At 38.8% G+C, this 284,121-nt stretch overlaps 15 protein-coding genes, 2 long non-coding RNA genes and 1 other non-coding gene across 22 annotated transcripts; 11 read left to right on the forward strand and 7 right to left on the reverse strand.

Moving 5' to 3' along the window:
• Positions 1 to 854: 854 nt before the first annotated feature.
• Positions 855 to 11,973, reverse strand: LOC122656454 (probable phospholipid hydroperoxide glutathione peroxidase). Its single transcript, XM_043850971.1, has 6 exons — positions 11,609 to 11,973; positions 10,440 to 10,516; positions 9,519 to 9,580; positions 4,203 to 4,321; positions 3,952 to 4,119; positions 855 to 930 (listed from the first exon to the last, which is right to left on the reverse strand). The coding sequence occupies exons 1-6, from the start codon at positions 11,885 to 11,887 to the stop codon at positions 901 to 903; spliced, it is 735 nt and encodes a 244-aa protein (XP_043706906.1). The 5' UTR covers positions 11,888 to 11,973; the 3' UTR covers positions 855 to 900.
• A 4,280-nt stretch (positions 11,974 to 16,253) lies between these two features.
• LOC122655004 (spermidine hydroxycinnamoyl transferase-like) lies at positions 16,254 to 17,983 on the reverse strand. The gene is made up of 2 exons (XM_043849257.1): positions 16,619 to 17,983; positions 16,254 to 16,431 (listed from the first exon to the last, which is right to left on the reverse strand). Exons 1-2 carry the CDS (start codon positions 17,962 to 17,964, stop codon positions 16,254 to 16,256), a joined length of 1,524 nt encoding a protein of 507 aa, XP_043705192.1. The 5' UTR covers positions 17,965 to 17,983.
• A 20,987-nt stretch (positions 17,984 to 38,970) lies between these two features.
• Positions 38,971 to 55,176, forward strand: LOC122655911 (AUGMIN subunit 8-like). Its single transcript, XM_043850292.1, is given in 8 exon segments — positions 38,971 to 39,042; positions 40,296 to 40,433; positions 40,435 to 41,700; positions 43,615 to 43,734; positions 44,251 to 44,367; positions 44,449 to 44,538; positions 46,648 to 46,755; positions 54,845 to 55,176. Coding segments are annotated over 7 exon segments (1,839 nt in total). The 5' UTR covers positions 38,971 to 39,042; positions 40,296 to 40,391; the 3' UTR covers positions 54,941 to 55,176.
• Positions 55,177 to 58,260: 3,084 nt separating this feature from the next.
• Positions 58,261 to 63,600, reverse strand: LOC122655908 (cellulose synthase A catalytic subunit 7 [UDP-forming]). Its single transcript, XM_043850291.1, has 13 exons — positions 63,442 to 63,600; positions 63,149 to 63,344; positions 62,852 to 63,051; positions 62,656 to 62,758; positions 62,418 to 62,535; positions 61,678 to 61,944; positions 61,234 to 61,579; positions 60,866 to 61,129; positions 60,342 to 60,554; positions 60,000 to 60,228; positions 59,697 to 59,893; positions 59,225 to 59,578; positions 58,261 to 59,082 (listed from the first exon to the last, which is right to left on the reverse strand). Exons 1-13 carry the CDS (start codon positions 63,514 to 63,516, stop codon positions 58,501 to 58,503), a joined length of 3,144 nt encoding a protein of 1,047 aa, XP_043706226.1. The 5' UTR covers positions 63,517 to 63,600; the 3' UTR covers positions 58,261 to 58,500.
• Positions 63,601 to 65,036: 1,436 nt separating this feature from the next.
• LOC122655912 (translation initiation factor IF3-2, chloroplastic-like) lies at positions 65,037 to 79,221 on the reverse strand. 3 transcript variants are annotated; one of them, XM_043850293.1, is made up of 9 exons: positions 78,708 to 79,215; positions 78,546 to 78,585; positions 78,394 to 78,453; positions 78,051 to 78,103; positions 76,792 to 76,847; positions 76,658 to 76,691; positions 69,866 to 69,938; positions 69,657 to 69,749; positions 65,037 to 65,368 (listed from the first exon to the last, which is right to left on the reverse strand). In XM_043850293.1, exons 1-9 carry the CDS (start codon positions 78,989 to 78,991, stop codon positions 65,225 to 65,227), a joined length of 837 nt encoding a protein of 278 aa, XP_043706228.1. In that variant the 5' UTR covers positions 78,992 to 79,215; the 3' UTR covers positions 65,037 to 65,224. The 3 variants fall into 3 exon arrangements, with proteins under 3 accessions (XP_043706228.1, XP_043706231.1, XP_043706229.1); XM_043850294.1 differs by having other exon boundaries at positions 65,165 to 65,393; positions 78,708 to 79,221; XM_043850296.1 differs by lacking the exons at positions 69,657 to 69,749; positions 69,866 to 69,938 and having other exon boundaries at positions 78,708 to 79,219.
• A 597-nt stretch (positions 79,222 to 79,818) lies between these two features.
• Positions 79,819 to 108,973, forward strand: LOC122656836 (general transcription and DNA repair factor IIH subunit TFB4). 2 transcript variants are annotated; one of them, XM_043851500.1, is made up of 13 exons: positions 79,819 to 79,872; positions 80,087 to 80,204; positions 80,282 to 80,385; positions 80,491 to 80,770; positions 80,866 to 80,912; positions 81,963 to 82,000; positions 82,080 to 82,125; positions 94,275 to 94,328; positions 94,435 to 94,503; positions 95,230 to 95,306; positions 104,030 to 104,125; positions 108,527 to 108,616; positions 108,818 to 108,973. In XM_043851500.1, exons 2-12 carry the CDS (start codon positions 80,174 to 80,176, stop codon positions 108,594 to 108,596), a joined length of 912 nt encoding a protein of 303 aa, XP_043707435.1. In that variant the 5' UTR covers positions 79,819 to 79,872; positions 80,087 to 80,173; the 3' UTR covers positions 108,597 to 108,616; positions 108,818 to 108,973. The 2 variants fall into 2 exon arrangements, with proteins under 2 accessions (XP_043707435.1, XP_043707436.1); XM_043851501.1 differs by lacking the exon at positions 108,818 to 108,973 and adding an exon at positions 108,769 to 108,809 and having other exon boundaries at positions 108,527 to 108,613.
• A 2,859-nt stretch (positions 108,974 to 111,832) lies between these two features.
• On the forward strand, positions 111,833 to 113,905 carry LOC122654393 (heat shock 70 kDa protein). The gene has a single exon (XM_043848465.1). It carries the CDS (start codon positions 111,924 to 111,926, stop codon positions 113,874 to 113,876), a length of 1,953 nt encoding a protein of 650 aa, XP_043704400.1. The 5' UTR covers positions 111,833 to 111,923; the 3' UTR covers positions 113,877 to 113,905.
• Positions 113,906 to 121,902: 7,997 nt separating this feature from the next.
• On the reverse strand, positions 121,903 to 123,894 carry LOC122655987 (heat shock cognate 70 kDa protein-like). Its single transcript, XM_043850398.1, has one exon. The coding sequence runs from the start codon at positions 123,868 to 123,870 to the stop codon at positions 121,903 to 121,905; it is 1,968 nt and encodes a 655-aa protein (XP_043706333.1). The 5' UTR covers positions 123,871 to 123,894.
• Positions 123,895 to 132,639: 8,745 nt separating this feature from the next.
• LOC122654753 (eukaryotic translation initiation factor) lies at positions 132,640 to 141,529 on the forward strand. 2 transcript variants are annotated; one of them, XM_043848989.1, is made up of 9 exons: positions 132,640 to 133,133; positions 137,142 to 137,213; positions 138,136 to 138,231; positions 138,419 to 138,643; positions 138,997 to 139,094; positions 139,293 to 139,380; positions 139,483 to 139,833; positions 139,933 to 140,175; positions 140,260 to 141,529. In XM_043848989.1, the coding sequence occupies exons 1-9, from the start codon at positions 132,924 to 132,926 to the stop codon at positions 141,298 to 141,300; spliced, it is 2,424 nt and encodes an 807-aa protein (XP_043704924.1). In that variant the 5' UTR covers positions 132,640 to 132,923; the 3' UTR covers positions 141,301 to 141,529. The 2 variants fall into 2 exon arrangements, with proteins under 2 accessions (XP_043704924.1, XP_043704925.1); XM_043848990.1 differs by having other exon boundaries at positions 138,419 to 138,613.
• Positions 133,917 to 134,021, forward strand: LOC122657164. The gene has a single exon (XR_006332238.1). It is a non-coding gene; the product is annotated as a small nucleolar RNA snoR103 (small nucleolar RNA).
• Positions 141,530 to 146,177: 4,648 nt separating the features above from the next.
• On the forward strand, positions 146,178 to 152,661 carry LOC122654755 (protein MULTIPOLAR SPINDLE 1). Its single transcript, XM_043848992.1, has 10 exons — positions 146,178 to 146,370; positions 146,462 to 146,519; positions 146,625 to 146,777; positions 146,879 to 146,938; positions 147,072 to 147,151; positions 147,282 to 147,336; positions 148,322 to 148,435; positions 149,326 to 149,518; positions 151,319 to 151,389; positions 152,312 to 152,661. The coding sequence occupies exons 1-10, from the start codon at positions 146,212 to 146,214 to the stop codon at positions 152,494 to 152,496; spliced, it is 1,128 nt and encodes a 375-aa protein (XP_043704927.1). The 5' UTR covers positions 146,178 to 146,211; the 3' UTR covers positions 152,497 to 152,661.
• On the reverse strand, positions 152,542 to 156,873 carry LOC122654758. Its single transcript, XR_006331961.1, has 4 exons — positions 156,861 to 156,873; positions 155,403 to 155,416; positions 153,459 to 153,465; positions 152,542 to 152,674 (listed from the first exon to the last, which is right to left on the reverse strand). It is a non-coding gene; the product is annotated as an uncharacterized LOC122654758 (long non-coding RNA).
• A 7,437-nt stretch (positions 156,874 to 164,310) lies between these two features.
• On the forward strand, positions 164,311 to 165,002 carry LOC122654757. The gene is made up of 2 exons (XM_043848993.1): positions 164,311 to 164,501; positions 164,670 to 165,002. Exons 1-2 carry the CDS (start codon positions 164,357 to 164,359, stop codon positions 164,897 to 164,899), a joined length of 375 nt encoding a protein of 124 aa, XP_043704928.1. The 5' UTR covers positions 164,311 to 164,356; the 3' UTR covers positions 164,900 to 165,002.
• Positions 165,003 to 179,093: 14,091 nt separating this feature from the next.
• LOC122654754 (shikimate O-hydroxycinnamoyltransferase-like) lies at positions 179,094 to 182,039 on the reverse strand. Its single transcript, XM_043848991.1, has 3 exons — positions 181,979 to 182,039; positions 181,453 to 181,868; positions 179,094 to 179,997 (listed from the first exon to the last, which is right to left on the reverse strand). The coding sequence occupies exons 2-3, from the start codon at positions 181,858 to 181,860 to the stop codon at positions 179,098 to 179,100; spliced, it is 1,308 nt and encodes a 435-aa protein (XP_043704926.1). The 5' UTR covers positions 181,861 to 181,868; positions 181,979 to 182,039; the 3' UTR covers positions 179,094 to 179,097.
• Positions 182,040 to 198,807: 16,768 nt separating this feature from the next.
• Positions 198,808 to 217,846, forward strand: LOC122654394 (protein RESTRICTED TEV MOVEMENT 3-like). The gene is made up of 8 exons (XM_043848466.1): positions 198,808 to 198,830; positions 201,721 to 201,726; positions 212,389 to 212,401; positions 216,107 to 216,233; positions 216,371 to 216,540; positions 216,769 to 217,060; positions 217,153 to 217,322; positions 217,479 to 217,846. The coding sequence occupies exons 1-8, from the start codon at positions 198,813 to 198,815 to the stop codon at positions 217,646 to 217,648; spliced, it is 966 nt and encodes a 321-aa protein (XP_043704401.1). The 5' UTR covers positions 198,808 to 198,812; the 3' UTR covers positions 217,649 to 217,846.
• Positions 206,114 to 210,641, forward strand: LOC122654396. The gene is made up of 2 exons (XR_006331902.1): positions 206,114 to 206,240; positions 210,612 to 210,641. It is a non-coding gene; the product is annotated as an uncharacterized LOC122654396 (long non-coding RNA).
• On the forward strand, positions 214,575 to 283,191 carry LOC122655006 (protein RESTRICTED TEV MOVEMENT 3-like). The gene is made up of 8 exons (XM_043849259.1): positions 214,575 to 214,593; positions 238,391 to 238,509; positions 254,477 to 254,593; positions 270,237 to 270,366; positions 270,495 to 270,664; positions 270,860 to 271,151; positions 282,535 to 282,707; positions 283,025 to 283,191. Exons 3-8 carry the CDS (start codon positions 254,563 to 254,565, stop codon positions 283,189 to 283,191), a joined length of 963 nt encoding a protein of 320 aa, XP_043705194.1. The 5' UTR covers positions 214,575 to 214,593; positions 238,391 to 238,509; positions 254,477 to 254,562.
• LOC122655005 lies at positions 220,395 to 240,839 on the forward strand. The gene is made up of 11 exons (XM_043849258.1): positions 220,395 to 220,490; positions 221,099 to 221,242; positions 221,334 to 221,466; positions 221,615 to 221,784; positions 222,000 to 222,291; positions 227,981 to 228,153; positions 239,232 to 239,361; positions 239,503 to 239,672; positions 239,882 to 240,173; positions 240,263 to 240,429; positions 240,576 to 240,839. The coding sequence occupies exons 2-11, from the start codon at positions 221,182 to 221,184 to the stop codon at positions 240,734 to 240,736; spliced, it is 1,749 nt and encodes a 582-aa protein (XP_043705193.1). The 5' UTR covers positions 220,395 to 220,490; positions 221,099 to 221,181; the 3' UTR covers positions 240,737 to 240,839.
• Positions 283,192 to 284,121: the final 930 nt, after the last annotated feature.

Below are 284,121 nucleotides of genomic sequence, written 5' to 3' on the forward strand. Positions count from 1 at the left end.
ATGTTAACTGGAACTTCAAAATTCAAATAGTGCACAATTAGACCTTACATTTTATTTCCCTGTTTGGTTAAGTTATTCCTGTGATTGGGTATGTTAGGTCTAGTTGTGCAGCAAATTTATGGACCAGTTGGATTGCCTTCTCACAGATATCAGGTAGGTCATATTGCCAAGCTACCACCAAAAGGGTGTTAGGAATCAATATCGAATCACAGAGATAACAATACCTAATACCAGATCAATGATATAGTACGGGCAGAGGGTAAAATGGTCAAAATAATGTTCATATCAGTACCTTTAAGGGCAAAAATGTCCATTAGTATTGATATTGGTTTGGAAATAGCCAATACCTGATCCGAATATCTGATGTGGCAAACTAAATACATGGCCAACACCCAGTTGGGGCATGATGACATCCTTAGGTCTACTAAATGTTCGAAGTGTAAGGAGAATGGAAGAGCCGTTGTAGATCTCAGCATTAACACTGATGCATTGAGCAGAGAACCTTGAGAACACTGTTTCAGGGCATTGTCGTCCAGATTTGTCAGCAATGAGCATCTTCATTCACCATTCAGATCTAATCACCCGAAAGAAACCCCCCCCCCTCTGTTGCTAATGTAGAGCAAATTATTTCTTCCACAAAAGAGTACGACCATCCTAATAATCTGATGGAAGATAGGAACAATAATAGCTCTTATTATTGAAAACTGAAAGGCATGCATTTCAAAAATTCTACCAAACAATATCCATAATTTTATGCCACAGGTATCTTGAGCAAAAACTGAACATTCATTTGTGAATATGTACATTTGATTTTTTTCCCCCTTTTTATACTCTAGTATGAAGTATCCATCCTTCCCTAGTACTTTGCTGCAATATGTCTGAAGTAGAACTGTAGAGGATTCATGCTGCAACAAGCTTTTGGATGTCCTTCTGCAACCAATAGAATTCAAGAGTGATGAGTGAAAGCAATAACATAATTTCCTTGAAAAGATCAAACAGTCAAAATGCCAAAAGCCCAATTTGATAAAAGTACATCACTGCAATCTCAACATTTCAACCACTTCTTTGACCAAATGGTGCATGCTCAAATATAAAGAAACTGATTACATGTCTTTGGCTCTAACCAACTGATTATATAGGAGCTCCATTTGCCATGACATCAAGGGCATTTGAGTGGATTATCTAGACTGCAATGTAGGGATAACCTTTGCATACTATGTTCATAAGAAAGGAAAGAGCATCTAGTGGTATTTTGGTCAATTTAACACCACCCCCACCCACCCCCCAAAAAAAAAAAAAAAAAAAGAAAAAAGAAAAAAAGAAGAAGAAGCTCAAATGCATTTTCCTTTCCTTTTGAAAGCGGGCATGCAAAGGAGTCCCTGTATCATGCATTCTAAATACCCAAAGTCTACGGGTACACTATAACTCATGGCATGCTAGAAGAATCATCATGCATTCTAAATAACCCAAAGTCTACGGGTACACTATAACTCATGGCATGCTAGAAGAATGCTACTTCATATCTCATTACTACCTTGATCAAAGGGGACTTCGAAAATTGATCTACTGTATAGGATTCAACACGAATATTAGTTTTCCCCCGAATGTTATTCTTTCATGAATCAATTCAGGTTCACCATCGAGGTCTCAACTTTGGTGAAACCACACAAACCTAGTTGGTGGTCCGTACTTAACAAACTGATATGCCTGCCTTCTTATGCCAATCTCATAAATATCTCAATAACCTAAAATATGACCAAACAAAAACAAAAATTCTAATAAAAGAAACAACGAAAACCCACAAGAAGGTCCACACCAAAAGAATTGGCTAAGGTTTTAAAGATGCTAGCTGCTGACCTTATGCACCGACCCCCCCTCTTTTATCTGAGCTTGGGTCCGACAGAACGAAAGCACTGGCAGAATACTGAAGAATATCTTAATGAATACATAAATGGCTTAGTATTAGAATTTACAACATTTTTTAGATTATTTAATGTGAACTCTGCAAGCACTTATTTTCTACTCATCAGTGAAAGTTTCAACACTCCTGCTGGCCATTTTGAATACATATCCTGTCCTATGTTTTCCACTCAAGTATGCTGAGTTTTTTTTTTTTTCTTTGTTAACAAAACATCCAAATTTTGAATATAGAATTCTGGGAAATCCTTAAACTCCCATAGAAACCTCATTCAGAAGAGTTGGTTCATCAGAACAATCCCGGGTCAAAATTGGTTGATGCTGTTCATCATTGATTGTTCAATTCCCAATTACCCCTTCAAAAGTCACAATTATCTTACACACAAAATATTTTAGTGCTTTCAAGGAACATACATCCTTGTTATATTTCATGTACAACGTAGTTATCCTTAAAGGTATATCCTAAAAGTAAACAGTTAGAGCTCTATTATGCACTTCCCTTCCCAGGGAAATAGAACCTAAGCTGCAGATAATGGTTTTGTTTTTTTTACCACAAAATGGTAAACATTGAAACATCTTCAGATTCCTCAGTAATTTACTTCTCCTATTCAACCAATTAAACAAGCAAAGTAATGTATTTTGGTTCCACTTCATTACCTTGTTCAGACACCATGGCTGAGTGACATAGTATTTGAATCTCCAAGCTAATTGGATTCTACAATATCATAACTGGTACAGCAGCATATGCTTGGTTGGACCGGCATGACCCAATCTGGAAGCCCAGACCAAAGGAAACCAAGTCCAAACCTGGATTTAGGTCAAACAGGGATATTTAGGGAAATTAATATATTATTTGGGTTGTTTTTTAATTGGAGCTTTGTTTTATTATATTTTTATTGTGGAAGTTGGATAACATTGGGATAGTTGTTTAAGCTTTGAAGTCTCTATTATGTGCATGTAACCCATCGAGTTGACTGGAATTAATAGAATTGTTTTTTGTAAAGAGTTGCATTGCATGGACTGACAACAGCTAGTCCATTGCCTTCTCTCCTCTCTAACTTTCTCTGCTATTCTGTTTCATCTTTTCAGGTCTTACTACCTCCTTTTAAGTTTCTGTTATATAGTTTTCTTCTTCATATACTTTTTCGTCGTTTTCTTCTTATATTCCTTCTTTCTTCCTTGTTTATTACAGTTCTCCCCTTTTCCCCGGCTGCCGGCGATACCCTGGGATTGGGAAGAATTTGTCCCTTCTGCCTGAGATATTGGTAGTTAATTCACTTCTTTAGGGAGATCCAGGTCCCAAGTTTTTATCCCCTTACGCCACCCTGCTGTGAGAACCAAACCTGGAATCTCAGTTGAAGACCCATTCTGTTTTCAGAGATTTATTAGTTATTACTATTTGTTGATGATTTGGCCTGCGATTGATTGCAAGTGTGAGGACTCTCAGGTGCGAACTCACCCCTGAAGTTTCAGTCCAAACAGAATTAACCTGGGAGAGTTCCTTTGCCTGGAATCAAATCTGCTCTGCCGTAGGGAAACAGCCTTCATGAAGAAGCAGAGGAAATGTCTTCTTAATTACATTTTAGGACAGATTCTTCATAAATTACTCAAAATCACATCCTTGCTTTATTTGTTTATAAATTATCCCCACGCTTTTCTGAAATTCCACATAGTCCTTCCCTTCAAATCTTAATTACCATTAGTCTCAGTTCCTATTTGCTTTGCCCGAAAGGGTCTTGAACTGTTCTGAAATTTATGAAATTGCCACTGGTGAATTTATTTGAGTTTTCTTCACTTTGGTGGGCCCATAGCGACTTAAATTAGGGTTTTGGAACCCGGGGTTTTATTATCTACTTTTCTGTACATGTTGTAATTGTGTCAAATAACTTCACGAATACTTTCAACCAGTCCTATACTCCTATACTGTCAGGTGATATTTTTTATGTGAAAAAAAGTCCAAGATTTCAGGCAGCAGATAGTGAACAAGAACTAACGAAAGTCTTGAACATGGAATCAGGGATGAACCCAACATACCTCAATTTGGAATGGTGACGTTGTCGGAGGATATCTTTCCACAACCTTACCTTTTTTGTCCACCAAAAACTTCTCAAAGTTCCACTTGATCAGGTCTCCCAGAAAACCTCCTGCACTTGACTTCAGGAACTGATACACAGGGGCAGTATTTGGCCCGTTCACATCAACCTAGCAAACAGTAAGTCTTAGTCATGATTCACTCTCTATCTCTGTGTGTGTGTGTGTGTGCAGTAGAGGGACAATTGACAAACCTTGTCAAAAATAGGGAATTCTGCTTTAAATTTTGTACAAGCAAACTGCTTGATCTCGGGATTTGAACCAGGCTCTTGAAACCCAAACTGATTGCATGGGAAAGCCAGAATCTCAACTCCTTCCATAATCAACATTTAGTATGTCAAACGTTAAGAGAATAATAAATATAAATTAGAATACATTGTGATTCTAAAGAAAGGACCACAGGGGAAAAAAAAGAAGAAGGTTTGTAAGATGCATGTAGGTACGACCATTAAATCAGATCAGATGCAGTACTTATATCAAATCCTCCTAGATGAATTACTCTTATTGCTAAAAGATACTTTCAAATTACCTGGTTACAAATTATAAATTTATAATACATGGCAAATTGTATATAACAACCAAAAATGTTATGAACTTCATCTCCTACATTTGGATAGTTAGAATGTTAGATCTACTGAGGCTAACTCAAAGTCCATTGACACAAAAATCATTTAAGACCGTTCGATGCAGCAAATGTTGAAATCTTACTATCAGAACATTATTAGGAAAGACAACTTTTATTCCAAAGACACCAAATTCGTAAAGTCAACTAACAATGTCTTTAAGTGCAAATTATTATTTTGAAGACCACTGGCCAAGTGGATTAATGAATATCTATTTGCAGGATTAGAAGACCTTCCTAGACAAGGAAGATGGATAGAAAACCAAAAACACATGATCAATCTGCAAAGGCTAGAGCAGGCCCTAGCAAACTACGTTCATTGCACTGAATGGGTTACACCAAACCTAATCAAGCCAGTATATCCCTCAACGACAACAAGGCGATCCAGGGCGGTGGAGGGGTACCTAAGCGCTTAGGCGACCAAGGTGCCCAAGCGTTATTTTTTATTTCCCCTCTTTTCTGACATTATTTAGTAAGTTACAATATATACCTTATATCATAAAAAATCAACATTAAGTTACATCAAATCATCAAATATCAACAGAGAACTAGAAGACAGCAGAACTGAAGACGCATGCTATTGAAAGTTTGAAACAATCAAAACATACCTGTGGTTTATACTGTTCTTGGAAATGATCATTGTCCTCGTATACCTAGTCTCACATTTGGAAAATATAATCTTACTATAAGTAATTAAATTGCTTCCGATTTAGAGAAATAAGTTTGACTGGTCAAATGATTTTATTTTTACATGAGACATTTTGTATTAGGTAGAGCACAAAACCAGCTTTCCAACAAATCCAAGATTATTTAAATCTGATTAATATTGAAGGAGTTATGTTCCAGTCAAAACTTATTTGGTATGCGCGAATGCTGTTTAAAATAGACTTAAATGAAAAAAAAATAAAAATTTGACATCAAAACAAAACGATTATTTTACCGCTCGTTAGGTTTTTAGTGAAGTTTTGGTATAAAAAGATTGATAGAATTTTTAAATTTGAGAAATACCCTAACATTTGAAAGTTGAAAATTTCACCTACTGCTGAAAATCTAGTTTTTGGTTCTTGAATTTTTTTTGGGGGGGGGGGGGGAGGGAGGGGTTGACTTTTTATCGTTTTGGAATTTAATTTTTTTAACTACTTTTATTGGATTCAAATAGGAGGTATTTACTTATTTATGAATAATATCTGAAATGAATGTAATAATATTTACTTAAATGATATTTGGCATAAATAAGTACCAAATCTGATTCGATACCAATAAAACAGCACTTTACACTAAGGCAACAGTTGCCGAAACCCCCAAAAAAACCTGGACGCCACGGTAACGCCTTGACAACTATGGATGCAGACATATTGAGATCAAGTACTTAGTTGTTAAAGAAGCTGTTTGGGATTGTTGAGTATCTATAGAACATATTAGAACTGAGGAGATGATTGTTGACCCTTTCATCGAAAGGCTTCCACCCAAGTTTTTGTACATCATATGGATCATAAGGGATTACGTAAAGTATTATGTGACTGATGTTTCATTAAAACATTGCAATATACAGTAATTGATTCTGAATCCAAGTATTTCTGCCATTTTGTTTTTGTCATCCTTATTTTGTGCACATATACTTTGAAATGACAAACACCTATAAGGTCAAAAGGCAATAAAGTTTGTACCCAGAATTAAAATGGGGTTTGATTCTATAAAGTAAAAAACTTGTCACATAAAGGTTCATCCTGAAGAGAACTCATTGTAACAGATGGAAGGGAGTATTGGACATGTAAGTAGGGGTGTCAAATTTGGAACCAAACCAGGTAAACCGGCACGAACATAATCGGAATGGCCCGACACAAACCGAACTGGTCTTATTGGGCTATTTTCAGGTTGAGGGTAGTACAACCCTTAAAACCAAAAGAGCCCGACACCAAACCAAAACCGGCTCAAAACCCGAACTGAAACCAAAACAAAACCAAACTGATACCAACCCGAAACCCATTAAAAAATCATATTTTCTATTGTTTTATATAAATGTATATGTTAAACAGAACCCAAACCGGGCCAAAACCGAAGCCGATAACAAACTGATAACCCGAAACCGAACTTTCCTTATTGGTTTGGTTTCACCATTCCCACACCGAAACCGCCTCAACCAAACCAACCGATTGACACCCCTACATGTACCGCCAACATTCATGGTTAGAATTTTCATTTTGAACATAAAATAATCCATAAAGTTTGAACCTGAATGTTACAGTAAGGCCATACATTAAATTTGCAACATAAGACATATACTTGGCATGTGGCAATATGGGCCAAGTGGGAGAATGTTGGCTGATGTGGCCCATTTGCCACATCAGCAGAACAGTTTCAGGGTTCAATGGACAGGATTGTAACCACCCATAACTTCCCTGATGGTGGGAAATTATAAAGGGTGCTTTGTGATAGAGGGGACATGGTCTTCATCGTGGATTTTGCAAAACATACCATCAACTTCAGTTGTCGAGTGAGAGACAGAAGAGGCCATTAACACCTATGTCAGTGTGAGGGAGTGTTCAACATCAGAGCAGGTGTAACCGTGTTCGTGCAAAGGGAGAAAGTTGGATTAATGGTAGGATTGTTGGGGTCAATCGGAGGTATGTTCTGCTAACTTCCGTTTACCTTTCACAGTTGGTATCAATGCATATATGTCAAAACCAAAGGTAGCCATTTCTTATTTTAGTTTTATATGTAGTCGAAATTCTCTTAACGAGTAGATATCTAGGATTGTTACATGAGATAAAACAGTTTTTGACATACAACTTTGAAATGAAGGATATGAGTGAAGCCTTCGATGTTTTAAGCATAGAGATTCACCACGACAGGTCAAACAAGACATCAAGGTTATCTCAAAGAGGATACTTGACAAAGTTCAAGAACGTTTAGGATGAAGGACTGTTCGACAAGTGTAGCACCCATAGTTAAAGACAACAGACTTAGTCTAGAACAATGTCTGGTGAGTGACTTAGAGAAGCAAGAAATGCATAATACCCCATATATGTTTGTTGTAGGTAGCCTGATGTATGCTTAGGTTTGCACAAGGCCTGATAATGCCTTCGCAGTGGGAGTTTTGGGAAGGTTCCAGCAAAATCGTGGTATATCGCCTGGACTACAAGAAAGTAAGTGTTGAGATATCCTCAGGATACTAAGGATCACATGCTCACATACAAGCATGTTGATGACTTGTAGCTGTTAGATTACTCAGATTTTGATTATGTTGGGTGTGGAGATACAAGGAAATCTAATTCAGGCCATATCTTTCTACATGATGGAGAAGTGTGAAACAACTGAAAACTGTTTCTTCCACTATGGAAGTAGAAGTTGTGGCATGTTATGAGACTATCTCTCAAGCTTAACGGTTGAGGCATTTCGTCATAGATCTCAAGGTTATTCCTTCTATTGTAATACGGGTACAAGGGTAGAATTGTCCTAGGGATATATTTATCATTGTACCTGTTCTAGATCCTTCTATTATCTATTACAAATAAAGCTGGCCGGTGGCTCACATGACCATGGTTTAAGATCGGTATGTATCGTATCGGTCCGATACGTCTCTTTTTTTTTTTTTAAATGTCTTGTCTCGGATTGTATAGAAATGTATAGGCCTATACAGGTCGATATGATACGATACGATACGACCGATACGTATCAATACATATCGATACGTCCAGTAAAGGGTTCTGTGGGTGGTTTAATACGTATCGATATGCATCGATACATATCGACCGATACGGCTCGATACATGCTGATACATACCGATACATACTGATACATACTGATACGTACCAATACCATTAATACATTCCATAAAAAAACCATATTCATTATTCACTCATAGACTCGATACAACTCCTATTCTAACAGAAAAATGAAGGAAAACTCTCAACCAAGAGACTAAAATCTTGCATTTAATCTTGGTTTTTCACACTTTTGGACCAAAAAATGAATCAAGGAGACGAGTAGACGACTACAACATGTAAGAAACATCATCTTTTATAACAATTTCAATTTAACGCACTTGCCTGGTTATACATTATTCTCCATTTTAGTATTTATGCATGATATATATTATATACTGCTTGTTATATTGTTTTTTGTGTCCAAAAGTGTATTTTCATGTGTATTTTGACCATTTTCATGCGTTTCTGCACCGTTCGATATGTATCTCCGATACAATACGATACGTCTCTTAAAATCGCCCAACCGATACGATACCTGTTGCCGATACTTTAAACCTTGCTTCAGTCTAAGGAAAGAGCATTGCTAACATCAAACCTTGCAGCACAGCCACAAGCCGCATTCGTGTACAGAAGAGTAGAAGGTTGGACTAATGGAAGGACTGTTGGGGCCAAACGGAGGTAAGTTCCGTTCATTTCCGCTTAAGTTTACAAAACACATGTAGCCCATATTTGTACCAACACTTTCTGGATTTGTTATCACTGACTGATGTGAAGTGGAAGGGATAAAGTGCTCTCCCTCCCCCTCTGGATTTAGTCACTCAATGATTTGAAGAAGTAGGGGTAAAGTTCTTTCTCTCTCCTTCCCCTTCTCTTTCTCTGGTCTTTACGTAAGCATACTTTAAGTACTCCAGATAACTTAAGGCATCAACTGGTTCAAAAGGGGTGCATGTCATATGGCTTCATTGGAGCCGAAGGAAGGGATATAAACAGGACATGGAGTAGAGGCATTTAATCCTTATGATCATGTTGGTGATAAAGCCAAACTTCAGAGGAAAATAACATAAATATTTGGCCCAAGTACAGAACAACTCAGTATAAAATCCTAAAAGCACCAATTGGGACAATGATAGAAGAGAGAAGTCATAGCATACACACTCAAGTTTCAAACAGTTTTAACTCACCTTGAGTTTTGTACTTCTCATAGAGGTGGGAGAGTTCCATGTAATTCGTTGTGGTCAGACCGCTGAGATTAAAAAAAACAAGCCCTTTAGTAAGAACAGAGATGAGTTTATTAATCTAAAAATAATATTATTAAGAGGTCAAATTAGAGCTACGAAACTAAGATCATTACAACAGGAACAATCGATGGTCAACCTGAACTAAGTCCTGATTTGGTATGATTTCTATTTCAATTTCTGATTGATTTTCATGAAATAGTCCATGAAATAGATTTTTGGTCAAGAAATTGAAATTATTTGGTTGCATTAATCTGAAATATATCAAGAATAAGAAATCAATTTGGTAGTTCAATTTCGAAGAATTTAAAATAAAAAAGGAGCATCCTAGTGGACGAGGTTCCCGCTACTGCAGGGTCTGGGAGGGGTAAATGTACGCAGCCTTACCTTACCCCCTGCTTCACAGGAGAGACTGTTTCCAAGTTTTGAACCTGCAACCAACAGGTTGCAATAGCACAATGGTTAGCCTAGGCTTGCTCACTCAATTTCGAAGGGTAGGTTCTTCATAATTCTTTGGGAGTGGGTTATGGTGGTGGTGGTGAGACCATCAGGAGAAGAAGAAGGGCAGCGTTTATTTAACATGAAATTATTGTTTTGCCCATCAAATTAAACATGTGCTTATTCAAGAGAAAAAGTGAATGCAATTGCCATTTCGAAATTGAAAGACCTTCTCACCTATTTCAGAATTTCAGTGAAATTTGATTTCTATTTCACTGAAATAAGGTACAAAAATCAAACCAAACAACTAAAATAGAAATCACCCCATGAAATTGATAGAAATCATACCAAATCAGGCTCAAATAAAAAAGTACTCTTTCCGACACAAAGACCCCCCCCCGGCAAATAAAAACAAAATGGAAGGATTACCATTTTGAAGCCACGTTGACAATCAAGAGAACCTTTCCCTTGAATTTGCTAAGAGCAACATCCGTCCCATCAATATCCTGCATCAAAGTACATCATCATCAATGGGAATTAATTATTGGGGGAATTGCCTAGATCTACCAAATAACAAAAAAATTTACAAAACTGGTAGGTACAAATTATATTTTACAATCATAAGTTACAAAGTTGAATAGATTTACCAAATTCCCATATCAGTAAAAAACCTAAACTAACTCTCTCTCTCTCTCTCAATAAGTTTGGATTGCGAGAAACTCATTAACGATCTTTCTATCTTCCTCCTCCTTTCCGCCTCTGAGAATTGAAATCAAAGGAGCAAAGGTAAAGCAACTAAGCAAGTTTTAGGATCTCCCCTTTTACTACTTTCACGCGCAGCGAAAGCACAACAGAGAAAGTCCAAAGACTCCCAAGGGCTAAGCGGATTGGGAGGTGATCTAAAGTACTATTCATCAAAGTATCAAAACGCGTATAACTTACAAAAGGTGGTGGTGCGGGCGGGTTTGCAGGGAGGAGGGTGGGGCAGGGTTGCAGGGGAGGGGGAGGGAGTGATTGCCGAGGTGTTCTTCATTGGAGGAAGAGGAAGAAGAAGAAGAGAGAGAGAGAAGGATGTTAGGGGTATTTCAGGTTGTTCCTTTAGCTTTTTTTTACTGATATGAGGATTTGGTAGATCTTTTCAACATGTACCTTGTGATTGTAAAATATAATTTATTCTAACCAGTTTTGTAAATCTTATTGCTATCTTGTAGGTCTAGGCAATTTTCCCTTTATCATTTTTTACTACCCATGATTCTTCATTTGGAAAAGCTTTACCCAGTCCACATTAGAAAACAAAAAGTTAAAGAAAACAAAATCCTCACTAAGGAGCTAGGAAGGAACCTAGCATATTACTCCATTGGGATAACACTGTGATTTCTAAAATAATAAAATTCAATCTTAATTCTTGTAGCTGCACACTGTTTCCTCACAAAAATCAGTTTTTTGGGGTTCAATTTCATGATTTGATCTCCGAACCAATGAATGTACACAATTTCATTTGTTCAATTACAACTTAGAGAGAACAGATTTTTTTGACACATCACCCAAATAAATAATGCCCAGAAAGAAATAATACTCAATAATAGCAAAATTCATACCTTGACAGTGAAATCATAGATACTCTTTTCCGTTGCCGCTCTTGCGTAAACAATACCTGTGGTCCTCTGAGATTTCAGGATGGTATCAGGAAACGGCATAGATTGAAGGGAGAAGCCATGGTTTACAAAGGAAGACTTAAGCCCAAATGGGTTTTTCAGGGAGAAGTTGAGGGAAGCCATTGCTAGAGAAGAGGTCCATGAAGGGCTTGTTTTGGTTTGGCTCAAGTTCTGTAAAGGTGCTGTAGCAGAGAGGATGGTAGAGAATCCCAAAGACGCCATTCTGTTATGGATTAGGGATTGCAGTGAATCAGACTGCAAGATTTATTTAGGGTTTTGAAGCTTCTGATGTGTGGAAGTTATGAATCCACGTGGCCTCGTCAGGTAGTGCTAGAGCCAAGAGCAGAAGAATTGATGATCTTGCTTTGTTTCTCCATTAACTCTGGCTGGTGAATGGGAATAGAAGAATTCTACCAGGCTTGGAAGTCGCAGATGTCAATGAGCCAACGAGGTCGGCTTCCGTGGCATTTTATATCGGGCTTGGCCAGACCGGCCGACCCGGTCCTCTGCCCATTCACCTGTAACCGACTAACCGCAATAATGCATAATGGGATCGTTATCCCCTGCAATACCCTGCCCGGTCCAGTTCCCTTAGTACCCCTAACAAGGAAGACACAATTACAATTCCACCCCTGACTGAATACCCTGCCGGGTTGGGGTCACCCCCTCTGATTACAGGCAGTTGGGAATTGGACCAGGCAAGGAATTGCAAGAAATAATTTTCTCATAAAATGTGTCTCAAACTCTTGGACCACTCAATAATGAGTTTATCGATGCGCTATCGCATTTGGCATGTAATACCAAAAGATTGAAAACTAAGAATCGGATAAGATGCACCTACAAAAGCCAAAAAAAACGGATAAGGGTTTTTTTTTTTTTTATCAAACATAAAAAAATATCTTTGGGTCATATTTATTAATTAAAGAAAAGAAATGGAGGTGAATGCATCCAACAAACAAAAGAAAGACATATCCAAGAGACGCCCTTGTAACTCAATCAGACTCGATACACATGTAATCCAAATGAATAAAAAAATCGCACCAACCATTAAAGCTAGTGGGTAGCATTGGAATCAGCCATAATAATTACAAAATTTTTTATGAAAGAAGAAAAGTTCATGCTTCACAAAATAGTGTAGGGTTTACAACGAATGCAGGTGGATGCATCCACCAAACAGAAGATAGAAACTGCAAAACGTTCCCTTTGATCGGAGGGATGTTGCCAACCACTAAAGCAAGTGGCTATTGACTCCAATCCAATTTTTAAAATGTACTATGTGTTTGCATCCTAATATTTGTGTTTGTGTTTCATCTTGAGTATTTTGCAATAGCAAGGCTCCGCAAAATTCATGTCAAGATAATATTAACCTAAAGATCCAAATATAGTTTTGGTCTCCACCTAGATTTGTGGAGTTTGAACTCAAATAAATCATAAACATTCCTTGTGGAATGGACATATTTTATTTGCTATGTGATATGTATATGATGGTGTGTGAACATTTTGTTGCATAATATTATATCATCTTATAATACATTTAAGATAGAGCTTTGGACAAAAGAAGGAAATAAGAAGATTTTGTCATGGAGAGACTAGATAGAGCTTTCAACAACTATAACTGGAGAATGTTATTTGAAGAAGCCACAATATTTCATTTACATATATGGAGATCTGACCACTTGCCAATCCTACTTGACACTCCTCCAAAAGAACAAAAATATTCAAATTTGAACAAATTTGGATTAGAGACCACACTTGTTAGGAAGTTGTTTAAAAAGCATGGAGTTTGGATATTAAAGGATTTGCAATGTTCAAGTTAAGCAAGAAAATTAGTTTCCTCTCAAACATTGGAGCAAAACTCGATTCGACAACGTTTAGGATACAAAAAAGAAACTTATTTAAGGGTTTGAGAATATACAAGGCAACAGAACACTTTCAACTAATCCTGCAGAAGAAGAAATCAGGAGAAACTTTGATGAAATTCTCCGTAGAGAAAAACTTATGTGGCATCAAAAGTCCAGAATTACCTAGCTTGTAGCTGGAGATCAAAATACTACCTTTTTCCAAGCAACACTAATTAAAAAAGAACACACAATCGTATCTGCAGGAGATTAAATGTCGTCCTCAATCTAATCCAACAAAGGATAGAAGATGCTACCAATAAACGGCTATGTGAGATGGAGATCCCAAAAACAGTCTTCTCAAGCAATCCATCTAAGTCTCTAGGTCTATATGGCTTTCAGGTATATTTTACCACAAATTTTGGAATATCATCACAAATGACTTAATTAAGGTTGTTTAATCATTCTTCATGTCACTATTTCTATTGAAACATCTAAACCAAACTTTATTGCTTTAATTCCAAAAGAAAGTCTCCTAAAACGATGAGTGAGTATAAGCCGATTGCCTTAACCAATATGGCTTCCAAAAAAGAAGTAAAGAAAGAAACTTTTTGCTTTTCATCAAATTGAAAAGCTTCTGATCAAGTGGATTGGTCTTTTCTCCAATGTGTTTTTAAGAAGCTTCTGTGAGAAATGGGTCAACTTTATCAAGCAATGTGTAACAACTATGAGATATTCAATCTTGATAAATGGTGTCCCAAGAGAAAGTATTGTTCCTACTCGTGAAATTAGGCAAGGTGATCCTATTTCCTCTTTTCTTTTTCTCATATGTGAGAATGCACTTGCTCTTATGATATCTAAGGCCATTGATGATGGTGTTATAAAAGGAATTCAAGCGAAAGGGATTTGTCCAATGATTTCAAGACTATTCTTTGAAGGTCATACTCTCCTCTTCATGAAAATTCAAGAGAAACAACTACAAAGTTAGAAGGAAATTATACAAAATTATTGCAAGGCATCAGGGCAAACAGTAAACCTGCATAAGTCATGTTTCATCTTCAGTAGGAAAACCCCACTTGTAGTGAAAGAGGAGACTATGCAAATCATTCCTTATAGCAAAGCTAAAGAAAATAATAAGTACTTGGGCCTTCTTAATGACTGCCAGATCCAAACCAAATGTTGTTGTCGATATCAAAGACAAGGTTTTCAACAAATTAGATGAATGGAAGGAAAAACTATTATCTCATGTTGGTAAAGAACAGAGTGTCTAAATCTGTCCATAATTGTGAACTAGTAATGGTAAGTCCATAGTTGTGAACTAGTAACAGTAAAAATAGATAATTATTAAAATAATCATTACAAGCATATTAATATGAAAATAAATAAATTAATTTAATCATATTAAATTGTGTTTGATGGATGCATACATCAAATACAATTAATCCAACAAATTGGTCTATCGGTTTTGGAACTGTTGGGAGACCAATAATGTAATTGGTAGATCTAGAACCGGACCAAATAAGCTATTGGGTGGGTCGGTTTTGGTCCGATTCCCAATTCTGGTCTAAAATTGACACCCTTATCGGAAACAAGGTTTAAGGTATTGATATTAGATCGACATTGATATGTATCAATCACTGGTATCGATAAAAAAAGGTGTTATTTTTTGTACTTATATGTATCGATCTTCTTATATGATAAATGGAAGGAAGATAGAACCATAAATCTTGTGATTGAATTTTTGAGTTAGCAAGAACTTTATTTTTCACTGGAGAGTAACCCAAGTTGCATTTTCTTGGATCTATGTCTCCTCCAGTTCCCTGTCCGGTCCTGTTCCCCAGTGTTTGTAATAAGGGGGCCATAATGACCACCCTACCCCTGCCCAAGCACTCTGTTCGATTGGGGTCCACCCCCCTTATTCCAGGCATTGGGCCATTGGGGGAACTGGAGGAGATAATTTTCCCATTTTCTTCCATATATAGAACCTACACTACATATACTGGTTATATGCGTACGGAAAAAATTTGGCTGCTACCTGGGTAGCAAGAAAAGTAGAATAATTCACTTCCCTCGGAAAAAGATTTGCTACCTGAGCAGCTGGAAATGTTCCTACTACCCCTACTGGCAGCCAAGAAAATTGAATAATTCACTTCCCCTTTGGGTTCATAAATATCCCCTTAGATTTTTGTATTTACCAAAATACCCTTTTAGATCTCATTTGCTTTGCTATCAGCACGGTGGCAACAAAGTTTCGTTCTATGCGTACATATTGTCAATAATCAAACAATAAAGACAATTGATGAGCATAATACCTTTAAATTTTGATGGAGTAGAAAACTTATTTCTTCACCTTACAACACTCGATCAAGCATTACTTAACCCTTGATTTTAGGTCTGATTTGGTATGACTTTATTTCAATTTCAGAGGGTGATTTCATTTTTGCATCTTATTTCTGTGAAATAGAAATCAAGTGGAATAGAATTTCTGAAATAGCTGAGGAGTTGTTTCAGAATTTCTATTTCATTGATTTCACTCTTGCTCTTTAATGAGCACATGGTTAATTTAATCTGCAAAGTAGTAATTTTGCGATAAAAATAAAACATCACCTTTCTTCCCGTAATGGTCTCACCGTCCCCCCCCCCCCCACCACCATTGCCATCACCTCTCGCCACCACCACCTCTGCCACCACCAATGCCATCGCTATTGCCGCTATCACCACCACCACCATCACCATCACCGCCACCGCCATCACTTCCATGTCACCACTACATCGCCATCACCTCCCGCCACCACCACCGCTCCGCAACTGTCACCACCACTACCATCACCACCACCACAACCGCCACCATCGCCATCGCTACCACCACCACCACCATCTCCATTGCTACTACCTCCCCACCACCACTTCCAGACCACCACCACCACCCTTCCCGAAGAAATATAGAGAATCTATTCTCAGAAATTGAACTGCCAAATGAATTTTTTTTTATTCTTGAAATATTTCATATTGATACACAATCAAAACAATTTCAGTTTTTTTGACCAAAAATCTATTTGTTGACTATTTCATAAAATCAAACCAAAATTGAAATGAAAATCATACCAAATCTAGCCTTATATCTTCATAGAAAATTTTCTCGAAATCATCAATATGGGGCACCTGAAGACGTAACGCCACGATGAAGGATCCATCTCCCTCCCTACCGGGAAGGATAAAGGACTTCCCATCAAACCCAAGCGATCCAGGGCCCATATGTATGGGCTTCCCCCAACCAAAATCGGCATCGTAGATCGGTAGCCCTACCCAACTCGTGACCGCTAGATTAGGATTCCCAAAGAAAACCCCCTGCGTACACCCAACCGTATGGAAAGATGTCCTGAACGGCGTCAGATCTTCTTGACTTTTCAAAAAATCAATGGTGGATCTCACGTACTCATCATTCACCTTCTCCACTGCTTCTCTGATCTTGCCCGACGCATAACCCAACGGCTTCGCCAGCAATTCCCCGGCCAAGCTCGTTGGCGTTGTCGGAAATGTCGCATTCCCAAAATACCCCTGTGGGAGCGGCGGCCGCAACCGGTTCCGGCAATCAACGACGATGCGCAACTTGGTCAGCTGCTCCGGTTCATGAGCACGAGCCTTGCACGCGCACCTCCACATGTGTCCCGCAACCGCTTCATACCGGCTGAAGGCCCGACCGGATTCCTCGGTTCGACTTTCATTTGCTTTGCACTTAAGTTTCTCCACCTGATCTCTCGTCAATTTCAGCATTACCACCGTAGTCTCCTTTTTTCTCTCCTCACTCGCATCAGAACGGCCGAGGAGCACTGGAGGCTGTTTAAACTCGACATGGTCGAACCGTGGGGCGGACGGTGATTCACTTGTATGCAAAACCGTCCGGTCTAAAAACACCGTTGTCTCAAGCTTCTCTCCACGAGCCACCTTGGCCCATGTATTGATAAACTGAAGAGCAGTTTGGCCGTCGACGATGACATGTGAGATGGCAACGCCGACGGCAATGCCACCACAGCAGAGTCTCGTGAGTTGCACAAGCAGCAATGGAAGTTCATTTATAGGAGTGTTGTAATCAATTCGAGGAATCAGTTCTCTGATCTCCGGCGTCGGCCTAAAATCGCCGAAATCAACAATAGACGCATCAGATTCAGCTTCAAAGAGCTTAGCTCCGGCGGCGTTGCAGTCGAGCTCTAGTCGGCCGCCACCGATCCAATGAAGTCGGCCGGCTAATGGGTAGAATTGTACCAGAACTTTGCTTAGAGAATCTCTCAAAGTGTCGATGTCGGCGGAGGTGATGGAGACGTCGGAAGATGTTGGTCGGTAGAAGTAGATGGTTGGTGCATGGGTTAAGGGTTTAACTTGGTCAGATTCCGATAACCAGAGTTTGCCGGAAGATGTGGGTTGGGCTGGGGTAACTGTGTGAGAACCCTTCAAGATCACCATGCCTGAGTTTTAGTTATTTGTTTGATCAGGAATTTACGCTGTTCTATGACTGATTCGTTAGTTTCACCGTTTCATTAATTTATTTATAGAGAAGATTTGAGTCCATGAAGGTGAGTTGAGAGTGTTGAAGCAGTTGAGAATTCCCGCAATAATAGATCACGTACTAATTCCATGCATGGGATAGACATGTGTATTACTCTTACAATTTGGATCCTCTAATGCTGAGCTGTTCGGCAGAGCCGTGCTGTCTAGACACGGTGCTGGCAGACATTGCACGCAGCACCGTGTCTAGACAGCACGGTCCTGCCGGGCAGCTCAGCAGTAGAGGATATGGATATCGTGTCATGGAGCATTCTTGTCCATCAGAACCGTTGATTTTAAAGCATTGGATGATCATGCTGGTGATCTTAATTACTAACCATTAGACTGGCATCAAATCCACGTAACGGCCTGTGGCCTGTGAATTGAGCGTAGGCTGCTCAACCTCAGGCCGTAGAGGGTCCAAATATGGTTCGGAGTTGCAATGTGAGACCCCCATCAACCTCAAATATACAAGATATGCAATTGCTGTCATGTGGCCGGGCATATAAGTAATTTCCTTTTTATTTAATGAAATAAAAATGCATTAATTAGGAAAAAGGAAATCTACATTATCATCCATACAATTGGTGCTAATTTTAATAATTCTAGCCCTACAAAAATTTTGAACTGATGAAACAAACTGTCTAGGCTATTTAATAATAGATACAATAGAGGTGCAAGTTTGGCCCTATCGGCCCAAATCCGCTTTGGCTCGCCACTAGCCCGAATAGGGCCTAAGCTGAGATACCTGGCTCTGAGAACAGGTGGGGGTTAGGGCTGAAAATTTCTGGTCCTCAGTTAGGTTAGGATCGGGTCGGGTCGGGCTAGGGTTGAGACCTTGGACTGAGCCTGACCTGGCCCAGCCCAACCCAACCTTGTTTTAAATTCTACTATAAACTATATATTGATATACTATATTATTATAAATGTCGCACATATTTTGTTATATAATATATTATAGGGAAAAAGTTCTCTGTCCGGGAGTGTGGCCTACGTCAGCACTCCCATGAGTCTATCTCTCTCCTCCCCATATGAAAAGACACATCTGCCCCCTTGTTTTAAGGAGGAGAGAGATAGATACATGGGAGTGCTAGCGTAGGCCACAGTCCTGGACAGAGAACTACTTCCCTAAATTATATATGAAGATAATAAGTGATAAGGTTGATATTCTCTGTGTCGCAGCGCAGCTTGCACCCAAACACATGGGCCTACCATTCAGGGGGCAGGGTGGTCATTTTGGCCAGCCCCATTTGCCTAGTCGCAACCTGCACCCCCAACACGGAGAACATTTGGCCTAAGTGATAATATATTTTATTAGAGTGTTATTTTGTGTAAAATTGATAATTTTTTCCCTGACCCAGCCCAACTCAATCCAGTCCATCCATCTATCCCTTCCTCCACTCCATGATCCATTTGAAAAATCAGTTTTTGAAAACTATCCTAATCCATTTGAAAGTTAATAGAATGCAGATACGAGTAGTGTTATATTGAATTCGAATTCAATCCATTTACATCCCTAAACATGCATCCTAGAGATAACACTGGTCTCTGGGTGTAAAAAATATCACAAGGGTGTTCTGATTATTTTCAAATTTAAAATACATTAATTAAAACTCTATTTAATTTACCCCCCACCCCCCCAAAAAAAAAAAAATAAAACAAAAGAAAAACACACTACTTTTTTCCTTGCACCATGCAGGCAGGAAGTGCCATGCAGCGATGGGCCTGTAGCCATGTTAATATTTTTTTTTCTCAGATCACAACTAAATGGGCTTTGGGCTAGAGGAATCCAGGGCCCAAAATAGGGCTGGGTCTGGCCCGTAGATTTTAGTCCAGTTCTGTTTGCTGTTGGGCTTTGTGCGCCCAAACACAGTCTCTTCAACTCGGTAAATGAGATCTTATATCCTGAGCTCTGCAACTCCTCGAATGGCAATGGCAGCCAAGGTTTCGCCACCGTATCTTTTTCCTTAAATTCCACCCGTCGCTTCATATATCCTGACCTTAAACCTTCATTTCTCCGTAAAAAATCTCTGGAATTCAATGTGCTAATAGGTCAGAGAGGAAAAGAAAGATGAGTTAGACCTCGGAGAAAGAAGAAGCTTCACTGAAGAACAATACTCTTAATTGATGTAAAGAGATGAGATGAAGGTTTCTATAGGAATATCGAACCTTCAAATTAACTGATGACGATTCCAATCCAAATTATTCCAAACAAATCAGACAACTACAGAGCAGAAGGATATCAAGTCATAACCTCTCTAGCCAACCGTTCTAAAATTGGGTGAGAGAAGCAGAGAACCCAGAATGATGGCACAGCAAATAAAAATGTGATCAACAAGTACACAATTAGAACAAGATAGATACCCATAGTCACATAACTAAGGATCAACATTACTAGTACCACAGGAAATTTAATTGTTAGTTGTACCAATGATGGCAGTGATCTGTTAAGAGATGATGCAACTGTTTGTCTGGCAACAAGGAAACGTTGATGAGGAGGTTCATGGAGGTTCTCAACAAAATCTGTATTACTCGAAGACTGAAGAAATTTGTAATTCCCGAAAGTAGAAGAAGGGCAATTTGTTCTGTTCCCAGTTGCACTTTCAATCAACCAGAGAAGAAAGAAGTTCTTTCTTGGGAACTGGAGGTTCCCTTTCCAGACCAACCTGAAGCATAAAAACTGGCACCATGGGCATGAGATAAGAATTGGTAGCTGTATTGATAGGATTGGTAATTTGATCTCGGTCGATTGGAGGGAGAGAATGCAAGATTTGCAGAGGCTGTGTCCACACCAGAGGATATGAGGTACATTCTCCACAAGGTTAAAGGACTCGCAACATATCGGACATTCAAGAGAGTCTTCGACAAGTTGTGTATCCTTGTAAGACATAATTTGTTGAAAGACACAAGAACACTAATTAACCTCTGAGAGACAAAAGCCTCTGCAGTATCTCTCCAACTTTTCAAGCTAATGAATTAATCACTTTCTCATTTTATTCATTCACTCACAATGACACGGGTTCATATATTTGAAAAAAACCAAAGGAGGATCCCAAAAATTACCTACCCAACAACTCTCCAAATAAAAGAATAAATGATTTAGACTCTAATTATTATTAATCTTGATTCTAGAATGAAATGTCACCATAAAAAATTACCTACACAACAACTCTCCAAATAAAAGAATAAATGATTTAGACTCTAATTATTATTAATCTTGATTCTAGAATGAAATGTCACCATCATCCTTAGCTGAATCCATATTGTTGCCTCATTTCTTCTGTTTTATAACAACCCAAATTATGACTTTTAATGTCAAGTGTCCATTAATTTTCATGGTACTCCTTCTTCTCACAATGGCAAAAAAATACTCATAGACCCACAAGTCAAGGAATACTAAGAAGAAAAGAAACCAAATACCAACAACCCATTAACCTACTAACCACCAACCAAATTAGTCCTGTTTCTGTCAGCGAGTTGGTTGGTCTTCAAGTAGACTGGTCCGGCTGATCCAGACGGTTAAACCGGTGGGGTCACCCAGACATAAGAAGAGGTGATGAAACCATTGACTGACATAGATGGGTTTGCATCATTTCAGACAATCCAGGGTTGTTCTTAGTAATTGAGAAACTTTAGTCTTCCATAGTTGTATAAACAACTAAGTTGTGTTACTCAAACCAGCTGAGTAGGGAACCCAAAAGATAGATAAGCCAAATCAAACTAAACATTTGCTGGTCGAACCATTTGATCAGGACCAGACCATCAAAACTGAAACATCTCTGGTTTGGATCTGATAATTATGCTTTACGTAGCTGTATTTGTAAATTGTAGGTTTAAGTAATCTCATTGCAATGCTGTAGGTAACGTAAAACTAAATACTGACCCTTTCTTCATAGTAAACCCAAACCAGGGAAAATTGGAACCCAGAAAATGATTGAGCAAAGAAATGGTAAAAGGTCCCCCCTCCCCAAAACAAAAAGAAGAAGCAGAAGAAGATAACCTTCATTAATGATTATAGGTTTGATTTTAATGGGTCCTTATTAGGTTAAATAGAAAAGAAGACAAAACTAGACAATGATGCTGGCACTTAATTTAAACATGCCAAGTTTTCTAAATCAAACTTCTAATATAGATGTTAATTAAACTTGGCCCAGATGACCCTTAGCAATTCCCTTAATCCATGATAATTTGATGTGATATTATCATGGGTAAAGACAAAATAACTAGTAACCCAAACTCTAATTTTGCTAGTAGAAAACAAAATGTACTACAACAATAACAATGGAACTTAATTTATCAAATCCTAGCTCAACTTTTCCCAACAGATCTCTTAATTCATGGTAATTTAATCCATTAATTATTACTTAACATGTGATGGGATTAAATATGTACCATACACCCACTTTCTTGTCTATTAGAAAACTACAATCCTGATGGAGCTTAGTTTATTATAGAAACCAATCTAGATCCAACATCTAATAGATGTTAATTAGTCCTAGCCATGGCTTTAAGAATCAGGATCAAATGGCCATATCAAACTAATCCTTGAGTATTCCAAGCCCTAAATCTTTGGTCCTAGTTAAAAAATTGTAGGAATGTAAAACCTAATCACGATGCAAGAAAACAAACACAACAAAAAGAAAAACAATCACACAGACGCAACACAAAACTTTGTGTGGTTTAGCAAGATCGTCTCCATCTACGATGAGATGAGAACTATTTCACTAACAATGGAGAATAGAGTTACAATCACTCGTTCTCACACCTCCTCTTATTCAAAGAATTACTTCACTACAAATTACAGTGAAACATATTTAGATGTAGTTTACCAAAATACCCATATAACCTATGCGATAGAATACAAGATATCCTACCCCAAAAATCTCTGAAGTCATGCATGCAACATGCTAATGTCATCAAATTATAATAGAGTTTTGTAATGAGATGAAACCCAATGAAAATTTTGACAAAAAAAAAGGTAAGAAAAGGGTTAGTGTGTCAAATAGTAAATTATTTTTTTTTTTTTTGGGTAAAGTGTCAAATAGTTATCGGTTGGCACCAAAATAAAAAAACATAGTTAAACCTATAGCATTGAGTCTAAACATTTGCTACTTCAACTTATACTCTACTCAAGCCCAAAAGAATTTGATGATAATAATGTACATTGATACCATCCCATGCCTTTAAAGCTCTTTTTTATTTTAAGTAAAGGGAAGTGAAGAAAAGTGTGTCAATGGGCAGGAAAAAGTAGTCATTTGGGCACTGATATGTAGAGAGGTCTTCCTCCAAGACTAATCAAGACATCTATGACTTAAGAAATGGCCTCAATGGGGCCAGCCTCTACAAGCCTAGTAAATGTGTCTGTCATGGCCAAGGAGGGCTTAAGATTTAAAAGCTTGCAAGCAATGACACAAAATGTACTTTCTTGCAAGCAAGTACATATAATGGTCTCTCTCTCCCTCTCTCTATGGTTCCTAGTAAAAATTTCATGCAAATGATATTTTTTCATGTAAAATTTTCTTATTTTTTATTAATTTATTTTTACATTTTACATTAAAACAAACAGTGAAAATTTTTATTGTACATGAAAAATTTTCTTTTACTTCTTTTTACATGGAAACAAATTGAGGAAAATAATGAGTTAATTATATAAATTAATACTCAATAAAAGACACAGCCAATGGCATTGGTTGATTGACTCGAAATACTATACAATGGGTTTTTTTCTTTTTTAATTTTCTTGTCCACTTCTCAACTTGGACTCCAGAGCATTCATCTTTTTAAGTGTACTTGTCCATAAATAAATGAAGACTAATAGGCCAAGTTGTAGTCTGTTCCATTGAAAAATTATCACCTCCAATTTGCGAGCACTTTCAATTCCTCCAATTCCTCTAATAGGGGAGGAGTAGATCCCACCTTGGGCAGTATTTTGGGCAGGGGTAGGGTGGTCATTTCTGTCCCATGTGAGGAATTGGAAGAATTGGAGGAGGCAGCGAATTGGAGGGGATAACGATTCCTGTTCCATTTCAGATATTGTGAAATTAATCAAAACGAAAAACGAAAGCCTCCTTTATTTAATGACTTTTTTTTGTCAAAAAAAAAATGTAAAAAACACTTTGCATCATCACAAATATTAATTAATAAATATTAATTATTAATATAAAAATTTAAATATTGATATGGGGGAAGGATTCTCTGAACCTAAAGGATTTACTATGAAAGACAAAATAATAATAAATTTCAGGACAAGAGATCACTGTTTGGTCGTGTAGCCCCTGCACCAATGTTGGGATCAATTATAACGCACTCAGAAGCATCAACATGAATGAATTTTTTTATTTCATAGTGGGCAGAACGGTAAATTCGCACACTCCTGTGTAAACGTTCTTTTTCCCTAAATTTTATGTGATAAGACATTAAAAACGAGTTAGATTCAGAGAAACGTATCCTTTTCTGTTCATCTCATGACAAACAAACACAGCCTTGGAGGTTTACAGTTACAAGATACCATGACCAATTTAGAAATCAGTAACCTCCCTCTTGTGTTTCTTTAGTTTCTATTCTGGTTTTGGACTTTTGGGGGGTTTTCTACTTTTCTTGTCTCAGACTCAACAGTAGGTAAGCAAGCAGTACACCATTCATCGCAAAATTTCTCTAGAGACGAAGAATGTTCACAGATGAAAATAGGCAGTGTATGATTTTGCCACATAAGGGCCGAGGTGGCTAATCTGATCATTGGATAAAAATGAATTTCTTAATTTTGATAGGGGCAATAGGGTAATTAATGATTTCAAATATGTAGGAGGTGGTGGATTTTGAACAAATATTGGTATAATTTGCTATCTGTTGATACTACTTGTTCTTTTCTTATTAAAAATGATTTGGGTTGTTCATACTCTCAATATATGAAGAAAATTTGGACTCTTGTTTGGAAACTGAAGGTTCACCCTTGATTCAAGGAATTTTTATGGAAAGTTTTGCGTGATGGTTTAGCAACCAAAAATTAAATTAAATTGCTCAATTTAATCCTTTATAGTGCGGGTCTGAGAGTTCGACACGTGGAAGAAACTTCATCCAACGGTAATAGCTCGATGCAGGGCATTTTTTTTCCTTTCTTCTCGAACTCAGCCCCATTGGATGTCGCATGTTCCATGTGTGGAGCTCTTAGGCCCACACTGCAGTGCACCACAAGATTAGGGCAGTGTAGAGGATTTTTTTCCGTTAAAGGTGAACCTTCCTCTGGGGCATAGTGAGTTAGTCTTTTCTGATCTTCAAAATGTTTCTTCATTAATAGGGGTAAAGGAGTCCTCAATGAATCCATGATAATGGGCTTTGATATACTGGTAGTGGGTTGGGTTTGGGACTTTGGTCTGGGCTTTTTTCCAATCTTAGGCAACCCAACTCAATCTGAGCTCCGAATGTGTTGGGCTATTTCAGTGTTCAGTTATTAGGGTTCCAGATTATGTTGCCATTTAGAAATTCCTTCAAGTCGTTTAAAGAATGAACACCTTTGAGTTGAGAAAAAAAGAGGCTGGTATCCAATCGTGGCAACCATAACCTGGAAATCCTTAAAATCGGTTTGGCCGGGCTGGCCACCATCTAGCCAGTTCAGTTGAGGAACTATTCTATCTTATGACCTTGAGAAAAATTTCCGACTTGTAGGTTGGGTCAATACTCCATAGGTTGTGTATGGCAACGTTTCTATTCCAAATTAATATTTCTGCTTCAAAAATACTTTTTTATGGGGATGGTGGACCGTGGATGCGGTGGCGGAGGTGGTGATAGTGGAGAAACGAGACTCATATAAATTGGATCTCTTTGTTGCCAAATTTTGTTTTTGCTTTTTGAAAATCACTTTCAATGTGTTTCTCAAATGATTAAGAAATGTGTTTTGTTTTTTTACCCGATTCATTCGAAAAAAGCACAAAAACACCAGAATTGCAATACACACCCTAAGTGCCGGCCCCTATACTTGATCAGCACGTTCGATTGCGACGTAGTGCTCGAATGCATTAATCTCGCATAGATTCTTCCTTAAATCTGATCATACTTAATCTATTCCTACTTAAATTGATAAATTTATTCTAATGGACAAGAAGAAAGGTGAAAATTAAGTCTCATTGTGTCATTAGACTTAAGATTTAAGATAACCACATCCTTTATTAGTTCTAACCTTTCAATAAGAAAGGTTAGAAGTACATATAATATATAGACAAATCATCAAACTAATCATTGTGGGACACAAGTATTCTCTCATTGGAAAATCTCTTTTACCTGCTTAAAGGCAAATTAAGCAAAACCCATTATTAAGAACAAAAAAAGTAAACCATGTGCTACAGTTGGGTTTATATTTTCTTTTCTATACTTTTTATCAAGTGGACCCATTGGGCCTATACCTCAAGTCCTTTATAACTACTACTTTTTGGGTCATAGTTGATAAGAGTAAGGGCTCAGCCCCACAAGTCTTCCAGTTTAGTTTATACTTAACAGAGCATGCTAAAGAGTGGCTTGTCCCTTCATTGGACGGTGCTTTCTCTAGTGAACTTGGGGTCCCTAGTTCAGTATACCCACAAACACTAAAAGGAAAAAAGGGGAGGAAAAGATGGATTGAAATCTTGAGTTTTCAAACCAATTCATTGGACAGTGCTTTCTCTTGTGAACTTGGGGTCCTTGGTTCAGTATACCTACCAACATTGAGAGGGAAAAGGAGAGAAAAAGATGGAATCTCATGTAATGAGTATCATATGGGTCACACTTCAAATCTTAAGTATTCAAACCAATTCATGTGACATTAGCTCAGCATCTCTTTATTCCCAAAAAGTGTAACAAATTCATGATCTAATTTTCATTACATTGAATGGTTTGGATTAATGCTTGTTGAGGTTTTGGTGTCTTGACTTCTGATGATGGACTGTTGTGTGGAGCTTCCGAGAGCCGCAACTATATAGGTCTTTCAATAAATTTTATGTATAGGATTTCGCTATAAATCTATAGCGAGAATTTTTTTCTCTGTATTGCAAATCTGAGAGAGATGTGAGGAACGAGCGACTATAACCCTATTCTCGATTGAAGTGAAACAGATCTCATCTCACCGTGGACGTAGGCAACCTTGTTGAATCACATAAATCTTTGTGCACATTGTATGATTGTGTTTGCAATTTTCATTCTTCTTAGCATCGTGTTAAATTTTACAATGCTGGTCTAAGATTTGGGGAAACTAAAGGTGGGATTTCATCAACCATTGATTCTCCAAAAGCCTGTTCTAATTGGGTGACACTTTTCATTAGGTATGTCAATGGAGCTGGTTTGGTTAGGTTGGAAGGTTTCACCAATATCATACCCCACCCTCTTAAAAGAATGCTCCACATGAATTGAACTTTTATGTTATGACCTTTGAGACATGCATGTGGTTCACCAATTTTCCAGGGTATCTAGGGTGGGCACCAAAAGAGTATTTTGAATACCATACCAACCCTAACCCAATAAAGGTTAGACCACATCTGTTTAAGAGGCACTATTGTGTACAACTTCCATTGGGTCTAGAAGGTCAGCGTCTCTTTGCGACTCTGAGATTAACCGCCTGTCCTACATAAAGAAATAAAGTTACGTCTTCACTACCATCAATTGGTTGTAGTGGATAATATAATATTTAAAAGTAAAAGATCTTGTTAAACACTAATTTTATAAAGAATGGTTGATATGGTAAAGATACCTACATTACTTGTATCATTTTCTGCTAAATGAGAAGCATATAGTTATCAACTAAATACTAATTGTATTCTGTTTGGACTCTTCACAATCAAAGACAGAACCTTAAAGAATAATGGAGAGAGCCCAAATGGTCCTACAAGACCTGCTCTTGGCCTGAGTGGCAGATGAGGTACCAACCATTGTGGTGTTTTAACTTTTGAGCCTTTTGAGCTTCCCTGTCCATTCTTGTATTTTAGACACTAGAGTCTCCTAATGCTGCCTTTCCTCTATACCCTATTCATTTGAATGATGTAACAGTGACTAGGATTCATTGCTTTACTTTTGAAGACTTCCAGTGTGGGCATCCATTTTTCCCTCTCAAATAATTGAAATTTCACCTTCAATATCTCATGCCCATTTTTCCCTCTCAAATAATTGAAATTTCACCTTCAATATCTCATCTAAGCCCTTTTGCTTACTCTCTCCCATTTAATCCACCACAAGAGTTCCCTTCTTCTCTGCTCATCAGAAAAGTTTTGGAAATTGATTATTATTTTATTGATCTGCCTAATTATTAACTTAACCCTTTTTTATAAAGGACATGATTAACGTTAGACACGAATCGACATAATGTGATCAAACAGTCAATTGCTAAAAAAGCAAACAAATATAATCAAGATTTAAAAACTTGGAATCAAACACAAAATCGATCTCTATTGATTCTAATCAAATTGAAATCGGCCTGAATTGGCCCTGAATAAGCTGAAACCCGCATAAAAAAATGGAATTGGAAAGAAGATGGAAAGAAGAAGCAAAGATTTTTACATGATTTTTTTTTTTTTTTTTTTTTTGGATTTCTTTTATTACAATCTTAGAGATCTTGTTTCTTACCGACTAAACGAAGGAAGAAGTGACTAAAAAACGAGGATAAAATTCTTTTGTGATAGATTCGAAAGAGAAATTTGAACAATGATTACAATCAATCATATTCTACGTAAAAAATCTCATCCATATTGATACCCCTGCATGCGTTTTCATTGGCTATTTTAATCCTACCATACATGCATGTTAAAAACAACGCCCAGAAGTGGGGATTTGCAGAAGAAATACAAAACAAAGAAGAACTAGCACACACAAACACATAGGATTTACGTGGTTCACCCTCAAAATGGAAGCTACGTCCACGGCCAAGCAACATAACGAATTTCACTATTCTCTGGAAATGTTACAAAACCATTCTTACAACCCTCTCAGAGATAAGAACATTATATAAAGAAGCCCTAACCCGAGGAAGTACAGAAATACCCCTAGACCCAGAAATTGTCAAATCGAACAGGGTCGGACCAAAACATAACATATATCCCAAAATATACTATTTCGAAGATCTCGACAAGCCCTAAACAACCCACCGGCTTAGACGGTGATGTACGCCATTTTTTGGCAATCTGAGATCGTTTTGAGACCAAAATGACCCTCCGATGATCTCAACTGCATATTCTGGACCAAAACAATGCAAACCAACCATTCAATCATCTCTCTCTCTCTCTCTTTAAAAACCATAGCATTGAGGGCCATTTCACTTCCCAAGTTCGGAATCCAATATGATGACACATGACAAATTCTAAAAAAACAAAACATAAGGAACATAGAAGAGGATCCTTCATAAGACACAATTAAAACAGGAACACTAGTTAGTTATTGTTTCTCTACTCACTGTTTGAATATAACCTTTTAACACATGGAATCCAGACATTGGTCACATTTATGACATGTCATCATATTTTTTTTGTTAATTAATGTTCTAGTTGCAACTCGACATGGAATAAAACATGGCAGCATATGATACGGTTACCATGACTAGGTTTCACGTTCTATCACATGAATGCCCATCCTTTGGACTCATTAGTTCTACATTTGGCATTGAAGATTTTGTGGGCCCTATTGAATGATCCTCTACTAAATGTAATTAATCAACCTTATTTCAGCTCATCATCATAGTTTGAAAACCAGGTTTTCAGATTTGACTCCACCTTCTCAAAACCTAGTGAATCGGGCAAGTCAAATCTGATCGGGATGAGTCAATTTTTTTCTAGTTTTTATTATAATCAGAAGATTCACGGAATTACCTTCGCTCGTACATGTAGGGGACAATCTTCTCCTTAATATAGGAAAATTAGAAATTGTATTGTATATCATAACTAATGTCATATACATAATTGTTCATTGTGTTATTCGATCCATGTCACTAAAAATATTTTATCATAAAATGGGTACCACAAACAATGCAGAAAATTTTCTTATTTGGCTCATATAGTAAGGTACTTCTCATATGGTCAACCCACCCAATGTGTGCCATTTGGAAATATGACATGTATTTGACCTTGTATTTTAAGGCAATTATTTTTTTCTTTCAAGAAATAAGATTTTTAATGAATTTTCAAAGTTTAATTCTACAAACTGTGTGGGCCATGCAGGAAACCAATGCCAAACTAGGTGGCTCAATGGTTGCATTGTTGCAAGTTTCAAGTGAAACATAGACTGGTCTGGTTCGAACCTGGATCCATTTTGACATTGGTCCAGCCTAATAGGTGACTTCTTCTGATACTACAAGTCGGTGAGGAACCCATGATCGATATTGCCATCTATATATACATAATTATGGGAAAAAAACATGTTTTTTATGGTTTTCGGACTGTTATCAGTTTTCTATCGGTTTGGGTTCAGTTTCGATCAGATTTTTGGTTGATTTTATGTGGTCCGATTTTCAATCAGTTCCATAATAGCCCCGGTCCAATAAAAAGAAATTGGTTCAGTTTGATTTAAGCTTTTAGAACAGTTTGATCGGTTCGATTTAAGGTTGACACTTGCAAGAACCTCTGATGATCTTCTTCTCCAAAAAATGACCAATCACATGAGCTAAAACATCATCTAAATAGCTGTGGGGAATTCGGATATGGATTCGGATCTATATTGATTTGGCCCGGTTTGGAGAGTAGTAATAGTGGTGGACTAATATGACAATTGGGTTTATTGTAGGACATGTTGAGTAGTTGAAGAGAGTGAAAATAAAAGGATTAAGGTTTGAATGGTTGCAATCATGGCCTTCTTGGTTGGGGACCAACTGGCTAGTGTGTGATTTCCTTTCCAAAGTGCTCCTCACTTGATTCTTCTAAGGTTCACTTTAAGACCCAAAATCTAACAAGGTTTGCTTGGTTGAATGGAAAATGAGGTAAAGAAAAGTAATTTACTATACATAACTCTACTTTTAGAAAAGTTTCATTTTACTTGTTGACCTGATAGATTCTCAAACAAATTAAGAATTATTAAAATAGTAGAAATATCATCTTCCGTATTCTAACAAAACACAAATGTATCATTAACAAATAAAAGATGAGTAATTTAAAGACCGCTTCTATCCAATTGAATCCCTTTAAATAAGGACATGTCCCTATAAACATTGATGAGCCTAGGTAACCCTTCTATCACAACAATAAATAAATGTGGGTTAGGATGACATCCCTATCTCATGACCTTTAGAAGGTTCAATAAATTCAAAAAAACTTTCCTCCATTTTAATAGAAAAAATATAAATAATTAATTTTAGTTTCTAATATGTTTGTATGGATGGATAGAAAATCTGGGACATGGGAGAATTCTTCAATGGTTTTCATATTAGAACAATGAATATGAAATCATGCACTTTTCCTTCAACCAATTAAACACACGAAGGTGCAAAAGATCTAAAGGTTGGCATTGGGCTCTTCTATAGCGTGACAGGGAGTGTAGCGCACATCCAACAGCCTGTAGTGCTTGGACACGTAGCCCAACATCCTACCTATGTGTTGGGCTACGTGCCCAAGCACTATAGGCCGTTGGATGGTGCACTACACTCCCTGCCGCGCTACAGAGGACCCAAATTCTTTAAGGTTGAGTCTTCATCAAGAGGGACTCACCAAGTTTAGTTAGGCTCAAATAAATACATTTGGTCCAAGAAACTTTGATGGATTTTTTTTGGAAAGAATGCAACTTGACCCTAGTTTGAGTTGGCATTGGTACCCTCTACTTGATCTTTTTTTTGAATTGGAGCAGATAAATCAATATCTGAATTCGTATTGTCTGGAAGGAATGCAACTTGACCTTAGTTTGAGTTGGCATTGGTACCGTGTACTTGATCTTTGTTTTGAATTGGAACGAATAAATCAATATCTGAATTCGTACTTCTTGGATGGAATGCAACTTAATCTTAGTTTGAATTGAAGCGAATAAATCAAACAGAGGTAACGACTTCTTACTTCACCATTTTGGTGACAAGTGACAACAAAATACACCCAATATAATATAAATTTAGATCAAATTTAGATTTTCGATTATCCATTTACATGTAGCCTAATCCTATATAATTTATACACTAATAATCAAGGAAACCATTCCTCCAATAGTCAATTGTTGTCTTTGGAAAGTAAGGAAAGATAGGGTACCCTTAAATTAGACATTATTAGATTTCATTGCCTGCTTCAACTGTATACTGCAACATCCATTAATTTTCCCCCTTTATTTCACATGCATTAAATTAATTTATCCTAAAATAAATTCATACAATCCATATATTCCATAATCTGTTAGAGGGCTTATATTTGCTATAAGTGAAGTGAAAGGTTTAATTGGTGTGCTTTTAAGGTTGAGCTTGGATTGATGCCAATGGTTAATATATTGAAGTTTATGTTACGAAAAGAGTAAGGCGAAGCAGGGGTATGGTAAGGCCGCATACATTATGACTCTCCCCTATCCCGTAATAACGAAAACCTCATGCACTGAATACGCCCTTATCGTTATTGTTCATGAGGTATTACCTTTTTAGTACTCAACCTAGTACAGACATGAGTGAAGACATGAACTTAAGAGAACCCTTTATTGGATGGACCATATATATACTATACAAGTGGTCAATCATTGACCATTACAAATGTAAGCTAAAAATATGGCAAACAAGATAAACCATATATGATCAAAGGCAAGCTCTTAAGTTACTTCTATAAGGGTACTCTATACTTGTATAGGGAGAGAATAAAGGATCCACTAATATTAAATAGGAACAACCCATGTATTTATGTCTTTCACGTACATCGAACCTCACACCTGAAGACATGGGTTCTTCTGGCTTGCTGTTTCCGTTTGAGACTGAAACAATTGTGGGTTGGCAGTGTTTGTCTCTTCCAAACTGAAAAAGCTAGGCTGTGCAATTCCGAGTTGGAAACTCAGTGGCACTGCTACCTTCAGATTCCAAAGCAAGAAGAAGTAGGAAGACGCTGGGTTATGTTATGGACAATATTGTAGACCTTCTATTTTCTTAGCTTTATGTAAATACAATTACATTATTACCTTAGACACAGGATGGGGTGAAATGACCGCCCGTCTTCATGAGAGGTGAAAATCTCACCCCTGCTTCTGCACATGCTTCTATTGGCCCCTGCACTGACGTAGGGGCCATGCTCGCTTTGTGTTATTGGTGAAGCCTGATCTTAGTCCAAAAAGTGCTATCGTGATTCTTCAGCGGGCCATTTCAGCTTCGAAAGACACCAGAATGGCCAAAAAGTGCATACAAAAGCATCGTAGGTGCTGACTCTTGTAGAGCTCGTCAAAATCTTCGATTTGATATGTATTTCGACATATTTTGGTTCAGGTCCAAACCAGGCCGGGTGGGTCTCTAGGGACAATTCGGTTTTTTTTGGGTTAGGGTTTTCTTATATAATGTTGTTATCTCTTTGAGAGATGTGAAATTGAGAGTTTGTATTTTTGCTTTACAGAAGTAGTGGAATCTTTCTATCGCTCGGCCGTGGATGTAGCCTTCCTTCTTGGGGGTAAACCACATAAATCTTGTCTTGTGTGTTTGTTCGTCTTTTTCTCTTCGTTTTTCTTTTGCAAAATCGCCATTCTAGGCATTGTTTTTCTAACAATTTGGCCCCCGCACTAGCACAAGGGCCGTGCTCTCAAATAGAAAACTCCTCCCCGCACTGGCAATTGCAAGATCAAAGGGTGATTAACTAACAAGTAAGAGTACTTACTGGCTGTTCTTGGTGTCTTTGGGTAGTCTTAATTGGACAATTATCTCAGTACGTACTCAAGTAAAGAACATCTCTTATTCTTATTAAACAGAGGCTATGATGGTTTACTCAAGTAAAGAACACTTCTTATTCTATTAAACAGAGGCTATTGATGGTTTACTCAAGTGTTCTACCTAAAGAACACTTCTTATTCTATTAAACAGAAGCTATGATGGTTTACTCAAGTAAGGAACAGTATATATTCTTATTAAAGAGAGGCCATGATGGTTTCCAAGATTTTTTTCCATTTCTTCTTTTCTCTTTTCATTTTTGAAATCCTTATCACAATTTGAAATGGTTGCAGAGCGTAAAAGCAAATCTTTTTGAGTTTTGACTAAATGGTCATGACTCATGGTCAAAATAAATATGCACCGAAACCTACTTATTCATCAATTCTTAATGACCTGAAGAATCGGCAGTGCACGGCCTTTGCACTCAGACACACAGTCGTGCAAAATGATCATCACGTCCTTAGAGATTTCTGCCTTTGCATGGGGGTGTTGTGGTCATTTCACGCACCCCTGTATTTGGGCATAGGGGTCACATGCGACCAGGTAACATTCTTTCTTTCTTTCTTTCTTTTTTTTTTGGGGGGGGGGTTGTTGGGTGGGGGGAGATGCCACTTCACGACCCTATCGCGATTATTTTGCTTTGTCAATTCACAAAAAATTTCCAAATGATAAAATGAACTGAAAATTCGATTCGTTATCCCCTCCAATTCCTCCAATTCCTCACATGGGAGGGGGGAATGACCACCCTACCCCCTACCCGAAAACACTACCTAAGGTTGGGTCCACTCCCTCTATTAGAGGAATTGGAGGTGCCCACAAATTGGAGGTGATAATTATTCATGGAAATTCTAGTCATTGAGTTGATAGCAGACAATTTGAATAGATTTTTCGACTTTCCGATTTAAATCCCATGTTTGGCATGCATCACATGTGTGTCCAAATGCACAACTATCTTACTTCGGCCATTATGAACACTCTTATTTTCTTGAGTTTTCAAATTAAAACTCTATTTTGTTACTTGACAAATTCTGTTTAGTTTGAAACTTGACATATGAGAAGTGGGCATAGAGAGCCATCGGTCCAGAAAATTTGAGCTTCATCCAACATGCTAAGTGACAGATTTTTAAATCGACCAAATAAGATTATCTAATTAGGTTTGCCATAGAGAACTATCGGTCTAAAAAATTTGGACCTTATCCAACATGCCAAGTTATAGGGTTTTAAATTTACCAAATGAGATTAGCTAGTTAGGCCTACCATGTATACTTTAGATAAACATTTATTTTCCTAATCATTTTCCGGTCTGTTACATTTGTAAATGAAATTTTGTGAAACATGTGGTTAAGCCCAAGTCATGGTTGCTGTTCTAAGAATGACCCAGTCTTTGGTAAGCCAAAATTAGTGATTGATGGCCATGTTTCATATTGTTTAGGTATTTGGCAAATGGCACACTTAATGGCAACATTTACTTTTCCTTTGAATATATTGGACCCAACCAATTTTTTTTTGATAGGAAGCCCCAAGGAGACTAGAACTCGTGACCTTTTATTAGTAATGTATTGGTATGTCCTAACCATGTGGGTCTCATGTGGATGATATTATTTTTTGTGTACTCATTGGTGTGATTTGGGAATTCTCCTCCACCACAGTGGCATCGTGAGGAACCCTTTCTCCTAAATAATATGCAGTAACTAAATACCAATGGATTAAACCGAACCAAACCGGCTGGTCCAAATCTTATAATAGTGGTTAGAGTATGGGTCGTGTGTATATAGCCCATGGCCGTTAAAACTAGTGATGGGGAAGTTGGAAGCTGCAACGACCAAAAATACAAATTCAATCCCATCAATAAGAAATCAAAACAAATTCAAACAATGATACTTTTCATCAAATGAAACTCTATTAAACTATATGAGACTGGACGGATTCAAAATGTGGAAAAAAAAAATAAAATTGGACGGCTTCAAAGACTTTGTTTTGGTTTCGTATGCTAAAGCAAAGCAAACGCATGGCTAGGTTCTCACGACGACTTTTTCATTTGACCTCTCTGTTGAGAACGTTTATATATGAGAGAAACCCTTTCACGATTCCGGAAAATACGTAAGGAAGAAGCAATATGAGTAAGTGGCTTATGCTACGCTAATGTGCTCTCTCTCTCTCTCTTTTCTCGTGACACTCTTTATTGTTGAGCACCCCATACCTCATCGATTCAAAGAACCCTCTTTTATATATTGGGCATTTTGTTGCATAAGAAACCGTTGGACTAACTTCTAGGATGGATGTTGCACGAAAGAACAGAATGAGCAAGGGAGAGCCGGTGGTCAGGCCTCTCTTACAATAGATAATTTTAAAGAATTCAAGATGGTCTTTGTGAGGTTCATGCCTTGTTATTCTATGGAACGAGGTGGTGATGGAGAGTCCATGGTTGGTAAGTGTTTCATTTCGAGTTGAAGATCTTGTTGGGGAATCCCATTAGGAAAGGCTTCCTTGTTTGATAAGAGTTCTTCTTTGAGTAAGATACAGTGCAAGACCGTTGACTTATCGGGCAAGCAATCGGATTTGCTGAAGTGACACTCTAGGTATCTCAACGTGCTGTTAATGATTAGTTAAGTGGTTGATCAGATCGGCCTCAGTTGGCGATGCCGACCCTTAGGCTTCGACTCTATTGAATCTGTTGGGGGCTGACCTCTTGGGGTCAGGTAGGCTCTCTTTTTGCCTTGGTTACTTATCAGTTTGATCCATAGACTCGGATCAGGTTAGAGCATACCACGCGTCCTACTATGGTTGGTGGTCTTATTTTAGTTTATCAGGAACATTCTTGACATTTACAATAAGAATTAGAGAATTTCTTTATTTTTAATTTGGGGGCAAATTCATAATGGTGACACTTAAGTCACAAAGAGATCATGCTGACACAATGAAACCTTAAACCTTAGACCATGTAATTTATACTTAAAACATCTAAAATCATTAAACCAACCCCACTCTCCTCTTGATCATTGGGAATTAAAATCTTTATGTAAATTATCTCATTGAGATTATAAAGATCATAAAAGAACCAAATAAAAGAAACACACAATCACTTATGCCACAAATAGATTTATGATATAGTAGTAGTAATAATAGAGAGAGAGAGAGAGAGAGAGAGAGAGAGAGAGAGAGAGAATATGTTAGAATCAAAGGCAATCCAAAGAAAGTTGCAGTACTTGTTGACTCAAGCATAGCAGACTTTTAGTACTTGTCATTGAAAAGTCTAACGAGGTTGAACCAAGTAAAAAATCCATTGCCACCTCAGCATGCACAAATTTCATTACATTTGCATCAAACAGACGAAAGAGAAGAGACAGAAGAGATTAGGGTGGTTGAACTAACCCATCCGTTGTGTTTCCATCTGGTTGTAAGAAGAGGAAGGGAAGGAAAATTGGTTTTAAAAAATAGAAATTTTTATAATCATGATTTTGTAAAATACTTCTAAGTTCTTATTATATTTGGTAACTGTATTTTTCAATGTACCAAGGGATTTGATTGTAAAATAAAATAATTTGGAGTTTAGTTACATTGGTATCCAATTTAATCCATGGTTATACATCCATTATTATATCCTTTCATTACATGCACCTACTCCAATCTAACGGTTATTGTTTTCATGGTAATTAACTTAAAGAGGTCAGTGTCTCCAAGCAAGCAGCATAGTCTACAACTCTTCACAATTTTATTTTTTGATTAATTATTTTGAGGGCATCGTCTACCTCACTTGAACAGGGAACCTTCTCCCTTAGGGATGTAATCAGAGTGACTTCGAAGCGAATTCACCAGTATCTGATTAACTGAATCCATATCTGATTAACATATTTGCTATTTGAATTTGATCTGATATCGGACGAAAATTTCATTTAAGAATTCGAATTCATATCTACCAAGGAGTCAGATATTTGAATTTGAATCTGATCATATATGATTTACACACTTTTAATCCATAAATATGAATAAAAATAGGGACAACATACTAGCGCCCAGACACAAGCGTGCGAATGACCAATGCACCACCCCCTTAGAAAGATGGAAAGGACTAGGAGTGCGCCAATCATTTTATGCACGACTGTGTCTTGGCATAGGTACACGCTACGTCCAGCGACCAGCTACCTTTCCTTTTCCCATAACAATAGTCTAAAAATAATGCACAACTATTTCTACTTTATTTTTTTGGTAGAAAACTATTTCCACTTGATGACAATATAAATAAGGGAAAAAGAACTCTGTCTGGAAGTGTGGCCTACACCAGCACTCCCATGAGTCTATTTCTTTCCTCCCCATATGAAAAGACATACATGCCCCCTTGTTCTGAAGAGGAGAGAGAGATAGACACATGAAAATGGTGACGTAAGCCACATTCCAGGACAGAACATTACTTCCCAATAATTATAAACTGTTTCAAATTTGAAAGGAAAAGGTTTTAAGCTTATAAGCTTAAGCTATCACTGAGAAAGAGAGGGGCAAAATTGTCATATCATTGTGACATATAAATGTCCTGGCGTGAAATACTCTCTCGTTAACAACGCCATTAAAGAGTAGGTGGCGCGAAAACAGCGTCCTTTATAACTGATTCCTTCCAACGTTCTAACTGAAATCCATTGTTATATAATTCTCTCTGTGATTTTAACCTGATTTCCTTTTTCAAAATCTCAGATTTCTCAGACTTCCCAGCTCTCTTGCACTTCCAAGGAGAGCTCTTATCTTCTTTCTCATCGAAAATCGAGTTTCAGCTGTTGTGATGATCTGATCTGATCTGATCTCTTGTTTCAGTTGGTCCGATTGAAGAATTATCAGTTTGATTCAAATCTGTGCCCTGTTTTTGTGATTTGGGAAACGTGGAGATGAAGGCAGAGATCTTTTGATTGGATTTTTGAGGTTTTCTTGGTGTCAATAAGTCGTGGATTTAAGAATTATCAGTTTGATTCAAATATGTGCTCTGTTTTGTGATTTGGGAAAGCGTGGACATGGATGAATAGATGAAGGCAGAGATCTTTTGATTGGATTTTTTGAGATTTTCTTGGCGTCAATAACGATAGATTTTGAGGAAATCGTGATTTTCGTCGTGTATTGAAGTGAAGGATCAAGAGGTTGTGATTTTGTGTCACGAGTTGCTCTTGCTTGGATTGCTTACGGATTTTGCCAGGGTTTATGCCTTTCTTAAGGTGAGCTCTTAATTAATTGATCGGTTGTGGTAAGACTAGTATAACAGATGATGTTGTGAGAATTCTCTGTGATTCAATCGAATTGCTTGGGTTTTTGGTGGATTTCTGAGATGGTTTGATCTGGAATTTCATGAATTCTGTACTGTTCATTAAATTTTCCTGAAAATTAGTACTGGAAATGGATTTAAAATACAATGAACGATGGAGTTATGCAACTAATCTGTAATTTTGCTTTAATTAAGTTCTTCTTCATCGATTGTTGTTCCTCGTATTTAATAATAAATCGAAGTAGTCAAAACAGAAAGATTATAAAGTTAAAATCTTTAAGAAGTATAAGAACCATGTCTAATCTTTATTTATTGAGTTATTATTGAGAAATTTGAATTCATGGGGATGGACAATCATCTCCCCAGCACGTGGAAATCGATATCCTGCTCTCCTCCCATAACCATAGAAACTAGAATCTGCAACTATAAATTTAACCTACGCATCGAACAAAAATGCACCATAACCGAGAACATTAAAATTGCAAACAAACAAGATGCTCTACTAATGCATTTTATGATTTTTAATTCAGTAAACCAACCAGGAACTTTTCCAAAATGTGGAAGAAATTAACTGCTATCTTAATTCATCTGCTTAAGCCATGGTGGATCCCAAGAGAAACCGTTGGTTTCCTTTATGATTTTATTAACCAATTCGCCGTTCACGACTGCTATTACAGAGGATCTTAAGAGGGACAGACCACAGAGGGTGAAGTGAAAACCCCATATCCAGCCCAGCCGACCACGGCACTCCCGTGGGAGGGACAAAAGGGGCGAAAAAGGAATCTGCTTATCGTACGCACCCCACACGTCTCCTATCGTACACTTGCTCCTAACTCGCTGGTCTATTGCCAGAGTTTTAAAGTCGGATTCCCCCTTAACCGAGCGATGACCGTTTAACATACGTTGTAGCCCTCTCCACTCTTTTCTGCAACACAAATCTCCAATGCTGCAGATGTATTCTGACTCATTAGGCTCTTTGTCGTGCCCTGATCTGCTTGTATTTGGGCTTCTTATCATCGAAAGAGTTAACCTGTTTGCACTGGTGGGTTGCATTGCATAGTTTGATTCTATAAACAGATCTGGGTGGCTGTAACTGTAAAGATGTGTTATTTCCAGTTATTCTCTTTATGTTTACTTTTTTTTCTTTTCCTTTTGCCTCTGTGTAATTCCTTACTTTTGATTTAAAATTTTTTTTTCCATTCGCAGCAGATTTGTTGCAGCGAAGGGGATCTTCTTTTGCGGTGTTGGGTACCATTTCTTTAAACGGGAATACATAGAAGCCTGTCATGTGGGTGTAGATTTATGAAGAACCTCTCAATGTGGTCTGAGTTGGATGGTGTGAATGGATGTTTGTGAAGCAGAGCTGGGAGTACGGAAGGGGGAAGCAGTGGAGACCACAAGACGGCCACTATTTCCATCGGAGAAGAACAATGCAGTCACTCGCAGGTCTAAAACGAGGGAAGTTACATCAAGGTACAAGGCAGGGATCACTTCGCCTTCTCTTTCCACAGCTATTGCCCCCAGGAGGTGCCCTTCTCCAAGTGTCACGCGTACTTCTGCTACATCCCCTTCATTTTCTAAGCGATCCCTATCGGCAGAGAGGAGAAGACCCGCTACACCACCATCCTCATCAAGGCCTTCCACTCCAGTTCAAGAGTCCTCTGCAGAGATGCACATATCTTCCAGAAGGCTAATGGGTGGTCGAGCGCCGGAGGGCTTGTGGCCTTCTACGATGCGGAGCCTCTCTGTCTCTTTCCAGTCGGACACATTCTCTCTTCCTATCACTAAGAGAGAAAAACCAGTCACCCAACCTTCTTCCGACCATACATTGAAGCCTTCGGCCAATGTAGCACATAAGCAGGCCGAAACACATGCCGTCCGGAAGGCAACGCCTGAGAGGAAGAGGACTCCTCTTAGAGGGAAGAACACCTCCGACCAATCAGAGAATTCGAGGCCTGTGGATAATTCATCAACCAGAGTAGTAGATCAACAACTGTGGCCTGGCAGAACAGGTGGGAAGGTGTCTGCTGGTGCTTTAACAAGAAGTGTGGATCTAACAGAGAAGAGCAGCAAAGCTGCTTCATTACCCTTTCCAGTAACAGGGGTTTCTCCCCGGAGGAGAGCATCAGTGTCTGATGGTTTGAGTAGACCCCTAGAAAAGTCTGTTAGTGATACCCCAAGGCGACTGTCATTTGATTTGAGTGGGAGAATGGAGATTGAGATGTATTCTGGCATTTCTTCAAGTTCAGCAGAAAGAACTTCATCATTTACTCGTTCCAGGAGGACCCAGTCATTGCCTATTCCTGTTTCCCTTCGTCTTCCTTCACCAAGCAGCGCGCCAGTACCGTCATCCACCACGTCTAGAGCAATGCTCAGCCCATCTAGGTCAAGGCCATCAAGCCCTTGTCCTTCGGTTAGCTCCTTGACAAGTCGATGTAGCAATTCGTCATCTGTTCTCAGCTTTATTGCTGATGTCAGAAAAGGAAAGAAAGCAATGAACCACATTGAAGATGCTCATCAGCTGCGGCTTCTGTACAATAGACATTTGCAGTGGCGCTTTGCCAATGCCCGGGCAGATACAGCATTGTGTATCCAGAAAATGACAGCCGAGGTAGGTTCCTTACAATTTTTCCCCTATCGTTGTAGAAATCTCTGCATTTTTCTTGTGGCCCCATATTTTGGATCAATTGTACTATGTCAACTCCCCCTTTTCACTACTTTGCCATGCTGTGCTCCTGGTGAGACAATACATCTGTTGCATGTGGCTTACAGGCTTTTATTTGACCCAGAGTCATCTTAATGACTACTACCTCTGGATTGCTTATCATTGTCTAAATGCATCTTCCCTTGTTCCTGAATGTGTTTTTGGAGGTTAGAACTATCAACCAGATGCTGTCTTCTCTAGATAAGAAAACTCTAACAACAAAATCCTTGGAGAAGGTTTTGTTGGGGTTGGGAAACAACCTTCTCTTTGCGATGTGAGCAACTCACAAAACTGGTATGCGCAAGATCAACAAGAATAAACAAAAGAAAAGAAAAAGAAAACAATCACACAAGAGACAAGAGATTTACGTGGTTCGACAATACTGCCTACATCCACTGAGTGATCGATCTTCCACTAAGAACAAAGAGAAGAAAAAAATAATAGTACAACTCTTGCGATTTGATACTCAAACCCAAGTTCCTTGTACACCCTTTCTCTCTTTCCTCTTCTCACTTGGACACTCACTCACCTCCTCTTTCACCCTTAGTGTCTCTACACATTTTTTCTCTTTACTTTATTCTTCTTGGCCTTTTCTCTCTCCTTAGAGAAAACCCACTAATTCTCTTTCCTCTAACTTGTTGAAGAAGATTTGACTTTCTCTCTCCTTAGAGAAAGCTCATTCACACTTCTTCCAAAGAGACTCCTGGAAGACTCCACCAAGCATAATATCTTCAATCACCAAACCACGTCCACTTTCTTGGAAGTTCCAACATAGTTGAAGACTCAACTCCTCCATTTACTAGAAGACTCCACCTCCTGAAGACTTCACCTTTTTGAAAACTCCAACACCTGAAGAATCTTCACCTAACATTCAAATGGATGACAAAAAATTAGACCTTTGAACTAACCCATCAATCGGTTTAGATAAAAGCCAACCAAAAAACCCAACAGGTTTCAGTATAACAAATATATATATTTTTTGGGTGGTTTAATTATCTTCTTATTAAATAAAGATCTCAGAGCTTGGAGGATAACTAGCTTTATTAAGAGCTTTTACAATTATAGAGCCCATCCAATTGCTGTTGATGTCCAGGTCCTCGTAACCTTAGTGTGCAAATGATCTGATCTGTGCTGGTAACTAGATAGTGGCTGTATTGATTGGCGTTTTCTTGCATTGTGAGTCATGTCCTAATGCTTCACAAAGTATGGGATCCAGATGGTTTAGCTCCCCCAGACATTAAGATAAATCATCTAAAATGAGTAGCAAGCTGGGTAGCTTGGTCTCCGAAGAACTAGAAACCATCCTCTCTATCTATCCAAGGGATGGAAAGGCAGAGGCCTTTGGGGTCCCCTCCAGTCAAAAATTGGGGCTTCACACCGGGTTTGATCATTTCTCACCTGGCATTCTATGCCCTCACAGAGTTCGGTATACGTTCGACCCACTTAAGAATTTTTGGGCCAATAGTGATTTGGATTGATTTGAGAAGGCTGTAGGTCCTTACCTACCGTCGCGTGTATCTATAAGTGTCTGTTCTCATCATAAGTTTCCCTGCTCATTAAAATAAAATGATTTTTATTTCCTTTTCTAGTACATGAGATCTCTCAAAGAAGAACCTAGATTGTAATTCGTTGACATTGAGAACTTGTGGTACCTTTTTCCTTCATATATTTCTTGGTTATTTTTTCTTAGTAGCATTCCTATTGAGAGCAAATTTGGATATGCCATGTAGCAATTCCTTTTTGGTGGCAATATATTCTTGTAGTGGTTAAATGTTCGCAAAGTGCAGGGTGTAATGTTGTACTGTAAACATGTCCAAGCAGAAAACTCTTTTTAATGTGTGGGGAACTACTTCAGAATTACGGGATTCTGTCACCGTGAAAAGGATAAACTTTCAACAGTTGAGGCAAGAGCTGAAGCTTAACTCTGTTCTGAATGAACAAGTAAGGTCTCTACTTCACTACTGTGTTAATCTTTTTCTTTTACTTTCCTTTCTTCCACCCCTCCCTTTTTGGAGGGGGTGTTTAGGGTGCTTACAGGACAATAAAAAATGATATTTTATTACCAATGTTAATTGAAAGGACAAAGGGGAAAAAGAAGTGTCAAAAGACTAAAACAACCTTTTCTTTTTTTGCGGGGCATTGGAGATTCCTAGTAATGAATTAACTGAGTTTCCATGGAAAAGGGGGCACAAACCGCAACTAGTAATAAATTAAAAAGTACTAGCAAGATCATATGGAATTCCTGAACCCATTTGAAAATATATTTGGCAACTCCTAATGAAATTCATGTTGGAGTTTGCTTTGTCACATTGTCATTAATAATAGGAAATACATGGGCTACTTTTCTTGGCATTCCAATATTCAGATGTTGACACCATAATCCATTAGTTTTTTAGTTGCTTAGTTGCTTGAAATATGTCATATTTTAAACATTTGGTGTAACAATGATTATTGCAGATGGCCTACCTTGATGATTGGGTTGTACTGGAACGAGATCATCTTTGTTCTTTAGCTGGGGCAACTGAAGCTTTAGAGGCTTGTACTCTCCGGATTCCAGTTTCTGGTGGTGCAAGGGTATGCTCTGTGATAAGTTCATCAAATATGAAATGTAGAGTTTAAAATATTTGGATCTTTTATTAATTTGTACCTTTACAGGCTAATATCATCACCGTAAAGGAAGCTATTTGTTCAGCCCTTGATGTGATGCAGGCAATGGGTTCCTCCATATGTTCTTTGCTATCAAGGGTGGGTCATATTCCACTTAGTATTCATTAATTTATGCAATTACATTTGTTCTGCTTTTGTTCTGTCTTCTTTTCTTCTAAGCCTGGGCTAGATCTTTTGCTTGTATATGCATCTTTAAATGTATCAGCAATGTATTAGGTTTCTCTAACTGGTTGAAATTTAATGTTTTGAGGGAAAATGATCCACATGTCAGTGGCGTGATGCATCTCGCATTGACACTTTCTCTCTCCTCCCTAACACTCTCCCCCTGGGTGGAATACGAACTGTGGGCTCACTCTCTCCCGCACTTCCATTGGTTGAGCATGAGATTCCATTACATGCTGGCGGCGTGGTGATCCCCTCCCTCAACGTTTGCCACTTTTTTATTGAATTGGAGTTTGCTTTTTCTCGTCTCCTGAAAACCATGTCAGTCTTTCAATATGTTTGTGCTTGTGGAAAGTTACGTATAGACATTCTGAAAAGCTAGGCAGGTTATCAGGATTCAGGAGGACCAATATAATAAGACTAGCCGAGACTCCTAATTTTTGCTGAGTTATTAGATCAGTTTCTTCAGTTTTCTCTTCTATACATTCTGATAATTAAAAAGGAAAATCACATTTTTTACTGGTTCTTTTATATTTTTTCTTGTAGGCTTAGGATTCCACTTATCTATTTCTTTGTAGGAATATGACTCAACATCCGATTCCTTGGGTAATTAGGATTTCCATTCCTAGTACAATTACAATTGTGGAAGTTTTCTCCTACATCACATCTCCTAGAAGCTTTTAAGTACAGTCTTTTTCGATCTATCTATGAAGACAAATAAAGACATTACAGTGTTTAACTGTAGTTTTCTATCCATTAGTCTTCTCACCATTCTGGTATTTCCTTCAAAGTATTTTTTCTATCCTTTTCTTAAGGAATGGTTTCTGTGGGACAATAGATTTTTCATACACTAACTTGAGCAACGCATGGTAGTTGAAAGCATGCTTGCATCTCCCAGCCATGCATTTAGCCTAGAAAGCTCATATTGCCATGGGAAAATAGAATAGCATTTACTAACTAAAACTAATACTCTTCCAACTTTCTGTTTTCTCGATGAAGACAAGCTTCAATGAGCTCCCTGATTTACAGAAAATAAGCCTTACAGAAATGAGAAAACTAGGTCGAGTTGAGCTGGAATGGAGAAAATTTCTTAATTTCCTATTTCTAAATAAGATAAGCTGAAACTAACTCCAGTTAAACACGAACGATCAGAAAATATTTTAATCTATCCAGAACAATTTTTATTTCCTATTTATAAATTAGATAAAATAAAACTATTCACGTTCAGCACGAATGAGTAAAAACAATGGATTGATTAAGTTGGTAAGCTTGGAAGTGAGATGTGAGTGGCATCTCAACATGTAGTGATGTTTCGTACATTACTTGAATGAACTTGTCTTGGTAACATTTGGAGTCAGATAATCAGTCTCACTTGTAGGCCTGAGCTTCATCTGTTAGTCAACCAATTATCTGGCTATCTGGTCTTAAGAAGTGAGAATCTAAATAGGCTCTGAATCACAAACACCCAATTCAATCCATTCATCAGCTGGGTTGTGAGCGATTCCAGCCCAAATCGGGGAACACCAAAGTCAGATTAGCATTGTTTGTTGGATAATTTGAGGAAGGGTCGGATTAGCAAGCAACTTGCAAAGCATTGCTCAACCTGTTAGAGATCCATTTCTTATTTGGGTTTGTATTCTCTGACACAAATCCCAGAGAAAAAGGAAGTTAGATCAAGGATGTGTATTACAACTCCCTACATTCACTTTATTTCACATAAGACCTTCCTATATTTTGTGATTCTAATTGGTATATGGCACATGTAGCAGGGAGATTCATGCATGCATAGTCCATAATGTTTGGATGCGAGCATAGTCATGCCTCTGACTGGTGGCTCTACTTTCTTCAATGCTCATAAGAACTTCAATAGAGCAAGTTAGCCAGTGTTTTTTATCTGGCCCCATAGCCACAATATTGTTTGCATCATTACATTTTTTTTGGAGGTCATGTGATAGTTTTAGTCGTGTTATTTTAATTTAATACACCAGATGATGGGCTCTGAATCCTATCCATTTTTCATCGCAGGTGGAGGGGATTAACCACCTAGTTTCTGAACTTGCTAATGTAGCAGCTCAGGAGAGAAATGTGCTTGACGAGTGCAGAGATCTTTTGGCATCAACAGCAGCAATGCAGGTAGAGAACTAAGATCTGTACAGGGGCACATGATACATGGATTAATACTTCTCCTATCATTGCTATTTAAGCTGTTGGGGTGTGATTGGCTGAATGAACACAAACAAAAGATCAAAAGATTAGTACAATTTACTGACACCATCATATTAAATGCTCTGTGCTCATCATTAGAAACAAAAATTGCTTTGCCACTTATTACTTGAGCTTATTTATAGAAAACAATACTGTCCTTTCCCTTTAAAAAAAAACTTCCAAAGCTAACCCATGGGTTCAAAGAAACCGGAAGCATCCAAGCACATATTCTCTGACCTAAAAGTAGAGGGACAATTATTATTAAACCCCAAAATCAAGCAAGGACAGCATAAAATTTAAAGTAATTCTTGGGACTTCCTCTTGAATAATGTTTAGAAAGTGTTCCTAATGTAGCTCAGTCACAAGTGATAACCAGTCCACAAGATAATCACAAACTTCAGGTTCAGCAACGATAAATATCTCGATATGTTCTCAGATTTGCAGGAAATTTCAGAACAATTAAATAAAAAACAAGAAATTGAAGAAGGGAAGAAGAAGATAGGGTAGTCTCTCTAAGACTCAAGTCTCTCACCACAGCCTCTCAAAGTATTTTGGTCTCTCACCAATGGCATCTCACCATACTCTCTCACAGAGCAAAACACAAAGCTATGTTTATGTTTTTTTCTCAATCTCATTGATTCAAATTCGTGTACAAGGTTGTAGCCCTTTATAAACTTATATAGAAGACTCAAAATCAGACTCAAACAGTAAAAAGGAAAGGCTTAACCCAATCCTTAACTAATAAGGTAACATAAATTGACTAGGAAACTAAAATAATGAAAGAAACTGACTCAAAACAGGACCCTAACTAAACTAATGATGTAAATCCTGTTTTCCTATTTTCTACCCATATTTTATGCATGGGATCAAAAGCCCAACACCTACATAATTGTTGGAACTGGTTACTCTAAACACCACTTATCGCAAAGGCCCAATTTTACCAAAATTGCTTCAAGGAAGCTCTACTCGATCTGATCATAAGCTTTCCTCATATCTAACTTGAAGACTGCTAAGTGACTCTTTCCTCTCTTCATGTGGTGAAACACTTCACGGGCTATAAGGATATTTTCCGAAATGCTTTGCCCTTCAACAATGCATTCGGCTCAGGAGCTACTCTTTGGTCCAAGAATTTTTTTAGCCTTCTCGCCAGAACTTTTTAGAAGATTCTGTGTAGCACATAACAAAGACTAATTGGCATGAAATGATTCACTGACTCTGCCACTTTTCCTTTAGGGTTTGGGAGTAGGTGTATATGATTGAGGTCTTGAAGATGGAATCCTGACTCAAGAAAAGACTTAATTGCTAGGCAAACATCTCGACCTACTGTGTCCCAATATGATTGGAAGAATGTTGGAGACATACCATCCGTATCCGGTGCTTTCAGAGGCTTCATAGTAAAGAGAATCACCTTCACTTCCTTTAGGGATTAGGAGTAGGTGTCTATGATTGAGGTCTTGAAGATGGAATCCTGACTCAAGAAAAGACTTAATTGCTCGGCAAACATCTGGACCTACTGTGTCCCAAAATGATTGGAAGAATGTTGGAGACATACCATCCATATCCGGTGCTTTCAGAGGCTTCATAGTAAAGAGAATCACCTTCACTTCATCATCAGAGGCTGGCAAACACAGTTCATTGTTCATACTCTCACTAAACTTTAGTGAGAAAAACTGCAGGGCTTGACCAACATGATGGGGTCCTTCTGATATATACAAGCTCTAGAATTTTTTGAAAATTTCTACATCAATATCCTCTTCTTTCTCTAACCATCTTCCGTTCTCTGCTTTAAGTTTGAAAATTTTATTGCGGCTCCTTCTCTAAAGAGTTGTGGAGTGGAAAAAACTGGTGTTTCTATTTACACACTGCGACCAGTGTATGCGACCTCATCATCCACATTGGAGCAGAGTTTCGCTTCCATACAGCCATATAGGATCTAGCAATCATTAATTTTTATGCACTCCAAACATGGGAGATCCATCCCTCGCTTCTCAACTGTCTTTTGTTGTTTCATTACACCCCAGAAGATACCTCCATCTTGCCTAAATCTAAACAGTTTCTTCCCTTTTGGTTGTAGGGGACTAAAAGTGTGACTGTCATTAGGCAATGGTCCAAGCCACAAGCCGGTGGTTCATAACCAACGCATGCATCAGGGAATTTCCTCCTCCAGCTGGGGAGCACAAAGGCCTATTCAGATGCTCTCGAATTATCCTCCATTCCATCTCCTATTTGACCAAGTATAAAATAAACCACTAGAAAGCATATCCATTAAAACACATTCAACTGTCAGTTGGGCACACCATGCAATTAGAACTTAAATCAGGTGCAATACAGATTCTTCAGCCAAATCCAGTTCAACTTGTCAGTTGGGTGCACCATGCAATTGCAACATAATTGGTAAATTAAAATAAAGAAGTCTGTAACCTGGTGCAAGTCCTGCTCCAGCGCAGGGTCCCAGAAGGGGTTGATCAGGATCAGTCCCAACTCTCACCATATTTGCACAAAGTGGCTGCCCTTAGATTGAATCCATGTCTTCATGCTGGCAATCTGAGCCTTTTGCATTGCACCAAGCAATGGCCCTTAGAAGATTAAATTAAGGAGGTATTAAAATAGATATATAGATTGGTTTTTTATGACCTGAAACCTACATGAGTTTACTTTTGTGAACCTTGACCAAATAACCAATCAGCACTTGACAAATCCCCCCCTCCCCCCTCAAAAAATTTTTTTTTGGGGGGGGGGGGGGAGGGGTGAGGGAGTGCTCCATTTGACCTCTATTTGACCTCCATTTCAATACTTGCCACCGGCAAGAAGGCTGCTCCATTTCAATCCCTGTTCCAAAGTAAAGCTTCTGGGACTTAGAGATTCAGCCAGTGAGCTCACTCAGTAGCATATACAGGATTGTTCTTAACGGGTTTTCTTTTCTTTTTTCTTTTAAGAACATTAAGGTTTCAGGCTTTGTGATTTCTTTGACAGTATACCATTAAAGAGCCAGGTGTTCTGTAAGACCATGTAAATTGAAATTAATTTTGAAAGGCATTGTAATGTAGTCCTAGGTAGGAGTAATCCCACTAGGAGCCAGGGTAATGGGGTCACACACAAAGGCTGGCCAATTGGGTTAGGGTTTACTAATTTAGGGCAAAACTAGGGTTAAGTTAGGTTTAGGTTAGGGTTATCTTATATGGTAATGATAGGCAGGTGTAGGGAAGTCTAATGGTATAGGTTTTATGATGTTTGAGTGAATGGAAGTAGGTTAGATGAGTTGGACAGCAAGATAAGGTTATTGGAGACAATTCCTAGTGGAGGTAGGAGTAGAGGATTCTAGGGTTTAGGGTGGTGGGGGTTTGATGAAACTTGGATCGAGTGTCAATAATGATGTAAGGGATGTATGCTGAAAGTTTGGTTTGAAACTAATGGACAGATTTGAAGTTATGGAGGAATCCTAGTTAGGGTAGGAGTGAGAAGAAGAAGATTTAAACAAAGTTCAGATTCAAACTTACTGGATTTGAAGAGATCTTCAGTGGCAGCAGCTTTGAAGATGAACAATGGGGTCTTCCGATCTACAAGATGCAAAGAGATAAGTAGCAGCCCTCCCGATCTTCACGATGCAAGGAGTCGATTGGAGATCTACCAATCCCTTCACCTTGATATTACTCACAAGGCAACCTTGATATTACTCACAAGGCACACTCACGATGGAGCAAAGGCAACAACAAAGGCAGCAAGCATAAAGCTAAGTTTTATTAATCAAAATTCGTATTCAATGCTAGTCTCCCTTACAAACTTATATAGAAGACTCAAAAATAGACTTAGACACTAAAAAGGAATGGCCTAACCATATCCCTAACCTATTAGGTAACTTAAACTGACTAGGAAACTAGAATACTAAAGGAAATAGATTCAAAACATGGCTGGACTTATAGAGTCCTAATCCAGCCCAACTTACATCACATGACCACTTAAGTTGTCACATGACCACTTAACCAAGTCACATGATCACTTAAATTGAACCAATTGGATGCAACCAATTTGAACCAGTTCAATTAAAAAGCATAAAAATAAACTAAGTATTGGGCTAATCCCGTATGCAACCTATGTACCCTTAGTTTAGGCTCATTAAAGTGGCCTAATACATAGAAAACCCTTGGGAACAAAGGCCCAACACGTATATAACCCAACCCTAGGCCTATTTCTAAAGAAATAAGCCAATTTCTATGATGAACCTGCATAAACTCTCCCTAACTTGAAAAAATTCGTCCTTGAATTTTGCAGTGATGGGGGGAATCAACATGTGATCAGCAGCTTTGACCATACCCAAACAAAATTCCGATGAGGCAGGAACATTGGGGATAAAGTCTTCAATGCGTGGAGCTTGCTCTTCGAAGAACCATGGTGGCATAACAAACTCTATGTGTTCTTTCTTTGAATCAGCAGCAACTGTCAATGTCTCGTCCATAGAGCCTTCAGTGTTAGTAACCTTCTCATCTAATGCATGAGACACAAGCTCCACCTCTTCAAGAACAGCATCTTGATGGTCATTGTTTTCCTTTAGAATACTCTCAATCAACTTTTCATCTTCTACTGTTTCATCTTTGTCTACTTTGTTCTCTTTAATGTATACCTCTTCAGTAGAATCTTCTACACGTTGAACTTCCATCTTTGAAGCTTCAAACATGGTCTCTTCTTTTTCGTCACAATTCATTGTTACTTCATCTTTATCTTCAACTTCCTTTGGCAATGAAAATTTGTATTCTCTATACCTTTCTTCCCTGTGCCTTCTATGAGGTCGGTGAACTTGAGAGTGTAATTGATATATGTCCTTTTCCATTGGTATGTTGTTGTTCCTTACTGGAGTAGTTTGGTGTTGCTCAATTCGCTGCAACGTTTGACTTATAGCCCTTTGACCAGCATGAAACTGCTGAAGCATGTCTAGAATTTTGTTCAAAGAGTCGATAGAGACAGAGGTAATGGGCTGGCCATGCTCATCCATGGCTCTGATACCAATTAATGTAGTCTTAGGTAGGAGTAATCCGACTAGGAGTTAGGGTAATGGAGTCACACACAAAGGTGACCGATTGGGTTAGGGTTTACTAATTTAGGGCAAAACTAGGTTAAGTTAGGTTTAGGTTAGGGTTATCTTATATGGTAATGATAGGCAGGTGTAGGGAAGTCTAATGGTATAGGTTTTATGATGTTTGAGTGAATGGAAGTAGATTAGATGAGTTGGACAGCAACATAAGGTTGTTGGAGACAATTCCTAGTGGAGGTAGGAGTAGAGGATTCTAGGGTTTAGGGTGGTGGGGGTTTGATAAAACTTGGATCGAGTGTCAATAATGATGTGAGGGGTGTTTGCTGAAAGTTTGGTTTGAAACTAATGGACAGATTTGAAGTTATGGAGGAATCCTAGTTAAGGTAGGAGTGAGAAGAAGAAGGTTTAAACAAAGTTCAGATTCAAACTTACTGGATTTGAAGAGATCTTCAGTGGCAACAGCTTTGAAGATGAACAATGGGGTCTCCCGATCTACAAGATGCAAGGAGATAAGTAGCAGCCCTCCCGATCTTCACAATGCAAGGAGTCGATTGGAGATCCACCAATCCCTTCACCTTGATATTACTCACAAGGCAACCTTGATATTACTCGTAAGACACACTCATAATGGAGCAAAGGCAGCAAGTATAAAGCTAAGTTTTATTAATCAAAATTCGTATTCAATGCTGGCCTCCCTTACAAACTTATATAGAAGACTCAAAAATAGACTTAGATACTAAAAAAGAATGGCCTAACCCTATCCCTAACCTATTAGATAACTTAAACTGACTAGGAAACTAAAATACTAAAGGAAATAGACTCAAAACATGGCTGGACTTATAGAGTCCTAATCCAGCCCAACTTACATCACATGACCATTTAAGTTGTCACATGACCACTTAACCAAGTCACATGATCACTTAAATTGAACCAATTAGATGCAACCAATTTGAACCGGTTCAATTAAAAACATAAAAATAAACTAAATATTGGGCTAATCTCGTATGCAACCTATGTACCCTTAGTTTAGGCTCATTAGAGTGGCCTAATACATAGAAAACCCTTGGGAACAAAGGCCCAATACATATATAACCCAACCCTAGGCCTATTTCTAAAGAAATAAGCCAATTTCTATGATGAACCTGCATCAGATTGAAGGCTGCTCCATTTCCATCCCTGTTCCGAAGTAAAGCTTCTGAGACTTAGAGATTCAGCCAGTGAGCTCACTCAGTAACATATACAGGATTGTTCTTAACTGGTTTTCTTTTCTTTTTTCTTTTAAGAACATTAAGGTTTCAGGCTTTGTGTTTTCTTTGACACTGAACCATTAAAGAGTCAGGTGTTGTGTAAGACCATGTGAACTGAAACAAATTTTGGAAGGTGTTGAATCTTGGAATGGGAATTTGGATTATGGGAGTTTTTGCATTACTTTGATTATATCCTTCATTCTTATGTCATTAGTGTTGTCTTAGCCTCTTAGGAGCTATTATAAATTATAATGTGTTTAATTTCCTATGACTCTGGAACTTTTAAGAGTTGTTATGATCTCACATTTTAGTTTATATGGTTATTTTATGAGATTTCCTTTTCTCAATTCTAGAAAAGAAGTCATTCTGGATGAATTCCTTTTTCTCCTCCGCAAAATTCTATTAATGACAATGATGTCTCATCTAAGTTGAGTATTTACAGAAATCTCTTTTGGAGATGCCAGAAGCAGTGTTCTTTTTTTTTAAGTAACAAAATTGTATTAGGCCCTTATCCTTGCATCATGCTTCAAGATGTGAAATTTAGGGAATATTTGGGAGATCTGTTTGTCTCTCTCCCCCCCCTCCCCCCAATGGGCACCTTTTCTCTGTATATACATGTGATGTACAATTAAATTGGAAATTAGAACATCGGAAGAATTTTCACTTGGTCCTTCTCCATACACTCACTTGACACTTGGAGTTGCATCATGCATCTGGATTTCTTTCTAGTTTTTGTTCCATAACTTTCTTGCATCTTTGGGGTCAGCACCAGCTTGTGATAAAACTGCCTTTGCCTCTAACAACCAACTCCTACCCAAACTCTTTTAACAATGTGCAAATAGGGGGGGGGGGGGGGACAGATCCTTGGTTCAAAGTTGAGGACTAGGGAGCAACTGTTTCTAAATCAGGCACATCTCTCTTGAGACCATCTTGTGTGGGTTTCCTTTGAACCGACAGATTACCAATCCCCTTCTTTTTTAGATGTGTAGGAGTGTGTTCGGCATAACTCTTTAGATCTTCACAATTGTACAAATTCATTTGATGTGTGAATATGCAAACCAAACCCATCATGATAAACAGGGAATGGTTATTTAAGATATCTGGGGTACACTTAGGGAATGCTATACCATATTCTAAAAGGAACATAATATTAAATATGTGGAAACTGCAATACATTCTAGTGATGCTACTGCTTTCACCTTGAAGGGGAGGATAGAAAGTTCTTGAAGGCTCACTTTTTCAAGCAAATTGGGGAGTTAGCCCCAAACACAACCAACTCATTTTATCTTTGGGGGGGGGGGGGGGGAGAGAGGAAGAGACCAACTCAGTCCGCTTGTTCTGTGGTCAGCTGGTAGGCATCCTCTCTGGGGAGAAATTCTAAGTGCATTAACTTAGTGATATATCTAGTTGCTAATATATTCTACTCTTCAGTCATTGTTTTTGCTCTTTGTCCTCTTGAGCCACTTCTGATTCTCTGAGCTAGTGATTGCTGATAAAAGGAATTTGCATGTTGTGAAGCCTTCAGATATTAACTAGAAAAGGAAATGTCAATGTATCGATTAATACTGTACTGCATAATTTCAAAATCTGGCCAGTGGAAAAAATTCTGGACTGTAAATACATAACTAGATGATCTGTTCTAATGGTAACGATATGGTTATCTGCAATCTATATGAACGAGCATGCAAGCCATATGCTACATGTTAAGTACTCTGAAGATCTGATCATTTTTTGCTTCAAACAGATGGAGGAAAACAGCCTCAGGATACATCTCATACAACTGAAACAAGCTTTGCATAAAGGGGAGCAACCACTCTTGGCAGTTAGAACACTTGTGTGACCTCTCCAAATGGCTAACAATTTACTGCTTTCCACTATATTGTAAAAGATAGCGACATGCCTGCTCATCTCCCAGTGAGTGTAAATTGGTTTTTTCCTTTGGTGGAAAATTTTATATATTTTTTTTCTCCTTTTTTTTTTTAACAAGGGGCTTTGAGCTCTCTTCTTTCACCCTGTAATTTTTGTATCACCCAAGTGAAAAGAAAATGCAGAAGGAAACAGAGGTTGGAAAATCAATGCACAAGTTCAGAATATTAGTGAAGAGTTTCAATATTGCATTTATCACCAAAGATTTGCCTCCTACAACACAGTTGGGGACATGCATTTTGTGTTTTCAGCTTTACTTCATTCCTTCAGCTGTTTGTGTTCTTTTTTATTTTTTAACCAGTGAAATACTTTTATCTAAAACTTGAAAAGCTTATCAGACATGCAGAATGAAAAGAGTCCACTCCAACTCTCCAAGAAAGTCAAAAGAAAGTGAAAACCAAAGAGCAAACCCCCCTCCCCTCTCCCCCCCCCCCCCCCAAAAGGAAACATACACTCGCACAAAAGAGTTGCATCCCTTCCCTGTCTCCTTCTATCTACCTGACCCCCGGAAACATGGCTTGCTGTAGCATCTTGTTTTATCCAAACTAGGTCAAGTTGACACTTGTGATATTTTCAATCTCACACACCCTATCCGTTGACGGTTAAAAGGTAAATTCTGCCTTCGTTAACCAATTCTAGCACTTTCTGATCTTTCCCACCCACAGCATCCCCTCTCACAAGGAATTATCTTCCTTTCTCCTAAGTTCATTGTGACTCAGTGCCCTGGTTCTTAAAGCTAGCCAATTACAGCACTTTGTGCTTATTGTTCTTTCTCATTTCATATATGTTCCTCCATTTGAATGTCTTCTTCTGTGATGGAAGGTTGTAGAGAATTTTCCTTCCAACTTTGTCCCTTGACATTTCACAGTCATACAAGCACATTTGAAAGGTCAAGTGAAGAGGGAACTTCCTCACAAATTGGTAAGTACAACTTCAAGGCTAGCCGTTGCCCATCAACTGAATCACCCTCACCAGCATGAAAAGACAAATGGAACATTACTTTATCTAATGCATATCAGTTAAGAACTGCCATTAACCACATCGATTGGTGTGATGGGGAAATGCAGCATTGTATTATTAAGACATTGTAAAGCCATGGAGGCATGGAAAGCACCCTTTCACAGTTTTCATTTGGAAGTTTGGCAATGTCAACTCTCCCTTCAACCATAGAAACTGACAGAGGTGTCACAGCCGAGCTAAATGTACGTATTATTTTGGCTCTCAGCATACCCTCCAGCTTGTGAAATGAGCATGCAAAAGTCTGCAAATGCAAGTCCTTCCACTTTTCTTCCTAATTGTTCCTATTTTTTACATCAAAAAGAGGGAAAAAAATTTTGAACACTGTTTTTACCTGTTACACAACTTGCTACAGATTCATGTATCATACAGTTTCATTGTTAGGGTTCAACTGCAGATCAACCTAGCGTCGCTTGACATCATTAATACCACCAGCACTTAAGCACTTATCATCCACTAAAACTAAATCTTTCTCAATACACCCAAATAAAAAACCCAATCATTTCAAAGTTGGTTCGAGGAGGAACAGACCATTTGATTCAAAAAGTTCAATGATTAAACCACATGGTTCAACAGAATCCTGAACTTTGAAGAGTATATTTTTAAGTTTTTAACTATGTTCAAATTATCAAAGAGTGTTGGTTACCCATTGATGGGTTAAACGGGCATCAAACCGTTTGAAAAGTCAACTGGACCAAGTTTGGTTACCGGCCAATTGATCGGTCAAACAGTACAACCTCGGAGTTGTAGAGGTTGAACATTCAAAAGATGAAGGAACAAAATATTTTGGTTCAGTGGAGTCTACTAATTGGTTGAGGACCAGCCCAGTTTTAAGAAACGTATTTTCAATAACCAAACCGCATATGGAATTGTAATCTGGTATTTCTGGTTAAACTATTGGTTTTTGTCAAAACTCAATACCGGGAGTTTGATCTTTGATCGGAAAACATTGAACTGTGTTGAGAATATTTGAGTTTTAGATTTTGAGGGACATACGCGCTTCAAAGTACAAATAGAAATTGAAACTTTCCCGTCATTTCATGTGAGTGAGTGAGGGTTTTTCCTTGCTTCTCCATTCCATGAAGTAGAGCATGAAAAGGCAGTTACTTTCACTGATCTATTCCCAACAATGTTTGAGACACCAAACATGTGTTAGAAAACATAATTCAAGAGTCAAGACTACAAGAGAGTTCACGGGATTATGTAGAGTGCATGGGTAGACATAGGAGGCCATTGCATTAGATGGAAGGAAACTGAATTTGGGGCTGAAATAGTGAAATTTGATATGTGGCCAAGATATTAAGTTAAAACTTACAAAGAAATTTTTTCCCTCTTTTTTCCTGGAGATTCTTTCACTAAACCCTCCTAATTGAGGGATGTGAATCAATTGGAGTAGAATTGAAAGCAACAAAAATACTAGTTTGTTTTGTTCACACCACTAGATCTTCATTCTTTTGCTACTGCCTAAGCTTACAACTAACATGACTTCTAGTAGATTTGAATGGCAGACAGAATTTTTGCAACCAACACCTTTATTTGGGCAAATGGTTAGTTGAGTTGATTATTTTCATTTTATGTCTTGAACCTGAAAACTTTTAGTTGCTTTGGTAAACAACCAGTACTGATTTATCATAGGAAAATAGTACTTGCAAGCCTAGGGAGAGGACCATCGTTGTGTTTCCCCAATTCTATGTTTGGTTGGAATTATAGAAGCATTTTCCTTGGACTATAGGTTCAGTCAAGCTGATTGGGGTTCTGTTGAAAAGAAAAGTATTGATTCCAGAAGCTCCTTTAAGTTATTGTGGAAGATGGATGAAGAAGATGGTTACCAGTGGTAAAGATGGGTAGGTTGCATTTCCATATATCTCTGATGTGGGCTTTTCTATTTCTGCATTATCGATAACCTTGTATTCAAATTCGCCTATGCTATACCAATGCACCAATTTGCTCTGTCAATAAAGAAGAGTCAAAATACAGAATTTGATCATATTTCTTTCTTTGAAATCAAAATTCTAACAATGCCTCTACCTGACATTGTTGAAATCTAGTTCCAAACAATGCCTGTAGCTGGCATTGTTGAAATATAGTTCCATCTACCCTGAAGGTTGAAGATGGAGGCTTCCAATAGATAGTTCCTTTTTTTTTGGGGTGGTGTGTGTATGGGGGGGGGGGGGGAGGGGATGGAATCCAACAGATGAGGAAAGTGAAACAAGTTAGATACAACTGCTGTAATATAAGAAACAACTGTAGTAGTTGATGCATAATCTTTCAATTACATTGCAAATTTCACACATTGAATACCTGAAAGGATGTTAAGTTGCACTGCCTTACAATCAAATACAAAATTGAGTAGCTCATCAAAACTTTTCACACTATGTTTATTTGACCTTCATCCATTTTGTTGTTTCACACGAGTGAAAGCAAAATTTACATGTTTGACATCAAACCCCATCATGATCAACAATTGATTCCACATTGTTTGACATCAGGACCTTTGGTTTTGAGCACAAATGGGTCAATTCTAACCCATAGCAAGGAGAAGATTGAGGCCAAAAGCACTGACCAGATGACAACAATGGTAGGAGTCCTGTTCTGCCGCCCCATGAGACCCTTGAGGAATGGGTAGAGATGGACAATCACCCAAAAGGCAAAAAAGAGCTTCCCAAAAAGAGGACCCCAAGATTGGTACCCATTATTTATAGCATCAGATATGCCTGCAACTACTCCAACCAGGTTGATGATCAGGATGGTGGTAGGAGGGATCAGAAGAGTGGTCCATTTAAAGGCATATAGCTCTCCAAACTCCTCGTCATCAGTGGCCTTGGATGTAACAGTAAAGCTAGTTTCGATTCCGGCCAAAATCTTGAGAAGTCCCTGAATAACAGCAAAAAGGTGTGCCGACACACCACCAATAACCCAGAATTGCTCGTTCCTCCACCATTCCTCAATGCTAACTCCACTCCATCTCAGCTCCAATATGCCTGTTGTGAAAATCGAGATAAACAGTCCAATGAAGAAGAGACTTGCAAATGTGCTTATCTGGTTCATGAATCAAAGAGAAAAAATGTTGTTAGATAACCAAAAGAAAAATTGAATCAAAGACTAGTTGTGGCAGTATACAGAAACATGAAATTGCATATCAATTGAAACAATGGCTAGCAAAACGAAAATGAAAATGTACCTCTGGCATTATGAACTTTCCACTTAGCAAGCAAACGGCAGGAAGAGTACAGTAGGCGAGAAGAGGTAAGGAGGTGAATGGGTAGATAGTTGTGTTGATATATGCAAAACGCTCTAGCCACTTCAGGTGTCCACCCTTGTACCCATACCAGAGGGGACTGTGTCGACTGAAGAAGATCTCAACAGAACCAAGAGCCCACCTCAGAACTTGATTGAGACGATCAGAAAGGTTGATGGGTGCTGAACCCTTGAATGCAGGTCTCTTGGGCATGCAGTATATCGACCTCCAACCTCGGCAATGCATCTTAAAGCCTGTCAGGATATCTTCAGTGATAGACCCATATATCCAACCCAACTGCACAATAAACAACAGCAAAGACTTAAACAAACTGAAGGACTACGAATAAACCTTTTAGAATCTGAATCGAACTACTATTAACATGAATGGCTAGATCTTTTGTTGTAGTTGATACCTCTGCTCCCCAATCACTTTTGTCTTCATAGCCACAGCTAATAACATGAATGGCTTCTTTGAGCAGAGCTGCTGGACTTGAGGAGGGAGGGACGCCACCTTGCTCCATCAGTGTTGAAGTCACAAATGCTGCTGACTGACCGAACCTTTTCTCAAAATTCATCTGGGACATCAGTAGCTCCTTGTCCTCATCAACTCCTGATTTTGAGAAACAGGAACTCCATTTAATTGGAGAAAAACAAATATGGATAGAATTACTTCTAATATGCATGAGACTTGAAGCAATGTACATGCCATAGCAGACCTTGGAGGTTTGATCCATCTCCATTTGCACCAGCTGCACTCATGTCTTGTTTAGATAACTTTGGGAGTTTCTTACGACGTCCAAAACATGGGCAGCAGCCACAAGTTACCATCTTTGGACGCTTTGGGCCCTTTGGTGGGTTATAACCGTATAAAGCTTGTCTTCTAAAGACACACCCAGTACCGACATACACTGGACCCTGAATTCCATCTAGGCCTTTCATGTTAATCTGTAAAACCAGGAAGGTTATCACATTATTTACGTTCTTATCCTTGGGTAGACAACAAGACTGATTATTATAGAGACAAGTACTCCTGTGTTATGCGTGGCTCTAAGACTTACATCAAAGAAGACTGTGTTTCTGTTAGCATACCGATCGTGCAGGTCAATGCCATCAAACCTCTGAGGGAACTGGACATAACATACGTTCCTCCCAACCTGAGGGTCCATCAAGAAACACATTGCCTCCCTGACAGCTTTGCTATTATTAATGTAGTGATCACAATCCAAGTTCAACATGAAAGGTGCATTCGTCAGCACTGCAGAAACACGAACCTGTAAAATTGCAAGAACAATGAAGGGTTCTCATTAGAACAGAGCTATTGAGTAATACCCAAAAAAATAGTCACCATAGAACTTCTAATCTAAGCTATGGTACTAAGACACAAGTTCATGTGCTGCTCAAATTCACAGCCCATGATGACACATTAAAAAAACCTCATGAGTGCTGTCATTGATCATGAATTGTAAGAACTACTACAAATCTATCCTTGTTGCATGCATGTTTATAGATGAAGCAAGCAAGCAAGCTTTTATGGGATTTGGGTAAGAAGAGTGAACATGTAGAGTTGGTAAATTTAATTTACCAGGGCATTCATGGCACCAGCTTTCTTGTGATGTTGGAAGCCAGGTCTTTTCTCACGAGAAACATAGACAAGGCGAGGGAGCTCATTTCCTTCAGCATCATGGCCTCCACTGTGACCAAGAAACACTTGAATCATACCCGGATGATCCTTAGTGTTGTTTCCCGGCCAAGGTGTACCATCTTGCATTATCCATCCTTCTAGGGGAACCTTTATGGCTTTGGCTACCAATGCATTGATCCGGACCTTAAATTCTTCGTATTCTCTCTGTCAAACAAGAAATGTTGAATTTATATATTTCATCAGGAACTCTGAATATAATTAATTCTTCAACACTTTCAAGTTTCAATGATTTTAAACAGCCAATTAACCTTCATAGCTCGACGCTCCTTGACAAATGTAGGCTGGACTTTGTCTTTGAGATAGTCCACCTTGAGAGAAAAATACATCTCTGGAGCTCGAGGCTCAATGGCAAATTTCTTACAGAAAGGAACCCATTTCCGAGCGAATTCTGCAGTTTCAGACAGTGACTCAAATGTAAGCATGGAAGCACCATCATCAGAGACATAGCATGAGGTCTTATCAACCGGATAATCCATGGCTAAGATTGAAAGCACTGTGTTGGAAGTAACTAAAGGAGGTTCCTTCAATGGGTCCACTGTGCTCACAAATATATCCACTGGAGATAACATTGAAGGTTCACCTTCCCTCTCATATCTGCCAATCATCATATAAGACTAGAGTTCATCAAAAACCATTGAAGGAAGAAGGAACTTGACATTAACAATCTCTATATAACTTCTTAAGTGCATTACCTGAGAGAAAGACGATCAAGATAAGTCTCACGATCAATGGGTAACCATTTAGGGAACTGATCAAGGATCCATGACAAGGCAAACCATATTTCACAGGCTACAGAGGTGAGCCATAGCCCAATGGCATCATGAACCGGGTTCAGAATTCTATACCGAAGAAATATGGCTAGAACAATCAACCGGGTCACGATCACCATCCGATATGGGTTGATCTTGCTAGATGCAATTGGTACTTTTCTTGATAGTGGTTGCCTTGCTTCATCCATCCTGCACCATCAATCAATATTTACATAAGTGAACAACTGTAGACTTAGGCCTGAACCTCCAAACCAGCCCAAATTGACTAGCCCGAATAAATTTTCTGGTTTGACCTGCCTAGGGTAGACCAATTTCCACCCAGTTTCAATTTGGACCATATCTGACTGGACTGAACCAACCCATCCCAAACCAACCAAAACCAAGTCATCCATTCTAGAATAACATGACCGACCCGCTTAGGGTCGACTGATTATAGCCCGATTCTAAATTGGACAGGATCTAGATTTGGCTTTTGGTTTTTTCAACTAGGCCCATGAGTTGCATTGGTAGAAATTCCAAATCATAACAAACTAAAAGAAAATATTAGTTGGAAAATTTAGATTGTTATGATCTTTAAAGGGAAATTTTGTAAATTTAAAAATAAGTGATTAGTTGATATTTTACATTGAAATAGAGTGTTATGATAAGAAATAACAACATACATGGGATCAGCATCCATGGCATCTTCAGGGTCCATCCCCAAGTTTCCTTGCTTTGTTTTCCAATCATCCATCCGCTCTTTCCACCCTGCCTCCTTCTTTTCATCCCATCTTGTGCTTCCTGTAACAAAACAATTTTACACATTTTTTGTAATTTTTCTTAATTAATTTCACTTCATATATATGTATATATAGATCATAAACAAGAGTAAGCAAAGAAATTTCAGTGATCACTGTGTACCAGACTCTGATAATGGATAAGGATGAACGCGTTTATGAAGTGAATTAGTTGATAGCATTTGCTCTCCATAAGCATGATTCGATATTGGAAACTCCCCACTCACCTGCATAAAACACAAATTGTAGTTTACAATTTATAATGTTCTAATAATCTATAACTCTATTGATCATCAATGTAATAAGAAAGTTTTGGGTACCGGTCTAGATCTAGCACTGGTTATAACCGGAGGAAATTGGGAATTTTCATGATCATCAGGGCCTCTCCCATAGCTCATCTTCCCATGAAGCAATGCTTCTGTGAGATGTTTCTGCTTATTCTGCTCATCTTCAATGTCAAATTCATGCTCAATATCATCTAAATCTTCTTCATCTTCATCTCCTTCCACCCTTGGGCTTCCTTCATTCATTAATATAAGCTCTTATTTTAGCCTTAATTAATGAAGAACACTAGTAAAACTCTTACTCTAATTCATATTCATATAGTACTTAGATACCTTTGAGACGCTTGTAACGGGTCTTGCACTGGGGACAGAGTTGGCTTCCTTCTCTCCTTTCATACTCATAACACGGCCGACACACCGGAAAACCGCATTCGTTGCAGGCAACAAAGAGATCACCATCAGTAGTAAGGCCAATCTCATCACCACAAATCTCACAGACTTGACCACTTAATGACTTCAATGACTTAGGCTGCATAGACAACACAAATGAAATCTTAATTAGTATTACAACATTATATTAATTCAATTGCAGAGATAAAAATTTTAATGGGTTTCTCTGTTTCTACCTCTTCATGGCCATGAATGACAACAAGCTCATTCCTGTTGTGAGATCCGGCAACTAATCCGGCACTAGCTTCCATTCTTCTTCTCTGATCGGTAAGTGATCTCAGAGAATACAGAGATGGTTTCTTTGGGTTGTTCTTTTTATCAATGAAGGTAGCCTCTCTATCTCAATCTCATCTCACCTAATGTGTCCAGAGAAGGGGTTGGTTGCAGAGTCACCATTGCCTCCAAGTTAAGCTTCGTCTATTCAACCACCATGCATTCCAATGGTAGCCACCCACTGTCTTTAAGTTACTAATTTTTGGACACCAAATTAGCCCTCTAGATTTCCAATAATGTCCATCCAGTCCTCTTAACTGAATTACCGGTAATAGCTAAAACTCCTTATTCAGCACACCATTAGAAACTCAATTTGGAACTTTGCCTAAACTTTCATATTGATTAGGACAAATTTAAGACGCATCTTAAGGCATAACCCACAAGTTCTACCCGTCCATTTGGCGTACATGCAACGGTGGAATTACTAATCAATTCGATGGGGGGCATGTAGGGTTTTAATTCTGTTGGCTCCACTTGGAAGAAACCCAATCAGTTCATTTTGTTTTTTTTTGTTTTCCCACAAAATGTGATTTGGAGAGACATCAGTGTATCATCCAATGGTGTGGGACCCATTTCTCTGCTGTTGAAGATGATTGTGGCTTATTTGGAGGGAGACATTGTCCTCTGAAATGAGCAATCTGGGGACTGTTCAGCCGTATTACTTTTATGGTAAATCTATTGTTTAAATGGTTTGTGTAGTTCTGTGCTTGGGTTGAGGAGAGATTTAACTTACCCTGAACAGGAAATGGGAAAGGGATGCTTGGAATGGAAGAATTTGTGAATGAAGTCATTTAAATTGGTAGGTTTGTGAGGTAAGGCTTCTCTGTCATCTGGACACAAAATCTTCCTAAGGTCCTACATCGTTTTTAATGAAAAAGCTCCTTATTAAAACTTGTAGTACAAACAAAAACACCTCTTAGCCAGGAGGAGGACCTGCAAATTAAGGCATCCTTACTCGGTAGCTTCAGTTTGTAGGTTCACTTCAAATTCATTCATGGTGTGGTAATCCTTGTTTGCCATAAGCATAATTGTGTGGCAAGACATGTTCTCAATCACAATTGCTGTTGAGATGGAAACATTGCTAGGTGCTCAGGACTTCGGATCCAGTTCCATAAGTATTTCGAATCATGGCAAACTGCATCAAAGACAAATCCAGAAACCTTTTCTGCCAGATTTTTATGAAGATAATTGACATATTTAAGGGACTGTTTTTCTGCAAGCATTGCTTCATGGAGGGATGTGCTAATCTCTTGTTAATGGCTTTCTTAGGGGGGGGGGGGGGGACTTGTAGCCGGATACTTGTACGCTGTATTGCATAAGAATTGCAAACTATCAAGCAAGCTCTGATTTCAGATTTAATGGTAGAAACAATACTACTTATATATTTTTGTCGCCTGTAACACAGCATATTTCACAGAGCTCTGGATCATTCTTAAAAGAGTAGCAAGATGGTTGAATACTTCACCAGAGAATTAAGGACTTCTTGTCAAGAACATTTGATTGAAATGAACTAACTCTGTTATTGTAATTAATATTACATCACCATCAAGAGGGCATGACCTAGAATATCACTGTACATAGCACGACCAAGAGGCATTACTCAGCCCCTATCCTCATTACAGAATATAAATGAAGGTTGCTCACTCTTTCATCTGTAAACCACTGCTTACAAAATGCCAACTCTGCTTATACACCAGCAGACACTTCAGTCGCTTCTGATTTTTCCCTTTTCTTTGGTGGTTCCTGAGGTTTCTGTAAAACTGCTTTATTTGGAACCAAAATAATGAATATATTCCTATCTCTGAAGTTCTTGCTCTCCTCTGTCCCAAGCTGCAAATGTCAATGACATTAAACCTTAAACTGAATTATGTTAAATACTATGATATTCATTTATACATTATGCATAGGAATCATCTGTCTTGTTTGCAAACCAGAAGATGCGTATATTCACATATGTAAATGTTCAATCCACCTATATCTGTTAATAAAAAGTCAAAAGCCTACTATCTGATTAATTGATTATACCATTAAAGAGCAAGGGAACTGAACTTTAGGAGGATGGCAGGCTGGTACAGCAGTAATTCATTTGGATTTTGATTCTCAAGACACATTAAAAATGAATTATCTCAGAAAAAAACATGTCCATCCCAGAATAAGAATAAGAGAAACATGCCAAGGAGTTGGGGCTGGTACAGCAATAAAATTCAGAACAAATTTCGCCCTAAAACACATAAAATTCATGTCCTAGATCAACCATGTCCAGTTCCATGAAGTTGGATTCATATCCTAGATAAACCATGTTGAGCACCATGACATTAGATACTGAAGTAACGGCTATGCAGTGCATGGATTACACAAGACCAGAAATTAAAATGAAGAATATGGCCCTGCATGATAACACTTCTGTTTCTGGGCCAAATTTCTGGACCAAAAACGTGTTTGGCAATGCATAGTAATTTCTATTTCTAGGCCAGAAAAGAAACAGAAACACCTTTGTTATGTGCAATAATTTCAGTTTCTGGAACTTCTATAAATTTTTTAAAATTTCATTTGAGTATCCAAAAATTTGGTGGAGGTGGTAGCATAGTTGTCAAGGCATGTTATCATGCAGGGCAAGATCACAAAAAATGGTTTAACAATTTTCTGGTGAAATTAATGGCTGTCTTGGTTTAGTTATTACCATCAATACTTTATTTCTTTTTTATTTTGGACAAGATCAATCTTCTATCGCTATATTTATCCACCAGAATACATTTCTGGGTAAATTTATATTTTTCTATACTTTGCCTATATCTACTCAAACTCCCCAACTTCAAACTTCTTTTCTGATTCCCCCAGAAAAGTAAACTTCCACCTCTCTTTCTCCCTTGACAATTCAAAATTCCTAAATTACTGCTCGCAATTGGTCCCCTCCCGCAGTACCCCAATACCCTCTGCGTCTCCCCCTCCCGCAACCTCTGCATCTCTCCCCCATTGCAGCAAACCTTGAGGTTCCCAATCTCCGGGGGGATTGATCCAGCGAACAAGATGGCATTCTTCTGTGCCATCTTACATGTCCCAAGAGCCAGTTAAGTCGTGTAACCTGCCGGTAATCCTTCAGGAATGGCAACAAAGCCAACGCTACTGAGATCTCAAATTAGCACGTGCACTTCTCGAAAGTGAACTTAAAATTAATACGCCAACCATCCACGTAATCCCAAGTGAAGAACTATCAATGTTGAGCCAGAAAAGAGCACAAATAACACCAGTGAGGATCACTCCGAAATCCAAATTCATTATGAGTTTCTTATTCAATGGGGTATCTTCATCATTCTGCGAAGCGGAGTGAATATGGGAATGATTACCGATCTCTGTGTTCATACCAGTCTGTGTGACTAAGCAGATATAGTTTCTGTTCACCACTGATGTGCCAGAAAATCATACACCTTTTCCCTTGAATGTCCGTGTCTTCGGAGACTGCTTATTGGTCATGTTAAATGTTAACAGCTTCACTCTCTCCCGTCAATGGCCCCTGCTGGGCCCTTCCCGTGGAGCTTATCAGACTCAGAACCTGCATATCAGCAGGAACCTTGTCGGCGTTGTCGCCCACCCTAAGCTCAACAATATCCCGGGATAAGGTCCTTGGCAGGTAGACCGGAAATCCGTTTCCCTTTGTGAATCACCAAGCAGATATAGTTTCCATTCACAACTGATGTGCCAGAAAATCATACACCTTTTCCTTGAATGTCCGTGTCTTCGGGGACCGCCTTATTGGTCTTGTTAAATGTTAACAGCTTCACTCTCCCGTCAATGACCCCTGCTCGATCCTTCCCGTGGAGCTTATCAGACTCAGAACCTGCATATCAGCAGGAACCTTGTCACCCACCCTAAGCTCAACAATATCCCGGGACAAGGTCCTTGGCAGGTAGACCGGAAATCCGTTTCCCTTTGTGAATCACCGTAGCATGCTCATATTGAATTTCACACTGCTTCTCAAACCTATCCGAAGTCAAGCCAAAGTCTTTAAAGACCTTATACTCCTTCAAGCACTTTTCAATGTCCTCAGCCCACGCCAGTAATATTTCCAAGTCAGGGGGTCTCAATCCACTACCATCACATTTCCCATAATCTTGTCGTCCTTTACCCATCGAGATTCAGTAAAATAGGAACTCAAGAAGAACAACAACTAATATGGTTGAAAGAGAGTATATCAATCTACGAAACAGGGAAAAAAAATAATAAAAAAAGGTTAAATTTTCTGGTGAATTCGCCGGAAACAGATGAATTTTAGCACAGGGTTCTCAGGAACTATTGATTTGCTAATACAGAGATGAAACCCTAACCAATAATGAAAACAATATCCAGCTTTTTTCTGAATGAATCTTGGAGTTCAATGCACAAACACCAAGAGGGATAAAATAAGTTGGTTGACGGAGAGAAGCCATCTTGCTCGCTGGATCAATCCCCAAGAGATTGGGAACCGAGGTTTGTTGCAGCAGAGAGAGATGCAAAGGGTGCAAGAGGGGGGGAGCTGCATAGGGTGTTGGCGGGGGTGGGGTGCTACCAGAGGAGGGGGGGCTGCGGGAGGGACTACTTGAGAGAAGCCTGGATCACCTACCCGTACATGTATGCTACATGCATAGTTATCAAGGCGGGAATGCGACCATGGCGTTTTAGAGGGTAAAAAATCCCATGGCGTCCAAGGTGACGCCTTGATAACTATGGCTACATGTGCCATTAGGTGATGACATTTGTCCCATTTGCTGCAATTAAGAGAGCATGGAGGGGCATTTATGGAAGCAAAAAGGACAGATGTCATCATCTAACCGTACATGTGTTGTAAATGTACGGGTGGTAGGTTTTGGGTTCACTCGAAAGGGGGGCTGCCAGATGGAGTGCCACAGGAGGGGGTACTGTAGGACAGGACCGATGGCAAGGGGTTTTTAGCGATTTTGAATTACTAGGGCAGAGAGAGGGGTGGAAGTTTCCTTTCCTTTGGGAATCACAAAAGACATTTGGAGTAGGGAGTTTGAGTAAATATAGGCCAAGTATAGGGGAGTGATAGAAATTTCCCTTTCAATTAATTATCTGATTTGGTTGATTAAATTCCTCAAATACAGCAAGAGACAGCATTGGAAAACATCTAGTAATAGGAGATTAAGTCAACCTGTTGGATAAGATCCTTTTATGTAATGGATAATGGGTAATATATTATAAATGTGTTTATAAAGAGACTGCGGCTGGGACAAGAATGTTGAGCTGGATGGAACGAATGTGTACACACATTGATGTTGTGCAGTAGACTTTAGAGTGAGGATTAATCAATTGAAAAGCAAGGAAAAGGAACGCATAGAACTGATGGGCTAAAAACTCTTACGTGCTGAAGCAGGTAAAGGTCCTTCCAAGAGCTACAATCACACCACATCACTTTACACTAATAACTTCATAAAATTCAGATTTTGGAACCACTTCCATGTGATAGGATTTTTTTTTTCACATCACACAAAAAAAAAAAAAAAACAAAAAAAGGCAACCAACCAGAATTCCAGAAATGAGTGCATATGATGGGACTAAGGAATTGCTTCAATTAAAAGTCACAGAAAGGACAGCTCTCGAAGGAAGAATGGAAGAATCAAAGATGTATCTGAAGCTTTAATGGAATATACAACCAACAGATACCATTGTAAGGGTCATCTAATTGGAATAAAATTCCAATGAAATTCAGTTGAAACTTGAAATCACTGGGATATTTTGATTTGGACAGGACTAAATTGCAAACATTTCAGTCATTTCAGTCAAAATTTGATTAAAGTAATGTACAGTATTACACTGATTAAAATTGATATTTAAAACAACACTGACTTCAAGCAAAAAAACCTTGATTGATATCACCAAAAAAATTCAGTTTAAGCCATGACTGGCAACAAGACCAGAAACAAAAAATGGTTCCTTGGTTAGGCATTGAAAATTATAATAGTGATTGATGAACCATAGTGTACGTCTAACAATAAAATCTCTTATACAGAATGATAACATACAATGAGAAAAACACCCAGAAAACTAACAGTATATCGTTCTTGAATATTACGATTTCCAAACATGTATATGTTAATTCATAAGAAAAGCTTACTGTAAATACCTCCCCAACATCATTCTGAAAACGCTTGATTAGCTCAATTGCAATATTCCGGAATTCATTCTCACGACCCTTCAAGTTCACAATAATCTTAACCTGCAGAAATTGCCTTGAAGATATAAATCTGGTACCAAACCAACACAGGAGGGGGGGGGGGGGGGAGGGACCAGATGCACATTCATTATTGGCAGTATGAGAAAGTTCCAAGCAACCTTATCTCCATCTTTGAGAAACTTTTTAGAAGATTTCAACCGCACGGAATAATCATGTGAATCAATGTTGTACCTATTAAAGAAATCAATACAATTCATCAAAACAATGCCAAACATGATTCCTCCTGAAACATTGAGGGGGTAACTTTACATGAAAAGAAGCATCAATCACAGGAGACTAGATGGAAGAAAAATGAAAAGGAAAGGAGATTGATGGGTATGAAGTCTGATAAACAGTAGAGGACAACTATAGAAAATAGAAACAGAACAGGGATAGTAGTATATAAGATCTGAAAGATGAAAGTGTGGCATTGATAGAACAGAGATTAGGATACTGCCAATTGAATTCGTCCCATGAGATGAGTTCATTAACATAATTAGCGCTTACACGCTTCAGGTAAGATTTAGATGAAAAAATCAACTTCAAATAGGATTTAGATAAAGGAATCAAGAGACGATTTTTGGGAAAATGGATGCATTTGATTCAAGCTCCGAGAATGTCGTCTGAGGTGGTTTGGAGGCCTGGGGACACCCCAATAAGGAGGAGTGATCTGATTCCGATTGAAGGACAGGCTTAAAATGACCATAGGTGAGGTTGTGAAGAATAACATGCATAGTCTGGGTCTTGTGCCAAGTATGACCGCAGATAGAGCCTATTGGAGGGTAAAGATCCACGTTGTTGACACCATGTAGCTGAGATTTTCCTGATTTCTTGGGCTATCCTCTTACTTTCATTTTCCATTTCTCACTTTTCTTATCTCATTTCTTCATTCTATTCTTGATTCCTCTTACGTGCCTTTCCCTTTGTGTGGATCTCAGTTTTCCCTACTTCGTTTTGAAAGGATCCATGTAGCCGACTCCATTTAGTTGGGATAAGGCTGAGTTGTTGTTGTTGGATGCATTTGATTCAAGGAGTTCATCAGGAAGAGAAGATCTTTACGTAAGGAATTTAAATGAACATACAAAGAAATATAGGAGCAGATACCAATAATGGATACGAATTTTAGGAAAGGAATAGGCAGGATCAGGAGATGCAATATGACCTGTGCAATAAGCTACATGTAATTCAAAAACTTGGAATTATTTAGGTGACCTTTAAAGGCAGAGCAGTTAGGAACTTAATGAGACTTTCTTCTCACCAAGGGATGGAAGAATCGATATATAATGACTGAAAGGTTATCCAAGGAAAAATCCTAACAATGTAACATAGCTCAGTGGTTTCAATGTTTGTATTAAGGCAATCAGAGGAAAAAATGAAAGATATAGTAAATTTAAGGATTAGATATTTCGAGATAAAGAAAGAAAAACAGTACATGAGAAAAAAAAAAAAAAAAAACAAATATATATAAAGGGATTTTCTTATTGACACCCCTCAAGGTGTCAAATATTTTGTAACCTTACTTTTTTTGGCCTTTTGGTACGACAAACAAATTTTTCCCAATGAGTAATAGTGTCATTTCACATGCGTATTAAAAAAATGTGCATGACAATGACATGATGATATGTCACTTTCAATTTAATTTTGAAAAAACTTTTACACCCCTATCTTAAAAACCTTTTGAGAATAAGACAAGGAGCAATTAAAAGAAGGAGTCAAGTTCTAGATGCACCTGTGTAAAATTTCTTTCTGAAAAATAACACTATTTAGATTGACGTTGCCAGTTATTAAAAGAAGATCAAGACTAGTTCTTAAGAAAACCTAAAAAGGGCGAAAGAAATCATTTAAAGAAACTTGATGGAGAAACAATGAAGTCTAAATATCCATTAGAGCTGAGAGGTATTGTTGGGAGCAACAGGACTAAAAATGAGAAAATTTAGGCCAGGTAAAAAATTGCCATAGGAAAAGCTAAGAAAGTAGGAGGGATGAGTTAAAATTGAGGCATACTATGACCTTTATAATAAGTCAGGCACTAAATATGGTGGGAAAGATCCATTCAGATTTGGTAGAATTATGGAGAGACAGAAAGGAGAACTAATGAACTATATCATATTAGGTGCATGATGAATGAGGAGCAAAAAGTTGTACAGAACAATGCAAAGAAAGAAGGAAGAGGCATTCCACAACTACAAAATGAAAAATGGAATGACAGTTTAGAGGAACCAAAGCAACTGCAGAGCACAGACACATTCACAGAATTAGGCAATATTAAGAGGTTTTGGTAAAGCACATAGAGAGAAAGATGTAGGACTAGATGATTTCCTAATTAAGGTCCAGAAATACAAGAGAGACATTTGATTATCCCGTTATCCTATTGAACTAGAATTAAAGAAAATTGTTAGAACTAAAAAAAGGATGAAAGAGGGACTCAGAATAGACTAACACACAGTATTTCATTTTTTGGCATCAAGAAGGAATATTTGTGTTTATTTTTGAAGCATGTCCTCTCCTCTATTCCTATCCATGTTTTGGCCACGATGGAACCCCCTAAGGCTATGTTGCGGAAAATTTATGGCATCTTTGCAGACTTCCTTTGGGGTAGCACGGAGTGGGGAAGGCGGAAGCACTGGGTCAGCTGGCAGAAGGTGTGTAGGCCTGTGGTTGAGGGAGGCCTTGGAGTGAAGATGCTGGAGGATGTGGAGATGGCGCTGAAGCTCAAAGGTCTTTGGAGGGTCTTGACAGACCACTCTATTTGGAGTGAGTTTTTTAGGGCCAAGTTCTTTAAAGGCCTCCATATCTCTCTGGTTGATCCGAAGGGGGTTAGTTCAAGATCTTGGGGGAATGCCTTGGCCTACAAAGGGCTGTTGATGGACAGATCTCGTTGGCTTCTTGGGTCGGGGGAAGTCCTTTTCTGGCTGGACAACTGGTCTGGGGCTGGTCCGTTGATTGATGCAGTGGATAATGGCCTGCAGGTTGATGTGGAACTGCGCCTTAAAGATGCTTTGGAGGAGGATGGCTCATGGAAGCAGGACTTACTGAACCAGATCGATGAGGTGACCATCAGGAATGACATTTCTTCAGGAGATTTTCGCCTTTCAGCTAGGGAGGATGTTTTGGTGTGGACTCCCGCTAGTGATGGTGTCTTTTTGGTTAAATCAGCCTGGAATGAAATAAGGAGTGTATCACCTGCAATCCCAGATGCGAGATGGATCTGGAACCAATCCCTTCCGGTGAAGGTGGCTTTCTTCACTTGGCAACTGTTGAATGGGAAAATCCCAACCGATGATGCCTTAATGTCGATAGGGATTCCGATGGCTTCCAAGTGTCTCTGCTGTGGTGAGCCGACGATGGAGACATCAAATCACTGTTTGATTTCAGGTGGAACTGCCATAAAGGTTTGGGCCTTCTTCTCTCGACTGCTTGACATTGAGGTGCTGCCTGCTCAAGATGTTAGAAGTCGGATATCCCAGTGGCATGCATTGGCAAGCAGACGCTGCCTCAGTGCATTTATTACAGGTTTGCTCCCTTCCTTGATTGTTTGGGAGCTGTGGAGGGAAAGAAATAACAGGAGGCATGATGAACACAGGCGCACGGCGGTCACGATTATGGAAACCATTAAAGCCTGGGTAAAAGAGCTCCCGATGCCGGTAAAGGTGAGGAAGGGGGAGTCTGCTAGAGACAGGTTAATCTTGCAATGTTTTGGGCTTGAGGCTGTTCCAACTAAATTTCCTCGCCCTCTCCCGGTTTACTGGTGTCCCCCTTTTCATTCAGTTAAGCTGAATGTGGATGGAGCGTGTCGGGGCAACCCTGGAGAGGGGAGGGGGGGAGGAGGAGTGAACAGAAACAAGGGTGGAACTGTCCTGGCAGCGTTCTCTAACCACTATGGATGGTGCACAAACTCTCAAGTTGAGCTTCGAGCTTTGAGAGATGGTCTTAGATTGTGTCAGGAGCTGGGGTTCAAGGAGGTAGTGGTGAATTCAGATTCAGCCAACACAGTGAGAATGGTGATCCTGCGGAAGTGCAGCCTTTGGAGAGGATGGTATTGGTTCAATGAGATTTTAGCGCTGATTCAGGTAACTCAGGCAACTGTGGATTTTGTGTTTAGAGAAAGCAACAGGGCTGCTGATTGGTTGGCCAAGCAGGCCTGTGAGACAAGGTCTTCGGTCACTTTCCTGCAGGAGAATTTGCCCCCAGGAACCTTCCAAGCGATCATCAGGGAGGATAGGGAGGGCTGGCCGGTCCTTAGAGTCTAATGTTTGGTTTCGTGGGTTTGGGGTAAGGTGGAATGTCCCCCCCTGTATTCTTTATTTGTTGATGATTCAATAAATTTTTGGGGCTGGCCCGGGTCCCAGGTAAGTTCGGGTTAAAAATAAAATAAAATAAAATAAAATAAAATAAAAAAAGAATAGACTAACACACTAAAGGCATCTCCCAGTAGCCATAAGATGGCTACCCCCAATTTAAATGGGCTTAAAATAAAATAAAATTTTAATTGCAAGCACAACCTGAATAGAGCCAATGAAGAAAAACATGTTAGTAATTTACCTCTAGCTGAGCCATCCAACCTTTTATGAGCAAATAAAAAAACTTGATGCTGGTTAAAATGTATCTGGAACTGAAGAATTCTAAAGGGTTTCTGATCCACCTTGGCTAAATCGAGGCAGTTTAGACTTGGGCCAGGTTTCAGTTCAGTACTTGTAGGACCAGCCCACCCCCCCCCCCCCCCATCCCAAAAAAAAGCCCCAATTTTTTTTTTCTTATTAGTATTATAAAAGGAATATGGCTAGCCCACTGATTTTTCGGGATTTATTCTTTGATATTTTGTTTCTTTCCGTTGGCTTGGTATTGGATCAGAAGCTTTTCTCCCAATGTGAAGAAACTTGTTCTTTTCTTTTCTCATTACTATCATTATAAAAATGATATTTCTTACCACTCAGTTCTTCTGCAGGTTCATTCTTTAATGTGTTTCCCTTCCGTACCTTTGGCTTGGCATTTGCTGCAATGCCTCTCTTTCATTCCTTCTTCACTTCTAGCAATAAATTCTCTATCATTATTCCCTTGACAGGGGCCCCATAACATTACAAGAAAATCTTAATATTCATAGTAAGGTCTTATCTAGGCTTTCTGAAATAGAAAAGTAATTTTTGTGCATACTTGCAGAAAGGATAGCCTCACGCAAGCACGTGGAGGAGGATGAGCTGTCCTGTTGCTGTGACATCAACACCCAAAAGGTGAAAAAAATGCTAACTCGCAATGTACTTTACCAAAAGATTTTTTTTTTTGTATTTTTCCTTTTTCTTTTTTACTATATTTTTTTTTCAAATTTCAAGAATCAAGATTTGAGAAGTATTGTTGTTATTTTATTTTACAATAAAATGCTGGGACTCCGCCGAACATACACTTTTAGGGGTCAAATAGGAAGAAAAAACTACAGGGAAGGTATGATCGACAATTCGTCAAATAGGGGGCAGGTTTTATTCCATTCTGTGGTCTGGCGCTGCCGAACACAGTGTAAGTTACCTGGTTGGCAGACCAGAAAGCTTGCTTCCTTAATTTTTTTTGGCATTTAATGAAACTAACTAGGGAACACGAAAGAAAGAAAAGAGATGTGGGGAGAGATTGTTGCATTTAATAATTCAATAAAGGGATAAAGACTGCATGAGATAGAAAGAATGAAAGGGAAAATTTTCTATTAAAATACTGTCACCTCAGTGCAGTGCAAGGACAACTACAAGAATATGGAATCTGCAGAAGAGGTGGAGAGATTGTTGCATTTAATACAATGGAAATTTGCCACTTCATAGCCAGATAAAGACTGATCTATCAAAAAAACAAAAAGATCAAAGACTAGATGGGATAGAGAGAATGAAAGGGAAGTGGTGCTGGATACAGTGGATGACCAAAGTTAGTTAAACAGGAACGATAAAAAAAAAACTTTTTTCGGTATGGCATGTTTAAAAAGGTTCACAATCTGAACGGGACCGCCAGAAATACGATCAAACATTTTGAGAACCGCAAAAAATAAAAAAAACAGACGGTACCAGTTTTAAACGTTGAGATTTGAAAAATATGGGACCAAAAAAACGACAATATACACACATAAATTGTGGGACCAACTCATATCTTATTAGTTAAATATTTATACTTGATGTGAAGGCCATAAGCCTTTATAATATTAAATTATTTTTTGGGGAATCAAGTTGTAAGTTTTTTTTTTTATATATATAAAGTGTTGTTTTTTTCATTTAAAGAAAATAAAACGTGTTTAAAATGTTTGCTTTTTTTTTTTCCCCGCTTTTTGCAGTATCTTTGGGATCAATTCAGAAAACATAAATAAAAAGGGAGGGGAAAAAAGGCGTCTAAAATGCATTTTAACAAACTATGGGCTTGACCAGACTCCAACTAGCAACTAAGCTGGGTCCGCAATGCTATAAATAATATGGACAAAACCTTTTAGAACTGGCTGCTTTGATAAGTTTATCAAGGGGGCCACAATATGGGGCCCAAATTTGGAGGACAGTTAACCCCATGGTCCCCTGCTCAAATGCCAAATTTCAGCCCAAAAGGGATTTTACCATGAGGCAAAATAGAGCTTCAAAAATTTGAACATGGGAGAGTGTGAATGAAGTAGGGGGAAGAGTTTAGTAGGTGACCATAGAAATACAGGGGATGCATGCCAATACATGAGGGCATTTAATTGAGTTAGGCTCTGCAATTTGACAAATGGCTAATCTAGACCATCTCTCTCTATCCAATTGTCAGAATGAAGACGTGCACTTTGATAAGCTTATCAAAGCAATGATTTTTGCCAAATGATATAACATTCTAACAAGCCAGGAAGAAATAATACTAGATTATTAAGAGAAAGATGAAGGTTAAACATATATAAGATCAGTATTGGAGAAAAATCGTACCCCATTTTGACCTCCTTCATATCCATACGACTGGCTGCACATATGAGAATGTACAAGTTAAAAGCAATTAACATAAAAGAAATTTGACTACGCAACGAAGTGAAATATAGCAAAACCCTCAAGGAAACACTCACCGGCACTTTTCTTCTGTTGATCTCTTTTTTTCTTTTGCTGTTCGTATCGGTATTTGCTGCAAAAATTGAAAAACTGAAAATTAATACATTTTTTTTGTATGGACAGGCTGCAAGAATGCGAAAAATGCCAAGAGAGATTAATCAGGCTTACAGAAACACTCAGGACAATCATACCCAGCATGCAGAAAAAGCACAATGTAGTTTACTTATAAAAAAGACAAGGATTTGTGTGTTGGGAAGGAGAGGGGGGGGGGGGGGCAGGGTACCATATTATAAGTTTATAACAGACGTGAAAGGAGGGTAGGAGTGGGTTTCCTATTCTAAAATCTGCTTTCTTCTTACTGTCTCCTTTATTTTATTGATGAAGTATGCCAAGAAACCCCATATGCATGTCCAGAACTATTTCCTTTCAAATTTCATAAACATAAATCCAAGTCACCTGAATTAGTTAACCATCCATAACCCCTCTTATAATAGTTGCACACTCTTTATAGAGTACAGACAACACCACTGTTTTCACCAATAAATCACACTTTTTACAATCAGGTTAACCTTTTACTCCATCAAATTATCAGTTCAAACATTTTTGGTGTCCTATATACTCCTTAAACCAGCCGATCCCATTTTGTTGGGATAAGGCTGAATTGATTTGGGTTGTGTAAACTCCTTAAACCACACTCTGGTCCTTCTTTCAAATCGCTCTTTTCTTCCAATTGACTGGTTCCTACAACATATTCCTGTCCAATGAAGGAGAACATAAACCCAAAATTCCATCAAAACTTAAATTCCAAGTCCCATTCAACTTATAGCATGGAAACAAATTTCGGTCAAAACTGCATATTTCGATGCAGTTTCAACCGAGACAACTCGGTTTCGCAGCTGACCAAGACGAAACTGGGGAGTTTAAAAAATATCAAGTTATGAATGGTTTCGACCAGTTTCGACAATATTTTGGAAATTTCGATAGTTTCGATTTTCGATCAATTGTAACCAATTTCAACTAACCCAGTTTCGGTAGCTTCGACCAGTTTTGACCAACCCATCAACTGTCGAGTTTTACCCAAAAAATACCAGGTTTCGACCATTTTCGACCAAATTTCGGTTTCTTGCTGGTTGAAACCTAGGTCAGCACCAAATTCTGTATCCTTGACTTATAGACCAGTGTACAAGTAGGAAAAAAAAACATAATAATAATACTTTGCATGCCTTTGCATGGCCAATTAAAAATGTATTTGCATCCCAGACTGAGAAAGTCATACTTGTAATCCATTATTTTGACAACTGGAGGGTCTGCATCTGGTGACAATATAACCTGCAAAATGAGTAGCTCAGAGTCATTGACAATGGTTTTTCCAGAATATGGTCGAATTGCAAAATGAGTAGCTCAATGTCACTGACAATTCTCAACGAGATATTGATAATTCAATATCTCATAAGAAATTGCAGAACCCAATTCCTTCTATAATGTAGCCGTTCTTAATGAAGTAACAGAACATAAGGTTGCAAGAAAAAAATCCTCAAACGGTAATAACAGAGTATGTGTCAGAGTAGCAAACTAGCAAAAGCTAATTGAGATGACATTCAACAGAGCTTTTGTCATACCAGATCAAGTTCAGCTTCTTCAGCAATTTGAATGGCTTCAGTTTTAGAGACTACACCAACCTGTAACGAAATTTGTTTCGAATTCAAACAAAGAAAAGTTTTGGCCAGATACTTAATAACAAATTATCAAACCATGAAGTTATAAAACTGACCATATTCTGCTGAGCATCTATAAGTCTTACTGAAGCTGACCTATTCAAAATTAATAACAACACATACTTTAACTTCAAGTGTAACCAAAGTGCCAATTCAAAGTGCCTATCAAGTCTCCAACTCGTTTCTTACTGACCCATGAGTTCAAATATTGAAATTACCTGATGCTGAAGATATCAAGGGCAGGATCGGCTCCAGAGTTGGCCTGCTGGGTCTCTCTCGACCTCCTTTGATCGCCGGGGCGGAATCCACCTGACCGGGCGGTTACTGAAAGCTGAGAAGCAGAGGGGAAGGAACGGCAACAATCGATTCTGACAATATTAGGGTTACTGAAGCGAACTCCTAATTGTTTGGATTCAAGTGAGGAGAGATGGAGACGATTAGCTCTTGTTGTTCTTTGAGAGACCAGCATTTTGAAGGGAAAGCTACCGGTAATCCCAGACATGGAGGGTGCGCGGGTTAAGCACCCAATGGCCCCTCCAAATATTAAAATTTCAGATTATGAAACCAAGGCGTATTATAGAAGAGGGGAGCACAGAACTGCTTTAAGTTTAGCTCTTAAGGAAGGAATGATTTGGGTCAGTAGAGCAGTAGAGGAGCCCTGAGAATCAAAAGAGTTCTAAACCAAAGCCCGGCTTTCAGCGGAGGAGAAGACTGAACCTTATCCACATCACCTTTTGTCCTCAGTCCTCAGAGGATGGAGGGGTTATAAACATATCGTACTACCCTGCATGAGAACCGCATGATTGGAATCTCTTCTTTGAAGTGATACAGAGAAGTGTGAAGTGTTGTGGGTCCCAATACAAATATTCTAATACCTATCATGCCCCCTTTCTACCAGCAAGCGAGTTTGTGTAGAATTAAAACGGAGCATTGATGACCAAGCTGAACGGTGACGAACAATTTCGCACAGAACCATTGGAATACCGAAGGAGAGCTGCTCCTCATGATCTCACCAGGATTCTCTCTCAGTCTCGCTTTGTCTTTCCTCTTATACTGCGAGACATATTAAGCCTTTGAGCATTTTCTGAGGTCTCTCTCTACCTCTACTTATTATCTCGTTCTGTATCTCTGCGTTTGTGTCTCTTTTAAGGATCCTATTCTTTTTTCAATAGTTGTTTTTCATCAACTATTGCTTTGATTCCTTGACAACAACTTGTTTGATAAAATCCAAAAGAATTTTGCTGCTACGTGTATATTGGTAATGCGATTAAACTGTAGTTGTTGCTGTGATTTAGCGTGATTCTTTCTTTCCCCTTTCTTTATCTCACAAAGCTAACAAGGTGTTGAAACCGATTTTTTGAAGTTGAAGTCTTCGGGAATCAGGTTAGCCTCTGTTTTGTTACTCATCGCTGCCTTCCCCATTAGCTTTGGAGAGTAGAGGAACTTTTGATTTCCATATCATGTGTGAACAGAGTTTTCTATGGTTGCAGGCTCTTGCAAGCTCAGAATTAACTTGTCTTAGGATCAAAAGCTGTAGAAATCTAAGGTTTTCTACATCATGGAGATGGATTCGACCGCTATACTGCTCGTCGTGCAGTATTTAAAAATGCGACAAAGCCATGCTTAAGAGTAAATTATTTTCAGTCTTCGCACTCTCCAAACTTTTGACCACCTCTTCACATTGATGGCATCTATTCCATCAAAGTTATATTCAGGTCCCTCTCTTTCTCCTTTCCTTCTTATGTTCTGCCCCTTTATTCTACCTTTCTATTTTAATTTTATACTTTTGCAGATGATGTTAGCCTTCTCGTGCTTTTACTTGACACTAATCCTTTCCTATGGACTGGAGCAAACACCACTACCACCTCTCTCCCCTTCCCCAGTTTCCTTAATCATGTAAGCCCACTCACTGACTTTACAGAGAACTGAGAAAGACAAAGCCCTTCTATTTTCCTCCATAGAAACCTAACTCACGTTTTTCATCTTTGCTTCTCTCTGCAGGTCCTCTCTTTCCTGAACTCCATTCTCCTCCTCAATCAACTCAACCAAGTCGTGGTTATTGCCACCGGAGTCAATTCTTGTGACTACATTTATGACTCTTCTTCCTCTCTACCAACAACAGCTGATAGTTCAGAAAATGGGAGAATGCCCATGCTTTGCTCAAGACTACTGTCAAAATTAGAGGAATTTGTGATTGAGGATGAACGGTTGAGCAAAGACGAGTCGCCAGAAGGGATTGTATCTTCTCTTCTATCAGGATCATTGTCTCTGGCTCTTTGCTGTATCCTTAGTGATGATTAAGCATGATTCTTGTCTGATATTTTGGGTTACCGTAACTTCTTGGAGTTTTTTGTTTTGACTTCTATGATGAAACAGATATACAGAGGGTGTTTCGTTCTGGACCGCTCCATCCCCAGCCTAGAGTGAGTATTTCTTTTTCCTCTTCCAGTTTATCTCAATGTTTAGTTCAAAAATGTGATTCCTGCATTTATTTGTCTTTTATCATGACTTTTTTGAACTTTGCTTATGAGATTTGTTAACGTTTTGATCTCCTTGCAAGCTTTTTCAAAAAACTTTATCAGCCCCTCCACCCTCAACACCCATAAGCCAAAAAAAAAAAAGTAAGCCATTAATTCATATATATTATGTATTTGCATCACATTCTTCGTATAACATTCTTAAACTTAGTTCTATAACCCTTCTAAAAACTTTTGAATTTCTAATTCACACTACTTCTTAGGAATTAGATAGAATTTTGACTATTCTAGAACCCTTAAGATATCGAATAATGGAAAAAAATGAAGGCCTTTAGCTATTCCTCGTGGAAAAATGGTAAATCCGGATACATCTTCAATTTTCAATTCCAAGAGAAATTAATGCATGCTGATGTCGTACTCCTCTTGCTGAAGTTTCATACTATCAACATCTTTTATCATTGTTATGTTTTATTGTATCAGTATTATTTATCATGAAACTGTTCATTTGATATTCAGTGATAAATGTGCTGACTTGTCAATGGAAATGGTAAGTTGCAATGATGCTATGTGTTGCCATTGCTGGTGCCTTATATTCATTTACATAATTTAAGGTAAAAGTGGATGAATTTTATATCGTCCACCACTGCAATATGGTTGTAAGTTATCACTAACCTTTGACAGCTCGGATATTGAACATTATCAAACTTTTAATTCATATGAATCATTTTATCAATTTGTCCCAAGCAATTGTGGCTTGGGTTAGTGGTTCATTTCCAACTAATGCCAGAATAATTTGGTTCGCTGAGAGTTTGCAGAAATATTAGAAGTAGTTTGCATTGGATTGCTTCTTCTAAAACCATACTTATGCCACTTTTGTCTTCACGCATACCACATGATAATCCCCCTCCCCCCCCCCTGTTTCTTGTGGGATGACTTCCATGAATAATTTCCTTTATTGGACCTATATGGGACCTTTCACTCACATCCAAAAGACAGATTTTGTGCCTGCAGGGATCCCCAGATGGACCTGAACAGTATGTTTTTCATGATTTCTTTGTTGAGATCATTTTCAGCTTTTACCGATTGAGCTACTCTGAAAGGATATTTTTGCAGATATGTTGCAGTAATGAATGCAATTTTCTCAGCCCAACGATCCATGGTACTGTATACATGAGAACTCAAAAACTTGGTTACTTTGAAATTTCAATCTGCGCATGTCTTATGGTTCTTTCCTTCTAGGCTAATCTTGGGTAGCTGCTACCATTTGCCAACACTAATTAAAAGTTGAATGCTTTGGCATTATTTTAAGAATTGAAGACTTGTTTGGGTCTAGGGACTGCAATTTATTAGCTTGATCATTCTCATATGGTTCTGACACTGTAATAATGCAAATCATGTTAGTGTTAACAGTTCTCATCATCTTATCACTTTGGAGATGTTCTTTAAAGTATGAATGTGTTTGTTCATTTTTATGTATCATCAAAGTGCATGTTTGGTGATCAGTCAAGTTATGAGTTGAATTAAAAAAAAAAAAATCCATGGAATGGCAAAGTAATTTATCCACTATGAACTTTGAATTAATGGACCTGACTCAGCAGATGGTTCAGCCTATTTGAAAATTAACTGCTGAAGAACCATCGTACAACAAGTAATTTATCATGTTAGTATTAACACTTCTCATCCTCCCATCACTTTGGAGATGTTCTTTTAACTATGAATGTGTTTGTTCATTTTTAAGTGTCATTTAGTGCATATTTGGTGATCAGTCAAGTTGGGCATCTTGATGCATTTATTTTATTTCCCTGCCATTCTTCAGCAATTGCTTGATATATTCCAACTTCTGCTTGGTAATGAATGTAAAATCTCATTTGTAAGAACTGTGGTGTTACATATATGTATATATCATATATGAACATAACAATAGGGTAAAATAGTATGGGATAGAACTATCATATTTATGCAAAAAATAAGCAATTAAACAGTGTTGAGGTATTGGAATAGTGGTTTTTCCATGTTTCCAACATGGAGAGTCCATGCAGCATAGGCTTAGATCCCACTCCTTTTAACATAAGTTTATGGTTATGATTATAGACTTGTACAGCTCTGACCCCTCTTCTCTTTCCTTTTTTCTGTTCAACAAATTTTTATTTTTATTTTTTTACTCATTGGAAAAGGAAAAAAGAAATAGAGACAATTTTGCCTTTACACGGTCCAGTGTAGAGAGGCTTCTCTCCATGGGAACCCTAATTCTGCCATTGGGCAGGACAATATGGCAATTTGAACCGTTTGATAGATAGGGGACAGTCTGGCTGGGCCGCATGTCAAATTTCAGACTCAAATTCAACCAAATACTCCTGTGTACTGGCATGCATCCCCATGTTTGTCCATGCACATGCACTGAACTCCGAACAGTACTGCACATCCTGGATTTTTCGAAGCCTTATTTTTCCAATTGGTAAACTCTATTTGGGCTGAAACTTGACATGTGAGTAGGGGACTTAGGGATCTACCTGTCCACAAAATTTGGCCCCATTCAATCTTCCACATGGCAGATCTGTGTCCTGTGTAAAAGGGGCCATTTACATGGCGATGAAGGAGGCTTTAGCCCGAAAAAAATTATGATTATTTTCCAAAATCTCGTGAAGTTGCTGTGAAGGAGGCTTTAGCCTGGAAAAAAATTATGGATATTTTCCAAAATCCCTTTAAGTTGGTTGACATTTACCAGCAACATTAGGCTGCGTTTGGTAGCACTTCTGTGCTGCCAAAGTGTTTTTCTTGTGTTTCTACTCTTAGAGAATACTTCTGCAGGACAATTTCGTGTTTGATAACGGAGTGTGAGAAATATTTCTGAATCACAAAGAAACAAAAATGTGTTTAGAAGGCACTTAACTAAGACATTAGAAGCAGTTCTACAATACCAAATATACCCTTATTATAAGTTAAATTAGTATACATTTTAGGGGTAAAAGAGTCCTTTCAGGTATTGTGCATCTCCTAACCATTTCCTTGAAGACATTCTGGGCATTAGATATCCTTCCTTTCCTGCTCGACTCCTTCACAAATACTGAAAATCTCTGAAGATCAATCATGAATCCCTTCTCTGTCATCTCATAGAACATGCTTGTAGCCCTCTCCAAATCGCCATCCTCACAGTATCCCTTAATCATGTCATTGAAGCTTGAAACACTAAGATTGATGCCTCTCAATTTCATTTCATCCGTGAGATTTCACATCAGGTTTCAGCCCAAGACTGATCATCTCCTTGAGATGTTCTACAGCATAATCTGATCTCCCCATTATCCACAGCCTCTTCAATAGACTTGTGTGGGTAACAAAATCATCCTTCAATCCATTTAATCTCATTTTAGTCATCTGCCTCTTCGATTCATCAACCTTTCCCATCAAACATAAACTATTGATCAATGAATTGTAGGTCAAGGCATTCTGCTTGTTGTTCCTATAGAGTCCCACAATAATGGTAATGTACGTAATCAAATTTGTCTTGCAGAACATTCCATCAAACAATTTTTTTGCATCTCTGATCATACCCAATTTGCAATGACCCTCTAATCATCGTTGTATAAGTAGAGACATCGGGTCTCACCAAGCGCTCTTTCAGGCCATGAAGCTGTACATCTGAATGTGGCATGATCTTACCTCCAGCGAACCCCATCACAATATAGAGATCGTTTTTGCAGACATCATAGCCTGGCTCAACAAGCGAACTGATATCAGTAATGAAAATGCAATCTTGATGGCTGATCAACTCCTGATTCTCCGTTCTGACTCACCACCATTAGGGCACTTGGGCTGTTTGACTCCACTGCCGTTGCCGATGGAGAAGGATAGAGAACAGCAGCAGCGATACCAGCAGAGGACATTCCACCTGGGCAGCTATTTCTGTGGCTGGAAGGGACGACGTATGGACCACCACCACTCTGCCATGTAGTCAATTATTCGCTGCCATTGCCGATGGAGAAGGATAGAGAGCAGCAGCAGCGACGCAAGCAGAGCACAAGCCACTGGAGAAGCTATCCCTGTGGCTGGAAGGGACGATACGTATGCACCACCACCACTCTGCCATGTAGTCAATTATTCATGTAGATGTACTCTGTCCACTCGCTTCCCACTCCTCTTAGTTCTCCCTCTCATGCTCCCCCTATATCAATAGAAAGCTGCAAATTGAACGAAATAATTTAATCCTAATCCCAAAGAGATTCAGGAGGGAAGTGGTGATGCAGGAGCAATTCCTTGGACCAGGCTAAATCTGTTGGGGGATCCATATGAAGATGAACTGGGTCCAAATGGGTTTTTAGGTTTAGTAGGATATTTAGTTATTTATTTATTTAGAATTATTATTGGGATTTTCTCTCGTAGTCTTTTACTTTGAATGGATTAGCTATTAGTGGTAGAGTCCTTTTATGTTTAATAGGCTAATTAAAGATAGAGTTGATATAGGATATAATTTCAGTTTTAAATTGTTATTAGCCGTCTTTATTTCATCTTTAAATACAAGTTGTAACCTACGCAACACTCAGATTTGAGAATATTGAATGAAAATTGAGTTCATTAGTTGTAACCAAGAACCGGTGAGTGTGTGCTCCCTTCCTTCTCTCTCTCTCTCTCTCTCTCTCTCTCTCTCTCGTGTCTGATCCTCTCTCTAAATCTCTCTCATCTCCCTCTTTACTTCCCGATCTTCATTATTATTCTCTTTTGTTGTTCCTTTTATTTCTGTCATAGTTTTCACTTTCCTCTTACTGCCCATTTTCCTCTAGTAATAAATCTGGTTTTCAGCCATGAGTTACTGACACAAGGAAGAAGACCAATCTTCTTATCTCACGATTCCTTCTCTTTGGTATTTATTGCTCTATTGCCAAATATACCCTTTCCATTACCTTTTATTCCCCCATGTCCCATATCTTATATTTGCTTCCAAGTTTGTCCTTAGTTAGTAAATAGTAATCCCATTTGCATCCCTTCTTCTTTACTTACCTAACAACCCCTTAGAAAATTCTGGTTATTACAAATTTGCCACTGCCCTTCTATTATTTGGACTTATGTTGATTGGGGGAGCCCATAAGTGATCCGAATACGGTTTCCGGACCCCAGATCCGCGTCAAGTGGGGCAAGTTCAAATTCATGGAAACGGACTTATTTTTTCTTGGAAGAGGGGAGGCAGGGAGTTGCAGATGGGGGGCAAGAGGTGGAGAGAGATACTGGAGGGGCAGAGGGAGAAGTAAAAAAGGGATGGGAGTCAGAGTGATGTAGGATAGGTTTGGGGAACCACATCAAACCACAAACCAGTCCTATTCTATCCACAAGTATGATTTATTGGGGGTTTACGGGCTGCTGTAGTTGAAAGAACAATTGGAAAGCCCTTAGGAAATGAAAATGGAGGTTGGGAGAAATATGATGGAAAATAAACAACAATGGATTTGGGGGATTAAACAAGGATGGTTTGCTGTAGGTATAGTGTTTGAAAGAGAGGAATAGATAGAAGAAGAAGAAAAAGATAGGCAAGAAAGAAGATCATCTTGGCTTCACACCATCTTGGATTCACTCCAGCTTGGCTTCACATCATGTTGGATTCACTCCAAGTATTGCATAGAATCACTCATGCTTTCATTCCTTCCTTCCCTGCTTATCTTCCATCCCCAAATACAATCTTTTTAAACCCAAAATGAAAAAAAAAAAAAAAAAGAAGGAAATAACTCCCTAATAACTACTTCTCTAGCAATAACTACTTCTCCAGCAATAACTCCCTTACAACATTAGTACATAACACTTCTGGCCCCAAATAAAAATACAACAAAATGATAAAAAGAACCACACATAATGCCTGGTCATCTAGCCATAATGAAGTGACATGTGGCTGCATAAATCCTTGAGTGATGTCCTCGTCACAGAGAGGTGGCTCTGCAATAGGGTAGTGGGATAGGCTGTGGGACAGGATAACCGAGGGGAGGGGTAGGGGACTTTGGGAAGGAGGAGAGGTCGGGGTGAGATGGGATTAATGTAGATGCCAGTTCAACTAAAAACCAACTCTACAGGAGGTTTTGTATCAACTTCAGGAACAGATTACTCTCTGAACCAAATAATGTAGATGCCAGTTCAACTAAGAACCAACTCTACAGGAGGATCGATACATTGATGTGCAGCAACTTCAGGAACAGATTGCTCACTGCAATCGATAGAAAATAAAGATAGCAATAGAAGGAGATAGGATGGGTTGAGCCTCTCACCATCTCATAGGTCTCCCACCTCACTGCATCTCACAGCCATTAATGGTTTCAAACTGAACCAAAACTCAGAATTTATTCAAATCGACTTGGCTGGTTATCAGCCTATTCCTTTATTTATAAATCCAACCGATTGCTTCCTAGGTTCTTCTAGAAATATCTCAAAACAAAAATCCCAATTAAATAGAACTCTTATTCATAATCTGAAATTAGAGACTAACCGATTAACTATTACATGAAAATAGAAAATAACTGAAATAATAAACTTCAGCAACTGTATTGGACTCAAAGTACTCCACGCAAGCTGTCATGGGCCCACCAAATTGGGTAGATACCTCCTCTTTAGTCTTTACCGCAATGAAGAAAATAAACCTAAATTATCTCCTAAATGTGAGTTGGCTTGGGATGTTCTAGAATTCCACAATCGTAAGAAACCAACATCCAAAAAGATCTCCACACAGCTGGTACTAGACCCACACGATACCTGGAAAGCAATCTCCATATGATGGTAAAAATCTCCAAATAAATCTCGAAATACTCCCCTCATGACAGGTTGGCTGATAGCTAATATTCCTCCCAAATATGCTGCTGGTTGATATGGCAGAATGGGCTGGCCATAGGCTGTTCGATATGGTTTGAATACACCCATTATTTGGGGTAGATGCACTCTGCCTTGGCCATGTTCAACAGAGGCCTTTGGATGCTCCGGTATGGAGGAGTGGTTTGATTCAGATTGAAGGAACTAAAAGAGCCAGGGGCAGACCTAAAATGACCTTTAGGAGAAGTGGTGAATACTGAGGAAAGACATACATAGCTTGGGCTTGTATCAAGTATGGCCTTGAATAGAGCTGATTGGAGGGAAAGGATCCATGTAGCCGACCCCATTTAGTTGGGATAAGGCTGAGTTGTTCTTGCATGATTCTAAACCTTGGTTTTCCAAGGAACTGAGACGAAACTTGGTACAAGTCAGGTTTCAACTGGTTTCAACCATATTTCACACAGTTCGTTAGTTTCGACTGAAAAATTACAAATTTCGACTAGTTTCGGTAATTTTGACCAGTTTCAAGCAGTTTTGGTAGTTTCAACCATTTTTCACAGCACATGACATGAGTTTTGCCCAGAAAAGTATCAGGTTTCGACCTGGTTTCGGTCGAAACTTGGGAAATCTCAGTTTCCTTGCTGGTCGAAACCGGCCTCGAAACTGAGATTTAGAACCTTGGTTCTTGTACAGCCCTGCCTTAGCCCAACGGAGAGTCCCTGCTGCATCAAGGATGGTTTCACTCTTTGAAATGAGGATGAGGCTCACGATATCAGGTTGGGTGTTATTTGTTTCTTTCAATTTGTTCTTGGAACGACGAAGCATTAATTTTTTGCTTTTGTGCTTCTGTTTTTTTTATGTTTTAGATGTCTGATTCATTTTTTTAAAACAAAAAATGAACTGGGCTCACCAATGTCTTTTCAGTGTTTTTTTTGTTCCAGAATGTAATAAAATAAGAAGAAAGAAGAAGAGGGGAGAAAGAGAAGTGAATTGCTGCAACAGGTTGGGAGTCACAGCCGTAAGGATGACTGCCCCCAAAACATTCAATATATAATAACTTAATCAATAGACAAAAGGGTAAACCAGAAAAGACCAAAACACCCCTGAGGGAGCTAATTCACGACTCCCTCCCCCTTACTACGACAACTTCTAACACTCCCCCTCAAGCTGGAGCATATATGTTAATCATGCCCAGCTTGTTACAAATATAGTCTACTCTCACACTCCCCAAAGACTTTGTAAATAAATTAGCAAGTTGCTCCCCAGTTCGAACATGACAAGAAGAGACAATCCCTTGTTGCAGCTTTTCACGAACAAAATGACAATCAATCTCAATGTGTTTTGTTCTCTCATGAAACACAGGATTGGTAGAGATATGAATGGCAGCCTGATTGTCACACCACCATAGTAACATAGGAGAATCATCACCAAACCCAAGTTCTGCCATCAACTGTTTAACCCACATCAGTTCACAAGTTCCATGTGCCATAGCACGATACTCCGACTCTGCACTGGACCGAGCTACTACAGTTTGTTTCTTGCTCTTCCATGAAACAAGATTTCCTCCAACAAACACACAGTAACCTGAAGTGGATCTTCGATCAACTGGAGATCCTGTCGAGTCAGCATCAGTAAAGCCTTCAACCCTCCCATGACCATGATCAGAATGTAGAAGACCACGGCCTGGAGCTTTCTTGATATAGCGCAAAACCCTTATAACTGCATCCCAATGAGACGTTCGAGGAGAGGACATAAACTGACTCAGTACACTGACAGGAAAGGAGATGTCAAGCCTAGTCACAGTCAAATAGTTGAGTTTCCCTACCGGCCTCCGATACTTCTCTGGATCATCAAGGATGTCACCACCATCTGCAACTAGTTTCAAATTAGGATCCGTAGGAGTATCCAAAGGTTTAGATCCCAGTAACCCCGTCTCTGAAAGCAAGTCAAGGACATACTTTCGCTGTGAGAGCGAAATTCCTTTCTGTGATTGAGGTACCTCAATACGTGAGAAATATTTCAGACGTCCCAGATCCTTAGTCTGAAATTGCTGTCTCAAATGTGTCTTCAAGCTCTCAATACCTGAAGAATCATCTCTTGTGATAACAATGTCATCTACATACACTACCAAAAATATCCTCCCTGCATCAGAACACCGGAAGAACACCGAATGATCACTCTCAGACCGAGTCAATCCAAACTTCAACACAACTTCAGTAAGCCGGCCAAACAATGCCCGTGGCAACTATTTCAGCCCATACAACGATTTCTTCAGCCGACACACCTTACCAGACTCCCCCTGAGCAACAAAACCAGGGGGTTGCTCCATATACTCCTCCTCGTAGAGATCACCATGCAAGAAAGCATTCTTGACGTCCAATTGAAACAAAGGCCAATGGTGTGTAGCAACCAAAGAGAGAAAAATGTGAACCGAAGTAAGTTTCGCAATAGGAGAAAAAGTATCCAAATAGTCTATACCATAGACCTGGGCATAGCCCTTAGCAACAAGACGGGCCTTCAACCGAGCCATAGACCCATCAGGATTAACTTTTACCACAAATATCCACCGGCAGCCAATTGCAGACTTACCAGAGGGTAAAGAAACAAGGTTCCATGTCTGATATTCCTTCAGTGCAGATAATTCCTCAATCATAGCAGCCCTCCACCCAGGGTCAGACAAGGCTTCGACAACTGACTTAGTAATAGGATGACTCTCAATAGTGGATAAACAAGCAACAAAATTAGAGGACAAACTAGAATAGGACACAAAGTTAGAGATAGGATGCTGGGTACAACTCCAAACCCTTACGAAAAGCAATAGGAACATCTAAATCATAAATAACAGGAGCAGGAGGCGAAGTGGAAGTACCTATTGGAGGATCCGGATCCGGATCTAGAGGCGAAGAAGACGTGGTAGAGGTAGTGAACCGTTTGCTATATGTGTCAAAGGCTGAAATGCGAGGTGTCGGCTCGTCAGATGAGCGACGATGAAACACAGTAGGTGGCTAAGCTGGAGGTGGCGCTGCTGGCAAAGGATCCTGCAAAGGAGAAGATTGCTCGACAACATAGAGGGGCAGATCATCGTCCAAATCTAAAGAAGGCAGCAAAGACTCAACAAATGGAGTGGACTCAAAGAATTTGACATCAGCAATAGCAAAGTTTTTCTTTAAATCAAAAGAGTAACAACGATAACCCTTTTGAGTTTTAGAATACCCCACAAAAAGACATTTAAGAGCCCTAGGATCCAATTTAGAGCGACCAGGACGATGATCCCTAATAAAACAAACACTCCCAAAAACCCGGGGGGTAAAGTAAACAAAGGTTGCGAAGGAAACAATAAAGAATATGGAATACTCCCACACAAACTGAAAAGGGTAGACGATTAATAAGATAACATGCTATCAAAACAGCATCAGCCCAAAAAATTTCAGCTACTTTCATCTCAAACAAAAGAGAGCGAGTAACCTCCATTAAATGCCTGTTTTTCCTTTCGGCCACACCATTTTGTTGTGGTGTGTCCGCACAAGAGGACTGATGAATAATGCCATGCTGAACCATAAATGTAGAAAAAGGAGTAGAAAAGTATTCTTTAGCATTATCACTACGAAGAACTTTTAATGAAGTTTGAAACTAATTCTGAATTTCAAGAACAAAAGCACAAAAAATGGAGAATAACTCAAAACGATTCTTCATTAAATAAATCCAGGTGACTTTGGAATAATCATCAACAAATGTAACAAAGTAACGAAAGCCTAACTGAGAAACAACCAGACAAGGGCCCCAAACACCAGAATGAACAAGAGCAAAAAAATGGGCAGCCCGTTTATTGACTCTAGGGGGATAACTTACACGGTGAAGTTTCCCAAATTGACATGACTCACAATCAAGACTAGACAAAGACTTAAAACGACTATCCAAAAAATTTCAAACTCTCCAAGGAAGGATGACCCAAACGACAATGAATCTGATGAGGAAGCGCCACACTCGAACATGCCATAGCTGATGTGTCTTCAAGCAGATACAGCCCCCCAGATTCACGGCCTCGACCAATCGTCTTCTTCGACTTGAGATCTTGAAATACACAATAGCCAGGAAAGAAAGTGACAGAACAATTATGAGCTTTGGTAAACTTGTGAACAGATAACAAATTTAATGGAAACTTAGGCAAATAAGAAACAGAAGATAATGACAAAGATGAGGTAGCATGCACAGTGCTTGTACCCCGAACCTGAGCTAAAGACCCATCAGCTAATACTACATTGGAAGAAGACTCACAAAATGAGGAAAAAATGCCTGGAACCCCAGTCATGTGATCCGAAGCACCTGAATCAATGATCCAGGGACGAAAAGTGGATGAGAGGCATGCAGTAGCATTATCTGTCTGAACCAGAGTAGAAGCGGAGAACTGAGATGACTGGGAATTCTGAAACTGAGTAAAGTGCTCATAATCTTCATCAGACATCGTCACAGTCTTACCCTCGGGCTTGGAAGAAGAAGAAACACCCGACTCACTACTAGCCGAGTTGGCAAATTGAGGTGGCTTACCATGTAGTTTCCAACAAAAGCGCTGAATGTGGCCAGGCTTGCCACAATGATGACAGGTCCTCATCTGTCCTGAAGTCTCCAAAGCACCAGTCGTGGGTGCTTTACTAGTGCCAGTCCCACGACCCCGACCACCACCACCACTAGTACCTGACCCTCCCGTAGGACCACGGTTTAGTGGAAAAGAAGCAAGAGCAGAATTTTCAGCATTGGTGGGCTCTTGGCTGCTCTCACGGGAAGCACGTAAAACTCGAGAAAAAGTTTCAGAAAGAGTGGTGACCTTATCCCCACCAAGAATTTGAGACCTCACCAACTCAAACTCCTTACGAAGTCCACCCAAAAATACCATAACAGCAAGTTGTTCTCGCTGGTTTTGCATTGCTTGTACATCCGATGAGATAGGAAGGACAGAATTGAGCTCCTCATACAAACGTTTGAAGTCAGCAAAACATTGAGTGACATTGAGATTCTTTTGATCTACTTTATAGAAAGCCTGGGACAGATCATATATACGTGACAGGTTATCTTGTCCAGAGTACAAGACATTCAAATATTCCCATAATTCCTTAACCGTATCAATATGAGTCACCAAATCTGCAATCTGATTTTCCATTGAGTTCAGCAGCTGGCTCAAAATCCTTGCATCAACAGTGTCCCATGATGTATCTCTATCAGGTTTCGATTGAGTCAAATGATCCTGTTCATAGATCGAGAACTTGTGAGATCTCGCCGAGTTTCTCGGTTTTTGGAAAAGTCGAGATGAGACTGCCTGCGAGTCTCAAAAGTGCAATATCTCGGTGAGATCTCGGCGAGATCTCGGATCTCGGTTTCGACCCTTTTTTTAACCCACCTACCACTTAAATACCTTACCTAACTTGCCAAAACTCAACATATCTCGGGTCCAAATCTCGGGTTGACCCAAAGTTGAGGCTTCGAGTTGCAAAAAAAAAAATGCACCAACTCGGGTGCCGAGATCTCGACTCGTCTCGGTTTTTCCAAGAGCCGAGTTGGTACCGAGACCCGAGTTTTAGTACCTTGATCCTGTTGATCACGGCCAATCAAAGCCAATCGAACCACCTTCTTCCATTGCTGGAAATTTGATATTCCCTCTAACTTTCGGTCAGTAATTCGATGAGAAGATGAAAGTTCAATCACGGTAGTCTTGGTCTCAACCATTCTCACAAATCACAGTAAATCAGCAAACCGCAGAGACAGCCAACAGTCCACCAAAAAGACACGAGTCAAATTAAAAAAAAAATATCGTGAATCACCTCCAAATCACCTCCAAAGCATACACCACCCCACCACAGAAAATCACGATTAAAACAAAAATCGTGGATACTTCAAATGTCACTGATTTCCATTAAACTCACTGCTCAACACACTTTGTCAACACCACCAAAAAATCAGACTAGTTCTTCATATAATCATGAACTAGTCTCCAGACAACATCAAAAAACAGCATAGGATGCTCCACCCCTTCAAACGAAAGCCTAAAAAAATTCACAATCCAATCAAATTATCGAAGAAGATTTCAGCCACTGTAGAGCCTCGATCAAGAGAGAACGACTGATCCTTGTAAGTGTGAACCAGTCCCTATCGATCCAGCTCTGATACCATGTAATAAAATAAGAAGAAAGAAGAAGAGAGGAAGAAGAAGAGGGGAGAAAGAGAAGAGAGTTGCTGCAACAGGTTGGGAGTCACAGCCGTAAGGATGACTGCCCCCAAAACATTCAATATATAATAACTTAATCAATAGACAATAGGGTAAACCAGAAAAGACCAAAACACCCCTGAGGGAGAAGACGTGAATTAGCTCTAGCGCTAATTCACGACTCCCTCCCCCTTACTACGACAACTTCTAACACAGAATAAAAAACACTAGAAATATTTTTTTTTTGGAGTTAACCAAACACAGCCTTAATGTCTATGATGTCTTATTTTAGATTGCTATTTTATAGACTGTTAATTTTCTCACTTGGTTCACAGGTTCCTATTGATTCATGTGTTATAGGAGCCCAGCATTCTGCCTTTTTGCAACAGGTGCTCTCTCTCTCTCTCTCTCTCTCTCTCTCTCTCTCTCTCTTGGAATTTACTGACGGTCTCTCTTGGAATTCACTGACGGCTTCTGATGGGTATTGAACAACAGGCTTCTTACATTACAGGGGGTGTGTATCTGAAGCCTCAACTACCAGATGGGCTATTTCAGTATCTTTCGGTAAGTTCTCGAGGTTTTTTTGCTATAAATTATCTGTTAGAAATTCTTTTTATGCATCATCTTGGGTTTAAAACTTTTTTGAAAGCTTTGAATTAAAATCTCGACTATTTTTCTTTCTTATTCTACTGTAATTTAAACAATTCTGGTTGAAGTTTCATAAGAGATCTGTTATGAGATTTTAAATCAACACTGTGCAGTAATCCAACAACTGAGCCTGCTTCATCTTTGATTCACAAAGTTCATATGATATTGGAGACTGTTAGTGACTCATGATTCATTAACATAGATCTACAAAATGGATACTATAGAAAAAGTCACTTTTCTGTTGAAACATGAATATACTCATTTAGTTGGTGGAGTGTGTCTTAATTTGGTAGCTAATTTCTAGCATATCACCGACTTGATGGTGGTGTTACAAGTGGCAATTCTGTTTCTCTCTCTTTCCCCTTCTCTATGCCCTCTGGCAGTTCCTATTGCTTTGGAGATACTTAGCTTGTTCTGGAGTTTGACTGTGAGAAACTCTTATGTTTCATTAGCTGACACAGGGAAATATATACTATTTGTTTTCCTTGAAGTTCTGTTTCTTCTCCCTAATGTCCTCTTGATCTCTTTATCTTATAAAATCAGTTTGCCTCTCTCACCATAATGAAAATCTGTTATGGTTTGTTAAAATGGAAACTTACCTTTTCTTTTTCTCTATTTCTGTGATTATTGTGTGATATGCAGACGGTATTTGCAACTGATTTATTGTCTCGAAACTTCTTACGACTTCCTAAGCCTGTAGGGGTGGATTTTCGTGCCTCGTGAGTGGCTCTCCTCTTGGATATTTCTTTGCCTGCATTTTTCTGATGTGAGACCTCATCTTTGAACTCCTATAATTGTCATATTGCATATCCATAATTTTGTTGTTCTCCTCCCCATCAAGAGCAATAAAACCGAAACATAAATAAAGCTGCTGGAGCCTTTATATATAATGAATAAACTAAGAATATTCTCTCAATACAGGATATGAATAATATTCTAGAAATTTCACCATGCAGGTGTTGTCGTGTTGATAGCCTCTACCTACAGGTCTTTTCTGTCTCTTCCACATGATAGCTCAGTAGGTGCTGAAACTTTTGGACCTATCATTCGTGTTAGCCTTCAGTCATCTGGCAAGTTTCATCCCACATTTTGTCACAGAGAAACAAAGCTTGGGAAAGTGTCCAAAAAGTCAATAATTTTGGAAATAGTTTGATCATTATAAATGCATTGAATTCGTGATGAGCCTTATAGTTTGACAATTGAGATGGACCATGAAAATTGGCATGTGCCCATTCCAAACTACAATCTATCTATCCAACAGTCAGAACAGTTAGTCAGAAAACAAGGCCTGTGGACAGGATCTGCCGCCACAGGCCATGCAAATATTTTCTATCCTTAAATTATCATAGTTTATTATCTTAATCTCTTTACAACTAAGAATCAACGAGGATATCACTTTGTTCTCTTTTATCATTGCAAGGTGCTCATTTTGATCACCTAGGAAAGTAGGAATCCACCTAAAACAAGTAGGAACAAAGAGAGAAGGCTCCTTTACTATTTGGACTAATGTAATGCCCAGGTTCCAAGCATGTTCCTAGGCATCCTGAGAAACATCAGCAGTTGCTTATGTGATTTCTGCGTGAGCTTGTTCCAGTCCTAGCTGCAACATGAAACTAAAATGAAAGTATTATGCTTAAGAAGGGTATAGTGGTATATTTTATCCAGTTTGATGCTGTACATCCATATTTGCTAGATGGTTACTATCTCACTTGCTAATAAAAGGGAGAAGAGGATTGTGTTGTAATATGGATATAAGGGTAGAATTGTCCTAGAGCATTACTGTTCTTGTACTCAGACTTTTTTATTATAAATAAAGCCTGGCCTCTGTCACATTGACAAGCCATCATTCCCCTAATCACAACATGGTATCAGAGCAAGGATCCACCTTGGGATCCAAACCGAATACCAAAGTGCAACCTCTCTCTCTCTCTCTCTCTCTCTCTGTTGCTTCTCCCATAGAACCGAGAGAGAGTCTCAATCCTCGGTGGTGATTTTCTTCCTACCGAGGGTCATTCAACTTTGTCAATCCCTTCAACCTTGCTTCCATATGGTTTCGGACATCCCAACTGCATCAACTAGAACTGATGGAATGGGTTGTAGTGACTTTCCTTTGTTCCTTGTTAGCTCTATCAAGTTGGATTGGAGCAATTACCTAATGTGGTCTCTATCCTGTTTTTTGTCTATCGACTCCCATGGTTTTTCCGGGTGTCTAACAGGTGAATCTGAGAAGCCTACTACTGCTGGTCTTTCTCTGAAAAAATGGAGTTCTGACAATTCTTTGGTATTGTCATTCCTTATCAATTCAACACGACAACAAACTCAGTCTTATCCCAACTTAATGGGGTCGGCTACATGGATCTAAGCAAAACAAAATAGGGAAAACTGAGTTCTAACCAAAAAGGGAAAGAATAGGTGGGAAAAGAGGGATGGGACAGAGATGAAAAATGAAAAATGAAAAATGGAAAAATGACAAATGGAAGATGGAAAATTAATAAAAGAAAAAAGAATGAAAGGTGAAAGATGAAAGATAGTAAGAGGAAAGAGGCACAACCTAGCACGTCAGGAGAATCTCAGCTAAATGGGGTTTGCTACATGGATCCTTGCCCTCCAATAGGCTCTATCTGAGGTCATACTTGGTACAAACCTAGGCTAAGCATGTCCTTCCATACAACTTCTACTATGGTCATTTTAGGCCTGCCCCTAGCTCTTTTAGTTCCTTCAATGGGAATCATATCATTCCTCCTTACTAGGGTGTCCATAGGCCTCTGTTGAATATGACCATACTACCTTAAACGACTCTCTCGGATCTTGTCATTGATCGGGACAACCCCCAAGTCTGCTCTAATATGTTCATTCCGTACTTTATTCTTGTTTTTCCACACATCCATCTTGACATCCTCATCTCTGCTACACATAGCTTAACAATATGACACTTCTTAACCGCCCAACATTCTGCCCCATACATCATAGTTGGTTGTACAACAGTCCTATAGAACTTTCCTTTAAGCTTTACAGGAATACATCAGTCACACAACACTCTGGATGCACCTCTCCACTTCATCCGTCCCACTTTAATTCTCCGTGAAACATCTGTTCAGTTTTAGAGAGGAAGGAGAAGAAGGAAAAGAGAGGAAAAGAGAAGAGCACATACGGTTGTGTTTAATCTCTTATGTCTCAAACTAGAGACAAACTTCCTTATATTGAAAAAGAATAACTAATTACACAGGGGCCCCTGGCCTTATACAAATAACAGAAGAAACATAAAATACATGTGGTTATATACAAGAATACCCTTAAACTCCTATTCTTAACACTCCCCCTCAAGCTGAGTGGTATATGTCATACATACCCAGCTTGTTCAATAAACAGTCAAAGTGATGAGTGCTAAGTCCTTTGGTGAAGATATCGGCCACTTGTTCATTCGTCTTCACAAAAGGGGTACAGATGGTCTTTGACTCAATCTTTTCCTTGATAAAATGTATATCAACCTCAACATGCTTGGTCCTATCATGTTGCAGCTGGGTTGTGGGCAATACTTATGGCTGCCTTGTTGTCACAATATAAACTCATAGGTTTGCAGTCTCAAATCCCAATTCCTGAACAAGTCTCTTCACCACAAGACTTCACACGCTCCGTGAGCCATAGCTCTAAATTCGCCTCAAGACTTGACCTAGCCACCACAGGTTGCTTCTTACTTCTCAAGTAACCAAATTCCCACCAACAAAAGTACAGATCCGAAGTGGATCTTCGATCGAAATAGATCCAGCCGTCAAGATCGATGTATGCTTCGATCCTCAGTGACCATTTCTAGAGAAGAGAAGACCTTTTCCAGGGCATGACTTTAAGTATTTGAGGATCCTGTACTCTGCATCAAGATGTCCCATTTTGGGTGCATGCATAAACCGACTTACCACGCCAACAAGATAGGCTATGTCCGGTCGGGTAAGGGAAAGATAGATTAGCTTGCCTACTAATCTCTGATATTTTTCAGCATCTACAAGGGGCTCACCACAATCTTCTCCTAGTTTGTGATTCTGATCAATAGGAGAGAAGGTTGGTTTACACCCTAAGTACCCTGTCTCTGTAAGTAGATCAAGGACAAACTTCCTCTGACAAACACTGATCCCTTGCTTGGATCTTGAAACTTCAATCCCCAGAAAATACTTCAATGGACCAAGATCTTTGATCTCAAACTGCGAGCCAAGTAAAGTTTAAGCTTTGTGATTTCGGCATTGTTCCCGTGACCACAATGTCATCAACATATACAATAAGAGTTGTAATAGTGTTGCCCTTCCTTTGTATAAACAAAGTGTGATCAGCTTGACTTTGGATGTATCCATTCTGTAGAATAGCTTGCCTAAACCTCTCAAACCAAGCCTTAGGAGATTGTTTAAGGCCATAAAGCGCTTTCCTGAGACGACACACTTTTCCATTGCCACTAGGATGCTTGAACCCAGGGGGAGAGTGCATGTAGACTTCTTCTTCTAAGTCACCATGTAAGAAAGCATTCTTTACATCAAGCTGGTATAATGGCCAATCAAGGTTTGCAGCCATTGAGAGGAGTACCCGAATGGAGTTATGCTTGGCCACTGGAGCAAAGGTTTCCTGATAATCAATACCATACACCTGGGTATAGCCCTTAGCAACCAGTCTTGCCTTATATCTCTCTACAGTACCATCAAACTTGAACTTGACTGTGAATACCCATTTGCATCCAACAGGAACTCTCCCCTTTGGGAGTTCAACAAGATCCCAAGTGTGGTTCTTCTCAAGGGCCACCATCTCGGTATTCATTGCTTCTCTCCATTTTGGATCAGCCATGGCCTCTACTACATTCTTAGGAATAGAGATGGAGGAGATAGCCACTGTGAAGGCAATACCTGTAGGGGAGATAGAATCATAGGAGACAAACTTGGCAATGGGATTAGTACAAGCTCGAGTTCCTTTGCGGTGAGCAATAGGAAGATCTAAGTCTGAGGGTGTAGGAGTAGAGGAAGGTATACCTGTCTCAGGATGAGGAGACGAAGGAGGATTTTGGCAGGTCTTCTTTATAGGGAGCCATGAAGGAGGATTTCTCTTGTCCTTTGTATACACAAGTAGCTCCCCCTGCTCTCTGTTCACCTCTGCACTCGGAGACTCCCCCTCAACAACAGTATCCTTGGACCTTTTCTTTCCCTTGTCAATCCGAAATGGGGAAATAGGGACGAGAGAGGGGGAAGGAAATGATAGAAACTCAGGAGCCTCTTCAACCTCACTACCACGACACTCCCCCTGAAGAGGTGACTGAAAATACAGGAGATGTTCAAAGAAAGAAACATCTTTGGAGAGAAGCCACCGACGGGTAGGAGGGTGATAACATGTGTAGCCTTTAGAGGTAGAGGAATACCCAAGAAAGATGCACTTCGAGGACTTAGAATCAATTTAGTGTGGGCAGATTTGCTAAGATGGACATAGCAGATGCAACCAAAGACCCGTGGGGGAAGTGAAAAAGAAGAAGAAAGTAAGGGTAAGACCGCAAGAGGTACTTTGAAGTTCAAGACACTAGAGGGCATATGATTGATAAGAAAGACTGCAGTGAGTAAGGCATCGGACCAAAAGGTTTTTGGAACATGCATTGTAAACCAAAGAGACCAGGCTACTTCCAAGAGTGGCGGTTTTTCTTTCAAGAACCCCATTTTGTTGAGGGGTATCAACACAAGCCACCTGGTGGATAATGCCACGGTCAGAAAAAAAGGACTCCAAACCACCATACATATACTCTCCACCTTTATCAGAACGGACAATCTGAATACGAGTTTGAAACTGAGTGTAAACCAACTCATAAAAGTTTTTAAATGCAACATAGACATCACTCTTTTGTTTCAAGAGATAAACCCAAGTAACTCGAGAGAAGTCATCAATAAAGGAGACAAAGTAGCGGAAGCCACGTAAAGAAGTAACAGGGGAAGGGCCCCAAACATCAGTATGAACAATGTGAAAAGGTGAAATAGATCTATTGCTAGAAGATGGATAAATTGTCTTACAACTTTTTGCAAAAAGACAAGGTTCACAATGAAAAACATGATTGACAGGAAAAGAGGTAAATAAATGTGGCAACATTTTTCTCATAACAGAAAAGGAAGGATGTCCCAAATGCCGGTGCCAAAGCAAAATGTCCTCCTGTGTACGTCCGCCATGTTGCCCACACACATAAGATTGAGCTATCGTCACAGGGGAAGCACAAGTGTCTAGAACATATAATCCATCAGTCTCACGTCCACTGCCAATCACTCTCTTCGTCACCAAATCCTGAAAAAGACAATGGGTAGGAAAAAAGGTGACAAAGCAGTTCAAAGATTTAGTCAATTAGCTAATGGAAAGAAGATTAGTGGCAAAGTTGGGAACATGAAAGACAGACTTCAAAGGGATAAGTGGAGTAACTTGGACATCTCCCTTACCCGAGATGGAAGAAAGGGAACCATCAGCTATTTTTACCTTATCTTTTCCAGAACAAACTGAGTAGGAGTTAAAAAGCTGAGACCTACCAGTCATGTGATCCGTGGCCCCTAAGTCAATTACCCAGGGTGTGGTGGCAGATGAAGTAGAGACCTGTAGAGCAGTGGAAGTAGTGGGTGCAGTAGAGGAGGATCCATCCAAGTGTGCTACAATCCGACGAAAAGCTGCTTTGTCTTCTTTGGAGAGGGAGGATGACTCAGACTCATGAACCCCAACATGGGCTTTAGGCCCATTCTTCTTCGGTCCTTTCTGTCCTCCAGATGCAGTAGAGGGTGGTTTCCCATGAAGATCCCAACAAAACTCCTTCTTATGCCTAGACTTGCCACAATAGTCACAGGAGAATCGGCCTCTACCAGCCCCCTTAGTAAAGGGAGGACGGTCCTGTGGAGTGGATGAAACAAGAGCAAAGCGCTCAACAGTGGGAGTGGTCTCCATAGCACTTCTACGCGTCTCCTCACTCTGTAAATAACCACACACCTCCTCCAGGGAGGGAAGACTTGGTCGGCCAAGTATCTGTACCCGTATGGGTTCAAACTCAGAGTTAAGACCTCCAAGAAGGAACAGGACCCTCTCCTTCTCAAATAACGATGCACTTTAGGCTCATCAACAGGACACTGGAGATCTCTGTAGTGATCATACTCCTCCCAAAGTCCCACAACAAGGCTATAGTACTCGGAGATACTTTTGTCACCCCGACGCAGCTAACAATCTGTTGAAGAAGTTGATAAACCTTTGTAGAGTCCCCCACTCTATCAAAAATACGAGCAACACTATCCCAAATATCTTTGGCTGTCTCCTTGCTCATAAACCTTCTTCCAATCTCCGGCTTCATTGAAAAAATGAGCCAAGTCATCACAAGGGAGTTCTCGGTTTCCCATTTAGAGTAACCTGGATCATCAATGGAAGGGGCCTTAAAGCTCCCAGATATATATCCCAACTTCCCCCTACTTCGAAGGATAAGCTTCATTGACCGTGACCAATCCAAGTAATTGTTACTATCAAGCTTAACAATGGGGAACCGAACATTTGGATTCTCATATGATGGAGGGATTGGCAAGGCTCTATGTGATGGGAAGTTCGGATGTCTCAACAGTTTTTCACCCATTGTGGTTTTAAAACAAACACTTGAGAGGAGCAATCAACAAAGACTTCAAGCAAGAACAATAGATTCCCAACAGCAATGAAAGAAAACAGAGGTAACCTAGACCACAAAGCTTGAAAAAGCTTGTAGAGCCTCACACAAAAGAAAACAGCAGCGGAGTAGAAAAGAAAAGTCTTCCTTACCAAGAAACGACAGTGGGTAGTCCAAAAAAGCTCCCAAACAAAGCTCTAGTGAAGAGTTATTGCCAATCCACACACTGGTGGCGGAAAACAGGCGAGCAGTCCTGGCCGAGATTCACTCCTGTCCCTTGGATGCTCCCAACTGGCTTGAGATGACACAATGGGAAGAAAGGTAACCTCCAAACGAAACTAGAGCACTTGGTTGCTCTCCATTTGGATGAGAACCGAGAAAGAAAACAGATCTGTGAAGAACCGCAGGTTGGAGCTCAAACTCCAGCAACAACCAAGAGAAACCACCTCTTGGTTCACTAAACACCCTTCTAACACCTTCAAACTCCAGGAGGAGTAGGCTCTGATACCATGTTCAGTTTTAGAGAGGAAGGAGAAGAAGGAAAAGAGAGGGAAAGAGAAGAGCACATACGGTTGTGTTTAATCTCTTATGTCTCAAACTAGAGACAAACTTCCTTATATTGAAAAAGAATAACTAATTACACAGGGGCCCCTGGCCTTATACAAATAACAGAAGAAACATAAAATACATGTGGTTATAGACAAGAATACCCTTAAACTCCTATTCTTAACAACATCATCCTCTGTCACCTTCTTTATTTATGAGTAACTACAGATATTTAAAATAATCACTTTGTGGTATCTCTCTTTCCCCAATTCGCACCATGTCATTATCCATCATAGTGTGACTAAAATTACACATCATATACTCCGTCTTCGTTCTACTGATCTTAAAGCCTCTTGTTTCCAAGGTTGACCTCCAAAGCTCTAACTTAGAGTTAATCCCTTCTTTTGTCTTGTCTACCTAAATGATACTCATCGGCGAAGAGCATACACCATGGGACCTCGTCTTGAATGCCCTTGGTTAGATCGTCCATGATAAGTGCAAATAGATAAGGGCTTAAGGCTGATCCTGAATATTACAACCAAATATTGTAAGGGGTTACTTGTTGTTGGATACCGCTGCCAAGGACACATATTCTCAAGTTGGGAATGACGCTCAGGTCTATGAACTGAAGAAGAAAATACATGAAACCAAGCAGAAGGAGATGTCATTATCCCTATATTACTTTGAGTTACGTGGCATATGGCAGGAGTTGGGATTTTTATGAGGACTTTCAGGCCACTTGTTCTGCAAACGCTTCTGGCTTCAAGAAGCGTGAAGATAAGCTCCGTGTTTATGATTTCTTGCCAGGTCTCAATGTAGAGTATGATCAGATTCGTGCTCATGTTCTCAGTTAGAAGACAGCCGTCATGATGTAGATTGAAGCATAAAGAAGAGAGGAACCAAAATAAAATTTAGTAAAAAGTTACTGTTCATGTGAAAGTACCTGAGTTACTGTTCACATGAACAGTGTCACAGCCATATTGCCTTGGTGGGAATCCTTCAAGAAGACCTAAGTTGAAGATCAAATGTCCCCTATTTTGTCTCATTTGAATCATTGTTCACCATGTGAGCTCCATGCTTGTTTTTACTTTCCTATAGTTTGTCTGTGTTTTGGCTAATAAGAGTTCGCTTTGACAAGAAAGTTTTATGCAGAGTTGCTCTACTCTTAGAATGTTTCTTCTGTGCCTTTTTTTATCTTGGATTTTCTTCCTTAACTGTGTTTTATTCTGCTATTACATTTTAGCTGATAAATACTGTGGTTTGTGCCAGGTGTTTTTGTCATAAAAAGACCATTGACATGGGCTACATATGCTCGGTTTGCTTGTCCATATTCTGCAAGCATCACAAGAAATGTTCGACCTGTGGGTGAGTCCTTGTTACCTCTAAAGGTTACAGCTGAACCACTGGTTCCATAAAACGTGGTTAAATGGTTTAGTCCTAAAGTAGTTTGTCAATCACTTTATCACACATGTTTCCTTACTGATGCATGTTATGGTATTCTATTTGATTCAGTAGCATACTGCATTCTTTTCCCTGCAATCACTGTTACGGTTGTATCCTCATGTACCTTTCTATGCACCCCTTGGCTGTTATGATGCTTATGCCAGTGCATCTGTTATGATACATTTTAGTATTATTGCATGACTGCAATATTAAGCTAGATATATTGATATTGCAGTCTACTTTGTCTTCTTACTTTAATGCTTTTGAGATTGTCAAAGTTAAGATTTTATTGACCCCAAAAACAATAAGTGTAATGCTGGCTATGTCTAACTTCCTATCATATACAGTCAGCATCTCATAGTGAAATCAAAGTTGTAGGAGATGCAGTCACAACTATTAGTGAACATAGAAAAACTGATCCTTAAGATTTTAGGAAATGGAAACGGTGCCGAAATTGGTGGTCCCCAATGATTCTGATTTGGGTCATACCGAATTAACTGGGATCATCCCATTCTGGCCAAATGATCCTGAATTCTGGATGGGGTTTAGAATCGATTAATAAAAAAATAAAAATCGAAAAAAACTCTCTGCCCCCACCAACTCTCTTCTGCTCTCATTCTCTCTGGTTTTCCCTCCCTTCCCTCTGGCTCTCCCTCGCCTCTGCAACTCTCTTTCTCTCCCCCGCCCTTTACAACTCTCTTTTGCCCCCCCCCCCCTGAGACTCTTTCTTTTCGTCCCTGCAACCCTCTCTCTTTTTCTCTTGAACATGTCTGGTTTTGGACTGCCCCATTAGTGATGAAAAGGGCTTCTGTTTTGCCTGTTATTAATTCGACCCACCATCAATGACTTGAAACCCATTTGCATCAGAAATTGGTCTCCACAGTGCACTCCTCCCCTTTTCCCGTCATCAATGCAGGACTTCCGAGCTCCACCACCTTCTCCGTCATGGGAGCCAGAATCTTGGTCCTCGCGGCCCCATCTCTCGGGACCAAGCCTGCTCCACTGTTGCCCTTTCATTTGCCTCCGGTGTCTCCGCTCTCTTCGTCCTCTGCTACATATGAGGCAATTCTATCTGAGATCCACACCCAACATATATACATACGTGTCATTGCTCGAAGAGGGAAGAGGGCATGGTTGACAAGTGTTCTCACAGGAACTAACATGTGGTGCTCTAATTTGCACCAGGACGACTCACCTTCTTCCATGGTCTGCCTAGCTGCCTCCCCTACCTCCTTCTCCCACTAATTGACCCATTGCTTGTGACAATTCTCAATCCCATGCCCAGCTCATCTGCCACCATTCAAGCGTTCAAGTGTTTCTCCGACATCGTTGGCCATGTCATGATAAGAACTGATGTGCATATACTCTCCAATGCTGAGTTCCAACCACCATGACTCAATGAATCCATTCACGCTCTTGTGCCGGAGTATCCCTGGCTTTGTTTTGCCTGAAAAATTAATCGGAATCCATGATCAGAGGTGAGTGTTGGGTCTCGCACTTCAGTTGCAGAGGAATCGGATGGACCAGATTGTTGCCCGATCCACACGCACGTTGTGTGAACGGTAGGAATCAAGATTGGGGCTGCCAATTCCGATTCCTTAACCATGCTGATCCTAAATTTCTTAAGCACTGCCTAATCGAAATTCATCTTAGAAACTCGATTCATCACTTGTTCAAAGGACTGGTAAGCTGTTGAGGATTTCTCTCTTTCCGGATCAATCATCCGCCAGGATGGAGCAACATATGCCAAAGAATCTACGATGGATGGAGGTGATGTAGATCGACAGATGAAGAAGAAAATAACCAAACTTGAATTCAGTAAAATTTACTGGTCATGAGTTACTGTTCACATGACACTGTTCACGTGAACAGTGTTGTGGGCCCAGTTTAGATTGTGTGTGTAGATTTTGTTACTTGTGGAATAAGACTTCTAGAAGATTTCATGGGACCCAGAGACTGACAGCTGGCATGCAAAGGAGAATAGAAGCTGATTTACTTTCTATTTCCATGTAGTAGCTAGTTAGCCAGATATAGTTTCTAATTTCAGTTTTCCAGATTTAGAAAATAGGATTGTCTTTTATTTTTAGAAGTTTCCAGTTTTCCTACGTAAGAGGCTTTGATTGTAGCTGATTTTTATTATAAATAAAGAAGAGCTGTGTTCAGCCTCTAACGATTTGAAGAAAAGAATTGAAGCTTTATGCTTGGTTGTGAGATTCAGTTTGCTGAGATAGTCAGTTGTTCTGCGAGAGGTGAGAGACATGGATGAGAGGCCCCTCCTACTATCCTCCTTCCTCCCCTCTTCTCCAATTGATCTCCCTTCTCCCTCTTGTTTCTATTTTGATTTTTAAACCTGCAACCAAGCAACTGAGCTGTGTCTCTGGAGTCTTGATTCACTTTGAGATCTAAGAGCTCCACAATATCCCTGATTGATTGCTGAACTGAAGAAGGCAAACCAGAACCTGTGGCTGCATCAATCATCTATTTCTGCTGCTGATTCTAAGTCCCTGATCTCAGCACCTCCTCAACCAACGGGTGAGATTTGGAGGATTGTTTCTGAACCATACAAACTGCACTAAACCAGCCTTTAAAGGCCTTCTGGGTACAGGTTTAGGCGACATAAAAAATCTCCTGAAAACTGATAGCAGCTGGCTGACTCTAGGTCAACTCTGCTGCAGCTTTGGGTGATTGTATTTCTGCAGACAAGCATCTGGTCTGAACCATATTGGAAGGGTTATTCTTTCACCTGGAGAACTCCGCTCGACCCAAGTTTGAAGCATATTTGCTAGCTAGTGTGAGTCCTATTCCTTAACCTTCTAATTCTGAACCTAGTTCCTAATTTCATTAGTTGCAATATCTCAGCAACTTGTAACCCCTCTGGTCTGAGAATTACAGGGTTTGACCAACCCTTAGAGACCTACTCTCGGTTGATGATTAAGCCCCATCTGGTGATTCCTATTTAGGTTTGAATACCTACTGTTTTCCCTGAGTTAAACTGACTGTTACAAATCTGATTTGGGTTTATATTATTGACTGTAAGTCTGAACTTATAACCTGTATGGGTATAATTATTGAGACAGAGTTTGCATTAGGAAGTCTGCAAGGAGCCACCAAAGCAACTCCAAATCTCAGAAGAAAATAGAATCCAAATTGAGGCAATATCATTAGGTGGAATGAATTTGTAAGGAGGATTCCGTCTTATCATATGAGAACCTGGATTCTTGCAGGGAAAGTCTCTTTCTTATCAGCTGCCCAAGATCACATGAACTCTTGATATATGGGAGAAGGATTCTAGGGTCAAGAGAAAATTGATGAGATTCTTTCTCCTATTCACCTAGTTCCAGCTATGGAACTAAACCTCAGTCGAAACTGACCGATATCTCCGAGTTGTCTCGATTTTTGGGCCTGGCCAAAACGAAACCTAGGGTCAAAACCCATGGTTGAAACCCAAGTTTTGACCCCGGGATTTAAACCAGGGAGGCCCAGGGTTGAAACCTCAAAACGAGATTCAGCACGTCTCGGTTTTGAGCCTGACAGAAACCAGTTCTGAAACTGAGATCTCGATCCTTGGTTCTGGCATATTTTAGGCTTCTAAGCAATACATGGGAATATTAGTGGGAGAGTGTTTTGTTGCAGAAAGTCTTATTATGTGGGTCCCAACATGCCCATGCCCAGTATTCCTGGTAATCCATTCCATCACTCCCTTTATAACTGCTGTGTGGCAGTTTAGTTGGGGCTAAATTTGATGGCAAGTTGTCCACATCATTTATTTAAGGGAAAAGGAACGCCACCCGATCGTGCACTGTGGCATGTACCTGTGCCCAGACACAGCCGGGTGCGAAATGACAGGCACAGCCCTGCCTTTCCACGGGGGTGGGGGGTCATTTCGCGGCCAACTGTGTCTGGGTGCAGGTACACACCACAGCGCACGACCGGGTGGCGTTCTTTCTCCCTTGTTTTTAATCACTGGTCTAAATTTCAGATCCCTCTGACATTCCCATGTGCTGTTGTAGAGAGTTGAAAAAAGTTTGAGAAAGCCCTAGAAAATGAGGTCAAAAGGAACCGTTGATAAATAAAAGGAAAAGGCCATACATGGTGTGCGTATTGATGAGATATGCTAACATTTTTGATAAAATGCCTATCGAGGGGGTCCCAAACCTATCCAATGGTCGGCCTGCCAAATCATGTCTCTGTGGTTGACAATTGGCCTTCTCCCCCACCCTTTTTTTAATTTTGACATGTTTGCAATTTCAGTTGAGATTTAGTATCCTCTTTAGGTATGGTATCTCATAATTCGAGGTCCTTGTGTTTTTGGTCTTGATGCAGGTCTGTTTTTGGTCAGGCCCTTGGTGACACTACTTCAACAGACCGGAAAAGGAAGACTCCAGAAACATGAATTACCTCTTCTGACAGGTGGTTGTGGCTTTAATCATTTCATTGCTTTTGGAGATCTTCTTTTCTGTTGTAAATCAATTCTAGAAGCCTAGTGTTTCTTATGCATCGTTTCTTGTATTGGAAAAATCCTAAGGCCTCTAACACATTTATTTACTGCCTTATTACCTCTTCAGTGATTGTTATACAAGCGCCGATAGTATATGTTTGACGCAATCGGTGCAGTACATCAGTCATATACTGGAATGTTGCTGATTATAAATTAGGCAGCCAGCATTAACCCCTCCAGGAATCTGGGCCATTTGTTCCAGGTAAATTACTGAAAATGTATGTACAGTTTTGGCCTGAAAATTCCGATGGTTAGAACAGAGACTGGCAGATGGAATAGTGTCCCATTGGTTTTTGGTTCTATTAACAGTTTGATAAACATGATGACTAAGGACATTTTTCAGCTGCTCAATTTTATTAGGTTTCCAGAAAGTGCTTTTTCATGTAATTCATGAAATTTTTCATAATCAGGAACAAGGCAATTGCTGTGATGATTTTTTTTTTTTGGGGGGATGGGGTTGGTGTGGGCCCGGTTTATTAATGGTTAGATGCTTGTTTGATACGGTTTTGAAGGACCTAACGTGTTCTAAGGCATGGAGTCTCCCCCAACCCTTTCTTGCCAATCTCTATGAGTACAACTGAGTGTCCTGATGTAATTTCTGTTTTTACTAACATCATCTAAACAAAGTGGTCGGAGCCATTCTACCTTGTTGCCTCTTTTTAGTTTTATTTGGTCATCTCACAGTGTTGGCGCCCAAGTATTGTAGACTTGTTATCCATGTTAATCTAAATCTCTAATGATATATTGATTTTCTGTTAAATCCATAATTGGCATGTATGATAATGCTTAATGTGAGTGATCCTAAAGAGCAACATTGATTAAGCCAAACAACTCCATCATCCCCCTGAGATCGATCATAGCCGAGCTATTGAGACTAGGCACAAACTCCTCCCTCCCTCCCTCCCTCCCTCCCTCCCTCTCCCTCTCCCTCTCCCTCTCCCTCTCATGATCAAACCAGATTTGGTTGAAATTCCTTATGACGATAAAGGGAACAAATATAATAGAAATAAATTAGAAAAATCATTCCAGAAGCAAACTCTTTCAAAGAGACATTGAGCAAAAAGACCAATGGCAATAACAACAACTACTCAGTCTTATTCTAACTAAATGGAGTTGATTGCATGTATTCTTTCAAAAACAAAGTAAGAGGAAAAGTTTTTTTTTTTAAAAAAAATGTAAGAAATAGGATAAGAAAAGTAAGTTATGGAAAATGAAAAATGAAAATGAGAGGAAAGAGGATAGCCCAGGAAAATCTTAGCTACATGATGTCGATAATGTGGATTATTGCCCTCCAGAAAATTCTATATTAGGTCATACTTGGCACAAGATCCAGATTAAGCATGTCATTCTTCACAACCTCACCTATGGTCAGTTTAGGCCTACCCCTCGCTTTTTTAGCTCTTTCAATCGGCATCAGATCACTTCTCCTTGCTAGGGCATCCACAGGCCTTTGTTGCACATGGCCAAACCACCTCATACGACATTCTCGGAGCTTGTCGTTAATCAGGTCCACTTCCACATTAGCTTTAATACGTTTGTTCCTCATTTTATCCTTCCTAGTTTTACCGTACATCCATCTTAACATCCTCATCTCTGCAACACATAATTTTGCTATATATGACACTTCTTAACTTCCCAACATTCCACCTAGGGATGTAAACGGATCGAATTCGGTCGGATAGTGACATTATCATATTCGTATCCAATTATATTCGGACGGGTTCGGATAATTTTCGGATAGTGATTTTTTGAATACAAGTTCTCCTAAATTGATATGAATACAGATCCAAATACGATTTTTCGACTATCCGTTGACATATTTACCGTTTTTATGATGAGGGTTAGGGTTGAGACTTGAGAGTTCAATAACTACCATTTCTTCTACTCTTCTTAGTCTTTTATTCTCTTACATTTTTTACTTTTGATTTTATAATAGATATGTAATTCCATGTATCACATTGCATAAAACAATATATATAAACCAATAGCAAATCTAGAAAAAGAATCACATTATCTTAACTTATAAATTTATAAACAAAATCCAATAAGGTAACTTAAAAGGATAGACAAACACAGGGTTATATTTTAGATATTTTATTACCATCGGACTATTAAACGAATCGGATAATAATTGGTCGGATAGGGGGATTATCATATTCGTATTCGATTAGTTTCAGACAGATTCAAATTCTCCTAAACGGATACAAACGCGGATCGAATATGAATTTACAAATATCCATTTACATCCCTAATTCCGCCCCATAAGACACCAAACAAATCCTTTCCAGTTCATCCAGAAAAATGGCCATAACTGTCTACTGGTAAACATAGAAGATTAATTCATAGTTGGCTTAACCAAGCACCACAAGCCTCCACTATAACCCTTAGTGCCAGTACTGGGAATAAAGGCAGCACAGATAAAAGTATTAAGAGAGCCCAGCCCATTCTCCTTATCTGCATTTTATAGATAACAGATGGGCTGGCCCAGTCAAAGTATTTAAATAAATAAATACCCCGGGGATTGGTGAAGAATAATAGAGGATCCAAATCCCCCGTGATATTAGGACCCTGATCTTCTACTGTGCGCTGTCCGTAGCGGTGAGAGCGGCGCAGAGTGTCGCATGGGCAATGATTGTCTTATCACCGTTCGGGCAAGGCACTGGGCAGGGGGTAAGACAATCATTGCGCGCGTGACACCCTCTGCGCTGCTCTCGCCGCTACGGGCAGCCACGCCGTAGAAGATCTCGATTGGTGATATTACGAGCAGTGGTCCCACTTAAACAACCAACATACTTCCCATTGCTGACTCGCCACGTACGCACGCCACCTGTCTCTTCCGTTTATTCATTGAGCTCCAACCGTCATAATCGAACTCTGACATCCCCAAAATACCCTCTCACAACTCGTCCCAGGTAATATGGTATTCTCGTAAATTTATCTAACTTGAATCCCTTTTATTTAATGAGCTTCATCCAAAAGCGTTCTCCAGAACCATCTAGGCCTAAACAAGCCCCTAATCTCTCTCATCTTCTAGACTACTACTCTTTCTCGGTACTTCTACTGAATTCCCGAACGTTCTTTAAAGAAATCCTATAAAATCCTTCTTCTCCTTCCAACTCTGCTCAGATTTACTGTAAAACAAAGCAAAAACGGTTGTGTACAGAGCTTCTCTGAGTTGAGTGTTGAGATTACTGTTTTGGGTTATTAGGAAAAGTTTCATTAATGGCGAAGACTGAAGGGAAGGCTATCGGTATCGACTTGGGTACCACCTACAGTTGTGTAGGGGTATGGCAGAACGACCGGGTCGAGATCATTGCCAACGATCAAGGCAACAGAACCACTCCCTCTTATGTTGCTTTTACAGATACAGAGCGATTGGTCGGAGATGCAGCGAAGAACCAGGTCGCCATGAATCCAACTAACACCGTCTTCGACGCGAAGCGGCTTATTGGGCGGCGATTCTCTGACCCTTCTGTTCAGAGTGACATGAAGCTCTGGCCCTTTAAGGTTATTCCCGGTCCTGGTGATAAACCCATGATCGAAGTGACTTACAAGGGTGAGAAGAAGCAATTCGCTGCTGAGGAGATTTCGTCCATGGTGCTGATCAAGATGAGGGAAATTGCAGAGGCGTTCTTGGGTCAGACGGTGAAGAACGCTGTCGTTACTGTGCCGGCTTACTTCAATGATTCGCAGAGGCAGGCCACCAAGGATGCTGGAGCAATTGCAGGGCTTAATGTGATGAGGATTATCAACGAGCCCACTGCAGCTGCAATTGCTTATGGTTTGGATAAGAAATCGTCGAGGTCGGGTGAGCATAATGTACTCATCTTCGATCTCGGCGGTGGAACTTTTGATGTGTCTTTATTGACGATTGAAGAAGGTATTTTCGAGGTGAAGGCCACCGCCGGAGACACCCACCTTGGTGGCGAAGACTTCGACAACCGCCTCGTCAACCATTTTGTGCAAGAATTCAAGCGGAAGCACAAGAAGGACATCAGCGGCAACGCCAGAGCTCTGAGGCGGTTGAGGACTGCCTGTGAAAGGGCTAAGCGAACTCTGTCTTCCACAACTCAGACGACAATAGAAATTGATTCTCTCTACGAAGGTATCGACTTCTACTCCACCTTTACCAGAGCCCGGTTTGAGGAATTGAACATGGACTTGTTTAGAAAATGCATGGATCCAGTCGAGAAGTGCCTCCGAGATTCCAAGATTGACAAGGGCCAAGTCCATGAAGTTGTTCTCGTTGGTGGGTCGACCAGGATTCCAAAGGTGCAGCAACTTTTGCAAGATTTCTTCAACGGCAAGGAACTCTGCAAGAGCATCAACCCAGATGAAGCCGTCGCGTACGGTGCAGCGGTTCAGGCAGCAATTCTGAGCGGCGAAGGCAACGAGAAGGTCCAAGACCTACTACTGCTCGATGTAACTCCTCTGAGTCTGGGTCTCGAGACCGCCGGTGGTGTCATGACAGTCTTGATTCCTCGTAACACAACGATTCCAACCAAGAAGGAACAGATCTTCTCAACCTATTCTGATAATCAGCCTGGAGTGTTAATTCAGGTCTATGAAGGAGAGCGAGCCCGAACCAAAGATAACAATCTTCTGGGCAAATTCGAGCTCACAGGCATTCCTCCTGCACCAAGAGGTGTTCCCCAAATCAATGTCTGCTTCGACATTGACGCCAACGGAATTCTGAACGTGTCTGCAGAGGACAAAACTGCTGGAGTGAAGAACAAGATCACGATCACCAACGACAAAGGTAGGCTGAGCAAGGAAGAAATTGACAAGATGGTGAGTGAAGCAGAGAGGTACAAAGCAGAGGATGAGGAAGTGAAGAAGAAGGTTGAAGCCAAGAACTCCCTTGAAAATTACGCCTACAATATGAGGAACACTGTGAAGGACGAGAAGTTTGCAGGAAAACTTGACCCGGCTGATAAGCAGAAGATTGAGAAAGCTATTGCTGATGCGATTCAATGGTTGGATGGGAACCAGTTGGCTGATGTGGAGGAGTTCGAAGACAAGTTGAAGGAGCTGGAAGGGTTGTGTAACCCAATTATTGCAAAGATGTATCAGGGAAGTGGAGGTGATATGCCCATGGGAGGGGATGACATGCCAAGAGGTGGTGGCTCTGGTTCTGGTGCTGGTGCTGGGCCAAAGATTGAAGAAGTCGATTAAGTGGATAGAACTTAGAAGAGATGCAGTGGTTTAGTAAATGACATATAATGTAATCTGCTTGTTAATGTCTGTTTTGCTTGTCTATTTTGCTTTTGTCAACAGAGTTCAAGTATTAAGGTTGCAAAATTTGTGTGATAGAAACAGTTCTTTGATGTGAAAACAAGTTACCCAATTTAAGATATTCATGGATTACACTGAGAATCTGTGACGAATCTGTATGAGTTTGAGCAGATCGACCTTGGAGAACCCAACAAACTGGATCATCAAAAACCTGTAAATTTTATGTTGATTGATCTCTGGATTCTCGAAGACGAATCTCTCAATCCAATCGACCTTACCATAGCTGTTGTTCATAAGCTTTATATGTGGTTAGAAAACATTAAAACTAAACCTTACGGGTGACTCTGAGTTTCAACTTTCAAGTTTCATCCACAGAAATACACACCAACCTAAAAGCGAGTTCTTGTTGCACATACACATCATGAAACTCATAACACCAGAGGGTCTGGATCAAGTGGTTCTTGTTGCATTTCTACATCATGAGACTCGTGACATATTTGATGTGGGATTTTAAATATTTGGATTTAACTATTTAAATATCCAACAAAGGCAATTTAAAATCTTTAAATAATATTTTAGTTTTTTCGTAACAAGAGACAAAATTGGGTATTTTACTTATGGAAAATATTTTTCTGTCAAGAGTGTGGTCTATATCAGCATTCATATGTATCTCTATTTCCTCAAAACAAAGAGGGTATAAGTGTTTTTTCATATGGGGAGGAGAGAGATAGAGTGTTGGCGTAGGCCACATTCCTGGACAGAGTTCTTAAAGAAGGAAGAGGTGTTTTTTCATATAGGGAGGAGAGAGATAGAGTGCTAGCGTAAGCCACATTCCCGGATAGAGTTCTTTTTTCCTCTATTTATATGGTTGTTGCATAACGTGCATTATGTGTTCATGTGAATGGTGATTTCACATACAATAGTAAATATTTGTATTTGAATAAATCAAATAAGATCATTTGAGTAGGGGTTTTTTTTTTTTTTTTTTGGGGTAGAAAGATGGTTATTCATTCTTGTGCGCCCAACGTCAAGCAAAGGTAATCAAAATACATAAAGCAGATAAAGAACATGATAAGTGTCAAGTATGGATATATAGTATCCAAAACCAAGGAATGAAAATAAACCCGATCTCACGTGCCATTGACTGGACCCATCTAGACTAGGGGATGGGTCACAACCACTACCCTAGATAAAAGGTTGTAGACACAGCTAAGATTAAGCGCATGTACATATGTGCTGAATGAGGGGCCCTATACGTGCCAAAAAATCCAACTCCATACTACCCACACATGCCGACATGCTGCCATAGTCTACTTTCAAATAGACTTGACGAATCAGCAAAGGTCTGTTGGATCGGCCAGTGGATCTCGAGTGAGGATAATAAGACCACCAAAATCGGTGTCACGGCCTACTTTCGAACAGATTTGTAAGGATCTGCTGAATCGGCGAGTGCAGCTTCATTCGGTGACAGGAACGGTTAGGTGGAGATTGAATGGCGGCTAGAGTTTTGGAGCCGATGATAACCTCGGTGCCACCAGCACCTGAGCCGGCATTACCTGCAAACAGACAAACAAAGAAAAGATAAAAATGAAAAACTCCCTTATTTGGGAGCCCCTCGGCATTGTCCACAGAGAGCCCAGACTGGTTCCAAGCAAGATGGGGGCGTCAAAGTAGGAGAAACCGGCGGAGATTTGGAGCCAGACTCGAGAAGCAGAGTCGAAAGCACAGGCAGAGGTGAGGAGGTGGGTACTGTGATGCAAGGTAACTTTGATTATGCACCAAGTCTTGAACCCTCCGGTGTCTGCAACGGTAGATCCCCAAACAGGGCCGGCTCCATCTCTCCTGACAACGTCTCCAGCATCTCCTACCAAGAAGAGTGCGGTGATGTACCAGGGCTCGAAGCCTTCGGTGATTGTGGCTGGACAAATCATATCACCGCTGGATCGATCTCCCCTGCCAGTGAGACCTCTAACGTCTCCCACCAAGAAAACCCTGTCAAAGTCCCGCATCAGATGCCAAGATTGGATGCAAGTGATAGCAGGAAACCGAGACTGGTTTGGAGCCAGCGCAAGTCTGAGCGAGATCTGGAAACTGATCTGAGCAAGGTTTGAGGAGGTGCGAGAGAGATGAGGAGATGAAAGGGAGAAGGAAGAGGAAAACTAAAGAAAAAAGGGAAAAGGCACGCCACTGGGGTGGAGGGAATCATGCCACTACGGCGAAGAGTGTTCTCGCCACAGGCGCGGAGGATGAGCTACATCTTGAGATGAGAAACATGCACCGTCCAGCTAATATCCCGGGGTTAAGCCTTGCCGGAGAAGAGAATCTACAGTTCTGATGCGCGGCGGCTAAAGAAAACCCTAAGAGAAACTAGGGTAAAGCGTTTTTTTCTTCTTTGGCTGCTGCACACTCGCTTCGCTACTGTATGGTATTCACATAGGGGTTTTTTTTTTTTTTTTTTTTTTTTTTTGGTAAAAATGGTATTCACATTTGAGTAGGGTTCTTATTGTTTTAAATAAAACAGTGGGAGGATTTAGGCTATCTTTGGTATATTTTTATTTTTTTTTTTTATTTTTAAAAACGTTTTTGGTTGTGTTTGGTATCATTTATGGAGCCTGTTTCTATTTAAAAAAGATTGAAAAAAATCAAAAATAATAGGGAAATTTACGAAACACCCCTTGAAAATGGGTCGAAACTCGGATCACCCCCTGAAATTTGAAAATACTCAGATCACCCCCTGGAATAGAGCCCAATACTCAGATTCAACCCTACCGTTAGTGGTCCACCGTTAAACGATGAAGTCAGCCATTTAAATAATTTTTAAAACCCTAAACTACCCTGGTGCAATATAAAGTTACAATATTACCCTTGCTGAGAAAAACCCCCAAAGTCTAATGTGATCTTCTTCCTTCTTCACTCTCTTCCCAAAAAACCTGTAACTCCAAAAGTGAACTTCGTCGGACCGAAGAAAGACAAGGAATTTGAAAAATGGGTTGCCGAGACTGCCTTGACTCACGTTCTTATTGAAGCACCCTTCGTTCTTCATTCTTCACTCTCTTCCTAATTTCTGACAGAGACGCTGCTCGGCCAAGAAAGAGGAAAGTTACATCCGTGCCAGAGTAAATCGAAGGTAAATCTTGAACCATTGCCTTCAATACGGCATACGCCAGATCCAATTCTCGGCATGCCACTTGACCTTGTCTGGACACTGCTGGCAGTACCCAATCTTGTACTACGAAGTGTGGCTCCACGTCTTCTCGCAGAAACAATCCATCGCTGCATGGAAGCACCCATTTTGAAGATCAAAAAGGTGATCTATGTTTTCGTACACCTGAATGTCCGCGTCCAAGTAAACCATCCTGCTATACTCCACGAACTACACAATCAAAACCATAAAAAGTGGTCAAAATTTGAAACAGAGAAATTAAGAAGAAATCCGAAATAATGAGATAAAATATTGAATGTGGGTAATTTCTAGATACGGAGTTTGGAGTAGTTGATGACGTAATAAGTCATGTTGAATTGAGTTTGATTCTCAGGTGGATACTCAGATTAAGTTGCAAGTCATGAGGAAGAAGGAGAAGTAAAATATTGCGCATAAAGCCAATAACTGCCTGAAAATCCAAATTCGGTATACCGGATTTGGATCCGATGTACCCTTTTATCTAAAAAATTGAACAATTATTGGCTTGGAGTCCCCCCAAACGGCTATAAGTTTTGAAAATATGCTAGCGAAACGGTATACCGGATCCAAATTCAGTATACCGTTTCGTCACACCTATGGGTTTTTGTGAAACGGTATACTGGATCCAATCCGGCATATGCCGTATTGCTCTCTGTAATTTCACAACTGAAATTTTTTTTAAACGGTATACCGGATTTGGACGAGGGTTTGCTCTCCAGTTCTTGCTGGGTCTGCGATTGGCAGAGGCACGGTTTCCTCGAGAGTGAGGCTGCCCTCTCGTGAGGGGAAGCGTGCTCCATCTTCAGATCTGTAGCAGGTTTCAGCTTCTGTGATCAAGGTTTGATGGTGTGTGTTTCGTTCTTTGGCGATCATTCTTTTGCAGGTTTGAGGTTTTTTTTTTCCCTTTAATTTGAGGACGGTTTTTGGCATTTTTGTGATGTCGTTTTAATTTCTTTATATGTCTGAGTTATGTTTTTTTTTTTGTTATGTTTTTTTGTTGCATTTCTGGGATTGAAATTAACAGAAGTTGTACAAAATTCTGATTTTATGGTTTTCGGCACCCCGAATGTGTTAAATCTGATCGAATTGATTTATTTTCATTGGGGTTGAGCTTTGATGGCTCATTTTTTTTTTTTTTCGATAAAGAGCTTCGATGGCTCATTGGAGTTGAACAAAGCAGAGGCAGAGGTGGCGGTGCTAGGGCAAAGCAGAGGCGGCGGTGGCAGAGTTGCAAGGAAAGGGGTAGGGTATTTTGGTTGAAGATGAAAGAAGGGTAGTATTATAAATTTATTCTAATGATTTAGTACAAGGGTAAAATAGTCATTTTACACCAATAACTAACGGCAGATTAACACCGTTAATATAGAGGGGGTGATCTGAGTATTTTCAAATTTCAAGGGGTGATCTGAGTTTCGACCCATTTTCAGGGGGTGTTTCGTAAATTTCTCAAAATAAAAAATAGATGGAAAGCCATTTATGATTTTTCGTTGAAAACTGTTTTCCGCTATTTGTGCGTGCGGACACTTTAATGAGCATGTGCTCATAAACCCCAAAATTGAAGGGTAAAATAGTAAATGGATTTGTTTTAAAAAAAAAGGCAAGACTCTTCTCCTCCTTCTTCATCGATCAAGAGAGAGACTGAGGAGACCAAAACCCTGAAACGATGAAGAATAGGCCACGAAGGTGGAACTACAGCAGCTAATGCCGCCACCGCCTGCAGTTATATCTGAACTTTGTTTCCCCCCCCCCCTCCCCCCACCCTTTTTTTCCTTCTCTCTTTTTACCGTCTTCTACCTCTGCATCAGCTGTGTTTGGGACTTCTTCGTTTCTTTTTCTTTATTGTCGTTTTTCAGAATTTAGGGTTTCTAGTTACTTGGCTTGTTCCTGTTGTGGCTTTTCGATCTTATTTTGGTTTCTTTAGTTTTCTGATTCGCATCTCCGGAAGGAGAAGGGCATGACCCTCTATTTGCCAGATTACCGGAACCATGGAGCTCTATCGCAGAGGCCATTCATGGTCGTATTGACCAAGAATCGGGCTCTGGAGCCACCTTTAAAATGATGTGCTACATGAGAGAAGGAATAGAATGAAAAACCAGTTTGATGTCATAGATTGATAGCCAGCTTGAATCGTCAGACCTGACTTTTTCCTTCCATACAGTTGCTAATCAATCATGCCAGGAGATGAGTTCTTCCCCCTCCACAGGTCCCGTGCAGAATCTGAGTTCCAGGCACCAGAAGTTTAGGTCCAGTATAGGAAGCTCCTGAGGAGCAATTGCCCGATACCCCCGCAGCAGGACCTATTCCAGGAAGGGCCCAAATTCAATGATACAGAGAAAATGAAGAGAAAAAAGAGGAACACCCTACAGCAAGAACCAGCAGAGGCCAAAATTGATGAGCACATTCTCCACCATAGAAGCAGTAACTGAAGGCGTTACTGTGGAGAGGCAGATAGCCAAGGAGGAGAGAAGCCATGCTTGGGATGGGCCATGGAACCCACTGACGAAGTTTGGGGGAGGTTGCGACACAAGAACCCGCACCAGAAAGATTCACTGAACGTGAATTAGATGAAGCAACTCCAAAGGTCATCGAGGTTGCTGTTTCAGAAGGGAGCTTGCCTCAAGACTGCTGCTTCAGAAAGATTCCCGTTCTTTCTTTAATTTGAGCTTCTTCTCATCCATTTCCGTTTTCCTGGATGGAAGATGAGTGAAGAGGGAATATCTTCACACACACCATTTCTTCAAAAAAATTATTCTTCACATGACCATACCAAACCATTTTTCATTCTATATTCTATTATGTCTAATGTTTACCAAACCTTTTTAAGTTTTTGATCAAAAGTTATTTTTATTAAATAGACAAAAATCAAAAATAAAAACTACACCAAAGATAGCATCGTATAGTTGTGATGAATTGAATCCAAACAACTCTCAAAGATCGCATGGAGTAGTGCTTTGTCACTTTGAGCCCGAAAATAATTGTGATCCATACGACCACAAAAAGGCATAAAGATGATATTTCCCCATCTTCTAATTGTTTCCAAATCATGAATATGTATGTGTGTTAAAATTAGGGCCCAAATAAATCGTCAGTATGTGCGCATGTATGTGTTAATATATCAATGATTTTAACGATTGCTTAGCGTAGTTGGTGAACTGTGGTGCGCTTCATGCCTATGCTCGCCAGGAGGTTTCGAGTTCTAGAACCTTCTGCCTATTACTTGCCCCCCTATCCCATGAGTCCAGCTCATGTTCACGTACATGAGCGTACGAGAACAGCTCCCAACTGTTCAGATGGAATCCACTTTATGGGACCCACATGGATGGATTCCATCTGAAAAGCTGAGAACTGTTCTCGTATGCTCACGTACGTGAATGTGAGCCCAACTCCTATCCCATCCCCCTTAGGAATAATAATAATGGTATATAAAGAGACTGGTCATCTGCACGTACCAACAGGTAAACGTACATCTCAGAGCCAATCACATTTTAATTTTGTTTTCATAAAACCCTTCCTCCTTTTGTAAATGACAAAAATAAGACAGGTGGTTGACTCTCACATGTACGTGAATTTAGCTCATCTCCAGGGAGCCTAGCACGCCCAAAGTGCTGCCAACCATTGGACTATGCCACACACATCCCTAGGCATGCACCGAGATGTGTGTTAGCACAACTCAACCGCTGGATGCCCCCTGGTAGCACCTTGGGCGTTGAGCTCCCTAGAGACGATCCTAATCCCATGTACGTTAACCTGTTGGTATGTATTAGGAATTAGGAATCAATATTTAAATACCTTTGTAGAGGCCCTTATTAGGAATTCTTGTTATTGAGCTTGGCGAGGTCAAGATAGAGATTTTTCATTGAAAGGCTTTCGTAGGAAGGTTGGAATTAGTGGTTCAATTGATGTGAATAAGGATGTGTGGGTGCCTTTCGTTTGTAATCGCAAAATCTCTAGTCCTAGAATTGGGAATATTCAGAGGGTTTAAGAGCTTATTGTTCCTGGGAGGCTTCAATGGAACGAGTCTCAGGTTCATTTTACCTTCTCTTGTGAGGAGGCAAAGCAATTCTAAACATTCCATTAAGTTTATCTTCTACTATTGATTCTTGGATGTGAAAGTTCTCAAAAAATGGAAAGTATTCTATCAAAATTGTATATCACATTGCATTTACTGAATCACATGTTGTTAAAGCCATCCCCTTTTCATTGTACATCCTAGCATCATATTCAGGTGAACGTATATGTGAGAGGTAACTACTTGTCCTTTTTGTTTCCATTAATACTCTTCCTGCTCCCCTTGTAAGTGGCAAAAATGGATCAGATGATTACCTCTTAGACGTATGTACGTGCAAAGGAATTGGACTCAAACTTACACCTGTTATTCTACGGCTAAATCCCAACGGCCCAAGAATCACACATTCATCATGAAACAAAAGACTGAACTGATGAACTATGAAGATGGATAGATCAAATATCAAATAAGAAACAATGAGAAAACTCTGAAACTTAAAATACACTATTTCATTCATTTATTTATATATCATAATTCACAAGTAAGAAAGAAAAATCCATTTTATCATTTTTATAAACCCATTTTCATCCTCATGGGCTTCTCACCTCTCTCACCCATTATTCAGAGGCAAAAACCCTAAAAAACCGAAGAAGAAAACCCAAAAGAAGCTGTCTCAATCATATTATAGAAAGGCCAGCCCAAGCCAAACCCACGAAGGCCAAGCCCATAAACAGTGTACCAAAATAACAGATCATCCTTGCTCCTTGTGCTAACCTGCTTCAGTCGACCTCTTCAATTTTAGGCCCGGCACCGCCGGTAGACCCTCCTTGGCCACCACTATGCATGCCGCCGGCACCACCACCCAACCCACCCGGCATGTCTCCGGCAACTCCCTGATACATCTTAGAGATAATTGGGTTGCAGAGACCCTCCAAGTCTTTCAATTTGTCCTCGAGTTCATCCACTTCAGCCAGTTGGTTCTTATCCAACCATTCTATCGTCTCATTGACTGCCTTTTCAATCTTCTGCTTGTCTGAAGCACCCAATTTCCCACCAATCTTCTCGTCCTTAATCGTGTTCTTCATGTTGTAAGCATAGTTCTCAAGTGCATTCTTTGCCTCCACCTTCTTCTTCACTTCCTCATCCTCTGATTTGTATCTCTCTGCCTCCTTCACCATCTTCTCGATGTCTTCCTTGCTGAGCCTACCCTTGTCATTGGTGATTGTGATCTTGTTCTTCACTCCGGCTGTCTTGTCCTCTGCCGACACATTCAGAATTCCGTTCGCATCAATATCAAAGCAGACATTGATCTGTGGAACACCTCTAGGTGCTGGAGGAATACCCTTAAGCTCGAATTTGCCGAGGAGATTGTTGTCCTTCGTTAGAGGCCGTTCTCCTTCATACACTTGAATCAAGACTCCTGGTTGGTTATCAGAGTAGGTTGAGAAGACCTGTTCTTTCTTGGCCGGAATCGTTGTGTTTCTTGGAATCAACGCAGTCATGACACCACCAGCAGTCTCGATTCCGAGACTCAGAGGAGTGACATCGAGCAGTAGCAGGTCTTGTACCTTTTCGTTGCCTTCACCGCTTAGAATTGCAGCCTGAACGGCAGCACCATATGCGACGGCTTCATCTGGGTTGATGCTCTTGCAGAGCTCCTTCCCATTAAAGAAATCTTGTAAAAGTTGCTGGACCTTTGGAATCCTGGTCGACCCACCAACAAGAACCACTTCATGGACATGGCTCTTGTCCATCTTGGAGTCTCGGAGACACTTCTCGACTGGTTCCATACATTTCCTGAACAAGTCCATGTTCAATTCCTCGAACCGGGCTCTGGTGAGGGTGGAGTAGAAGTCGATACCTTCGTAAAGAGAATCAATTTCGATCGTTGTCTGAGTTGTGGAAGACAGAGTTCGCTTAGCCCTTTCACAGGCAGTCCTCAACCGCCTCAGAGCTCTGGCGTTGCCGCTGATGTCCTTCTTGTGCTTCCTCTTGAACTCTGCAACGAAGTGGTTGACGAGGCGGTTGTCGAAGTCCTCACCACCGAGGTGAGTATCTCCGGCGGTGGCTTTCACCTCGAAGATACCTTCTTCGATCGTCAACAGAGAGACATCAAAAGTGCCACCACCAAGATCGAAGATGAGGATGTTCTGCTCGCCAGACCTCGAAGCTTTCTTGTCTAAGCCGTAAGCAATTGCAGCTGCAGTAGGCTCATTGATGATCCTCATCACATTAAGCCCAGCAATCGCTCCAGCATCCTTGGTCGCTTGCCTCTGCGAATCGTTGAAGTAGGCAGGAACAGTGATCACAGCGTTCTTAATAGTGTGGCCCAAATACGACTCTGCGATTTCCTTCATCTTAATCAGCACCATTGACGAAATCTCCTCAGCAGCGAATTTCTTCTTTTCCCCCTTGTAAGTCACCTCAATCATGGGCTTATCTCCAGGACCCGGAAGAACTTTGAAAGGCCAGAGCTTCATGTCGCTCTGCACAGAAGGGTCAGAGAATCTCCTCCCAATGAGACGCTTGGCATCAAAAACAGTGTTGTTCGGATTCATGGCGACTTGGTTCTTGGCTGCGTCACCAATCAAGCGCTCTGTATCAGTGAAGGCGACGTAAGAAGGAGTAGTCCGATTGCCCTGATCATTGGCGATGATCTCTACTCTGTCGTGCTGCCACACTCCTACACAACTGTAAGTGGTACCCAGGTCGATACCAATGGCCTTCCCTACGGTTTTGGCTGCCATTACTGAAGTTCAAACGCTGAACGAACCAGACGGGCTTTATCAATTAAGAGCAGAAAAACAAGAGATAAAGTTGTAAAGAGAGAATTCAATGTGAGAGCTTAGTACTGGATGTATGAATCGAATTCTGTTAGATTTCCTGAGATGGGTTCTACTGGAATGGTGAGATGAGATTTTATAGGTGACATTGAAGAAGACTAGATTCTAGAGAGGACGTTTCGGATAGTTTCCAGAGACTAGTAGAAATGGAATGGAATAGCAGGGAAAAGAAACGAAGACGAAAGAGGTTTCTTCACCATACGCCAAAATGGGGAAAGGTTTGTAACGCCTTGGAATATGGAATTTTCCAGTTCTCTCCAGTCCTCAGATTGTGTCTGCCACGTGTTGCTTATACACTGGAAGGATGAAGATGTTGTCCTCCTAAGGTCCATTCATAAAGAGGAATCATAACCTGTATGCGTCTACATAGTACATACTACATTGTTCTAGAAATAGAGCACTAACCTAAGTGGCTAAGTGGGTCCACAGCTTACCAGATTGTGGACAAATGGATCACAGATGACTAGGGTTGGTAAGATGGGCTGGTTGGGATGGTGTGAGATATTCGTTAGTAGGACATAAGGGTGTTTATGCGTTGGGCCTGAAGAAAGCATGTACGCAATATTCAAAGGCCCAACTAAGGCCTAGGCCCAATAGATTCAAAATAGTCGGTTCAGTTTGGTTTCTTCCCGGTTTTATATATATGCTGAGTCATATTAAAATTGGACAGATAAGGTGTTAGATCTAAGGGTGTCAAAATCAAATCGAAACTATTTACTGAAATCAAACCAGGCCGTTTACACTAAAACTGTGAAACTGTTTAATAAATGATTCGATTTTGGTTTTAGAATTGAAACCGTTTAGTTAAACGGTTTAAGCTTAACCAAACTGTATAAATCGATTAGAAAACCATTTAAACCGAAATATATATTGATTGTAATGGCAATAATTAAGCATTAATGGTAATAATAAATAATTAATAAATATGTAATGGTACAAATAAACAATTATTTAAAGGAAACATATAAGAATTCAATTCTACTTCATTTTAATAAAAAAATTAAAAGACATGTGAAGGTAAATAGCCGTTTGAACAAAAATAAATAAATAACCTGGTAAAACCGTTTATAAATTGTTTTGGTTTCACAGTGTAAAACCATTTATTAAACGATTTGGTTTTTGTTTTGCCAACAAAAATTTACACCAAACCATTTAACACCCTTAGTTGGGTCTATAAAATTAAATCGAAACCAACAATTATGGCTGAGTCTATGTTTTCATATATAAAATTAAGGAGAATGTTCTCTGTGTCAAGGGTGCAGGCTACGATCAGATACATGGAGGTGGGTGCAATGACTATCCTGCCCCTATAAGTGACAAGCCCATGTGTTTGGGCGCAGCCTGCACTGCGGCACAGAGAACATAAACCCATAAAATTATGAAGATTTGGAGTGTGGCTCAAGCCCTTGTATAAGGATGGTCCTTGGGACCTGAGCACCACCCACATGGAATTTAGAGGGAGCAGTGGATTCCATGTGGGTGGTGCTCAGGTCCCCAGGATGAAGCTCATCTTCTCTTTAATCTATGGGCATCTGTCATGTCTGCATATTTCGTTGTTTTTCCAAACAACCCTTAGTCTTTGAAAGTGTTAAAAAAAACATAATGACTTTTATTGGTTCTATCAAGGTTTTTTTATTTCAATCTTTCCAGTCAGTTTCAATCTTTTAATGATTTCTCGAAACCAATACCAAATCGATAAGGAGTTCGATCATTCGCTTTAGTTCGGTCCAATCATTGGTTCAGTCTGATTTTTAACACGCTAGTGAGGACCGTTCTTGGAACCATACAAACATAAAATAGGGGGTTGGAAAATATAAATTCTTTTTCTCACTTTATTATTGGTTGTGACTCCTAAGGCTCATGAGGCTTATAGAATTTTTTAGGGTAGTGTTTTCATTCATGATACAGTTCTTGAGAACTTCAATTGATCTCCTCTGGCTAATGTCACAGTCCTTTAGTGTTAGATAGATTTTTTATAATTTTATCAACCTTAAAAATAGGAATTAAAATCTTTTGGGCTATGATTGGAATGTAATAAAAGAAAGGGAAGCAGTTTTTTGTCGGGGAGTGTGGTCTACGTCAATACTCTCATGTGTCTATCTCTCTCTTCCTTAAAACAAGGGGGCATATGTGTCTTTTCATATGGGGAGAAGTGATCTAGACTCATGGGAGTGTTGTAAGCCACACTCTCGGATAGAGTTATTTTTCCCTAATTACTAATATGTTTCTATTGTGTCAAGAAATCGTCGAGCGATCATGCGAGTGCCGTCACCTGCAAGTGGACCTAGGGGTCAACAGAGAGAATCGGTGTGGCTCCGACCTAGGACTCTCCGATGCCAAAGTTAGATCTCCTGAGCAAATAGATGAATAGTGATTATTCAATATGAGTTTAGATGTCCCACAATGGGGTTGTGTACCTTGTATTTTATAGTAGTGTATGGCGGTGTAGAGAGTCCCAATTTGATCGCGAGTGTACCGTTGAGTGGATAGAGGCCCTGGGTAACGGGGCTCTATCCTGATTGGCCATCTCCTCGCGAGAGGGAGTGTTCTGGTGGTATCAAGATCCTTAGCGGATAGATACCCGCGTGTGGTGATAACGTCATTGGTGCTTGAATCCGTCTGGGTGACGTGACTTCTAAGCGGTGGCCTAGAGTCCTGGTGGTGACATGAGTCTGTAGTGACACGATTGGGTCATAGACGAGTGGCCCCGTTGTCCGTGAACATCACGTCTGCGTCCACGATGCCGCGCCTGGGTGCAAGCCCAGCCTGGGTGAGAGGCCGCGCCTGGGTGAGGCCACGCCTGGGTGCAGGCCGCGCCCGGGTGGGACCCCCGATTGGTTCTCTTTGGTTTTGGAGCGGGTCGCTCTGTGACACGTGGTAGCCACTGATTGGTCCGATGAATCTTGGATGTATCAGTTTCTTTTCTTTTCTATCCATTCATGTGTTTCAAACATAGCTGGACCCCAAGGTGCCTTGAGATACTTTATGAACCTCGATTTGATTTATAACAATGAACTATTTTATTTATTAAATATGATGCATGTTCGAGTATGATTTTGAGATTTTTAATTCTAAGAAAATCAAAGTTTCTTCTTAGTTCAAAGTATCCATTCTGTGCACCCAAAAAAGTTATCCATTCTGAAAAGCATAAGAAGATTAAGCTTGAGTTTATGGACTGCTATTTTTTTTGTTTTTACTGCCCCTAATTGTCTATTAATTAACATGCCACATGATATTACCCATATTATAAACTCATAATGTGATTTTACATATATTTTTTGATGGAAGTGATTTTATATATAATATAAAGTAAACCCCAATAATAGAGTGCTGAAAATCAAATAAATTTTTGGACAATTGATTGGTTGGTCAAGTTAACGGTATACTCTAAATGCACTTTTGACAATAATTAATCTTGCCAAAGTTTAAAGTGTTTTTATAAAAAAACATTGGTTAGTGATTTAGCTGTGTAATCTAAGGTCTCTACTTTCTCAAATGCGGATCCTTTTAGTTGTTTTTGTAAAAAATAATTAAAAACGAAATGACATATTTTCTTGTCTTGTAATTTCTCTAAAATAATTTTGGTTGTTGAAACCTATGGGTATAAGATCTGAATGTCTCCTTGCTTCAAACATTTCTATGTTGTATGAGTCCACACTCATGGATCTTGTTTTATCTAAGGGTAATAAACATCGTCTCTTCTCTATTCAACGATAACTTTCTATTATTTATGGCGTTGTCGTAATGATGTCATCTTGAACCTCTGTCACAAGGATGCCTCGGCCTTTACAAAATCTTTTAATGAATGAATCTCTTCTCTACCACCCCAAAATTAATACTTTGAGGCTCCTTCCCTCTGGTTTTGATAACCTTCTCCTCATGCTAATGATGTGTTGGACATAAGTGCTTACTATAGGTTGTCACGAGGGCTGCTTTTTCTTATCATTTGTGATGGTAGCTACGATACATCTGAAGGACCAGCTAGTTAGGCTTCTACGGTAGTATATCTCTCATTTTATTGCAGTATATATGAATCATGGTTTTATAGAGAGTTCACACGAATTAGAATTTCGAGCAATGTACCAAGGATTAAAAGGAGCAAAAGAACAGATATGATCACATGCAATAGTTTGGACGGATTGTCAAAAATGGCTCAAGCAAACAAGTATGAAAAGGGTGGTTTTAGGAGATGTTTAACTTATTGTATGATGTTTCTAAGCTTATTGAATGTTTTGAAGCCAGACATTTTGAAATAAAAAACATTGTATAAAGTATTTATTTTATTTTATTTTATTTTTGGAATTGGAGAGCTTTAATAGGGAGGGATAAGGGGTAGGGGATAGGGGATGGGGATAGGCCTCAAGGTGATTTGAACGCATAACCTCTTATTTGAGGAGTTGGTCTTTTGCCAATTGAGCTGACCCCTTGGGGTATATAAAGTATGGGAAGCAGTTTTCTGTAAGGAAGTGTGGCCTACGCCAACACTCTCATGTGTCTATCTCTCTCATCCGTAAAATAAAGGGGTAGAGGTGTCTTTTCACATGGGGAGGAGAGAGAGAGAGACTCATAGGAGTGCTGGCATAAGCTACACTCCTGGACAGAGAACTCTCATAAAGTATTTATTACTAAGTGGGCAGTGAAGTCAAGGTTGTATAAGCTCTCAACTTCACTTCTTAAGAATATAAAAATTGCTCTATTTACATAAATGAGAGAAATGTTCTTCTAAGCGCTTACACGAGGCATTGAAATGACCACCCCCTATGCCCTCTCACTCTGCCTCTTCTTGGATGACCATGTGTGTGCTCCCATTAGCGGTTAGCCCTTGTGTATTGGCGTAAGGATCAACCTGAAGCAAACCTCTTCCCAAAAAAATGAAAACTCACATAATTTACACCACTGGCTATAATCAATAGGGTGATTATTGTAATTTTAAATGATTTTAAAATTAAATATTCAAAATATTATTTTATTTTATAAAAAGTGTGTTAGAGGGTTGAGTTTTTTCTTAATAGACACCTAAATAGCCAATGGGTATGTCTATTGAAAGACTTGTTTGAATGACTAACAAACAAGCCTTATGGAAAAAGATATGATTTGGGACATATCTTGAGAGAGATATCGATGTCTATCCATGTCCAATTGTCATCATTGTTGGAAGATGACAAAATTCAGTATCTACAACCGTTAAACTTGATCTCAATTCAGTTGTCACAAAGGAGTACGTTCTATACAACTGTTAGCTTCACTAGACGATGCCTACGCATGGCTTAAGGCAAATGGAGAAAAGGTTCTTGATAGGTGGGGTGTCGATATGCATAAAACCGACTAGTCTATGAGTAGTCAACATGTGGCCAATCCAAAGCGACTGAGGTATAACTACTATCATGATATCTGGTACCTCGACCTCCTCAATGCCATAAGGGGAAGACTCTCCACAGTCGTCGTTGCCCTTCCTATATATAGGAGGGTAATGTACGAGGTAGAGAGACCAATTAATCATTAACACCAATCATTCTCATTTATGTACCTTAATTGCTTGTTCAGTTCCACTCATACTATTTTTTCCTCAAAGTTCTGACTTAAGCATTGGAGAATCTTCTTTGGGGTCCGCTCCAATCTTCTCTATCGCTCGCTCAATTCTTTGGTCTTTGGTGAGCAGGTCTCCTCCCCAATGTGACGGTTCAAATTCATGCATCAACATGTGCTACTACATGGATTTCAATCGGATGGTTGTAGGCCAAGGATGGTTTTTGTTCATGGCATCGGAATGGGTCAGTTTTGAAACCGATATCATATCTGATACACATTAATCCGTATTGGCCGTCTTGGATTTTTTTCCCCTAAAAAATACCTACCCGTACCGTATCACCAATTTGGTATTGGCCACGTACCGATACATTAGCCGACGATCCAATACTGATTCCTAAAACCCTATTATATGCCGACACTCTCATGAGCGCTACGCATTGAATCGTCGAAGTCCTCATTGAAAGTTGAAACCCTTCTCGTTTGGGGACGTTTGGCCGTTTTTTAAACTGATGATTCGATGCTGCGACAGAAGTTACCAAATATATACAAACTGCAAATATTAACTTTAGACGGTGTAGATTTAGAAGGTAACAAAACCTTTTCACTGTTACCCACCTAACAAACTTCACAAACCCTAAATAAGGAAGGAAGGATACCACACGTGTGGAACTTTTCAAAACAAGCGCAAAATAGCACTCGAGAGTGATGCAAAAGCCACGTGGCAGCCGCATGCAAATCTCACTCCGAGTAGTGGAAGTACTCCGGGCTTTAATTAACCTAAATATGTAACTGACACGTGTATGTCTTACACATCACTATCGTCAATTCGTCTGTAGCTCTACATGGCACGAGTTCATGGTACTTTACCGCGAACGAGGGGTGAGATGTGGGACCCAGTACCGGTTGCCGGTCGGATACTGGGCAGACGAGACTTGCAATCGACAACAGTACAATAATTGGGGTCTTAATTAGAGATTTGCTATTTTCCCATGAAATATATATATATATATATATATCTGTGACGTAAAGGTACAATTGTACCCTTCACCAGATCTCGATCTCATTGAGAGATATTCATAATGCGAAAAGACTGTAATGTCCCTCTAATTCTATTGTATTCCTTTGCTAATGTTTTTCTTCACCGAAAGGAGAGAAAGAATCCCCTCACCATTGGTGATGTGATCATGCAATGAGTCTCTTGTTCTATCATCAACTCTCATCCCCTATTACGTGGGGTCGAAGCTATCCTACTCTTGGTCATCGGTATCACACGGGTGAGATGGGAAATAGTCTAGTTTTTGTACTCTTCAAATTTCTTCTTGCTTTTAAATATTACTATCATTTCATCAAAAAAAAAAAATTATATTACTATATCATAACAGTGCAAGTATACTCTAAATGCCACTTTTGACAATGATTAATCTTTGTGTAATCGTGCGTTATTTTTTCTTGGCACAAAAAAGATAAAAAATCATACATATAAAACAAAGGGTCTCTATAGGTGTCATTATGCCTAGTGAAGTGTAATGCTTCATTATTTGTTATTTGGCAATACATCGGTTAGTTCATATGATAGAGTACCTCACAAATATCTAAAAGGCCAAATTTTAGTTCAAGGTAAGCAAGGAAAGTTAATCAGAATCTTATTTAAAATTTTAATAAAATCACCAATATAAGTACCAAAATGCCATCAAATGGAGATAAATCTAAATTAAAAAAATGACAAGCTACAAAAGTACCAGAGGGGAGGCACATGTTGTACCAGATGAATGAAGAATCCAACAGTAAGATTTGGCTATTAATAGCCTAAGGTCTGAAACAGTTAGGATCTTCAAGGCTCATAATATGAGAGAGATGAGCTAACTTGTAATTTTGGAAAGAAAGAACATTGTCAGACTACGTAGTGTACGCTAGTGCCTCCCTATGTTTACCTCTCTCCTCCATTTCTATGAAATAACATATCTACTCTCTATTGTAGGAGAAGAGAGATAGACACAACAATGAGGCGCTAATGTACATTACACAGCCCGCAAAGGGAATTCTATCCCTTGTTTTATTTGGTAGAATTGAAAACAAAAAAATAGTTTAATATAAATTAAAAATACTATATAAACCTCGATGGTATAGTTCAATTAGTAAAAATCAACACTTCACAATTACGAGGCCTTGAGTTCCTCTCTCCTTAGGATTAGCTGTATATGTAAAAAAAAAACCTACATAGATCATTAGTATCCAAACTAACTACCTACTAGCTAGTTAGTTACTTCATTGGTTGTACACATGTCTATCAGTAAAGTTTTTTCTTACAACAAAAAAAGTTAGTAAATTTTTTATTTTTAATTTTTAAAACCTCTAATAAATAGTACTTAAATCTTAATTGATTTGTATATAATCAACCAACAAATTTTTTAATAATCAAATTTTAAAAATCACAAACATTGAAATTATACATACAAACACATAATCTAAATATTAGATCAATGAACATGTCCCTAGATCACATACATAGAATGATCTATAAATATCTAATCAATCATGCATGGCCAATAGGCTTGATGCATGAGAACAACAATAAATGGACTTCAATCTTAGATCTATCATTACAAACCCTATAACTATATCTTAATTGATGTATTTAAAAAAAAAAATGCAAAAGCTTATGTGGTTATGCATGAAAACCTTTTCCGTTGCTTTCTCATAAAAAAAAAAAAAACAAAAGAAACACTATATTCTAGGAAAGAAAGAAACAATCATCCATTATCACATTTTTAGTACATATTAGTAAAGCCCTAATATGAGGAAAGGCTCTCTGCTAAATAACAAAAATATGAGAAATAACTTAATATTTGAGATAAATTTTGCGGAAGCCATTTTTTATTTTTTATTTTTTTAAATTTTTTCGGTAACATATATTCTCAATCGAAGGGTAAAATAGTAAATTAGAGTTATGGAAATATTAGTGGGGAGTTTCAAATTAGTAAGTTAGGACAGTGACGTAATTTTCATGGTTGTTGGAGTTGTATTGGAAATCTAATGCGTATTACGAAAATTAGAAAGAGAAATAAAGAATGAGTAGTAAATTCTCTGTACACTCCCAACCAAAGGCGGAATCATCAATACATAAAAGGGGGTTTTCTCTCTTGTCCTCATCTCTCTTCACTTTCTTTTCTCTTTGCAGCAGCGAAGAGAGGTAGAGAGATAGAGTTAGAGATAGAGATAGCGGAGAGTCTCCCTCTCTCTCTCTCTGGGAAACGCTTCTTCCCTTCGTCGGTCGTTTCTTTATCCTTCCAATAACAGAAACTTTTTATCTTCTTTAATCTCCGCGATCGGCTCTCTTTGGGTGGGTCGATTGTCTCTTATCGCTTCTTTTTTTTTGTGATCGATTGGTCGGCGGCGATTGTCCACATCAAAGAGCGAAAGACTGAGTTATGCAGGCAGATCAGACGGTATTGAGTTTAAGGCCTGGTGGTGGAGCCAACCGAGGAAGCAGATTTCTTGCCCCTCGCTTTGACTCTGCTTTCGGCAATAGTTCTGGTAGTGTCGCTGGTGGTGGTTTATCTTCGATCTCATCCTCATCGTCCTCAGATCAATTGCTCCTCCGCCCCCATGGCGGCGCCCTTCTCACTTCTTCTCTCAAGGTCCCCTCTCAAAACCCTATCTTCTAGAAGGATCTAGGGTTTCTTCCTTTTATTTTTTTTTTTTCTGGGTCTTCTCTGGTTGTTATTATCTCACTGAGGATAGCGATTTAGTTTCTGTTTCAGCTAGGGTTCTTAAAGAATTGATTTTTTTTCTTCTTTTGTCTGTTTGTGCTTTATTTTTTCTTAGTTTGTGAGATCTTTGCTGATTAGCTTGAGTTTATTTGTATTTCAGCTAATTTTATTCTCGGATTCGGATGTTCTGGTACCGTCGGAATTTAAATTTTCCTTCCTGTCTCGAATGAGATTTTTGGACAATTGTCTTTTCATTCGTTGCTAGTGTGAATTATCTCTTTAGCAAATTCAATAAATAAATGTTTCTTTTTAGGTTAATGTATAACTTTATCTACGTATTTGTTTTTCGGACTTATTTCTTCCTAAGATGATTGGCGTTACGTTCCTGCTTCTAAAGATCAATGTGCTGTTTACTTGTAGGAGTATGGAATATGCAAAAGTCACACTTATTTATTTTTTCTAATTTCATGTGAAAATTGGATTTCAGCATTTTCATCTTTCGTGGAATTAGATAAATAAAAGAAATAGAAAACCTACGGTAGAATGAGAGACAGGTTTGTTTTACTTTTTGGGCTATAAAGTTTTGGAGAGGAAAAAAATCATGCAACAATAAACTTAACATTGCTTAGAAATTCTGTAATTGTGAGATCTAGAAAATAATAAAATTGCAAGAGGTCTTTGCTGATGATGTGTCCTAATTCTTGGTGGGACACTTAAGATGTGTACCTGCTGTAAATATGGACAAACAGTAATCGGTAGGCTTTAGGTGGGCCTGCATTGAGTATTGGGATGCCCATTAAGGACCTACATATATGAGCTTTAGAAGGTGACAAAAGATAGTTGTGATATCCATCAACCTGGTAATCCAATTAATGATCAGCTTTTAATAGTCTTGCATAGTTGATTCATTTTACTGTATACTCAGCTTTTTGAGGTTTGTTTGTACTGTAGATGTTAAAATTAATTGACACATGGTGTATTTATGTATCTTTGGTTTGGGTCACATTCTCCTTTTCCTCTCTAGGGATTTACCTTTTGGCTTTGACCATCTCATTTATGTGTAACCAATAATAATTGATATTTATCAGAGAAAATAGCCTGAGTTCTACCATTTGTTTTCTTTTTTTTTTTGATACTATGGAACTTTATTTCAAATCTATAAAAGTGGATTTAACTTTGTGAAAAAAGGGGTATTGTTGACTAAGACGTACTCCGTAGGTGTTTTCTACTGATTATTCAATAATGTGGGAATCACTTTGATCAAATTGTGCTCCCCAGCCCCCCACCCAAAATAAAAAAAGGATATTGGTTGAATGTACAGCAGTTATGTATCTCTGTGCTTTTCCAGATTATTATTTCTGAAAGACTATATTTATTATTCTTAGTACTTATGTTGAAATGCTCTGCTGTTTTGCAATGTCTATGAGAAAAGAGAGATCATTTTCTAATCCATTCGGATTTTGGTAGCCTTCTTAGTTCTTTTGATTTGTTTTCCGAATGTTGGCTGCACATTTTCTACAGGACACTTTACAGAAATCTGGTTTTTTTATGTGCAAAATTTTGTTGTTGACCCAAGCGATGGGATGTTTGAGATTTACGGGTGTTAGATTACTGCTCCCCTTCCCTTCTGTCATTCTAAGAAAGTCAAACGACTGCTGATATACAGGAGCATGACTTTAATGTGGGAACTGTCTGTCCACCCGTCTCTCTCATTCTCTCTCTAGCACATGATATGCATGTATGCCCCTGCTTGTGTGTGGCATGCACAACGTAGTGTTCAGACTGTCATATTTGCAAGTTTTGGTAATGCTTGACCAGGTGTACCAGACATACTTCCCAATTATGTTGTTTGTTGTATATGCTTCCCTGTTGAGCTAACTTTTGTCCTTATGCAACATTTGATGATGCTTTCTTTCTTACTTTGGGAAGACACATCTTTTTGAGTGGTGGTTCATTTACCGTGTTGAGGCTTATCACTTTTGAGCACCCTTTGTGGTTGCTTGCTCTGGACCAATTCTGTATGGGATCTTTTGAATGGTGAGGGAACTATGTCAGTTTGGTTTTGGATTCTGACTTGACATGGATCATTGTGCAACAGTTCTATTCATGGGTGTCAAAATGTTTCCTAGGCGTCTGGGTAGAAAATCTGGGCCAAGGTAAACTATCGCCTCATTGTCCAAGGTGCTTTGGTGTTGGCAGCACATGCTCATCCCTACGACTTGACCCCCCCACCCCCGATAAAGAGGAAACAGCAATAGAAACACCACCACCGCCACCGCCACCGCCACCGCCCGCCACCGCCACCGCCATAGCAACAATAGCAATAGTGTAATAAGTAGAAGAAGATGAAGATGGAAGGAGGGGAGAAGGAAGAATAAGAAGATTGAAGAAACAGTAGCAGTGCCAGCCACAACAATTGCCGCCAACGAAGAAAAGTTGCAGTGGCCACCACCACCCCATCATCACTACCATAAAAGAGAAAAAAAGAAAAAGAAGAAAGAGGGGGGGGAGAGCGTATCTATTTGAGTTCCTTCGTTGATGCCACTTCCATCAACATTGAGGAAAGACAACCACAAAGTCGCGATTATTTCAATGTTGTGCATAGAGCACGTTTCTAGGAGGACAAATGGTTTTTTGCTCCGCTATTCCCTCGGGCCCTCCAATCCCTGCTTCTAGAATCTGTCGACATCGAAAATGACCTCAACTACCCCCTTTTTTAATAAGATATTTGTTTATCTTATTTAATATATAATTCATTCTGCACCTCTTATTTGATTAGTATTTGTGGCAGAATCTATTGAGAATGCCCTCAACCCCTTTTCTTTAATAAGATATTTTTATCTTATTTTAATATATTAATATTCTATTTTATTATAACCAAAAGGGACGAGTAAAAAACTAATGTATAAGTAAGGCTTCCAAAGTATTTCTCGACATTTTAAGATTGAGATGATGATAAATCTTACGAGAATACAAAAATGCACTAGGCAGGCGCTTTGTCGCGTAAGTGCTTAGAGCTGGCCCTCGAGCGCCTTGGATCTCCTAGCACTTTGGCAACTATGCATCTATGCATCTATTATTCCTAGTAATTGCCATAGGTGACTATATGGTGCCCACCATGGGTATCATCAAGTCTGGAAAGTTTCTAGTGGGAAACCGTTAATTGTTTTATTTTATGCCTTCCTTTGCTGGATATGAATATTATTATAATCCTACAAAAAATGGCAAGGGGCTGAGTTAGGGGAGGATTTCATTGAATCTACTAAATATTACTCGTTCCTGACCTGTCCTGTCCCCTGAAGAATGCGAGGGACTCACTGATATTACAAGATAAAGGGGATATGTCAAGCTGAGTTTTCATGGTTTTTCCAATACCAAATCCAATCCTTACCTTGTTTGAACCAACTCGTGGAGGGGTGTGGTGGTCCTTGGTTTAAACCACCATGTTGACATTTTTAAATTACTTTTCTCTGCAGAGGTCGATTCATGTGTTTTCTCATGGCATTGGATTCAAACTCGTACTCTAGTCATGAAGAATGGCTTTTGGCTTTTATTCCTATTCTTCTGACGCATGCAATCTGATTTTCCCCCCTGTCCTGCTACAAGCTTTTCTTCTTTTTTTTTTTTTTGTTGGGGGGGGGGGGTTTGTTGGGTAAACTTATGTAAAAAATTTCGTGCCAGATTTTACAAATACTTCAAGCTTGCTTCATATGCTGTTAATAATTGTAATCCAGGTATTCTTGCGACTGTTCCGTTGTGTTCTATTTGTGAAAATGATGTTGGTCGTTCCATGTATTTATTATGTTAAACTTGACTTTTGTGATTTCATTAGTAGTTTTTATTTTTTTACTCATTGAAAGCAGCAGAGTTGGCAGTTAAAGTACAGAACGGATATAGTTCTTTACTCATGTTTTATTTATTTATTTATTTTTGCAGACTGGAGACTCGCGGTTTGAGGCTCGTGAGCATGTTCGGTACACTCGTGACCAGCTGTTACAGCTTAGAGAGGTAATTTCCTTAATCTACCCTTCATGATACTTATTTATCTTTTGTCAATGTCTCTCGTGCTGATTAATTGATGGAGAAGTGTGTTATTGGATGTCTTTTGTAGTTTTGTTGATGCTGCTGCTACTTTAGAATCATGATTAACATGCAAGAAATGACGAGAGAAAAATTGTTTCCTGTTCATTTTTATATCTTTTGATTGTAGAGTTTTCTCCTGGGTTTTTCATATTTTATTTTTGTCTACATTGAAACACCAAGTTTATTTCCATTGTTTATATTTTTCATTTTTAGGGGCCTGGAGTCCTGGACAGACATGTATGAACTGTCTTTTGAAATGTTTTTACGTAAGAGGTTTGAGTTTACTGTTTGGAGAGACAGCTTATAGTGTTGCTTTTTCGAAATGGTTTCGACTTGTTAAAGCTAAACTAGCAGCAGAAACTGTCCATTTTACCTTAGGTTTTCCCCATCCCATTTGACTAGTTTATCTCCTCCCTGTATCATGCTAGACAAAGAGCAGTTTTGAAGCCTTTTTTATTCAAGACAAATGTGGAATTTTCAAAGGAATTCATAGAGCTAAGTGCAGTACGATTTGATTATGTGGGCTTTTATTGATTGCAAAACTGTACGTGTGTTAAATACACTGTTTGGATGCTGTTATGGCATCCATCCATTACAAGAACTCTGTAGCTTTGGTGCAAATAGATCCAAGATGCAATAGACAATATCAAACACTTCTCTTCTGTTGTATATTCTTATTAATCTACATTTCTTAAGGTGTTACAATTGTCTTTGGGTTTGCTAGTCCAAATTTTTAGTTAGGTTGTGGTGCTTTATACATGTATGTTGCAAGTCACTTTACTAGTTCTAGTTTTTGATATTCTTTAACACATTGTGTATTTGTTTTGGTTGTTATTTTATCTCATAGGCTGTTGATGCCCCTGAAGAAATTCTGAAAATCAAGCAAGAAATTGAGGCTGAATTTTTTGGTGAAGATCAGAACTGGAGTCGTGGAGATGCAAATGTGAGCTATCTTAATTTGGGGTTGCTAATTTCTTTGGAAAGAAACATTCAGTTTGGGTTTCATATTTGTTTTGGACAATATGAGAATCTTGTCCTCTGCCTTGTTTGTATTTTGCACTCACAGGTTGTAGTAGGCTGAAAAGGCTTCATCTTCATCCTTTTGACTGTTTGACCTTTTTTTTGGGCAGCTGCAATCTCAAACCCAAAATCGTTATCCTGAACCAGACAGCCGTGATTGGCGCGGTCGATCAGGACAGTTGCCTGCTGGTGAGGAGAGGTCCTGGGATTCTATTCGGGAAAGTAAGGAGTCGGCAATTCGGTTAGATTCAAGGCAGCAGGAAGCAAATCAATATAATCGCCAAGACCAATTAAACTCTCAGTTTGCAAGGGCTCAAATCTCTTCTAATCAAGGGGTATTGATTAGTTGTTGCATTTTCTAGTTTGTGTGATGTATTTATTGTTTATTTTGCAGTTCTTATATCGTCTTATACAGTGCAGTCATGTGAATTGACTTGTGGGGTTGTGTTCTGTTCATGTGAATTGACTCCATAAGTTGTCTAATGCTTTAGCTACCAATGGCGAAAAAGCTAAGGTGCAGGCTTAGAAATCTTAGTGGTGTTGTGACGTGTGAGATTGACTTTAACTAATTGCATCTAGTTTGCTTTTGTACTTGATCCTAGCAATTAAGATGAATTTTAGCATACCTTACTGCCATATGTCACTATTTTGTTATGGGTGTACCTCATTTGTTCTTCCTTTGATACAGACAGGACCTGCTCCAGCTCTTGTCAAAGCTGAGGTGCCATGGTCAGCTCGAAGGGGGACTCTCACTGAGAAAGAACGTGTCTTAAAGACAGTGAAAGGGTAATGCCTTGTGAATATTTTTTTATTGTCCTAGAATATGGGCGGTGGGCCAGTTACTAATGGGTCAATTCTAGGTGGTAGCATGATATTCCATGCTTCACTCCAGGGGTTCTGGGTTACTGTTTTCGTGTCTTCCAGTTACATCCGGCCTGTTTGCAATGATGAAATCTTATTTTTTCTGTCACATGTTCTCTGCAGTATTTTGAACAAGCTGACACCAGAGAAATTTGATATTCTTAAAGGGCAACTCATCGATTCTGGGATCACAACACACGATATCTTAAAGGTTACCTTGGCTTGTTGATTTCTTACTCGTCTGGATTTCTTCTCTTTTTTTCTTTTACCTTCTCCCCGGTTGTATGGTACTCAGATAATCTGCCACCTGCAGGGTGTTATCTCACTTATTTTTGACAAGGCTGTGCTGGAGCCAACATTTTGTCCTATGTACGCTCAACTCTGTTTCGATCTAAATGAAAAGCTGCCACCATTCCCTTCTGAAGAACCCGGTGGAAAAGAAATAACGTTCAAGCGTATACTGTTGAATATTTGCCAGGAGGCATTTGAAGGTGCTGACAATCTTAGGGCAGAAATTAGGATGATGACTGCCCCTGAGCAAGAGTTGGAACGCAGGGATAAAGAAAGAATGGTGAAGCTGCGTACTCTTGGAAACATCCGCCTTATTGGTGAACTACTGAAACAGAAGATGGTACCCGAGAAGATTGTTCATCATATTGTTCAGGTCCTTACTGGGCTCTTTATTTGGTCTTTTCTGTTCCACAAAATCTCTTGAGATGCTTAGTGTTTTAGAAATTGCTTACCCTCTGCTTACATGAAACAGGAGCTTTTGGGGCATGATGGTAAAACTTGTCCAGATGAGGAGAACGTTGAGGCTATATGTCAGTTCTTCAATACCATTGGGAAGCAATTGGATGAGAGCCCAAAATCTAAGCGTATCAATGATGTCTACTTCAGCCGATTGAAGGAACTGACTACAAACCCTCAATTGGCACCAAGGCTAAGGTTTATGGTTCGTAATGTTCTGGAGCTACGGGCCTGTAACTGGGTCCCCAGGCGTGAGGAGGTAAACTTCCAGGTCTATTGAATTGTATTGTGCAATATTTATTTGACAACCCATCATGATTGTCTTCCAATCTTTATTTTTCAGGTGAAGGCCAAGACCATCACTGAAATACACACCGAGGCAGAAAAGAATCTTGGGTTGCGTCCTGGTGCAACTGCAAACATGAGAAATGGTCGTGCAGCTGGTGCTGTAGGTGGGGTTGGCCCAGGGGGCTTCCCTATCAACAGACCGGGCTCTGGGGGAATGATGCCCGGCATGCCTGGTACCAGGAAGATGCCTGGGATGCCTGGGATGGACAATGACAATTGGGAGGTTCCCCGTAATCGTTCGATGCCTAGGGGTGACGGTCTCGGTATGCAGTCTGGTCGAGTTCAGCCCCCTATGGTTGGGAGACCAGGTTCTTTTAACCCTAAGCTACTGCCTCAGGGTAGTGGAGGCCTGATAACTGGCAAGACAAGTGCACTATTGGGTGGTGCTGCCCCTCCTACACGGTCTCCTGGCCTTGTCTCGGGTGTTGATCCTGTTGCTCAGAGCCCCGGACCCACAAGATCTGTTCTGGTACCATCAGCAGTTCCAGCTCCCGAGAAGCTACCGGCACCTCCCACAAGAGCAAATCCTGCCGAGCTTCAGAGGAAAACAATTGCTCTTCTGGAGGAATACTTCCATGTTCGCCTTTTGGATGAAGCATTACAGTGTGTAGAGGACTTGCAAGCCCCTTACTATTATCCAGAGCTGGTTAAGGAAGCTATCAATCTTGCATTGGAGAAAGGTTCAGCTTGTGTGGAGCTGGTCACAAAGCTCTTGGATTACTTGTTCACGAAGGAGGTTCTGATGGCCAAGGACATAGGTACTGGATGTCTTCTCTATGGTTCAATGTTGGATGACATTGCGATTGACTTACCAAAAGCACCTAGCAGTTTTGGCGAGGTTATCGGGAAGCTGGTCTTGGCCGGTTGTCTGGACTTCAAGGTGGTGGTGGAGATTATGAAGAAGGTGGAAGAGCCCCGGTTCCAGAAAGCTATTTTTGATGCTGCCATAAGGACCGTCAGTTCTAGTGCTTCTGGGCAAGGAATAGTTGGCGCTCAGGATGCTGATATCCAAGCTTGTGAAGTCATGCTCTCGTAATTCCATTGGAGCCCTTATCTTGCAGATGTTCTCCTTTGTATCCAGAGAAAACTAGATTATTCTGTTTTTTTTTTTGTTGTTAAATCTTATTCTCCGTTTTACTTTTTTACCCCCCTTTTTGGCGAGCAACTTGTGTTACAATCTGTGATAAGCCAGAGCTGCGGAGAACCCTTTATTTTATTTTGTATATTTTTTGAGGTCATATGAGTGTTTATTGAAGCGAGAATTTTAAAATGCCATGGATATTACTGTCTAGTGTGGCTAATTTTGCCCATCACTAGATGCTCTTGATGAACAAGGCCGTTACATGATCAGTTAAATGTATAGCGAGTGTATCAGATTTTGATATTAGACTCTGAAACTTCGGTTTATGGCACAATTGGGTAGGTTTTTTGTTTTTTTCCGTTACATTTTATCTTTTTTAGGCTCATTAGATTTTGATATTAGACACTGCAATGGAAAGGTAATTTACTTCAAATTTTATTTACTTTGTTGACAACCTTCATATCTTCTTTGTGGCTATGGTAGAAGGCAAATTTTGGCTTCTAACTATTTGAGAATGTTGTTGGCTTACTTGCGTAGAGTAAAGGAGTTTCGTAGTCCTATTAGTGTTTTCATATTACACTTGGTCCCTCAATAGACCATTGCTCTCTACTAATCTTCGCCAATGGAGTTTGACCATCCAGAAAGAGTGCATGCAGGTGATTAAGGAGCAATGTTGATGTTCACAAAGATGAAGGCAAGTGGTGTCCAAGGGGATAATATTGTCTTCCCTCTTGTGTTGAAAGCCATTGCTGGACATGCCTTTCACATGTTGGATTTGCTCCCTCAGGCATAGCGATAAAAACTATTGTCATGTATCTGCCATGCTTACTTGCTTAGCAGCTTATAATTTGCTCTTGGATACGTGGATCGTGTCCCGTTTATTGTTCGAGAAGATGTCTCAGAAGGATTTGCCAGCTTGGAACTTGATGCTCGATGTTTATGCTTCTTGTAGGCAAATGGATGCTGCTCTTGATATATTTGATATGAAGCCTGTTAGAGGCTCTGTATCCTTCAACACCATTACATGTGGGCATGGAAAGAAAGATTGGCAGGGTATAATCTGCAAGGGATTCCTTTTGACAGAATACCCACCAAAGATATCTCGTGGAACTCGGTGATCGCATTGTATACCAGGAAGGCCGGAGACATGAAGTTGGTTCGTCAATTGTTTGATGAAATGATGGTCGTACGAAATGTAGTCTCGTGGGTCAATATGATCGATCGGTAATTGGAAAAACCAGTGTTGACCGATGCTGTTGATTTTTATTATGAGATGGAAGGCCAGTAGAACTGAACCTAACTGTCGATCTAACCCTGTCAGCCTTTTGTTGCATCCACGAATCGAGAATTCGAGACTGCTCTCATATTTGTACTGTTTAAGTGTGGAAGTATACACACAGAACACTAGAGGTTCTGCAAAAGGCCCAAGTGAAGAAAAGATGTTGGAATGCCAAGATCTGTTTGACTTGCACTTTATAATTATGGCCAAGCTGCTTTCAGGCTTTTCATGGAGATGAAATATGGATTGACGATGCCTGATGATATATACCTTCATTGGAGTTTTAGCGCATACATGTAGCTATGCAGCCATGGTCAAGAGGGTTGGCTTCTGTTTGAACAATGGAGAGAGTTTGGGGGGTGAACTATCACCCAAGGCAGAAAAATATGGGAGGGTGCATGGTTGATCTTGTAGGGTGATCATTGAGGTGGATTCCTAGACCATGCCATTTGACTGTGGGGCAACTGTTACTTGATGCTTGTGTGATTCATGGGGACATCGAGATGGATGAATTGATAACCGTGCGCATCGCTGCTACTGCGAAGGGGTGATTGTCCAAGTGATGGAGAGTTCATGATGTTGGCTAACATATATGCATCTTGTGGTCAATGGGAAGAATTGAAGAAATGGAGAAGAAAGAGGAATAAATGAATGAAGTAAGCAAGCAAGGATTATGGATTAGTAAAGCTTCAGGTTGATAGATTTTTAGCAGGGAGATCAACAATGGTTTTTTACTCAGCACATGGAATATGGATGTGGCTGTCAGAGATCCTAGATGAATTAGACCGTGATGGTCTCTGGTTTCAGCCAACTTGAATTTGACAAGTTATATTGCTTCACTTTAGAAGTGGGAGTCTTAGAGCAATGGTTAAGTTGTGCTATTGCAAACTATTGGTTATGGGTTCAAAACTTGGAAACAGCCTCTCTTGTGAAGCAGAGGGGAAGGCTGTGTACATTTGCCCTTCCAAGACCCTACAGTAGTGGGAGCTTCGTGCATTGGGATTGGAATTTTTCTCCTCTCAGGTTCCTTGCCCAGTTAGGTTCGTAGGTTCCTCTCATAGGGAGGGCGGAAATGATGACCTCATCCCACCCGGGCAGTGTGTTCGGGCAGGGGGTGAGGTCGTCATTTCCCGGGATTACAGTTTCGGCTGGTAGAAGACTCTGGCATGTTGTTGAAGATCTTGACATGTTGCCAAGATCGCCTCCTACGCAAATTAAGCCCTTTAGTCCCCTTTTCTCTCTCTCTCTCTCTCTTTCTCTCATAAAACCTTCCTTTTAAGGCAGTTAGCCTTTTTGGGCAGAAACTTGACTAATAAGGAGATTCAATCAATGAGCCTGAAAAAACCCATAAACTGAGAGGGGATTTGGAGCCTTGTCTTGAAAGATAAGTGGGCTCCTGGTTTGACATAGAAAATAAATAGTTATGGAATTATGGAAGCAATGCTAAGAATGTGGGGTTTTCTTTTTTTGGAATGATTGTAGTGGTAATTAGTATGTCAATTAGGGATAAGAGAGATGGACATTGGAGAGTCCCAAGGAGCTGGCTGCCCAGATTCTTTTACTGAAACTGCAAGATAAGAATAAATGCCATTTAGATTCTGGGGCTGAAATTGCAACGGTCATCAATTCCAAGGAGAGGGGAAATCTAACATAGGGTTGAGTAATTTCCAAAGGAAGAGTTTGAATTCGGGATGAGATTTGATGACTCAAATAAATTTCCAAACTGTCTTTGTTGGTTTTGAAGTGAGGAAGGATGCAACTGCTTAATTTGGTGGAGAACTTACTGGCTTGAGTGTAAGGTGTGAAGATGAAATCCTCGTGAGGAGTGGAGCTTAACTGAATGGAAGTGATGGAGTCTGCAATGGCTTTTGGGAAGATGTTATGGATTAAGGGGTAATTCCATTCCCTGTTATTATGAGATCCTCAACTTTGTGAATGGATGGATGTTAGGGAATAGTGGATGATATGTAAAAAATTTTCAAGTTGGGGATCCAAGCATCTTTCTAGATGTTCACATAATTCCCTTTGCCAATTTTCCAACATACCATCAACACCTTCTTGTGGAGCTCCGAGTGTTACGACTGAAGAAATTACTACTCTCAGTGAAGTTGATCCGTTGACCCAACAGGTCTTCAAAGATAGATAGTAATGATTTAATTGTGGTAACATCTTCTAAATTAGCTCTGTAGAAGAGAATGGTATCATATGTGAACAAAAGGTGGTGATTTTCACAGCATTCCGGGCCACTTTAATACCCTTAAAATGGCTGAGTTCTCGATAAACCTGTAAAAAATGAGATAGACATTCCATAGCTGTGATAAAAATATAGGAGCTTAGAGGGCATCCTTGAGCTTAGTACACTATTACGTCTCTTAACCCATAGGATCTACACCCATTACCGACTGTTATAAAATCATCACAATTGTCGTTTATTGATGTTGTACATCATTATGTAAGGTAGGGCTGACCGGTTGAGAATTCGTCATTCCTAGGGGTGTCAATTGGTCCAATTCCTTAACAATTCTAGACCAGAAAGGGGTCAGGACCAAAACAAGAACCAGACCAATAAGCTAATTGCTTCTAAACTTGAGATCCATGACCATTAACTAGTGGGTGTGATTCGTTGCACAAGAAAATTCACTCAAAAAAAAAACTAGTGGGTGGGCCAGTTTTGGTTTTTAAACGGTTCCAAACATTCCAAAATAAAAAAAATTCTATAACACATGCTACGTATATTTAATAATATTATAATAAGATATTAATTTCATTCATATGAAATATGCAATCCAGTATCATTTTTTTTTTTTTCTCAAATCATGAAACTAGTTGATATTACCTCTTGTTTTGTATTCAACTAATAAATAGGAACACACTACTCTCATAAGTTAGGATTATTTTAATGTATGTTCTTAAGTTAGTATTCCCAAATGGATCTTTGAATTAACAATCAAATCTTTGGTAAAATAGATGAGACAAGTGGTACCACAAAATAAAAGACTAAAAAAATAAAGAGTTTGACCTTAGCTCTCATGAGTCATGACCTTAAGTCTTAAGAGTTATATAGTATGGGGTGCAGTTCTCTGTGACACAGCGCAGCCTGTGCCTAGGCATATTAGGGTGGGCGCAATGATCACCCTGCCCCCCCTGCACAAGCTGCCCATGTGCTTGGACACATGTTGCGCTACGACACAAAGAACATTCTTCCATATATAAGGTTATGATGTGAATTTGTTTCGATTCCACCGATTTCTAATTGATATATCGATTCTAGAATCATTGCGAGACCAATAACTTAATTAATAAATTTAAAACAGACCAATAACGTATTAGTAGATCCTGAACCGGATTAATAAACTACTGGTGATCACTTCCGGACCAAAATTGACACCCTTACCTCTTCCGTTGTGTGCCTTATGGGCATTATTATCATTTGAAGGAAATCTAGAGACTGTTGCATCCAAAAAAAAAAAAAAAATTCCAGTCTATAAAATGGTCCGTTATTCGAAGTGGCAGATATCGCGCCCCTTTCTTGCTCAATCCTCTTCCTCTGTGCCTGTCCGGAGTCCGGACTCAAGACTCGACAATCGATGGCAGCGACGATAGAAAACGGTCAGCAAGAAATCGAAGCGAATCCGTCACTAAAACTCGCTGTAGCAGTGGCTCTTATCAGATCGAAGCTACTCCCGAAGCCTTCCGCTTCATCTTCTTCTCCGTCTGAATCCGAAGCTCAACGATGGAGGCGAAAGGTCTCCATTCCATCAATCCGTCCTCTCTGTATCTTCCCTGCAATTTGATCCAAAGAAAAGTCTAATTTCATCCCCATTGTTGGAGTTTCAGGCGAAGGAAAGGAAATTAGAGCTTCTAAGGCTCAAAGAAGAACTCAAAGAACTTGAAGGTATTCTCTTGACTCTCTCTCTACGCACGCCCTCCCCCTTCCAATGTTGTTTCTTCTGCGTGGACATAAGAGGAATTGACTGTAGATTGTTTTAGTTTGGTTCAGATGGAAGACAATATGACCTGTTCCCGCAGAGTGCTTCCTGTAGGTGCTATTTTTATGATAACTTGGGGAAACTAAATCCTAAGCGGGTGCATTGGGGAAATGAGAGTGATTGCCGAGTCAATGAAGTTTTGAGGCGGAGATTTCTGAGACGAGGTTTAATTTGTATCTTTTCCTTTTGTTTTCCCCCTTATTGTTATTGTTCTGTCTAATATAATGTTAGCGATTCAGTGTTGATATTTTTGTTTTTTGATCAGTACGTTTGAAGGAAATGAGGAGAAGGCCAGATAATTCTATTCGGAAGCAAAGCACTTTTGGTACGTACATTTGTTGTTTTACGCTGAGTGTATCTTTTTATGGTATGATTTGTTGAGATCTAGGAGCTCTTAGTAGTCGTGACAAATCTGTAGCATATTTTCTTTCAAATGTGATTTTCCTTTGTAATTACAGAGCTAAATAGAGAAGATGAGGTAGAGAACCTGGGCACCTCAATTGATTTTCTGGTGGAGCTCTGCGACACTGTGTCTCCTGTCAGTCTGCACCTTAAAAATTTTCAATGCATTTCCTTCCTTGTCCCCTGGCACTGGTTTATGACATTCTTATTCTTCTTCGCATTCTTATTTGTTCTTCAAGTTTAAAAATTTTCCATCTTGCTTGAAGGTGGAAGACACTACTTTTGCTAATTTGTCACATCAGGCTGTGGACTTTATTTTAGGTAATCTTCACATTATTGATTCATTGATCTCCAATTTTAGGCAGTTTGTAAGAAACTAACATATGCAATCTTTTCCATTCATGTATCTCATGTTAATCTAATTGGTTATTTGGGTTTCTGTAAGTAGCCATGACTTGCATGTGGATGACCTCTCAATTTGAACACAGCAGCCAAGATACTAAGCCGCAGATTACGGAATTCCATCTTACTTCAATCGAATTAAGATGTCCATTTCTTACATTCAAAGCGTGCACGGGGATGAATTTTTTTTTCTTTTCAAAAGGATAATAGGAAACCTTTTGTTTCAGTTCTATTCCATTTCTTTTATATTGCACTTTCACATAATTCAGTGAGAAAAAAGATCAGAAAAGGGATAAAAGAAGGCACACAGCCATAAACATGACATCAATCCGAGTTCCCAAAAATGGTTTCACCTACATTTAATCTACTCATAATAAGGTGTTTAGTATCTATGAATGTCATTAATTAAGAAGCTGACTTCCTAAATTCAGGATTGTCCCTCATTATATGTGGGACAGAGGTAGAATTATTTTGAAATTGGTTACCTATTCCATTCTCATGCTTTATTTCTCATAGCTGTCCATATAAACGCAACATCAGATCTGGTTAAAGGTATTGTCATGCACCTTATTCTTTTATAGTCTATATGAAGTAGGTTATGTCTGTTTGAATTAGGAAATTCACTGCAGTACACATTTCATTCTTCTTCTCTGGTTTCTTGATTGAGTTTGAAATAAAACTTTGGTTTAACTAGCATTCTTTAGTCATCCATGGAGTCCTTCTCTTGCTGTGAAGAAGTTGATATTTAGTCTATGCGATTACATACATATATTTCATCTACATGTGCCAATGTATTTTTTTTTCTCTAACTTTGGTGTTTCTCCACTATGGCGGCAATATTTATCTCTATTGCCAGAGTCAATTATTTATTCTTAATTTTTAATAAATTTGTATTTGTTTAAAGCTACATTGAAGAGTTTGTTGTCCAACGAAAAGTATAGAGAGCACATTGAAGGGATTATCAGTGGCTTGATTACACGATTGGTCAGACGAATGTGCCCGTCCTTGCAGAGAGACGGTACACAGATGATTATACTTGAAACTTTTTTGGTGTCTATTTTTTGGCTTTTCCTTGGTTGTTGCTTTAATGAGGCTTCATATTTGCCAGAAATTGTGATGTGAGAGGGTCTGATACCATAAACAGCTATCCATGTATAGACAAGCAAAATAAGTTCCTTGACATGCCACATCCTTAACGCTTGACTATGATCTTACCAAAGCCTACGGAGAACCATAGGACAAACCACCTTTAGCAGTGCTTATATGGGTATCAAGGCATTTATAACTTGCCTTCATCCAGATGATCTGTGTAAACTGGCAATATTGTTTTTGACTTTTTTGGAAATTGTGTGAGATGCCCTATCTTGGCATACTAGTGTTCTTTTCCTCTTTTACCTTTCAAGTAATGATCAACCCCTTAAGTTGATTTGTCTATGTTTTAAACTGAAAGTTTCTATTTAAACTTTTAATTTGGAAACCTTGAAATTTTCAATTCCTATAAATCCAGAATATTTAGTTTACACCCCCCAAAAAAAACAAAGAATGACATAGGAGAATAATAGAAATCCCTGTGAATTATTATGTGTGAATACCCTTGGTAGACCAATTGCATTGTAAAACAGTGAAAGGGCTCTTCATTTGGTCTAAATTACTATTCTAAGGAGCCTGGCCAAGTTTTTGATCATGTAGTTCATGGGAAACTTGGATTTTCATGTAGCTTTGCATGGTCTCCAGCAATCTGATAGATTTTCAATGATTTCTCATTTTTGTCAGATCATTCTGAGGGGAAATGCATTCTGATGCCTATTCACTTAATGTTGTCGCTGTGTTTGTTAGGTTGTTCAATAATTCAACTAGTCAACTGTTTTTAATTTGTGTTTAATTGATAGTATGTTCATTCTTTTACAGGATCATCTAATCCCGATTCGGATGGTCAATTCTATGTTCAGCACTTAATTCGTAAGCTTGGAAACGAGCAGTATATAGGCCAAAGAACAATGCTCTTGGTTTCTCAGAGGATTTCTTTACTTGCGGAGAGCTTGCTTTTCATAGACCCATTCGATGATGCATTCTCTAATATGCATAGCTGCATGTTTATGATGTAAGTTCTCTGCAAATCACACGTTTCAGTCAATACTCAATAGTTTCTTTACCTATATGATCACTTATTCTTTTGTTGCATGAACTTGTCTAAATGGATGAAAATAATGTGATGGATATATTTTCCAATTCCAATACTCTGTAGAACCTAGTGCAACAAATATGGGCCTGCTTATTTACCTTTTTATTATTTTAGTGGTCAATGTTAATATACATTCAGTTCTAATGCTGAAGTCCTTAATGCTATTATAGGTTTCTCAGACACTTCGGCACCTACTTAAGGCAATCTATTTGAAGCTGCATTATTTTGAGACTAAAGCCTGTGTTAACAGTTCAGTTATGCGGACCAATATTAATTTACAGCTACTATTAGTTTCTCATCTGGATCAACTTATAGGAATTTAACTGATTGCTTAATTGATGTTCTTCTTCATTTCAAGCAGGCAGGGTTTTAAATATTGCCAATACTTTGACCTTGTTCTCAGTACATATGAAATCCAATCAATATTCCCCTGGACAGAATCCAGATGAATTTTTGAACTCTTGCAAGATTTTGGAACATTTTGACTTTAAGATTTTGAATGAAATTCAGATTTTCTCGAGGAGTTTAAAATCATTTTAGGTTTTGTAAATTTGAGCTATAACATATTTTTATACTTTTAAGAAATAATCTCAGTGTCCTGGTACCTATCCCTTATTGTATTATTCACCTTTTTTATAACTGAATTACCTATTTTTTATTTTTAAAGTTATCTTGGATCTCTTTTTTCCTCTATATTTCCTGATTCATTTCGTGTATATGAAGTATTTAGGGATATGAAAATACAAGGAAAATTATTCTTGATAAGACATGAAAATGATTATTGAGGTTCAAATTCCAAATTTTTGAAAAACATTTCTTAGTCCAAATAAATGATTTGTTGAATTTTCAGTTAATTTGAAACCTGATTTTTAGGGTTATGCTTTCACTGCTATCATTTGAGAACATGAGTTTCCGAGACTGTCTATAGTCATATTATAAGTTATATAAAAAAGAGATTCAAGCCCAATCGGTCTATGAAATTTCCAAGGGCTCTTCTTAAAAATAGGTTCTCTACAGGTCTCTGTTTTTTCACTAGGAGGTGTATAAGTGGGTGTTTTTCCTACATTAATCTTTTCTTGTCAGCCTGTACCTCATAATTCTTTCTAGGATGTTTTCAACAGGCTACAATGGTGCCAATTTTTCTGACTCAGTAACATTTATTACAATCATTTTCCATGTATTTGGATATATCAAAAGGGTGTCTAAAAGTAAGGCTACCAGAAAAATATAAGGCAGTTACTTAACCTGTGACAGACTCATTTTATTAAATGACCTTTAAGGTGGACTTCTATTTTACCACTGTTAAGTTGCTATATGCCACCTCTGTAAGGAGTTGGACCATCTCCGATCCACCCATCTCAGGACCCTGTGAAAGCGGGACTTGCACTGGATCACCCCTACTTCAGTTGCACTCCTTGTGTGTATGGTTGACAATTCAAAGTGTCATCCATACTTAAAGATTTAACCCTATGAAGGATCATGCTGATGAATTATGATTGCATTATATAGTGATGTGTGTGTGTGCTGCAAACGAAGTCGGTCTCCATGCATCTCAGAGACTTTACTGATTGCAGGAAACATACTCAAGTGGTCCTTACACGTTTATGTTCTCAAATTGGATTATGCATTATATACATATTTTACAGATGCCTTGCTGTTGGGGTTCAAGAGATACGTTTAATTAGCCTTTCAAGACTGATCTCTCTGTGTGGATGGCAGGATTCAACTTATTGAATTTCTTATATCAGACTATACACAAGCCTGGGCAACTTGTGAAGATTTTGAGAACAGTACGTTTAACACGCTCATGCTTTAATTTTTAATCGAAATAATATGATGCTTTTCTCTGTGAGCTTATGTCATCAGCAAGTCTTTCTCTCTTTTATCACCTGATGAACATTTAAGAAAGTGAGATCCCTCTAAGAAAGGATCTTTTCTTTGTGAGCTTATATCATCAGTAATTCTTTCTTTTTTATCACCTGATGAACATTTAAGAAAGTGAGATCCATATGATAAAGTATATTTTCTCCTATTGTTTGTCCCAGTTCCAACCCTGAGACCAAGAGGGCTTAAAACCTGTTGACTGCCTACTGAATAAAATCTGATCTCAAGAGGTGTCATCCATGTCATGGGGGTTGGGGGTGCTACATCAATTATGGTGCATACAATTTCGATATTGATTATTTTGAGTACTATTATTTCCTGATATTTGATAGTAACAAACATTGACAGGATAGTCGAAATTCATGTCGTATCCCCTATTAATACACACATATAGAACAAATTACAAAATATGATATAGTTTCAAAAAAAAAAGGGGAGGGGGTTTAACTTCGCATATTTTATACCCCCTGCTGGGTTAGTTGGATACATTTCCTTGTTATTCTATATCATCTCCGTTTTTTGCCTATATTTTTTCATTTTTTATGTATTACTTACTATTTAAGAATTATTAATTTACATAATAATTATTTGATTTATTAATATAAAATATGTTGATTTTTGAGTTTATATTTCAATTATACTGCTTTATACGCTGAGGACTCTCGGAAATTATTCGTCCAGCAATGACTTTACATGGTATTAAATAAAAAAGAATTATATTATATTATTTTTCTGCCTATAAAATTAAGTTTTGCACCAAGCTTGTGTACGTCCACAGTTGGACACTCACTTGAGATGATTATGATGATTATGATGATGATGATGCAGAGCTGTTTGAAGAGTGGCTGAAATCTTTTATTCAAGCTCGAAAGGCACTAGAGCCATTGGAGAGCAGGAATGGGCTCTACCTGCTATACATGGACCGTGTATCAGGGGAATTGGTTAAACAGGTGGGGCAGGTTCCTTTACTGAATACACTTGATCCAGATATCCTTGATAATTTGGTTAACTAAAGTCTTCCTGAAATTCTTAAGCAAAGTCTGTTGTGACTAACACTTCTCTATCAACTCTTAAAGCAAGCAAGCTAACATTCGGTAGCGGTGGGCAGTTTCTGTTTCCCCTTAACCAGAAGATCTGGATTTCATCAAATTAATATAAATTCAAAGTTTGATAATAGTGAAGGATTTGTATCTTTTTTCTTTTCTTAATGCGTACCCATTGTATTGGGGATGGAGGGAAGATGAGAATCATGAGGCTTAAACCCAAGACCTCCTTGTAAGGTGGGCATTTACGCTCCACACTTCTACCAATTGCACTAGGCAGTTGTTCTCGAGGATCTGCATCTTCCATTCCTCTCCCTTGCCCCCACAAATTATGCAGTGCCCAATTGGATATGCTTATTGAAAACCATATTGATGGTAGGTAGGTAGCAACCATTGAGTTCAACTGTACCTGTTTAAAACAGTAGAATTTGCCTTTTCTTTCCTGTTAAGTAACTTGGTTTGCTTTTGCACATCGCGTCTCTCCTTTGGGTGGAATTTTTATCCTCTCTTGTTACAGGGGTGCTGTAACGTATTGTACGGTAGTTGTAGAGGCCATATGCATCATGTGGGGCTTGTTGTGTCACATGGCCTCTGCAGCATTGCACGATGCATTGCAGGACTGTGCTGTAACAGGAGAGGATAACGATTCCCCGATGCATTACAGGACTGTGCTGTAACAGAAGAGGATAACGATTCCCCTGGGGTGTCAGTACTCTGAACTACCTTACGTGGCTCTCGCTCTCGCCCAAGCTGATTTGTTTGTCTTATTGAGAAGAAGTCTATAAATTGATGTCAAAGTTTTTGACTTTAGTGTTACTTTTAGTGCCTGTTGTCGGATTGATGAAAGTGCAACATAGTTTCCACCACCAGAGAACTTTATGAGGCGGCTTGACTTTTGTTCTTCAGTGCTACTTATCATATTACTTTGGTACCCTCCATCTGCTTCTGGCCAGCGTGCTTTATGGGAAAAGTCCCTCGTGCATTGGGGAATTTCTCATGCCCTTCTAATTGAAATATATTAAGGGTTGGATGATCCAAACAACCTAACCGATCACATGTTTGTTGTGTGTATCGTTTTTATATTTTATAATTTCTCTTCTTCTGACACCTTAGCGCCCAGTATGCTGTCAGTGGCATCTAGTGGTTGAGGGACTTGGATCTTGTGCAGCTGTGGCGGGAGCTGCATTATGTAACACCAAAACCCATCCTGAATAAAGGGGGAGGTGGTCATTTCACATATGGGGCTTAGGTGGGATCCACCTGTGAAATGACTATCTTACCCCTATTTTTCTTGTTATTTAATGGTGATGCACAGGAGCAACTCCCGCCACGGTGGGATAAGATTCTTTTTCGTGATTGAATTGTACAGCACACATCTCTACACACATCTAGAGATATATACGGTATAGTCCAATGGCTGGCAACACCCTAGGCCTACGAGGTCCGTGGCGACGAGCTAAATTCGGGTATACTTGAGAGAAGGAATTTTCTTTTTACCAATTAAAATCACACGAAATAATTAAGCGTTAATGTTTCAAGTCTTCTAGATCGAACTTCTGAACTGTGTGTCGGTGAGGGAAATTTCAAGTCTTCTAGATCGATCCTCTGAAGTCTGAACTGCGTGTCGGTTAGGGAAAAAGCGTCAAAATACCCAGTGCTGTTATTCTCTCTCAGTTTCTGCTAACCTGGCATATGTAAAGGTTATCCCCTGCATCACGCATTCTAGAGGATTCACTGACCTTTCAGACACAGTGCCCATCACTTCTAAATGTTTCTTACTCCCATTGGCCATTGGCCATTGATATTATGGAGGATCCTCTACCCAGTGACTCCAGTCAACACCGTATCAAATCCCGACATGATGGACATTTAATACGTTTTCAGTGCTCAATCATCATTGGCCATATATGAATGGGACTCAACATGTGGATGTCTGAAGGAAGTATGCGATTCTCGTTTCCATACACTTTCCACATATTTTCTCGGCACCCCCACAGAATGACACCACACTTGAGTCGTTTTCAAGTTTAGGTGTTAGATATTAGTTTCATTCTAGACACACTAACCAATAAGTAACCTTATCTCCTGCAAAGCTTCTAAGCTTAAAGAACATGAGAGAGATCAGATGGTTGTTCTCTTTATCACTAATATCCCTCTTCTTGTTCATTGAATTCACTGCAATCTCAGCTCATGGAGCTGCCTTCATTCCACTGCATAGAAATCCTAGTGTCCTTGCCCAACAGGGAAAAGCAGGCACAAACTGGAAGTCATGGATTACTATGGTTGCAGAATCAGACCGAGAGAGGGCAAAGGCTTTACAACTCAGGAAATTTAGAATCTACATGAAGAGAAGAAGAGGTACACTACCAGGCATGGTAACCTCAGCTTGAACCAGAGTTCCCTTTCTGTATCCAACGGCAGTATCTTCTCTCCATGTATTTCATGTTATTGGTTCTCTCGTACTGAATCATTTCTTTTGATGTTAATTAATCTTGTCTTTCCACTATTATACTACATCGACTGGGTGATGAGGTTGTTCCTTGGCGTGTAATGGTTTTGGAAATATGACTTGTTCAAGGCTTCACCCATTCTGTTATGGATGGGTGGTAAATCCTGGGCCAGGGTGAAACGAATCTGGCTCCACGGATGTTACAATATTTTCTGTTTTTACAGATGGGCTTCATGGTTATAAAATGCGTTGTACTAAGTATGAGGAAGATCATAACATATATGAGTATTCCATGACACATCTTAAGACGATGTGGGATTTTCCGTGGTTCTGCAGGGTTATAGATAGCTTTGTATTATTATATACCAAAAGGTTCCTTATGTGTATGCAGATACTTGATTTCAAAATTTTAATGGCCCTGCACAACCCTTCTCTCTCTTTCTCTCTTATCTGAGAGTGTGTGTGTGTGCTTTTGTTGAGAAGGATCTCTATATTAGTTATGAGAGAATGTTGTGTGTTGCAATCTAGGCTGCGCCTAGGTGCATGAGTGGCCTGTGCAGGGGGCAAGGTGGTCATTGTGCCCACCCCCATGTGCCTAGGTGCAACCTATGCTGCTGCCGCCTCAGAGAACAGCGCCCCATTAGTTATTTTCCCCATTTCTTACACAGGCACAACATCCTCAATACCTTTTGATGAGTTTCTACCCTACCAGTCGCGGGTGGAGCCACATTAGGTAGAAACCCATCAATTGGCTCATGTTTCTCAGATATGTTGCAGAGTGAATATAGGAATTGAAGAAACAAGGGTAAGTAATGAATCCTCTATTGCCAGTAGTATGATCAAGAAAAGCTCATGATTTATGTATATACTCTTTGAAGACTAGAGTCCACACAGCATCATTAAAGACCTCTTCATATATTTGCTGCTCTTGTTAGAACTTTAGCTCGAAAGTTTCAATTTTCAGGATTACTTATCCAAGATAAACACATGGAATGGTTCACACTGTTAAGTGCTTTGAATGAACAAGTACATATGGTGCATGTCAGAACCAATGGTCCATGCAGCATCATCCAAGATAAACACATATGGGTGTGTGAGTGTGGTGTGTGTTGTATATCTGCCATTTCACGGTCCTAAAAGGCCCAGGGTGAAGTGCCTAGAAATCCACTTTCTTAAAAAAAGAAGGGGCGTGTGGGTTTAATCCCACATCAGGTGTGTGAGTGTGGTGTATATTATGTATATCCGCCAATCCATGATCCTAAAAATCTGATAACCTTTTGAGATTGGTGTGTGGCTTGTGTGATTACACTTTCATCCAAAAAAGGAACCAATGGTCCATGGTCACTGTTATCTGATGATCATATGTCCTCTGCTGCCGAGTGTCTGCAATTAAAAAGCTGACTCGCTAACTACCAATATAATCACAAAATTGCTTTGAGCTATGTGCTTACATAATGACACCTACTCATTTCACATCCCTTTCATTTTCATGATTGCCCACCACCAACTAAATAGTCACAGTAGAGTTTTCAGTCAATATGAGTCATTGATCTAGTAATAAGTAATCTGAACTGTCAATAAATTTACCTTTCCATCCCCTATAACGCAACACCTCTGCAACTCCACCACCGCCTCTGCCCAACCCCACCCTCCCTTGTCTCCGTGACGACCCCCTGTTCCGCCCTACCCCACACCTTACCCTGCGGTGCCTTATCCCACAACCCCATCCCACCATCCTCCCCTGTAACCCTGCCCCACCCCCTTTCTTCCCTCACTAGCAAACCCGTCGCACCTCCTACACCCTTCCCTGCCATGTGGCTTACATAATGACACCTACTAATTTCACAACCCTTATCATTTTCATGATTGCCCCATTGCCCACCACCCCCACCAATTATTTCATTTATACTTCAATTCAGTCTTTATTCCCACTGAAAAAGAACTCCCAACCAATATGACTTAATTCCCCTCTTTTTACATCTCAGCAAATTGAGATGCTCAACATCAGATCCATATCATCGTTCCTTATTAACTATCCTCTTCTCTTCTCATTTCCTCAAAGACTTAATTAACATGGTAGTGATCTTGTCCAACTGGTTGGGCAATCTCACATAAGTACTGTAAGGGCTGGGGTTTCCATTGATCATGATCCATTTAAAGGTTCTTGGCATCTAGCAGATAAAAATTAATAAAAGAGTCTTTAGTCCTTTACCAACTAGCTACCACCACCATGGAATCATGGACCACAGACGCCTCAATGGACCATTGACTATGGACTACCATGCCTGACTTCGACTGTGTGTGTGTGTGGTGGCTTAAATGATAACACGCACTGATGATGAACCACTACTTCCCTCTTCATTTTCTTTGATTTGATCCTCACCACCACTAGTACTCCAGTAGTACTCTTCCCATACGTATACTTTCATGCCATCAAATCCCTTATAGGAAGAGCAAGTCAAGAGAAATATGCTCAATTCTAGATTTCTATCAGCTTTCCTTCTCATCTCTGTCCTCTTCTTATCTTCTCAACTCCTCAAGACCTATGCTCTACATGGTGTGACCAAACCAAGGAATGGAGATTCTAGTAAACTATTTGTCCAGTTGGGTGGAAAGCCTTCTGGGGTTTCCTTGGCTGTAGCTTCAGAGAAAGAGGTTATGAATGCTGGGAGACTTGGCATCCACCAGAAGAAAGCTAGACCTGTCAGGGGAGGAGGATTAGGCAGCTTAGGAGGAGGCCAGTCGACACATACCCATACGAGCAAGTCGGAGGCATCCATGGCATTGATCTATTCACTCCATTTGTGTTTCACAGTAGCATGTTTAGTTTATCTTAATTTCTAGTCATGAATTGAAGTTCCTTCCTTAATTCATCCCTGTTAATTAGACAGTAGAGTGTTGTGGAATTGATGGTTCTACACTTGTCACGGGACAAAGGGACCACATGGCCACCCACAAAATCAACTCAATGGGACCTTACTCCTCTCAATCCACATAGGATGAACTCCCCATTTCTGAACTAGAAAATGATTCGTTGATGATTTCAACCCTTTGAGAATATCAGTTCTACACCGATCCTCGATGTCCGCTTTAATATATCTAATAATAATACAAAGCATAGCCTTCGTTTTATTTCTAAATAGATGGAAAATTTTCTCCTTCCAAATCTGAGCAATCGTCGCACAAAAAACCAATTTAAGAATCCCCTCAATCAAATCTCCCTTGAAAGTCTTGGCAATTCACTTTGCTTCCAAAAGAATGCGAGCTTCAAGCCTTCTACATGGAGAACATATATTCAAAATGTCTCCTCATATTTTGTTTTTAGTAAAGGAGCACCCAAAAAGTAAGTGATCTTTATTTTCTAGTCCTGCTCAGCTCCCATAACGTGACGGTCGGCGGAGTGCACAAGGCCCGGGAACAAATTCACCACCGAATGGGAGCTGGGCTATAGCATGCAGTTAGTTAGAACTTACAATCCCTATGTGTTGTTACAAAGGTTAAAATTTTGAAAAATTACCACGAAATGTGCCCAACTTGAAATCAATAGACCCCAAGGGGGTAGCTCGATTGGTAAAGACCAACGCTTCATAATTAAGAGGTCATGAGTTCAAATCTTCTTGGGGCTATCTATCCAAAAAAATCATGAAATCAATAGGAAAAATTAAAATGGAGGAAAAAAAACTTATACATGACATGATACCTTTGTTAGGATAGGATGCATGTGGTGTTATAAAAGGGAAAAAAGAACTTTGTCCCATGAGTCTATCTCTCTCCTCAAAGGGCAGAGGTGTCATTTGGAGACAGAAAACTACTTCCCAAAAGTTACTTGAAGGTCTTAACCAGGAAAGAGAAAGGCAAACAAAAACCTTACTCGAGCTAATTTGCTTTTATAACAATAGATCGGTGTTGAATCCCAATAAGAGTACCAAAACAAAAAAAGGAGAACCAATAAGAAATCCAGATTGAGGGGTTGTGTGGTAAAAACTTGGGAAAATTACATGATTAGCTATTTTTGGATTTTCATTTACAAAACTGTCCATCCTATGTTTGAGTTAACAAAAATAGACAAAAACAAGTTAAGGTTTATAAAACTGGACAAAATAGTATCTCTCCCTTCCACACTTACTTTTTTAGACATTTTTATCTCTGTCATTGCCTTCTCGCCCAGGCATCCTCTGTTCCCTGCAACCCTACCCTTGTCCCCGCCACCGCCATTCTCTGCTACCCCAAGTAACAGAGGAAAAAAAAAGAGATTTTTTTAGAGGGGAACTGCCGAGGAAGGAAGGAGAGTCATTGTTTTGTAAAACTAAACTTGTTTTTGTCTATTTTTGTTAACTCAAACATAGGGTGGACAGTTTTGTAAATGAAAACCCAAAAGTAGCTAATCATGTAATTTTCCCTATAAACTTTCATGGAAAAGGGAACCAAGACAAAGTTTAGGACTGCTAGCTATAGGAAAGAAAACCCACTAAGAACCAGATTGAGGGGTTGTTTGCTATACATATGTGGATATATTGCACTATAGTCTGCATCATAACAAAGTTTAGGACTGCTATAGGACTAAAAGAAAACCACAAATGCATACTCAAATTTGGCACTACCTTAGAAAATCTACCCATCAGAGATAAATTTTGATAAAACATGATCCAAGTAATAATTAATGGGGTTGGTTAAATGGATTTCCCAGTCAACTCTATTTGAATCCATATCAGCTTTTTGAAAAAAGAGGTTAAAGATTACGACAAAGTTTTCCGCCACCATTTTAGGGTTCAATAACTGATGTTCCAAAATATCCTCCCGATATTCATTCCTGCTCTCTCCCGTCCCATGGATCCCATTCACCTTGGGTGGAGGCAAACTCGATCCTAAAAATTATATAATCTTGTACCTCGTTTTAGTAAAATTATCTCTCCTCCACCCATCATCTAAATGAGATTCTAGCATGATGCGTATTGTTCCTATATAAGTTCCTTTTTTCTTTTGTTGGGGGAGGGGGAGGGGGAGGTGCTCCTAGGAAAAAGCAGTTGGTTTTATTTTTTGGCCTTTAAAAAAAAAGGGTCTTTCCAAAGATTTCATTGAAAAAAAATATTCTCTCAGATGTTGCAGTTAGAAAGATGTCTTCCAATTAGATCTTCAAATTAAATGATGTCTTCCACTTTTTCCAAACTTTCGGAGATGGGCAGCTAAAGCAAATATATTCTTTTTATTATTAGCACATAAAAGAAACAAACCCTTAAAGCGTTCAAAGACACAATGTCTCTTATCTCAGCTTTTGAATCAGTTACTATTGTACATAAGGGTGTTAAATGATTTGGTTTTGGTTAAATGGTTCGGTTTAGTTCCAATTGTTTATTTAAATGGTCTCAATTTTGAAATCATAATCGAATCATTTATTAAGCGGTTTGGTTCGGTAAACGGTTTCTATTTGCTTTTGGCACATTTATGTACATTTAAGAGTGTTAAACAATTTATTCGGTTAATCGGTTCGATTCAAACAGTTTAACTAAACGACCTCAAATTTGAAACCATAACTAAACCATTTATTAAATTGATTACCTGGCTTCCTATGTCTCTCTTCATCCGTCTTCGTTGTTTTGGGAGCATACTCCACCTTTTTCTACTAATGCTCTTTTCTTTGATAGATGTAAAATTATTTTTTTGCCACGTATAGTGGCTAGTTAATATATTTTTTTCACAATGAAAAAAAAAAAAAAAAAAAGAAGGTGCTGCTGGTACTTGATAGTTGAACTAGTTGGGCTCACGGAATCCCACAAAGTAGATTTCATCTAAATGGCTATGAGCCATTCTCGTACGTTCACATACATGAACGTGATCCTGGCTCGAACGAGTTACTTCCCATGCTCTGGCTTTGCCCCAAGTTTGACATTTTCACAACCTTGCCTTTGATACCAATTTTTAGGGACATGGGTAAAACTCATCCTCAACAAGCTAGCCTTTAAGGTACCTATAATACTCCCACATTTTCCATTCATATCTGATGTAGGACTATTTTTTCCGCCTTCCGTGCATTAACAACAATCAAATTCATTTTAAATTTTTAAGAAATTCACATTTAATTTGCGTTTGCACTTACCTTTTCATTTTATGTAAGTTACTCCTATGTCTTATCATGGCTTGGATATCCATCTTTTCTTATATTTATAAACCCACCCAACTTCCTCATGAAAACCCAAAGGGCATTTTGCTTTCTTCTTCTTGTACACAATCAGATATGAAGCTAAAATTGCTTCCATGGCTCTTCTTCATCCTATCCTCCTCACTAGTATTTTCGGTTTTGGCACTTGAAATCACTCTTACCCTTACACATGGAGGAGAAAAGCAGCCACATGGTAAAGATTATAAGTTGATTTCAGTTTGAAGAAGAATAAGGATAGTTACTAACTATGGAAACTAATAATGTTTATACTTGAATTTGATTTTGCAGGTTCAAATGTAACGATTGGGTTTAATGACAAACATGGGAGAAGAAGATATGAGGAAGTGAAAATCTTCCATTTGGGTGGCCATCATGGGGGGAGGGGGAATGGAGCTTATGGTGGTGGAGACATAAATCCACGACCTACTAAGACTAATGGGAAAAGTGATGCATCGACCCTCTTGGCAAGGCCTTCTTCAATGATCTCAATTGGTCTGGTGCAAGTCATATTACTAGTTGTTTTTTGAATATTACTTCATCAATAATGTAACAAGTATATATGAGTTATTTAATTTAGGTACCATTTGGTGTAAGTTCCCCTTGCTCTTCCCTTAATTAGCCAATATTTAAGCCCTAAACCTTTGACTTCTTGCATGGTTTTGTACATGATTAATCAGTAATGAACAACCAATTAATGTTTAGCTATACTAATGGAGTTATATGTGGATTCCTCTTTAATTTCTTGATGAATAACAGTGATTTAATGAAGGATTGGGATGATGTACAGTAAGTCCCTTGTAATGAATATTATACAAGCAAAAGCAAAAAAGAAGAACTTTGAAAAAACAAGAAAATTCCATATCTAAATGAACTTTTAAATATTGGAAACATGTCATGGAATCAGATTCTAATGAACATTTCATAAGGTCCACAAAGGCAACTCCAAAGAACCTATTTCAGATCCTATGTTTAAAGCTTTATGTAAATTTTCTCTCTCCTGCAAAGGGCATCACTTGTCACAATCATGCTATTGATACCGAGTGAGACCTAGGTAACGCCGAAGGGTTAAACTGTTAAAGTGTTGGAGTTCTTGTTTCAAGAAGTCAAGGGAATTTCTCCTGTCGGTTCGGTGAATCGGGGAGTGGAGTTCTTGTTTCAGGCAGAACAGGAAGTCGGCAGTGCTTTTCTTTTCCTCCGCTTGTCGGTCTGTCAGTTCAGATAAGGAAAAGGTTTTGAGTTCGAATTGGAGTAGAAGACGAAAGCTTCTGCATCATTATGGGTTCCAGATCACCTTCCTACCCCTTCAATCCAAAGAGGAACTGATTTCCCACCTGAACAATTTGGAAAGCAACTTCCAAGTGGACATTTTTACTGTCATATAGTAAAGTCTATTGAGCTCATACTTTGTGACCATGTTGTCCACATGTTCTTCCCTATCATGGGTTAAATTTTGTACAAACCTAATTCATCCTTGTATAAATATAATGCTTTTAAAAATGTGACTGTCTGAATGACAACACTATGGGTGTATTTAGAACTTGACACTTTTTACTTGTCCCTTTGTCTTATTCTCAAATGTTCTTCTAGACACGGGTATGAAAAGATTTTCAAAAATAATTTAAAAATGAAGAATCAATGTCATTATTAAAAAGTATCATTATCATGCATAGTTTTCGAGCACATATGTGAGATGATACTATTACCTTTATTGAAGAAAAAAAATTTGTTTATCATATCAGAAACATGTCATGGAATCTGATTCAAATAAACATTTCATAGAGTCCACAAAAGCAGCTCCAAAGAACCTATTTCAAATCCTATATTTAGATCCTATATTTAAAGCTTTATGAACTTTTTCTTACTTTCTCTACATCAAAGGGCATCACTTTTCTCAACCATGCTACAGATATTGAGCGAGACCGATTCCCCTGTGGAAGCTTCTGTATCATGTAGGGGTCCGGATCACCTCCCTGTTACATAGATTGTAATAGGATGAGAGATTAAATAAATATTGTATTATTTGGGTAAAGTGCTTTAGTCCCACATCGGAAAACTACAAGAGTTATAAATTATATTTATTATATTACCTTCTTTACCTCTTGAGTTAAACTGAAAAAGGGAGATTCTACGGTGTATGAACAATGTGGGAAACAAATTTTACTACCATGTAATAGTGTTCATTGTGCCCATTTCCTGTGAGCATGTTGTCCACATCATCTTTCAATTATAGATTAGATTTTAGACAAATCTGTTTCATCTTTACGTAAATATAATTCTTTCAAAAAATTGTGTATAAGAAACCATTAACTTTAGTCCATCCATTTGGTAGCTTCTATGGTTGAGATGGGCCACAAAATTCCAGTTTTAACGACCAAATTCATCATTCCACATAGTCTTACTTTGAAATTAACCAAAATATTCTTCACGGGCATGTATCAGATCCCTGTCCTAATTTTTTTCTAGTCCAAGAAGCTCCTGTGGCAGAACTCAAAACTCGAAAGAAACACCGGACATACCATCACATTGCAGCATATCCCCTAAAGCCATGGTGGAGCTTAGAAGTGCTTTTGGCCTTAAGAAGCTTTACCTTTTCTTGTGCCCTGGGAGGCTGGGTGTGTTATCCTGGAAGGTGAAGTATCTATTCCCTGCGTATGTTGCCCAATCCGAAAGGTTCATAAAGGCTGGCCATTCACCATTGTTTGGTGGACTTCTTTGGATTCTATAATCTCTTTTTGGAATTTCATTGCTAAAGAGAAATGTGCGGTGGAAAGAGAAAAGAGTGATTCTTTGCAGTCTTGTCTCATTAAACAATCCCCTTTCAGTTCAAATTCAAGCACCCACAAATGTCTTTCACAGATTAGAATTTCTTGAGATGCTCAACTCATAACATCATGATTGGTCCAACCTTAACCCACTTGGCCTACCAAAGATTTGTTTTTTGGTCCCATAGCATTAATCTTTCTAAGGTGGGTCTCTCTGGGGTTCACATTACTATTTGTGCTAGCATCTACCCTTTCAATGGGAACTATATCTATATTCCACCTTGTTTCTATTCAGAACCCTATTGCCTTTGTATTTCTTCCTTAATCTTCTCTCATTTTAGCAGAGTATAACTCTCACTGATTTCTTGTGATCATCTCTTTTCCTTGGTCTTCATTAACCAACCCTTGAACAGATACCTCTCCACAGTCAAAATCAATAGGGATCTCCATATACACAGAGATATGAAGCTCAAAATGTTTTCATGGTTCCTCTTCTTCTTCCTATTCTTACAAATAGTTTCGAGATCGGCCTCTGACACTACCTTCACCCTTGCACATGCTGCAGGTTCTGATCTTTCAGAAAATATTGGAGGAACAGAGTCCGAGGGTAAGGAAAAATCTTATTTTACAGGAAAATTTTCCTTTTTTTCCTCTTTTACATGGAAATAAACAGAACCCAAATGAAGATTTGAGTTTAATTTAGTTGTTAAATTATAATGAAGAGAAGAACAGAGAACTAAACAAGAAGAAAATTATGGTTAATTTGGTCTTGCAGGTTCAAATGCAATGATAGAGATGGATAAAGAAATAAGGGAAAGAAAGATAAAGGAAGTGAAAATGGTGGATACAAATGTCCGGAAGGGGAGTAGAGGTAGCTTTAACAAATTCCATCGGCCTCGTCATAGTGGTGCAACCACCTTCCCTGCAAGACCTTCTTTGGTAATTGGTGTGGCTCTGCAAGTCAGCATTGGATTCCTACAAGTCATCTTCAATTTCTTATTCTGATTACAAGCATGAGAAAAGAGGTTTCAATGGTTCCCATATCTATTGTTACTTTGTATAATTAATCAATTAACAAACCAAGGTCATACTAATGCTATAATATATAGTATTTGAGCTTTAAATGGATGTACATATTGTATCAGCCGATTTGTATTGGACAAATATCGATATCGATCATAAACAATACTGATACAAATCGAAGGATACAGCCAATCCGATATTGATATCTAAAACCATGGTGTTAGCTAGTATTAATTGAACTTATTTATATTTTCCATGGGAGTAAACCTTATCCTGTCCTTCATTGAGATTTTCTTGTCTTCATAAATACCATTACACATTTGGGTGGGTTTTTATCAAATGGATATGATATAAACCATTATACATTTATAATCAGATTTTTTTGAACCTTTTACATGATTTCATTGCTATAGTCTTGGGCATACATAAGAAGAGTCACCTCAATTCTGAAAGATTATAAAGCCACCTTTGTGATCTAATTCTTTACTGACCATGGAACTCCCTCTTTGCTTAGAAGCATCTAATTTAGGGTCTTCACATGAACACGAAGAAAGGAACCTGTTGTCGTAGCACAGCGTTCTCGCTTATAGAGACAAAGTAAGAGATACAAGAGAGGACCGAAGGAGACTCCCGATGCCTAAGTCAGTTTCCAAGCAACAATAATACAAACCAGTAGAACAATAATGCAGAAAGCTTATGAGTAGTGAATTCCCCCATTGTTATACCCGCACCCCGGATCATAATTAATTATTATTTCTTCCCCGTGACGTGTGGTTATCACTGCCACGTGCTGGTGAGCTGTTCTCACTGGTGGTCAAACCCAGTTACAAATTATTGATCAAGATACGGGCTTACCATTGACTCACCATGGCAATGGAAAAGTAAGTTCTAGCCTCAAGTCTTATTAATTATTCTTCCCTTGGTAACCTCGAAATGCGGGTCCGGGCTTGAACCGCTCGAGCTATTTCATGAGAGAAGGGAATAATTTAAGTTCGGGTCCCACGTACCTTTAGGAAGTACATTGGGGACTTATACCCATCTCTTATGAACCCATCTAAGAATGGGCTTTTCCTAATTAAGGTTGTGGGCAGGCCCATTTAACTCTATTTGACCCATTTAACTTAAAGGACCCAAGCCCATTTTCTATAAATAAGACAAAGGGGGGAGAAGGATTCATTTTCATTTCTTCTCCCATCTAGCCTAAATCATGGAAGAGAGAAAGAGGAGAGAAAGGAGAAAGAAGAAAGAAGAAAGAAGAAAGAAGGAAAGAAGAAAGAAGGAAGGAGAAAAGGAGGAAGAAGGGTGGAGAATCTTGGTTGGAGGTTTGAAGATCACTTCTTGGAGCCTCAACATGGAGCCTTCTACCTTGGGGTGGGTAAGCCATTCAATCCCATCTCTTTTCTTCTATTTTGGGTTTTGGGGTTTGGGAAATGGGAGAAATTCGACCTAGGGTTCTCTTGGAACCTAAGGAATCGATGGAACCTCTAAACCTAGACTATGGTGGAGTTATTTCACTCCATTACAAGCCCTAAGCCTAAGTAATCTCTTTCCATTTAAGAAATTTAAGGTTTCTACCATATTATGTCCTAATTTAGGTTCTCTTTGTTTTCTCTTAAATCCATGGGATTACATGGACCTAATGAGGTCTTAGAACCCTAATGGACCTAGGAGGAAGCTTTCTTGAAGCCTCCCTACCTTTAAACCCCTTGGAAAATGAATCCCTGGTGAGAAACCCTTCAATTTTCGGTTCTGCAGGTATGTGGTTTTACACTCGGTTTAGTTTTCAAACCACATCGCATCCGACCTTGACTAAAACTATCCTAAGCCCCTGGTTAGCTAGGATTTACATGTGGTTTCGGACTGCAAGAAACCACGAAATTACCTCCCTGAAAAGGCCCCTGTGAAGCTCGGATTTACACTTGGATTGATTTTACGAAACCACATCGCATCCGACCTTGACTAAAAGCGCTGGGCCCCTGGTTTCCTAGGATTTACACTCGGATTCAGTTTCAAACCACATCGCATCCGACCTTGACTAAAACGTCACGGGCCCCGGGTTTCCTAGGATTTACATGTGGTTGCGAGAATTTGGGCATGAAACCACACTGCAACCACTTCACTTACGAAACCTTATACTTAAATGATTAATGGGAGACCTTTTGGGGATCCGTCCCTTTACTTAATTAATCTGTTTGCACTCTTTATTTAGGTTTAAAGTTTTCATCTTGTGACGTGTTACTTGATTGCGGCGACAACTCATAACATCGGGACATAACACAAATAGTGAGTGGGTTTGGTTGTTTGGGCTTGATATTATTATTGCATTGTATATTATGTCATCATTATAAATTATTAAGCATGCTTCGCATGTGCATACTTTTATATATGAATGTTATGATGTTAATTGGAGATGCTTTACTTTGACGGGTCTCGGTGCGGTGGGTGCGGTGCCGAAATCCCGGATAATATATATATTTATGAAGAAATTATGTTGAATGTCATGTTGAACTGTATGCGCCGTGCCGTGCTAGTAACCGGGCACTAAACCAGATGAAAAGTTGATGCGCCCGGATTACCTCTCGGGACGATAGGACTTGCATGTAGCTGTGGCTAGGATTTTACACCCTTATGCTACGACCCTTACCAACAGGGGTTTAGGTGTTGGGTAATCAGTACACCGGATTTTGTGGAGGTGGGAGAGGCCGATCATGGTAGTATTGGTTATCGGGTGCACTGAGTGGTCTTGGAGGCTTCGATCGGCGTAGGTCCCAGGTGACAATTGAGGTTTCATTGTGGCGATAAGTTAAGTGACCCACAGTGTCTCCGAGTTGTCACGTAGCATATGCCATTGACTTAGTTGTGATGTTAGGTGGAAAATTTACTTAACATATGCATGCATCATTGGACTATGTGAATTGTGTGTTTGTGCATCCCCATCCCCTCACGGCTCGGTGGAGAGCTAACCCCTCGTGTACACAATTTTTAGATTATGATGCGGTACGGAGGAGCCGGAAGGCGTGTTAGAGGAACATGGCACGGTGTCCTTGTGACAATTGCGCCTACGGGCCGTGAGAACTCTAGGGACTTGTTTCCCTTTTTTTTATTTTATTTTAGGCGTAGGCCCATGTAAAAACATTTCTTGTTATACCCTTGTTAATCATTATTAGATGGTAATGAAAAATGGATTAACTACGAGTATTTATCATCTAGGCTTTGATCATCTTGTAATTATTGATTTTATACGCTTCGCAAAACTACGATCATTTGGAATGTAATATTTTCCTTTCCGCACTCGATATTATATTGTTTTAATATTAGTTATGTTGCGTTGGGACACCGTGTCGGTGATCTGGCGGCTTAATAGGATGACAAGCGTTGTCCTAGTCACCCCTTATAATGTATTTTATCCGTGTATGCGGGATGGGGCGTGACAGTGGTATCGAGCATGATGCTTTGCACCGACCACGATCTCGCGGACTCTTGATTTACTCTCCACAATTAGGTTCTAAACTAAAAATCTTTAAGAACATAAATGATTGTATGCGGACATAGGAGAAAGCTGATTGTGGTGAAACAAGAACTTAGAAGATAATAGGCAACATGACACTTAGGACTTGAACCATAGGTACGTTAAGCTACAACTTTGAAATTGCTTGGTTGGGCCTTAAGTAGGTCATAAATGAGTAACTATATGTTAAAATTCATAAACAATGATGAACCAATTATAACCAAGCATAATTATCAATAATGATTTAAACAAGAAAGAAGTAAGCAAATACATAGAGATACATATAAGATTAATTACAAATATTCAATCGTTCAAAATTTTCTTGGGAGGCAATCATATCCTTCCCATTTCAACATTCATGATTTCATCTATTCCAACAAAAACATACGACTCTATCCTGCTCAATCAAAAGATACCAATCTAAACACTATAATTGTTCCAGATTCTCCTTCGGCATAATGTGCCTTTCCCCAACTCGAAATGCAAGATCTCATCTGTTCCAACTCAAAACATTTGATTCTATTCATCTCAGATTAAATATACAAGTCTATCATTTCTAAAAGTCCCCAGTTGTTCATCCTAAGACAGGAACTAGAAGAACTGATCCGAGATAACTTCAATTTGTTGAGAGGAAGCTGGGCTAGTCATTTACACCACCGCCACCACCGCAACCAAGAAGGTGTCGATGTCACCTACCCCTCTCTCGATACCCTCTAGGCGCCAAGTCGGTTGGAGAGTTGCTTCGTGACCTCATCGAAGCCATCCACCACTCGCGAGTTCGGCGCTGATGGCCGTCAGAATGTCAATACCTCCCACTTGATTAAGGTATAGGGATTCCTTCTAAGTGAACAATAGGTCCTTGCTCCTCCAATGGACACGTTGATAACGCCAGCCAACTGTCTTTGCAATGAAGGCTATAGGAACCCCCTTGACACATGAAACAACCCGATAATTACGTATGCTTGGGTTCTCGGTGTCCATATTTGTATAGAATGGCAAATGAGTTGTAGGTAGTATGGTTCGGAAGGTTGAGAATGTTGGTCCACCCCAATGCCTCGAATCTCTGCCCCACCATGGAAGCTTTGAGATCATCCAACACTACATCCCGCCCTTCCACTATATTTTTTTAAAGCGGAAGTAGTCCGGGTAAAGCTCCGGGTCCTCTATCTTTTGAAACCATAGTGGATCTAGGACAGTTGGTGCAACTTGTTCAACGCATGCACGCTGTGTTATTGGAGTCATTGATTGTTTTAACCTGCAGCTAAAAGCCAAGATTGATAGCAAATTTGTACCTTGAATGCTAAGGCCTAAGTAGATGATCAATGTAAGGTTGTGGAGTTCAAAACCTAGTCCTTGATTTTCCTTCCAAAGCAAATTAAATTTTGAACTCCATTCTTAGGCTAGAAAATTTTGATTTTATCCAATTGTGATCTAAGAAGTTAGGGAAAAAGGAAAGGCATGGCCATTATGTGAATGACATGATAAATAATGAAGATTCATGGTCATATTATGCCTAGGACATGATATTTTATACAAAGTAGTAAGTTCAAACAAGAAGTAGACTTGTTCGATCATGGAGCATGCCTTGAGCTTCAAAAAAAAAAATTTCAGATTTTGTGATTGGAAGTTTGAATCTTGAGAAACAAGTAAAGTTGGCTTGTGACAACTCAAAGGATGTAAACTAAGCCCTATCTAGTAAGACCGATTCATACATGGCAAAAGAGAAGAGGAAAATTCGAGTAGGTTTTGGTTTTTCCAAAATCCAACCTAAATCCTTGAGTTAGATGCCAAGATTGTATGCAAGCCCTTGTATAGGTTGCTTATGATGAGAAAATGGTTAAGATTAGGTTGTGAGTAACCTACCAAGCAAAAGGAAACAAAAACCCCAAGTTTTATAAACCTGAAATCGATTTTGGGGTTTCTCCTTGAGAGAAATCAATGGGAGAGAGAGAGATCTTACCCGAATGCGATTGGATGTTGTTGAGGAGTAATTTGGAGCACTAAAATCCACCGAGGAGGGAAGTGAGAGCAAGAACGATCGCGGCTTTTGGTTCTTCAAATGTATTAGAGTTGTGTTTTGAAGGAGGGAAATAAACCTCTAAGTCGTGGGTTTTAAAATTTTAATTTTTGGGCCATGCGGTTTCATCCGTGGATTCAATTTTGTGAAACCGACGAGAATCCGTGAATTTCTAATAACAAAATTGGTTCTGTGAAAGCTCGGATTTACCTGTGGTTGCAACTTATGAAACCACACTTAAAACCGCCAAGCCGAAAGGATTTTCTTGCCCTGTCTTGATGAACCAACCTATGTTAGGCTTTTATTACCTCTATTTGATGTTTCCTCGCCCCTCTTGTGGCATATCTTACCCCAGTAATTGAAGCTTTATGCTTGACAAATAAAAGTATAGAAGTGAAATGCCTACAAGATGTGAAAATTGTATTGTGACAAGAGCATGTAAGGGAAATGAGACATGATAACCATAGGAAGATGTTTGGAGTGAAGAGAAATGAATAAGATCAATGCACATGTAAAATCCATGTGACATTCCTAATGTGTGGATGTGAATAATGAGATCAATGTGAACAACATGTACTTTTGGCTACTTTACATTCCAACCAATGCCAACCAAGCAAGTTGCTGGATGAAAATACCTCAACAAGAGACAAGAATTATTTATTTGAGGAAAAGAGGAAAGATTCTAAGGATTTTTATTAACGATCATGTATACAAGAGAATATGCTTGAAGATAAGACAATGTGATAATTTTCTATGAGATTTTATGGCATGTAAAAGGATTAGATTTGAACTTGAAGAGTTTCTTCAAAATATTGTGAATTGAGGACTTTACTACAACCAAAACTTGAACATAATCCAAGTAAAATTCAACTATATATGATAAACCTAGCAACAATCTCTAAAATACTTGCAAAGACTTGAAATTTATAAAAGGTGCAATAATCAAACAAGGATCCAACAACTTAGTGTCATCGATCAAATAGGACTTGATTACACCCAAAAACCCTAGTTTCGCCAATCAATTTTGGTATGGATTTGGTGTACATGGCTATGGGATTACAAGCAAAATCAAGACATGATCACAACTTGAGATGATTCATCCCAAATCTAAGAAAAGAGAAAGTAGAAATGGGAAGAAAGCCATATCTTGAACAAGTGAGAGTTAAACCTTGAGGCTTAAGATTACAAGAAAACCACCCGAGGAAGCTTGAACGGAAGTCCCTATAGAGCTTTTTCTCCTGCGTTATGTTCCTTTCTTTGGAACCAAAAGTGAGTTTTAAAACTCGCGGCTCTGTTATGTTAAATTTATGCAAATGAACGAACGAGCGAATCCACTTATCGTGAATCCGCTCCGCATAAAACTTGAAATTATCATTTTAAATCTGTGCGGATCAACGAACGCATCCACACTCATGCATCCGTCCGTAAATCCGTTTGACTTAAACCCTCTCGGCCATTGAGACTTTTTGAGATTGGACAAACGAACGGATTCGCATTCCACATCCGCCGTTAGTTTGCTCTCCCTATTTTCGCGGAGGAGCCACGAACAGACCCCAGTATCGACACCGCTCGTGAGTCCACCCGATTTCTTTTAGGATTTTTAGCTTGTTTTGGAGACCTTTGACTACACTTATATGTGATGATTATGTGCCTATACCCTAGATCGGACACCCCGTTGTGTGACCCATTTGTGGGAACCACCTAAGTCTAGTCAATACCTTGAATTGAAAGAGGTTAGGACTTGTACCCGATGGGCCAGCTAATAAGAACTAGCGGGCATCGTAATCGTTGTGACTCCTCTCTTACATAAGAGGAGAAGAGTTACCTTTGAGGATGAAGACCTTCGATCCTATGAATTTAAAGACCCGAACCTTATGGATAGAGAAACCTAAACCTATACGGGTAGAGACCCTTAATGCGGTGCGTAGAATCTAAACCTATGGATAGGTACTAGGAAAGGAAAGTAATAGACTGGTTTATTTGAGTAAGCCATGAAGGTCACGTGTATTTGGAAGTCATTCATAACACCTCAAGCTAGTGACGACTCTATTTGAACTTTACTTGGTCCATCCAAACCTTGTTTAGACTCATAGAGAAAGTCCTACACCGTGATTTGACTTTCCAAAAAAAAAAAAAAAAAAAAAAGAGACTTAGTGAACCGTGCACGAGAACTTCTAGTTCGGTGGATTGACCTAGATGACAGATATGTCCATAGGGATTTGAATGTAATTATTGAATCTATGCCTACATATTGGTGTGATAAATATATATAGATATACCTTAGAACCTTGGACTTGTGTGACTAGAGTGATTCTCGGTACTACAAGTATGACTTACCTCGACCTTCTTGTGAAACTAGTGGAGCCCCGACCTTGGTTGACCAAACCTTAGGGTAATGAAGAATGAATTTAATGACCGGATAGGTTAAATTATAGAGACTGCTTGAAGAGTTGACTTTGACAAAAGCTAGTAAAGGTTGTTGGTTCTCGAAAGAGGACTGATGTGGATTCTTCCCCGTGGGATAACGTGTAGTAGGTTTAAAGGTTGTGAAAGCTAAAATCGAAGGATGTAACAAGACCTTCTCCAACGACGGATATGAATGGGGTAATGGATCACCAAATGCGTTCCCTCCGTCTGGGAGTGAACAATAGGAGATTCCATCAATATTCCAAATCATTCTAAAGTTGGGTTAGGTAATGAGACAACCAGATGTGAAAGCCTTAGAATGTGAACCCTATGTTGGGACATGGACAGTTAAATCCGTAACCCAAGAATGACCGAGTAGTGAAGGCTAGAATGGTATCACCCGATCTAGAAGATCTAGGCAACCTCTGTTCCTTGAGACTTAACTTAGTAGTAGGAACCCCTGTGTTCCTAGGGTTATTGTGAACCACACCCCCGTGGTAATGTGACCCGTAAGGAAAAGAGAATTGTGGAACCCGATTTGTGTGCCATGTAGGCACCGCCTCATCTTGACCCGACCTTTGACTTAGTTCAAGATGTGGGTGAGTTGGGATGTTGTTATCCAACAACCCTTCTCACTTGAGACCCTAGCTGCCTCAAATTTCGGGGACAAAATTTCTTGTAAGGTGGGGAGGATGTTATACCCGCACCCCGGATCATAATTAATTATTATTTCTTCCCCGTGACGTGTGGTTATCACTGCCACGTGCTGGTGAGCTGTTCTCACTGGTGGTCAAACCCAGTTACAAATTATTGATCATGATACGGGCTTACCATTGACTCACCATGGCAATGGAAAAGTAAGTTCTAGCCTCAAGTCTTATTAATTATTCTTCCCTTGGTAACCTCAAAATGCGGGTCCGGGCTTGAACCGCTCGAGCTATTTCATGAGAGAAGGGAATAATTTAAGTTTGGGTCCCACGTACCTTTAGGAAGTACATTGGGGACTTATACCCATCTCTTATGAACCCATCTAAGAATGGGCTTTTCCCTAATTAAGGTTGTGGGCAGGCCCATTTAACTCTATTTGACCCATTTAACTTAAAGGACCCAAGCCCATTTTCTATAAATAAGACAAAGGGGGGGGAGAAGGATTCATTTTCATTTCTTCTCCCATCTAGCCTAAATCGTGGAAGAGAGAAAGAGGAGAGAAAGGAGAAAGAAGAAAGAAGAAAGAAGGAAAGAAGGAAAGAAGAAAGAAGGAAGGAGAAAAGGAGGAAGAAGGGTGGAGAATCTTGGTTGGAGGTTTGAAGATCACTTCTTGGAGCCTCAACATGGAGCCTTCTACCTTGGGGTGGGTAAGCCATTCAATCCCATCTCTTTTCTTCTATTTTGGGTTTTGGGGTTTGGGAAATGGGAGAAATTCGACCTAGGGTTCTCTTGGAACCTAAGGAATCGATGGAACCTCTAAACCTAGACTATGGTGGAGTTATTTCACTCCATTACAAGCCCTAAGCCTAAGTAATCTCTTTCCATTTAAGAAATTTAAGGTTTCTACCATATTATGTCCTAATTTAGGTTCTCTTTGTTTTCTCTTAAATCCATGGGATTACATGGACCTAATGAGGTCTTAGAACCCTAATGGACCTAGGAGGAAGCTTTCTTGAAGCCTCCCTACCTTTAAACCCCTTGGAAAATGAATCCCTAGTGAGAAACCCTTCAATTTTCGGTTCTGCAGGTATGTGGTTTTACACTGGATTCGTTTCCGAAACCACATCTCGCATCCGACCTTGACTAAAACTATCCTAAGCCCCTGGTTAGCTAGGATTTACATGTGGTTGCACTGCAAGAAACCACCCCGAAATTACCTCCCGAAAAGGCCCCTGTGAAGCTCGGATTTACACTCGGATTCGTTTTCAAAACCACATCCGCATCCGACCTTGACTAAAACGTCCGGGCCCCTGGTTTCCTAGGATTTACACTCGGATTCAGTTTTAAACCACATCCGCATCCGACCTTGACTAAAATTGTCCCGGGCCCCGGGTTTCCTAGGATTTACATGTGGTTGCGGATTTGGGCATGAAACCACACCGCAACCACTTCACTTCAAACCTTATACTTAAATGATTAATGGGAGACCTTTTGGGGATCCGTCCCTTTACTTAATTAATCCTGTTTGCACTCTTTATTTAGGTTTAAAGTTTTTATCTTGTGACGTGTTACTTGATTGCGCGACAACTCATAACATCGGGACATAACACAAATAGTGAGTGGGTTTGGTTGTTTGGGCTTGATATTATTATTGCATTGTATATTATGTCATCATTATAAATTATTAAGCATGCTTGCGCATATTGCATACTTTTATATATGAATGTTATGATGTTAATTGGAGATGCTTTACTTTGATGGGTCTCGGTGCGGTGGGTGCGTGCAAACCCCGGATAATATATATATTTATGAAGAAATTATGTTGAATGTCATGTTGAATCAGATGCGCGTGCGTCTTGTGCGTAAGGGCACTAAACCGATGAAAAGTTGATGCGCCCGGATTACCTCTCGGGACGATAGGACTTGCATGTAGCGTGGCTAGGATTTTACACCCTTATGCTACGACCCTTACCAACAGGGGTTTAGGTGTTGGGTAATCGCAGACATCGGATTCTGGAGGTGGGAGAGGCCATCATGGTAGTATTGGTTATCGGGGTCCGCCACCGAGTGGTCTTGGAGGCTTCGATCGGCGTAGGTCCCGGTGACAATTGAGGTTTCATTGTGGCGATAAGTTAAGTGACCCACAGTGTCTCCCGAGTTGTCACAGTAGCATATGCCATTGACTTAGTTGTGATGTTAGGTGGAAAATTTACTTAACATATGCATGCATCATTGGACTATGTGAATTGTGTGTTTGTGCATTCCCATCCCCTCACTGCTCGGTGGAGAGCTAACCCCTCGTGTACACAATTTTTAGATTATGATGCAGTGCAGAGGAGCGGAAGCGTGTTAGAGGAACATGGCAACGGTGTCCTTGTGACAATTGCGCCTACGGGCCGTGAGAACTCTAGGGACTTGTTTCCCTTTTTTTTTTTATTTTATTTTAGGGCGTAGGCCCATGTAAAAATATTTACTGTTATACCCTTGTTAATCATTATTAGATGGTAATGAAAAATGGATTAACTACAGTATTTATCATCTAGGCTTTGATCATCTTGTAATTATTGATTTTATACGCTTTCGCAAAACTACTGATCATTTGGAATGTAATATTTTCCTTTCCGCACTCTGAGATTATATTGTTTTAATATTAGTTATGACTGTGCGTTGGGACACTGTGTCAGTGATCCTGGCAGCTTAATAGGATGACAAGCGTTGTCCTAGTCACCCCTTATAATGTATTTTATCCCTTGTCTGGGATGGGGGCGTGACACCCATACTTGTGTATGTTAGGGGTGTCAATCGGTCGGGCCTAGCCAGGCATCATGGTGCTAAAAGCCTACATCATGACCGCCCGTTTAAGTTTTTGGGCCGGGCCTGGTCAGGCTTCGGGCTATAATCAGGTCATAACTGGGCTGTGGTCATGTTTAACTCTAAACGGGCCTTAATTGGGCTCTAAATGGTGCAACTACACAGAGCTGAAGAAAAAAATTCAAATATGAGAAGCAACATTCAAGCTGTCCATTTCGACCCATTTGGTCTTGATCAAGTCAATTTTGAATATAATGGGCTTATTAAAATAAGATACAATGTGGATTATGGAGTAGAATTCTACCCAAAAAAAAAAAAAACCACTATGGAGTAGAAAACAACATAAACCAAGATCATTTACTCAAGCAATTTTCGCTTGTGGACTATGGGCTTATTACTCAAGCAATTTTCATTTTACAGAATATGATGAGAATAAAACAACGTATAAGAAGATCAGACACAACCACACAAGGGAGACTGAGAGAGGGAAGGGGAGGGGAATTTTAAAGTTAAAGGGTCGGGCTGTAACCGGGAGGGCTAGGTTGGGCCTAGAATTAGTCGGTCCGGTCGGGTGCCCAACGGACTAAAACCCCACACCGGGACCGCTAGCTTACTAAATGTGTCGGCCTTAAGCCCGACACGTTTAATAAATAGGCCGGGCCTTAGCCAGGCAGGCTTGGTCGTTTCTGTTGGGCCGGGCCTAGAATTGACAACCCTAGTGTACGTGGTTATCCGTGTATTTATACCTTGGAGGGAGAGTCCTTGTGCGGAAGGTTTCCTTAAACCGTCTGGCGGTAGAGTTCATCTTCTGACAGGAAGATACCTAAATAGGAGGGTGTTGTAGATAGATCTTAGTATGGCAAGTCCAGATAAAAAGAAAGACCGGATATGGTGCAAGTCCTCCACAGGGTAGAAGGAGAGTTCCAATATTATCTCGTGATTTAACGTATCTTGTGATTTGTGAATTATCTTTACAACGTGTTGCGTATTTATTGGAGGGTAAGATTTATGTTTATCAGAACCTAATAATTCTTTTTATTAAAAAAATATTAATAATTCAATGGGGGAAAGGTTTCATACACGGTCGTCCACGACCGTGTATATGACAGGGTCTCTCACAAAAAGTTGGAAAAATCATAAATCCCCACCCATTAACTTTTTCCTAATTCAAATATTAGAATTGTTAACATGAAGAGAGAGAGAGAGAGAGAGAGAGAGAGATAACACTTGCCTCAAATCAAAACAATAGACAGGCTTATCGAAAGCCCATTCTCAAAAGAACATCTATGGTGCAGAAAAATATGAAATTTTAATCAAATAAATTCAAAATCCATTCCCATTGGTTCAAATCAGTTGATTAAGAAATCTAAATATCGCCCTCTGCCAGTTAATTGACCACAACGCATCATTAGCTCAAATTCAGCAATTGTTTGTTATTTTTTTTTCTTTAAGGTTCCCTCACCCATACGGTTGTGAGGTTCTCTTTATGGATGTTCGACATGTGTTAGAAAAAAATCTAACGATTGTGAGATGAAATACATTTCACGATAATGGTTCCACTTTTTGAGGAAAGAGTAGAGAGAGGAGAGAGAGAGAGAGAGAGAGTCACTTGTTGTTTGGGAATCATTATCGTGAAAAGAGAACCTCACAATCGTATGGGTGAGGGAACCTTTAGAGGAAAAAAATCCGTTTCTATCAACATCCAATTTAGAAAATTACATGTCACATCTAACGACAACGATACTCTTTTCAAAGACCTAGACGATAATGCATTAGTCTTTCACTCCTTCACTCCTGATCTTAAACATCTGGATCTACTATTAATTTATTTAGCAAATTGTGATTAATTGTCCTATCCAACGCCCCCAGTCAAAATAGTACATATTCTTTCATTTCATTTGTAAGAATTAAATCAGGTCGGTCACTTAACATTGAGGCTATTGAAGTCGAGAACCGCATTAACCCAAAGTCTATTTAATCGAAATCTAGAAGATAGAAGATAGAACATTGAAAAAATTTTAGCTTCTTCTTTTCGGTTCCAATTTCGAGAATTTTAGTAAATTCTAAAATAAGTTCAATTACAAGAAAATCAAGTATAAAACAAAATCAAATCTATTTATTTTGTAATATTTTTTTTCTTCTTATCCTGTGGATCTATGTAATTTTTCCGTTTGAAATTGATGTCATCTAATGGCAGGCTTTGTAACTTGGACCATAAAAAATGGTTTAAAACAGCTTGTGAACTTATTAATCAACAAAGTGGAGAAGACCTTACAATTTGTTGTCGCAAATAGGGTTCGAGTCTTATGAAAATGGGTTGACTTTGAACCAAAATGAGCTGGGTCAATCCGGTCAATCCGGGCAGGCTCAATTAGGTTGAAATTTTGTCAGGAATATTTTCGGTGTAACCATGCTTGGTTACATGGATTTGTAATCATCTAGTGTGAATCAAATAAAATAAAGTGTAATATGTAACCAAATAAAGGACAATTAAGTAATCTAATATGTAATATCATTTTTGTCCCCCCATGGTATAAAGAAAATCACCTCTAACATGTACAGAAGAGGGCAAAATTGGTATAATTCAGTATTGGTGTAAACCGTGTCTCCGTGTTATATAAAATAAAACCCATTTAAGAGACGAGGAAGAGGTTTTTTTTTGGTAGACTTGGAAGAGTTACACGAGTGAAAAAAAAAAATTTGTAATGTTTGAAGAAATAATGGATAAACCGTCCGAAATATCCCACATAATTGTTTTTGGAAAAATCAGCCGGAACGGATCGGTTCCTTTTAAAACTCATACAGAATCTTCTGGAAGATCTTCATATGCTCAGATTGCAAAGAAATGGCCAGCGATAAGCTTCCATCATTGATGGGGCTAGGTATCACGAAGGCCAGCCCCTCGTAAGCGATCCCACCGGGTCCCATAAATATCGGCCGACCCCACCCGAAATCCGCATCATGAATCGGCAACCGCACCCAGCTCGTGATTCCGATGTTGGGGCACCTGAATGTGTGGGCCCCTCGAACAAGAGCCGTCAGATCAGGCTGTAGTTCCAAGTAATCAAGGGCTGATCTTAAGTAGTCATCATCCATCCGCGTCAAGGCATCATGGATCCTCCCTGCAGAGTATGTCAGCGGATTGTTCATGAGGTCGCCGGAGACGGCGATCGGCGTGGCAGTGAAAATGACGTTGCCGAAATAACCAGGTGGAAGTTGAGGGCGCAATCTGGACCGTCCATCTGTGGCGATGTACATCTTTGTTTCCTGATCATCGGGGAGGCCACGTGCCTTACATGAACAACGCCACACGTGTCCAGCCAGCATCTCGTAGGAACTGTAGTTGTTTGTGTTGCCCCCCTCCTTGGACTTGGCCTTGAGGATGTTGAGCTGGTCACGGGTGATCTTGAAAATGGCGACGGAGGTGGTGTCGGGACTCGATTGAGATTTTGTGGTTTGTAAAGGGGTTTTCATGGAAGGAGCGGGTTGGTACTCAATGTGGTGAAATGCGGGTGTTGGTGGGTCTCTTGCGCGGAGAGGAGTCCGGTCGATGAACGGTGGGATGCTAAGATCGAGTCCACGTGCCATGTCTGACCACGTGTTGATGAAGTGGAGACCCGACATTCCGTCCGCCACATGATGCTGCATTCCCACACCTAAGGAGACCCCACCGCACTTGAAACGTGTAACCTGTTGATTGGCAGATAAGAAAAATCATATCAGTGACGCTTGGTTTTTTTTTCGTGCTTAAGCCTGTTACGTTTAATAATCGGGCATTCCCGATGTGGGGTCCTAGCCCATAGGACACCCAACCGGATCGATCAATTTCAGATTCGATCCTGCCCGTCCAATTAAAATCCAACTTAGTCCCATGTTAACATGTTTTCAAATATTTAAGGTCTATCTGTTGTTAAGGTAAACAAACCATTGAGCTTCTTCTCTTCTACTCCTTTATATTATACTATTGCGCTGATTTCTACAAATAGTTAGAAGTCTAAAAAATTAAGTTGATTTTATTTATAGAGAAGGTCGATGTAATAGTAAGAGTTTAATTGATCAAAAACGTCAATTCCTTGGAGAAAATAAAGACACAAAGTCTCTAACTTTTCACCATTAATGGATCCCATCTGAGCCCTTCTTATTTCTCAAGTTAAACTTTGAAAATGAACTATATAAACTGTTCAGTTTCATCAAGTAGAAATGACCGAGGAGGAGGAGGGTAGTACACCGATTTCAAAAAGAGATTCAAAACTATCAAAATTCAACCTTTCTGATGTAATATATGATGTAATAGGCTACATCATATGGTTACCAATTACAGTTTATGAGGATTAAAATAGAAAGTGTTCATAGGGCTACACTGTTTAGGGCCCGTTTAAAGAGCCAATAGAGTTAAGGAGGCTCATCGTTCGATTACACCCAGGTTATAGTTCGAGATCGACCAAGCCCATATAGGCCCGGCCCAATTATCTAAACAGGCAGTCATGGTTTGAAATGATTTAAGCCCGGTTAGGCTCGATCGAGACTAACCGAGCCTGATCGGTTGACAACTCTGCTCATAAAAAAACCTTACATCTCTAGTGTGACTTTTGAAAACGTCACAATAGCTAATGATACGAATAACTACAAAAAAAAAACAAAAAAAGGGGTTAGTTACTTTTTTTTATTTGTTTATTTTTTTGTAAACAACTAAGAAAGTGTGGATCTCAATTCTCACACAACGGAGTGTGGGGAGGACCTATGGACATGTAATAGGTGGTATTTGGTGTGACTTGTGAAATTTTTCTTTTTTTTTTTTTTAATAAAACTGAAAAACGGAAAGAGCTTTTTCAACCCCCATTAACTTTGTACCAAAAAAAAAAACCCCATTAACTCGAACAACACCGGGCGAAATCAATTTCTGGGTGGTCTTTTGATCCCAATAAATCAGTGGGGGCCATATTCAATTTTCCAGTTTTACGGCTTGCAGGAACGGTTTCACATGGAAGGTAATCGTTTCACCCTTTAATAAACAAATCTTAGCAAACGTACCCTCAACAGCAAGATCTTTTAAAATTCGTTTCGACAAAGGAATCTTACCAACGCGTCCTTTCCTAGTTTATCAACAAAATCGAGGGGATCAAGGTTTTATAAAAAAACTCGTACCTGCAACACCAGGAGAGGATAGGAAGAGATATCGCCGGAATAATCGACGGTAGGGATAAGCCGCTTGAGTTCCATCGTCGGAGCAAAATCCCCAAAATCATCGATAACCGAACTTGTCTCAGCCTCCACAAACAACACGCCTTTTCCATTACAATTGATTTCCACACGACCATCTTCATCTCTCCTCAACCTTGCAGCCATGGGATAGAACGGCACAAGCGCCTTACTCAAAGCCTCCTTCAATACGTTGGGGTCGAAGAAATTGGAAGACCCGTTCGGCCTATAAAAATAAACACTCGGTGTATGCATTCTCGGTACCACCAGATCGACGTTGGCGTTCCAGAGCCCCCTCTGCGGCGTATCCTGCGCCGGCCTCACCATAGTTGATTCCTTCACCTCTATTTTCATCTTGAAACCTACAACAATAAGAACAACAAAGATCAATCATCGGATTACCTCTATCTTTTAGCAACATAGATTGAAAATCCATGAAAGATGGATCGATTTCAAAGAAAAGAAAACTCACCTGTAACGGAAACGAAAAGAATGATTTCGCCTGTGTGCTTGGTGCGTACGTTAGAGGAGAGTAGGGAGGGGTTTATGTTGTTTTGATATTTGGGTTGGCGAGGTTGGGTTATATATACAAAAAGTGAGAGCGAGCAGAGAGAGAGAGAGAGGAGAACCGTGATTTACCTACCGCACCTGCTGACGTGGACGAGAGAACGAACGACTTCAGGAATATTTTACTCTGAGTCGGACCCGGATAATAACCAGGGGAAGAGAAAAGGAAATGTCAACAAAGGAAAGGAGGTCGTGAAGTTGGTGGGACCCAGTGTGGTTGGTGAGCCGGTGTGCCGGTCACTAGTTGAACGCCTCATCACTCCAATTCCACTGTTGCCATGCGAAGTCTCTCCCACCTTCACCAAACCTTATCCGGTAAAAAAACACGTTCTTTAGTCGATGTTAGGATCAAGTGGGTCCCATGGTTTAAGTGCATGGTATCGGGGTATCGGAAATTGCCATTAATTTCTTTAAAAAAAAGAGGATTCCTGACTATTTTACCTCTTTGTACCATGTTACTGATAGAATCGGCCAGTGCCAAAACCGTTACGCATTGTGAGATTCGGGTGATACAATACTAATACTTCAAACCGTGGTGGGTCCCATCATTTTATCAAGATTTCGATTTATTTAACAATGGTGGATCATGACGTTGGACTTGACGTCATCAGATGCCACGTTAAGAACAATGTGTGGTCACACTAGCTTCCTCAACTGCTCCTCTTTCTCATAGGATCACAAGACTAGCGTTTTCTTGAGCATGTGGGATGATTGCCGTGGCCAATTATAGAAAGGCAGAGAGCATCCTAAGGGTAGTTTGGTAAATAAACCCTGAAAGTTGGAATTTTATGCTCCCATGATTCATCAGAAAGAATGGCGTTGAAAAACAAGGAGTAGTTGGTTGTGCGCAGGGCCCACTCACTGTATTTGACTGGTCTTGTTTGCCAGAATCTAAAAGCGCTAATGCGATAAAGGAGCATCTCTGGATGTACATCCACGCAGTAGCGGATCACTTGGCTTCGTTGGGTGCTTTCACTCAACAAAACCTGTAGTGGTTGGGTCCCCCTGTTTCTTGTATTTTGCAGTATTTTTGCTTTCGTTGTTTGCTGTAGGGGTGCAAGTTTGGCCCTATCGGCTCAAACCCACCCTGGCCCGCCCTGAGCCTCAATAGGGTTAGGAATGAAATTTTTTTGCCCTAAATCAAGGTCAGGTCGGGTCAGGGCTGAGGCCTCGGGTTAAGTCTGGCCCAACTCGGCCCGATCCTATTTTAAGTTATACTATAAAATATATATTGATATTATATATATATTATAAATTTAAACGTCACCCACATTTTGTTATACAATATATTGTATATGAAGATAATAAATGATATAATATATTTTATTATAGTGTTATTTTATGTAAAATTGATAGTGTTCTCCTCGACCCATTCTAGCCCATGCATTTCCTTCTCCCTCCCCATGATCAGGGCCAATCAGGGTCAGTCCGGCCCTACCGTGAGGGCGGGTCGAATTTTAAGGCCCTGAGTTAGGGTCGGGCCTAGGCCCAACTAAGGGGAGTCAAGGCCAATCAGGGTTAGTCCAACCCGACCCTGAGGGCGGGTCAGGGTTGAATTTTAAGGCCCTGAATTAGGGTCGGGCCTGGGCCCAATTAAGGAGAGTCAGGGTTGGGCTAAGATGTTTACCAATAAAAAAAAAAGGATTGGACTAGGATTCTATAAAGCTCGGTGCAACCCGATCCTCTTGCAGCCCTAATTTACTAGTTTGTCAGGGATTGTTTTCACCGTTAATAAAGTTCCTTTATAAAAAACAAAAAAAAAATGTACATCTAGAGTAACTACTCTGGAAATACATCCAATGGATGCCATGTGGCACCCTAAAAACTGAAACCTACACTTCCTACGGAGATCGTAGGTGATACATGACAGCATGAGCAGCATCGTACTCGAAGGGAAAGGGGCCACATGCGCATTCGATAGACCCCACAACAACAGCTGGACCTGGTCATGTATGAGCTAATATTTAATATTTTCTTAAGTCCCTGAGCAGAGGACAATGAGAACATGCACTGGGGAATTTTTTTATCTTTTTTCTTTGTGAAACACCAGGGAATCTATATGAATTAGGTTTTAGGAATATTACAACATTATCTACAATTGCGTTTCACATTACAAAATTGACCATTCAATATTTCTTTTCTTTTCTTTTCCTTTTGATGAGAACAAAGTCCATTTGATAGGACTACTAAAATATAACATAGTACTGTCTTGCACAGAAGATGCAAGATTTAAACCTATAGCTAGACATAGATCATCCTTATGCGAGTTAAATATAGTGTTTTGAGTTTTATTGCTTATATACATTAATTCATTAATATAATTATAAGGCCACAGCATTATAGAAGGTGATGGAAGAGCCTTGACTATGGATTCATTTGCACACCAAATATCTTTTATCTGCAAGCCTAATCGGATTGCATGGTCTAAACCTGTCCTGATACTGTACAATTCAGATTCCCACGAAGTTGATGATTCTGTTTTCCCTGCAGCAAACACACAAAAATCTTCCATCCAACAAAAAAAAGTACAACCAACCTCCCAGTCTTACTCCTGAAATCTGGGATCCTACACACATTAAAATGGGATATTCAAACCGCGGAACAGATAACCAATCTGTAAAATCATATAAATTGTCTCTCATTATGTGTACATCATTGGGGTAGATTGGGGTGGGGTAAAGTTGTAAATCCGCTATTCATCGATTAACTTGGTTTAATATCCATAGAGCATTTGGTTTCTCAACCCCAAATAGAACTTTGTTCCTGGCAGACCAAATAAAATAACAAGTAAGAATGAAAACCTCAAAGAACCAAGTATAGGATGCCTTATCTATCTTTATTGAAGAGCGAAAGTTAAAGCAAAGGTCGCTCAAGGATTTGAAGACCAGAGATTCAGTATGTAGACCAAGAGGTCTAGCTACCTAAATATGTTTGATCCAATCGCAGGATAGGAATAGATGCCAGTAGGATTCAATACAATTTTCACAGAAGGCACAGTGTGGGTCGACCTGACACCATTTTGAAATAGTCGCCTTGACCGGAAGTCCTGCATGTATCAAACGCCAGAAGAAAATTTTAAATTTTGGATGAAGCTTCAGTTTCCAAAAGAAGTTCCTCCAAGCGGAAACACAACGCGAATTGTCACTCGGAGGAGATAGAAGAAACATAGCAGCATGTTTAGCACTGAATTTACCAGTTTTGGTTAAAGAGCACCACCAACTATCATGAGAATCAATTAAATTGAAATAAAAAGTCATGTGGTACAAACTAGTTGGAATCATGACCTTAATAGAATTTCGAGTGAACTCGTCAGAAATATTAATCTGGGATATGGTAGCCTGATCTGTTTTAATGAAACCTCAGAGTTGGAATAAGTGATCAGGCTATATGGAATTGATTTATTCCATTTTTCAATCCAAAAGAAGGTGGTCTCTCCATTACCCAACTTCCTAGTAACCAAGTTTTCAAGAGTGGGAATAGTATTGGAAATACTGTTCCAAATAAATGAACCTTTCTTGGATTTAGTAGTCGGGTCAAAGAACGACGTCTTCGAAAAGTATTTTGCCTTGAGGGTTTTGGCCCAAAGTGAATGAGGTTCAGTGAGAATCCTCCAACCGAGCTTAAGAATCAGAGCTTTGTTGTGATGTTCGGCCTTACGAAACCCAAGCCCTCCTTGAGCTGCAGGACGACACATCTTATCCCACCCAATCAAAGTAGAGTTTCTCTTACCTTGCTTATTACCCAACCAGAATTTGAGACAGACAGAGTCAATCTCCCTGCATATTTTCCTAGGTAACAAGAAATGATTCATAACAAAAGCAGGAGTAGAGGCTAATACCGATTGGATCAAAACCTTACTACCTGCAAAGGATAATAAGTTTGATTTTCAAATCATCTTCTTCTTCATTCGTTCTACTACCCCGCTAAATTCCCTTACCTTACACCTGCATGGAAATAGATTAGTCCCTAGATACTTAGAGTTAACCCCCATCTCTTTAATTCCAAGAAGATTAGAAAGGGCCAGGCTATCTGAGGGAGGGATGTTTCTGCTAAAGTGTATTTCACTTTTAGCAAGATTGATTTCCTGTCCTGAAAGGTCAGAGAACAGATTAAAAATAGCTTTAACGGTCAGCAAGTCTTTCGATGAAGCCCGACAAAAAATAAAAATTTCATCGGCAAACAAAAGATGAGTAATCTCAGGGGCCCCACGAGCAACCTTAACCCCTTGAAAAAGATGCAATTCCCGATAAGCAGAGATTAGTCGGGACAGAACTTCTAAAGCAACAATAAAAAGGTAGGGGCTAAGAGGACAACCTTGGCGCAGTCCTCGCGACGTGGTAAAGTGACCAAAAGGGCTTCCATCCAACTTAATAGAAAAGGAGGAAGTCGATATAAGAGAAGTGATTAATTTCTTCCAGTGAGTACCAAAACCCCAAAAAATCAAAAAGGGAGGTAACCAGACACCACTCCAACTTATCATAAGCCTTAGACATATCAATCTTAATTGCAGCAAAACCAGTTTTACTCTTGGTATGTTTAAAAAAATGAAAGATTTCATGTGCCAGGATTATGTTATCAGAGATCTGTCGTCCTAGAATAAACGCAGCCTGAAAAGGCTAGATGATAGATGACAGAAAAGGTTTCAATCTATTGGCAATTAATTTTGAAAGTATTTTATAAGTGACATTACATAAACTGATTGGTCTGAAATCCCCCACCTTATGAGCATTATCAAATTTAGGAATTAAGCAGACCAAAGAATGATTGGTTCTAGAAGGAATGGAAGCTTCCAAAAAGAAATTTGAAACAAAAGCACCTAAATCTTTTTGCACAAGGTCCCAATATTTTTGGAAAAACACTACTTGAAACCCATCAGGACCAGGTGCCTTAAATGGTCCCAACAAGAACACCACCTTCCTGATTTCCTGAATTGAAGGAACAACAACTATTTATTGAACTACAATCCTGGTCATTAAGAACTTTAGGGAAGAGGCATTCAATGAAGGTAGAATCCAATGGCTCAGAAGTAGTAAAGATAGATTTAAGATGGTCCGCAAATAGCAGAGCCATAATCTTAGGATCCTCCACCTGTTGACCAAGATCATTAAAAAGAAAATCAATCTACCTAGTTCGTAAATTAATTTTAGACACAGAATGGTAAAATTTAGTATTCCTGTCACCATCCTTAATATACAAATGTCTAGATTTCTAAAGCCAAAACACTTCCTTAGCTTGAAAAATCCAACTGAGTTTGTTTGAAATATGCTGAAATGCGTGGCCATCAGGGGAAGCACTATTAGAAATATGGAAAAATGAGTCAACAAGGCAACACTTTAGATAAGACACATGACTAAACACATCCTTATTCCAACTGCGGAGTGCATTAGAGAGACATGAGAGTTTACAATTAACGGGATCAGAAGGGTTAGCCTTCCAAATAGATCGAAGAACAAAACTCGGGGAAGGATGGGTGAAAAGTCCAAACGTCTTGAAAATGAAATAATTTTTTATAGGAACGGCAAGCCCCACAGGTGGATAGTAAAATTGGATTATGATTAGATCCAATAGGGGATAAATATTTGCATTACAAAAGTAGCCAAAACATTGTTTTCTTTCATCTCAGTATGTATTATGACATTTTTACCCCCATTTTCCTCTTAATCTTCTTTTCAATTGCCACCCTCACCGTCACCGTCACCCAGAAACCCTAACCCTAACGAATTGAAAACAAATTAAATCAAACTTCACCCAGAAAGATTTGCAAGAGCATTGGAAATCATTCAAACGCTTAATCCATGATCCAAAAAATCCAATTTTTAATGAAAACCAGATGGTAAGATCTAGAATTTTAACTCTTGCGATTCGAACTTCGTAGGGAGGATCTAGAATTCTAGAGAGCGAGAGAGAGAGAGAGAGATGTATGAATTCAAGAGCGTGAGCAAAGGGGACTTAGAGGAGGGGACGCTTTACCCAGGGTTGAGCTATGGAGAGAACAAGCTTCGATATGGATTCATACGGAAGGTATACAGAATCCAAAACCCTTTTGTTTACTGGTGATGGTATTTGCTCATACAATAGAATAAAGAACGCATTCCTCAACAAGGGATGGTTTATATGACTCATATTTTGATTCAACCTACTGGGATGCTCAGTATCGTGCCACCATAACCCAGAAATCCAGTAATGTTAGAGGTACAGGAGGACAGTTGAACTTCGGTGAAAGGGCAGCGTGACCATCCGGACGACGAATCACCAGTTTTAGTCTTGTAGAAGAAGGGTGAAATTGTCCAATTCGTAAGAGGTTGCGTACAATAGTTACTATTTTAGCTATTTTTGTAATACCAATCTTTCATATTGCTACATTAGTTAAATGAAACATTAGTTAGTTAGTTTTGTAAAGTGAAACTTGATTCTACCTAATCTTGTAATTTTCCCTTGGATTTTTATTTCATTGGGGAGTTGAATGATAACTTCACGTGATCTTATGTATTGACCTGATTGTTGTGTCTGAAAACCATTGTCGTCCGGTTTGTCCTCGGATGAGCCGGTAAAAAATTGAGTTAGCACAAGAGAGCGATGTGACTCCAGCCAAGAACTTTCTGATGCCTAAGTCAGGTCTCCAAAGCAACTGCAATTCCACTCTATGAAAAAAAGTGAGCCCCGATTTATGCCTCATACCTTAGTATTTATAGAGCAAGAATGAGGCGGTGGAGAAGAGTCCTCGTATGGCAAGAGTCCTATTTTTGGATGGGATCTTCCAAGTGTTGGGAAAATTAGAGCTGTATTCAGAAACAGACTCTTCAATAGGTAAGAGTCCTTATTCGAGTGTAAGATGGCTTTGCTATTGGATAACGGCCAGATGTGGCTTACTCATCATATCCCGTGAACATCGGGATGTGCTGACGCAGCTCCGTGATTTAAGCAATTGACGGTTATCGCCTCGTTCGAGGGCTCGGCTCCGAATATCCAACCCTTTGGCTTTGGGAGGCATCTCGGGTGTTTTCGTGGGACCCGTCCTCCGAGCGCGAAGGGGTTGTCAAGGGTTCTGAGTGAGAAGGGGTCGGCCTACCCACCGACCGTGCAGGACTCGATTGCTTAACTTACCATGGAGGCCTCTTGGAGGCACTCTATGAAAAAAGTGAGTTTTGCCTCATACCTTAGCCAATCATGGAGAAGACTCGATGGCAAGAGTCTATTTTTGGATGGGATCTTCCAAGTGTTGGGAAAATAGAGATCTCGGCCAATAGGTAAAGTCCATAAGATGGCTTTGCTATTGGTATGTGGCTTACTCATCATATCCCGTGAACATCGGGATGTCTCGTGATTTAAGCATGTCGCCGAATATCCAACCCTTTGGCTTTGGGAGGCATCTCTGAGGGGACTCGGCCATGTTTCGATGGTAGAGGTCTCAATGTCGCCCTGGGGAGCCAATCTTGAGACTCGGCAACATGGCTGATCACGGGCTCACCCACATCGCCGATCATGGATGGCTCGGCCATGTCGCCGATCCTCAAGAAGTCTTCCCTTGGCTTGATCTGTCATCTTCGATCGGTCGGCGTCTGGTTCTCTTTTGGACCGGGTTCTCAGACTTGGCCTGGGACCAGCCACATGTCACCAGGTGATAGGCCGTTATTATTATGGTTTATCACTGATGAACCATAATTGAAATCAATAATCGGTTAATGACACATGGTAAACTAGACGAATGCCGGACCGACCATGAGACCCAGGATGAACCGTAGAAAACTTAAGTGAACCAAATTACATACAAACCAGACACCCGACCAAACAACGGGTATGAACTTGAGTGGAAAAAATAACTACCGAGTCAAGAAGGAGATTGGCCTAGCCTATTCAGAACGAACATAAGACTTGGGCAACGAGTATCTAAATTAAACATCATGGTTAATTAACCTTACCATAACCCAAACTGGTTAAGGTCACACTTTCTTCATGACTCTCAACCCGACAGGTGTCACATCCTGGAGATGACACCTAGGCCTACATGAGACACAATTTCTTATCTCCAATCGGGTAATTCCCATACCGATCTATTATCTCAAACCTATAAATAGTAACGTCTATCCCAGGTAAAGGGAACTCTCTCAATTCCTATTCTTTGGATTTGAGTATTATATTAGTTGCAGAGATCTGACTTAGGCATTGGAGTGTACTAACCGGCTCAGACTGACACTCTTTTGTCTTGTGTTGTTTGCTTGTGCAGATCAACTCGGCCAGGCAGACAACAACTCAGATTTCACCGCAACAAGACCAATGAATCACACTTTCAATTTAACATTCTTTTTATGCAAGAAAGAGCGCCAACTGGTAATGCCAGACACACCATCATATCCTTGCGCCTTCACAGAGTGGCGCCCCAAATAACCGTTGCATCGCTAATGATTTCCAGGGTTCCAGGGGGTGCAGCGATTATTTCGTGCACCCTTGTGTCAAGGCATAGGGTCAACGTGTGCTATGCAACTGGGTTGGGTTCTCTTTCCCTGTTTTTATTTTTATTATTCTTAATATAAATTATGAGATAAAAATCCAATTGACCGGATTAGGGATGGATTCTTGATTATCCTCTCCAATTCCTAAAGTGTGGCAGTGCGGTAGTGCTAGGTGGAGATGTTGACACCTAGCAGCTGTCGCATTCAACGGTCTGAGCTCATTGATATGGACAGTTGGATGCAGCAGCTGCCAGATGTCGACATCTCCACCTAGCATTGCCGCACTGCCACACTTTAAGGAATTGGAGAAGATAATTTTTCGGTTTGGAATTACTTTTTTTCCGTGCCTTTCACATAATGATTTGTACATTGTGTCTTATATTATAAAAGATGGAAAAGGACACTAATCAGTTGCGCTCTAGACGTTCTGCGATTCTGCCTTGAAAATGAATGCCTTACGCCATAGGATTTTTGCCTTTTCATAAAGACAAGGTGGTCATTTCCATAAGAGTTTTTTTTCTTTTGGTGAATGTCATTTCCATAAGAGTTAGGTGGTTACCATCTTACTATGTCTGGGCGTTGGAGCCTCGCCTAGATCGCGACCGAGCAGCAGCGTTCTTTAACCTGCCGTGGGAGACGTCTGCACTTAAATTATAAGTTGATTGTTACTTTGAAGTTAGCGGATGCGGTTGGTGAGGGTTTGAGGCTGATTGTAACTTTTGTTTTTTTTTGGTGGATGGCTGGTTGTAACTTGTAGCAAGGTCTTAGGATTAAGTCCGGCTTTTAGGTAAGGATAGGGTGAGTGTTTAAAAATATATCACTTTTCTTTGTTTTCAAGCAATGGTAACAAATGTGTTTAAAAAATTGTGTTCGTCCAAACATTTGCCACAAGGAAAGTAAAACTCAGATGAGCTCTCGATCAGATGAGTAAGGGTGTCAATTGGTTCGATTTCGGAGAGTGTTGTTGTGATCTGGAATAAAACTGAGAATTAAATCGGTTTTGAAATTCGATATTCATACCGAATCTGCTTGGTTTCAATTCTTATTCAGTTCCTATAATACTATAGTATAATATAATAATATTATAAAATCTAATACTAACATTAATAATATGTATTATAATATATTAATATTATAATGTATTAATATAATATAATATTTTTGTATTATAAAAAAAAACATACTATGCTTGATCAGAACTGAACCGAGAATCGAATCGGTTCTGAAATCTAATATTCAAATCAAACCAAATTTTATTCGATCTGTTTCGATTTTGGTTTTGATTTTCGGTCCTAGTTCTAATTTGACATCCGTATAAATGAGTACAATTTTTTTTTGAACAGATAGAAATCAAGGTCCCCTCATCACATGTCAAATTTAAATGCAAAAAAGATATACTATGTAACAAAATAAAGATTTAAGATCAAGGACCACGAACAAGGTGCATGTGAATAAAAATATCTATAAACATGTATGAGAATGCATTTGATTGTGTTAGGTTATGAGATTTAACATGTGGCTAATCCACACCATGCCCTCTCTATGCAATGTGTGCCACATTATAATTCTGCATAGTACAAAGAGGTAGGCTGTACAAGAAACCCTTTCTACTTCGGCAAGCAAAGGTAATTCTGCTTTTCTTTTAAAGATTTTTGTTGAGGATTAGATGTTTGAATAGTGTGTATGACTTTGAAATTTGGATCATAAGTTGCTTAAACAAAGGGGAAATTAATGTGTTTTGGTTCACTTTCGAACATGATTGTTTAGGTTCTCCTTTTTTTTTTTTTTTTGGTAAATATTGTTTAGGTTCTCCTTTTGTTCAATAAAAAATTGCATTGTTCAACATCCCTTAATTAGGGCTGTAAATGGATAATCAAAAATCCGAATTCTATCCGCATCTGTATCCGTTTAGGGGCATCCGTATTCGATTAGAGATATCCGGAAAAAAATCCGAATATTCCGATAAAAATCCGAATCCGAATACTTAATTAGAAAAAATTAAGTAAATAACGATCTTGAGAGTTTTTGAAGATTCAACAGGTTCTAGAATATGAGGAAAAGAGAATCATGATCTAAACCTATGGATTGAGAGTGAATTGTATCCACCAGGGAGAGGAAGGTTTGGGTTACACAAGGTAAAGGTATAAATGGATGGTCGAAAATCCGAATTCGATCCGCATCCGAATCCATCCAAATCTGTTTAGAGGTATCCGTATCCGATCAGGAAATATCCGAATCCGATTACATCCGATCCGTATCCGAGCCGAATCCGATCTGTTTACAGGCTTACCCTTAATGCTCCATAAAAATAAAAATAATAATTCCCCTTAAAGCTCTTGTTGTACAGAGTTTTTTGTTTTCAATTTGCATCAGTCAAATTTAGAGGCTTAATGTTTCACCATTCTTGGTTAAGTTTGAGTGAATTTCGAACTGAGTTTGAAATTGTTGTCCTTGGTGATCGATAGGTTATTGTAGCAGATTGGTACTTGAAAAGCTTAAGGTTATTAAATGGTTCAATGTTGATTTCGGAGGTGAAAAAGATGATTTTAAGTCCACTTTTGAACATGTGTTTATATTTGAAGGTGTAGTTGTATCTTGGGGTAGCAAAAAACAAGGGTGTGTTACAAGGCATACATAGGAGCCTTAATGGAATTTCAGGTTGAATCTTCTAAATGAATTTTTTATGAAAATCAGAAAGCAATAAATCTGATACAGAGTGGTAGAAATGGTTTAAGGGGAAAACATATAGAAAATCAGTATTAAACGATAAATAGAAGAGAATTTAAAGTAACCTACACACCTACAAGTGATATGGTAGTTGATCCCCTCATAAAAGGAGTTCATGCTTTGATGGGATTTAGAGCAACCTAAGTGTAGATACTGAATTTTGTCACCCTCCGGCAATGATGACAATAGGATACTGACAAACATCGATATCTCTTTCAAGAAGGACTCTTGCTCCTACACCCAAACCATATCATTGTTACATCCTTAAAAATGATTTGAAAGATCTTTTTATCAAATGTTGAGGAATGTATTATTCACATTCCCTGACCACGACAGACTTTTTTATGAAGAGCCAAAAGGGAGAAAATAAAAATAAAAAGCAACTTCTGAAGGCATGTCCTAACTACGGCGCTGCGGTTTTCTTAGCTCTTGCACCGCACAAAAACCTGCGATGCCACGAATATGTGGGGGACCACATTGCAGCGTCAGCGCAGGCGTCATCATGCCACCGTGCCGTCGCAGGCCTTAAGCACTTGCGACCCAGAAAAACCGCTACGCTGCGCAGAGGACGGGACCACAGGATTGCTTCAGTCAGATAAATAGAGGTGACCCCCCTCTCATGATAGACTTGAAGAGGCCTTAGCCCTCCTTCACTTCGTCTCCATTTTCTGTTTTATGCTCTTTTGAGCCATTTCCAAGCCTTGTCAAGTCTTTGTCTTGCTTTCGTCCCCCTTCAATTCATGAGTTAGACTGCGGTCACTCTGTCTGAGGTTTGTGTTGCCTATGACCCCCTTTTTTGCACATTTTCTAACCTATATTTTATCCATTTATAGTCATTATTTTGTCAACATCAAAATAAGCAGAGCTTTTTTAGCCGTTATTTTGTCCGAATCCAGGTATTAAAAATCTCATATACAGTCGTTACTCTACCCGAAGTCTAAGTAGTGAAATCCCTTTTACATAGCCATTACTCTGTCTGACAAGAGAGAGGTAAGCCGATTGTTCGTCTCCACCTGAGCCGTGGTGACACCTCATATTTTGTATCTTTTGTATTTTCTTTACTTTGATTAATTTTGTTCGCAGGTTATACATCTTTACTTCTTTTTTTCTTTATTTTGGACACAATGTAGGCCATTAAAGTAATTTACTTTAGTGTATATAGTAAATGATTTTTTTTTCTTATGTTTGATGCATCATAATCTAGCCTTGCATGTTCATATAAAACGTGTTATTACTGGAGAATCTTCTAAATCTAGCACATAATAGAAAGTTGGATTTAACGGGACGAGATGAGGTGCTAATACCTCCCCATTTATCCAGAATCTCTGACCAAAGCAGATGTTATCATGTAGTCCTTTCCGTTTATCCCGGAAGGGGCTACCCCTATTGGGTACTAGGCCCAAATCTTAGGCGTCGACTCCTTTTTTATTTTAATTTATGAAGCATGATCCCAATCCCTTACATTGATATATCGAAATGTGATGTCATCCATATATCTTATCGCTAAGGAACCACGGAAACCTAACGGATCTCGTCGCGGTACCTACATTAAATTTGGAGTTGAAACTAAATGTTCGAAATATTTATGTGACTAAAGCAGTGTAAGTCTGGAATAGGAACTGAAAATATTCATCATCATGATAGTGAAAATCTTGTTATGAATATTCCTAGAAATAAGAACATAAATAAAGTTTCATGATCAATGTTCCTAAAACTGAGAATAGGTGATGTAACTAAATTTCTACCCAAAAAAAAGGTCGTGTAACTAAATGACAATCTTGTAATAACCAAAATTTTCTAAGGTTTAAATTGGTAGATAAAGAAGAGAGGACCCAATAGGAATTAACATTTATTTGCCAAGGATATAATTGGAAGCAAATATAAAACCTGGGACAGATTAGAATTATCTAAACAGATATGGGCAAAAGTGAGAAACAAAAAGTAACGGGAAAAAGGGGAAGTATCATTATCGTTTAATTACATTGGTATCGCCCACGTCAGACAAACGTCAACCTTTTAAAAAAAATGGTTAAAGAATCCTAATTAAACTCTAAAATTGAAATTAATTTTAAGTCAAATGAGACTCAATTGGAAAAGAGAAAATCTTAAATCAACTTTATTAAAACCCTTAATACAGCCAGCAAAGATAGCATCTTACGAACTGTGCTTGTGTGCAGCATCTTAAGGTATATATGGGTTGGTTACTCGAACTTCACTTTCAGACAGGAGCCAGTTAATGTAAACAACATTTTACTAAGAGCCATTGATGAGCATATTTATGTGTGAAATCTTAGGGCATAAAGCATATATTTTACCACATTGGACAGAATTACTGGATGCTTTCTTGTGCTTTTCAAGTTTTAGGTGAATTCTTGTGAAAATGGAGGAGATGATGCCAAGAAAATGTTTTTAAGCTGTTTAAAGGTGTTAATGGCTTGGATGCATAGCCCATCGAGTCAGCTTCGCAACGGTTCAAACAGCTCATGATTCCAAGTTGAAACGAAGAAGTTACGGTCGTTTCTGTAACAAAGCACGAAAATGGTCTATAAGGATTTATTTGTAATTATTAATAGTCGGCCGGAGACAAAGTGAAGCAAAAGTTTGGATTTTAGGGGCCTTAACACAATAACCAGAAGTTATATTTCCTGTACCCGAAAGATTCCATTTGGAGGGTTCTGGACAGTCCAACTTCAACTTGAGATATCTTGGGCTCCCGAACTCCAAATTGGACGAAATTTGGGTTTATTTTGGGTGATTTTTCGCAAGGAACACAATGATAAGGCCTATATAAGTACTTTATGCTCCACGTTTTCTGAAGGACAGAATGGGTATTTTATTTATTCTTAGAGGAATCCTAGTCATCACCCTTACTATCTCTCTCCTCCAACTTCTCAAGGGCACTTCTGAAATTCTACTTGGGATAGATTTATTTTGAAAGATATTCTCTCACCTATGAAAAGTTGAAAAGTCAAAGATGCTTTGATTTTATTGCTTGGAGAAGATATTTACAAAGAAAAGGAAGCACTTGTTAGAATTGGAAGTTTACTTTTCTAGAAATAGAAGGTCGATGTAAACAATCTTCTCTTCTTCTTCTTTCTATTTTTTTCTTAGGATTCAAGGCATTGTAAAAGAGAAAGGAGAAGAAAATATTCTCTTTTCTTAGGGAATATTTCTCTTACACTTCCCTCTTCTCTCTTCTCCTCTTTTCCCCCTATAAATACCCCTTGCCCTTTGGGTTGTAAGAAGTTAGTTTTTTTGGTTAGTTTCTAGTTTTATTTTAATTCAGTTTTAATGTAATTTTTAGTTCATTCACTCAGTAAAATTTCTTTTCTTCTTCTCTTTGTAAGTTGTGATTTTTTACTTTTCTAAGTTCTAGTTTGCTTTTTGATTTTCATTTAATGGTTGTAATAGGTTTAGTTTATGCTTTAATTTCAATTTAAGTCTTCAATTGGATTGTAATTTCTTAATTATAATTTAGGTTTTAAGCCTTCTAGTCTAAGTTCTTAAGTTGATGACAAGACTTGAAGATTTAGAAGAAGAGGCCAAGGTAAGTTTATGAAGTATTCAAGCTTTTCAGTTACATTCATGCAAGCACATCCAGGTTTTACTATCTAAACTCTCAATCTCATTCTCCTTCTCCTCTATCTCTCTCTATCTTCTTCTTCTCCTTCTCCCTCTATTTCTTTTATTTTTTTTTGTATGATTGTGGTATGTGGATGCACTTTTATTCTCTTATTTCTTTTTATGTGATTATGAAGTGTGGCTGCGTTTTTGTTATTTCTTTCAATTTACATTAGTTTGATAGGTTAGATGCTCATGTGTTAGGACGCCAACTTAATCCCTTAATTTTGTTAGATGCATATGAGTTAGGATGCATTAATTTTCATTAGTTTCATTAGTTTAATTTAACACTTTAATTTGGTTCACTTTGCATTACTTTTAAGTTAGTTAATTAGAGTGACGTATATCTCCTCGTGTTCGACCCATAGCTATGATTGACCCGTACACTTGCGGTATAATTTTTAAACTCAAACAAATTTTTGGATAACAATGGCCAAGGAAGCTCTTCAGCACTTCCAAATTCGTCCTCAACAGCCAATTCGAATGATCAGATGGAATATGCCCCCTTCTCCTTTCCTCAAATTTAATATAGATGGAGCTAGCAAAGGAAACTCAGGTGACGCGGGAATTGGAGGAGTCTATCGTGATCATCTTGCGAGGTTTATTTGTGCTATTTTGGAGGGTGTTGGATGGAATTCTGCCTTAGTGGCGGAAGCCTTATCTGCCAGGCGAGCGATGTCACTAGCTCGAAATCTAAATTTGACACACATTATAATTGAGAGCGACAATTTACTTCTCATCAATCTTCTCAATGGGCACACCACAGAAGCGCCGTGGAGACTAGCGGCAATAGTGTCAGACTGTCATTCTATCAATTCTTTCTTTGATAATATTTTATTTGTTCATGCTTTTCGTAGGCCAATTGCGTTGCTGACCTGCTTGCTTCCACAGCTGCAGGCTCTCGGCATTCTATGTGCTGGCTTTCGATCCCTCCCTCTTTCTTATCCTCTCTGTTGTTTGCGGATGCTTCGGGAACGTTGTTCTCACGTTAATGAAATCCGGTTATCAAAAAAAAAAAAACATATTAAAACATATTCTATCTAAAAAAACAAAAAACCTATTAAAACAAAAAATGGACTCTACCACAGGTCCATAGTACCACTAATAAATAACCCAAGGGGCAGTGCAGTTGGCTAATTAAAACATAAAATGGACTCTACCACAGGTCCATAATCCCGCTAAAAAATAATCCAAGGGGCAGTGCAATTGGCAAAGGAAGAGGCCTAAGGAAGGTGAAGGTCTTGAGTTTGAATCTATCTCCCCCCTTGGGTCTACCTGCCTAAGAGAAAATTCCCTGGTGAACATGGGGGTCCAGTATCTCCCGTTTGTGTTGCGGGGTCTTGCTAATAAATAACCCAAGGGGCAGTGCAATTGGCAAAGGAGGAGACCTAAGGAAGGTGAAGGTCCTGAATCTGCCTCCCCCCTTGGGTTCACCTGCCTAAGAGGAAACTCCCTGGTGAACATGGGGGCCCAGTATCTCCCGTTTGTATTGCGGGGTCGTGCACGAGTCCTTGGGGAATTAGTCAGTCAAAAGCCGGACACCTCCGGTTCCCAAAAAAAGAAAAAAAAAAATCCTGATAATAAATCTAAATAAATAAATTAATAACTAAATATCCTATTAAAACAAAAAATGGGTAAGACCCAGTTCATCTCCAACGAGTTTGGTCCAGCCCAAAAAATTGCTCTTGCATCACATACGTATTGGAAACTAATACTGCCAAGTTGTAACTTATAATGGATGATTGAGATTCATCTAGGTGGTTGAAGGAGAGGTTTTAGGGAGACAATTTGAAGAGAGAGGGAGACGTATTAGAATACGTCTTTTTAGTTTCTCTCTCTTTCTAGTCTCAACCTACTACCCTATATATAACAACATAAACTAAAGGAGCCTTTCCACTTTCGTAGCAGATTTCAATCTGAGAGCCACAAAATTATACCCAGATGGAGCTTTTCTCTATCGTCGATTGTGATGACCAGTTGGAGAAGTTGTCCATGGAGGATGGTGAAGAAGGTTCGCAGTGGGCTACTTGTGCAGTAGTAGTAGTAGTTTCAAGAACGATAAGGGATGAACCTCCAACTCACTTCCAACTTAGAATTAACTCATTTTCCTTGCTCTCAAATTCCACACTTGAAACATACAACTCTGCCAATTTCGAACCTGGTGGATACAAATGGTAATTTATTCACCTTATTAAATTTAATTGCTTCTTATCACATTAATTTATTAAGGTTTCATCTCTTCTTCCCCTTCTTATTAATAATTGGTGTATTTCAGGAAACTCTGTCTGTACCCAGAAGGAAACAAGTACAAAAATGGGGAATGCTACATCTCTCTCTACTTGGAAATGTCAGAGACAGATTCCCTCTCTCCAGGTTGGGAGGTCCATGCCATGTTCAGGTTGTTGGTGCTTGACCAAATTAGGGACAAGTACTTGACACTCCAAGGTGGATTTCTTTAATTACACTTAACTTTATCAAATTAAAAAATCATCCATAAGTTGGATCTTAATTAATTACTAATATTTTCTTTCTTTATATTTTGACAATAGATTCCAATGGAAGAGCAACAAGATTCCGTGGAACAAAAACTCAATCTGGATTCGACAGATTCATTACCCTGAAACAATTCAATGACCCTACTAAGGGATTCCTGGTCGACGACACTTGTGTGTTTGGAGCTGAAGTGTTTGTCCACAGAGAGAGTGTTGCAGGGAAAGGGGAGTGTCTGTTGATGACAGCCGGATCAGACACTAGTAACCATACCTGGAAGATAGAGAAGTTCTCTGAATTGAATGGGGAATTCCATTTTTTTTGAAGAGTTCACTGCTGGTTGTCATGAATGGTACCAATTTCTGTCTGTTTCCACTAACTAACTAACAAGCAGAGCTGAAGTCTCAACTGTTTTAATTAATTATTGATTTCAGAAGAGTAATACTTTATCCCAATGGGAATGGAGAAGAGAAAGACAAAAGCCTTCCTTTGTTTCTGGAGTTGAATGATTCAACAACAACCCTTCTTCCTGGCCGAGGAGTATATGTGGAGTTTCAATTGCGAATAGTGGACCAAATCAGGGGAGAGCACGTGGAATATAAAAGTGAGTCAGTACTATTCAAAGCTTTTAGTTTGATTTTCTCCAATGCCATTAGCTCCTTATTCTTAAGTTCATCTTTAATTTATTGATCATGTCTAAGCCAGTAAGCCCCAAGAAATAAAAGTAAAACTTGAATCAATTATAGATCTTGATTTGTTTTTTTTCCCCCTAAATTCATGAGGATTTGTTTTTGGGTGCAGCACAGCATTGGTTTAATGACTTGAATAACAATCGGGGTTGGAGAGATTTCCTGTCGCTCAGTAGTTTCAGATATCAATCAAAGGGTTACTTGGTGAAAGAAGTGTGCATCATTGAAGCACAGCTTCTACTCATTGGAGCAATTGAGAAACTGGGCAAGAAATCAGAATGAGAGGAAAAGTTTTTCATGGGCTCAGTGTTTATCTTTCTATGTCTTAATTAGGTTATTAGGCTCAATTAGGTATATGGGATTACAACAGCTATCTCGATGATATAAACATGAAGTGCACTTTTACTGTTAGCTAAGTATGTGAGAGGGTGGGAGTTTCAAGGCATTAATTAATGGGTGGAGATTTATGACTTTTCCAACTCTTTGTGAGAGACCCTCTCACATACACGGCTGTCCGACATACACGGCTTGCACAGCCGTGTATGAAAACTTTCCCCATATATGAATGACAGAAAATATAAATTTATAGTTGAGTTTTTAACCGAGGTCACATTTGACATGTTACTAGTTACTACATAGTCATCCTTTTCTCTCTCTCTCTCTCTCACACACACTGGAGCCCACCGCAAAAGCATGGTTAATTTCAATATTGTTTCCATGTAATTCAATATTGTAAGTTTTTTGCTAAAGTTTAGCAAAGGTTTCATAAAATAATGGATGAAAAAACAAAGAATAACTTCCAGGCATTCCTAGATGACAAAAACTAAACAACTACAAAAATTTAGCTCACCTGCCCACCTTCAGCATGGCCATCAGCAGGCAAAGCAAATCTAATCAATTGTATAGAGTGTGCAAGATAACAAGGTCTTTCTTGCAAAATCCAACCTAAGATCATTGATCTTCAAAGTCGGAGGAACAGCCCAACCGGTAGAAACGTAATTTTTATAAGCCTTTTTGCTAGAAAATCTGCTACCATGTTGACTTCCCGAAAACAGTGAGAAATCTTCCAAGATGTTCTGTCTAGGTAGCTCTTTATACTCTGTTATAGCCATAACATGGTGAATTCTGCCATAAAATTAGATGAAACCCCATATAAATAGAGAAGCCTTTTATAGCAGTGCCTCGTTGAACAGTGATGGCCACTGGAAGGGGGTGAATCAATGGACTCTAAAAATTATTTCTCTCAATAGTTTCACTATCAGTTCTCCTATGACCTCTCAACTGCACGTACAATCACATAGTCAACATTGCTTGACAACTCTGACTAAGGCACACACTGAACCACAATCACATACTTTGTTTCTTAACTACATAGTGTTGATGCATATACTATGCAACTACCACTCAAACACAAAACCTCAAGCACTACTGTGTGGACTCATTACTGGTATACATACACATAGTCTTGTGACATGCCTTTCCTCTCAACTGCAGACAAGCATACAGTTATGTGGCAGGTTTATCTGGTTGCACACCCATCCTACAGACGAGCACTCAAAAAATACAAGCATATATGCACAACACAAAGTATATGTGTTTCGGCAAGTTGTCTACATGCACGGAATAATGGTCACACTGACCTCAACGTCTACTCATCACTATTTTTCCAGCATAGTGTAAATGTTGAAATTTGCCACCCTTCCCCGGCAATGACAACAGCCGGACATGGATAGTCATCGACATTTTTCTTAACGACTCATTCAACGCAAACCTCCCCCAGTCCAAAAAAAAAAGCCCCCAAAATGGTCTCCTAAAGCTTCTCATAGCCTTAAAAATTCCCCCCAAAATAATCTCATTTTTCAACCCTACAGTTGTCCTAGACCCATCAAAGGTGACCGCGACGCCGAGGGTTGGTTCTCGTAGTTGTACCGCACGACACCGTGGGTGTGTGACATCCGTATCTGCAGTGCCGCGCTTGTACGTACGTACCCCTGACTCGCTTTGTATATACAAGCAATAGAATATTGGTTCTATCAAGGGTGGCCTTTTATGTCCCACAACCTATCTATTGCATGCCTAATGTAGGAAATTATACCATATATGACTAGGGAACGCCACAAACTGACTTTGTAGATTGTTTGAGTCTTAGATTAGTATTCTCGTTGGTATAGTCTACTTGATATAACATGCCTACAAAAAGAGACATCAGATTGTCCCACGATAAATGACACTTTATGTTAGCATAGAGCTAACCACCAGGTCATTCTTACCTAAGCTACCTTTATTGCTCCTCATGTTGCGACACATGTTTAACCTGAGAATCGCCAAACAAAAAATGTTACATGGTGATGAGTCATAATTCGACTCATCCAATCCCCAAGCAAAACATGGAGAACCAGACAACTACCGAACCGACTAGGTTCAACCAAGCTGTGCAGAAAGGCGCGAACCAAACACCCCCAGGCCTCGGGTCGGGATAATCAACTCAGGTCGGCCTGGCGCTCCAAGAACGTGGTATGATTAACTAACCTAGCCACAGACCCTGATCAGGTCAAAGTCACATTTTCTACGTGACTACCAGCCTGACACATGCCAAACGCAGATCATCCCACCTAGGACTACATGAGGCCGATTACCGTCTATGATCAAATAAGTACACACATCGATCTAGTAAACCAAAACTATAAATAGACATGCCTAACCCAGGTAAAAGGGGACTCTCTCTACTCATTTTCTTAAGTCCTTAACTTGGGAGGGTTATCTGTTGCAAAGGTTTGACTTAGGCATTGGAGTGTACTAACCGGCCCAGGCCGGCACTCTCTTGTCTAGTATTGTCTACCTGTGCTGGTCGGCTTGACCAGGTGGACCACTGCTTGGAGTTGCTACCTCAAGTTATTCATGACGTTTGGTTGCAGATCTTTGCTACCCTTATATTCCCAATCTAGCCTCTGAATTAAAGGGAGACATGCCACAAAAATATCTTCACCTTGTCCATATTTGAGTAGGAGCTATTGGGAAAAAAAATGTTTTAAGCCTAAGAGCTTATTTGTTTTAATGTGTGTTGCAGGGAATGTAAACAGACCGAGTTCAGACTTGACATCCATAATTCAATCTCTCCTCTGAGAATCCAAAACAGAGGCATGTAGTTGTGGGATATGCAGTAAAGTATATATCCTTGAGCTAAACATGATAAAATGTAAACACCTTGTAATATCAAATATGATTTTTTTTTTATTAAAATGTCATGACTTGTTAAGTTTTATAACTCTATTCCAATTTGCTATCTAATGGTGTGAGATCATTACTCATATATGTGTACAGATATAAACAGAAATGCTAGCTTGTCAGTCACCCATTAGGGTAATGTTTAAATATTTATTTTTGCATTTTCTTTCTCTTTAACTTTGCAAATTGTGTGGGACAATTCCATGTGGGGTACTGCGATTAGACCATCAATTCATTCCCCTGGTAGTGCCACGTTAACAAAACTCAAATGCATTTAAATTAAAATAAATGAACCGATTATTTACCATTATGGAGAAGTGATTTCATTCAAATGATGGAAGGCATTAAAAGAGCCAAAGGCAGGTCTAAAATAATCCTAGAAGAAGTTCTAAGGAAAGACCTGTATAGCTTAGGTCTATAATTTTTGTTGTTTACCTTTTCAACTCTTTATATTAAGTTTGAGGTTAGATTCTTGATATTACCAAAGAGAACGGACAAAATTTATCCCTTTAATGAAAATCCAAGAGGATCTCTACTCCATTTGTAAAGTGGATCCCTACTCCATTTGTAAATAGGCCAACTGTTTTATAAATTTCTCATTAAATGCCAACAATCAGGTAACTTGTTTATTTTCTCATTAAATGCAAACAATCACGTAACTTGTTTATGCACCCATAAAAAAGTAATATAATGGATTTTGAGGAAAGCTACAATATCACCCTCTCTCCTTTGCATACATTTCTCACCTCTCCCATCCCTTACGCTCTCTCTCTCTCTCTCTCTCTCACACACACACACACACACACATATACATACATACATACATACATTCTTATCCACAAGTGCATTTGCACGTGCATGTTTACTAGTGTGTGTATATACATCTTATGTTTAAAATAGATAAAGATATAATGATATATTATTTTTTTTTGATAGAAATATAATGATATATTATACAATACAATATTTTGGAAGAAAACTATGATAGAATTTGGATCTTAAATTTTACATAGGACCGATTCAAATCAGTCCCTAAATACCCATGGTCAGATGTACCAAATAACCTTTCCATATGACACAACTACGACTGCTCAATACACGGAAACCATAATAGCAGGCTAGCAGCCTAATTTAAGCCAAGAGAGAGAGAATCTCGATGAGGGTGACATATCAATGGGTAAGGGGCTCAAGTCTCCGATTTTAGGTTGAGCTCTTTTCAACATTTCTCAATGTTAAAAGGGTCTCTCACTCAACCAATAGGTCGTTTTAAATAGAGCAAATTACATGCACCCCTCATATTTGAATCAATTATAGAAAACTCCCGTTGTTTCAATAATTACATCCATACACATGAATGCTAACGGTGTTAATGAAGTGTTAGTTTTAAAATGTAAAAAAATATTTTTACCCTCATTATATCTTGAACTAAAATGATAAAATGAAAATACCATTTTTACCCCAAATCTTCTTCTTCTTCCTCCTCCTCCTACAACCCCACCCGCCCCCTTCTTCCCACCATAATATGGCAAACTGTGTAGGGAAAAGCTGCAATATCATGGTTAGATTATTGTTTTGGTATATTATAGTTAGTTATTTGGTAATGGGTGGATTAGTTAAGGAGTGAGTTGTAATACGTGGGAGGAGTTGTAATGGAAGTGGTAACTAAACCAAGTTGTGTAAGGGCTGCTAAATCTATTTATTAGTAGAATCAAATGGAAGAAGGGAGCTTTTGAATCCCTAATTTCGTCCATAAAGAAAACCCCAAATCCCTATTTCCTCTCTTACTCTCTCCCTATTATTTCTCTTTTTTATTTTTTATTTTTAGATTATCTTGCACTTTGCAAACAGGTTCAACAATCCATATTAAGTAGTAGAGTGTGGGCTGGACAGTAACTCTTCCTCAATTACTTCATTAACTAGGAAAGATACTATACGTGGTGGGAGTGTGAAGAAAGAGGCTAAACCGTGTGGATGTGGATCTTCTAAGCTGCAATTCTTACTTTATAGATGTTTCTTATTTTATTTTATTGGAGCTGAATTAACAAATTTAATTCCTACTTATTAGGATTTATTATTCTCTTTAGTTGGCCGTAGGATTTTTTTTCTATGAATGTAAGGTTTCTTTTGTTATTAGATTTAATCTCAACCATAGGATCTTGGGGTTGATATTGAGTTTTGGGATTCCTCATTTGTAATGGCCATATATATAACCACCGAATTGTGTAGTGAGAATGGAATTCCTTGAGAGCGTCCACGAACCTTGAAGAGTTGTACTTCCAAAACCACAGAAGGGTTTGATCTAACCTAGAAGAAGAGTTAGATCTCCTACCTTGTTTGTTCGATCCTGTGCCCGGCCCTCGATAGAGGAGTGCATTATACCCAGATCAGATCAGATGGAGGGTGAAGAAGATTCGCAGTGGGCTCCACTCACTCAATCCTGCATTCCTGCCTCCCATCTCAATTTTTTTGTTGGTAAATTTGAATATTATTTAGTTGCATAAATTTCCATTAATTAACGCATGTTGTGAATGCAGAAGTATCGAGAACAACAAGGGATGAACCTCCAACTCACTTCGAAATTAGGATTAATTCATTATCCTTGCTCTCCAATTCCTCACTTGATAGATACTACTCTGGCAATTTCCAAGCTGGTGGATACAAATGGTACCACCATTTATTTATTTATTAATTCATGATCGAGCTTATATTATATAGATATATTAATTATGGCCTTCTTCATCTCTTCTTCGATCCCCTACGTATACTGAGAAAATAATTGGTGTATTTCATTTCAGGAAACTGTGTTTGTACCGAAAAGGAAACAAGGATGAAAATGGGGAAGGCCACATCTCTCTCTACTTGGAAATCTCAGAGACAGAGTCCCTACCCTCAGGTTGGGAGGTCCATGCCTTGCTCAGGTTCTTTGTCCTTGACCAACGTAGGGACAAATACTTGACACTCCAAGGTACTTACGTACGTGCTTCTAATTTCTTCTTCGATTTACACTTACATCAAATTAAAATTTCATTCATAACCTGTTTGTGAAAATGACGATGAGACTTTAATCCAAAAAGAAACTAACCCTTACTTCTTCTTCGTCTGCAACTCACTCTTCTTAGTTTTTTCTATACTCTCTCTCTCTCTCATCTGTCTAATTTGTTAATTAAGCTTGAAAATTAAACTGCCAATATAGATGAATGACAATCGATGCCAATGGAAGATTAAGAAGATTCCGTGCAACAAAGACTCAATCTGGGTTCGACAGATTAATTACCCTGAAACAATTCAATGACCCTGCTAATGGATACTTGGTCAACGACAATTGTGTTTTTGAAGCTGAAGTCTTTGTCCACAAAGAGAGTGTTGCAGGTAAAGGGGAGCGTCTGTTGATTACAGCAGGACCTGTCAGTTACAGATGCAACCACACCTGGAAGATATACAAGTTCTCTGAAATGGTTAACGAATGCTATTCCTCTGATGTGTTCACTGCTGGTTCTCATAAATGGTACCAATATAATCACTTCACAGTTTACACTGACTAACTAGCAGAGCAGCTGAAGTCTGAAATGTTTAAGTTGTTTATTTCAAGAGATTAATTCTTTATCCCAAAGGTACTGCAGAAGAGAAAGGCAAAAGCCTTTCTTTGTTCTTGGAGTTGATTGATTCAACAACCACCCTTTTTCCTGTCCGAGGAGTGTATGTGGAGTTTCAATTGCGACTAATGAACCAGCTCAACGGCAGCAGGCAAAACGTGGATTATAAACGTGAGTGATTAGTACTACTGAAACTTATTAGTTCTTGCTTTTCTCCACTTCCATTAGCTCCTTCTTAAGCCTATATATCTTTCAGTTCTTCGTTTATAAGTTGAATCAATTAATATTGATTCATTTCCGAGCTTGTTCCCAAATTCGTGACCAAAGTTATTTGTTTTTTGGGTACAGTGCAGCACTGGTTTAATGAATCAAGTAAGAATAGGGGTGTGGTAAAATTTCTCTCTCTCAATAGTTTCAGAGACCAATTCAACGGCTACTTGGTGAAAGATGTCTGCATCATTGAAGCACACCTTCTACTCGTTGCAACAATTGAGAAAATTGGGCAAGAAAGCAGAATGAGATCAGGAAATTTTTTTGATGGACTCAGTAGTATCTTTCCATTGCTTAGGATATTCAGCAAGATCTGTTAGATGAGATTACCGCAGCATTGTTGAATTATCTGCTTATAAACATGAACAAATTGACTCTTATCTGTTGGGGATTTATTATGTTATTAAATTTGTTGCTTATGATAATCAGAAAATACTTTTGTTGCTGCGTCTATCCCTCTTCTACTCACAAGAAATGTCCTCAGTGCCTTCCAGTGTATGATACTAGTTTAACTGCATCTCATAGGTGAGAACCCTCTTCCTATATTAATGTCCCTAAGTTGGTAAGGTCGGTTGGGCGATTGTCAGGCTCCTCCTCCTTTGCACTGGGAACGACTGAATAATAATTGGTCAATTCTCAAGCCAGACATATTTAACCTTGGTTGTATTGGTTTTGATTTTGACCAGTCAATCCTATCAGTACGGGCTTAAAATTGATTGACAAGTTTCATTTGCCATTCCTCCACCCCAACCTCTCTCCCTTTCCACAGACTTCTCTAACGAGAAAAGAATGAGATTTTCTTTATGGCGGCGTGAGAAAATTTCTCCATTTATGAGGTAAAATTTGAAAATCAAAGGGAGAGTCTTCCATTGGTCGGTGTAAATGCCAAGCGCCGAGAAAATTTGGGAACCAAAAAAACTGTATATAAATTATACAATCTCTCTATCTCTATCCCAAAATCTGAAAACATCACTTCCAAGTATTTTGAACGAACCATGGAAAACAAGAATTTCTTTACATTGGAGGCAATCGGTAAATATTCGAAAGAGTTGTGAGAGAAAGCAGACGTTTGATTAGGGTTCAAGTTTAGCCCTGACGGCCCGAGCCCACCCTGAGCCCGAACAGGGCCTAGGTTGAAATTCCTTGACCCTAAAGGAGGGTTAGGGTTAGGAATTTTCGGTCTTGAGTTAGGGTTGAGGCCTTGGGCTGAGCTCACCCGGCCCAATCTAACCTGACCTTGTTTTTTTCTTCCTTTTCTTTCTTTCTTCTTTTTTTTTTTCTTATTGCTAGCCTAGCCAGCCCATGCATCTTCCTCTCCCCCCCCCTCCCATGGTCAAAGCCAATCATAATTAGGGCTAGGCTGGGCCTGGGTCAAGGCCCAACTAAAGGGACTTAGGGTTGGATTGGGATTTTAAAAGGCCCAACCCAATCAGACCCTATTGCAGCCCTAGACTTGATCATCTGATTGGCTCAAAGAAATCGAAGTGATACCTATATATAGTTATCAACAACTACTATTATTGCGTCTCATCCAAAAAAAAAAAAAAAACCTACTATTATTGCGTAAATTATGTCTATTACGTAACCCAATTAGCATTAAGAAAAGAGAGAATACAGGACAAAAAAGGGGAGAGAGATGATACGCTGGAAAAAACCCCCAATGAAGGAAGGAAAATCTCCATCAGGATCTCGCAAATGCGAGAGCGAGAGAGATGAGAATAAGATGGAAAGCGCATCACCCGATAGTAGTTAGCACTAATAAAGATTATTAAAGAAGTTGAAATAGAATTATCTCAATTAACAGAGCTAGCATATGCATATGGTAGAGTTGGGTTTGAACTCTTGACCAGGATCATCAGGATGAGGATCTGGAGGGTATATGATTCGTTAAAATCACAATTGACGGAGATATTATTGTATGGGGAAGATTTTTTTTGGGTAGAAATTGTAAGGAGGAGATTGGAGGAGAGATTGCCTCTCAACAACAGCAACATTCAAACCTGCATATATAGCAGAGATTGAATCATCGATCGAGTAGCTAATTTATATATATATATAATACCCAGATCAGATGGTGGGTGAAGAAGGTTCGTAGTGGGCTAGCTATTTCCACTCAATACAATACAACTGCCTAGCTCCTATCTCTTAATTTCATTTTCGTGAACTTAATATTTACTTTCATTTCCATTAATTTATGTTCTACCTGCAGAAGTAGTGTGAAGAACAATGAGGGATGAACCCCCAACTCACTTCCAACTTAGGATCAAGCCATTTTCCGTGCTCTCAAACTCCTCACTTGATAGATACTACTCTGGCAACTTCGAAGCTGGTGGATATAAATGGTACGGCCGGCCCGGGTATCATCATTTAAATTATTCACTAAATAATTATTGCTGCTTCTTATCACATTAATTAATTTATTATGTCTTCTTCATATCTTCTTCCTCTTCTTGTTTGTTAACTATTATATATAAGACACATTTATATATAATATAATATAATTGGTGTATTAATTTTAAGAAACTGTCTATACCCAAAGGGAAACAATAAGGTTAAAAATGGGGAAGGAGGACACATCTCTCTCTACTTGGAAATAACAGATCGGGGAGAGGGAGGTCCATGCTTTAATTTGTCAAGCTGTTACTGCTTGACCAACTTGGGGACAAGTATTTGATCTTCCAAGGTTGCATCCATCACTTTAATTTGGTAGGAATTTTTTAAATTGCGATGAGAGTGGGCTTAATTAATTATCGGGTCTATAATTGATGGGGATAAAAAAAAAATACAAAGGCTGACGTGGCTTGTTATTATTTATTGAGATGGACCGGACCGGTCTGGCCCATTGTGGAAGTGGGTTAGGATTTAGGGAGTATTATAAATACTAATGATGAGGGGTCCCTGCAGTCACTATTTTCTTTTCTCTTTTCTCCATAAGAAAGGGAACTCAGTGGGAAAGTCTAAGAGACTGCTAAAGATCCCCATCGTGGATGTCCGAGATTATTCGAGGACTTGCATTCATTCTCTGACGGATCGTTGTTGCTATTGGATGCGATCTTATCTGTTCTTCATCAGCACACGTGGGTACTAGGTACACTTTATTTCCCTGCTGTTTTAGATTCAATCGTGTTCTAGATATCTGTATGGGGATAGATTCGGATTTGACAAAACCCTTGATCGTTCTAACATCATCACTTTCTTCAATTACACTTTTCATCAAAATTTAAAAATTCATTCATAAGCAGTATAGTATCATACTAATTACTATTTTAATTTGTTTAATAATAATAATTAATACTTGTGACAATGATAATAAGACTCAAATTAATCTAAAACAAACTTCTGCAACTCTGCAATAACTCTTCAATTCCTTAGTTTTTCTATATACAGTAATCTCATATGTCTAATTTTTTTTTTACTGATCAACCTGCATAATAAACTGCCTGCCATAATTTATGAATGACCAAAAAAATTAGATGCCAAAGGAAGAGCAAGAAGATTCCGTGCATCGAAAACTCAATCTGGATTCGGCAGATTAATTACCCTGAAACAATTCAATGACCCTCCTACTTGTGGAAGGAGGGTCATTGAATTGTATGAAGGACGTAGTGTGATTAGTCTTAATATTGCTTGTAGGTAATTTGATTTAGTAATGTACACATACACACACAAAGATGCGGAATCAATCCTAGGTTTAAGTTGATGAGCACAATTTGTTCTTGCAGTAAATGATAGATAGTTTAATGAACCAAGTAACAACTGGGCTGGACAAATTTCCTAGGGGGCCGTAAAAGAAACTTCCTACATCTTAGTGGTCACAAAGACAAATCTAAGGGTTATCTTGTAAAGGATATTTATATCATTGAAACAAGCCTTTAGGTAATTGCAGAAATTGAGAAATTGTGCTGAGTTTTTGCTCCTCTAACAGCTCCGGCCTCCTGAAAAATTATGGGATCTCAATTATTAAAACCAATAAGATGAGATTGTTCTAGAATTAGAATTCAGCAAAGCCTTTTAGTTGATCGACTAAATAGTAGCTTTTGATCTCGGGTTGTTGATCATTGAACTCTGCTTATTTGACTGGATCGACTCTAATGGAATGAATTTTTGGTTCATCTCTAAAAATTCTTCTGTTATAGTTTTTACCAAAAACCATTTCAAAGGAATTACCTCATAGCCTCATGGTTTTTGGTTTTTTAACTCAAATGTAGCCTCATGGTTTAATAGTACATTTGAGTTTTTAACCCTTCTATTACCTTATTTGGCCACACATAAGAGTCAGATTGGATTTATCAGTATTTAACATTTTTTCTTTGGTACAAGTAGAAAAATGCTTATGTAGACATGGCTTGAAAATATACATATAATTGGAGTGGCAGGAAACTCCCATCTCTACCTCAAAGGAATTGAAACAACAGGAGAAATGCATAAGGGCACATCTCTCACTACTAGTTTATAATTTGTTTCATTTGCATTTTCAGATTTGAGTTCTTATTGTTGCATGTTTCTAAAAATACAAACACAATTAATTTCTTGCTCTTTAAGATGCCACTGGAAGATCACAGCGCTTCCATGCGATGATTTGATGGGGATTCACCCAATTCATTTCACTTGACAATTTCAATGGCGGCCCTTCAAAGGAATACTTGGTTGATGACATGCACTTGTGTTTTTTGGGCTGGAGATCTTTGTGCTGGAAGCAAAGGTGAATTTTTGTCTGTACAACCTTTTATTTATAATCATACCTGGAAGATAGAGAAGTTCTCCCATTAATGATCTTAATTATTTCCCTTAACTTTTATGCTTCGGTGGTATTTGATGATAACAATTATTTGCTTCCGTCCATTTCTACAGTACAGCTCGCTCTACGAGCTTAAATATGAAGATTTGTTGTTAATTAATTTCAAGAATTTATATCTCAGCTTTTAGCTAGTGACAATGAGGAAGAGAAAGACTATAGCCTTTCTTCGTTCTTGATGCTGGTTGATTCAACAACTCAAATTCCCAGACTGGCAATTCATGCTATGGAAAACTTGCATGTTGGATCAACTCACAAGCACAACAACAACAACAACAACAACAACAACAATTCAATCGTATCCCAATTAAATGGGGTCGGCTCCAAGGATTCTTATAAGAATAAGAAATATAATAAGAATAAAAAGAAAGGGAACATAACAACCACAACTAAAAAATAGTGTAAAACAAACTAATTGTGGTCGGCTATACGGTTCGAAATCAACTCGCAAGCAGAAAGAAGCAATAGGTGAGTTGATACTGGATATGTAGGTTTGTTTTCTCCATTGGATCTTTCTTTCAATTGCTAGAATTAGTACTCTAGCATCCGAGGTAACCCACTCCCTATAATATAGCATTATATCATATCACTAATCATGTCCATACATAATATATTTTGGGTCAGAGTTCGCTGCTAGGTTGTGTAGCTCCTACGTCAAAATAGTGGTCAATGAGAGCACACGCAGGGACATCGACAGGGATGAGATTTTTTAACTCAAGAAGGATTGGGGCAACAATTTTGCGTCCTCTTATGTTCGGGCACAGGATCCCCGCGATCAAGCGGCGTTCTTTTTCCCATATTTTATATCAAAATATGCATCAACGTGTCTCTTTAGAGACATACAATAAAATGAGGTGAAAAATATGTATCAACGTTTAAATTTTAAACATGTTTTAATATAATATAGTATATCTTTAAGTCAGTTCGGTCGAGTGATTGTTGGCTCCTCCTTTGCACTGTGAATGAGTGAATAATAGTCGGTCGGGTCCCAAGCTTGGCATGTTTATTATTCGATCTTACCGATTTTGAGTTTGATTGATCAAAATAGGTCGGTCCTACCAGTGGAGGCTTGGAATTGAGGTCCCTACCTACATCTATCATACCTTCGCCCCACGCTTTTCCCTTCCCACAAACTATTCCAGCGAGAAAAGAACGAGAAATTATTTTTGACAACGTAAAAAAATTTTACCGAGGTAAAATTTGAAAATCAAAACGTGAACCTTCCATCGGTCCAGTGAGTGCTAAGCACTGAGAAAATTTTGGGATCCAAGAAAATCGTATATACTTCATATGTTTTTTTATTTTTTTTTGCTGTAGCTACCAAACACAGGCTTTTAATAAACTATTTAAATAATAACCTAGTCATGGTGGTAACTCGGAGCTCAGTACCGTTGAGTCCTCCCCATGCAGCATTGTGTATATCCGACGTGTTTTATGTTGGTTGTTTCTACGGCTGAACCTTGCTGGAGATTGAAGAAAGAAGCTAAAAAAAAACAGAGCAACAAATTCAGCAAAAGAAGAACAGATGGGTAGAAGGCTAAAAACGTTTCTTGTTGATCAAGCTTCTGGTTTCTTTCTTTTTTCTTCACATTGACAAAAATTTTACATGCTTTTTATATGAGAGATTGAAACACATCTGGACCATACACTTGGCTCCCATTTAACCATAAAATAAAAGATACGAAAAGGACATAAATCATACCAGAATTTGAAAATTTCCAAAACAAGACATGACTTCAATATTTATGACATTGTTAGCCTATAACTTGAATGAACAGAGAGAGAGAGAGAGAGAGAGAGAGAGAGAGAGAGATTGCCTCTCTAACATCTTTTTCATTTTTTTTTGGTAGAAGCCTCTCCCTCTCAAACATGGAATTTAGTTGCAGGGTGAGATATTAATTAAGGATGTCAAAATCAAATTGAAATCATTTGTCAAAATTAAATTAAACTGTTTACATCATAACCACAAAATCGTTTAATAAATAATTCAATTTTGATTTTCAAAATTTGAGTATTTATTTATATGGTTTGGCTCGGTTTTAAACCGTTTTGTAATGAAATAACCGATTATATATGAAACTGCCTATTCGGCAATACCTTTTAACTGGACATACATACTTGTGACCCGATCAGCTCAGTTGGCAAAAGATCAACTCCTCAAATAAGAGATCAAGTGTTCAAATCACCTTGGGGCCTATCTCCATCCCCTAATTCCCCCCCACCCTCTCTATTATATAAGCTCTTAATCCAAAAAAACAAAAAACAGAAAACTTAAGAGTTGAGACCAATTGCTTAAACATTAAGGCTAAATAATGCTAAAAGAGTTAGTACTCTTTCATAAGAGAAAAAAAAAAAAAAAAAAAAAAAGAAGAGAAAAGAGAGTAAAGGGACTCTAAAGTCGGATCTTTATCACCTCCAGTTGGCTGCCCAGTCCAGTTCCCCAGTTCCTCTAACAAAGGAGGGCTGTAATGACCTCTCTACCCATGCCCAAACACTCTGCTCGAGTGGGATCCACCATCCCCCTATTAGAGGAACTGGAGGCCGGTCAGCAAACTAGAGGAGATAATTTTCCCTCTAAAGCCTAAAGCCTATAGTCTGAACTTTATTGGATCGTTTTCAAGCGTAGACTCGATGATCCATCATTCTTTCCTCTGTCAAGAGTTTGGGAGCTGTGAGTGCGAGTCTTTGGAGTGACAGACGAAATTGATCCGAAAGGGAGAGAGAGGGAGTCCGGAGAGTCTGTTGGTCGACATCGCCGTTGCAGTCCATTATCATTTGCAGGTCCAGGTAAGTCTTTCTCTCTGTCTCTCTCTTTTTTTTTTAATAAAGAGATTTTATTAATAATGGAACAAAGTTCCAGAAGCATCTACAAAAGGGGGGAAGGGAAAATACAACTAGGGGGAGAATCATTCCAGATACAATGAGCTTGAGAAGTCGCTCCAAATGTTGCTAGAAGGTCTGCTACTGCATTTGCTTCTCTGAGACTACGCTTGAAGAGAACAGCAGCAAACGACTGGAGTAATAGCCAGCAGTCGTTGATTAAAGTTGTGATTCTCCATGGGATGGAATTAGACAATTTTTTGGATGAAAAATATGACAGAATTTGGGTCTTAAATTTTACATTATCCCCAACCCAAATCATTCCCTAGATACCCATGGTCAGATTTGCCATAACTTTTCCATAGGATACAACTAAGAGTGCAATCAGTACAGGGAAACCTTTTACTAAATTTTTAGCATATCAAAGGAATTCATGACAATATTGGTGTCGTAAAATTCGATATTATAGCAGCCTAATTTAAGCCATATAACAATATTGATGACATTTTGTTGTTGGCTTCGTCCCTTTTTTTTGTTTCCTTCAATCATGTACGTCAAACTGCCAATAATGTTTTGCTCATGCTTTAGCTAAGTTTGGGTTAAGGAGCTCTTCTCAATTATCTTGTACCCCTGCCCAGATTGGCTCCAAGACTATGTATCTACTGACCTTTCTTCTAATCAATGAAATTTGTCTGACTAAAAAAAAAAAAAAAAAACACAGATAGAGGGAGAGAGGGGGGGGGGGGGGGGGAGGGGAAGACTTGAAGAGAGAAACATTAGAATAAGAAGCTGTTTTGGGTTGCCTCTCTAACATCTTGAATCTATATGTGGGGTGAAATATCAACGGATAAAGGCTTAAATCCCCGAATTTAGCTTGAGCTCTTTGGAACATTTCTCAATGTTAAAGGGTCTCACTTAACAATTGTGATTAGTACAATAGATCATTTAACTATGAAATCCCCGATTTGTTGGCTGTTATACCAAGAATTTGAGATGTAGTATAGAATTGGATATATAGCAAAAGGACAGGCGGTTATTAGGCTGTGCATTAACACAGTCCACAGCATCTTTTTAATTTCTCCCTTTCTAATCTCTACTCTGCATAACAAGAGAATCAAAAGGAGCCTTTCCACTTGAACAGCAACCTTCAAACTTGCATTGCAGATTGGAATCTGAGGAACACAATTATAGCTTGATGGAGCACTTCTCTATCAATTGTGACCAAACGGAGCGTTTCTCTATCGATGGTGAAGAAGGTTCGCAGTAGGTTATTTCCATTCAATCCCTCCCTCCTGTCAATTTCTTTCTCGCGAACATAATATTTACTGCCATTTCATGTTCTGCATGCAGTAGCGTCAAGAACAATAAGGGATGAACCTCCAACTCACTTCGAACTTAGGATTAAGTCATTTTCCTTGCTCTCAAATTCTTCACTTGAAAGATACTACTCTGGCGATTTTGAAGCTGGTGGATACAAATGGTACACCATTTATTCACCTTATTAAACTTGCTTATCACATTAATTTGTTATGTCTTCTTCATCTCTTCCTCTTCTGAGAATAATTTATCTTCTTCTTGTTTACTATTAGACACATAAATATTATTGGTGCATTTCAGGAAACTCTGTCTGTACCCGAAAGGAGACAAGGAAGAAAATGTGGAAGGGCACATCTCTCTCTACTTGGAAATGTCAGAGACAGACTCCCTATCCCCAGGTTGGGAGGTCCATGCCTTGCTCAGGTTCTTGGTCCTTGACCAACGTAGGGACAAATACTTGACACTCCAAGGTGGCTTTCTTCGATCAATTACACTTTCATCAAATTAAAATTTCATTCATAAGCTGTGTGTCCTACTAATTAATAGTTTTGTTTAATAATTAGTGCTTGTGACAATGACAATAAGACTCAAATCTAAAAGAAACTTCTTCGTCTGCAACTCTTCTTAGTTTTTCTATAGTCTCTCTCATCTGTCTAATTTGTTAAGCTTGAAAAACTGCCATATATGAATGACAAAAGATGCCAAAGGAAGAGTAAAAAGATTCCGTGCATCAAAAACTCAATGTGGGTTCAACAGATTAATTACCCTGAATCAATTCAATGACCCTACTAATGGATACTTGGTCAACGACAATTGTGTTTTTGGAGCTGAAGTATTTGTCCACAAAGAGAGTGTTGCGGGCCAAGGGGAGCGTCTGTTGATGACAGCCGGACCTGTCAGTTGCAACCACACCTGGAAGATACAGAAATTCTCTGAATTGGTTAACGAATGCCATTCCTCTCAAGTGTTTACTGCTGGTTCTCATAATTGGTACCAATTTATGCTTCCACCATTAATATTTACACTTCACAGTTCACACTAACTATTATCCGAAGTCTCAACTGTTTAGTTATTCATTTCAGGAAAGTAAATCTCTGGCCCAAAGGTAATGCTGAAGGGAAAGGCAAAAGCCTTTCTTTGTTCCTGGAGTTGAATGACTCCACAACAACCCTTCTTCCTGGCCAAGGAGTGTATGTGGAGTATCAATTGCGACTAATGGACCAGCTCAATGGCAAGCACATGGAATATAAACGTGAGTCAGTACTACTGAAAGCGTTAGTTTGCTTTTGTTCCATTGCCATTAGGTCATTCTTAAGCCCGTCTTTAGTTCTTCGTTTCTAGGTTGAATCAATTAAGATTGATTCATTTTCTTGTTCCCAAATTCGTGACCATTTGTTTTTGGGTACAGTGCAGCACTGGTTTAATGAATCAAGTAAGAATTGGGGTATGATAAGATTTCTTTGTCTCAATAGTCTCAGAGACCCATCAAAGGGCTACTTGGTGAAAGATGTCTGCATCATTGAAGCACACCTTCTACTCGTTGGAGCAATTGAGAAATTGGGCAAGAAAGCAGAATGAGAGGAAAAGCTTTTGATGGGCTCAGTCAGTATCTTTCTATGGCTTACGTTATTCAGCTAGATCTGGCAGATGAGATTACCGCAGCATTGATGAATTATCTGCTTATAAACATGAAATATTGACTGTACTTCTTGTGGATATATTATGTTACTGAATTTGTTGCTTATGATGCTCAGAAAATACTTTTGTTGCTGTTTATTGTTGCACCTTATGCTATCTTAACCTAAAACTTTCTTTTCAATATGATGGAAAATATAAATGTATAGTTTGAATTTCATGGATCGAGGTCACATTAAGATGTGACTCAGTTGTTATCCTTGTCTAAGTGGCAACTTGAACCTCTGTTAAGTGCATTTTGGCTAAGATTCCTTCTTTTGTGAATGTGGAATATTAATTTCAGACCTAGATTAGACGTCCCATGCATATCTCAACACAAATCTTTATGTTCTTCTTTAGTAATGTGTCTTAAAAGAGACTCCCTCAGATGGTTGCAGCATATGAAGTGAAGGGCTGCTTTGTACAATTTCCTTCCTTTATCCCTGTATCTAAATTTTGTAAGCAAAAAGAAGGAAAAAAAAATGTGGCTTCAATGGACACTTTTTCATTGCAAATACGTCAAATAACAGATGGTTAATGCTTTCCCTTTCCCATCTTATATGTAGGCCCAAATTTTATATCTAGCCAAGCTTTAACTCAGCCTTTGACCCAAAGGAGATCCAAGTTAAATCTGCATAAGAAATTTAAAAAAAAAAAACAAGGAAAACTCTAGCTTGCTTACCTTCTGTTTTTAAGCACAAAACACAATGAACCCAGCATTGTAAATCAGCAACACCCCCCATATTATTATACTTTGTGCTCTGCTTGTACGCCTTTACGGGCTTTGAAGGCTTGCATTTCTCAAATTAATATCTTTCTACTTTTTTCTTTGCAAAACTATATCTTTCTACTTTTTTCTTCGCGAAACTCTCTCTCTCTCTCTGTTTTTTCCTCCATTTCTTTTTGGATTTAATATCAAACTATTTTTGTCTTCGTCTAACTGCATTTTAATAATACTCTCCTCTAGCAACTTGTTTTCCTTTACCACTTTGCTATACATTGCTGCTTCATCAATGGAGTTTACTACTGAACTTTCATATTCGTTTGTTGGAAAGAGCTTGGGCTGTTAATTGTATGAAGAATGTAGTATGATTAGTCTCAATATTAGTAATTTGATACAGTAATTCACATACACACACAAAGATGTGGAGTCAATCATAGAGTTATTCTCTTCTGTTTTTAAATTTTAAAAGTCATGAGCACAATTTGTTCTTGCAGTAAACGATTGGTTTAATGAACCAAGTAACAACTGGGGCTGGACAAATTTCCTACTTTTTATTTTGGTGAGAGAAAATTCCTACATCTTAGTAGTCACAAAGACAAATCTAAGGGTTATCTTGTAAAGGATGTTTATATCATTGAAACAAGCCTTTAGCTAATTGCAGAAATTGAGAAATTGTCTCGAGTTTTTGCTCTTCTAACAGCTCTGGCCTCCTGAAAAATTATAGGATCTCGAGTATTAAAACCAATAAGATGAGATTGTTCTAGAATTAGAATTCAGCAAAACCTTTTAGTGGATCGACTAAATAGTAGTTTTAGCTGTCAGGTTGTTGATGATTAAGCACTGCTTATTTGACTGGACTCTTTGTTCGTCTCTAAAAATTCCTCTGGTATTGCTTTTACCAAAAGCTATTTCAAAGGAATTACCTCATAGCCTCATGGGTTTTTTTTTGGGTAAATTACACCTGCGGAGCCCAATTTTTATAAAAAGGTTGTTTTAGGTACCCAATTTTTTAAAACTGATGTTTGTGGTGCCTCTTTCTCTAAAATGATCTACATTTCCAAATTTATCCCTGTCAAATCCACCCCTTCACCTTCACCTCCCAACCACTGCGGCCATCACCATCGCTTCATCCCCTACAACCTTGACCCCCCTGCACCGCCCTACCCACCCCACCCCACCCCACCCCACCCCACCCCACCACGCTCCCTGCCCCATCTCTTCCCCAAGCGAACCCCCCACCCCAACCCTGCCCTGAGAGAAGCAGCCATGGAAGCACAAAAAAAATGGCAAACGAGCATTCCCATTTAAACGTGTTGAAAACACGTTTAAAATGCGTTTCCATTTTTTTGATGTTTTTTAAGACCTTGGACTTAACTGACCATATCTCTCTCTCTCGAACTCTGATCAACTTGATTTTTCACCGACATAAAGATGAGTCAAAAAACTATATTTTTCATGACATCACTCTCAACTCAAGGTCAATGCACGGATGCAAAAAATAGAAGCATGTATTTCAAATAAAAAATCCTCAATTTATATGAGAATAGCGTCGTTTGTTTCCATTTTTTTTTTAAATTTAAACATTTAAAATCCATACCATTTGACATTTGTTTTCCATTTTTTTACCCTTTTTTGTATTTTTTACCGTTTTATTTGATCGTCCATTTGCAATTTTTTACCATTTGAAACCCGTACCATAAAGTTCTGTTTTTTTACTATTCTGTTTTTGCGAAGTATGTTTGAGACCAATTGCTTAAACAATAAGGCTAATTAAAGCTCTTACCCAAAAACAAACCCAAAAAAAACATAATAGAAGAAGCTAAACAAAGCTAAAAGCCTAAAAGAGTAAAGGTTTCTTTTCAAACTAAAAAAACAAGTAAAAGGACTCTAAAGTCTAAACGTTATTGGGTTGTTTTCCAGCTAGACTTTGATGGTCCTTCAGTCTTTCCTCTGTCAAGAGTTTGGGAGCTGTGAGTGCGAGTCTTTTGAGTGACAGACGAAATTGATCAGAAAGGGAGAGAGGCAGTCGTCGGGGTTGAGTCTGTTGCTCGACTTCGCCGTTGTAGTCCTCTGTCATTTGCAGGTAACTCTTTCTCTCTCTCTCTTTTTCTTAGCCTTGGATTTTTTTTGTAGATGTCTCTCTCTTTCTCTGTCTAAACTAGGGAAAGAAAGATATATCATACAATACAATTTTTTGGATGAAGAATATGACAGAAATTGGGTCTTAAATTTTAGATTATGCCCAACCCAAATCATTCCCTAGATACCCATGGTCAGATTAGCCATAACTCTTCCTTCTATAGGGCACAACTAAGAGTGCAGTCAGTACAGGGAAGCCTTTTACTAAATTTTTAGCATATCAAAGGAATTCATGACAATATTGGTGTTGTTAAATTCCATATTATAGCAGCCTAATTTAAGCCATATAACACACACACACACACAAACACAGATAGAGTGAGAAGATCTCTTTGCAACATTTGTCAATGTTAAAGGGTCTCACTTATAACAAGAATTTGTGATGTAGTATATAATTGGATATATAGGCGGTTATTAGACTGTGAATTAACAAAGTCCACTGCATACTTTTTAGTTTCTCCCTTTCTAATCTCTACTCTACATAACAATAGAATCAAAAGGAGCCTTTCCACTTGAACAACAACCTTCAAACTTGCATTGCAGATTGGAATCTGAGTAACACAATTATAGCTAGATGGAGCATTTCTCTATCAATTGTGACCAGATGGAGCATTTCTCTATCGGTGGTGAAGAAGGTTCGCAGTGGGCTATCTGCACTCAATCCTTCCCTCCTGTCAATTTCTTTTTCGCAAACATAATATTTACTTCCATTTCATGTTCTGCATGCAGAAGTGTCAAGAACAATAAGGGATGAAGCTCCAACTCACTTCCAACTTAGGATTAAGTCATTTTCCTTGCTCTCAAATTCCTCACTTGAAAGATACTACTCTGGCGATTTCGAAGCTGGTGGATACAAATGGTACACCATTTATTCACCTTATTAAACTTAATTGCTTATCACATTAATTCATTATGTCTTCTTCATCTCTTCTTCCCCTTCTGAGAATAATGTAGCTTCTTCTTGTTTAATTACTATGAGACACATAAATATTATTGGTGTGTTTCAGGAAACTCTGTCTGTACCCAAAAGGAAACAAAGACAAAAATGGGGAAGGGCACATCTCTCTCTACTTGGAAATGTCAGAGACAGATTCACTCTCTCCAGGTTGGGAGGTCTATGCCTTGTTCAGGTTGTTTGTGCTTGACCAACTTGATGACAAGTACTTGACACTCCAAGGTGGCTTTCTTCAATATATTACACTTATTCAATTAAAAATTCATTCATAAGTTGTGTCTTGCTAATTAATATTTTTGTTTAATGCTTGTGACAATGATAAGACTCAAATCTAAAAGAAACTTCTTCGTCTGCAACTCTTCTTAGTTTTTTCTATAGTTCTCTCATCTGTTTAATTTGTCAAGCTTGAAAAACTTCCATATATGAATGACACTTAGATGCCAAAGGAAGAGCAAGAAGATTACGTGCAACAAAAACTCAATGTGGGTTTGACAGATTAATTAACCTGACACAATTCAATGACCCTACCAATGGATACTTGGTCAATGACACTTGTGTGTTTGGAGCTGAAGTATTTGTCCACAGAGAGAGTGTTACAGGCAAAGGGGAGTGCTTGTTGATGACAGCCGGACCTGTCACTTGTAACTATACCTGGAAGATAGAGAAATTCTCTCAATTGGTTCAGGAATTCCATTACTCTGATATTTTTAATGCTGGTGGTCATAAATGGTACTAATTTCCTGCTTCTGTCAATTTTACACTTCACATTAACTAGCAGCTGAAGTCTGAACTGTTTAATTTGTTGATTTCAGGAGAGTAATACTTTATCCCAATGGTAATACAGAAGAGAAAGGCAAAAGCCTTTCTTTGTACCTGGAGTTGAATGATTCAACAACCCTTCTTCCTGGCCCAGGTGTGTATGTGGAGTTTCAATTGGGAGTAGTAGACCAGGTCGACGGCAAGCACAGGGAAGTTAAACGTGAGTTAGTACTACTGAAAGCGTTAATTAACTCCTCCTTAACCTCTTTTTTTTCACTTAGTCGTGTCTAATGAATAAAATCAAAGCGTGGAATCAATTATATATTTTCTTGTACCCAAATTCATGAGCATTTGTTTTTGGGTGCAGTGCATCAATGGTTTAATGGCTCAAACAAGGATTGGGGTCTTAGAAAGTTCCTTTCTCTCAGTAGTCTCAGAAATCAATTGATGGGCTACTTGGTGAAAGATGTCTGCATCATTGAAGCACACCTTCTACTTCTTGGAGGAATTGAGAAACAGGGCCAGAAATCAGAATGAGTGGAAAAGCTTTCGATGGCCTCAGTATCTTTCTATGGTTTAGGTTATTCAGCTAGATCTAGCAGATGAGATAACCGCAGCACTGATGAAGTATCTGCATATAAACATTAACAATTCACCCTATCTTCTAGAGATTTATTATGTTACTGAATTATGTTGATTATGGTGCTCAGAAAATACTTTTGTTGTTGTTTCATATTGTTGCACCTTATGCTCTCATAACCTAAAACTTTTTATTTTTTTGTAGTTTGTTATATAATCTTAACAAAGAACAAGTTTAATAGGAAGAAACCTTTTAAATATGATGGAAAATATAAATTTATAGTTGAGTTTCCTTGAGGTCCAATTAACATGCGACTCAATTGCCATCCTTATATTAGTGTCAACTTAAACCTTTGATTAAGTGACATCTTGGCTAAGATTCCATCTTTTCTGAATGTAAGTATTAATGTTAGACCTAGATCAGATGTTCCTCGCATATCATAGCACAAATCTTTATGTTCTGCTTTTGTAATGTGTTTTAAAAGAGATCCTCTTTGATGGCTGCTTAATTTGTACAATTTCCTTTCTTTAACTGAATTTTGTTGACAAAAAGAAAGGGGGAATAAAGTGACTTCAGTGATTACAATTTTGAATGCAAATATGTCAAATAACAGATGGTTAATGCTTTCTCTTCGCTATGTTGGCCCAAATTTTATAGCCAGCAAAGCTGCAACTCATCCTTGAACCAAAGGTGATCCAGAGAAAATCACCATAAGAAATTAAAAAAAAAAAAGAACATGGAAAACACTAGCTTACCTACTGGTTTTAAGTTTTAACCACAAAACACATCTAACCCAGCATTTATGTCAGCAAGAATCCCAATATTATAATATATTGGCTTGGCTCATACGCCCTCACTGGCTGAAGTTTCTAAGGGTAGCATTCCTACAATTAATCTCTCTCTCTCTCTCAAAATCTGAAAATGTCACTTCAATTACTGAACGAACCATGGAAATCAAGAATTTCTTTACATTGGAGGCAATCGATAAATATTCGAAAGAGTTGTGAGAGAAAGCAAAGGTTTGATTAGGGGTGTACAAGTTTAGCCCTAACGGCCCAAGTCCGCCTTGAGCCTGAACAAAGCTTGGGTTGAGAATTGAGATACCCTGGCCCTGGGGGTGGGTCAGGGTTGGGAATTTCCAGCCCTGAGTGAGTTAGGTCCGGGTCAGGTTAGTTAGGGTTGAGGCCTTGGTCTGAGCCCGCCTGGCCCAACCCAATCTTGTTTTCTTTTTTTCTTTTTATTTTTTTATTTTTTATCTTCTTCCTTTTCTTTCTTTATTCTTTTTCTTTTTCTTGCCAGTTTGGCTAGCGCATGCATCTCCCTTCCCCTGTACCCCCCCATGGTCAAGGCTAATCAAGGTCAGCCCGACTTGACCCGAGTACGGGTTAGGGTTGCGTTTTTCTGATCCTGAGAAAGGGCTGGACCGGGCCTAGCTAAGGGGACTAGGGATTTAGGGCTGGGGTTTTAAAATGCTTGGCGAATACGGATGTAAACGGATCGGATTCAGCTAGGATAGTGCTATATCCGCATCCGCATCCGATTAGCTTTCGGACGGATTCGGATAGTGCTAAACAGATACGGATCGGATATATTATCCGTTTAATGTAAATATAGCTTTTCGGATAGCTATAGCCTATCCGTATCCACATCTGTTTTGCATTCGGACGGATTCGGACAGTGCTAAACGAATACGCACACAAATATGGAAATGGATTTCGGCTATGCATTTACACCCCTACTTGCGAGTGATAACTATCATGATCAATAACTGCTATTATTGCGTAAATTATGCCTACTACGTAACCCAATTAGCATTAAGAAACCAATGAATTAATGCAGGACAAAAAAGTAGAGAGAGAGAGTGAGAGAGATGATAGACCCCCAATGAAGGAAGGAAAATCTCCATCAGGAGAAGATCGCTGCTCAACTGCAGTACAGAGTGCGAGAGCGAGAGAGACCAGAATAAGATGGAAAGCGCGTCACGCGATAATAGTTAGCACTAAAGAAGTTGAGATCGAATTGTTGAATCTCTCCAATACGTACACATCAATCGTGTGATGGAGGCTGTAATTATTATAGGAGTATGAATCTGTTACAAAGAGTTTAACCCTTGAGATAAGCTACAAAGATCGAGTTTGGATAGAATTATGTGAACAGCTAGCATGTGGTAGACTTCGGTTTGGAGTTTGGGGACAATTGATCGATCACTCTCTCTACCCTTCCCTTCTATATATGACAATAGACCAATCAGAACAACCTTCAAACCTGCAGCATAGCCGATTGGAATCATTGGATCATCGAGTTGCTAAATTATAATTAGATCAGATGGAGGGTGAAGAAGGTTCGTAGTGGGCTAACTAGCTACTTCCACTCACTCAATCCTGCCTATCTCTTAATTTCTTTTTCATAAAAAATTTTAATATTATTTACTTCTTCTTCTTCCTTTTTCCATTAATTCGATCATGTTCTGCGCAATCTGCATGCAGAAGTGTCACGAACAATAAGGGATGAACCCCCAACTCACTTTCAACTTAGGATTAAGTCTCATTTTCCGTGTTCACAAACTCCTCACTTGATATATGCTACTCTGGCAACTTCGAAGCTGGTGGATACAAATGGTACGGGTCGGGTACCACCATTTAATTTGTGGGTAATTTACACATACCACCCTTGAGGTTTGACGAAAGGATATTTTCACCCCCAGTTTTGGAAAATTCTGCGTACCCCCTTGAGGTTTGCAAACGGTAACAAATAAGCCCATTTCGTCAGTTTGTTACTAACACTGTTAAAAATTAGACTTGAATTGACGGAATTGCCCTTCTAAAAAGAACCCCCCAAAAAAAGAGTTGAATGGATAAAATTACCCTTACAAAAGAAAAAAAAAAAAAAAAAAAAAAAAACCTACAACTCGATTGGGAAGATGAGTTGCAGGTTTCAAAATCATAAGGGTTTTTCTTTTGTTTCTGTAATTACGATTAAGAGAAATAAAATGAGTGGGTTTTAAACTGGAAAACCCTAGGCAAGATATCGTGTCTATAGCATTCATCTGCGGAACTCTAACTGCTCGCTTCCTCTCCACTGCTTTGACATTTCAGGTCTCTCTTTTTCTTCTCAGTTTTTTTGTTTTTTTTTTTTGGGAGTATTTGGAGAAGAACCATCTATATTTTTGCTCCTCGATCGCTTCTCTGCTTGAATCTCCATTACTCCCGTGACAGAAGATCTTTTGGGGGCATTCCTCACTGAAATTTCAAAATGTCTTCCAGGTTTCAGCGACAGTGGCGGTGCTTGCAGCCTTGTACATGAAAGTTTTCCTTAGGGATTCAATTGGCGGCATTGATGCGGCTTCGCTGCGAACAATCTCCAAGAAGACAAACAATGTTGTTCACTTCGATGACGATTCCTCCAGGAAGATACAGTTTTTTAGTAGAATCCCTTCAGTAGAGGAGATTCTTTACCTTTTGAGGATTAGGTAACTACATTCCATTCACCGAAACGTTCAAAATTTCAACCTAAACTCTGGATCTCTGTACTGCAATTCTCGCTTTCCATGATTGAATTTGGCATTCTTCAATATAAATATCTAAGATTAGGCCTTATGTATTCCATTATTTCCTAAGATTCCAGGTTTCGGAAATTGGTTTTTCACATCTTATTTTATTTTTTGTATGGATTATATGATTTTATTTTGCAGCACAACCTTTTCACAAGTTACAATTGTTGCATTCTTCAACAATCTTGCTGAGAGCGCGCTTTCTTCTACGTTATTGGTACTTCCCCACCATGAAACCCAAGTAGGAATTAAATTAAGGGTAATTGACAAATCAATGGGGCGCTGGGATGGTTGCAACTCATCTTCCCCAATCGATTTTGGAAAAGATGAGTTGCAGGTTTTGGGTTTTTTTTTTTTGGTTCTTCTTAAAAGGGCAATTCCGTTAGTTCAAGTTTAATTTTTAACAGTGTTAGTCATGAACTGACGGAATGGGCTTATTTGTTACCGTTTGCAAACCTCAGGGGTACGTAGAATTTTCCAAAACTGAAGGTGAAAATATCCTTTCGTCAAACCTCAGGGGTGATATGTGTAAATTACCCTTAATTTATTTAATTTTATTTATTTATTCATGAGCTTTTATTACTAACTAACTATTGCACTATTGCACTATTGCTGCTTCTTATCACATTAATTAATTTATTATGTCTTCTCCATCTCTTCTTCCCCTTCTGATCGAGAATGTATAATATATGTAGCTTCTTCGATCTTGTTTGTTAACTATTAGACAAATAAATAAATATAATATAATTGGTGTATTAATTTCAGGAAACCGTGTCTGAACCCAAAAGGAAACAAGGATGAAAATGAGGAAGGCCACATCTCTCTCCACTTGGAAATCTCAGAGACGGAGTCCCGCCCTATCCCCAGGTTGGGAGGTCCATGCCTTGTTCAGGTTGTTGGTGCTTGACCAACGTAGGGATAAATTCTTGACACTCCAAGGTGATTAATTATCAAAAATTAAATTAAAATTTCATTCGATCATAAGCTGTGTGTCTTACGTATTAATTAATATTTTTTGTTTAATAATTAATGCTTCTTACTTTTTCTATAGTCTCTCATCTGTCTAATGTGTTAATTTGTTAAGCTTGAAAATAAAACTGCCATATATGAATGATATCAGATGCCAAAGGAAGAGCAAGAAGATTCCGTGCATCCAAAACTCAATCTGGGTTCCACAGATTAATTACCCTGAAACAATTCAATGACCCTACTAATGGATACTTGGTCAACGACATTTGTGTGTTTGGAGCTGAAGTATTTGTCCACAGAGAGAGTGTTGCAGGCAAAGAGGAATGTATGTTAATGACAGACGGAGAGCTGTCAGTTGCAGCAACCATACCTGGAAGATGGAGAAGTTCTCTGAGTTGAATGAGGAAGAGTATTGCTCTCAACTGTTCACTGCTGGTGGTTATAAATGGTAAGTACCAATTTATGCTTCCATCATATATATCATTTTAACAATTCTCACACTAACTAACTAGCAGCTGATGAAGTCTGAACTGTTTTAAGTTGTTGATTTCGATCATCAGGAGAGTGATACTTTATCCCAAAGGTAATGGAGAAGAGAAAGGCAAAAGCCTTTCTTTGTACCTGGAGTTGAATCAAGAAACAACACCAACCCTTCTTCCTGACCCAGGAGTGTATGTTGAGGCACAATTGCGAGTAGTTGATCAGGTCAACTGCAACCACCAGGAAAACGAACGTGAGTCAGTACTACTTAAAAACTTTTGAATTTGTTGTCTTTTCTCCGTTCCCATTGTCTCCTTCTTAATTAAGCTCTTCTTTCAGTTCAGTTCTTGATCATGTCTAAGGAATAACAAAAATTAAGGTCGAAGAATCAAATAACAATGATTCATTTTTTTGTTCCCAAATTCATTAGCATTTGATTTTGGGTTCAGTGCAGAAACGGTATATTGACTCAAAAAAGTCGTGGGTTTGGGGTAAGTTCCTGTCTCTCAAAAGTCTCAGAAACCATACAAAAGGCTACTTGGTGAAAGATGTCTGCATCATTGAAGCGCACCTTCTATTCATTGGAGCAATTGAGAAACTCTACCAGAAGTCAGAATGAGAGGAAAATTAAGCTTTTGAGGCTTGAGCTCCGTATCTTTCTACGGATTAGGTTATTCAGCTAGATCTGGTACATGAGATTAATTACCACATAAAATATCTCCATAATTGACTCTACATGCTAGGAATTTATTATGTTACTAAATTTTGTTTGGTAATTATGATGGTCCGACAATACTTCTGTTTCTGTTTCATATTGTTGTGCCTAATGATCTCATAACCTAAATCTTTTCATTTCTAGTTTGCTAAATAAGCAGAAATAAAGAACAAGTTTAATAGGAAGCCTTTTAAAAATGATGGAAATGTTAAATATTTTTCAATGGTGATGTGTGGGTTTGATTAAATATCGAGTCCATCATTGATGGGAATCAAGAAATACTAGGGCTGACGTTTGTTTGCTACTTATTTTATTGGGATGAATCGGATCGGCCTGGCCCATTGTGGAAGTGGGTTAGGATTTGAAGAGTATTATAAATACTAATGATGAGGGGTCTCTACAGTCACCATACTCTTTTCTCTTTTCTCCACAAGAAAGAGAAGTGGATGGGAGTCTAGGAGACTGTAGAAGATCCCCATCGTGGTTGTCCAAGTTTCTATGCGGGCTCACATTATTCTTCGTGTTCTTCGTCGACGGGTTTTCTTATTTGTTCTTCATCAGCATACATGGTGAAAGGTACAAATCTCTCTCATGTTTTTTTTATTTGCATCACTGTTTTCTAGTTATTCATACATATATTTGAGATTAGGATGTTGATGAAACTCATGGTTTTTCTAACAAGTGACATCAAAGCTAGATTGTATGGATCTAGAATCGGTGCTAATGGAACATAAAACATGATTAAAATTGATTTGAATCGTCATTTTTTGTTGAAAAATTTTGGAGACCAGTAGGATTTCGATTGTTCTTCAGTTTCGATCGAAATTTTTTACCGACAAACTTCGAAGATTTATATATGGATGCGTAGGACTCATAAAAACGATCACGACAATATGTGGAACACTGCAGCTGCATGCGTTGTCACTCATCAGCGGTAGTGACGAATGGAAAAAAGAAAAAAAATTCAAAAGGAAACAAACTTTTTTTTTTGTAAAAATTCAAAAGGAAAGAGACGTGTCATTTACTTTTGGTAAAACGTGTTTTACCTTTTGATAAAATGTGTTTTCTTGGGGCCACCCGCCTGAGGCTCACTAGGGCCCAGAAACTTCCGATTCATGCGTGGTGCGGGGGTCATATACGAGCCCAGGGGGGATTTAATTGGCCTAAAGTCGGATACCCCTCCTGTCTCAAAAAAAAAAAAAAATGTGTTCTCTTTTTTTCATCAAAAAATTGTGTTTTCCATTTTTTTTTCGAAAAGGTAAAAGTGTGGTACGTACATATCTTTCAAAATGTATATAATGAAACAGAATATTCCTTTTATCTTGCTTCAAGTTAGTGTACCCCAACTCACCTGGGAGGCCTTGGGTTTCGACATGCTAGAACCCAAAACTTAGCCCTCTTTCTGACATTTGGGTGGCGGCTGCTCTCTAAAAATAATTCAATTTGGGCTAAAAATAATTCAATTTGGGCTAGGGTTTTGGAATCCAAGTACTTCCCCTAGACTTCTTTGTTTGACCTGGTCACCTGTCTTAGAAAAGGCTTTTGGTGAACAGCATGTCCAAGATTATCCAACCTCTTCAGTCCTTCTGCTTTCACAAAATTGGTAATGGCAGGGATACTTATTTTTGGACCGACCCGTGGATTCCATCTATCCCGGGGTTCACCATTAAACCTGGGTGCTCTCAAAGAGTTTACCCTGAGACGGTTAACCTTTTCTTAACCAGCAACTCTTGGAATTTAGGGCTACTCAGAGACACTGACACTTCTCTTGTGAGCAAGATCATTACTGTCCCCTGTTCCCAGTCATAGGACTCTTGGTAGTGCACGCTTGCTAGAGATGGTCGCTTTAAAACCAAATTAGCGGCCTCTTTTATTTCTACCACATTTTTAAGAGATTTTTCATCTATTGCATTGTGGGAATTTTTTTGGAAACTCAAAATTCTTCCTAAATTTAACTTTTCTTCTGGCGCGTATTACATGCGGGGATTTCGGTTAAGGATTTTATTTCGAAATGGACTCAGATCAATCCCACTTGTGCTCTCTGTGGCACTTGTAATGAGACCCTCTGGCATATCTTCCTCTCTTGTGACTGGGTTAAGCACATCTAGGTAGCTGGTCCTTTGGGTCTGAGGACTGAATTCATTTCATTTCCTTCTCTCAGACAATTCTGCATCTCTACTTTGCTGGACCGACAGCTTGACAAGCCCTCTTTAGTTTAGTTTTTTTTTTGTTTTTATTATTACTTGTTATGTTATTTGGCAAGCTAGAAACAATTTTCTGTTTAATTCAGTACAGCCTAACCCTGGTCAGATTTTGGCTCGAATAAACCAGTGGTTATTGGAACTAAAGATTACCCCCCCCCCCCCTCTCTTTGAATTCTAATGACTTCCTTTCATCTCAATTGGATTTATCGGATTATACTAACCATGCTTCTATATCCAATTTTGATTTACCCATGTTAGATTTTCCTGTTTTGTTATGCGCAGGGTTTGACTGCAAAGTTATAGGTAAACCAGGCTAGGTCTTTGGTTTTTTGGTTGATGGAAAACTTCAGCTCCTGACTGCCGGTCGAAGTAAAAACCACCATTTTTTGGAACCTGAGCTGGATAGTATCCTCACCGCTCTAGATTTTGCTGCCTTGAGAGGTTTGAAGCTGAAAGAAGTATGGTGCTCTAATGAAATGCTACCAGGACTTCTTCCAACTCCATCCCTTTTGCCATGGCCTTTTGAAGTCCTAGACTATTTTTTGAAGATATCTGCTAAAACTACTGACATGTCATTTAAGTCCATCTCTAATCCACCCCTTGTTAATTGGCTTAGGTCATTTCTAGCTTCTGCCCCCCATACCCCAAGCTGTATAGACTCATGTAAATCAGACTTTTCTTTCTAATATAAACCTTTTCCTTTTCCCATAAAAAAAAAAGAAAAAGTTTTGGGATATTCTATGAGAATATTCTTTACTTGAGGGTCAAATTTGATCCGTTGATCAGACCTGGAACCGACAACCAACCCATTAAACAAAAAACTAAACCAAATTAAATCGGGATGGACCAATCCACGTTGGTGGATACAAATGGTACACTATTTATTCACTTTATTAAACTTAATTGCTTATCACATTTTCTATAAGTTGAAAACTATAATTATAACACATATAATTCGTGCATATTGCAAGAGATTGTGTCTGTACCCAAATCGATCTGAATCAATTTCTAATTTGTACTACTGTTTTTTTCCTTTAAATTGAAGTGAGACATGCATGGAAGCTAGCCACTACATGTAGTGAGAGCCGTAAAGAGACCTGCACTGTTTTTTCATTCTTGCTTCTCCTTTCGTCTTTATTGCCCGAGTCCAAGTCCAAAATTGAGGTTAGAGACGAGGTTAATATCATATTTTGATATGTTGTTTTAACAGAGGTAGTTACTTAGGGTATGGTTGATAGAATCTTGAGAAAGTAGGGGAGAGCATTATCATTTTTCAAAACTTGGGGATTAGATTGATATTAAAGAAACTTAGAGGAGAGAGGGATGATATTTTCCCTTATAACAAAGATTTTAAATAAAATTAATATGAGATAAAAAAAAAAAAGAAGTGTACAATTTGATACTGGATAATGGATGTACAGCAGAATGATTAATTAGTGCCGGTAACTGAAGACGGCTGATGATGTGCCGATCGAAGTGTCTTAGGGAAAAAAGGTTTTTAATCATCAATTAACACTTTCTCCCAAGTGAAATTCGGCTTCCCTGACCTTTCGAACTTTATCTTGCAAGAGTTGCAACAGACTTTACTTGAATAGAGCAATAAGAAAAATATTAGTTATTAAATCTAACTTTGAATTCCAATATTATTTATTACGATTTCCATTCCAAAATGTAGTTGAACTGATGTGAGAGTATTCCATCCTATCAATCTCGGATCTTATCCCACAACAACAGTTCATCTCCTCTAGGACACTATGGATCGGTTTCCTCAAGTGTTCTGGATTGACTCAAACTTCTCCAGAGAAGATAATGGATTGGTTATCACATGAACTTATTATCTAGGACTCTCTCTATGCTGGAGGACTCTATGCCCGTGTACTTAATCCTACCTAAATTCAGTCTTGTAAATAGAGTGAAACTCTATACTCATCAATGTTGTAGATAGAAGAGTAAACCATAATGTGGCATCACATATTGGTGTATGTGTAAGACTAGTGGTGCAATCGGGCTGGGGTTGAGTTTTTTAAATCCTAGCCCAGCCCTAAGTCCCCTTAAATCAGTCCTAGACCCAGCCTATCCTAAGGTCGGGCTGGATATCTCAGCCCAGGCCCAGATTGGACCAAGTGGGTCGGGTTGGCCCTGATTGATCTTGGTTGTCCATATTTTTTACTATTTCAAGGCTACAGGGTCGGGTTGGCTCAACTCTCTCCTCTCCCCCAACCCTCTTTTTGACTGTATGCATGACATAATTATACATAATTGTATATTATTTTACGTATGTTATATATAATTATAGATATTTTTATATACAGGGTCAGACTGGGCCGAGGTCAGACTGCCCAGCCCTGTTCTGGGCCTAGAAATCTCAGCCCTAACATGGTTCACAGGCTGAAAATCGCAACCCATGCCATGTTGGGCTCAGGGTGGGCTTGGGTTCGGCGGCCCAAACACACACCCTTAGGCGTAAGTTCGTTAATGGTGTGAATAGAACTTTTTTAATGAGATGGGTTAGACGAGGATTGGGCCACATTAAGTTACAGTAGATTTCCCAGTTTGTTGCATGGTTGTCCTTGTGCTTCTGTTTGGCGAAAAAAAAAAAAAAAAACCAATTTGTCTAAGCAATTGTTATCGCAAAGACTATGTGTTAGACCTTATCAAACTTAAACACATAAAATAAACTTGAAAACCAAACTATCCCAAAAACTTTAGACTACGTCTGCACCCTAAAATTATCAATTGATCGGGAATGACAGATCGATTGAGTTCAATCGACAAAGGAGATCGGCCAGCAATTTGGATTCCCCATAAAGAGAGTTAGTGGGGTCAGGACGATTGTAACCGCAAGGTACCCCGCAACTAACACTACTATAGTAGTGGTTATCAAGGGATATGGGGATAAGCAGTTTCTGTAACCTCTAAAAAAGGGACAATTGAATAACTTCCACCACAGAGACATCACTCTCACAAATACAAATATCAGAATTCAAGAAGTAAGAAGAGATCTCTCGATCAATCAAAAACCTATTATTTCATTTATCTTTACTTTTCTTTAGCGTAACTTTTATTTCCTTAGTGTAATTTACACTCTGATCTAAGGGTGGCAATTCAGTGCTGAAACCATTTATCGAACCGGTACTGTACCGAATTACCTGTACCATACCATACCGAATACAATTTAGTATGGTAACGGTATGGGAAAATGGTACCATACGGTATTGGTATGGAGGTTGATACTGACGGTACATACCGATACCATACTGAATTACCAAATACCAGTATCATACTGTATTATCATAATATATATTGATTTATATATAATAAATAATATATATAAGTATATATGTATTAAATAGATATAATAATTTCTATACATTAGAATATAACACAGTAAATATAATATATGTCATAATATATATACTAATTTTTATATATAATATAAGAAACTGTATAACAAATATCGTATATCGTATCATATATATATCGAATAAAATTGTATACCGAACCGATACTTTACGGTATGGTACGATATTTGTATAGGAAAATGGTACTGTACTCAGTACGGTACGGTATCGGTATAGGGTCTTTGGCTTCGGTACCATACTGATACCATATCGAATACTGGATATTGTACCGATTGACACCTTTACTCTGACCACTACTCTAACCGTTGGAGTCATTCTATCCATCAAGTTCTTCTTTTGATTTTCCCTCAATGCTATGTTCTTTGGATGCACTAGTATCGATATCAATAGAGATTCTTGATTTTCTTTCAATTCTATCATTTGGTGTTGTGATCGTTCTTTTCTTCGGGGATTGCAATTTGGTCTTTATATCTTAAAGTCCTTGGAGCAATCGAGGTAAGAGGAAGAACCACATTTTCCTAGTTAAAAGTCAGTCATATAAATTTCCTTGATCTTGAGTCTTGAAGATTCTGGCACGCCCGTGCTCTCTATCACACATAATCCATTACGGTTGACCAATCAAACAGTAGATTGATTGTTTGAGCCATTAGAAAAAGAGCCAAACAGACTTGGGGATGAACAGCAAGAACTCAAAATGCAAAAAAAAAAATTAAAAAAATGCGACCTAAAGCTTGACTGCAATCCATTGTTTTCATCATAAATTTGTCACAGTCCAAGTGAAATTTCATAACCTCAAAAACAATTCTAAATTAAGCCTAAAACTGAAAGAGCCAAAATTTTAGCACCATTCATTGAATGTAGTTATTGAAAATGTGATTTTTCATCGTTTTATTTCTTGGATGTAACAGCAATTTTCTTCCTCATAGGGAGTTAGGATAAAGGATTTTACATTTAGAATCGCCAGGAATCAGTCTCAAAAACTCCAGAATTGGCCCTCAGATCTGAAAATCCAATGGTTTGATCGTAAAAACTTAGAATCAACCATTCCGAAATTGGTGGAATTGGGATTGATTGAATTGGTCAATTTTTGAAACAATGGTTGGGAACTAAGAACCTCTCTCCTTGGTATTTTCATTATGGGAGAACGGTTTTAAGAATCGAGAATCAGATCAATGAATTGGCCGATTTGTATCAGAATCGTCTATGACCAATCCAGCCAATTTCTATCGATTTTACTCTGATTATGACCTATTCATATCAAAATCGGTGCTGATTGATTTAATTCCCAGTTCCATTTTTTGAAACCTTATGTGGGAATAAGGATATCAACGGATATTTGAAATCCGTATTCAATCCGCGTTCGTATTCGTTTAGGAGAATTCAAATCCGTCTAAAACTAATTAGTTACGAATATGATAATCCCCCTATCCGACTGATTATTATCCAATTCGTTTAGCAATCCGACAGTAATAAAATATCAGAAATAATCTCTGTGTTCGTCTATCTTTTTAAGTTACCTTATTGGATTTTGTTATCTTATTTTTATAAATTTATAAGCTAAGATAATGTGATTCTTTTTCTAGATTTTCTATTGGTTTATATATATTGTTTTATGCAATGTGATACATGGAATCATATATCTATTAAAATAAATATAAGATAAAATCAAAAGAAAAAAAAATAAGAAAATCAAAGACTAAGAAGAGTAGAACAAAGGGTAATTGCTGAACTTTCAAGTCTCAACCCTAACCCTCATCATAAAAATGGTAAAGATGTCAACGAATAGTTGAAAATTCGTATTCGATCCGTGTTCATATCCATTTAGGGGAATCTATATTCAAAAAATCACTATCTGAAAACTATCCGACGTCTGAAAATCAATAGGATATTATCTGAATTCGTCCGAATATAATCGTATACGAATATGATAATGCCACTATCTGACCGAATTCGATCTGTTTACATCTCTATGTGGGAAGGGCAATCTAGGCCTGATCGTGAAGAGAAATTAACCGAGCCTAAGTTGTAAGAAGGATCCCAAATCCCAACCTAGGTCATAGAAGGAGAGGGTAAACCAACCGGCCAACCTTAACCTAAGCCGGATGCCAACAGCACTTCTTAGGTTTACTAAGGTCGGTCAAACCAAGCCCAACCCATTTTTGAAAGATTTCTGAACCCAAGCCCAACATAGATCTTGAAAAACCACGGTTCAACCGCAGCCATGCTAAGAGGGTTGAAGTTGCTCCTCAGGCTACGACTTTGATCCGATTTTTCAAACCCTGCTCCCCAAGTAACACCGCCATACGTTTCCAGTGCAGTTTAAACTTTAAACAATCAAACAACCTTGTCACTATAACTACAATAAATACAGAGATTATTAAAGAAAGACAGAAGAAGAAGATCTTAAGTGAAGGAGTCGCTCTTGTTGTGTTCCAAAAACAAGCGAACATGTATCTATTGGCAATCAAGATTCTTATATTATATTATAGAGAAGTAGTTTTCTGTCGTGCTGGCATAGGCCACATTCCTGGACGGAGAACTTTCTTTCTATATTATATTATAGAAAGAGGGACCAGGCCGATTGAGTTGGAATGAAATATGAGAATCTTGAACATTGTTGAGACCAATTCAATTATATTAACCGATTATATATCAAACCGCCAATACCATTTTCCTGAACATTGTTGAGACCAATTGCTTAAACATTAGGGCTAGGGGTGTCAATACCTAACCTGAACCGACTAAACCGGCCTGACCAGACCCGAATGAGACCAAATCACACCGGACCGATCTCTTATTAGATCGGATTTGGTTTGGGGGTTCAGGGATCATTCGGTTTCGGTTCGGATCGATCTAGCCCAACGGTGCATTGGCAAACCCGACCCGGTACTAAAACCTAAATGCCCGGCCTAAACGCTAATCAACTCAAGCCTCAAGCTGAGTCTCGACTCTCGACTCTCACGGCACCGGACCTCATCCTCAACTCTCAACTCTCAGCGGCACCGGTTGATACTCCAACAACAGTTTTAATTCTTAAGAACAAAATTAGGGAGGATAGATCTCTACTTCCCCGTTGTCAGTGGCTTGTGAGTCATGGACTCACCATGCGTGATCAAAGTCCAATTAATAATTACATTATTGATGATGATGATCAAGAAGAGACGAAGTTTTATCTTCTGATTGCAGATCCGAACCCTCAATCCAGTTTAACTCTGAATCTGTTCATTATGAAGACTGGAGTTAAGAAATCAATGGTAGTGGATCCTGCTGATGACCCCAGAATCTTACATCTATATGCACTTGACATTGGCTTAATTGATTATGATAATATGTCTACCACTTTACTGATGACAATGATCGAAGCCTCCTATTACTCACCACATTTCGTGATTTAGGCATCCAAACTGGTGACTCCCTTTACTTGTTTCTTGGAGAAGAAGATGATGATGATGATGATTAACTTAATCAGTTCATTACCTATTAATCCTATTATTATTATTATTATTATTAGTTTTTAAGTGCTTTAGGTGGATGTTGACTTGGAATTGTATTTGAAAATCTTGTTGGGTTCAATATGATATGAATTTTTATCAAATTTTCAAATGTTGTTATTATAGTTTCTCTCATATTCTATTGATTTAACATACTTACATAGTGTTACAGTTCTTGTGACAGTTTCTCTTATATCCTTTGTGAGTGATGACCCAATCAATTGTATCCTTAAGCATAGAGGATCCATTTGAATCGAATGACTGGGACTTGAGAGCATTAATGCCAAGATGTATTGTATTTGATCTAATGAAATATTTTATGTAGTTGAAAAGAGAAAGAGTAGAAAAATAAGTACTAACCCAATCCTACTAGTTTAAAAAAATTGGTGCCGAATCGAATCCAAACCGATATCAACCCGTTATCATAAATCAAAATCAAATCGCATCGAAACCGAAATCGAATCAAAATCGAACATTTCTTATTGGATTGGTTTCGATTTCTCTAAAAATCACACCAAAACTGAAAAATCCCAATCAAAATCAGACCAAATCGACCCATTGATACCCCTAATTTAGGGCTCTATAAAACTAAAAGAGTAAAGGTACTCCTTTGAGGGGGACAAAAACACAAACAAGTGAAAAAGTCTCTAAAGTCTCTAGTCTAAAGTCTAAAGTCTAAACTTTATTGGGTCGTCTTCAGTCTTTACTCGGTGAAGAGTTTGGGAGCTGTGAGTACGAGTCTTTTGAGTGATAGACGAAAATTGATCAGAAAGGGAAAGAGGTAGTCGGGAGAGTCTGTTGGTCGACATCGCCGTTGTAGTCCACTGTCATTTGCAGGTTAGTCTTTTTTTCGCTCTCTTTTTCTTAGCTTTGGATATATTTTTATATGTCTCTCTCTCTCTCTCAACTAGGGAAAGAAAGATACATCATACAATACAATTTTTTGGATGAAAAATATGACAGAATTTGGGTCTTACAATATTGGTGTTGTTAAATTCCATATTATAGCAGCCTAATTTAAGCCATATAACACACACACACACAAACACAGAGAGGCAGAGAGAGAGAGAGAGAGAGAGAGAGAGAGAGAGAGAGAGATCTTTGCAACATTTCTCAATGTTAAAGGGTTTCACTTAACAATTGTGATTAGTACAGTAGATCATTTTAACTATGAAATCCCCGATTTGTTGGCTGTTATAACAACAATTTGAGTTATTGTATATAATTGGATATACAGCAAAAGGATAGGCGGTTATTGGGCTGTGCATTAACACAGTCCACCGCATCTTTTTAGTTTCTCCCTTTCTAATCTCTACTCTACATAACAATAGAGTCAAAAGGAGCCTTTTCACCTGAACAATAACCTTCAAACTTGCATTGCAGATTGGAATTGAGTAACACAATTATAGCTGGATGGAACATTTATCTATCAATTGTGACCAGAAGGAGCGTTTCTCTATCGGTGGTGAAGAAGGTTCTTCCATTCAATCCTTCCCTCCTGTCAATTTCTTTTTCGCGAACATAATATTTACTTCTTCCATGTCATGTGCTGCATACAGTAGCTTCAAGAACGATAAGGGATGAACCTCCAACTCACTTCCAACTTAGGATTAAGTCATTTTCCTTGCTCTCAAATTCCTCACTTGATAGATACTACTCTGGCTATTTTGAAGCTGGTGGATACAAATGGTACACCATTTATTCACCTTATTAAAGTTGCTTATCACATTAATTTGTTATGTCTTCTTCATCTCTTCCTCTTCTTAGAATAATGTAGCTTTTTCTTGTTTAATTACTATGAGACACATAAATATTATTGGTGTGTTTCAGGAAACTCTGTCTGTACCCAAAAGGAAACAAGGATAAAAATGGGGAAGGGCACATCTCTCTCTACTTGGAAATGTCAGAGACAGATTCCCTCTCTCCAGGTTGGGAGGTCTATGCCTTGTTCAGGTTGTTTGTGCTTGACCAACTTAATGACAAGTACTTGACACTCCAAGGTGGCTTTCTTCAATTTATTACACTTATTCAATTAAAAATTCATTCATAAGTTGTGTCTTGCTAATTAATCTTTAATGCTTGTGACAATGACAAAACTCAAATCTAAAAGAAACTTCTTCGTCTGCAACTCTTCTTAGTTTTTTCTATAGTTCTCTCATCTGTTTAATTTGTCATGCTTGAAAAACTTCCATATATGAATGACACTTAGATGCCAAAGGAAGAGCAAGAAGATTCCGTGCAACAAAAACTCAATCTGGGTTCGACAGATTAATTAACCTGACACAATTCAATGACCCTACCAATGGATACTTGGTCAATGACACTTGTGTGTTTGGAGCTGAAGTATTTGTCCATAAAGAGAGTGTTACAGGCAAAGGGGAGTGCTTGTTGATGACAGCCGGACCTGTCACTTGTAACTATACCTGGAAGATAGAGAAATTCTCTCAATTGGTTCAGGAAATCCATTGCTCTGATATTTTTACTGCTGGTAGTCATAAATGGTACTAATTTCTGCTTCCTTCAATTTTATACTTCACACTAACTAACTTCCAGCTGAATTCTGAACTGTTTAAGTTGTTGATGATTTCAGGAAAATAAAGCTTTATCCCAATGGTCATGTTGAAGGGAAAGGCAAAAACATTTCTTTGTTCTTGGAGTTGAATGATTCAACAACTGTTCTTCCTGGCCAAGGAGTGTATGTAGAGTATAAATTGCGATTAGTGGACCAGGTCAATGGCAAGCATGTGGAATATAAAGGTGAGTCAGTACATACTGAAAGCATTAGTTTGCTTTTCTCCATTCCCATATATTATTGCTCCTTCTTAAACTCGTTTTTTACTTGATATTAAAGATTGATTCATTTTCTTCTTCCTAAATTCATGAGATTTTGTCTTTGGGTGCAGGGGAGAATTGGTTTAATGACTCAACTAAGAATTGGGGTCGGAGAGAATTCCTCTCTCTTAGTAGTCTCAGAGAGGCATCGAAGGGCTTCTTGGTGAAAGATGTCTGCATCATTGAAGCACACCTTCTACTCATTGGAGCAATTGGGAAACTGGGCCCATAATCAGAATGAGAAGAGAAGCTTTTGATGAGAGCTCAGTATCGTTCTATATCTTAACTAGGGTATTTAGCTAGATCTGGTAGATGATATTACCGCAGCACTGATGATGAAGTATCTGCTTGATTTTAAACAATGACACTCTACTTGCTAGTGATTTATTATGTTACTGAATTTTTTTGGTGATGGTGCTCAAAAAATACTTTCTCTGTTGTTTCATATTATTGAGCCTTACACATTTTAATAGACAAACGGTTGCTTTGAACAATTAATTTCCTTAACTAAATTTTGTTAACAAAGAGTTTTTTTGTTAAATGAAACTTATTCCGAGAGGCATGATGAACTAATGGATGAATGATGGCATTGTTCTTGTACATGGATTGGAAATGGTCAACTTGTCGTACACACCAAAGACAGGGCCCTCTTACTAGGGAGTTAGTTAAGTTGTTTACCTCCCATGGAACATACATGAACTTACAATACTCAAAATAAGGAATTAAATTCCAGATACCATCAACTATCAATCTGAAAACTAGTGGTGATGTCTTGGAGTTGCCCTGAAGATAGGCCAAGTAAAAAAATTTTAATGCCTTCCCTTTTCCATATTGTAGGCCCTAATTTTATAGCCATTAAAACACAGTGAACTCAGCATTGTAAATCAGCAAGACCCCCAATATTATGATATGTTGGGTCTGGCTCGTATTTATTCACGGACTTTGAACCTCTTAAGACTATCTGTACTCAAATTAATCTTTCTACTGTTTTGTTTGTGAAACTTTCTCTGTCTCATCCATCCCTTCCAACTTCCATGGTAGCTAAGGCAGAAGACGTTTAGTCATTGAAAACAGAAACCACTATGAATTTCCATTTGCTAAAGTTAGGAACTTTGGTTTCTGGAAAGGCATCAAGAACTCATTACCTTCTTCACTAATATTACACACAATTAACAATGCTAAGTAATAGAATTAAATCAAATTTAAGAGGATTTGAGCCATGTCCAGTACAGGGGAAGGTATCTTTTGGACCATCCAGGAATATTGAACAGCTTTGCACAACAATGCATGTATGGCATCCACACAAGGTCAAAGTCCTGACTTCTTTTCTTAAGAATAGAACAGTTTCTTATTTTATATTATAGTTCATTTGTAAACCTATTCATCAAGTCCAATGACTAGTGATTAAAGTATATGTAAGCAAGGAATTAAATAAATAAAAAGGGCAGGGACTAAGGCTGTGAAAATGGATGAATTAAGCAGAAAATGAGACTACAGAAAGATTGGAATGTAAGAAAATTCTCTGCCTTACCTACCTTGGGTACTCGGTAGTTAAGGGAGGACAATAACGATACTGATTTTATACAATCGAGATGGTAAACATGATGAGCTCAGTATCTTTATATGGCTAAATTAGGGTATTTAGCTAGATCTGGTAGATGAGATTACCGCAGCATTGATGAAGCATCTGCTAATGTAAATATTAATCTCAGTCCTATATCAAAAGTTCTTTACATATTTTAACACCAGTCTTTATGTTTAACTTTTGTAATGTGTTTTCAAGGAGACACTCTCAGATGGTTGCAGCATCTGAACTCCGAAGTAAAGGGCTGCTTTGTACAATTTCCTTTCTTTAACTGAATTTTGTTAACAAAATGGAAGGGGAAGAAAAGTGACTTCAATAGTTTCAGTTTGAATTTGAAAACGGCAAATAACAGATGGTTGATTCTTTCCCCTTCCCATCTTGGACGCCCAGATTGTATAGCCTGCAAAGCTGTAACTCAGCCTTGACCCAAAGGTGCTTAAGAGCGAATCACCATAAGAAATAAAAAATTTGGAAAATGCTAGCTTACCATCTGGTTTTATGATACGTTGGGCCTGGCTGGTATGCCTTTTATGGGCTTTGAACCCCCCCCTCTCTCTCTCTCTCTCTCTCTCTCTCATCCCTTCCAAGCTACATGTACTACACAGTCCCCATTGATATTAATTTGAGTATCTAGATCACGGAATATATGGAATATATCAAGAAATATTTGAACTATTATTCATATCTACCATTCAAACATCACGATTGGACTCCCAAAAAAATTTTCAATTTTTAAAGAAGGTATCTCTACCAGTTTTCCAAATTATTCTCGCGGGTACATATAATTCAAAAAGAGATGTGAGTGATTCATACACATCTCTTTCTTTTATCAAGAGTTATAACAATTGATAATTCCACAAATAATTGAAATTCTATTTGCTGCTTCATCAACTGAGTTTTTACTACTGAACTTTCATATTCGTTGGTTGGAAAGAGTTTGGGCTATCAATTGTATGAAGAACGTAGCATATGTAGTTGGTCTTGTTAAAGCAAACACCAACCAAAATATGAAAAGAAACAAAAACAGAGCAAGACAACACAGAGATTTAACGTGGTTCACACATCAGTATGGTGTGCTACGTTCACGGGCGAAGGCGAAGCTGTTTCACTATGTAAATTGGAGAAAATTACAATGGAGATCTCTCAAGAACACCCAAAACGGCGTTTCTGCTCTCTCCCAGAAAACCCTAAATCGAAAACCCCAAATCGAACTCTCTTTACAACAAAACGGGTAAAGAATATAAATACTGCTCCATTGGAACGGATCGAACCGCACCAAATCCTTCGCTACCATCACAAATCTCAGAAAAAGTTCCATTCAAATCACCACCAAAAAAGTCGGACGGTAATAGGAGTACCAAAAAAAAGGGACGGTAATAGGAAGCACAGGGAATGAAATAACCGATTATATCAAACCGCCTATACTTTTTTTTTTTTTTTTTTTTAGGTTGAACCGCCCATAAAGACCAACTGATTAACTGCTAAAACCTATAATTCTATCAAAAGTGGGGAAAACAAAAATTTGCTAAAACCTTAAAAGGCTAATAAAATAAATGGATAATTTCTTAGATCCACTAGATAAAAACGGAAATTACAAGATAAGTAGGTTTTAAATTTATTTTACATCCACTACTTTTCATTTTGAAAAGATTTACTTAATCCCCAAAGTTAGTTAGCACTCATCTAAAATAAAAGCAAACTTCCAAAATTAACCTCATTTATCTAAAAGTAAAAAACTGTTTAAACCACATTGAAGAAAACAACTGTGAAGTTCACAAAAAAAGGGAAAGATTATGATAAAGTGGGATGAGAAAATTAGGGGAAGTGGTAATACCTATTACGGTATTATGGTGATGGAGGATTTTAAAATTTAAAGTGGTAATACCTATTAGGGTATTACCCAAAAAAGACGAAAACATATTTTATAACGCATAGTCCAAAGGTAATGGAATTAAAAACAAAGAAAATGGAATACCAAAATTCGAGATTATAAAAAAAAAAAAAATCTAACGTCAAGTCCAAAGGGCGTGTGGTGGTCAATGTCTCCATACGACGGTGAATGTGGTCTCAATTCACTGCAAAGCGGGAAAGGGTATCGGAAGGGTATTTTGGAACATATCAAAACCCTGGGAGAGGTTTGTGAACCCTACGATGGTAGTTGAACCATCTTCTATGGGTAGATGGAAACTTGGAAAGCTTAATTTTACCAAAATAAAAAAGAAAGAAAGCTTAATTTCAATTATTATATTACTATTTTTTAGAATATCTTTACAAATATCATTGGGTGAAACGTGAAAGAGACACTTTGCAAATTTTTTAAAACAGTTTTTTATTTTCGATAAATAAGGTTGAGGCAATTTTGGAAGTTTGTTTTTATTTTTTTCTTGTACTAACCAACTTTGTGGATTAAGTAAATCTTTTTGAAATGATAAGTAGTGGATATAAAACTAATTTGAAACCTACTTATTTTGTAATTTTCGTTCGTATCTAGTGAATCTAAGAAATTTTCCCTAAAATAAAGTTAAAAGAGTAAAAAAAGGCCTTCTCAGTCTTCATTCTAAACTCTGTTTCGTTTCCTTCTTCTGTCAAGAGAGGGAGTCGGGAGTCTCTGTTGGTCGACATCTCCGTTGCAGTCTACGGTCATTGGCAGGTAAGTCTCTCTCTCTCTCTCTCTCTTTTTACTTTAGGATTTTTGTTAGATAATTCTCTCTAGACTAGGGTTTATGGTTTTGGGTGCAGATCTCTCTCCCTTCATACCTTGAGTCCTTGATTAACAGATTATGTTCGTTTTCTAAAAAAACATAGGCTAACAAGCGTTGTTGCTTTTCTCGACTGATTTCTCTTGTTTCTTCTTAGTTGTTTTACAATTAGAATCTCACCAGCTACTAGCTGCTCACAAGCCTCCAAATCCAATGGCAAAAGAACAATACAAACAATAGAAACCGACAAGTGTTTTCCCATGTGGTTCCAACTTCCAAGTTCTATGATTTCGAGTAGCTTCTTTTAAGTTTTAACACTATCCTTAGAGGTTACCCTTACATGGGTTTGTTTCTTCTTGTGTAATGTAATTTTTTTTTTCCTCTAAAGATCATTTGTATATAAAGAGTAGAAAAAATAATTACAAGATAATAACAAAAAAAAAAAACCAAACGATGAGATGATTCAATCCACAGGTTCCCTAACAATAAGGAGGCCTTTGATTAGCGCCATAAATTCTGCCTCGTAGTTTGTTTTGGTCTCAAGGAAAACACCAAACGATGAGATGATTCTAGCTCTCGAATCACGAATAAGACCTGCCCCTGCTCTCGTGGCTTACCAAGCAAGCAGCCATCCACATTTAGCTTGAACCAAGAAAGAGATGGAACACACCAGAATACTTCCAAGATGGAAGGGGCTTTACGTCTTTGTGATAAACTCAGGTGGGCTATATTTTATTTTACATTATGAACTTGTTCCGGAGCTTTATTTGCATAATTAATTGTTGGGGTTCTGTTCTCTGTGCCGCAGCGCAGCCTGCGCCCAGACACATGGGGGTGGGTGCAATGACAACCCTGCCTCCCTGCACAGGCTGCCCATGTGCCTGGGCTCAAGCTGTGCTGTGGCAAAAAGAACATTCTCCCTTAATTGTGTCTTTTTAATTGTAATAAAACCCACATTATTATGTTTTTTGGAGTGGGGCAGGAGTGGGACCGCAGGGTTGAAGAAAGAAGAAGCAGAGCAAAACAGGGGAGAAAATAAAAAAGGAGAAAATCTGTTTTCGCCGTTTTTCTTTTTTATTATTGGGTAATTTACACATGCCACCCCTAAGGTTTGACGAAAGGATAATTTTACCCCCAGTTTTAAAAAATTTTGCGTACCCCCCTGAGGTTTGCAAACAATAACAAATAAGCCCATTCCGTCAGTTCATGACTAATAGTGTCAAAAATAAGAGGTGAACTGACAAAATTACCCTTACAAAAAAAAAAAAAAAAAAAAAAACTGCAACTTATCTTCCCCAAATCGATTGGGGAAGATGAATTACAGGTTTCAAAACCCTTTCATTCGACCTGATACTTCTAGTTCCAACATCTGCCATTGAAGGCATACAGAGAACCATGGTTGCAAAGAGCAACACTCTCCCCTGTGCTATACCTTCTCTCTTACTCTCATTCTCCATTCTCTGTGTTCTATTAGTCTCTCTCTTCTTCCTCTTCTTCACAACACATAAACAATACTTTACTCCCCCTTCACCTCTCATTTCCTCTAGCAAAATCCCCCAAAATCCCAACCAATGCATCAGAGTCTACGTTGCAGAGCTCCCCAAATCACTCAATTACGGTTTGTTAGACAAATATTGGACCATGAAAGGTGATTCCAGACTCAACAACGATGTCGACAATGAACTACGCTCTGAGCTTTCTTCGAAAGGGAAGCTAAGTATGATTATTGGAGCAGTTTATACTGCACAGAACTTCAAATGAACCCACGATCTAGGGTGAACTAGATTCACTTACAGAACAAATCTATGGCAACAAATCCACGATCTTATCAAAATGCACTCTCCCCCTCTTTGTTTTCATAATAAATCTCCTTGGGGAGCTATTCCTGCCCTTCCTTGATCCGAAAATATAAAACCCACGATCTTATCAAATTGCACTCCCAGATCACCGGAGAAAACCCTAACTGAACCCAAATCCTAGATCACTAACAAATGAAAGCAAAATGAACAAACAAAATCATGTTTCTAGACGGAGTCCCTGCCACCAGACCGTTTCCAAGCATCAGTACCATGAATCAAGTCCACCACCTGCTTCTGCCTCTCATAATCGTCATTGCCAATTTTCTTTCTGAACACCCCCTTCGCCATACCCAATTGCATTTCTGCACTAAGGGTCGCAAAGAACGGCACAAATACAACATCAGCTTCCTCAACATTAAAAACCCTCCTCGCAAAAGAACGTTCTCTAAATTCCTTTGTAGTCATCAGATCACCCAAGATCTAGTACTCCGCATTGTACTGCTTGATCGATGGGTTCTCCGGATATGTTTCTCAGGTGGAGGAGAGTGGGGATTGTGACCTGCGTGGATGGGGTTGCAGAGGGGTGGGAGCAAGTGGGCTTGCAGGAGGAAGAAGAAGAAGAGGAAGAAGAAAGGGAAAAAGATATATGGAGATACCTGTAACTTATCTTCCCCAAATCGATTTGAGGAAGATGAGTTGTAGGTTTTTTTTTTCTTGAAGGGGCGTTTTTGTCATTTTACCTTTTGATTTTAACAATGTTAGTCATAAACTGACGGAATGGGTTTATTTGTTACCGTTTGTAAACCTCAGGGGGGTATGCAGAATTTTCCAAAACTGGGGGGTAAAATCATCCTTTCGTCAAACCTCAAGGGTGGTATGTGTAAATTACCGTTTATTATTTTGATGAAAAGTTCCCTAGTACATGATGCTCACTCTTGCATGAGGAGGATAGCAATGGCGAGGCGTGAGGAAGATAGCAATGGCGAGAGGGAGGGCAAGCAGGGAGATGGCGTGCGGATGGTAGCAGTGGTGGGCAAGCAAGGAGAAGGAGAGGCGGAAGGGTAAAACAATTAAAAAAAATATGAGTCCGGATCCTCTCCAATGACATTTAGGATCCGGATCCTCTACTTCCGAGCTGCCCCTACTGCCGTGCGCCCCAGACTCAGCAAGGCGGTAAGGACCGTCTTACCCCCGCTCAGGCAAGGCATTTGGGCAGGGTTAGGGCTGTCTTTTTGCACCTCATTGTGTCTAGGGCGCACATAGTAGTAGGGGTAGCTCGCCAGTAGAGGACCCTGACACATGACATTTAACCACCAGGATCTCCCACCATCCATGAGGTGTGGGGACCACCTATGGGATGTGGGGACCACACCTCATGGATGGTGGGAGATGAGAATGGATCATCTATACGTACCAACAGGTGAACGTACATCTCAGAGCCAATCACATTTTAATTTTGTTTCCATAAAAACCCCTCCTCCCCTTGTAAATGGCAAAAATCGGACGGGTGGTTGGCTCTCACATGCATGTTCACTTGCTGGTACGTGCAGAGGAACCGAACTCATGGGATATCGACTCTTATGGTTAAATGTCATTGGAGAGGATCTGAATTCAAAAAATATTTGGTTGGAAGGAACACTATTTTGACTAGTTGTGTAATCCCAAACCAATTATGGGTAATTTTGTAATGTAAAACCCAATAGTATCTAATCTTGTAATTTTTCCTTTTTTTTTAAAATAGGAAAAGAACACTAAAAGGTAGCATGCCCCTGCACCAAGACATATACAAAGGGATGTGAAATGACCACCCTACCTCCCATGAAAGCTTTCTATCCTAGCCCATTGATGCTTCTGCACACACTCCCATTGGCTCCACAAAGAGAGTGAGGGAGCGCGAGCTGTTTAAAGTTTTGAAGAGGCACCAAGAAAAGCGTCATTATCAGAGCATTATGTAGCTAAGTAGTTATAAACAGTGTTATCAGATGTGTAAGGGGTTATATGAGTCAGCATATAGTGGTTAGGAGTTTATGTGTAGTTGTTGTCAGTGCTATATATGTAGGTAGTTATAAGCGGTTATTATATATCACATTGTATTAATAGGAGTTATGTGTAGTTGTTAACTTATCACCACTATGTAGCGTAGTTATTAAACAGTGTAATTTAAGAGACTTTAGATCAACTCCCTCCCTAGAACTCTATCCTATTCTCACTCTTTCTCTTCCCTAATTCAAAACTTTACCCAGATGACGCGTGAAGAATTTCACCAAATTAAGAAGGAGAAAAAGATGGCGGGTGAAGAAGGTTCGTAGAGGGCTAGCTACTTCCACTCTCAATATATGTATTAATTTATTTTTTCATAAACCTAATATTTCCATTTCCATTTCCATTTCCATTTCCATTTCGTGTTTTGCAGAAGTGTCAAGGACAATAAGGGATGAACCTCCAACTCACTTCCAACTTAGGATTAAGTCATTTTCTTTGCTCTCAAAACATACTACTCTGGCAATTTCCAAGCTGGTGGATACAAATGGTACGTACTCCATTTATTCATGACCTTATTTAAACTTAATTTCTTATCACATTTTCTATTAGGTCGAAAACTATTTTAAACACATATAATCCGTGCCTATTGCAGGAGACTGTGTGTGTACCCAAAAGGAAACAAGGATGTTGTAAATGGGGAAGGTCACATCTCTCTGTACTTGCAAATTTCAGAGGCTGACTCCCTCTCTCCAGGTTGGGAGGTCCATGTCTTGTTCAGATTGTTGGTGCTTGACCAACTTAGGGACAACTTCTTGGTTCTCCAAGGTACGTATGTGGCTTAATTTCTTCAATCATACTAGTCAAATAATTAATTTCATTCATTCATTCATAAGCTGGATCTTATTAATATTTTTGTTTAATAATGCTTAAGACTATATATATATGACGAGACTCAAATCTAAAAGAAACTTCTTTGTATGCAACTCTTCTTATTTATTTATTTATTTTTTTTTTATTAGTCTTATCTGTCTAATTTGTTAAACTTGAAAATTAAACTGCCATATATGAAAGACACTAGATGGCAATGGAAGAGCAACAAGATTCCGAGCAACAAAAACACAATCTGGGTTCGACAGATTAATTACCCTGATTCAATTCAAAGACCCTACTAATGGATACTTGGTGGACGACACTTGTGTGTTTGGAGCTGAAGTGTTTGTCCACAGAGAGAGTGTTGCAGACAAAGTGGAGTGTCTTTTGATGACAGCCGGACCTGTCAGTTGTAACTATACCTGGAAGATACAGAAATTCTCTGAATTGGTTCAGCGATGCCATTACTCTAATATTTTTACTGCTGCTGGTCATAAATGGTAACAATTTATATATGCTTCCACCATTAATTTTTACACTTACCACCTGATGTCTGAATTGTTTTAAGTTGTTGATTTCAGGAGAGTGATACTTTATCCCAAAGATTGTGCTGAAGGGGAAGGCAAAAGCCTTTCTTTTGTTCCTGGAGTTGAATGATTCAACTACTCTTCTTCCCGGCCAAGGAGTGTATGTGGAGGGACAATTGCGAGTACTTGATCAGGTCAATGGCAAGCACGCGAAAATTAAACAGTGAGTTAGTACTACTGAAAGCGTTAGTGTGCTACATTACCATTAGCTCCTTCTTAAGCTCGCATTCATGTCTAAGGAATAAAAAAAAAAAAGTATAACGTGCAATCATCAATTATAGATAGATTGATTAATTATTCCGTTCCCGGCCAGATTCATGAACATCATTTGTTTTTGGGTGCAGTGCATGACTGGTTTAATGACTCAAATAAGTCGTGGGGTTGGAAAAATTTCCTGTCTCTCAGTTGCCTCAGAGATAGATCAAAGGGCTACTTGGTGAAAGATGTGTGCATCATTGAAGCACACCTTCTACTCATTGGAGCAATTGAGAAACCGGCCCAAAGTCAGAATAAAAGGAAAAGTTTTTGATGGGCTCAGTAGTGTATCTTTCTCTGACTTAGGTAGGTTGGTAGGTTATTCAGCTATATCTGGTAGACGAGATTACCGCAGCATTGATGAAGTATTATTTCTCTATATAAGCATGAACAATTAACTCTACTTGCTAGCTCTGCCGAATTTTGTTGGTTATGTTGCTCATAAAATACTTTTATTGCTGTTATCCTCTCATAACCTGAATCTTTTTTTTTTTTTTTTTTTTTTTAAAGTTTAATTGGAAGACTCTTAAATATGTCCCCCCCCCCCCCCCCCCCCCCCCCCCCCCCCCCCCTTCTCAAAAACACCCCCCAACCCCCAACACCCCCCCCCCCCCCCCCCCACCCCCCCCCCCCCCCCCCCCCCCCAACAAACCAAAACCCCCCCCTATGGAATATATAAATTTATAGTTAAGTTTCTCAGACCTGGATCTGGCATTCTTTTTGTGCATATCTTAACACAGACTTATTGTTTTGCTTTTATAGCTAGTTTTAAAAAAGACAGCATCTGAAGCAAAATGGTTTCAATGGGTTACATTTTCTATACAAATACGTAGAGGGAAAAAGATCTCTGTTTGGGAGTGTGGCCTATGCCAGCACTTCCATGAGTTTTTCTCTCTGCTCCTCATATGAAAAGACACCTCTACCCCTTTGTTTTAAGGAGGAAAGAGATAGAAACATGGGAGTGTTGGCCCAGACAGAACACAGCTTCGCTTGTGGAAAATATGGATGGTTAATGCTTTCCCTTCCTATCTTGTAGGCCAAAATTTTATGGCCAGCAAAGCTGTAATTCAGCCTTGATCCAAAGGTGATCCAAAGCGAATAAACATAAGATTTTTTTTTGTAAAGAAAAGAAAAGAAAAGGGTAGACACACAGCGGGGGCGACCATCTTGTGTCTAGCTAGCTCTCTCCCGAACCCCATGGAAAGAACCACCGTGTCCTTTCCATCCCACCCTATCCATTGGTCAAGGCTGCCTGCATACGTGGAGTTGGTGGCATGCCCAACCTCTCCCCCCCTCCCCAAAAAAAAAGAAAAGAAAGTGCTAGTTTTTCTTTCATGTGAAAAGGAAAGAGATAGAAGGAGAGAGGTCGGGTACTAGCATACCCTCCCCTGGCCGCTAAAAGAACTTTTTCCCTTTAAAATTTAAAATTCATGAGCATAATTTATTCTTTCTTGTAACAAATGATTGGTTAATGAATTTCCTACATTTTAGTAGTCTCAAAGGGTTACATTGTAAATGATGTTTGCATCATTTTAGCAAGCCTTCAGCTAATTGGAGCAATTAAGAAACTGTTCTGAGTTTTCACTCCCCCAAAAGCTTTAGCTCCTCAAAAACAAGCTGGGATCTCAAGCATTGGAACCATTAAGACGGGAATTGCCCTGGAATTAGAAACTAAGCAATGCATGTAATTGTACTTATTAGTATTGTTTGCTCAGGTGGTGACAATGAATTTTTGACTCGTCCTTAAAAATTCGTATGTTAAAGCTTTTACAAAAATGCTATTTTAGAGGAATTAGCTCATAGCCTCTTGGTTCAATAATATTGATCTGGTTCTCCTCCAGTCGTGGCGGGAATTGGAGGATCCAGTCCAATAAAAACATAGGGTGTTTTCATAATTTTGTAGGGGTGCCTGTGAAATGACCCAAACACCTCTTATTTTGCTGTGTTGGATCCTCGAGCTCTTGCCACCGTTGGAAGAGAGCCGAATTGCAATAGTACATGGGAAGGTGAGGCTGTCATTTCAGAGGGATGTACAATGACCACACTTGCACGAACACTCCCATTGGTTCCACATAGAGAGAGAGAGAGAGTTTTCTATCCCAGCTCTGTTGATGCTTCCACTTACACTCCCATTGGTTCCACACAGATAGATAGAAAGAGAGAGAGAGATTGAAGAAGAGATTCTAAGGAAAGATTTTGTTACGTGCCTCATGAGACTTGTATGTATGTTGGTGAGTGACGTGTTTCATTAGTTAGTTATTCTATGTAGCAATATGCGAAGTATGGGGTTAGTTATTGTATATATGTAGGAAGATAGTTAGTTGCCATCATGGGTAGTTGTACGTAGGAGAGGTAATCCAATTGAAGTTGTAATTGAATAGAAAATGGGGAGATGTGTGAGTGGGCTGGGCTGGGCTACTACCTTATTTAATTGACACAATAAAAAGAAGTAACTGATACATATCGATGTTATTAATCACACAAGGAATGTAGACTGAAATTGCTCCTTGCTTGCTACAATATCCGTCTAATAAATTTAATAAATGATTCAATTTGGGTTCACAAAATCAGAGTAATTATTTATACGGTTCGTCTTGATTTGAACCGTTTAATCCGATGGTTTTAAAGCGTTTAGTAGTGGAATAACCGATTATATAACAATCCGCCTATGCCGTTTAACTAAACATACTTAAAACCAATTGCTAAAACATTAAGGCTAAATAAAGCTAAAAGCAAAAGAGTAAAGGTTCTCTTTCAGTCACTCACTCTAAAGTCTAAACTTTATTTATTGGGTTGTTTTCAAGCTAAAAAGACTTGATGATCCTTTATTCCTTCCTCTGTCAAGAGTTTGGGAGCTGTGAGTGCGAGTCTTTTGAGTTACAGACGAAATTGATCAGAAAGGGAGAGAGATGGAGTCGTCGGGGAGAGTCTGTTGGTCGACATCGCCGTTGTAGTCCACTGTCATTGGCAAGTAAGTCTTTCTCTCTCTGTCTCTCTCTTTTTTCTTAGCTTTGGAGTTTTGGTACATTTTTCTCTCTAGACAATAGGATTTATGGTTTTCCCTTGTTGAATTTAGGTAGATCTCTCTCCCTTCATACCCTGAGTTTCTGATTAGCAGATTAGTTCACGATCATTATCTCACCAGCCTATGCGCAGCTCTCCCACCAGCTGCTCACAATCCTCCAAATCCAATAGCAGAAGAACATTAAAAACAATAGAAACCGACAAGTGTTTTCCCATGTGGTTAATCCAACTTCGAACTTATATAAATTCGAATAGCAAGCTTCTTTTCATTTTTGACACTATCCTTACAGTTTATTCTTACATGGGTTCGTTTATTCTTGTGTACTGCGGCTATTTATTTACATCATGAACTTGTTCCGGAGCTTCATTTTCTTAATTAATTGTTTCTGTCTTTCTAGTTTGTACTAAAGATTTGATCATAGAGCCTGTGAATTTTTTTATGAAACAATCTTCTGTAAGAGCTGCACTGGGTCTTTTAGTTGAGTTTAGTATGTGAAATATAACTTCATTATTATGGCACTCAATCCGTATAGGAACCGATTACTTCAACTGGAAAACAGCACCGATTATAAACCTTGAAACCTTTAAATAAACCATTGCGGTTTTGGTTTCTACCAGACACTGTGAACCAAACCGAAGCATTTAATCGAAACATTACCGCCCTTAAATATAACACATAAGGGTTCCAGTATTTTAGCTTGAATTCTTTGCAACAATTTCTCGATGTTAAAGTTGAGTTTCCTCACCAATTTTGATTACAGTAGACCACTATAACTATGAAATCCTGGTGTTTTTTTTGGTTGCTATAACAAAGATTTTAAATAGAATTTGAGATAAACCATACAATTGGATACACATCAGAAGGGTTAGGTGGCTGTAACTGAAAGCAGCTGATGATGTGGCAAAGTGTATGGGGAAAAGCCTTGACACTCCTCCGAAGTGGAAGTTGGTGTCACTGAACTTGAACTTGTCTTGCAACAACTTGAATAGAACAATAGAAGAGGCTTTGTGAGGATATCAGCTAACTAACTTTGAATTCCAATTACTATTTCCAATGTAGAACTAAGTGCTCCATCCACCCTCGTAAATCATCTATTAGGCTGTGCATTAACACAGCCCACTGCATCTTTTTAGTTTCCCCCTTTCTAGTCTCTATCCTATATAACAGAGGCAATCAGAAGGAGACTTTCCACTTGAACAACAACACCTTCAAACTTGCATAGCAGGTTGGAATCGAGTAACTAAATTATACCCAGATGGCGCTTTTCTCTAGCGATGGGGAAGAAGGTAAGCAGTTGGCTATACTCTTACTCAATCGCTCCTGGCCATTTCGTTTCGTTAACTTAATTACTTCCATTTCATGTTCTGTAGAAGTGTCAAGAACAATAAGAGATGAACCTCCAACCCACTTCACATTTAAGATTAAGTCATTTTCCTCGCTCTCAAACTCCTCACTTGAAAGATGCTACTCTGGTGATTTCGAAGCTGGTGGCTACAAATGGTACTTTATTCAGCTTATCACATTTATCAAGTCTTTCATCACCTTTTATTTTTTATTTTTTCTGAGAATAATATAGCTTGTTAACTATTGGACACATATACTTGGTGCATTGCAGGAAAGTCTGTCTTTACCCAAAAGGAAACAAGGACAAAAATGTGGAAGGGCACATTTCTATCTACTTAGTAATGTCAGAGACAAACTCCCTCTATCCAGGTTGGGAGGTCCATGCCTTGTTCAGGCTGTCGGTGCTTGACCAACTTAGGGACAAGTACTTGACACACCAAGGTTGCTTTCTTCAATTACACTTTTGATCATATTAAGTTCATTCATAAGATGTCATACTCATTCATATTTTTGTTTGATGATCATGACTATGATGATACTCAAAATTAATAGAACTTCGTATGCAACTGTTAGTTTTTAAAATATCTGTATAATACTTTAGAGTTGAAAAACTTGCTTCTATGTCTAGATGCCAATGGAAGAGCAAGAAGATTCTGTGCAACAAATGCTGAATCTGGGTGCGACAGATTCCTTAACCTCAAAGAATTCAATGACCCTGCTAAGGGATTCCTGGTCGATGACACTTGTGTGTTTGGAGTTGAAATCTTTGTCCACAGATGGAGTGTTGTATGCAAAAGGGAATATCTGATGATGTCAGCCGTACCCGTCACTTGTAACTATACCTGGAAGATAGAGAAGTTCTCTACACTGGATAAGAAACGTCGTTCCTCTGAAGTGTTCCCTGCTGGTTGTCATAAATGGTACCAATTTATAATTTCACCATTTTTACACTTCACACTAACTTGCAGCTGATGTTTGAACTGTTAAGTTGTTGATTTAATCAGGAGATTAAATCTCTGGCCCAAAGGAAATGGAAATCAAGAAGGCAAAAGCCTTTCTTTATACTTGGCGTTGGATGATTCAGCAACCCTTCTTCCCGGCTGCGGAGTGTATGTGGAGTTTCAATTGCGACTACTGGACCAGGTCAATGGAAAGCACATGGAAAAGAAAACGTGAGTCAGTACTGGTGAAAGTGTAATTAGTTTGCTTTTATCATTAGCTCCTTCATAAGCCTCGTCTTTATTTTCATATCTATGGAATAAGAATAAAAATGTTGGAATGTATTATAGATTGATTCTTTTTCCTTGTACCCAAATAAATGAGCTTTTGTTTTTGGGTGCAGTGAACATTGGTTTAATGACTCAATTGAGGATTGGGGTTGGACAATTTTCCTCTCTCTCAATAGTCTCAGAAATCAATCGATGGGCTACTTGGTGAAAGATGTCTGCATTATTGAAGCACACTTCCTACTCATTGGAGCAATTGAGACACCAGGCCCTAAAGCCGAATGAGAGGATAAAATTTTATTAACAGTCTCAAAACTTTCTAGGGCTTGGGTTTATTCTCAGGAGATACTTCTGTTGATGTTTTATTTTGCCCTTTATGTTCTTATTAGCTTAGAATTTTTTTTTTCCCTTCTGGGTTGCTATATAAGCTGACATAAGAACAATATAATTATAGTCCAGGCTAATGGTTGAATATGATAGAAAATTATATTGTTGTTTCGTGAAGGTCAACTTTTTTAAATGTAAATTTTAATCCCAGACACAGTTTAGACGTTTTTTTATGACCATACCTTAGGACAGAAATCTTTCTGCTCTGTTTCTGTAATATGTTTTGAAAAAGACCATAGTAATGTTGTGCATCTTACAAGCGCCTTGTTTTTCAACAGACAGGACTGGCTATCTGTCTTATGCTTCACTGGGAGACCAAAAAAATACTGCAAGAGGAAGATGTTTACCCTGCTAGTCTAAATGCTGGAATGGATTGCTAGTTGTTTCCGAACTGACCTTTCTTTCTGGCTCATTCTTAGATGGTTGCTGCATCTAAAGTAAAGGGTCCCTTTGTATGATTTCCTTAAAGTCCACCCAACATTGAACTAGCTTCAGTAACAGAATAGTGGAGATGTGTACCACCTTATTTAATTGACACAATAAAAAGAAGGAACTGATACATATCGATGTTGTTAATCAGATAATTAAGGAATGTAAACTGAAATTGCTCCTCCTTGGTCATGGGTTTTAAATTTGTTTTCGTGGCTATCAAAACGACACATCCTAATTACGATAATTAAGAGATTTCAATAAAAAAACTAGCCACTGGCACAAGTAGGAGTTAGCCCATGCAGCACAAGTACTATTGAGTTCTCCTAATGCAGCTTTGCGCATATGGGATGCGTGGGTTTAATAATTGGTATTTCTTAAAAAAATATATATATATTTTTTAACATTTTTACTCTTGTCTGTATTGATCATTGTGGGATCGGCCAAGAATCAATATGGATTTCCGTTGATAACGATAAGAATCAGCTGATCCGATACCAATTCCTCAAACTATGATCAGACGTGTTTTATGAGCTAAGAGAGCAAGAGATATTGGAATCACAAATCATTTTGGATCTCGGTGAGATATTAATTAAGGAAGTCAAATTAAAATCGAAATCATTTACCAAAATCAAATTGAACTGTTTACATCAAAACCATAAAATCGTTTAATAAATGATTCGATTTTAATTCACAAAATCAGAGTAATTATATATATATATATATATATGCGGTTCGTCTTGATTAGAACCGTTTAATCAGATGGTTTTAAACCGTTTAGTAATGGAATAACCGATTATATATCAATGCGCCTATACCACTTTAAATAAACATAACATACTTAAAACCAATTGCTAAAATAATTAAAGGCTTAACAAAGTTTTTTTTTTTTTTTTTTTTTTTTTTATTTTTTTTATTTTTTTATAGAAAAAGGCTAAATAAAGCAATTTTGTCTTTTTTGGTAGAAAAAGGCTAAATAAAGCTAAAAGAGTAAAGGTGGTCTTCCACTCACTCTAAAGTCTAAACTTCATTTATTGGGTTGTTTTCGAGCTAAAAGACTTGATCATCCTTCATTCTTTCCTCTGTCAAAGAGTTTGGGGATGTGTGAGTGCGAGTCTTTTGATTGACAGACGAAATTGATCAGAAAGAGAGAGAGGGGGAGTCGTCGGGAGAGTCTGTTTGTCGACATCAACGTTGCATTGGCAAGGGTAAGTCTTTCTCTCTCTTTTCTTAGCTTTGCATTTTTTGCGAGTCTTTTGATTTTTCCACTGTCATTTGCTGGGTTTATGATTTTCCCTTGTTGAATTTTGGGTATAGATCTCTCTCCCTTCATAGTTCATACCCTGAGTCCCTGATTAGGAGATTAGTTCATGATCATCAGTATCTCACACCAGCTACGCTCACCTCTCCCACCAGCTGCTCACAAGCCTCCAAATCCAATAGCAGAAGAACATTAAAAACAATAGAAACCGACAAGTGTTTTCCCATGTGGTTAATCCTAACTTCAAACTTATATAAATTCGAGTAGCTAGCTTCTTTTCATTTTTAACATTATCCTTACTCCTTAGAGGTTATTTCTTACATATATGGGTTTGTTTATTCTTGGGTACTGCTGCTATTTATTTATAGGCATGAACTTGTTCTGGAGCTTCATTTTCTTAATTAATTGTTTCTGTACGTCTTTCTAGTTTGTACTACAGATCTGGTCATAGAGTCTCTGAATTTTTTATGAAACAATCTTCTGTACGTAGAGCTGCACTGGGTCTTTTAGTTGAGTTTAGTATCTGAAATATAACTTCATTATTATGGCACTCAATCCGTATAGGAACCGATTAATTACTTCAACTGGGAAACAGCACCGATTATAAACCTTGAAACCTTTAAATAAACCATTGCGGTTTTGGTTTCTACCAGCCACTCTGAACCAAACCGGGGCAGCCAACCCAGTCAACATTAGAGTAGGCAGAGAGTTGCAGAGTCTGCTGAGGCTGAAAGTATAATCCATGATCAATGGTTGACTTTAGGTATCGCAAGATCCATCTAACGACAGACCAATGATCAGTAGTGGGCCTGTGCATAAATTGGCACACCTTATTGACGGCAAAGGCAATGTCCGGTCGAGTCAGTGTTGCATATTGCAGACCCCCTACAACACTGCGATAAAGAGTTGGATCATCCATGGGTGTCCCTGCTGTCTTTGATAGAGAGTGGGACGTGGCTATTGGTGTAGAAATTGGTTTACACCCAGTTATGTTGGTTCGATCAAGAATGTACCAGCGTTGAGATAGGTGTAGCCCAGCAGTTTGTCTAGCCACACTTAGGCCCAAGAAATAATGAAGATGCCCTAGGTCCTTGATGGCAAAGGTGTCAGCAAGCTTATGAATAAAGCGTGCAATAAATGTGCTATCATTCCCTGTGAGGACAATATCGTCAACATAGACCAATAAAAATATAGTGATTCCAGTGGAGCCATATATGAACAACTATGTATCAGTTTTTGAACCCTTAAAACCAAAATCCTGCAAAAACATACTGAGTCGCTCAAACCAAGCCCGTGGGGCCTGCTTTGGACCATAGATTGATTTGTGGAGACGGCAGACATGGTGAGGGTATTGTAAGTCTGTAAACCCTGGTGGTTGGGCCATGTACACTTCCTCTTGCAAAACACCATGTAAAAAGGCGTTCTGAACATCAAGTTGCCGGATTACCCATCCTTTTGAAACAGCCAAAGATAAAATGAGTCGAATTGTAGTCGGCTTCACAACAGGACTGAAGGTCTCTGTATAATCCAGACCCTCTTGTTGATGGAATCCCTTTGCCACCAAGCGAGCCTTAAACCGCTCTATAGTCCCATCAGCCAGTCGTTTGACCCTGTACACCCATTTACATCTTACTATATTCATCTTGGGTTGGTAGGGGACTAGAGTCCAGGTTCCATTATGAATGAGGGCATTAAATTCATTGTCCATTGCATGACGCTAATTTGGGTCCTTAGAGGCATTTGTATAGCATGTCGGTTCCATAGATTGAACCATGGATTCGGTCAGCAGAGACATGGGTAGTGAATGCTTGGTGGTGAGAAGTATTTTGGGTCGTCTGGTGCCATCACGGGTTCTAGGGACCATAGGGTGGCGTGGAACTTGTAGGGCCGGTGGAGTACGTGAAGGAGATGGAGTTGGAGATTGAGAAGTAGAGGCTAAGGAGTTCATGGGAGCATTGTTTGTAGGTTGGTCCATGGGAATATTAGAGGGTGATGGATCCACGGTTGTAGTGGCTTGGGTTGTTTGAGGAAGTGGTGCAACATTAGATGTATGCTGTGGCGATATAGGTAGCGTGGAACCAGAAGGTGGAGTGGCGTCGTGAGATGACAAGGTAAATAGAGGAAGTAGTGGTGGGGGGCCAAGTATGGATGAGGGAGGGGTGGGTGGTTGAACCTTATCCGCAGCCTCTTTAAATGGAAACCGATCCTCATCAAAAACAACATGCCTGGATATGATAATTGCCTAGCCGGTTTTGTAACCACCACGACCATTCCGGCCACCCCTATAGGAGAATCTGCCACCACGAGGGGTGTAGGCACCACGATTGGAACACCCACCCCTACCATCAATTGTGGTAACATTGTTCACAGTAATATTTGTTTCAGATTTTTGCTCATCTAGAAGTCTGATTTCATGTGTAAGGAGCATACCACGTAGATTAGGGTATGAGATCACATCAATCCGGGTTGTGATTGAAGTAACAAAGGCCTTATATTCTGAGCCTAAACCAGCAAGAGTATAAAGACAGATCTTCATTACCTACAGGCTTACCAGCAGTCGGAAGAGGATCCGTGATAGATTTGATTTTTCACAAATACTCTTGAATGGTAGAGGATCCATGTTTGGTGGTTTGCAGTTGATATCGAAACTGCAGAACCCAAGCACTCGACAGGCTATTGTAGGAGCTTTCCAACGTGCTCCAGACTTCATGGGATGTAATACACCCGATGATTTGAGCATAAACTGGTTCGGAGAGTGATGAGATTAACCAACTCATTATAAGCTGGTCTTGACGCTGCCAAGTAATGAACGCCGGATTGGGCGTTGGTGAGTCTGTGAATGCATCGGTCACCTGTTGATTTGTAGGAGACACATCTATTGCAGCAGGCAGGTATTGTGGTGGGCAGGTGGAGGCACCAGTGACCAGATCGTATAGAGCATAGCCTCGAAGGAGTGGGATGAACTGTGATTTCCATAACAGATAGTTGGAATTTGTTAGCTAGATGGCAACGACATGGTTGAGAGATGGGAATAGAAAGGACGATGAGGAGGCAGAGCCAAGAGTGGGAAGATTAGTGGCAGAGCCCAAGGAACCCTGATCGAATGATAGCATGTTTGAACTTGAAGAAGGATAAGAGAGAAGATGAAGAATAAGACAATAACGTTTTTAATGTGGTTCGGTTTCACTAGAAACCTACGTCCACAGATCTTATATTTCACACACTCTCAGCCTTCATCTATCCTCTCTTTATATAGATGTTTAGAGATAGGTATGATGAGGTTACAAGGATTGACCACTGTGAGATGGATAAGTACAATGAGTTTTACAGTTTGAATGTACTTGGTGATGATCCTTGAGCTTGGAAGAATTTGATTGCAATTCTATTGCTGCAACAGCCTTGTGCGTTGGTTTAGCGATAACCACTGTGGTGCCCTCATCATCTGAGCCGTTGATCTCCTCAAGGTTGGTTGTTGAAGATAAAATATTATCCTCATCACTAACTACATTTAAAAATTTCCTCACTCAATAGTCTCATAGATGAATCGAAGGGCTCCTTGGTGAAAGATGTGTACATCATTGAAGTACACCTTCTACTCATTGGAGCAATTGAGAAATCAGAATGAGAGGAGAAGCTTTTGATAAAGTATCTATTTAATTATAAACATTGACACTCTACTCATAAGTCATAAGCTAAACTTTTTTTTTTTTAGGGTTTTTTATATAAGCATGAACAAATTTAATAAGAAGCCTTTTAAATATGACAGAAAATATAAATATATAATTGGGATCCCATTCACCATGGGGCAGGAGAGGGTAGGAGAATGCATCATGAGGGTCTTTGGGGAAGATACTAAATTCTTATTGGGGTTTACGAATCCTAGGATGGTGGGTAGACGGTCCTCTAGGGGTGGAGGAAAGTTTTATCCTAAAATTTATTCATAGAGGGGTGTTGAACTCAAGGATGAAGGATGGTATTGATCATGTATCCACCAATTGAAAAGATGTCAAAATTGTATTACACATCAAAGAGAAGACCCTCCTTACTAGGGATTCAGCTGTGTTCTGAGGAATATATATCACGGTACAACTCTCAAAATAAGGAAGTAAATGCTAGATATCAACTATCAATGTCATTACCAGTGGTGAGGTCCACCAGTATTCCTAAAGATCCAAATAACAGATGGTTAATGCGTTCCCTTTCTCATTTTGTAATCCCAAATTTTATACTGGCAAAGCTGTAACCCAGCCATGACCCATAACCGATCCATAGTAAATAACCGTATGAATGAAAAAAAAATCGAAAACTTTAGTTTACATCCTGCATGATAATACTTTTGTTCCTAATTTATTTATTTATTTATTTATTTTTTGTTCTTAGAAACAAAAAATAATAATGAAAATCTGTTTGTTAACATGGTTCATTTTTTGTTCCTGAGAATGAATTGGGACATAAAAATTGCTGAAAAATAGAAAGAAAAAAAAAAACTAAAATTTGTAGTCTCTCTATCCCCCCCCCCTCCCAAATAAAAGGAAAGAAATAAAGAGGGGAACCTGCTCTTTAATGAGCACATTGACAATTTGATGGGCAAAATAATAATTTCATGTTCAAAATAAAACACCACTTCCAATGCAACTTCAACCACCAACACCACCACTGCCTTCACCTTCACGTCTACCTCGATTGTCATCGCCATCACCTCCACTAAATATTTAGGTATTCAATGGCATTTTTGAAAATTTATAGAAATTCTAGAAGCAAAAATTATTGTGCATAATAAACGTGTTTTTATTTATTTCTTAGCCCAGGAATTGAAATTACTATGCTTTTTTTTCTTTCAGAAATTTGGTCCAATAATAGAAATACAAAAAGTCATTTCTAGAATACAAAAATGATCCAAGAAAATCTAAGGGTTACATTGTAAACTCTGTTTGCATCATTGAAGTAAACTTTCAGCTAATTGGAGTAATTAAGAAATTATCTCGAGTTTTTGCTCCCCTAACAGTTTTTGCATCCTGAAAAATGTCGAGATCTCAACCATCGAAAACAATAAGATATGATTTCGCTGGAAATAGAACTTTAGCAAAGCCATTGTTGTTTTTTTAACTGTACTTATTAGACTGAATTTTAATGGAATGACAATGATATATTGGCAACGTTTTTTGAAGTTTTCTTTCATTATTAGAGGAGAGAGAAAATGGAGGTGACACCCAGAATGTGTGGATCTCATTAGATCTCATGGCATGAGTGATGGTGCCACGATAAAAAATTTCTTGGAATGGTATGAGCTGGGCATGGTGATACGATGTGGTCTAACAATATATCAATGCATTACTTTTTGCAATATTTTTTATTCCATCATATAAGGTAAGGCTAGGGGTCTATTTTCTTAATTAGCAAGCTTGGTGCAAAACCATAGTGGTCGTTTAATTGCAATTTATTCACAGATTCGATTACAGTGACATGAAAAGGTGAGGCCAGGGAGGTGATCTCAATTCCCCAAAAAATAGAAGAATTAATTGCCGAATGAATTTATGAAAACAAAGATTTATTTATTTATTTATTTTTGGGTGGTAAAACAAAACAAGAAAGAGAAACTAAAGGGGTTCAAAAAGAAGGATTTTCAGAATCAAGCCTACGTGAAGTCCAAGACGAACCACACAAATGACGAAACGTCATCTGACGAAATCAGATGTTCGTCAGATGTGAAGGAACAAAGCTCACGAAATGGTTTTTGTGATGTTTCAAGTTTACTCTATGCAGGCTCTTCTACATTCTTCCTCAGTGATCTTCATTATTGGTCTGTGTGTCTTTTTTTAATCTGACGCGGTCAGAAGAATTAAACTGACGACTGACGCAGTCAGTCTACTTTTTTGACTTCAATCCGATAACTATTCATGCGCCAGATCATCAGGTTCTCATCCTACGGTTATAGATACTCCGTATTGCTTACACCCTCGTGGTCCCATGATTCCATACATCACCAGTTCTCTCATGCACCTCATCAGAAGATTGTTTTCGGAACCATATTTCAATTGGCCGATCTTTGATGCTGTATATCTCAGTCACCCCGATATCCGTTTGAGCTGTACAATATATATATATATATCAAAAATTTTAGAAAAACGAGAAGAACAACCCTGCAACACAAAAACGAAGAACACAACCCGGGTTTGTGAGGAAGGAGGAGAGATAGAGAGAGAGAGATAGAATGCTTGCTCAAAATGCATTAAAAATTACTCATCATCCAGTGTGAGCTTTTTTTGTAGTACATTGACGATTCAAGGATGATTGGTGAGCTCCATTAAAGCAAAATGGTGCATTGAGTGTGTTTGTTGAAGAAAACAAGAGAGAAAGAAGAAGACAAGGAAAAAAGGACTTTGTGGTCCAAGTCTCTCCATTAAGGTCAGAGTTGATACTTCCGGTAGCCTTAATTTCATCTCAGTGAAGTTCAAACCACTTGTATGTGGGTTGTAAGCGTTTTCAGTTCTCTTTATTTATTTATAGGTAAGGGGGAGGGAAGATGTGAACCAGGAGACTTGAACCCAAGACTTCCTTGAACCCAAGACCTCATTGATAGCAATGGGTATTTACACATCACAAAGTACCAAGTGCACTAGGCAATTCTTCACATCGGCTCTCTTTATTTATTTGTGCTTCATCCATGTTATTGTTCTATCCTAGAAATAGGTGGTTATTGTTGATAGAAGTGTTCTATTTTAGTCTGTGCATACCTGTAGACCATGTTGTAACCCCCAAAATCCCTCTGATTATTATACATTGTATTTAGCAAGTGCTAAATTTCGGGAGTGGGTGCTCCCAAGTAGGGACTTAACTCCTCTCAGGTTCTCTGCCCGGTCAGGTTCGTAGGTTCCTCTCATAGGGGGCCGAACACATTGACCAGGTGGGGTGAAGTCGTCATTTCTGCCCTCCCTATGAGGGGAACCTATGAACCTGACCGGGCAGGGAACCTGAGAGGGGGAAAATTCCCCAAGTAGTGGGTGCTATCTTGTACTAGCATTATTTGCTCTCTCAGTTTTATACTAGGAAAAATTGGGTGTGGGTGCTTCCGACTATAGCTACAGCAAAGTTGAGTATTGAGCAAATACGAAGCCCTTAGTGGCACTGCTCTATGTTTGTAGGCAATTTGTCGAACCACATATATCTTGTATTGTGCGTGTGGATTTGTGCATTTATCTATATTTGTATTTGAAGTGTGTGTACTACAAGATGGGTGTACACACCTAGTAGAGCCTTTGAGTTTGATTGAGGTGTGTATACAACTATGGTATTATTATTTAGATTCTATCAGTGGTCAAGTGGGGAAGAAATTCGAAAAAAATTTCAGTCACTGATTCACCCCCCCCTCTCAGTTACAGCCAACATAGATAACAAATACGACAAGGAACATCAAAGCATCATCGATAGGTTTCAAAAAAACCTTGAACTCTTGATAGACTCCATAGAACTAGTACAATGGCTGACTTATCCGGTTACCTATTCATGGCCGTGGGAGATCTATGCTATTCTCTTTGATTTGCACTTTTTTGTTTAAACTCTAAACTCGTTTGTATAAAAAAAAAATTGAACAAACTAGCTATTAGTATAGCACATAATCTTGCATCTTAAGCTAGGATTAGGAAGATGAATAAATGCATTTCATCTATGTTAATCTCTTTCTAATGATCGAATCAAATTTACTCTTTCAGTAGTTTCAATAAATTTCCTCTTTCCTAAAAGAAACATATTTTACCTCCTGAAAACAAACATATAAAATGTAGAACTGAATGCTCCACCCTCATAGATCGTCTATCAGGCTGTGCATTATTAACACAGCCCACTGCAGTCTTTTTAGTTTCTCACTTTCTAGTCTGTCTGCCCTTCTGTATATGACAACAACAGATCAATCAGAAGGACCCCTTCACACTTGAACAACAACAACCTTCAAACCTGCATAGCAGATTGGATTCAAGTAACTAAATTATACCCAGATCAGATGGCGGGTGGCGAAGGTTCGCAGTGGACTACTTCCACTCAATACCTCCTATCAATTTCGTTTTTGTTAACTTATTGATATTTACTTCATTCCATTTCATGTTCTGCAGAAGTGTCAAGAACAATAAGGGATGAACCTCCTACTCACTTCCAACTTAGGATTAAGTCATTTTCCTTGCTCTCAAATTCCTCACTTGAAACATACTACTCTGGCAACTTCGAAGCTGGTGGATACAAATGGTACACCATTTATTCATGACCTTATTATTATGTCCTCATCTCTTCGATCCCCTTCTGAGAAAATAATTTAATTTAATTTAATTAGCTTCTTCTTGTTAACTATTTATTAGACACATAAATATAATATAATATAATTGGTGTATTTCAGGAAACTCTGTCTTTACCCAAAAGGAAACAAGGATGAAAATGTGAATGGGCACATCTCTCTCTACTTGGAAATGTTAGAGACAGACTCCCTTTCCCCAGGTTGGGAAGTCCATGCCTTGCTCAGGTTCTTGGTCCTTGACCAACGTAGGGACAAATACTTGACACTCCAAGGTGCCTTTCTTTCTTCAATCAATTACACTTTTATTATCAAAAATTAAAATTTCATTCATTCATAAGCTGTGTATCTTACTAATTAATATTTTTGTTTTATAATTAATGCTTGTGACAATGACAATAAGACAGACTCAAATCTAAAAGAAACTTCTTCGTCCGCAACTCACTCACTCTTCTTAGTTTTTCTATTAGTCTCTTTCTCATCTGTTTAATTTTTACTGATCAAGCTACTTCATAAACTGCCATAATATATGAATGACAAAATTAGATGCCAAAGGAAGAGCAAGAAGATTCCGTGCAACAAAAACTCAATATGGGTTCCACAGATTAATTACCCTGAAACAATTCAAGGACCCTGCTAGTGGATACTTGGTCAACGACAATTGTGTGTTTGGAGCTGAAGTCTTTGTCCACAAAGAGAGTATTGCAGGCAAAGGGGAGCATCAGTTGATGACAACCGGACCTGTCTCTGTATTGGTTATCGAATGGCATTCCTCTGATACTGTTACTGGTTGTGCTCATAAATGGTACCAATTTATTTATGCTTCCACCATTAATTTGTACACTTCACATGCACTTACTAGCAGGCAGCAGCAGCAGAAGTTTGAACTGTTTAATTTGTTGATTTCAGGAGAGAGTGTCTCTGGCCCAAAGGTAATGGAGAAGAGAAAGGCAAAATTAAGCCTTTCTTTGTTCCTGGAGTTGAATGATTCAACTATTCTTCTTCCCGGTTCAGGATCGAGTTTAATATTTACTTCCATTTACATTTAATTCATGTTCTGCATGCAGAAGTATCGAGAACATTAAGGGATGAACCTCCAACTCACTTCCAACTTAGGATCAATCCATTTTCCTTGCTCTCAAAGTCCTTACTTGATAAACACGACTCTGACACCTTCGAAGCTGGTGGATACAAATGGTACGTACCACCATTTATTTAATTTATTCATGAGCTTATTATAATGTCTTCTTCATCTCTTCCCCTTCTGAAAAAATAATTTAATTAGCTTCTTCTTGTTAACTATTAGACACATAAATGAAAATATAATTGGTGTATTTCAGGAAACTGTGTCTGTACCCAAAAGGAAACAAGGATGAAAATGGGGAAGGCCACATCTCTCTCTACTTGGAAATCTCAGAGACAAACACCCTCTCTCCAGATTGGGAGGTCCATGCCATTTTCAGGCTGTTGGTGCTTGATCAACTTAGGGACAAGTATTTGACACTCCAAGGTTGCTTTCTTCAATTTCACTTTTTTTTGTTTGATGATCATGATTCATGACTACGACAAAGACTCAAATCGAACACAATTACCTCTGCAACGTACTCTTAGTTTAATAAAGTGATCGATCTGTCTAATTTGTTATGCTTGTTTGTAAAACTACCATTCATATATAATGATGACTCTAGGTGCCAAAGGAAGAACAAGAAGATTCCGTGCATCAAAGACTCAATTCGGATTCAACAGATTAATTACCCTGAAAAAATTCAATGACCCTACTAAGGGATTCTTGGTCAATGACAATTGTGTGTTTGGAGCTGAAGTCTTTGTCCACAGAGAGAATGTTGCAGGCAAAGGGGAGTGTTTGTTGATGGCAGACATATCAAACACTTGTAACTATACCTGGAAGATAGAAAAATTCTCTGAATTGGTTCAGGAATTCCATTGCTCTGATATTTTTACTGCTGGTGGTCATAAATGGTACCAATTTATGCTTCCACCATTAATTTTTACACTTCACATGCATTATTAACTAGCAGCAGCTGAAGTCTCAGATTGTTTAAGTTGTTGATTTCAGGAGAGTGGTACTTTTTCCCAAAGGTAATGCAGAAGAGAAAGGCAAAAGCCTTTCTTTGTTCCTGGAGTTGAATGACTCAACTACTCTTCTTCCCGGCCGAGGAGTGTATGTGGAGGGACAATTGCGAGTAGTTGATCAGGTTAACGGCAGGCATGTGAAATTTATACGTGAGTTAGTACTACTGAAACTGAAAGCGTTTGTACTGTCATGTGCTTTTCTACATTACCATTAGCTCCCCCTTCATAAGCTCGCATTCATGTCTAAGGAATAAAAGTAAAACGTGCAATCATCATCAAATAGATTGATTCATGAGCATCATTTGTTTTTGGATGCAGTGTATGACTGGTTTAATGACTCAACTAAGAGTTGGGGTCAGACAAGTTTCCTTGCTCTCAATAGTCTCAGAGATGAATCGAAGGGCTACTTGGTGAAAGATGTGTGCATCATTGAAGCACGCCTTCGACTCATTGGAGCAATAGGGAAACTGGGCCCAGAATCAGAATGAGAGGAGAAGCTTTTGATGAGCTCATTATCATTCTACGTCTTAATTAGGGAAGTTAGCTAGAATTTGATAGATGAGATTATCGCAGCATTGATGAAGTATTTGCTTATAAGCATTGACACTATACTTGCTAATGATTTGTTATGTTACTGAATTTTTAATGGTGATGGTGCTCAGAAAATACTTTTGTTGCTAGCTGTTTTATATTGTTGCTCCTAATTATGCTCTCATAAGCTATACCTTTTTTCCTAGGTTTCTATATAAGCAGAAGAACAAAGAACAAGTTTAAAAGGAAACCTTTTAAATAATGATGGAAAATATAGTGAAACTAGGGGGTGTTCTGTTATTGTTTCAAATACAAAGGTGCATGTAATTTGCTTTTATTTATAATAGGCAGGAACCCGACTTAACTCTGAATCCAGGCTCCTGCTCTGTCAATTAAGCAGGACACGATGGCAACGATAAAAAAAATATTTTTTTTTAAGCAATTGCGAGTCCAAAAACAAGAATTTCTTTACATCGGTGACAATAGGAGTTGTGAGAGAAAGCAGAGGCTTGATCATCTGATTGGCTCATAGAAATCGGAACGATATCTATCGTGACGTGTTCAACAACTACAATTGCAGAGAAACGTAGTAACCCAACAGCACCGCCAAGAGTAAGCAAATTCAACCTGCAACCCAATAATAAACAAGAAAAGAAAAGGAATTATCATCTCTAATGAAACCGAGAGAATACCGGAGAGAATAGAGAGAGAGAGAGAGAGAGAGTTCAAACACTGCCACAACCATGTTGGAGAAGATCACTGCTCAACTGCAGCACACAATGCGAGAAGTGGGAGAGGTATGAATGGATAAGGGGCTCAAGTCCCCGATTTTAGCTTCAACTGCTTGCAAGATTTCTCAATGTTAAATCGTCCATTAGGTTTTGTTAATCTTTTTAGGGTAATTTCTCCCTTTCTAGTCTCCTTTATCTTATATGAACAGAATTAGAAGGAGCTTTTCCACTTGAACAATATTGGAAAGGTGGAGAGATTGAGGTTGCTTAATTAGAGGTTTCCTATATAGAATAGTAGACTTTGATATCTAATGGTGATTGTTGTTTCCTATCTTGGATGTATTTATTTCCTTAGTTTGGGATTCTGGGCCATCAAGGCATTGTACTCTATAAATATTCACAGGATCGCTTGTTCCTCCATGGTTTGAATTTAGAGCAATAAATCATCTTCTTCTCGTTTTAGGGTTTTTTTAACAATCTATCAAACAACCCTTCAAAATTGGATAGCAGAGATTGGAATCGAGTTACAATATCAGACCCAGATGGCAGAAGGTTAGCAATTGGCTATACTTTCACTAAATCCCTCCCTCCTCTCCATTTGATTTTCGTTAACTTAATTAATTACTTCTATTTTATGTTCTACAGAAGTACTGTCAAGAACAATAAGAGGTGAACCTCCAACTCACTTCGCACTTAGGATTAAGTCATTTTCCTTGCTCAAAAATTCCTTACTTGAAAGATACGACTCTGGGGATTTCGAAGCTGGTGGCTACAAATGGTTAATTACTTTATTCAGCTTATTACTTGCTTATAACATTTATTAATTCTTCATCAGTTTTTTTTTTTCCTTCTTCTATGAATATGTACGTAGTTTATTAACTACTAGACGTAATTGGTGCATTGCAGGAAACTGATTCTGTACCCAAAAGGAAACAAGAACAAAAATGGGGAAGGGCACATCTCTATCTACTTGGTAATGTCGGAGACAAATTCCCTCTCTCCAGGTTGGGAGGTCCATGCTTTGTTCAGGCTGTTTGTGCTTGACCAACTTAGGGACAAGTACTTGACACTCCAAGGTTGCTTTCTTCAATTTCACTTTTTTTTGTCAAATTAAGTTCATTCTTACTAATCTTTTTATTTGATGACCATGACTATGACAAGTCCCAAATCTAACACAACTACGTCTGCAACTCTTAATAGTTTTATAAAGTGATCTGTCTAATTTGTTGTTCTTGCTTGTAAAATTACTATGTATACATATATGAAAATAGATGCCAATGGAAGAGCAAGAAGATTCCGTTCAACAATGACTCAATCTGGATTCGACAAATTCATTACCCTGAAAGGATTCATTGACCCTAATAAGGGATTCCTGGTCGACGACACTTGTGTGTTTGGAGCTGAAGTCTTTGTCCAGAGAGAGAGTGTTGCAGGCAAAGGGGAGAGTTTGTTGATAACATCCGGAACTGTCAGTTGTAACCATACCTGGAAGATAGATAAGTTCTCTGAATTGGATAAGGAATTCAATTACTCTGAGGTCTTCACTGCTGCTGGTTATAAATGGTACCAATTTATGCTTCCACCATTTTTGTCACTTCGCAGTAACTAACTAACTAGCAGCAGAAGTATGAACTAGTTCAGTTGTTGATTTCAGGAGAGTGATACTTTGTCCCAATGGTATTGGAGAAGAGAAAGGCAAAAGCCTTTCTTTATTCCTGGAGTTGAATGATTCAACAACCCTTCTTCCTGGCCGAGGAGTGTATGTACGTGGAGTATCAATTGCGAGTAATGAACCAGGCCAACGACAAACACGAGAAAAAAAAATGGTTAGTCAATTCTACTGAAAGTGTTACTCTGATATTCTTTTCTTTTTTAAATTTTTGTATGGGTGGAAATTGATTAGTTTTCTTTGTTCCCAAATTCATAAGCATTTGTTTTTCGGTGCAGGGGCGGGTTGGTTTAACAACTCATCTAAGACTTGGGGTTGGGGAAATTTTATCTCTCTTAGTAGTCTCAGAGATCAATCGAAGGGCTACTTGGTGAAAGATGTTTGTATCATTGAAGCATATCTTCTACTCATTGGAGCAATTGGGAATTTGGGCCAGGTATCAGAATGAGAGGAGAAGCTTTTGATGATTTCAGTATCGTTCTATATCTTAGCTAGCGTATTTAGCTGGTTCTGGTTGATGAGATTACCGCAACATTGATGAAGTATCTGCTTAATTATAAACATTGACACTCTACTTGCTAGTGATTTATTATGATACTGATTTTTTTTTTGGTTATGATACTCAGTAAAGCATAAGCTAAATTTCTTTTTTTCCCCTAAGTTTGCTATATAAACTTAACAAAGAACAAGTGTAAAAGGAATCTGATGCAGGCCAACTTTGCATCTTCTATTGTTGGAAATTCCTATCAGCCATCTCAGCAATACCCTACCTTAATTAGAAGGTTCCTATTATGGAAAGTGTGGGTTCTGCTATGGAGATACACTTTCCTAATTGGAACAGGATTTTAATGAAAACCTTAGATCACATAGTTTCCTATTTAAAGCGGTTCTTATTATGGAAGCATTGAATCTTCTATAGAATTATTTCCTATTGGATGACGATCTATATGTGGAAGATTTGAATTTAAAATTTTTAACAGTGTGTCAAACTTGCCGATCAGGAGAATCGAGAACACTTTAATTAATCTGATGGCAAATATAAATTTATAGTTGAGTTTTGCGGAGGTCTCGTTAATATGTGACTCTATTTGCATCCTTATCCAAGTGGCAGCTTAAACCTTTGATTAAGCACATTTTTGGCTAAGATTCCATCAGTTGGGAATGTAAAATATTAATCTTAGATTTCTAGATCAGACGATCTTTCCAGGTCTTAACAAAAAATTATGTTAAGTGTTTTAATAGAGACCCTCTCAGATGTTTGCAGCATCTGAAGTGAATGGCTGCTTTGTACAATTTCCTTTCTTTATCTAAATTTTGTAAACAAATAGAAAAGAAAAATAAAAGTGACTTCAATGGCTACATTTTCAATGCAAATACGTCAAGTAACAGATGTTTAATGTTTTCCCTTTACCAACATCTAAGACCAAAGTTTATAGCCAGCAAAACTGTAACCCAGCCTTGACCCAAAAGGGATTCTAAGCAAATCATCATAAGAAATAAAATAAAATAAAAAACAGAGAGGGATGGGGTATGCTAGCGGTATACAATATGATAGCACCCTATGTGTCTATCTTTCTCTTCCCTTGCCCCCCCCCCTTTGAAATGACCTCCTTACCCTTCAAAGGGGAGAAGAGAGAGATAGACACAAAGGGTGCTAGCATACCCAACCTTTTCCCCCAAAAAAAATTTGGAAAACGCTAGCTTCCCATCATTATAAGGGTATCAAAACCTAGCCCCAACCGTTAAGATCGATCGAAAAAATACGACCAAACCGAACCAATCCTAATCGTATTGGTTTTGGGATGGGTATGGCGGGACCGACTGAAAATCGGATCGCACCGAACCAACTGATATCCGAACCGAATGAAACCTATAAAAATCATTGAGTGTAAGGTTATCAATAGATGAATTGATTATCCACTTATTTCAATATTAGTGATCAAATTTTTTATTGTAAAGGAATTGTTACAAATCAATGAGTATGAAGTTATGAGTAGGGAAATTGATCTGTAACAATGCTTCTTCTATTGATCTCCTTGTTCACTATACAAAGTTAGTTGGATTGTCAAATAAATAATTTGATAATAAGGTTCATTTAGTGATTTCAATATTAGTTATATTCTCAGTGACTATTCATTGATTTCAATTTTAATTATCTTCCCCTTACAATTAATGATAAATAATCATATGATTTGCATCAATGATTTCGCTAAAAACTCTATTTATCCATTGATTTAAATATTAGTTATCTTCCATTCTTTCCCTTCAATTTATTCTTCTTTGTTTGGATTTACAACATGAACATATCAAATCAATTTTCCTATTTTTTGTTGTATACTTGTTTTGCCTTGAGAAAAGCGAATTAAAGTGTTTTTATCGAATCTTTCCTTGCTACAAATTATGAATGTAAGATTTCATTGTGGCTCAAACTCGAATACAAACCAATATAAACCGGTATTAACCCGATATTAAAAAACTGAAATAAACCAAAACCCAAACCGACTGAAAACCGAAGTATCTTAACGGTTTGATTTTGGTCTCATCTTCCAAGACCGAAACTGATTCAGCCCGATTGAAACAGAGCCGTGATGAGCACATTTATGTGTGAAATTTTAGGGCATAAATTATACATTTTACCACATTGGACAGAGTTACTCGGTGCTTTCTTGTGCTTTTCAGGGTTTAGGTGAATTCTTGTGAAAATGAAGGAGATGATGCTAAGGAGATGTTTTTAAGCTTTTCAAAAGTGTAAATGGATGCATAGCCCATCGAGTCAGCCTCGCAATGGTTCAAACGGCGCTTAATTCCGAGTTGAAGCGAAGAAGTTATGGCCGTTTCGTAACGATGCGTGAAAATGGTCTGCAGGGGTTTATTTATAATTATTGACAGTCGGATGGGAACAAAGTGAAACGGAAGTTCGGATTTTAGGGGCCTTAATGAAATTATCAGAAGTTACTTTACTGTACCCGAAAGATTCCATTTGGAAGGCTCTGGACAGCCCAACTTCAACTTGAGATATCTTGGGCTCCCCAACTCCGAATTGGATGAAATTTGGGTCTATTTTGTGTGATTTTTCGCAAGGAACACAATGGTGAGACCTATATAAGCACCCCATGCTCCACGTTTTCTGAAGGACAGAATGGGTATTTTATTTATTCTTGAAGGAATCCTAGTCATCACCCATACTCTCTCTCTCCTCCAACTTCTCAAGGGCACTTCTGACATTCTACTTGGGATAGATTTATATTTTCTCATCTATGGAAGGTTGAAAAATCAAAGATGCTTTGATTTTATTTCTTTGAGAAGATATCTGAAGAAAAGGAAGACTTGTTAAAATTGGAAGTTTATTTTTCAGAAATAGAAGCTACATGTAAACAATCTCTTCTTCTTTCTATTTTTTTCTTTTTCTTAGGATTCAAGCATTGTAAAGAGGAAGAGAAGAGAATATTCTCTTTTCTAGGGAATATTTCTCTACACTTCCATCTTCTCTCTTCTCCTCTCTTCCACCTATAAATACCCCCTACCTCTCTTGTAAAAATTTGCTCATTCACTTAGTGAAATTTCTTCTCTTCTCCTTCTAATTTGTGATTTTTGGCTTTTCTAAGTTCTAGTTTGCTTTTATAATTTTTAGTTAATGCTTATAATAGGTTTAGTTTATGCTTTAATTTCAATTTAAGTCTTCAATTGGGTTGTAATTTCTTAATTCTAGTTTAGGTTTTAAGCCTTAGTCTAAGTTCTTAAGTTGATGACAAGACTTGAAGATTTAGAAGAGGAGGCCGTAGTAAGTTTATGCAAGTATTCAAGCTTTTCATTTACATTCATGCAAGCACATCCAGGGTTTACTTATCTAAACTCTCAATCTCATTCTCCATCTCCTCTATCTCTCTCTATCTTCTTTTTCTTCTTCCCCCTCTATTTCTTTTATTTTAATTTTATATGGTTGTGATTTATGGATGCATTTTTATTCCTTTATTTCTTTTTATGTGGTTAGTATGTGTGGCTGCATTTTTATTCATTTCAATTCGCTTTAGTTTGATAGGTTAGATGCTCATGTGTTAGGACGACGATTTAATCCCTTAATTTTGTTAGATGCTTATGAGTTAGGATGCATTGATTTTCGTTAGTTTAATTAGTTTAATTTAACACTTTAATTTGGTTCATTTTGCATTACTTTTAAGTTAGTTAAATAGAGTGGCGTATATCTCCTCGTGTTCGACCCGTAGCTACGATTGACCCGTACGCTTGCGGTTTTATTTTAACTCAAACAAGCCGAACCGACCGTTTGACACCCCTACATCACTATATGTTGTGCTTGACTCGCACTCCTTTACGGGCTTTGAAACCTGAAGGCTAGCTTTCCTCAAATTAACATCTCTCTCTCTCTCTCTCTCTCTCTCTCTCTCTCTCTCTCTCTCTCTCTCCTTGCAAGCTATAAATACTAACGCACTGTTTTTCCTTCATTTCTTTTCTATTTAAAACTCAAACTCTTCATACTGCAACAATATTTTTGTAGCGCCCCCAAATCCGGGTGAGATATGGGTGCTGGCCCTCGCGGGCCTCCATGTGATAACGGCCGATTTTCCATCTCACTTACATTTACATCATACGCAGTGGATAATTAATCACTCAAATATCATTGAATTTGCAGCGAAAACTAAGCATATGTCACCTCAATGCACAGTAGAAGTTATTCATTCTAAGTAATTCTGTCAATGACCGAAATCTAGGAAGAACTTCATTCTCATAACCATAGTCTAAAAACCTCGTACTTGAGTCATCATACAACTTATATCATCATAAAGCATTACATCCCAGCCTATCCTTCAAATTACATTAATGTTACTGACTATCTACTGTCACCTTGAATCTCACCAAATGTTTCTAATCATAAAAGAAAAGAAATAACTCTAAGCGTTATTATACCAAAAATCCACTACTCAGGAATTATCAATTACTTTCCCCTAGCTTTCTTAACGCACTCCGTACAGTGACACTCCACATGAGCCTGCTCTGCAACTGTAAAATATTGAGGGGTGAGCTCAACTAGCCCGTGAGAAGAATAGTTATATTATGATGCAAGAAACATGGATGATAGAATCTGAATATATTATACATTTGATCATAGATATATAATCATGCATGGCATTTGAAAATAACACTAAAAACATGCTCAATGAAAATATAGTACATCTTTTAATTCTTAAAACAAATCATTTAATTAATTTGGTCTGGTCATAATTGTGAACTACCACTCATAAGTAGAAAGTGAGGTCGTCATAACTACCATGAACGTAAGGTCTACTCCTGATTCCATGCATCATAACCCTAGGGAGGACCGCCATATCAATGAACAATGGATAGTCTACCCCTAGTTCCAGGCATCGTAACCCTGGGAGGGACTAATCTCTTCGGTATATAAGGGATAGTCTACTCCCGATTAGGCATCGTAACCTTAGGAAGGGCTATCTCGAATATACTATGTCTACTCCTGGTTTGGGCATCGTAACCCGGGAAGGCGCTATCTCAGAATATACTATGTCTACTCCTGGTTTCGGGCATCGTAACCCCGGGAAGGATCACACTCTAGTATCTGTATACCTCATCCAACACCTAACCCCCTACTGGAAAGGGGTGGTAGTCACCTGGGTTTTTTATTATTCCATTCATTTTGTTTCATTTCCATGAGTCTAACATTTATTTCAATCTTTCTTTCATATAGTACATATTAGCCTTAAAATCTCATCATAAATAAAATCATGTGTTTATATATCATCTAAAACATTCTAAGGCATATAATATAATACATTTCACTTAAACATAAATCATGATGTAATAAAACATGTTTAATCATAAAATGCGGTAAAACTCAATAATATGACGATATTCCACTCACATTGCACTGTGTCCATTGGATCTATGAGAACCCTTTCTGTTTCGTTTCTTGTGAATTTGTCCACGTCACCTACAACAATGAATCCGTCGCCGATCCGAGCACACTATTGTTACCTTGGGTATTTGGATAGAACTACACCTATACATATGTATATTCCTATTATATCAGCAACATGCCTTGAGTGATCATATATAAACAATTTCATCTCCCCTTGCATTCACATCAGACACATCAACACCGAAGATTCTATTTCACCCCATTCTGTCCACCGACAGAGAAAAATATGAAATAAATAACTATGGGACTCTAAAGGAATTGAAACTAGATTATAATGAAACCTAACTCATAGATATCAATATAATATGAAAACCTCATCATAAAAGCCTTTATAGGTTAGGTATTCATTCCCTTCAAATACAGTATCCAAACTGTACTAGATTTTGCACAACTGAACCAAAACATGCATTACTACCTCTTCCGGAAATCATTTGACTTCAAACTTTTTCACAAATTTAGAAGACGCCTTGAATTCCATTTGCTCCAAAAATGGGATAAAAAATAGGTTTCTAACTCACTCTGACACAACCATCAATCTCAGGTATAGAAAACTACTCTAGCAGTGACCAATCCAAATATATGAATATATTCACATTTCAAATCAACCCATAATAACTTGAAATTTTCAGCATATGTTCTAGACACATAAAGATACACCCCATGATTATTTCATAGCAAAAATCAATGTCTAATTATACGCTTAAACATCCTCTTTCCCGGACACATTTTGTATCACCCATAAAATACAGTGACACATATATAGCCCCTCATTCATTTTCTCCAACTCAAATCCGGGATTACAATATTCACAGTCATAAATTAACATTATGTAACCATAAAACCCCATATCAATCATGAAACATAATATACATATCTTCATGAATATTAAATCAAACATCATAACTCTAATAACTACCCCCATGCTCAAACTTCTTTCAAAATAAATCTAATTGTTGATGCACATGCCTCTTTGAAGAATGATTCTCCTCCACTAAAGAGAAAACCCTTTAGAAACCTTGAGGCTATAGGCAAGTGAGCAATATTGCTGCAATAAGCCTTCTCCTTGTCCTTTCTCTCCTTCTCTCTTTAATTTTCTTTTCTTTCTTTCCCTCCCTTTTCACATGGTCTATGGGGTTTGAGGATTCCCCTTACTTTTATACTCACTTATTCTCTTGGCAACAATCATCCTTCATCCCTCTCTCTCTCTCTCTTTTCATTCTCATTCGTAGGAAGTGCCTCTCTTTCTTTCTTTATTCTTGATTTTCTCTAAATCTCTTTACTTTCTCCTTTTTCTTTGACCATCCATATTTCTCTCCTCTTTTGTTGACTTACCAAGCCATGCATTTATTTCATGGGGAGCATATTTTCTCTCCATTTATTTCTCTTTTTAGCTCGTCGCTCTTTTCTTTGCTTACCCACCTTTTCTTCTAACTTTTGTTGACCTACTAAGCCATTCATGTATTTTCTTTGTCTCTCATTTCTTTTCTCTCTATTTCTTTTCTTTTTGACTTAGCAAACCATGCATTTATATCTTTGTCATTTATCCATAATGTTGATTCACAACTTCCATCAACCCCCTTTCAAAAACGTGGAGAGCTTGGTCTTGTTATTTTACCTTTGCTTTTTCCTCTCTTGTTGACTTTCCAACTATGGAGAAGATGTAGCCCATGTGGGTATGTTCCCTACCCCACTTCCTAGTAATCTTCCCATTTAGGTAAAACACCAATTAGATTCCCAAAACCAAAAGTTTCTAGTTAAAGTCCCCCCATTTTATTTTTAACATTTAGAATGCGGGATCCACTAGATTTCTAGGTATATAAATATACTTATTTATTCCCAAGGGGTTTGATTCCAACATCTATAGCTTATGAGAGTAATTTGATGGCCATTGGGCTACTAAATCCCTTGGTTATTTTAAGCACATACTAAATATAGAAATCCTAACCAATTCCATATAAACACCTATATGTACCATTCTACCAATATATATACATCATGCATTATGCCTTATAAAACTTAATATGTTCACATACACATCATACTCTAGAATACCATTCATCCAGATGTACCCTAGCATGCATACATTATTATGGTTACTAAAATTCGGGGTATTACAATTTTAATAATAATAATTTTTTGATCGAGTTTTCCTCTACGATCCCATTCACAGAGGGGTAGGAAGGAGAAAAATTTTCAAAAAAATTTTCGGGTAGGAGAGTGCAGGAATGGGTATTGGGAGGGTATTTTTGAACATACCAAAACCCTAAGAGGGGTTTGTGTACCCTAGGATGGTGGGTGAACCGAATCATTATCCCCTCCAATTCGCTGCCCCCTCCAATTCCTCACATGGATCTTTATCGCCCCCAATACTGGGGGCGTCCTGTGCGCATCGTGCGGCGCAGCACGATCCATGTGTGCATGATGGGGCCCACTGTGCACACATGGATCGTGTTGCACCACACGATGCACACTGGACCACCCCCAATACTGGGGGCGATAATTTTCCTTCCTCACATAGGGGGCGGAAATGACCATCCTACCCCACCTTGGGCAGTGTGTTCGGGCAAGGGGTAGGATGGTCATTTCCACCCCTATTAGAAGAATTGGAGGTGATAAACCCCTTTAAGACTTTGGTATGTTCGCAAAAACCCTCCCATAGAGAATGGTTCACCATCATCCTAGGGTTCACAAACCCCTTTAAGACTTTAGTATGTTCGCAAAAACCCTTCCAATGCCTTCTCCCTCGCAGTGAATGGAATCTCAATCACCGGGAGTGAAGGAAAACTCGGTCCTACTTTTTGTTTTGTATGAAGAATGCAATGTAGTTAGTCTAAATATTGATTTTAATAAATTAATATAGTAAATCACACACACAAAAATTTCCTACATCATAGTATTCAGAAAGATGAATCCAAGGGTTGCGTTGTAAACGATGTATTCGTTATTGAACCAAGCCTTCAGCTAATTGGAGCAATTGAGAAACTGTCCTGAGTTTTTTGCTCCCCTAACAGCTCTGGCAGCCTGAAAAATTGCCAAGATCTCAAGTACTGGAACCAATCAAATGGGATTGCCTTGGAATTAGAACTATGCAAATCCTTTTGATTCTACATTTTAGTATTGTTTGCTCAAGGCGTGATGATTGAGCTCTGCTTATTTGATTGGGATGTTAGAGTTTAGGGTGTAAGCACAAGGTTGCTTAAAGCATTACACCCTGAGTATCTAGTTTGGAATACCCAGACTGCTGCCTCCAGCTAGTATTTATAGGAAACTAGGGTTTAGGTCAAATAGGTTAATTACTAGATTACCCCTCACAGCCTGAGTATTAATACAAGTAGAATTATATTAGTACATATGAAGGGATATTACATAAATACCCTTACATGGGATTCTAATGGAATGACTTTTTTATTCGTCCCTAAAAAATTCTTTTGTTATATAGCTTCTATCAAATGCTATTTTAGAGGAATTAGCTCGTAGCCTCTTGGTTCAATAGTACATTGAATTTTTTAAGGCTTGTATTACCTTATTTGTCCAAATCTAAGAGTCGGACCTGGTATGTGCCATTCAGATGGAATCCACCCTGTGGGACTCACATGGAACGGATTCCATCTTAATGGTTGTGAGCGGTTTTCGTACGTTTACGTACATGAACGTGAGCCCAACTCTCCGTAGACATGGCTTAAACATACACATACCAGTTTAGTTCGCAGAAACTGTCGTTGTACCACAAAGGGAACAAGAGGATAAATAGAGGGATCCGGCTTCTCTGCACCACGGTGTGCGCTGGAGATCATATGGCACAGCACCAGAGCTCGCCAAGTTGATGTGTTGTCTGTGTGTGTGAGAGAGAGAGAGAAAGGAATTGTTGGCAAAACCGAGTGTTCCACCCTATAAATCTTCTATCAAATAAATAGTTAGCCTTCCCACTTCATCAACCTTCAAACTTTGCATAGGAAATTGGAAGTCAGTAAAAACATTAATTATAATCGGTTCAGGTTTTTCCATCCTTCTAAACTTGGCCACAGAAAGATAAATTAGAGATTTTAGATAATGTTAAAGAGATTTTAGACATGGCTTCCCTTCTCTAGATTTAATCATTTAATCGACTAAAAGTGCAGCAAATAATTCCAGGTTAAGTTGAATTCTAAAAGTATTGAGTATTCATTTAGGATTGTAACGGAACATTCAAATCTTCAAAATTTGAATTCAGGAGTCAAGAGCTGTTCCAACTGCCGCGGATAAAGCTATCCCTACAAGATAGGAGAGTTTAAATAAACTCAAACTCTATCTCATGTAACTGTAAAAGTGTAACGTTGCATATACCTTGAGTAATAATATAAATTCATGACCCCTCAATCGTAGAAGACGATATGGGGAAGCAATTCATTTATCATCCAATTCAAACTCTGAGATTTAACGAGGATAATAGAGGTTTAAATATAAAGAGGGACTCAACCCCTTCTCCTACTAAGGAAAGATTTAAGGAGATATTTTAGGGGACGATTTGAGAAGAGTGATAGAGATACATTATTAGAATAAGAAGCTGTTTTGGAAATTTGTGAGAATATCAGCAAAAGTAAGTTTGAATTCCAATTATTATTACGATTTCCAAAATGTAGTAGAACTGATGAGTACTCTATTCCATCTTCCTCGTAAATCGTCTATTAGGCTGTGGCTGTGCATTAATTAACACACCCTCACTGTGTCTTTTTAGTTTCTCCCTTCCTAGTCTCTCTCTCTCTCTCTCTCTCTCTCTACCCTATAAAGGACAGCAGACCAATCAGAAGGAGCATTCTCACTTGAACAACAACCCTTCAAACCTGCTTAGCAGATTCGAATCAAGTAACGAAATTATACCCAGATCAGATGGCTGGTGAAGAAGGTTGGCAGTGGCCTACACTCACTCAATCCCTCCTTTCAATTTCTCTTTCTTGAACTTAACACTTACTTCTATTTCATGTTCTGCAGAATTAATGTCAAGAACAATAAGGGATGAACCTCCAACTCACTTCCAACTTGCTCTTAAATTCCTCACTTGATAGATACTACTCTGGCGATTTCGAAGCTGGTGGCTACAAATGGTTACTTTATTCAACTTATAATTACTACTTGCTTATCACATTTACTATAAATGAGATCCTGGAAGACAGAGGACTTCTCTGAATTGGATGAGGAAGTGCATTATTCTGAAGAGTTCACTGCTGGTGGTCATAAATGGTACCAGTTTATGCTTCCACCAGTTTTACACTTCACGCTAACTAACTAACTAACTAACTAACTAACTAACTAGCAGCAGAAGTCTGAACTATTTAAGTTGTTGATTTCAGGAGAGTGACACTTTATCCCAATGGTTGGGGAGAAGAGGAAGGCAAAAGCCTTTCTTTGTTCCTGGGGTTGAATGATTCAACAACCCTTCTTCCTGGCCGAGGAGTGTATGTGGAGTATCAATTGCGAGTGGTCGACCAGGTCAACAGCAAGCACATGGAAAATGAATGTGAGAGTCCCCGTAGTCAGTAGACTCAGTACTACTGAAAGCTTTATTTGGCTTTTCCATTGCCAATTAGCTCGTTCTTTAGCCTGTCTTTTAGTTCTTCGTGTTTAAGACTTGAGGAATAAAAATTTTGGAATTGATTAAAATTGATTTTTTCCTCAAATTTATGACTATTTAGTTTTCATTGCCAATTAGCTCGTTCTTTAGCCTGTCTTTTAGTTCTTCATGTTTAAGACTTTTACGGGGAAAAAAAGTTCAAATCAACTAAGATTTATTCTTTTATTTTTTTTCCCCTCAATTTTATGAGCATTTGGTTTTCGGTGCAGTGCATCACTGGTTTAATGACTCAACTGAGGCATATGGTTTTGAAGATTTCCTCTCACTCAATAGTTTTAGAGATCAATCGAAGGGTTACTTGGTGAAAGATGTCTACATCATTGAAGCACACATTCTACTCATTGGAGCAATTGGTGAAAGATGTCTGCATCATTGAAGCGCACACACAACTTCTACACATTGCAGAAATCAGAATGAGAGGAAAAGCTTTTGATGAGCTTAATATCTTTCTTTCTATTGCTTAGGTTATTCAACTAGATCCGGAATATGAGATTGCTACAGCATTGATGAAGTATCTAGCTAGTTTCCACTTACTAGTGATCCATTAGGACGCGTTTGGTTGAAGATGTCGTAGGAGTCGGATTCTTAAATTGGATCCGGTTCTTAAGAATCTGGTTCATGTGGATTTGGATTTTGATAAAAAAAACCTGTTTGGTTACCCAAAATCTGTTAGGTGAAATCTAGCTGAAAAACTGTTTGGTTGCCCTGGTTCTGTCAGATGGAATCTGGTTGAATCCATATGTAAGACTGTTTGGTTACCCTGAGTCTGTCAGTTGGATTCTACTTGAATTTTGTCTGGAAAAATATGTTAACCTTGTTTTGTTATACAACATATGCATACATTTAATATGACTTTATAAAAAATAAGATAATCAAAAAATTGGATTAAAATTCTCAAAAGAAAGTCTTTCCCAATTTTTCATGTGTCCATAAAAATTACAAAATTAGCGCTAATTGGTGTTATGTTACTTCAACAAAGCAAAACTCATAGTACGGGCATTTTCAAACAACAGAGATCTCTACATATGGTAAAAAATCTATATCCATTTAATTTAAGTACATAACATATAAATTTTTTGTGAAATTTCAAAGATGCCATTAAATTTGGGTTCTTGTGTGGATTAGTGTCATAACTGACTATGCTATGAACAGTTGAATAAAAAGGGCCTTGGTGGATTCGAACCACCATCCCTGGAACATGCGCATGTTCCAAGTGCTCTACCAATTTGAGCTAAAGACCCATCAAGTGGAGCTTGGAATTTACAAATAACTAAAATAAAAGAAAAGATTAACAAAAAACAAATCC

Source organism: Telopea speciosissima, chromosome 3 (genome assembly GCF_018873765.1).
Source record: "Telopea speciosissima isolate NSW1024214 ecotype Mountain lineage chromosome 3, Tspe_v1, whole genome shotgun sequence".
Classification (NCBI taxonomy): Eukaryota; Viridiplantae; Streptophyta; class Magnoliopsida; order Proteales; family Proteaceae; genus Telopea; species Telopea speciosissima.

Coding starts and splice junctions, on each gene's coding strand:
- LOC122656454 (XM_043850971.1), bottom strand. CDS start 11,887: ATGGCGTCTTTGGGATTCTCTACCATCCTCTCTGCTACAGCACCTTTA. Junction 9,581..10,439: donor GTCAACGTGGCTTCAAAATG/GTAATCCTTCCA, acceptor TTTTAATCTCAG/CGGTCTGACCACAACGAATT. Junction 4,120..4,202: donor AATTCCCTATTTTTGACAAG/GTTTGTCAATTG, acceptor ACTGTTTGCTAG/GTTGATGTGAACGGGCCAAA.
- LOC122655004 (XM_043849257.1), bottom strand. CDS start 17,964: ATGGTGATCTTGAAGGGTTCTCACACAGTTACCCCAGCCCAACCCACA. Junction 16,432..16,618: donor ATTTTCTATGAAGATATAAG/GCTAGATTTGGT, acceptor TTCTTCGGGAAG/GGTGGTGGTGGTGGTCTGGA.
- LOC122655908 (XM_043850291.1), bottom strand. CDS start 63,516: ATGGAAGCTAGTGCCGGATTAGTTGCCGGATCTCACAACAGGAATGAG. Junction 61,945..62,417: donor GCCATGGATGCTGATCCCAT/GTATGTTGTTAT, acceptor TTGATGGTGCAG/GATGGATGAAGCAAGGCAAC. Junction 59,083..59,224: donor GAAAGTTCATAATGCCAGAG/GTACATTTTCAT, acceptor TTCATGAACCAG/ATAAGCACATTTGCAAGTCT.
- LOC122655912 (XM_043850293.1), bottom strand. CDS start 78,991: ATGTCTGGGATTACCGGTAGCTTTCCCTTCAAAATGCTGGTCTCTCAA. Junction 78,454..78,545: donor TAGATGCTCAGCAGAATATG/GTCAGTTTTATA, acceptor ATTTCGTTACAG/GTTGGTGTAGTCTCTAAAAC. Junction 76,692..76,791: donor TCAACAGAAGAAAAGTGCCG/GTGAGTGTTTCC, acceptor TCATATGTGCAG/CCAGTCGTATGGATATGAAG.
- LOC122656836 (XM_043851500.1), top strand. CDS start 80,174: ATGGCATCTATTCCATCAAAGTTATATTCAG. Junction 80,771..80,865: donor ATTGTCTCTGGCTCTTTGCT/GTATCCTTAGTG, acceptor ATGATGAAACAG/ATATACAGAGGGTGTTTCGT. Junction 95,307..104,029: donor GGGGTGGATTTTCGTGCCTC/GTGAGTGGCTCT, acceptor GGTTTGTGCCAG/GTGTTTTTGTCATAAAAAGA.
- LOC122654393 (XM_043848465.1), top strand. CDS start 111,924: ATGGCGAAGACTGAAGGGAAGGCTATCGGTATCGACTTGGGTACCACC.
- LOC122655987 (XM_043850398.1), bottom strand. CDS start 123,870: ATGGCAGCCAAAACCGTAGGGAAGGCCATTGGTATCGACCTGGGTACC.
- LOC122654753 (XM_043848989.1), top strand. CDS start 132,924: ATGCAGGCAGATCAGACGGTATTGAGTTTAAGGCCTGGTGGTGGAGCC. Junction 137,214..138,135: donor AGCTGTTACAGCTTAGAGAG/GTAATTTCCTTA, acceptor TTTATCTCATAG/GCTGTTGATGCCCCTGAAGA. Junction 139,095..139,292: donor GTCTTAAAGACAGTGAAAGG/GTAATGCCTTGT, acceptor TGTTCTCTGCAG/TATTTTGAACAAGCTGACAC.
- LOC122654755 (XM_043848992.1), top strand. CDS start 146,212: ATGGCAGCGACGATAGAAAACGGTCAGCAAGAAATCGAAGCGAATCCG. Junction 146,371..146,461: donor CTCAACGATGGAGGCGAAAG/GTCTCCATTCCA, acceptor TTGGAGTTTCAG/GCGAAGGAAAGGAAATTAGA. Junction 147,337..148,321: donor GGCTGTGGACTTTATTTTAG/GTAATCTTCACA, acceptor ATTTGTTTAAAG/CTACATTGAAGAGTTTGTTG.
- LOC122654757 (XM_043848993.1), top strand. CDS start 164,357: ATGAAGCTCAAAATGTTTTCATGGTTCCTCTTCTTCTTCCTATTCTTA. Junction 164,502..164,669: donor TGGAGGAACAGAGTCCGAGG/GTAAGGAAAAAT, acceptor TTGGTCTTGCAG/GTTCAAATGCAATGATAGAG.
- LOC122654754 (XM_043848991.1), bottom strand. CDS start 181,860: ATGAAAATAGAGGTGAAGGAATCAACTATGGTGAGGCCGGCGCAGGAT. Junction 179,998..181,452: donor ATCCTCTCCTGGTGTTGCAG/GTACGAGTTTTT, acceptor GCCAATCAACAG/GTTACACGTTTCAAGTGCGG.
- LOC122654394 (XM_043848466.1), top strand. Junction 216,234..216,370: donor GAAGCTGGTGGATACAAATG/GTACACCATTTA, acceptor GGTGCATTTCAG/GAAACTCTGTCTGTACCCGA. Junction 217,061..217,152: donor ACTGCTGGTTCTCATAATTG/GTACCAATTTAT, acceptor TATTCATTTCAG/GAAAGTAAATCTCTGGCCCA.
- LOC122655005 (XM_043849258.1), top strand. CDS start 221,182: ATGGAGCATTTCTCTATCAATTGTGACCAGATGGAGCATTTCTCTATC. Junction 221,785..221,999: donor CAAGTACTTGACACTCCAAG/GTGGCTTTCTTC, acceptor AATGACACTTAG/ATGCCAAAGGAAGAGCAAGA. Junction 240,430..240,575: donor CAAGCATGTGGAATATAAAG/GTGAGTCAGTAC, acceptor CTTTGGGTGCAG/GGGAGAATTGGTTTAATGAC.
- LOC122655006 (XM_043849259.1), top strand. CDS start 254,563: ATGGCGCTTTTCTCTAGCGATGGGGAAGAAG. Junction 270,367..270,494: donor GAAGCTGGTGGCTACAAATG/GTTAATTACTTT, acceptor GGTGCATTGCAG/GAAACTGATTCTGTACCCAA. Junction 271,152..282,534: donor ACTGCTGCTGGTTATAAATG/GTACCAATTTAT, acceptor TGTTGATTTCAG/GAGAGTGACACTTTATCCCA.